A 288,358-nucleotide genomic window follows, 5' to 3' on the forward strand; every position below is an offset into this window, starting at 1 on the left:
TGCAGCTGGTTATGAACGACCGTGGGCCGTGTCTGCGAGAGTAACAGTCAGTCTTAATAAATGCTGCGAGCCAGTCTTCAAAACAGCTCGAAAACAACCATCTCACCAGCCAAGCAGAAAAGCCTTAGACACAGGGAGGTATAGTGGAATTTGCTTATTTATTTAGTCTGAAAAGCTGCAAGTTTATTGCAGTGAGCGTTCACTGTAGAAATGCCGCTGAGATGTCACGCAGTTCTCACCTGTTAGAGAAGCACACCAGAGTTAATCTGCTCTGCTCTTCTCTTAAAATTCACATGTCCGGTGAAGATTCCTGTGATGTTCATGTATGTCATTTTGATCAACTCCCCATTCTGTCTCCCACTCCCTGTTTACCATGTCTACCTGTCCCCTTCTACCCCCGGTACTGAAAACAAAAAGATTTACATATTTTATAATTAATAAAATCAGTACATTACAAACTTTACAAAAAACCCTATGATTTCCAAAATGTTTTGTGATGAGCGAAGCATCAGCCAATGTCAGTTAGTGTAAGACATCTCAGTAAACCTCCGAAGTGTCTGGCTCCAAGCATTCTGTTCCTGATCAAGTATTGTTTGGTAAAAGATGTTCATGGACAGAGGGTGAGGATGTAAGTCACTGATAGGCTACTTGTATAGCGTGCATGAGACCCTATACGGCCTTGCCCCATTAAATTACATTATATTTTAATTAATATTAAAAATTTTAATTTTTAAAATTTCAATTAATTTAATAATTTTACTTTATTAAATTAAAAATAAATCTTTATTTTATTACTATCTATTTATTTATTTAGAGGCAGAGTCTCACTGTGTAATTCTGGTTGGCCTGGAACTCTATGTCTACCAGGCTGGTCTCAAACCCAGAGATAAGCCTGTTGCTTTCAGAGTGATAGGATTAAAAGTGTGCACCACACAGCCAGCTTCGATGTGTTTATTTTAAAAACATAAAAAGGAGCTGAAGAGATGGCTCTGTGGTTAAGAGAACTTGCCATTCTTGCCCAAGGATTTAAGTTCGGTTCCCAGCCTCTACGACAGATGGCTCACAAGCTTTTGTAAACTCCAACTCTAGAGGCATCCACGCCCTCTTTTGGACTTAGGCACATGGCCACATGCAGGCACACACGTAGGTTAAAGGGAGGAGAGCTATGTAAAGATAGTCCAATAGTTAAGATCTCGTACTCTAGCAGAGGACCTAAGTTTGATTCCCAGTACCCACATCAGGCTGAGCCCAACCATTTATTACTCTAGCTCTCTCTAACAGGAAATCTAGCGCCCTCTGCTGGCCACCATAGGCATTGCACCCACATGTACCTATGCCTTAGAAACATATATCTACACGATTTATAATAAAAATAAATAAAAGTTTTTTAAAAAATCTAAAGAAAAGGAAAGAAAGATTTAGATATAGACTTATCTTCACAAAAATATGTAGTTGTAAAAGGGAGAACTATACTAATAATCTTGTCAAGTAATTGTTTGCATTAAAATCTATTGACCTCTGTTTCACTTTGAGTGAGTTTACTACAATGACCCAACTTAGTAACATTGTGTGTTGAATATTTGCAGCTTGTTCGTTAGGTTGAGCTAGGCAGATCTTTCAAAGTGTTGACACTACTTTTCAAAAATGACATTTATTAATGTCACCATGGCTTTCACAGAACAAATGAAGTGTTAGGAAGCCGTTTACGTTCTTGCTAACAAACACAAGTTATGTGAACTTTCTCTCGTAAGTACAAATACTTCCATTTCTAGAAAAATACTCTGCCCTCTTTCCTTGAAGTTATAAATTCATCTCATTCTTTTTTTTTAATTTTATTTTTTGAGAAATACCCACGTTTTTCTGCCAATCATTCTTTCAAGTAAAGATAATATCCCGAGAAAAATAAAGACTATTTCAAACAATCTCAGGAGTGTCTTTTCCCCTCCAGACAACTGACTTACTTCAGCTGCAGCCGACTGTTCTCTGTATCCATTACTGCATCATAGGGAAAAGTCTGTCTCAGGGGTCAGAGTTAGTAAAACTCAGTTTTTACTGCTCCAAGGATGTCCTTAAATGAGCCTTTCTTTGTGCTTTCTCTTAGTGTGTGTGATGACAGATAGAATGACTAATCATAAGTGTGATACCCTGCCTTGGTCTGTGTCAATACAGCATCCTTTTACCCACCAGCGTCTTAACATCAGCACCACAAATGCCACCGTGGAGAAAAAACATCTTAATATTATTATAAACTTTTAAAAACATTAATTAATGTGACTGGGAGGGATGTTGCACACGCCACGGCACACGTGTGGAGGTCAGAGAACGTGTTGCTGACAGTTGGTCTCCTCGTTGCACCAAGTGGCTGTCAGACAGGACTTGAGACATCAGGCCTGTGAGGAGATGTCTGTACCTGTCACGTCATTGTCATTATAGAAACGCTCTTGACCCTGGAGACCCTCCGCAGGCTGAATACTATTCTGCAGGCTGCGGTGACATTATCTACCCACCTTTAGCAGTTCTTGGCCTTAAGTGGCATTCATACCTGTGAGCCAGCACTTATGAAACATCTCAGAATGCACACCTTTAGTCTTAAAGAACCTAAATAGAACTCACATTTGACAGATGATAGAGATGGGGAGGGGACAGTACTGTGCTTTTTAAGAAATATGTGGTCTTAAAAACCCAGTGAATCAAACACAACATTTGAGTCTAATGCTACGGGTAGAGAAGATTCCAAACTGATTGTTGCTGGGCGTATGCACCCAAAAGTATTACCAAATTTTGATTTTGACGTAGGAAGAACAACATTATCAACCAACCAAACCTTCCAGAGCTCCCAGGGACTAAAGCACCAACCATTGAGCACACATGGAGGGACCCATGTCTCCAGTTGCATATGCAGCAGAGGATAGCATTGTCTGACATCAATGGGAGAAGAGGCCTTTGGTCCAGTGAAAGCTCATTATCCCAGTGTAGGGGAATGCCAAGGTGCTGAGCTGGAGAGGGTGGTTGGGAGAGGGAGCACCTTTGTGGAGGCAATGGGAGGAAGAGGGGGGATGGGAGAGGGAATGGGATAACATTTGAAATGTAAATACAGAGAATAACCAATAAATTTTTTTAAATTGATTTTGAGTTTTGTTGTGGAGATCTCCAGTATTATCTTCCTAACATTTAGACTGGTCTAACATTAAGGCAATTAAGGGTAGTTACAAATGACCTTGAACCATGTTGTCTACTGTTTGGACTCCAACTCGGGATTGACACCGAACAGCCTCTGTTTATTTCTGTTTCCTATTGTTATGTATTACCTCAAATAATTTTTGGAAAAGGTGGAGGTATGAATAAATTCCATTTAAAATGCTCTTGGCTGTTGATGGAACACCTATATAATTAAAAGTCGACAGCTTTTGCCAGCATGCCTTTAAAAGGTCGCAGGAAATGCACTCAGCTTGGAGAAAGGGCCAAAGTGTGTTTTCAATTACACTGTACTAAGTACTGTGGACAGTCACTGCCGTTCAGGAAAAGGTGCTGCTGGGTCCATTTGGAGCCGTGATCCTGATATCCTAGGTAAAAATTCTGAGGAAGCTGTGGTCGGAGTCATGATCAGTGTGTTTACCCCTCCTCCGGTCTGACAAGCCCACAACAGTCTGCATGGAACAAACAGACCAACTTCAAACCTGCTGAACAGTCCAAGTCATGGCCAGCTGATCGATGAAAAGACAGTCTATTTCAAACCATAACACAGGCCACTCAACTGCCTTGTTTCGTTTGTTTGTTTATTTTGAGACAGAGTCTCACTTGTGGCCCTGGCTAGTCTGGAACTTGCTATGTAGACCAGACTGGCCTCAAACCGGGATCTGCCTGCCTCTGCCTCCCATCACGGCTGATTTTAACTACCATTTAAACACACGTTTTGTCTTTTTCAGGAATTGGTTTAAGGTTGATGTTCCAGTTTGAACTCTGTTGTCTTATGCGGTACTTGTTTCAGCAGACATTTAAACCTGCTTCAAATAGCATCACAGCCTCGGGGTGCCGAGTGTGTTGGTAGGCATCAGAAAGGAGGGCTTTATCTTGAGAATTCACTATAACAGCCATCTTTTAGGAGACAGTCCTTTACAGTTTCCTGGTGAAGACAGTACACAGCTATTGTTATTTCCAAAGGAAACGTAAGCAAACATAACCCCAGTGGCTCTCTGTGACACCCAACTCTCATTAGGCACTCAGGCTACTGAGTGGACGGCCATTTTAAACCTCTGTGTTGGTAATGTGCTCCACCTTCTTCGATGAAAACATCTATTTAAAAATTGGTAGGGAAATATTTAACATAATAAGGTGATGAGTCGAGGTTTTTTTTTTTTTTTTTAAAGCTCAGAAAGGAAGATACCATTTAAATAATGCACCTTTTTATTTTTTAGCTCTGACTCATGACAAAAATATACTCCACCAAGTTCAAAGTTTCCCCTCACAAAGAGTTTTATGAAACAGCTCTTCTTCAGGCCATTTTTTTTTAAAACTTCAATTATAGTAGCAGATTTTGGAGTTTTAGATCATTAACAACCTCCCAGTGAACTTCTATCCACATGGCTTACAGAGAGAGAACGGCTCCCTTCCTGACTACCTTTTGTGAGGAGATGCATCCTTTTCTGTTTTTCCTCTCTATGTGCTTCTTTGAAGCAGGGTGTGTGATTTCTAAAGTAATGAAAGTATATGACTTAATGAAAACTGCTGAGCTCAAACTTCACACTAGAGTCGCTTCAGGGTAAGCCTCAGCGACCTGGGTCCTAGGAGGGAAGTGACTTACAGCAGTCAAGATCACTGTGAGCACTGTAGGAATATCCCTGCGGTAGCTGAGTCAACCCTCAGGGGTGACCTAATCTTAAGTTTTAAGTTTTCCTCTTCCTCAAGGACCTGTAATTTTGTAATTTTCGTTTAGGCTGAATTTTTAAATGTTAACTCCACCAGACCCTCCACCAGACCCATCCCACCATCCCCTGATCCCGCCCTATGCTATCTTTTAATTAAAAAAAAAAAAGATTTATTTCCATCGGGCTGTTTTAAGAGCATGTGTGAAAGAGTCTGTAACCTCCAGACTCAAGGTGATGGGGTGAGAGAGTCACTCTTTCGGTTACAAAAGCCTGGGGAATTTTATACAGAACCAAACGTAGTTTAACACACAAAAGAAAGTGGTTAGTGCAATCTATTTCCTTTAAAAAAAATCTGTAAAATAATGTTTCAAGTGTGGGGGGGACACTTTTCCACCCCCCCCTTGATTGGGCGACTAGCGGGATAAATTCGAAGAAGTCCATCCCACCCCCGCACGCGCGCCCCCCATTCTTTCCAGACAGAGCAGTTGTAAATGCGAGGCTGAGTCCGCCCTGAGAGCCTTAGGGCACCTTCCTCTTTGCGGAGTGTGTGTGTGTGTGTGTGTGTGTGTGTGTGTGTGTGTGTGTGTGTGCGCGCGCGCGCGCGTGTCTAGCTCTCGCTCTTTCCCTCAGTCTGTGCTCGCGTGTGTGTGTGTGTGTGTGTGTGTGTGTGTGTGTGTGTGTGACAGAGAGAGAGAGCGCGAGAGGAGAGCGAGAGAGCGAGCTGTGAGCTGTGCTGCCGCCGCCGCTGCCCTTTGATCCCGACATTAGTGTTAGGGGCTCGGAGACACAGCGCGCGGCCATAGACACCGCCGCACCGGCGCTCATTTATTTATACCTCCCATCACACGCGAGCACAGGACACACGCACACTCACACCTATTAGATCCGTTTCCATTGAAGAATATTACGCTCGGGGACAAGCCAGGTGCACGACCAAAAAATTTTTTTTTCAAAAAGGAAAAAAAAAAAAGAAAGAAAGAAAGAAAGGAAAGAAAGAAAAGAAGAAAACCCCTCTTCTGGCTCCAGGAAACAAGCTTCAACCCATTGCACTCACCGGAGAGAAGGGGTTTCCCCCTGCCCGCCCCCCAACTACCTCCCCGCTCCTGCCAGTGTCTGCCTGTCTGCCCCCACGGGGGTTTATTTGATCTCACATTAACCAAGGAGGAGAATGTGAGAAAAGGGGGAAAATGCCCAGGAGGAAGCAGGAGCAGCCCAAGCGCCTTCCCTCACGTAAGTCATCCCTTCTCCACCTCCTCTCGTGCCATTTTCTCGCCCTCCCTCTCTTCTTTCCCCTCCGCAGCCTCCGCCGTTGTTTTCTGCATTAGTTTAGGGTTACAGAGGTGAAACTGACAAAGACACAGCCCGGGTTACTCCTCGTTTAGGTCTATGCCGAGGCAGCCATGTTGGTGATGATCAGCCCCGTGCCCTTTCTATTCTCTCTCTCTCTCTTTTTCTTTCTTTCTCTCGCCCCCCTCTTTTTTTTCCTTGAGATCGGGCTTTTCCCCCCTTTCCCTCCCCCTCCTCACTCCGGGTTGCGGGGGAGGGGGCGAGAGGAGGGAGGAGGGGAGTAGTGTGGATGCCGGATTTTGTCGCGGGTGGGGGGAGGTGGGAGAGGTTGCAATCTTGAAAAAAAAAAAAAAAAAGAAATTCCGTGTGGATCCCGGTGCATAGGGGTGCGGGGTTGGGACGCGCGCCGGGCCGAGGCCGTGACATGGCGATTGGGGGGTGTCGGGGCGAGGGCGCGCGGCCTCCCGCCAGGCTGGGGACCGGAGAGGTCGGTCTCCGGCTAAAGGTTGCGCCGGGGTGGGTCGGCCCCGGAGCCGCGGGCGGCTAGAGCCGGAGGCGGAGGTGGAGGCGGCGGCGGAGGGGGAGCCAGGGGCGGACGAGGAGGGTGTGGGGGCGCCGGGGGGCGCGGGCGGCCGATCGGGGGGCGAGGCCGGGCAGCCGGGCGGATGTGGGGTGCGGGAGCCGCGCCGAGGCTGAGGCGAGGCAGCCAGGGCGGCGCGCGGCGCGCGAGGTCCCTGCAGAGCCGAGGGGAGGGCGGAGCAGGGCTCCCGGCCGCAATAAAATGCGGGGTCAGGCGGAGCAGACGGAGCCGGGGCGACGCGGGCTCGCAGAGCCCCCTCCCCGGCCTGCCCGAGCAGAGTCCGGGACTAAAGTGCATCCCAGCCCTCCCGGCCCTGGCCACACACGCCAACTGGAGACTCGCGCCGGGCTGCGCGGCCGGGTCCCCGTCCCCTCCTCCACCCGCGCCTCGGGTCCCTCCGCGCCGCCCTCCCGCTTTTCTTTGCGAGACTCTTAACTTTTCCCCCACTCCCTCTCGGGCTCCCCCTCGTCCCCCCCCCAACCCCCCCAAGCTCTCTCCGCTCGGAGTGTTCCGAGATGCTGCTGAAGCTAAAAGTGAAGGAGAAAGAAGCAACTAAAAATATCCCCCCCGGGGCCGCCGGGCTCCTTGAATGCAGGGGAGAGGGGGCAGGGGAGAAGGCGTGGGGCGGGGTGGCGGGAGGAGGGGACGCGGGAGGCGCCGGAGGGAGGGGTCGGGGGAGACGGAGGGTCAGTTTCTCCTCTCCCCCCCCCCCCCCCCCCGCTCCCCTCTCCTGGGCGGCTTGGCGCTGCTCGGAGCCCGATCCTGCAAAACCCGGGCTGGGGGCGGGAGCGGAGCCGGAGCGCCCGCCCGCGCGGGTGTCAGGCCGACGTGGTCGGTCACCTGAAGTTCACGGAGGGTGGGGGAAGGGTTAAGGTTATGGTGTCTCGGGTTGTGTGTGAGCGAGTGTGTTTCCGCCGCAGACTGGCGAGCGCGATCGATCTCCCCCCTCGCGAAATCTCCGCGGCGGTGCCCACGCCAGGGGGCCGCGGGGCAGCTGTGGCCCGGGCGGGCGCGTTGGCACCGGGAGTGGCGAGCAAGGGCACGCGCGGGCAGTCTGCTCCGCAAACATTCCTCTTTTCTTCCCCCTTCCCGGTACGCAAGGAGTCGACGCGCAGGGCTAGGGTTGTGCTTCTTTCCCCTTCCTTTAGGGAGAGAGAGAGAAATGCCCCCGTGCAGTCCTTTCTTCGCCTGCCCGCTAGAGGTTCTGAGGATAATATCACATATGTAATATATATGCACATAAAATCACTCGCAGGCGGCTGCGAGTGTAGGAAAATTTTGTGCGAGGAGGAGAAGGCGGCGCAGTCGGGGCGGGCGAGGCGGGAGGCTCCGCGCTGCGATTCACAGAAAACTCGCAGCAGTTGGTGGAAGTGTGCGTGCACATGGCCGGGCCGGGTTTCCCTCTGGCTCGGACGCGCGTGGGCAGCGAGAGGGGAGGCTGGTGTCCCGGGCGGGCGCCACCGCGGGAGGCATGCCCCGCTCGCACAAAATGGGCTTCAGTGTTCTCTGCGAACTTGCCCTTAGATGGCAACTTTGGGAGCTGATGAGCTTGTACGCGAAAGCCGGGGCGGCGAGGTTACTTGGTCATTTCCCTTTCTTCTCTTCTCCCCCTGCTTAAAAAAAAAAAAAAATGTTGGCGGGGTTAGAGGGAGGGTGGGAGAGAAGGATTTATCAGTTTCGGCTGAGACGGCTGGAACGCCGCCCCTCCCGTGGTGTGCAGCCGGGCAGCTGCAGCCTGCCCTGCCGGTGACCTTGACCCTGACCTCCTGCGACTACCCTCTGTCTGAGAGGAAATTCAGGCTCCATTTTAGCTCCGGTGTCTGGTGGGCCTCTCCCGCGGGTTGCTGCCTGTTGATGAAGTTTTATTTTGAGAGTGGGCTTCCTCCTCGTTCTCAGATTGAGTACTGTTATCTACTGAAGAAAAATCGCCTTCCTCTTGCAGTCACATTAAGCCACTTTAACCTAAGAAAAAAGCAATTTACTTTTGGAAGCACAGTAACCGGTCCTGCCTTCACCCCTCCCCCTTCTTTTTAAGGGAAGCCTTAATTTGTAAAGCGTTTCCACCTCTTTTTGTTTTGAATGGATTTGTGTGTGTGTGTGTGTGTGTGTGTGTGTGTGTTCATGTGTGCTGCCTTTTCTAAGCGGGGTTAACACGTGTTTTATAAGCAATTTACATTTTGACTGAGAGCAATTTCTGGGCAAATGGTGTATTTCCAAGTCAGTCATAGTAACCCAGGGCTAGCTGAGAGCCAGGCGAGGATCCTGGAAACTTGAAACTGATTTACAGACATAAAGCATACCGATTTGGGTAAAAAAAAAAAAGAATGTTAGTTTCCATTTACTACAGAATGTAATTGTAGACTTAAGGCCTAACTTTCAATACTGAACTATTTTCTTATTTGTGTGTGGGAAAAGGGCTCCTTCACCAGAGAACTATGCTGCATTAAGGTTAAAATGCAGTTGAGTTTTGGGATTAAAGGTGCCTGTTAGAAGTCATCTTGGAGTTTAAAGAAGTTATATAGAGACAAACCTAAAATTTGCCCTGCTCTCCCCGGGGTGATCTGTTTTGTAGGAGAGGCAAGGGGGTGGTTTAATGAATAAACTGGGAGATTTAAATTGATTTCAAGGTAGTGGGGCCTTTCTGAGTAAATGAAGTTATTAAAGCTGCTATTGATGCGTTGATTTAAGGATTGATAGAACTTATAAACATTAAGAAGTGCAGCATGAGTGTGTGTGAATTTGTAGAACAAATTTAGAATGTAGAATTCAAACACTGTTTGAATTTGTAGGACAGTTGAAATACTCTCCATTTTCACTAGTAATCTTGGCCCTTGCACCCCCAGCAATGGGGCTAAAGAGTTGCAGAACACACACTGTTACCACACACAGATGTTTTCTGAGAGTGCAGTCTTTATCTCACGTTAGACGGAACTATCTAGGAACAGTCTGGCCCGGCAAAGCCCACTGTCTTCCCACAGTACAGACACCAGGGAACCTGGATGGTCCACCCTAGAGTGGATTAGTCCTGGAAATCCAAGCGAGCACTTGGTATTATCTGATACCAACCAAGTCTGGGGTGAGCCTTGGCTCCTGGCACAGAGAACTAGCAATTCCCCAGGCTGCTCTGGCCTGCTAGGGTTTCCTAGCTCCTTCTGTTCAGCTAGACACCCCTGGGACTGTTCAGAACCCAATTAGCTTTGGAGATGGGCGAGACTTTAACCTGAGACTACTAACCTTAGCTTTGGGTTTCTGATTTAAAATTCTACAGTCATTTTCTTCTGGGACTCAAAAGTAAAGGGAGGAGGGGAGTATGTGAGCATACGTGTGTCATGTTTATGTTTCATGGGATGTCTCATATATACTAGAAAAAAGTGCTGTGTCCTATGAAGATGCATTGGTCTTTCTATCTGCCTGTCACAGAGGTCTGTAGTAACTTTTGAAAATCCCACCCAGTCAAGGATGTTAAGCTGATATATTTGAGGGGTAGATTTAAATTTATTATTCAAAATAAAGGCCTTGATTTCTTGGCTTAACACACTAATTTTCATTTAGGGACTTAAATGTGACTCAACTGCTGTGGATGGCTTTTTCACAAAAGTTCTTCCATTAGTAAAGTCCAGAGCCATGTTTGAGAGAATGGGCTAGAGGTCCTATGAGCTGAACCAGGTACCTGTCGCCATCAGAATCCCAAAGAGTGTAACCTAAGAAGGTCTGTCAGCTAAGAAAGGGAAGCTGGTTCCAGGATGGTGTGGCCTTTCAAGCATTGTTACATTTGGGATCATGAGGCTAAGAGGGATAGGTTCAGGGAGGTCGTTTAAAGCATTTACGGCATCTGTATGTCCGTTACCAAAGGGAATCAGCACTTTAAGATCTCACCATTAGCATCTGTTCAGCCATGCGAACACAAGTTTGGATTCTGTTAGACTTATCAGTGGGAATTTGCCTGATAGCTACTCCCCAGGGGAAGCAGGAGGAAAAGTTAGCAAAACGGTTGTTTCTCAGTCCAGGGCTCTCCCTCCTTCCTGGGCCATGGGTCAGAGCAGAGCAGGTTAGAGTGTTCTTCATTAACAAAGTGTTAACAAACTCAGCTCCCCAGTAAAACCGGGAAGCAAACTGACCAGACAGCAACTGAGTCCTTTATGTTTCATGAGCCCCTGACCCTATCTCTGTCTCTGTCTCTCTGTGTCTCTGTCTCTGTCTCTGTCTCTCTCTCTCTCTCTCTCTCCCTCTCTCTTTGTGTGTGTGTGTGTGTGTGTGTGTGTGTGTGTGTGTGTGTGTGTGTGTGGTCTGCTTTTATTTCTTACTAAATTTTGCAGTGACCAAGCACTATGTCCTGACTAACCCATGGGAAAGCATTCAGTCTGAAGTAGGAGATCTTACAGTGCGTGTTAGGCAGGTCTAATGATTCTGATAAATCTAATGATTCTGGGGATCATTGGTATCTGCTCCCAAAAAGAGCATCCATGCATCCTTTGGACTGTAAGGGGACGGTCGCAAGGGCTTCCTGTGAAAATACAGAAGATGGCTCAAAAATCACATCCCCTCTAATGCTTCAAAATAGTTTCTAATAAAAAAATTGATTTTTAATTTATCTGTGCTGCTATCTCGCTCTGGAGACTACACAGCTGGTGCGGGTTGACAAGTCTCTCCACAAAGTGTTAATAAATCATGCTGGAGAAGTCTGAATTGGACCGCTTTCTGCTCGCATGAGTACCGCTGCACATTTGAATGATCTCTGTCAGAGGAGTTTGAGAGAGGTTTTGAGACGATCTCTTCTTGGAGAGAGGTGCAAGAATCAGATGGGCAGTCGTGTGCCCAAAGGTGAGTGTGCGCTGGGCTACCCAGGCGGGCTCCTGGGTCACAGTTGTTTTAAGACATTAAGGAGTCTTACTAATTACTGTCCACACAGATTTGTAGATAAAGCTCTGTTAGAAATAGGTGGTGCTGGCCTGGGTTGCCAAGGTGGCTTACTTCGTAATTCCATAGCTGTGGATTTTGGTTGTGTCTGCACACACCAAGTTTCACAAAATGGAAAAAGTTCTGTCATCGTGAGCTACTAGCTCTGTTCTCGCTTGTCAGATGACCAGCCAGTGTCCTAGCTAATTGGGATTGCTGTAGGGAGACACCTTGGGTCAGGGACTTTACTAAACAACCCATTTCCTTTATTCTGAAAACTGTCAAGGTAGAAAAGTTCAAAGTCAAGATGACCACAGGTTCTGTGCTATATAGTGAAGACGCCCATCGGCCGGCTAACAACACGGCCTTAGGCGTACTCCCACTGTGGAAGGCGTGACTAAACTGCCCGGGGCATCTTTCATCATGGTTCTGCCCTTTGACCCTACTCACCCTGGCAAGACGTTCCTCCTAATACCATCATACCAGGGATGAGGTTCCGATGTAGGTATATAGGATGTAAAGATTTCAGACTATAGCCCAAGTCTGCAGGAAAGGATGAAGGTGCTCACATTGCTACACTGTGTGAAGTTTGCTTAGTACCTCTGACCGGTCACCAAGGCCATCAGCAAGGACCGAATGTCACCATATTACTGCAGTAGGGTTAATATGTCCCTTAGCCCTCATTCGAAGCAGCCCTGCTCCCCATTCTTCATTTTTAGATTCCTAGTGGAGTTTTAGGGTCCAAGAGATAAAAAAAAAAAAAAAAAAAAAAAAACACTACAAGCTGGTGTCGACCTTCCTATTCTGAGTGATATATTAGTAATTTTTCAGTCATTTAATCAGACTGGTGGAAAACCAAGATAGGGAGAGTATGTGTGACCTACAGAATGGGACTTTGGATACATTAACGGGTTTCTAGCATGAGAATTTACTAGGTGGCGGGCTTTGTGGTAAAGGAATAGATTTGGGTTTTTACTTACTGGAAATAAGTCCAGGGCTTAGTTATGGTAAGGTGTGTGTGTGTGTGTGTGTGTGTGTGAATGCGCACACTGCATGTGCCCATGCATTCTTTTGACTTCATTACTTATTTTGGCCTTGTAATGTACTCTGAAAACCCCACGTTGGGGTCAGCCTTGAGAGGGCTGCTAGCACCTCCTTACCCTCAGTCTCTGCTGCCTCCTACTTGGGAAGGTGTAGCTTGGTAATTCACACTGTCTAGGGCTAAGTGTACAAAACGCTTTATGGCTCATAGTAGCTGGGATGTCTTCTGTCATATTTCATAAGAAAATAATATGCAAAGCACAGACCTTGCAAACAGCCGAGGCCGCTTGGTGGGCTGAGGTTCCGAGCCACTGTCTCCTGTTTGTTGAAGAGTGAGTTTGGTATTTCTACCCTCTGTCTGAAAATTATATTTCTTATGATACTGTAAAACAGTGTATGAGTAAGTGTCAAAGTGGAAGATTGTTTGATGCTCTTGTACCTCCCACTGACCCACCTTGGACAGAACAGATTTAGATCCAAGCGGCTTCATAGGTTTAAATCCAACTTGAGCTTGACATTAATCTTAAGTAACATGGTTTATATTGCTGTTTGTTTCTGTTCTAAAAGTCATATTCATAGCATGTGCACGCATACACACACACACACACACACACAAACACACACTGTATTGTGGCTAACTTTATGAAGTGCACAGTGAAACCCACCCATCATCTGAGGTCAGAATGTGACCATTAGCAACTCTGCTTTTGAAATAGTGACCTAGGGTTATATTCAATGCAAGTGGACTGAGTCTACATGCCTAAAGAGGATATTTTCTTCAACTGTCCAGTCCCTACTAATTAAAACAAACAACAAAAATCAAACAAACAACAATAAAAATAACCCAGCCTTTACCACCAAAGTTCTGCAAAGATCCCTGGTTCTTTTTTAACCAGGTGGTCTCTGCCTATATAATTTAAAGAAAACCCAGCCGTTGAAAGACAAAGCTCAGTGGACAGGTTGCCTAGCACCGTAGGGCCTGGGTTCCCTTTCTAGTGCTGGCACAGAAGAACCCACTTAGCCAAGTTCTCTCTACCAGTAAAGAATCGATCGACAGGCCTCTGAGTGTGTGAAACCAACCTTGCTAACTTCAGCCTTTTTCTGCTAATTTCTTCATAGGTCAGAAAAATTAGACCCCCCCTTAGAAGTGGGGTGTGTGAGGAAAGGAACAAAAGCAAGGTGAGAGAGAGGTGTGGGTCTCGGGGAGCTGTTTGGAGTGCTCTGAAGGAGTCGGCCTTCAAAGGGGACTGAGGAAGGCCAGGGGAAACGGTCTTTTATGTGATGGATCAGCGGCACTCAACTTTATCTGAGCCTTTGAAACAAGCTGCTGCACTTGTGGAGAAGGATAGATTTTTCTCAACTCAGAGTCTGGTGGTGGGTTTTAAAAAGCTCGTTTGGTAATGAGATGGAGAAAACATCCTGGTGACTTTGGCCTCTTCTCCTTTCGCTGTATACTGTGTAAGTAAAGCGAAAACAAAGGGTCCATGTGCTTGAGAGGTGTGTAACCTGTTGTGCAGGGCTGTTGAGATCCCAGCTCTGCCACGCAATCTGTGTGACCTTGGACAACTGACTTACCTTCTCTGTTATCCAGTTTCTTCTTCTCTACTGATAGCAGCCACATCAGGAGCACTGAAACACATTTGAGTATTGCATGTACAGAATCATGCCATATTAGTGCCTGACACGGAATAAACAGGATGTACAGTGAGCATACGTAATGTCCTCATGATTAGGTGGTGATTAGATGAACATTTTGCCTCAAGCTCTGACGGTGGTTTCAGTGATTTTAATTTTTGTTCTTTTTTCATAGATCTCATTAGTAGATGAGTAGTAACAATATAATATGATAAAGTTCATTTATGAAGCTATTATTGTAGGGCTTGACTAACACTTATTCAGTAGGCCAACAATGTTATAACAGGCTGTTGCTAAAGGAACGAGTTCCTTTGTGTGTGTGATTTGGCCAAAATTGTATCTAAGTTGTGTAATAACCATATGAATTATGACAGGTCTTTACTCGAAGGTAAGGACAATGAATCGTATTACGGTGACCTCCGGTGAAACTTCAGGGAGGATAGACGTTTAATGAAGGTCTGTTAGTCATTCATTCAGCGGCAATGTGTGGACTGAAATGACGGAAAGGAAACTGACACTGGGCTCTCCATATGTCATATGGGTCATAGTTCAAAGTTTGCACAAGTTGGAGACACACAGTCTGCTGTTTCTAATCTCAAGGAACCAGTCCAAGGGAGCATTTCCCATGGATCTTAAGTAAAGTCTTGAGGGGTGTGTGCTGCATGATTGTTCACGCTGAAGGTCACAGACAGGTGCCACACTAGCATGTTCTGCCCTGCACAGTATGTTTAAAAACTTCATACAGAAATTTGGATATTGGAAGCTTTACACACATGGGGTGGGGTGGAAGGTAGAGGGAGGGAAAGGGGGAAAGGGAGGGAAAGGGAGAGGGGGGGGAGGGAGAGAGGGGGGAGGGAGGGAGGGAGGGAGGGAGGGTGGGTGGGGAGGGAGGGAGGGAGAGACAGAGAGAGAGGGTGAACACTTGGAAGAGCAAGCAGCACAGACCCACCTCCCCACATGGCTGCAATCTGCTGCAGTCAGTGGGGCCGTCCATTCCCTGGGCATGTGCTCATCAAGCTTGCCACAGCTCCTGCTACTCAGCCACCATGTCCCCATATGCATGTACACCTGCCCACCTCCCCCAAGTCTCTTCCCTTGACATCCCTGAAGGCATTTGGACTAGAGACTGTTCTGTGTTCTGAAGCATTTTTTGATCTTTTAATTTAGCACCGTGTCAAAGGTACTGCGAGCCATATTGCAGGGTGGAGTTCAAGAAGCGGTGCAAGGCAGGGGTTCAGGCCCCGGCTGTGCCACGTTTAGCTAATGACAGTAGCAAGTGGCTCTGTCTGTTTTCCTCACTTCAACATGGTTGGAGCAGGTTCCAAGGGGACTGAGCTCCTGTACATGGATTTTTATTTGCGTATGGAATGTACGTAATACATGCTGGCAGTATTTACACATGTGAGTTCCGTTCTCATCCTAGCTTAGGGGTTCAGGGGTTTCTCACACTGTGCTTGGAAAATCTTGCTTGCCCCCAAGTTTCTGATCACTGCCAGGCAGTTCAATAGTTCTTATGAGTTCTTATGTGTGGCGGGCATTACATGGGGATGTATTGAAGTTGGGGATTCCTGAGTTAGCCAGGATTATCCCACTCTGGGGTGACCACTCTGGGGTGATGTCATCCCCGCCACCAAGACATGAGATGCTGGGCCCAGACCGGTTAGTGACCATACTTTGTTAGATCTTAAAACTGGAACCTGAGTAACCGGCTCCAGCTTGTCCAGGCTGGAGCACAAAGACCTGGAGAAGAACCATGCTGGTCAGAAGAATGGATTCACGGGTGTCTACCCCACCCACAGACTGGTCTCACTTTCCCACCCAGGCCTCTCTGCCGTCTGAGGCCTAGGAAGAGTCATTTAGCTTCTGTACTACTTCTGTAATTCCATCTTGTACTAATACTCTGTTAGGCTGACATTTTGTTTATGGTATGCTTTTGGTTCCGGAAGTCATTTCTCTGGGGTCATCTGCTTACAAAGCACGGGGAGAACAGATTTCCCTGGTTGTTGGCAGAAGGGAGAAACCGAGTCAGAGAGAAGAGCAGCTCCAGGTTAATGCATCAGCTCTATCACAGGGCCGAGGACGGTGAGATCTTCCCGGGTCTCCCTGTTTGAGTCACCTTTGTCCCTTCACCCCAGTGCAGACCTCGGCTACTGATAGAACACTTGGATTTGCATGGTTCATGAAAACTGTCACTACTGACATCTCTTTCCTTCGAGATTCTAGATCTGGGCTTTTGACATTAGTCAAAGTGGTGTGCAGTGCACTTTGGGGGCCTAACTCCCATGTTCCCTAGAGCGTGTGCTGTCTGTGGGATGGACTAGAACCAGACTTCCCTTCTGCCCTGGTTTGGTTCTTCCTGCCCAGCATGCCCCGTTAGAGCAGGAACCACAGCTGTATGTAGGAGGAAAGAGCATTAGGGAGACACAATGCTCCACAAAGTGTTTCTGAACTGTTTTCTTGCTTTCTGATAACTGTGGAAGGAGAAACTTCACATTGGGTGGATTAGATCGCTTGCCTGTCCCGCCATATATCCAGACTGACCTTGAACTCACTACACCATCCTGGCCTTGTACTCAGGATCTTTTGCTTCTCTTGTGCTGGGATCATACACGTGCCCCACCATGCCCAGTTTACAAGTGCTTTAGGTAGGAATCCCATGGTCTTCATAAAGCTGGAACCAGAGAAAACTTTGATGTGAGGGCCTGTTGTGAATAACAAACAGAAAGCAATCCATCTCTGAAACAGAGATCGTGTCCATGTGAGGAAGCTGGTTCAGCCGCCTGTCAGGAGCGCTTGCCTAGGGAGGTCTGGGGGTTTGGAGCAGGATGGAAAGACATGTGGATGGACCTGTATTGGCTTTGGGGGGATGGTGCTGGAGAGGCAACTCAGGATTTGTGTGCCCCAGAATGTGTTCTGCCACAGAATCCCATCCCTTTCAACCCATTATTTTAAAGTTTTATTTAATGTATGTGAATATTTTGCCCTTGTTATGATAGAATTGTGACTCAAATCCAGACAGACCACACCAGGTCAATGCAGTTACACGTGAGAGAGGTTTATTGTGGGGGACGGAGACAAGGGGGGTGAGAGAGAGAAAAGGGGAAAAGAGAGAGAAGAAGGAGAAGAGGCGAAGGTCAGGAAGGGTCTGCCTTTTATTTAGGCTGTAATGTAACCACTTGCGGGTAAAGGTGGGAGGTAAATCAAATGGATGCTGGGAATGTATAGCGATTGCCATGGTAACAGATGTGCGGGTTCCTGTCGCCTATGGGTGACATCATTCCTGGGTTTGGAGGTGATCTGTAACCCACCGTAAAGCCGGTTCCTGGTACCAACAGCCCTCATTTATGTATGTGCTCTGTGTGATCGCACAGTGTAGTAACCCACAGAGCTTGAAACAAGTCTTCGGTCCCCCGGAATTGGAATTACAGATGGTTGGTTGTGAGCCACCATGTGGATGCTGGGAATTTAATTTAGGTCCTCAGCAAAAGCAACAAGTGTACGTAACAGCTGAACTATGTCTCCAGCCCCTTATATTGGCTTTTAATGAAAATGCAGCACATGCCTAATATAACTAATTAACACTAGATATAAATGTTTAAAATGTGTTACGCTCTTTTCTCCCAGCTTCCATCTGCACTGTAATCAAGAAATAATACTTAAAATTCAGCCTCGGTTTGGAATATTTGCACATAGTTGCTTTACGGGATTTAAGGACTGCTTTCAGAACAAGGGTGGCTCGTCACTCTTGTGAAAGGACGGACTCGTTTCTGCAATACTGACTCCAGATTGAAAACTCTGATTTAAAGGTGATGAAAAGATTGTTGTAGACTCTCGAAGTCATCATCAGAGGAATTAATTATTGAGGTATAAGGTCTGGAGGGCCTCGTCTGAGGAAGGAGTGGGGGTGGGTCACCTTGTCTGGCATCTGCAGCCGGAGGCACAAAGCTCTGTTGGGTGCAAAGAGGGTGACATTCTCAGCGTTGTCATCTCTGTTCAGTTGTCAGTTAAGAAGGTAACTGCCACTTTTCTTGCCCATTGCTTGCTTCAGTTCAGCAGCAGAAAGGAGATGTTTGCATAGGGGACGGGGTAGAGTTTAGTGAGTTGTGTGAGGCAGCCTGGTCGCAAGAGCCAAGTAGACAGAGAAAGAGATGGGGAAGAATTTCTCAAGTTCAGCCTGAAAGTTGTTTTCATAAGTAAAGGAGTCACTAAGCAGAAAAAAACCAAAAACAAACAAACAAACAAACAAAAAAACAAAACAAAACAAAAAAAAACTGTTCCAGGACCATTCGAATGGAAGTTACGTTTCATTTGGTTAAATGGAAAGTGTGCTGAAGGTTAATGATGGTGCAGGCTCCTTTGACCCCAGCACCGGGGAGACAGGACAGGTTCTGGACAGCCAGGGCAACATTAAGTGGCCCTGTCTAGGAAAACAACAGTGAGAGAGAGAGAGAGAGAGAGAGAGAGAGAGAGAGAGAGAGAGAGAGAGAGAGAGAGTGTTTGTGTGTGTGTGTGTGTGTGTGGTGTGTGTGGGTGTGTGTCTGTGTGTCTGTCTGTATATATTGAATATCAAAAGCAAACAACAGAACCCCTGTTCCAATGAGTGGGGTGATGACATACTCCTGTAATCTGGGGCTTGAGAGGCTGAGGCAGGATTATGAGTTCAAGTCAGGGAGTCAATCCATTGATATGCAACAAAAACAAACCACTCCCCCCTCCAGAAAAGCCCCAGCAACTTTCCAACATTGAGTGGACCCTGTGTGTATGGAGGAGTTGGCTTAACTTGTTTGTCAGGAATGGATTTCTAAAGACTTCTGTTAGTTTGGGGGCACAGAGGCAAGAAGTGTTGAACTATAAAATAATCTGATTTCATGAAGAAGAATTCTGTAATGGAAATGCTGCTCCGGTGACTACTGTCAATGTAAAATCAGAACTCACTCTTTCCCCAGGGACACCTCTTTCAATAACTGAACTGTTAGTTTAGAAGTTTGGGTATATGGCAGCTGGCACATGGTAGCAATGTGGAGCTGGGGTTTGAAATCCTGTGGGAGCTAAGTCCCCAGTTCTACCACTCTTCATGTGAAAGGCTTGGACTTAACCACAGAACTCTGACAGGTATGCCCAGCCACAGTTCTTTATGCAATCAGCAGACACATACAAATAGACATTCTAACAGTCATGGGGCAATATTCTGTGACTTTGATATGTAGATATTTATGGAAACAACGTCTAAGAGGGGCAGGTAAAAGACTCCCACAGTGTAGCATTTGAAGCAGCTATTTAGATGCTGAGAATAGAGAACATTCCAAGTAGAAGCAATGACATCAGTCAGGAGAGGTCGAAAGGAACCCAGAATAATGAGCCATTAAAAGGGGGTGTTGCTGAATCAGTGGGTCCAGATGGGACGATAGAAGGCAGGGCAGAGACGGCAGGAACTCACTCCTAAGACTGTTCTGGTTACATAGGAGGATGGGTGAAGCTCAGAAACTGACTGTAAGGTGTGGTCTTCCCTGTGATAAAATGGGGAAGTGTGGGGCTCCTGAAGAAGGTCACAAGGTCTCTTTAAAGCAGAGATCTCTGTTGAAAAACTAGGTAATGGATGCCATTACTGAGGGCCTCAAGGAGAGAGCCCTGTCCTAGGGGGCCTCCCTGAGACTCGTGCCTCTGTAAAGGTCAGCCTCCCTTCTCGCCCCCTTTCACCTCAGGCACAATTAGCCACAACGTTCTAGTGTATGGCTTACAAGGATGGCTCAGTGGATAAAGGGCTTGCCATTCAAGTGTGAGGATCCACAGTTCAGATCCCAAGCATCTACATACAAACGGAGCAGGGGTAGTGGCCTACCTATAATGCCAGCACTCGGGGGTAGAGAAAGCCGGAGAGCTAAACTAGACAAATTAGTGAGTTCCAGCATTGGTGAGAGACCCTGCCTCGGAGCAATAGAAAACATTTGGCATCAACTTTTGGCTTCCACATGCATGTATATAGATGTGCACATGCACCCGTACATAGGTGCTTACACCTGTGGGAAAACAAAATTCTGGCATGGTGCCTTTTACAAGAGATGGCATGCCTAAGTTACACATATGTAATGAAGCATCCTCTCTGGGTGTATTCTTACCTGTAACCCCCACAACAGTTCATTTTACCTTAATTTCAGTTTATTATTTCATTTGCATTCTTCTTGTCTGTGAAATTTGTAAACGTGGTAGTGTTAGGGCTGCTAGCCTTCCACACCTTAGTGTTTTCATTCTGTGATTGCCTTGCTAAGACAAATCCATGTTAGCGAATGTGTGCGTTTTAGGATGTTAATGAGGGCCCCAAAAATTATATATATATATATATATATATATATATATATATATATATATATATATATATATATATATATATATATATATATATCACGTTAGAGATTAAAACAGAGAAATTAAATTTCTGTTGTTAAGAATAACAACTCTAACCTAGCACATGTTAATTATAGACACCCCATTCTTAATGAAAACATGTATTTTTCCCAAAGAGAGTGAGGGAAGTAAGTGGTATTTTGTATGTCTCTGTCAGTCTGAAGTGTCTGGCTTCCTAGAGGACTGCTGGGTCCTCAGTTGATGTGTTTGCTCTATAGCATCAGGCTTGAGAGAAAGAGCTGCCCGCATATAAACATCGCACTACCTTTGCAAGCAATGTGATCATCTCTGATACACCAGAATCTTGCAGTGCCGAATCAAAACATTGCAGCAAACTGTACTTAAATCTACTGAGCTGTCTTGTGTTTTGACTGGATTGTCATGCACATAACATCAGTACTGGACATTCCGGAAATATGGACTCCCAGAGTGACACAGATCTATAAAAATTTAGTGTAAATGTAAAAATTATTTATATCTCCAGGAATGTTGTCTGGAAAAAGTCTCTAAGTGTGGTATTGGGAATCTGTCAAGTTCATAGTGTAGCAAACAGGTTTTCCAAAATTGTAATGGTTACTTGAAAGCATGAATCTTATCACTAACTAAAAATACAGCCTTTCCTTGAAGTATCAGCTTGACTTTGTTCATTTCCAAGAAATGGTCTGCCAAAGTCCCACATTTGAATGACTGTAATTTATCCTTTCAATTAAAGATGATACACCATGAAAAGGCAGCTTGTTGGGCCTAAGCAAACAGTTCTATGTGTCCTTTTTTCTTAGCACAGACACCACAGCACAGACAGAAAGATTTGTCACTGCATACAGTATTACACTATGTACAACACCAGTGACATTTATTCCAGCACCAATTTTCAATAAAATAAATATTTTTTTTACTATTTTGCTAGACATTCTTAAGTGAAACCAGCACAGGTTTTTCTGTACTCCACCATACCCTGTGTGTTTATTTATTTGTTTTTTTATTTGTTTATGTCTTACTATAGTATGTTCTAAATTAGCTCACCAGTTAAATGACCTTTCTTCTGTAAATACAAGTGTAGCATTGCTGGTCTGTGAAGCTGTGTCATGTTTAGCCAGTGATGTCCTGGCTCCTCTGTTGGGCGTAGATGCTTCTGACCATCACCTACCTGGTTTGGTTTTTGTCAACTTGCTGAAAGCTAGAGTCATTTGGTGAGCAGGAAACTTCACTGAGAAAATGCCTCCTGTAGACTGACCCATGGGGCATTTTCTTAATTCATCCATGAAGACCGGGGAGGGCCCAGCCCATTGTGGGTCACGTGGTCTCTGGAAAGGTGGCCCTGGATGGAATAAAAAGCCAGGCTGAGAAATGAATGAGGAGTGGTTCAGTAACCAGCACCCTGAGTGGCTTGTTTCACTTCCTGCTCCAGAATCCTTCCTCAACTTCCCTCATTGGATTCAGACTCCTGATATGGAAGCTGAATAAGCCCTTTCCTCCCCCAAGTTGTCTTGACACCATCATCATTTACCCCAGAGGATTCATAGTTAGGAGAAGAGATGGCTCAGCGCTCAGCTGGGTCCTGTCTGAAACCTGAGAACACATCTGGTTTTCTTCCTCTCTGGGCTGTGGTTCTCACAATTCAAATGCACCTCAGATGCACCTCAGACGCGGCCTCTCGTCTCCACACTACAGATACCAGTCTCACTGATAGTGAACTTCTGTAGTAGTTCTAGAAGTCACAATGCGGTCTGCCGCTGCTGTAGTGTGCTCTCATTCTCCCGGAAAATTGGAAGAGTTGGCCCCTTGTACCGCATATTTTTACTCAATTTCCAACTTTCCCTATTCCTGCATGTATGATCCGTCCTTCTTACTGCCACAGCCCTCGTCGGCATTGTGCGAAAAAGAAGTTTGAACTTACAGACCCTGAAGAGACATTGTCTGAGCCCCCGTTTCCTTGTTTCACGTATGTGGAATGACCCCTTCTGCTTTCCGTACTTCACGTGCCCATTGCCTTCGCCTGCTCATATTCTTTTCCCCATTTTTAGAGCGACTGGATGACAGCTTGGCCTGATAACGTCTGCCTTTGCCCTCAGATAGCAGAGGCCCTTTGTGTGTCTCTCCGTGGTTACAGCTACCGGGCATAATTAGTTGAGAGTTTTCGATTCACTTGCTGTTCTGTGCTTGTTATCTATGGTGGCTTGATTTTTTTATAAACATGAAGCATGCGTGTGGTCTTTTGTTGTTGTTTTATTTCTGTTTTTGTTTTCTTTTACATGTTTTTGTGTGTAATAGCCTAGCCTGCAGCTGGTGGGTAGTAATAAATTAATAAAAGGAGGAGGTTGAAAACCAGTTAGGACCAGCCTGGTCTACCATGCAAGTGCTTGGACACTGCTGCGAAGAGAACTCCTGTGTGAGACCCTCCCCCACAAAAGTTACAAAGTCAAAGAGAAAATAGTACAGTAACATTGTTAGAAAAGAAAAAGCAGCCTCACGTGCCTAAATCTGAGCACTCGGGAGGCAGAGCGGATCTCTTCACAAATGCAAAGATGGAAGTCCGTTTTTGTATGCTGGGTCGGGAAGAGGTACTGAGTGTTGCCCTGTGAAGCTGGAGAAAACCATATGCTTCGGAGGAAACTGGGTTGGGAAGTAGAGGCCATGTCCCACAGGGCAGGACCACTGCAGTGTGTGCGCCAGAGGGGACGCCTGTGGTTAGAAGGCTCTGGCTCGCTCTGAGGTGTAGCTCTCTCTCCACTACTGCCTGTCCCTGCCCTTCTGTCTCAAGTGGTGCTAGAATTGAGAGGTTTTCCTGATGACTGGGCACATTTGGCATCTGGAGCCTATGGTCTCTAAGAACCAGCAGTTTCCTGTCTCCCTTGGTTGAGATGGCCGTGACATAATGCAGCAAGCAGTATCCCAGCTTGCCGACACGGCGTCCACTCCGGCCAGATTCCTGGGTACCCGGGAGGAAACCTCTTAAAGAGAAGCCTCATAAGAGTTATGCTGATGCCCCGTACTTGGCTTCTGTCATTCTGGTCTGCCTCCACAGTCATGAACAGTCAGGTAGTCGTAAGCCATCCTGCAGAGAGGAACTTGCACGGATCACGTGGGTCTCATGCATAAGAAGCTGGAATTAGGTCCAGAACTAGGGTGGGTCCCCCCAGCACTCATTTTCATACCCCGTGGTTGTCTTTAAAGTGATATAAGACTTCTTGGGGCCTTGTAGGAACTTGAACATTTCTTGAAGTTCTGTGTATGATTAATTTATTTATTTATTGAGAAACATCTTCAGTTGTCTGTTGAATATTATTTGTGTGCTCCGACGGTTTTTTGTTCTTACCTTTAGGCCCAATGCAGGTGGAGAGGGAACCCAGGTCACCTTTCCACTCCGAGCCATCTCACTAGCCTGGTGCTTGTAGTTTTAAGAGCGTATTTAGGGCTGGGAATGTAGCTCAGTGGTTACGCTGCTTGCATGCACATGTAACATGTATGGTCAGCACTGTGGAGGCAGAGGCAGGAGGATCAGAAGCTCAGGGTCATCCTTGGATACATATGGATGGCAGCTTTGGGTGTGTAAGACCATCTCAGGGGGAAAATGGTTTTTATTTTGTCTGTCTGTCTGTCTAAGCATCACTAACAACAACAAAAAAAGGCAATATGGAAAGAATATGTACTCTGCCTACTTAACTACCGGCTTATGTTGATCTTAGTGCATAAACACCCCAACCGGAAAACAGACTGACCAGGGTGCCTCCCAGAAGCTCTAAAACATACATCCTTAGAACAAAGCATGCCCAGGTGACTGACTGTGCCCATGCCACTCGCATCTCGCTGAAGAGCGGGCTCCGTTGCTCAGGGCTTTCCCAGCCTCCTCTTCAAAAGCCAGTTATTCATGGAGGATAAGTTGTTCAATCAGAATCCTGTACAAAACCTGGTCAAGGTGGTTGGAGGACTGCAGGCAGCTCTGAGTTCTTTGAGACAAAAAGAAGAGGTGTAGTTATCCACATACATAGATTCTCTGAGGTGACAAGGAAAAGAATCCACTGTGGGTGGTTACCATGTGGCTGGCTGCACGTGTGTGCACATACATACACACAGAGGAATGTTCCGGTTTGGTTTTGAAACATCTTCCCTGCGGTTGAAGTTTATCAAAGGCAGCAATAGAGCTTCCTTACTGATCTTAGGTCCCCCTTGGTACATTTCCAGAAGCATCAAGCTTTGTTGGGAAATAGAAAAATGTCCCCCCCTCCCAGCATCATTGCTAATGTCGGGGAACTTGAGAACAAGTTTTCCATCCGGTGGGAACGGCAGAGCTGTCTCAGTGAAAACCCCAAGTGGTCAGCCTGAGGGTGACCAGAGAAGACAGGAGTCACACACCCAGGAACCCTTTGTTCTGTTTTTTAGCTCTAGCTGGCCTGGAGCTCACTATGCAGACTAGGATGGCGTTGAACTCACAGATCCACCTGCTTTGAGTTGTGGACTACTATACCCATCCTCCTGGAAATATCAAGAGGGTGAGGCAGATGAAGCAGTTGGACCTGGAGGTGTCCGCACAGCCCTTGGAATCACCTTAGCTGGCCGGTTGTAGTTTTTGTTGATTTTCATGGGCTTTTGGCCTTTCATCCTTGACTCCACACGTGTGTGCCAGGAGGCGAGCCGGGGAAGGCAGAGCAAAGCACGAGTTAAGAATACATTTGATCGCTTGATAGAGGAGCACTGGCTCTGAGCCTGACCTGAGGAAAGGTTAAAGTTGTTGGCCTAGCTCATAGCTTAGCGTTAAGTTTGCATTCGGTGTCCTTGTGATCTGTTGTCTGCTATCATGGGCTTTTGTGCCAATGAAAATGTATTTTCCCACAATCAGTGGCGCTAGTATCTTCTTGGGGCTGGTGTGGGTGGCAGGCTGTCCGTCCCCTCTCCTGAGTCTTTCGTCTGTATCCTGTGTTACTAAAGGCAAAGCACAAAGCAATTTTATCTCTTCTCTCTTACTCAATTGTTTTCCTCTCGTGGCCCTTTCACTCTTACATGCATGCAGTATACTCTTAGGAAATAAAGATGTGCAGTGGGCTGTTCTCTTTGACCGGACTGAAGGACTTTGGGCATGTTTCCTTACAAGGTGCATCAGCCCCTGCTGTTGGAAAACACCCGTAAATAACTTGATCATTTCATGCCATGCATAAGCTGATTTCGGTGCATAGCCATTCATCTATCTATGGGTTGCTATTTCTTAGACTATGGAGTACATGATTGTGTTATTAGGGCCTTTTTTTCTGGTCAAGTTAAATTTTTTTGGTCTATTAAGGATTTCCTGGTGATTTTAGTCAGTCTGTAATTTATTGCCCATCTTACAACAGGTATTGGTAATATTAGGATGAAAACGTTTATACAAGTGGAAATAAAAGTCAAGGAAGCAGGTAATTGACCCATTTATCAGCCCTAGTGGATGATGTCTCTGATAACAACGTGGTAGCCATAGTGAAGTTCCTTCTGATTGCTTGAGGGGACAGAATCTATATACTTTGTGTGCAGATGAAGGCTCGTGAGAGGTTAAAGGAGAGCGCAGTCTGTCTATGGACTGGCCTTTGGTAAGCGGATTCACACTGTTTTAAACCATCCATCCCTCTGGCGTGTTTGCTACAGCGTATGTACGGCTGAGTGTACTTTCTTTCATTGTGCTTACCAGGTAACAAGAGTCGTCACATAAGAATACCACAGAAGAATGATATTTGGAAGTGGGGGGCGTGGGTAGGGGGACACCTGTTAGTCTGTTCATATCATTGACACTCTAGCCTCGGTGGGTCAGTTCTGGGCAAAAATAGCCACCTTAGCAGAGGTGACATTGCTAAGCATGAGGGTTAGTTTTAATTGTCAACTTGACACAATCTAAGCTCACTGGATTAGGTTGGTCTGTGTCCTTGCACGGGAAGCATTCTCTTTGTATTAGTGGAGGTGGGAGGCCCCATCTGGATGTAGGTGGTTCTGTTTCCCTCTGGCATCGGAGCATTCTGACTGTGGGTGTGATATGACAGCTGTGTCAGGTTCCTGACACCTTGACCTCCACAGTGACGGACGGTGGCCTGGAATTGTGAGTCAAATGAACATTTTCTTTCCTGAGTTGCTTTTGTCAGGGGATTTCATCACCTTGATGGGAGGCAAAATGGAGACACTGAGTGTACAGCTTTGAATTCAGTTGTGAAAAATTCATAGGAACATCCATTTCTGAAAAAGATGGATTTATTTCTAAGTGTTTGGGTGTTGTGTTTGTACTCACCTGTGTGTGCCATACGCATGCCTGGTGCTTGCACACGCTGTATCTTGAGCTGAAGTTACAGATGCTTCTGAGCTGCTGTGTGGATGCTGGGAACTCAGTTTTGGACCTCTGGAAGAGCAGGCGGCTTTGACTGCTGCACCACCTCTCCAGCACCCGAAGGGGAACACCCTGAGAGTTAATATTCTGGGACTGCCATAACAGGATATCATAAACTGGTGTCTTAAATTTTAGCTTTCCGAAAAACATGCCTCCCCCACTCACGTTCCCTCCCTCTCGTTGTGTGTGTATGAGTGTGAGAGAGTGCGTGTAGTCATGAGAACATGTAGGTCCCATGGCATGTGTGTAGAAGTCAGGGCAATTTTCAGAACTTGATTCTTTCCTCCCACCCTTTTGGTCTGGAGGATCAAACTCAGATTGTCCAGCTTGGCAGCAAGCTCCTTTATCCACTGAGCCATCTTACCTGCCCAAACTAGCGTTTTAAACAACCTGGACGTTGAACATTCATTCATGGTCAGGGCAGCATTCATTCAGAAGGCTGTTGAATAGCTAACTCATGGTTCTGTACTATCTTCTGGAAGCTCTGTGGCTTCCGAGAGGCTATTTACGGCCTTAAGTGGTGTCTCCCTGAGCATGTATGTGTCAGAGTCCAAACTTCTTGTTTATAGGGTCATCTTTGATCTGGGACTCACCCTACTGACTTTCACCTTAACTTGATCATGTAAAGAGGGATGTTCAGGTGTATTGGGGTTGCTTGGTATCTGAACACAGTTCAGCCTGTGACATCAGGCATTTATCCCTAGTTTGCACACAGTTTAATTTTTTAATTACAGTGACTTTAATTGTATATGTTGTATGTGTGGTGGGGGTTAAATGTGTCTTGGCATGTCTGTAAAAATCAGAAGACGACTTTTGGGAGTCAACTCTTTCCTTCTGCTAAGTGGGTCCCAAGGATAAAACTTGGGCCTGGTGGCAGGCTCATTTATCTGTGTCATTCTTGTTAGCCCCGCACAAAGTTTTAATGAGTCTAGTGGCTTTTTTCTGCTTATTAAAGACAGTAACTACAAATTTAATAGAAAGGTCCTCTGCCTGAATCAGTCGAGACCCCCAAGTCTTCAAAAGGACAACTGAAGTAAGAATCATAATTTGAAATCCAAAGGTAGGGGCTGGGGGATGGCTCAGTGGGCACCTCACTTGCTATACAAACATGAGGGCCTGAGTTTAGATCCTCAGTGCCCACATAAAAGCCATAATGGTGCTTGTTTGTAGCCAAAGTGCTATGGAACAGAGACAGGAGGATCCCTAGAATGTACTGGCCAATCTGCTTAGCCAAAGCACTGAGCCCCAAGTATAGTAGGAGAGACTGAGTCTCAGAAATGTCATCCAGTAGGCTGACCTGGAACTCCAAAGCCTCTTGCCTCTACTTCCTAAGTGCTAGGATCTCAAGCTCACATTCCTTGACAACCAGCATGTCTTATATTGTTTCTCCAAGCAGATCTCCACAGATATACGTGGCATCTTGAAAACATGTTTTCCTTGGTACCTTGTGGGAAACACCAAGTATTATTAAGGAAGGAGACAGAGCTCTGTGTAGGAGGCAGAGTTTGTAAAGACCTTTGGGGTTTCCAGGAGGGGCTTCTACAATTAGTCCTGTTACCTTGTGCGGGAAGGGTGGTCAGAGGGGCCATCTTGTCTTGCCTGGGAAGGGAACTTGGGTGGAAAGCTTGTATAGTAGGTTTTTTTCTTTGTTGTATGTTTGACTCACTGTTTTTACAGTATTGTAGATTCTCATTTTGAAGATGGTTTCTATTATCAATAGATGGAGCTTCTCCAATCTTACAGCCATTCTGCCTTTCGACTCCTGCCTTTGAGAGGTAATAACTGAGGGCCTTCTTTGTACTTGGCCCTGTTCCATGAGATGGGACACAGCTACATACGAAACAAAGACCCGCTCTCCCTATTGTTCTCTGAGGGATTACCTGAAGACAGGGGGACACGGGACATTGGTCACATGAGAGATGAACAGTCACAGGTCACATGGCAGAGCTTACAGCCTTGGTTGAAGCAAGTGGCTGGATATGACAGATGGAGGCCATATAGGGCTCTGAGCTCTGGGATCGTGTCCTGATGACAAGAAGCCTTGCGAGGCCTTGGTTAAGGCTGGCAGTACTAGGCTATGACAGTCCTGAGAACTTTAGTCTGACTGCTGGGTGAGACTCCCAACACTGCTTCTGTGCTGCTGGAGTCCTGGTGATGCCCACTCAGGGGCGCTGGGAGAAGACGGGCAAGGGCCTGTGTACAGAAGAAAGAACCAGCAGACTGTGAGAGCGAATGGGATTTGTGATAGGAACATCGAGAGGAAGCTGGAGGGCTTGGCGGGGACGCCGAGATGGGTGTTGTGATGGCGTTGCTGCCTGGGAGTTTGGCCATAGGAGGCCCAGGCTCTTTCTGAGTACATTGAACCTGGCGAACTAACTGGGCTTGAATTCAAAGACAAAGAATGGAGTGCTCACCTTTGTCAGTTCTTTCCACCAAGAGGGTTTACATCACAATTTGCAGGCTGTGCTGTGTGTGATTACTGGTCTGGCCCAGGGTCTTCTGCGGTCTCAGGCGTGGGCTTCTCCCAGGCTGCCTCTCAGAGGCACTAGTGCCTCCACCATCCTGCCAGTCCCTAAGTTTTCCTCTTGGCCTGGCTCATGGCTGTGTCGTCTCTGAACCTCTGTCCCGGGAACTGGTGGGGCCTTTATCTCAGACAGAGAACTCCAACCCCTGAAGACCTACAGTCCCCTCCCCCTTTCAGGGTGGTGTCAGGAATATCCTCAGGCCTTCGGGCCACAAAAGGATAATTTAGACTTTGGCAGATGAAGCCAGCCCAGCTATAGATGTGTTTTGTGCTCACATCATAAAACCGGTGGAGAACAGCTCTGGATGCCACAGAAGAAACTTATTAACCGGCATGGAGTGGGTGGGTGGCTTTTGTCTTCCTGGCACCTCTTGCCGGGCCTTTCTTCTGTGACCCACATTGAGCCTACTAGGTTCCGCCCTCTGTCTTCAGGGATAGGCCTAGGGAGGGGAGCTTGACCACCAGCAGACCAATCAGAAGAGGAAAGATCTTTTACTCTGGCCGAGTGAAAATCTAGGTAGCCTGCAGCCAGGCTTTTTGCCTCTTGTGAAATGTGGTCCAGGAAACATCTAAAGGCAAAGGAGAATGTACCCTGATGGTCCTAGCAAAATCCTTTCAGATCCCAGCCCCGTTGTGGCCTCACCTCCAGGGGTACAGTCTTCGGAGAAAAGCATTCTTGGTGCTCTGCAGTCCTGCGGCGAGCCTGGGGCAGGGTCTCCACAGAGCAACTAACTCCCAACACCTGTTGGCTAGTGCTTGTGAGGGCATCAGCGGTGACGCGTACCGTCGGCGAATCAATGGTGGTCTGGTTTTCAAATGGGAAGAGTTCAGAGTCTAGACATTTTCACCCCGCCAGGTTAATTTATCCACACATACTACCACCATTAGCCTTATCCACAAAAGACATGTTTTATCTTGGTTGTTGGTAGAGGAACAATCCTGTATGTGCATGGTTTTTCAACATCTAACGCTGCCTACACCGTCGCAACTAACTGTTCCCTTTTCCACCCCCACAGTGTTGGGGGATTCCCTTTGGGTGGTAGCAGCCAGTAAATGCTTGTCCAGCCTCTGTTCCACCACAGCCTGTAAACTGTAGGGCTTGTCGCTGGGGCACGTGAATTCTGAGAACATTCCCTTACATGTTGTATTAGGGGTTTAGCTGTTTGTAGAATGCACCCCACTCTTAGCCCACACGAAGCTCCGTTCCATCGTCAGCACCACAGACTGAATGCAATGGCAAACTTCTGCAATCCCAGGGCCCAAAATGTGGAGTCAGGAAGAAGTCATTCTTGGCTACAGAGCAAGTGTTCTACTATGCGTTTCTGTGATCAAGTGTCCCAGTCAAAACCAGTTTAGGGGAGAAAGGGTTTATTTCAGCGTATAGTCCCAGGTTACAGCCCATGGCTGCAGGGAAGCCACAGTGCACATGCTTGAAAGAGCCGTCAGCCTCATTCACAGTTGAGATCAGAGAGAATGAATACAGACATGCATGCTTGTTAGCTTTCAGCATGCTTCTATACTCACACATGGTTCTACACCCTCTGCCTAGGGAATGATGTTGCCCAGAGTGGGCTGGTTCTCCCATATCAATTAACTTGATTAAAACAACCCTCATAGCCATGCCCACAGACTGACTCCATGTATACAAATTCTTATTGAGACTGTCTTCATAGGTGGTTTTAGACTGTGTTGAGTTGACAAGTAAACCTAACTGTCACAGTAAATTTAAGGTCAGCCTGGAATAACTCAGAGCCTGTCTCAAACAAATAAACAAAACCACAAACAAATAAAACCTCCGAAAAATAAGCCTTGACATTGGTTTTGCTAATAGCTTCTGTAGTGCCGCTCCTTCAACCCTACATATCACTTCTGTATAAAGTCTCATGCAAGAGCTGGCTGTTTGATTTGCAGCAAGTATTACAGCTGATAATGCCGATAGAGATGTGTAACCTTGAAGAGCAGGTGTAGATACTTACCTCAGATGCTTATTAGGCATAAAGGGCTTTGGGTGATCTTAGGAGGGAGATGAGCGAGTTGGTGGGTAGCTGGTAAACATGCCTGTGGGAGTGCTGCAGAGACATTCACTATTCACCCACGCCCACCTCTGGTGGTCCCAAGAGGCCCACTGGCAGGTACAGTATATAAGTAGATTGAGAGATGGGGCTTACAGGGTCCTATCTGCCCTCGCTCACCATAACCCAGAAGGCTGGGAGTTAATAGGCATTTTGTATATGTTGTCTGTCTGCCCACTCTCCATCCTTCTAAATGAGGAGGCCCTGAGCTGACTGTCAGACCAATTAAATGCATCTAATGAAAACTTTCCAACTCTGAGCCAGTGAGGTGCAGAGACATTCTCTTCTGAGGACAGAGGAGAGCTCTGGTATCGCCTTACCTTTGCCTCATGAGAACTAAATTATAAATAAATGTGTTCGGTGGTGGAAGTTTGTTTTGTTTTACTCAAGAAAGAAGCACTCGCAGCGTAGAAACAGAAATACTTTCACTCCACAATCACACTGTTTTTCTTCTTTCTTTGACTTGCTGATTTTTTGGGGGGCCATCCAGACATGCGCAGGCATAAGAACACTCTGTTGTGTAAATCTGACAAGAAACAGTGCGAAGCTGCCAGTCTAGACAGAGATTGTTGGAGGAATTACAATGAAAATTACTTCTTTTTCTTTTAGAGGTTAAAAATAATGTGTTTACTAGAGTTACTTGCATTGGCCATTTAGAGGCTTCCCGAGGCTGTCTGGGTTGGGAAAGTGGTGAAAGCCCCAGGAAGCCGTGCGGGGACCCCGTGCAGCTCCGCTGTCCCCTAGGCTGATCTCACGCTGCTTGACAGACAAGAAGATGGAGGTGTCTTGCTGCCCGAGCCTTCTTGAACGCTGAGAAGTGAAAGTCAGGAGTTCCGTGTCCTGCACTTGTGGTACCCAGCAGGTCCCTCTTCTAGGCTGCGGTGCCACAGCATGACATGTCCGCCAGTGAGAGTCTTTCCTCATGATGTACAGGAACAAGAGTTCCCTGCAGCTGGAGCAGTAGCATCTCTGTGAGCCCCTGCTTCACGGTATTCAATGTAAAAGCATGGGGGAACCCACAAATAAAAGAATGAATAATAACAAATAGTTTATAATTGTGAGAAAACCCCTCATAGTCTTATAAGCAGAAAGTGATTTTGATTTTCCCCACCCTCTTTACATCCTTACACATCCTAAATGTATTTTTCTAAGGCCTCTGAACTTTTCATTTGGTCTCAAGGTTGTTTGAATAATTTGAACCATGTCTTCTCAGAATCCTGCTCTTTCTCATTTGAGGGAATGGGGTCGGGTTCTGGGGCTGTTTGAATATCAGACTTTAGAACCATCACCTTCAGGGAATTGGTTTTGTGTTGTTAGTACTTGGAGTTCTCTGGGGAAAACAAAACCAACAGAATGGTTGTACATCACAGAGGTGACTTATTAAAATGGTTTACATAGTACTTCCTCCATGGTTCAGCAATGGCTGTCTTCATGCTGGAGAGGCTGAGAGTCCAGTAGCTGCACAGTGCACAAGGCTGGATGTCTCACCTGTCTGGAACTGAAGATGGAGTGGAACATCTCCTAGAACAGGGTCTTTAGTCCACACTAAAAGGCTGAAAAGCTAGCGTTCATCAACATTCAAGCACGACGGCGGCGGCAGCGGCAGCAGCAGCAGCAATCACAAGGCCAGTGCAGTTACCACTAAGGGTGAAAGCAGGCAGACAAAAACAGCCCTGCTTTTCTCTCAGACCCTTTGCAGTGAGTTCTTTTGGGAAACACTCTCATGGACCCCCTAAGAGGTGTGTCTCTTAGTTAATCCCAGATCCAATCAAGTTAATAATGAAGATTAACCATCACAGCAATTAATAGACTACTGTGATCTTTGTATCTAAGTTTTTGGATAGTTCAGGGGAACACGGATCTCTGTGATTGTGTCTAACAGGAGTGTGGGACTGAGAAACACACACAGGCATTTAGGGGCATATGCCACTATAATTGTCTGCCACAGAACCTCCAGGATGGCTTCTGCCAAGTTCTCAAAGGCTGGCTGCTCTGCCAGACACCCCCATCCACACTCCCATGAGTTGAATCCGGAATCGGCAATGGGTCGTTCCTGATAGAGACCATTCACTCCTGTCTGGAGAGGATCGGCCTTAGGAGAGGACCCTTTACTCTATGCATTGCGTCTCCACTCCCTTTCTGCCTCTTTTCTTGTCATAGCAGGCAGAAGTTGACGTAAGGAATTTAGCGCATCCAGTAGCACCCGTAATGACTGGCTCAGGGCCGGTCTTGAGTATCTTAGTGCCCCGCCGGTGTGAAGCAGAACCCAAGCACTGCCTTTTGGGTCATGTATTGCTCTGTTCCCTCATGTAGTACAGCCATCAAAGAAGAGCCAGTTAGTCCTTACTGTAAGCACTCTTCTAACTTTTTCCTTTCTTGCTGCTTATGGTGGAGATCCCGTGTTGCCGTCGTCATCGTCGTTATTATTTTGAATATAAGATATTTAATCTGAAGTCTAGGCAGGTGGTGGAAGACACATAATGCTGTGGGGGTTGATGCTGACTGCTTCAGGTCTGGTTAAAAACAAAAAAACAGAAAAACACCACCATTCCTGGAAGCCACTGGGGAAATGAGGGTCCAGAGTCACTAGAGATTTTAGGACAGATGAAAAATGCAAAAATCAACCGAGAAAAGGGAAATGTGGAAAATGGCAAGGAACCAGACGGGGTTTACAGAGAAAATGCAATTTTAGCAGTTTTTTTAAAAGCAAATTTCATTTGATATTTTACATTTTCTTGATAACGTAATAAAAGATCCAGGGATGGAGTTTCAGACCTATCACCCAGTGAGGGAATTTGTCATTGTGGCAGCTCCTTTCTGAACAGCACAGGAAGATCAATGTGTTCCCTTGTAGTTTCTCCTGCAGTCACAATTCTGAAAACAAACAGTGTGGGATAGTTTGGAGCCTACTGTCGGTCCCCAAATACTGATGCAACTCTGCTGGGGACCAGGCTCCCTGCTAGGCTCAAAGTGGGGTTCTGTAGGGAAGGGAGTACAACCTGCCACCAAGGAACACCCCTTTAGAAGGGAAGAGAGCAGCGGGTCTCTTAGAGTGACGTGAAGCAACTATCAACAAAATGTTGATAAACATCCTTGGCGTCTGGCCACAAGCTGTCACCTGAAGGAAGCCATGTCCATCCCTCCTGACTGAGGTGGTCTCCTGATTCACTCTTGTAACTCCAGATGGTTTCCCATGATGCAGCCAGAGCAATCAACCCTTTGGCATCATAAGCCACATCCTATGAGGTCCCTGCCCATAGTGGCTTTGTTAGCTTCACATTTACAGAGTGTTACTGATCTGCATGTAACGTATAGTCACTCAATCAGTCACAAAGGTCCTCTCTAGCAGACACCGCCCCCTTAGCTCCTTTCCCTGCTCCACACCCAGCTCTCACAGCACACATGCTGCCCCTTAGCACAGTGGCTCCTCCCTTTACATGCCTGGCTGGGTCACTCTCCATTAGTTCTTCTCTGGCGAAGAGAACGTTCCAAGAAGACAGGGTCGTTATTTTGTTAAATGTTGTTCAATTTAGAGCAGTCTAGAATAATGACTGGCACACATTTAAGCACACTGTAGTTATTTGTTGAATGAGTGAGTAAGAGGGAGAGATTAATTCTGTGGATCAACTGGAAGAAAAGAACTTTTGGAGTTAGACCTGAAGGATGATGGGTAGACTTTGTTGGACCTAGGCGTGAAGGATGATGGGTAGACTTTGTTGGACCTAGGCGTGAAGGATGATGGGTAGACTTTGTTGGACCTAGGCGTGAAGGATGATGGGTAGACTTTGTTGGACCTAGGCGTGAAGGATGATGGGTAGACTTTGGTCATCAGCCTTTCTGGGACAGCACCACCCAGATGGAGGTCACAAAGGTGAAAATGTGGTGTCACTCACCCGATTTCTTGAATGCGACATTCCAACTGACTGGCACATGGGGGCGGGCCACAGCGGTGGTGGATCTGTATGTATACAGATAGGAAATAACTCTTGAGAACCTGTAGTGGTGTGAAGGAAAAGATTCCTCGTCATTCCATGGCAAGGAAGCTGGTGACTGAAGTCAGAGCACCCACAGTGAGCGGTCCGCACACCCACTCCCTCCAGAGGCCGCTAATGCAAACAAGATCTGATTGTGACAGAGCACTTTATGTTTTCAAAACATGGGCACATGCTTATTGGAACTTAAGCTTCATAACTGACCGTCAGAGTGTGGCAAGTATTGTTTACAAGTTCAGAGAAGCTTTATTAAAAACTGAATTGCATCTTACACTGGAGGAAATGGAGCCTCAAACCACCTAGGTGATATGCCTGAGGTCACTGGGTTAGGACAGCGGGAAAACAACTTCCTGGCTTTTCCAGACCCCTCCCTAGTGCTGCTTCAGGTTCAGGCTTTATTTTGGCTCCCTATTTATGAGCAGCACTGCGCTTCTTGGCCAGTCACTTCTTTCTGGTAGTGTTTTCCTCCTTCTCTTTCTGTAATTCAGCTCGTACTGAACCACCGCTTAAAAAGAAAGACTCAAGTTATGTTTTTGTCTCTGTTTAGTGTGTTTACCTTGAGTCAGCTCTTGGTGTTGCTGGCTTTGGTGTGGCTCTCGGATAGAAGGGGAGAGTGCGCATGTCATCAACCCACCCCCACCCCTTTGAGTGTCTCAAACGAACTGGCCGTTCTCTTTGGGAGTAACCTGGTCTTCTTGATTCCCTCCAGATGTTAGTAGGCAGGACGAGGCCGAGGGAGATTTCAGCGAAGGAGAACAGTGGTATGGGAACTCCTCTGAGACTCCATCAGAAGCATCCTATGGGGAAGTCCAAGAGAACTATAAACTGTCCCTGGAGGACCGGATCCAAGAGCAGTCCACATCCCCCGACACCTCCCTGGGCAGTGCCACTCCCAGCAGCCACACGCTGGAGCTGGTGGCACTCGACGGTGAGGGTCTCCGAGACTCGCTACAGTGTCAAGGTCACCATTCACCCGGACTGTCCTCTGTATGCGATGATGACCCGCCTAGTTCCAATAAACCTCTGAGCAGCAACTTGCGGCGGCTGCTGGAGGCTGGGTCCCTCAAACTCGATGGCACAGCCAATGGCAGGGTGGAGTCACCCGTGAATGTTGGCCCCAGTCTGTCATTTTCCCCACCGTCCCACCATGCCCAGCAACTCAGTGTCCTGGCCAGGAAGCTGGCCGAGAAACAGGATCAGAGTGACCAATACACCCCGAGTAACCGTTTCATCTGGAATCAAGGTAAGTGGTTGCCGAACTCAACCACCACCTGTGGCCTGTCCCCCGACTCCGCCATCCTCAAACTGAAAGCCGCAGCCAACGCTGTTCTGCAGGACAAGTCTCTGTCCAGGACAGAGGAGAGCCTGAGGTTTGAGTCCTTTTCCTCCCCGTTCAGCTCACAGTCCGCCAGCTCCACCTTGGCGGCTTTGTCTAAGAAAGTGAGCGAGAGAAGTCTGACTCCGGGTCAGGAGCACCCACCTCCAGCCAGCTCTTTCCTGTCACTGGCCTCCATGACCTCCTCCGCAGCCCTTCTGAAAGAAGTGGCTGCCAGGGCCGCGGGTAGCCTTCTGGCTGAGAAGTCATCTTTATTGCCTGATGACCCTCTACCACTGCCGCCTTCTGAGAAGAAGCCAGAAAAAGTCACCCCTCCCCCTCCCCCACCACCTCCACCAGCACAGCCTCAGTCTTTGGAATTATTGCTACTTCCAGTTTCCAAGGGAAGAGTCTCCAAGCCCTCCAATTCAGGTATGGAATCTTGCTCAGCCACACGGCTGTTCTCTCTGACTGTAAACTGCTCGCCATGTCTTCCTCTTTGCCCTTTCACTAGCGTGGGGTGGGGAAGCTTCCCATCCAAGATGAGGGAGAAATCAAAAAGCAAGAGCACAACAAAATACTTAAAAATGGACAGCATAATAGTCTTTCATGTGCGTGCCACACAAAGCCTTCACAAATTGCCATGGTTTTGAAAAGTAATGAATAATCTTAGCGACGTGCAGATACTCCGTCCCTTTCATGCACCCTCCTCACCCCCCACCTCTCACTAAGTTCAGACTAGGTCTATACCAGATACGTTTAATGGGGGAGATCAAAGCATTCTTGTCAGAGTGCAAGGCGTCAGGGAATGCATAGGGGAAACACTGCTTTAGAATAGTGGACAGAGGAGGCCCCGCTGCCTCTGGCACAAACGGACTTTTTTATAATCAGTATAACTGCTCTGCCCTAGTTGATCACAGCATACACCTTTATGTTAGTATTTTTATTACTTTTTTTTGTGGAATTTAAGCTTTGTTCACGTATCCTACTCGCCTGTAATTCCTTGTCAAACAGTGCAAGCATTCCTTGTACAGGCTTCATTTTGTTCAGATCCATTCAGCTATGGAAGAGTGTGTGTATGTGGGAATGGGGGATGGTCTTTTCCCAAGACATCACCGTCCTATAGAGCCCTGGTACTCAAAGTCAGATTTTCTTAGGGAGGGGTTTAGTCACTGCCATGCCTCCAGGACAACGCCATTTCATGTCCTGGTTTGCTTCAGAACTGCATTGGTGATGATACCTGTTCCTGGGACGGTGACTTCAAATGTGTCTCATGGATATTCTGCAGAAACTGGAGCAGGAAGTACACCTTGTTCTCTCATCATTTTATATATATAGCCATTGTGTGTGGTCTGGCACCTGTCAGTCATCCACAGCTGCGTTGGTGAAGTGTGCGTGTGATCAGAGTTAACATCAATTTGGTGTATGTGGCATTTAAGTCACAAATGCACCAAGAGCTGTGACCGTCATCACACTGAGATGTATGTAGACTCCGAGGGATGGCTGTGTAGGTAAAGGCGCCTGCTCCAAACCTGACTGTTGGATTGATCCCTGGAACTCAAGCAGAACATGACTACTGAAAGCTGCCCTCTGACCTCCATGCATACAGCATACATATATGTAACACACATACATGTACAGGTACAGTGACCTATCATCCCAGCACTCAGAAAGGGTAAAGATTTGAGACCAGGCTGGACCCAGTAAGATGTAAGATCCTGTCTACAAAGAACGGGTGTGGGGGGGGGACAGAGAGAGAGAGAGAAACACTTGAATGCTTGTACACTTGTGCACTGGTCTTCTCACAATGGCCCAGTGCTATTCAAGCAAAGACAAATTACAGCCTCCAGGTTGTCATTAAACCATAAACCAACAATAGACTAATGGTACGTACTTATCATCTTTGAGTTGGAGAGGTAGAGGCAGAGGGATCAGAAGTTCAAAATCAACCTTGACTACATAATGACTTTGACATTAGCCTGGGCTACACGAACCCCTATACAGGGGAAAAATAAAAAGTACCCCCAAACAGATAAATAACATGCCTACTCCTCATTTCCACTAAAAGACCATAAGGTTGTACACCATCCTGGTTTTTCTCCTCTTCCTCCTCTCTCTCTCTCTTTTCCTTTCTTTTTTTTTTTTTTTTTTTTTTTTTTGGCTTTTTTTCAAGACAGGGTTTTTCTGTGTAGCCCTAGCTGTAGATTAGGCTGGACTTGAACTCAGAGATCTGCCTGCCTCTGTCCCCCGAGTGCTGGGATTAGTGCTGTGTGCCACCAGCATCCAGCACCTACCATCCCAATTTCAAGCAAGATTTTTTTAAAACACCGCTTCTCAAAAATGTTGCAAAAAAGGCAGTTACCGCAGTCTCTGGAGTTCTGGAGTTCTGAGGAGCTGAGGCTACGGAAGCTCATCTTGTCTCTCATAATTTAGACACCAGACATTGCTTTGTCCTTCTTTGGGTCAAGGGAGCCCAGATCATGAAAAAAGAGTGTCTTTCAGGTCTGGCTTAGTCCGCTTTTTTGAGCAGGACTGTGTTGTTGCCAATCATGGTGTGTTGAATTCCTTGGCAGTCCAGCACTCAGTAGCCTTTCTGCTCCTCCAAAGAGCCGTGACTCTCGACTGGGAGGCTTCTTTCATGTGACCTGCGCCCCCAGCACATGCTACACCGCTCCTCTGAAAGGGGACACGCTAGAGGAAAGATGATGTCCGTTTGCTATAAAGATAAATGTCACACATTGACTCAATTCTCTTTGAAGCCACTGTTCTCTTGCAGCTCAGAATAAAAGGAATGGTTTTGATTTTCAAGACCAAGTTTCTTGCAGAAAGCCAATGGGAGTCCCAGGATGCTAGGCACCGGGTTAAAGAAATAGCAGGTGTTGTTTTATACAATGTAAAATTTCCACCATCAGAGCACCCTGGCCCCAAGAAGCAGACACCTGAGGCTATTTGCAGGGTCAGCCCATAAGGGTTTCTGGGCCCATGCTTCCTTTTGTCTTTACGGGGTGTTATTAAGATCACAGCAGATGCTTACAAAGTCTAGAGAGGATGACTTCTCCCCACCCTCCCGTTAGATTCATAGTTGCTAGAGCCTTTATCCAGAGCAGTTACATACACAGGCTGCCTAGGTACCTCACTTTCCAGCAGGAATCAAATCTGCAGCTGGTCTCAGACGCTTTCAGAGTGATTTAAATGTGGAATGGCTGTAGGTATAAGACTTGGTTGTATTCAGTGCTTCTTAGGACATGCACTGATGATGTCATATATGTCAGCCATAACAGCCTTGTTAGCTAAGGGTAATCCACCGCTGCCTCTCGTCCACTGAAAAGGCATTGAGGAGATATGCCCAAGAGAGTTCAAGTCTGTCCTGAGGATGTAGATGGGTTTGTAGAGTGCTTTCCTACATGTCTGGAGCCTTGGGTTTGATCCCTGGAATCTCATTAACTGGCTGTGACGATGCTTAACTGTAGCAGCAGCATCCCAGAGGCCACAGGATGCTCGGAAGTTCAATATCTGATTCGGCTCTATAACAAGTTTGGGGGCAGCTGAAGATACAGAAGACCCCATTTTACAAACCAATCTCGAACAAACAAAACGATTTTTAAAATCTTCACATGGAGATTAAAGCCCTTGTATATTGTTAGAAAGAAGGGTTCACATACATGCACCAGTCAAGTGCATATGTCTAAAGTGTTGATATCATGTGCATGGAGTATGCACACACATCTAGGGTCCCCTGCCATCCGCACACACCATCTATGTGCAGGATAAGAGCTGTATGTGCGTTGACTCGAATTGCGAGTTATCTTGTCTTCCAGCACATTCTAGTGTAGGCTCTAACCAGAAATATTTGATTTCAAAGCCTACAAAAGCTTGAAGTTTTAAAAATAATAACTGAAAAAAACATTCATGATTTATTATTGTTATTATTATTTAGCTCTGTGAGGTTCTGTTTTTATTGTTCTGTGGATTTATGTTGACAACAGGCTAGAACACCAAACTAGGAATTAAGGGGTGCACTCTGATCTCAGCTCTGTCTCTAGATAGTTGAACTTCAACACCCCCATCACGCCTGCACCGAATGTGTTCGGTTTGTTTCCTTGTGTGTGAACAGAGACATTTAGAATTGTCACTAAGATTTCTTTCTCTTTTCTTCCCTTTTCTTTTCTGTAAATTAAACACATGGCTCATTTCTCTTCAAAGCTTCCTGTCAAGTCTCCAGTAAGGTCATCTCTGCTTTGCTGTTCATTTTGATAGTTTAGGGTGGATCATTCGACTTCACCAGGAATGTTGGTTTCATATAAGCTGCTCTGGGTTTGGTTTTGAAGCAGCTGAGGTATAAATGCACACACACACATGTTTGCTCATCCATCCATTGGTCCAGGACATCTCTGGGCATACGGTGAGAGACATGCACTGTTGGTCCACGCTGGCCCCATCAGGGTTTCACTTCTCACTACTGGCCCTTTACACAGAGCCTAATTACAGTCCAGCCAGCTTACAGAGTCACTGTCTGAAGCTCAGAAGAAACACAGGTAGTGGGCCCCAGGCAAATTCTCCTTCCCCCTCATCTTTCCCCTCTAACTTTCCATGTGGAGCTTGTCTAGACTGAGATGCACAGTGGGTTCTGGGTCCTTATTCCTCGAGGCTTCTGACATCATTCCTGAGTTAGGCCAGGCTCTGAGCTCACATTCACAGCTGATATTTGCTTCTGCTCTGAGGGTGGATTTTCTGCCTGGGAGGGCCACCCCTAAGTGCTTCCATTGACCTAGGTTGCCTTCTGTCTCACCCTTGTTATCTGTAGAGGGAGCATGTTCTCTCACAGAGCACACTAACAGTTCTGTGCCACTGGGTCTGTTAGCATCAGGTGGAATTTCGATTTGTTTGAAGTGATACATTTGAGGGACTTGTTTATCCTGCAGGTAAAAACACTGCAATCCTGGTACTTTCCAGAAGGTGTGTTTCACCCCAGGAGGGGGTGGGGACTGCATTTCCCCAGGCTTTAAAGCTCAGCAAAAGTCACTGAAAACAGTTTGGAGGTCAAAAAACTGCTCTCCTCCGTCCATCTCTTGCCATCAACAGCATCCTATATACATGGGATGTGTCCTAACATGTGAAATCTCTTCCTTGAATACATATGAATTCAAATGTCACTGACACAGTTTATAAATCAGTCAGTGCATTCTGGTGACTTTTTTCTATTTTTTTTTTTTTTTTTTTTTTTTTTTTTAAGTTAAAGGTTGCACAAATATAAAGACCTGAGTTTGATCCCCTAGAACACACATAAAAGTGTGTGCCTTTTTAATCCCTGTGCCAGGGAGGCTGAGACTGTCAGATCCCAAAGATTTACTGGCAGCCACTCTATTGAATGAGCTCATTCCAGGTTTAGAGGAGAGACATAGTCTCAAAAGTAAAGTACGGTGGAAAGTGATCAAGGAGCCTCCACAAACTTGCTCACACATAGCTACACACACACACACACACACACACACACACACACATACACACGGGGGGGGGGGGGCTCCAAATGGTCATGAGTATGATTATTTTCAGTCAGTGTCTTCTCATTATACTTTGCTAGTTTATTCAAGGACTCCCCAATTTATACACGACTCATGTGTACTTCGGTACTAATTAAAACTATAGGCTGTATAGTTTCAAGATGAAATAAATGGATTTATATGGAGCGCTAATACGCAGGCTTTATTACATTTATGCATTATTTATTTTTGGAATCAACTGAGTTTCTACTTGGCTACTTACGGATGATACCAGAAGAATTCTGGTATAAGGCAATGAATGCATTGCAAACACTATACCTGAAAATACAGAATCACTGGTTAATGTGGTGGCTGGGGAGATGATTGAGAGATCAGAGAAGTTGATGGTGTAGGCAGAACTTGACTCCAGGAGAGTCTGCACTCTGGCCATGTTGGTTTTTCTACTTAGTGCCTTCTTTGGATGTGCCATGAAGTCACCAGCCTGGGTCCAAGGACTTGTCTTCTCTTCCCTTCTTCCTCTGCTTTTCTGAAAAATTAGTTTCTGGTTTCAGTAGTGGAAACACTCCTGCAAGATAGAGACCTGTCACAGCCTGTTTGTGCGTGTTCTCCATCCTTCTCTGATGTTCTTATGACCCAGAATAGACATCATTATCATTTTCTCTCTCTGTTGTATAGCAGATTCACCTAGAGGCCCAGTCTGGGTCTTGCTTGGCAATCTGTTGCTCAGTGGCAGGCTTTGGGGACTGAGACATCAGTTTGGAGGAGCCAGTGATGGAGGAGAAGGTGGTGCCGAATTGGGATGGGATGAGATGGGGCCCAGACAGTCCACAGAGACAGGGAAGCTCTGGCCTTTCAGGAGTGAATGATGGGGGCCTGTCCAGGGGGTTTTTCTTAGAGCAGACAGAACGTTCAGCTGTCCACACCTGCTGCCAGTCGGAACACCAGAAGCTGACTTTCCAGCATTGACGGTTTTTTCAGTTAGAGGATGCCTTTCCTAGTCGCTTGGTTAAACCAACTAGAAACACTTATACCTGTATTAGTAAAACTGGATTTAAAAAAAAAATCACCTCACCTTATTTCCAAGCCATCCTGGTTCCATCCATTTTAAGTGGCTCTTGGCATGTAGAAGCAGGGTTGACTCAATGAATAAATAATGAGATTATCTTGAAGTATGCACTTGGGAATGTTTCCTTTAAAAATCAAGAAGTAATGTTTGTATTTAAAAATTCAAATAGTCCAGAATGGAAAAGGGAGCACAGCCTTTCCCTCAGCACCACTCTGTGTACGCACCAACCTCCTCTCAGCCCACAGTTCTACTGGAGCTGCTGTCTAGAGGTTTCCAGAGTGTGAACTCAGAAAGCTGTCACACAATAAAAGGATGCCAGGGTTTTGTGGTTAGCTTCATGCAATCATGCTTGCTCTGATATTTCAAACCAGAGCCAAAACATATATGTGTGCTTGTAAATACTCCCAGATCTTTATATCCAGAACAAGCAGGACTAGCACAGTTCCAGGTTCCCATCTACCAGAGCCAACGATTGCTATAGGAATTAAAGGGCACCACCTCTCTTTGATCTCAGGAATGTCTTTTACCAGAATGTAGGTTACACAGGTTCCAAATAAGCTTTCCACTTTCCATTTGTTTTTGTGTATCTCTTTTTGTTTTCTTCTTAACTATAATTTATTTTTATTTGTGTGTGTGTGTGTGTGTGTGTGTGTGTGTAACGTGTGTGAGAATACACCTCAAGGTAGGAGGTCTCTGCCTCATGACTTCTTATGCTTCATCTATTAATTATTGTCATAAAAATATAATCAGCCTCAAATTAACAGTGTATCAGAAACAGCTAATAATAATAATTTTTTTAAAAGCCAAACATACTATGTGGATGTAACCAGTCATAGAATATGGGATATTCCTCAAGACGAATAACACAGTTTCTTTTGTCATAAATTGCAAGGCACAGAGAGGCCTCAGTTTGTAAAGTGCTCACTTAAGCACAAGGACCCAGGTTGGGATCCCCAACATTTATGTAAAAGCCAGGCACAACAGCGGATACCTATAATCTCATATGTAAAAGCCAGGCACAACAGCGGATACCTATAATCTCATATGTAAAAGCCAGGCACAACAGCGGATACCTATAATATTTGCTAGGGAGGCAGAGACAGGAGGATCCCTGGCAGTCACTGTCCTATCCAGAACAGTGAGTTCCAAATAAAAGAAAAAGTAAAAAGCATTTGGGGATTTATCTCAATGACAGAAGAGGCCTAGGTTCAACCCCAGGGATACACACACACACACACACACACACACACGGCATTCAACGGCACCCACTTTTATTCCCTATACTCTCAGTTGTAGAGGTTACCTGCTGCGTCAGAAATCCAGCAACAGTATCACAACAGAAACACATAAGGATGGGGCAGGAGGCAGCAATCTGAACTGTGCTTAAGGAAAGCGATCGGTTTGTTTGTTTCCCTGAAAATTGGAAGCGTTTGTGGTGGCCTGGTGTGTCCCTTCCTCCAGTAGGTAGCCAGGCCTCGTGCAGATCAGAGGAAGGCAGTACACAATTGTTAGAAGCAAGCAGAGGGACAGACATAAGAGGAAAAAAAACCCTGACCTGAGGACCCCCTGATGGCTAAATTGGCAGCAGCCTCTGTCTGCAGGAGCCACAGCTAAACAAGTCATCAGTGGGGATGCTGAGCCCTGTCTCCGCTGGAGGCCAGTGTGTGAGCTTTCTGCTACTTGTTTGGTTTTCTGTGTGGAGCAGTGCATTATTCCCTGTCCCATGCGATCGCCTGTGTTTCTCACTCATTTCCAAGTGGGAATTCAGATAGAGACTCTGGCTTCTCTGCCTGTGGGTGCATTTGGAGCTACGCTCGACCCCTCTGCAGAGGGCCTTGCAGTCCACAACAGCTTTTGGAAGTGAGGCTGTCACAGCAGGATGGTCAGCGGTGGCCAGATGGAACCCAAATGGAAGCAGCTAGCAGAATGTGGGTTTCTTTTGAAAGAAAAGCCGTTGTAAGAGTCTCTGCATTGTTATAATGGTAGAATCACCAAAAGGGTGGTGCCAAGACACATTCAGTGCTTGTTATAATATTCCCCTTTTCCTCCCTCTTCCAAGCCCCAGAAGAAGAAAGCGGGAAGCCATTCCAGTGTCCTATATGTGGTTTGGTGATAAAGAGGAAGAGCTACTGGAAGCGGCATATGGTGATTCACACGGGCTTAAAAAGTCACCAGTGCCCTCTCTGTCCATTCCGGTGTGCTCGCAAGGACAATCTCAAATCCCACATGAAGGTAAGCCACCTTGCAGAGACATGGCTGGGGTTTCTTCCTGTTACCCACTACAAGGGGCTTCTTGGCAGACAGGGAGCACTGTGGTGGAGCAGGCCCAAGAAAGCCAGCACTGGCTCGTGAGTAAAATGGAGGGGTTTCAGATTATGTCCCTGAGACTGCGTGTGTTCAAGCTCTAGCATCTCTCAGAGAGACACCAAGCATCCCAGAGTATTTTTTCTCCTTCTCTCTTTCTTCCTTCCTTCCTTTTTTCTTTCCTTTCCTTTTCTTTCCTTTCCTTCCTTCCTTCTTTCCCTTCCTTCCTTCTTTCCTTTCCTTTCCTTTCCTTCCTTCCTTCCTTCTTTCCTTTCCTTTCCTTTTTTTCCTTCCTTCCTTCTTTCCCTTTCTTTCTTTCTTCCTTCCTTCCTTCCTTCCTTCCTTCCTCTCTTCCTTCTTTTCTTCCTTCTTTCTTCTCTTTCTCCTTCTTCTTCTGTTGAGACCGGGTTTCTCTGTGTAGCCCTGGCTATTTGGAACTTACTTTGTAGACCAGGCTGGCCTCACACTCAGAGATCCACCTGCCTCTGAGTCCTGAGTGCTGGAATTAAAAGGTGTGTACCACCATCACCGGGCTTACATAATTTTCAATGTTCTGTTAAAAAAAAAAAAAAAGTTATGAGATCAAGGGAAAAACTCAGCAGTTAATCACTTGATATGCTAGCAAGTTCCAATTCCCAGAAACCCTTGTAAGTGGTGGGTAGGGATAGCCCATGGCCTGTCATTCCACCCTCAGAAGAGGGGACAACATTCCCCTGAGCAAGCCAAGACTAACTAGATCAGTATCTCTAGTTTGATTAAAAAGCTCAATGAGTAGGGTAGATAAGGAGTCAAGAATGATTCCTGACATTGGTCTATGGCTTCTCCATGTGTGTACACAGTTCCGTGCACATGTGCACTAGTACACATGCAATCATATATAAACACGTGGACACCTTCCACATACTTTTATACTGAGATTTGGCTTCAGCGTTAGGGAAGAAGCTCATGAGTTCAAAAGCTTGACATTTTGAATTTGACAAAGAACTGGATAGAAATCTTCCCAGCACTTTGCTAGCCAAACAGCCTTGGGAGGTAATGTTTAGTCTCTCAGTTTTCCTTTCCATCTAATGGGAAGGAGCGGCTGTAGGACCTGTCTTTAGTGCTAAGGGGGTATCAGTAGCAAAGTGCCTGGCCCAGAGGTGCTCATAACCATCCCCTAGCATCCTAATGAGAAAAAGAATATTTATTGATAACTTTCAGTGTGGCTTAGACATGACATTATGTGTAAAGGGTCTCTTCCTCCAGGGATAAATCTAGTGGATATTTGCTTATGTTGAAATCTTGCATTTGAATCTTTAGCATTGCCCAGTGATCGCTATTCAGACTGAAGCCGCAGAAAGTACCGTCACACAAATTTTCTATTCACTACGGAAAACAGCTTAGAAGGTTTTCTTTTAAAATAGCAAATCTATGATGTAATTGGTTTTCTATCATTTGCCTTTTTCTCCTGAGGTCAGCAGCCAGCCCTTCATCTTCAGAATTCATTTAAGTAGAAGTCTCAGTTGGCTGAATTTTATGAAGCCCACCTTAGCCCATCATTAGTCACCTCTTCCGTCTGGAAAACGTCATACTTTAAACCTGTAGCACTGAGACTTCAAACGGAATGTCTTTTTTTGAAAGGAGCATGTGTGTTAGTAACTGTGTCCCAGGCTGTGTTCAGAAATCAGGTCTGACACGTTTAAAGCTTCAGCGAGCAGAAAACTTGCATCTGCCCTGACACCTTGTAAGCTTGGTTTCAGCTCAGGGTCACTTAAAACAACCTATTTATAAACCCATGGAAAAAAGGCCGGGTTTCAATAGCAGGAACTGCTGACCCTGACACAACAGGGAGATGAGCTGGCACCTTGATGACCGAGGCGGACGGCCATGACAGTCCTGCAGATGAGAGATGCTCGGGCTCGGCAGGTCGTGGGATCCTGAGAGCTTTCAGAACAAATCAATAAGTACTACAATAAAGCAGTTGTGTGAAGCCGCTACTTTATTCAGACTCATGGTGTCCTACCCTGTTGAGCTGTGACTCAAGCTTCTGACAAAGAGAGTTGGAGAAACGTTTGCAAGTTTAATGTCATCAAAGGCATACCTTGTCCCTGCCCTCCTCCTCCCGTTGGCCGTAAAACATTTTTTTTTTAAATTGAATATAATTTAATTTTGCAAAAAATGGGCAAACATTTTCTCCATGGGAGTGTTATGGTATATCTGTATTCCGTGACCTTTACCAGAGGCTGTAGATGTAGATAATTTTTCTAAAATGAATTTTATCTGGGAGGTAGGGGCACTCTAATCAGAGGTTAAGATCTGATTTAGCTTCAAGAGATTCTCTGACTGTGATCTTAGCTTGTTGAGGATCCACACCTGAGGAGCTGTGAGCAGTTGGTAGTGTGGTCGAAGCCCTCTAAAACTCTGTTACCAGCGATGGAGAAAACAAACATACGGTCTTTCTCACCCAGTAAGAGGTAATGAGATCATCACATAGAGCCGAAGTACAGTGCCCCAGTGTGGAGCAGCGACCGTCAGTAAATACAGCTGATACAGTCATGGTCATCCAAAGCCATCTGACAACACATTAACATTTTGGGATAATGAAGGGAATGCTGGAAGAAATAACACCAAAATAAATGTTACAGTCTCTCTCTCTTCGTGATCTATCTTTAGTGCTGAGAATGCACAAAAGTGATACAAATAATACGAAATTGGCTATTCATCTCATCCCGCAGAAGTAGTTGTTATTTTCAGGATATATAATCTCCTGTATTGATTATATTGGTCTATGCCAGAAAAAATAAGAGGCTTTCCTTTATTTGTTTAACCAATTCAGTACTTACTGTGTTCCTACACACAGACCTAGGCACTGTACAGTTTGTTTGTTTTTTGTTTTTTGTTTTTTTTTTTTGCAAGCTTTTGTTTCCTTCATAAGGTATTGTGCAAGTGTTTTTAGTGATCAGCTACATAAAGAATTGAAAATGCTTCCGGATTCCTCAGGGCTGTCTGATACTTCATGAAGTGTACAACTTTCCCGGGAGAGTGAATGTACAGAAATTGTATATGAGAGCCATAGGCTTGACCTGAAAGGGAGAGGCAAAGAGGACTGAGAAGCCAGAGAACACACAGAAAGTCATGAAAAGAAGTGAGCCAGAGGTCACATGTCAGTTCTGCCTTTCCCAGGCCACCATTTAGAGAGATGGGACCAACTCATAAGACCCTCAGCTGCCTGGCCTGGTCCCCTAAGGAAATTGAGTCCAGAATTTCTCCAAGTTTTGAAGTACATCAGCCCAAGTGCCCCATGTATATTATCCTAGAGAATTAGTCCATTAGCTTTGGTGTCACGTCAGTGACACCTGTGAGAGATCCCAGTGAGTCTATTGTGCCATGGACCCGTGTTTCTCCTCAGTAGAGGTCCAAGTGGGATTTCAAAGCATGTGATGGCTCAAGAGAATCACAATTATAACGGAAAAGCTCTCTCCTGTCAGGAGAGGAGGGTGACGCAGTCGCCAGGTGGTGGACACAGTACTTTTCTTGAAGTCCACACTAAGCGACATTCTGAGTGAGAAGGTGTGGCTCAAATAAATGTCAAGTGCCAATGTGTACCTGGTTTTGCCTTTCAACTTATTCTAAATTTCCTAGAACTAAGCACGAGGCCAGGCTAAGGTGGAAAAGGAGCCACAAATATATCTTGCACACTGTGCCTGTTTTCAGAGTGCCCCCACCCCCATCACCTTTGGATTTTGAGATCAGAGCTCATCTGTCCCATTTCTTCTCCCCAAGTGGCTTTTGGAGCTTCTGTTTCTGGATTATCTCATCTCTGGGGTCAGTAGATGTGAGGACACTTCTGAAATGGAATCCACCCTGTGGCACCAGGCTCAGGGACAGGAAGCTTCCTGCCCAGTGACCTTTACCTCCTGGCTCTAGGCATGTCTGTGTTGATACCTGTCAGGAGCCCTTGAGACTGTGACCTGAGGCCTTCAAGCGGCCTCTTCCTGAGTGAGCCAGGCTGAGGAGCTGGTGGAGAAGCTCTGGCTTCTGTGAGAAAGCCCATGGGACATCAGTGACCAGAGAGGCCCCAATGTGGCAAACAACGGAAGGGGCTCTGTTGGAGGGATGTTCTGGGGTGTTTCCTCACCTCCGCCCTCTGCTGGGGTACAGAAGAAGCCTTCTAATGGGCAAGGCAGGACTCTGTCACAACTGGATTTAAGTTCTTATGACTGTTTCTGTTGAGAAACACAGGCTTCAAAGGGCCCAGAATATCTTTTGTTGTTTTTTGCAGAAAACCACAGTGGGGTGCTGTGGCAGCAGATCTCACGATTAACTTTTAATTTCTTTGCTTTTGTTGGTCACTTAACATTATTTAAAGTGTGTTTTGGCTGGTGAAGAATGCTTTTGGATTTCATTCAGAAGGCATAAACAGCTGCAGTAAAACTTATTCTCTTGGAAAGGAGACACGCGTAAAGTGGCCAGGTGGTAAAAATGGACAAGTGAGCATTTAACTCCACTGCGACCCAGGTTCAAATCTCACCCCAGCCACCCCTGACCCATGGAGCATCAGTTTTGTTTTGAGTGCCAATCGCTTACATTCTTGTTTGTTCAGAGCACACAACTCCCCCAAATCATTTGGCACAGATCTACACCATTGGCAGTCCGTACTTGAGGGAGGGCCAGTCCTGAAATAGCAGGGTGTAACAGGTCAATACTGAAGCCCTTGGCGGGATGAATGGGGACGTCACAAGTTTATGAACACCTGCCAGCTCGAAGCCTGGCTCAGGCCAATCCAATGAGTTCCTCACTTTTTCAAGCACTAAATTTGGTAGTGATGGGGAGAAAGAAAAGTTTTTTGCCATCTTTACAGGTCCCGAGTACACACAGGTCTGGAGTTGGGTGTAAATGGCTGCCCTTGCTCTTCACAATAGCCACCTTCTCGACCCTTTAGTGACAGTTGAACTTGGTTTCCTCCTGCCCATATGTGCTCTCTCTCTCTCTCTCTCTCTCTTCTTCATATGAAACTGGGCTCAAGATACTTTGGGGGGATTAGGGTAGTCTATCCCCTCATCCTTCAAGCTGGAACACCCTGAAGACATGTGTGTGTGTGTGTGTGTGTGTGTTGGTAAACTCTGTACTAAAGATCGTTGTTTTGAGAATGAATGATTATCTCTTTTGATCCTTAACTACTGATTACCATAAGTTCTCAAGGTCTATCAAGTGCGATCCATTGACTAGCTCATTAGAACAATTCTACCCAAGCCAGCATTAAGAGGGTCAGGAGAGATTTAACCTCTGTGGACCCACTGTGTGTTTCAGAACTGATGCTATTTTATCCAGTGCATCACCGAGAACAGCCTCTCTGGTGTTTTCTCCCTGGCCCTGTATGAACCGAGGGACTTCCTGACATGTGGCCATGCAGAGAGGCATTTTCCATCAGCTCACGATGACCAGTCCGACTCTTCTTGCTTCTCTGGCAGGTTCATCAGCATCAGGACCGGGGAGAGACTTTTCAGTGCCAGCTGTGCCCTTTCACATCCTCACGACACTTCAGCCTGAAACTGCACATGCGTTGCCATCAGCACTTCCTGAGGACAGAGGCCAAGGTGAAGGAGGAGATCCCAGACCCAGATGTCAAGGGATCTCCCCACCTCAGTGACAGTGGCTGCCTGGGGCAGCAGAGGGAAGGAGGAGGGACAGAGCTAGTGGGGACCGTGATGACGTCTAACACGCCAGAGAGGACTGGCCAGGGTGGGGCTGGCGTTGCACCTTTGCTGGTGAAGGAGGAGCCCAAGGAAGATAACGGCCTGCCCACCTCCTTTACCCTGAATGCTGCCGACAGGCCCGCCAACCACACAAAGCTGAAAGACCCCTCCGAGTATGTGTCCAACAGTGCAGCAGCATTGTTCAGCCAGGACATCTCGGTTAAGATGGCCTCCGATTTTCTCATGAAGCTGTCAGGTACTTGCTTAGGGTTGTGTTCTCCCTTTTACACCTGTGCAATAGGATGGTAGGGCTAGATGCTTCCAAAGTCCCTTGAGCTCTAATACTTCACACTTTGATAAATTTACTTTTTCCTTCCTTCCCAACTTCCCTTCTCCTGTCTTTTCCTTTTTCCTTTTTTATTTTTAATGCTTTGTTTTTTATACTCCTTTGGAAATAAGAATTGCTTCTGCTTGGGTCAGGAAACATTAGGGATTGCCCCTTCCTCCTGCCTGGATTTGGGCTCTTACTCAGTGAGCTCTCAGGGCGTAAGCTGGGGTTGTATCGTTTGATTCCCAGTTCCTTTGCTTGTTTTGTGCTGGTGTCTCTGAGGCAAAGCTCCCTTTTTTTTGGTATTCAGGTTCTTTCCTGTTTTAATAACAAAGCTTTTTTATTTTTATTTTTTTAAGAGCATATACAGAATCTACCATGAAGAACTGTACAAATGTTAATGGTTATCATGAGTTTCTCAGGATCTTTGCATTGGGGTAAACATACTTAAGCTATCCTGGTTTAGATATTTTTTCAGGTGTACATTTTAGTGGCATTAGCAGTTACATTGTTGCATAACCATGCTGGAAACATGTCCTGCTCTCAGCCATGTTTCTCCGTGACAAAGTCCCTGCCAGCTTTCCCCTTGGCCCCACCAAACACTGTTTACCTTCTGTCTCTATGAACGTGACCATGGTGAGCATCTCCACTAAAGTGGAATTTTAGAAAAAATTTCAAGCATCTTTTCCCAGCTGCCCTAATGCCCTTTGAAGAGAGGCTGATGTATAAGTTATGAAATATGTCTTGCTAATAGACTTTTTTTTTTTTAAATTTCTGGCACATTGTAGGTATTTTACTTTTCAATGTCTTGATGAACTAACAATGTTGCATGGGGGTGGAGCACTGCTGGATGTTTTTCTTACTCTCTCGGAGCAATAGACCTGTGCTGTTTTTGAAAATACGATTTTAAAATTTAAAGGCATTGTAGAGGGTGGAGAAAGGTCGGTTGAGAATGGGTTCTGTCTGTCAGTGAGGGTGGCAGTCCCCAGGATGATTTCCAAATGCCATTTCAGCTCTCTGGAGATTGACAATACCCTTTAAATGGAGAATAATTGGTCACCGCCTTCCTTTAAATGGACCATGCGTAGTATTTCACTAAATGTCATTGCCAGGTGAATGAGAGGCTCAGCTTCACTCTGAAGTCCCTTTGCTCTGTGACACTTCAGTCCGGTCTTTTGGAATGTACCTTCTCACCCTGATCTTTGCCCCTTAGCAGTGGGAGACATGAGTAGAGGAGGCAGAAGAAGGTAGGGCTGAAAAACGAGGTATCCAGGAAATGATCTAAGATGGAAGGTCTAGGGGGATTTACAGGATGCTTTAACACTGTGAGGATGCTCTACTGCCTGGACCTGTGGGGCAAGTGTACCATCTGGTCCAGGGGGATTTCCAGGATGCTGTAACACTGTGAGGATGCTCTACTGCCTGGACCTGTGGGGCTTTATACCATCTGGCCCAGGTCCCTGGTCTGCATCTTTTCTCTCCTTTTTCATCTCAGGCTGAAGGAAAACAGGATCTGCTCTAAGATATATATTTAGTTTTTTCCAAGATATGAGGGAAATAAGTGTTTCCCTGCACCCTTCCAGACCCTTTAAGATGTTCCCTGCAGGGTGCTCAAACATGGTGGTGATCACCTCCAATCCTGGGAGGTGACCAGACAAGGCTACATGAAACCCTGTCCCTCAAATCCATAACATAACAATAAAAATCCCCAAACAGATTTTTCTGGCCTCCTACTATACAGTCCCCAGAGAAGGACTTCAAATGCCACGTTCACTTAGCATAATTTAGCATGGTGGATGTTTCCTTACTTAGCAGACAAGAACACACTGAGTAGGGGTGTACAGCCTGTACTAAGGTGTACTCCCTTCGCCCCGATTCCAGGTTTTGTTTTTTCAGATCTAGAGAATGAGTGGAGGATGGATCAGGGTCGGTGCCTGGCAGGCTTGATCTTGGGCTACAATCACTGGTGTCGGATACAGGGCTCCTGCTGGGCTCAGCTCTGAGCGGCAGCTCTTCCCATCCCACAGACAGTGGTAATTATTAGCGCCAGCGTATCTCAGTGAGCATGAAAGAAGGCTTTGGCTGCGTAGAGCTAGGGCTTCGAATAGCCCAGAGAGAGGGAGAAGCAGTTTGTAGGATGGGGTGAAGCACTGTGTGCCAAAGCGTTAGATATTAGGGTTTGTTGTTGTCAGTTATAGGTGGGGGTTGGGTGGGGATGGAGTGGGGGGTGGGGGTGGGGAGGGATTTCTTACAGTTTGGCTATGGGAGAATTCACCAACTGATCAATTGGCGTAAGGAAACAGATAGCAAAGGCACACTGTTTATGCAAAAGGCCCATGCCGCTATTTTATGGAGGCTTACTAGAGGTCTTGAAACCTGACTTGTATGCACTGTTACCTAGCAACCTGTTATAAAGTCACCAGGGAGTGAGATGCATTGGTAATTTTTTTGTGTGTGCATATTTGGATGTAAATGTAAACTTGGTGACTGTAGCAATGCTGCCCACGGGAGAAGAAGTTATGATAAAAAGAAAGGAATATGTTTTGCTGCAGAGATCCCCATCCCCAACCAACTGTGTGGTTGGTCGAGCCCTGCTGCTGCCTGCTGTGTGCTCTACCTGTCTCTCTTGGTGGCTATCTTCCAGGGACACAGTCCCAGGGAGCTATGGCTGAGTTTCCTGCCCTCAAATGCTGTGAAGTAGTGGTTAGCCCCAGGCCCTGTCCCTTAAAACCATAATGGCACCATTGTTCTTGAACTGGTTCTTCCCCCCCTTGGGGCTCTGTCCTTGCACCTGCTGGTACCATAGTATGCAGCTGTTTGTCTGGGAGTCTCTGTGCCAGATCAGTCTGCAAAGACCAAGCACAGTGACAAATTCAAGCGTGGTGACAAAGGAGAGAGAGAGAAAAAACACTTGATGCTTTTTGCTCCTTCGATTAAAACCGAGCAGAAGCTGACTGAATGGAGACCGCAGAGGTTCACAATCATGGGGTGGGATGTGGTTTTAAAAGCACTCTAACTCAACCTGTGGGTCTCTGCTCCTCCCCGGGTCAAATGACACTTTTACATGGGTCACCCAAGACCATCAGAAAACAAATATTTACATTATGATGTATAACAATGGCAAAATTGCAGTTGGGAAGTAGCAGTGAGAATCGTTTATGGTTGGGGGTCTCCATGAGGAACTACCTCAAAGGGCTTCAGCATTAGGAAGGTCGAAGCCACTGTAGCCCCCAATTTAGAGGTTTCCTGGTTACGTGCTTGTGAAATAAAATCCAGTCTCTGGACTGCTAGTTATTTTTCCTCCACGAATCCTGAATTAATACTCAATCCTCTAAAGACCAGGTTGCCCCTTAGACCCAGGCTCACAATCATGGTTGGCTCAGCCCAAATTCTAGCGCTCTGCACTTGTGGGCAAAGGAATGATTCTGTAGACTCTGCTCTGGCTTTGGAGCTGGGTCTCAGGCTTTCCAGGGCTGTATCTCTCCTGTTTACACAGGTCTTTCCTGGAAGCCAGAAGACATATGCAGGTTGTTGTGTGACAGGTGACCTATCCCGGGTCACATGACTGGGAGTGTTCCAAGGAGGAGTGCTTACCCAGCTTAGGAAGCTGCTATTGCTCCAGCTGTCCTGGCCTGACTCCCATGGTCAACAGCAGTTTGCAACCCTCAAAGCAAGTTAGACTCTACCTAGGGAGTTTTTACAAAATGCCTGGGCCCACAGAATGAGTATTTAATGAATGAGATAGGCCCCAGACTTTGTTATTTTCCTAACATTCCTTTGGTAATTCTAGCCATCGCGCAGGACCGAGGTCAGCTGATCTGATAGGAAATGTGCACCTCCAGGCTGTAGTTGTTACACAGTTGGTTGCATGCTTTTCTTGAAAATACAAAGTCCTGGGTGTAATCTCCAGCACCACAGATTCAGGAAACGGTGCTGCACACCTGTGATTTCAGCACAAGGGAGGTAGAGGCAGAAGGATCAGAAGTTTACTTTTCAGCTACTTAATAGAGAATTAGAGACCAACCTGGACTACGCAAAACTCAATTTCAAAATACCCTGTGATCCTCAAAACAAACAAACAAACTCTAGATTATCCTGAAGCTGTTTGTATTTTAATGTTAATTCCACTTCCCCAAGAAGGGCTGCCTAGTCATATGACTCCAACTGGTCCTTCCCATTTTAATTAGTAAAATAAAAGAAAGCCAGTGACCCGGTGGAGGTCAGAGGACTGAAGTTAGAAGTCGTGGCAACATGGAGCTTCCCAAGGACCAGCTGGACCCAGGTGGGATTTATTGGTGTTTAAAAGTTATGAACATTAAGGATTTTACAGGTCTAATATCTCATATAGAAGGGCAGTTTGTATCTTTGTCTATTTGATGCAATCTTGTTGTGTAGAGGGTTTGTGGACTGAGAGTTGAATATATAAACCTGTATGAAAAGCTATCGGGCTGTAGAGTTGTGCTTGTGTGGGATTTTGGGGTACAGAAATACCCCAGGACAGAAACAGAAGACAGGCAGTAGAAAACCGCTATGGGAAGGAAGTTGTCCGGACAAGTTGGGCTGTGTTGGCCGCTCTGACTGGGCGCCAGGGGTGCGTGCGGCTCCGAACTTAAACCAGGCCTGAGGAGTGAGACCTCAGGGCAGGTAAAGAGGTAAACTGATTTTATTTTTTAATATTTACTGCAACAACAAACAAACAAAATGCCCTAAATTTGCCCCAGGTACAGCATTTTTCAGCACGGCTTCAGTCTTGAGTGTACTTCTCCTTTTGTTCTGTCTAACCCCATGAAAAGACCATGATGCTGTGAGCTAGACACCTCTTGGCAGGCCGACGTTGACATGAAGGGGAGGCCGGGCTGAGTCACATTCATTGAGCTCTATGATCTACCCACAGATGGCTCATGACATCAGAGGTGTCCTGTAAGAAAATTCCCAGACTAGACTGGAAGCCTCCAAATGCTGGGAGCCAGGGACAAGGGGAGATGGCTCTTTCAGTGAAATCTTTATTGGAGCAAGTATGAAGGCATGGGTTTAATCCCCAGCGTCTATGTGAAAAGCTGGCACAAACTTGTAATGCCACAGATAAGGAGAAAAGGGGGTGGATCCCTGAGGCCAGACTGTCCCAACTGTCAAGTCCTAGGTACAGTGAGAGGCTCTATCTCAAACAACAGCTCCTAAACATGATGCTCAAGGTTGACATTTGGCCTGTATGTGTACATATGCACACCCGCAAACACATGTACATAGGAACATACACTCACAGAAAGAGCATCCTCATTAAAGGAACAAACTGCAAGTTGCCTGTAATGGTCTTCTATCATCTTTTTCTCCAAGATGCCATTTCTCAAGATATAAATTTAATTCTGACTCCCCAAATTATAATCAAGCAGCTAGTTGACAGAAACTTGGCACCTTGCTTGTTGGCAAGGGGTGGCTCTTTTGTCCCTGGCTTTGCAAAATAAAATATATAAGTCATTTTGACTATTTTTAATCTGGAAGCTGACAAAGTTTTATGCTGTCTCCCACATCCTATTAGCTCCATAGAATGAACACCAGGATAATTTTAAGTAGGGAAGGTAGACCTTCTGAAGTCCCTCCCACTTTCAGATACACAGAGACAGCTTTGGAAAAGACAGTCACTTGCACAGTTATTTCTGGCTTATGGGTGGCCATAGTTTTTACATAGACGTGAAAGATGCCCACAGAAGTTTCTATGTCATAGCTTGTTGTTTCCCAGTGGCTTTTGTCCCCAAACCTCCATCTATTGCTTATTATTTTGATGCTTTGGGGAATGACAATCAGGCTTATGTGTAAATATTAAGACCCCTGCTGGAGAAGGGTAGCTGGAGATGACCGGCCATTTAAGTCATCCCCTTTGCCTGGTGGTTCTGATGGCCTTCTTAGCCGTATCTTAACAAACAAACGGGCCTTCTTCCATATAAATGCCAGCCTTGTGCCGTTCCTACCGTGAGATTCTGTGCTGGTAGCCAGGGACTCAGACATCGTCATGGGGGGCCGGGCTCCCTGACTGGGCTACTTGATAGTCTGCTTTTGAGATTTGGTTTAGCTGTTCTGTTCAGCCCTGCCTTGCCACTCTTGGGCCATGTGACTAAATTCCTTGGGTGAGCAGCTGCAGGGGGGCTGTGCATGAGAAGTCAGTCTGAATGTCTTTGTGAAACCCTGGATTTTATTTATTGAGCTTGGTGATTCCTGTAGACACACACATACAGACAGAGAGAGAGAGAGAGAGAGAGAAAGAGAGAGAGAGAGAGAGAGAGAGAGAGAGAGAGAGAGAGAGAGAGAGAGAGCGACTGTATTTTGCTTTTAATGACTGGCTATTGCAAGGGACTGGGTAAGATTATAAGCAAGCAGAGCCTCTACATGCTGGTGTTAAACTTTGTGTGGCTGGTGAGTCGGAAGTATTTACTTACTGCTGCTGTATCTGTATCCTCGGTGCTCACTCTGCCGTGTTTAGCTGTGTTTAGCTCTTGGAACCCCATATGAGCCCTTTCCATGAGAGTAGTGTTCTCATTCCATTTTATGGATGAGGAGACTGAGAAAGGCTAAAGGTCTTGTTCAACCTCACATGGCAGTAAGTAGAGACTGGAGTTGAAATCCAGGTGCTGTGCTTCTAATATTCCCTGCCCAGAGGAATGCATCCCACAAATGACAGGGTAAATAAGTAATCGTACGGGAAGTTGGTTCTGTTTCTGCCCTTTTCATGTGTCTAGGGTTAGCCAGCTTCTCCAGCATGGAGCCTCCCTCTGACCGTTGTACGGCAGGAATCTTTGAAAGTTTGATTAATTTTTTTTTGTGTGCTACTAGGCATGGAACCAAGGGCCTTATGCATGCTAGGCAACCTCCCTAGCATGTTTCCACAAATAGAGTGGTAACAGCAGAGCCAACTTACATTCCCGAAGCCTTCACCTGTCAGTTTGCAAATATGTTACATCATAACAGTGGATCGCGGTCATAACTGGAGTTCAGATATGGTTTTTTCCTTCTGTGGGGCATTTGGGTATCTGGCTCTACGGTGGTCAAAAAAACTCATTATATTTTATTTATTGTGAGTGTGTGTGTGAGTGTGTGAGTGGGTGAGTGTGTGTATGAGTGTGTGAGTGTTGAGTGTGTATGAGTGTGTGTGAATGTGTGTGTGAGAGAGAGCATGTGTGTGAGTGAGTGTGTGTGAGTGAGTGTGTGTGAGTGTGTGAGAGACGGTGTGTGTGTGTGAATGTTTATGAGTGTGTGTGTGTGAGTGTGTATGAGTGTGTGTGAGAGTATGAGAGTGTGTGTGTGTGTATGTGAGTGAGTGTGTGTGAGTGTTTATGAGTGTGTGTGTGTGTGTGTGTCTGTGTGTGTGTGTGTGTACAGTTTACAGGATTCAGTTGTTTCCTCCCCTTCTGGCATGAGGGTTCCCGGGACTGGATTCAGGATGTCAGGCTTGTTGGCCTTTACCTGATGAGCCACCTGGCCAGCCCTAAAATAATGTTTTAGCTCATTAGACCTTTGGGAAAATTTATGAGAGACAATTGTATCCACGAAGCTGAAACCCAGCCACTCATGTCTTCCTCGTGGAAGCTGCTTCTTTTGTCCCTGTTGTCACTGTTGCTAACTTCCACGGCTGCCTAAGAGCATCATTAATCACAAGTGTTTTCTGGGAACCGGGCCCTGTGCCAACTGCTTCATACAACTTCTCATTTAAGTCCCTGCAGCCGCAGAGGGGCAGTGCCACTGAACCTATTCTATAGATGAGAAAGCTGAGACCAGAAGGGCTTGGCTGCAAGAAACACGAGCAAAGAGTCAGCCCTGGCCGACTACAAAGGCTTGGCTTGTGACCACTTAATTAGCTATTACCTAATTTTTATTTCTCAGTTAAGTGAACTGTCTTTTGACCTCTGTCTGCTCCGCTGTTTATTTTCCTTGGCTTCAAATCATGGCATCATTTCTAATACATGTGCTTTTAGTCACTGATCTGGTAACTTCTTCCCGTGCGGTCTTCAGAAATGTATCTCTACAGTCCCTTCTTTCTGGACAGCCTTCATGTCATTTATAGGCATCCCACCCCTCTATTTCCCATCAGCCCCAGCTCTCCAAAGCAAAGCTGAGGACGCCAGCCCTTTGCACACTGGTTAGGCTCTGCTTAGCTGGCTTGTTGTTTGCTTTTTGAGGTGCCACCGCACACACCCAAGGATGGTGCTGAATCCTCATCTCCTTGCCTCAACTGTGGCTGCTGGCATTCTGGGCACGCACCACCACGCCCAGTTCTGTGGTTGTAGGATTTTGTGCTAGGCTAGCACTCTCCGAACAACTGCCTCGTTCCCTTTCTATTGAGTAGCCAGCTTCCCTCTGCTCTCGGGGAAAACGAGGGCTCCTGAGCACACTCTAGCCATGTCCAGCCTTTGCCTTCTCTCCTGTTCTGGGGTCTGGTCACTTGAACCGTGAAGTTCCAAAGATTCTTTCTCCTCTTGGGAGGAGCTGGGCTTTTAAGGCAGGGGTCATTGACCGTTTCTTAGTCCTCCACAAACCCCAGTTCTTCAGACTCTCTTGGTGATCTGTGGTGACCGAGATCATTTATGAACTGATCTAGAAACTTGGTCCCTGTGTTAATTTAAGATGGCAGGTGCAGCAGTTAAGAAGTAATGTCCTTGGGGTAGGTCCTCAGTCCAAAAGGTCGTGGGAAGGATGTGGACCAACCTATAGGGCTCCTTCCTTGTAGTCTCTGTGCGACTCTAATGCTGTTAAAGCATTTCATTCTTTGAGTGTGTTAATAGCACACATTTTAAATACAGCTTTCTTTCACATTTCCACAAGGCTTGAGTGATTTTCCAGGACCGAGTCCTTCCTGCTGTTGACAAGAGAGACATCCTGTCTGTTAAGATGATTACTGCAGATGGCTATTCTTGCTCGTTATATGTGGGGTTTGTTTTGTTTTGTTTTATTGAGGGTCTCATGTAGCCCAAATTGGTCTCCTGTTCTCTGAATAGCTAAAGACGACCTTGAATTCAGCGTCTCTTGTCTGTGTTCCTCCCGAGTGCTGAGTGGCAGGCGTGTATCACCGTTCCCAGCTTCTCGTACTGGCTTTACTAGAAGGTTAGCCTGTGAAGAAAAGGCTTATTATTTATGCCTGTGACTCTATTCCCTGGTGTTACCCATGGCCATTCTCTTTTCCCCATTGGCTCCATGTCTGTAATTGTAACTGTCACTGGGGACCTTTGAAGAGTTACTTGGTTTGGGTATGTCTATCCAGAATCCTGGCCAAGGAGATTGATGAGAAATATGAGACTTTAAAAGTTTCACTAAACTGGTTATAAAGTGATTTAAGAACACAGAACAAGGTTTAAAAACTTTTAAGTAATGTCTTGAGAATTCCATATGCATATAGTATGTTTAATACTTAAAAGTGGCATCCAACTGTTATTGTTATTTAATTAAACTGTGGCCTAATGCTTTCGGAAGACCATTTATTTTTCTCACCTAAAGCAAATTGAAAGATTCCAGCTCCAAAGTTTGTTCATAGGTGCAGACATGCCCCCCCCCACAAAGTTTGTTCAGAGGTGCAGACATGCCCCCCCCCCACAAAGTTTGTTCATAGGTGCAGACATGCCCCCCCAGGAAAGAGTGTTCACAGGTGCAGACATGCCCCCCCAGGAAAGAGTCTGTTCACAGGTGCAGACTTGCCTCCCCCCAGGACAAAGTGTGATCACAGGTGCAGAGATGCCCCCACATGCTTCCTGTGTTAGAGAGAAAGAAGCTGGAATACAGTCCCTTAGAACTACAATTTAATTCTAATTCGTCACTGAAAACTGTGACTTTTATAAACGGATCATTTTCTGAGCCTATGCTTTCTCATTGTAAAAGAAGGGAGTTGGCTTTCTCTTTGTTGTATTTTAAATGTTTGATTAGTTTACTTTTAAAAAAATCTACTAAACGCAGACTCTATGTAAACACTTGGTAGTGGAACTTGAAAAAGAACAATTTTCCTGTTTACATCTGCAGTGTGTAGTTAACAGCCTAAGCAGTTAGGTTTAAGAGTTACTTTGGTTCTTTGGGGGCAGTCTTTATAGCAATATTATTGTCTGTTACAGTTCTAGATATGTTTTGCTAACTGAAGCCTTGTTAGCTAGGAAGGCTCATACTTGCAAGCCCAGCATTCAGACAGTTGAGGCAGGAGGATCTCACTTCAAGGCCAGTCTGGGCTACATACATACAGACGCCCTGTTCCCCAAAACAAAACAAAACCAATTAAAAGAAATACAGCTTTGTGCAGACACATTGTGGGAAATGGTAAGCGAGATTTAACAACTTGTCCCATAACCACGGGGTCCCTTTAATTATTCAGATGCTTGTAAGAAAAGTTGTGACAACGAAGTTTCTCCTTCAGAGTTTGCAAGCATTCAGCATCTTCTCTCTCCCCTTATTCTAAGTGCTAGACAAGGACCATCCCCACTGATCACCACACCAGAGCTGCCCAGGATTCTGTATTAGCCACTGGTAACTAGTGACCAAATATTTGGGAGGTTTTCCTCTCTTTGGACGGTAGGTTCTTCGTCTGCATCATGGGAATGTCATTAAGACCCAAAGCGTCACTGGCATTATCAGAAATGCTAATCCAGAGGAACACCCAGGAACACACCCCGGGCTGTGTTCTGCGATCCATACGAGACAGACCCGGCCTGTGTATCTTTGCATATATCCGTCTTGTTTTGTCTGCTAGCCATATTCAGAGGCCACACCCAAGCACATGTTCTAGAACCTACCCTGGCATTTAATTTAAGGCAGGTATGCTCAGGAGACAGCTGGGAATGTCTAGAGAAATATTTTTGCTTTAACAACTGGTAGGAATTGCAGGCACCTCGTCAGTAGAGACTAGGGGTGTAGTGTGCGTGGCAGCCCCTTCTCTGGCAATGACCCAGGCCAGCCATCCACACTGCTGCGGTTGGGAAGCTGACTTAGAGCATCATACACACTATGCTGTGTACTGTGTTTGTACGGTTTTACTGTGACACTCAGAGGTCTAGGGTTTTTTGAAGACCAGCAAAGCTGCTTCCTTATAATGAGGGATGTCGAGAAGTCTACCGGTCTTGTGCTAGCAGAAGACAGTGCGTTTCCAAAACGAAACTGATTCATCAACACAAGCTTAGTCGTCTCTGGTGACTTGACGTTCCATGTGTAATCCTATCAAGGATATACATTTTAAAATCACATGTTACATGAATTCAGAAGGAACCTTAGAAATTACGTTTAAGACAAAGATTGATTGGAACCCATGAAGCGTATCCTAGGGTTCCCTGGAACATTATTTGAAAATCGTGTGTATGAGGTCCTTCTCTCAGGTCTGGCTCTGGCTGAGGATGGAGAGTGAATGTAATTCCCAGTGGCGGGGCACGCTTTCACAGACTAGCCTAGCATTCATTGGACTACCAGGCCGGAAAGCAAAGCTCCATCTTCATCTCATGTACACGTCCCTTTCCTTCAGCAGCAGGGACCAACAGCGAAGCCAAACACAACTGTATCCCAGTCTCCTTCTCCTTCCATCCACACAAACAGTCCTGGGATGCCATGCTTCCAAGAAGTGCCACTCCGTCCCTCTGTCATTAATAATCCTGGGCTCAGTTCATTCCATTACTTGTTCTCCAAGGCCCTCACTGTGATGCTTAAGGCAATGTTCTTCTCAAAGGAAGCTGAATGCCTTGTAAGGAAGGAATAGGGCTTTATATCTTCAGTGTATTCTCTGGAGCCTAGTGCCTCTGTACTTGATCTGTGATTGGCAGGTCATTTGCTATCCTTTGGAGTTTCCTCACTTGCAAATATTCATGCTCTCCCTTTGCACTTGAAGAGGGCTTAACTCTCCTTGTAATTATTGAAATGTTTGCTATGCTCATTATTAAACACCCCCAATGTGTGTGTGTGTGTGTGTGTGTGTGTGTGTGTGTGTGTAGGTCAGAGAACATCTGAACAGCCTGTGAGAGTTTGTTCTCTCCCTCATCATGTGGGTCCCAGTGATTGAACTCAGGATATCAGGCCTGGTGGCAAACATTTTTACCCACTGAGCCACTTCACCTGCCAAAGAATGGCCTTGAAAGAAGTTGTATGACGCTTCTTTCAAACCAAATCTCAGAAGGAATTTCCATGTGGACTGAGGATGCTTTGTTGTAAAGATTCCTTTGCACCTCATCAATGCCCACCATTGAGGATTGAGGTTTTGGAGTTATTTTGTCCAAGCCCATTCCTTTCCTACATTTGTCTTTATCTTGAGTTGGTAGGTCACACTCGTAGAAACTGCCAACACCTTTAAACAACTGCCCATTCTATCAAGTATACAGACTTGCAGCTGTACGCCATTTTAGAACACGAATGGCTCCTAAAGTATCTGGAATAACTAATGAAAGGCAAGCCTCGAGATTAGTGAGATGAGTGTTAGAGGAGTTGAGCCTCTTCCAACGTCAAGAACAGAAGTCAGGGCAAGTGCTCTGAAAGCCTTTGTGGTCTGAGCTCCATGTGTGCACTGGCCTTTGTATGTAGTAGTTAAGTAGACAGCACAGTAACTCGCAGATCTTTGTCTGCACTGGCCTTTGTATGTAGTGGTTAAGTAGACAGCACAGTAACTCACAGATCTTTGCTTCTCTTTTAATGATATTGTCCGGGGCCTGCCAAGGAAACCATCTTTAATTTACTTTTCTCTGTCTTTTTAAAGTAGCATCCCTTGAAAGATGACAATTATTGGGTCATATTAGTTATAAAACACTGGCTTTGTATACTAGTCTCAGTGAACACATGTCTGATCACTGATAGAAAGAAAATCAGCCTGCCAACTTTTATTATCACATCTTCTCTTTAAGCCCAAATACCTAGGAAATGAAACTTTGAGACAAGTATCTTCCACTGGTTTTCTGTTATATCTTTAGCTACACTTATGCCTCCTCCACACACTGCAATACTATATTCTTGATCCTGTCAGAATGAAACCCTGGTTGGTAGTGCCACATAAGCTTATGTGACAGCAGTTCGGAGCTGGCCTGAAGATTTCCAACGGTCTTGTTGAAGGCCCATGTAGTCTGGTTTCACTGACAATGCTAGGTTATTTTTTTTTCTTCTCCTTCTTCTTCGCCTCCTTCTCCCTCTTCCTCCCCCTCCTCCTCCTTTTCCTCCTCTCCTCTTCCTTCTCCTTCTACTTCTCCCTTTTCCTCTTCCTTCTCATCTTTCTCCTTCTCCTACTCCTACTCTTCTTCTTTTTCTCCTCCTCCCCCTTTTCCTCCTTCTCCCTCTTCCTCCTCTTCCTTCTCTTCCCTCTCCTTCTCCTCCTACTTCTCCCCTTTCCTCTTCCTTCTCATCTTTCTCCTCCTCTTCCTTCTCCTCCTCTTCTTCTTTATCTCCTCTTCCTTCTCTTCCTCCTCCTCCTCTTCCCCCGACCTCCTCCTCCTCCTCCTCCTCCTCCTCCCCCTCCTCCTTCAAGTCTATAGACCAACCCTCCTGAGAAGGCACTCATGTGTTTCACCATTATCCACTCAGTGTTTGCCCTCTCTGAGGTCGGGATTTTCCTCAATATTTTACATTTCCTAATCTCATCTTTAAAGGTTAAATGTATTTGTAAATAAAAGGCACCTCGAGGAAGAAATTCTCAAGTGTGTAACCATCCACTTTGAATTACCCTCCTGAAAGGATAGGGAGACACACAGGAAAAAACCATGTTGTGACTGAGGAGGATCCACTGGGGGAGGTTTTATGAACGTTCTGGAAGGAAGTTGTGGGGAAAAGGCGGGTGCTAAGATGCCACCTGGAACCTCCCAGGAGGGCGTTGGGAATGGAGAAGCAGCCAGTGAGTCAGCAGTGAGCAGGACCTGGGATGAGGAAGGGAGCACACACCTGCGAGGCGCTCCAGAGACTGTCACTGCTTCCTTTGCTTTAGATTTTGATATCAGTGTCCACAAAGCGTTAGGTTGCCCATTAGGGATGCTAGAATCCACATGGGTCTTCAAGGTATCCCAGTAGGCCCATGGTCCAGGCAGGCAGCAAAGCTTTGGGCTTTAGTTAGCTCTGTCATCCTAGCCTTACCCTGATGATACATCCAGGGAAAGCTCTCGGGGTGGCTTTTGATAGGAAAGCCAGGTTCTTCGCTTTTGTCGGCATGAGGTTATTAGCTATCAATGCTGCTGCTTTAGAGCAGACATGTTTACAGTGAGTACAGATAAGGCTGAATCTGAATGGGACCTGAAGTGTGCCAGGCACTGTTCTGTGCTCTTGACGTACATCAACTTTAAAAACAGGTCAGTGTTTTCGTGAAGCTGACCCTGGAGTCAGGAGAACAGTTTATTCACAGCTTTCATACGTCGACACACATTATATAATACTTGATTCATCTGTTAAGGCCACCATAACAAAGCACTGTAGTCTGGGAGTCTTACCCCACAGATCTTTTTTTTTCTTATGGTTTTGGTGGCTAGAAGCCCAATGTCAAGTTGTCAGTAGGTTTGATTTTTCCTGAGACCTCTCTGTTCAGTTTGTAGATGGCTTCTTTTCTGTGTCCTAACTTGACCTTTCCCCTGTGTAGAGACATCTCTAGTGTTTCTCTTTATAAGTAGAGAAGGAGTCAAATAGTTCTTAGAACCACTGACATTGGATTATGACCCTACGTTCATGCTTCATTGAGCTAACTTGTGTCCCCTTAAAGCTCTAATGCAAATAAACTCACATTGGAAAGTTGAAGCTTCAGTGTTCACAGGGATTGGGGAGGAGAGCAATCCTGTCTTTAACACTGTTTTACTGAGCGGTAAGTGTTCATATTTGAGGGAATAAAAAGATTACAGGAACGCAGGGAAGGCAGGAAGCACAGCAAGGTGAGGCTCGCCATCTTAAACAGGACGGTCAGTGTAGACCTTACTGAGCAAGTGGTATTTGAACTAAGGCTCAAAAGCTTGATTTTGTTACAACATGAGGCCCCAGGTGGAGAAGCACTGTGGTGAAAGATGTCAGATACACAGGGGCATCAGTTCTAGTCCCAGCTCTGCATAGGTGGAATTGTGACCTGGAGATGTTCCTCTAGCCCTCCTGGGTCCACTTTGCAAATATACTATGCCCTTCAAACAGATGTTCTGCCGTGAGCATCGTTAGAGGTGGAAAAAGGCACTGTGGGTGTTTGTGTCGGGGGCTAATTTTCTTGTTCTAGTTTGTTAAGATAGAATGGGCTATGCTCTTTCTAAGAAGAGCTACTAAGAATACAGGTTGGGGATAAAAATAAACGAAACCCAAACACATCCTGTGTAGCACAGGAGGGATGGTGTGGAGGGTGAACTGCTTCTGACCTGTGTCCTTTTCTGTGAGGTGTGCCTCCGGGAAGGCCTGGCACAGAGTAACCAGCTCATAGAAGCCATCCCATGACACTCTGGTTAACTCTGTGTTGACCATAATCTCCCATGGCTGCCCGTGGCTTCATAAAAATTTTAAAAAGAACATTAATGGACAAATTTGGAGTTTGGGTCATAGCCACATGGATTTCTTAGTTCTAACAAATATATGGTGATTAGATATAGATAAGATATTACCCTTAGGGAATTCCAGGAAAGTCTACAAGGACGCTTTTAGAACTATCCTTGCAACTTTTGTACAAATTAAAAAATTGTTCAAAAAAGATTTTTTCTTAAACAAAACAAAAACAAAAGCCCATTTTGTATGTGAAGGTGACCTAGGCTGAAGGCATAAGGTTGTGTGGTGACAATACGAAGCATATGACCACTGTTTGTGTCGGTAGTGTCCGCTGGTATGAGAGAATAGTGCATCTCTAGTCCTGCTTTTCTTTTTGGCAGATTCTCCATTATCGCCTTTCCACCCACCCCAGGGGTTTAGGGTTAGATACTGCAGCTTGCTCTTGGTTTTATTTCAACATTTGGCAGCAGAATAATTTCACGAGTCGTTGTTTAATGATAGAATTAGCTGGGAAATGTGCTAAGAGGCCAGAGAGGCAACAGCATATACCCAGGAAAGATGGTTTAGAGAAACCATGGAGAAAAGATGCTTTGAAAAGACAGCACTTCTTAAAACACTCCAGGTTTTATATATACTGAAGCTAGCACCAAGAGAGGCCAAGGCTCATGGGGTGCACTGTGTGCTCAGGGCCTAGCTTTTCTTTGTGACCCCTCTGGCTCTTAAGGTGAAGTGTGGGAGCAAGATAGAGGAGAAATGAATATATATATATCCCTTTCTTTCTCTTCTTCCTTCTTATTCTTATTTTTTTTTTAGCTGCAAACCAGAAGGAGCCTGTGAATCTTAATTTTAAAGTGAAGGAGGAGCCCAAGGAAGAGGAGTCCCTAAGCATGCCTTTGCCTCGCTCCAGCTATGTGTTCAGCCCGGAACCGGAAGTGGCGACCCCTAACATCTCCGAGGACCCACTTACACCCCAGGAAGGCAAGGGGAATGTTTTAAGGCGGGACATGTCAGCCAAGGCTGCCTCAGAACTTCTCATGAAACTCTCAGGTATCCAATATATTTAAAAATACTTACGTTTTGCTCATTTCACTTCCAAGCCAACTGGACCGTTTCTTGCATGGCTTATAATTAACCTGGCGGTGACGACAGCGTGAAAAAGGTGAATTTAAGGAATGATTAGGTAGCTTGGCTTCAGTTCCTGTGTTATATGCATGAATTTATTCGTTTTATCTGTCCTTGCCGTACCTAGCTAGATACTGTACTTCCTGTGTTAGATGTGCGCATACGTTAGCTTCTTTTTGTTCTGTACCAATCTAGATAAGGACTTCTCTTTCTGAATATTATTAGAAATGGTTTGAAAACATTACCGCACCAGAGATGACCAAGACCATGACTTTAATAACATCCACAGGATTTATTGTAACGGGTCAGAATATCTTCTCTTCTGAGAGGGTCCCATGTCTTCTGCGCATTTATACTATAGTCTTTACAGATCATTAAAATAGTTTTTCCGTGCCCTGTGGGAAGCTGAGGTGGCAAAATAATTACCAACAAAGTAGAAATGAGCAGGTAAGTGTAAAAATAGAGCACTTCCTAATGGAGTTGCCAATAATCCTGTTCCCAAGATGAATGGATGGTGCCACTAAAGTCTACATTATCTCAAATTATTAGATATAAAAAATGTGTTGTAAATGAAAGCTAGTGTGATTTGAATTTTCGGTTAAAGTTTCTACCTGGTCCTCTGCAACAGACAGAAAGTTTAGTGTCTTTTTGGTGGCGGGGTATGACTTTCAGAACATGAGACAAAGCTATATGGGTAATCATACCTGCCAAGTCATAGCTGTACTCAGTTCACTGACTCCTGAAGGTAATTTTTAGGAACTATGTTTGAAATGCTAATGTGAATCAAAAGCTGGTTTTCGTTGGGAACTTGCTGTGCTTCGGGGATGAAAGCAAGAACTGTCTTAGCGGGACGCCTCTGTGATCTGTAATCTCATCTGCAATCCTGACAGTGTTTCTGGTTGACTAGTAGGTTGGAAGGTAAGAAATGAATAGTGATTTACATGGAGTTAGCATATCAGAACAGTTGAAATTCCCATATCTGCCATTTGGTGGGGTTAAGAATTCTTGTCTTTGATGTTAATTCAAAGCACACTGGAAAAGAGGGCAACATGGTTTGCGGTGAGAAAGCATGCTTGTCTTACTGTAACTGCATTTGCCCGGACTTTGCGGTGACGATGTAGTGGTGTATCTTACCCTGATGGAGGTCTAGCTAGATCAGTCGTATTTGAGCCAATATAATTTAATGTATCGCGTCTCCCTCCTGCACCAAAACATCTCAGCAATGTAGTCAACCTTCTGCTGATGTTGCTTATTCTCCCAGAGGAAGCTCTTCCCATACAGTGACTTAATTCCCATTAATTCCTGCGTCCTCCCTGATGGTAGGTAGAGTCTGCCCAGTGATATTGCCATTATAGAACTTACTGTGTAGCTGCTACAGGCTGGTATAGAGAACAGAGAAGGCTGGTACCACGCCGAGAGGTTACGAGAGCAGTGAACGAGATTTCTGGACAGATGTTTCTTTAAGGCAAGCATGCTACCTTTAGCATCCCTTTTCGGGTGCTATGATTTGAGAACTGAAATGGGAAATTATTTTCTAGAAAATGAGACACCACCCCTCCCAATGAAATGCTGCTGTGAACATTTCAGGATTGCAAGTGTGTGAGTTGACTTCTGCCAAGTATAATGCAGTGGGTTCAGTAACGAACACCCCCATGGTCCCATTTCTGAAGGGCAGCCATCGTCCTTCATAATGTGGGAATCAAATTGCACAAAGACTGGCGACTGTTTTCTTTTCATCTTGAAAAACACTGTGTCTAGGCGAGACTTGGGTCAAGGATAGGTGCATCAGGAATTCCTGGATGTTTGGGCTCTCTTCAGTAGTGTTTTAGACTTTATTCTTTGAGTGCTTTGATATTCTTTTTATTGCTTTTTGTTTTAGGTTTTACTCTTGTCTCTGTTTTCTCAGACAGGGTTTCTCTGTATAGCCATGGCTGTCTCTGAACATGGCTCTGTAGAACAGGCCGTCCTTGAACTCAGACATCCACCTGCCTCTGCCTCCCGAGTGCTGGAATTAAAGGCGTGCCCCTCCACTGCCCAGCTAATACTATTTTCCTTAATTTCATGAGCAGGTGTGGTCGCCCTTGAAATAATTACCAACAAAGTTGTGGCAAGACGGAGTTTAAGGCTAGAGTTTCCTAGTGGAATATTACAGTAAGTCACATGCCCATGCGATGACAGATTTTCTGGTTATCTAAATGTAGCCTCTGCCCACCCAGTGGAGAAAAAACAATTGACGAAGTGCATTCAGGGACCAAAGCACTGCAATGCCCTCACACACTGTGGTCAGGTGCACTGTGTTTTTTTTTAAGGCCTAAGTAAGGTGAGTGGGTTAAAAACAAATGTCTTTTCATTCCAAAGCCATGAGGTAAGACGGGCTTTCCCTTCCTTAGGAGTGAAGTGGACATTAAGCCCTGTGGAGAGGAACATACCTATAATTCCAGTAAGAGGAAGGCTGAGGTAGGGTTGTGAGTTTGAGGTCCAGCCTGGGCTGTGTGGTGAGGCCCTGTCACAAGACAGAGCAAAAAGGTGAGCGTCAATGTTTCTCATTATTATTAGACAAAGGCTCTTGCCAAAAGGATGCTAGGAAGAAGCTTTAAGTTTTCCACTGTCAAGATATCATTTTCACAGTTTGAAGACTCAAGCCCTGAAAGATACTCAAGTAAGAGACTTACTTCTCCAAGCCTTCAGGTCTCTCACAGATGAGAGTATTCATTTCCCAGAGCCACTACATGGCTAGGGTGCTGTTCTAGGCAGTCCTGTGTCCTCAAGCCTTCACACCTGTACAATCCCGTTTACAGTGTCGTTTTCTGCAAAGTCTTCTGGTCAGAAAGAACCTGTGTGGAAAACTACAGCCATCTCTTCCTAGCTATAGGGAGATATTCAGTCAGAGACCTCCAGTGAATGCCCGAAACAGCACTGAACCCTAGAAAGGAACCCTCCCCCATATATTCTAGCAATGATAATGTTTAATTTATGATTCTACAAGTAAGATTAGCAAATACAGAAATTTCCTTTGTTGTTTTTTGAGACCAGGTCTTACTCTATAGCCCTGGCTGGCCTGGAACTCTGTGTAGCCCAGGCTGGCCTGTAATTCACAGAGATCTGTCTGTCTCTCCCTCTGCCTCTAGAGGGCTGGCATTAAAGGCTACAACAGTGTATTGTAATACAAGTTGTTCACATCTATAAATAGTTTGTTGTGGAATTACTATTTACTATTTTGGGAACACGGTTGACTGAAGTAACTGACAGCACATAGGACACCCTCAGACTAGGGAGGAAGATGACAGTATCACAGTAACAACAGTGCATGGGAGATGCGTTTCTTTGTTTCCGTTTTGACCTGAAGAATAGCTAAGAAAGCGGATTGTCTTTCTCTCTTTTCTGACTAATTTCCTGACATAGGTTTTCAGTGAGTCAACAAGAAGAAACTGATCAATACTTTGGGTTGTTCGTTGTTTCCATGTTTAAAGTGTCTCATGTCCACTCTGTGAGGCTGAATGATTGGCCCAGGGCCCAGGCACATTTCACCTAAGATGTTTCCGTGGGGAGAAACCTGCATAGAGTGGATGCTTTCAACTGGACACTTAGCTTTCTCGGGGGACACACACATGAGTTAAACCTTCCATGGCCTCTGTGTGGGGAGACTCTGAGTTCTCTTCTTTGATGTGGTTCAGATTCCCTTCCCAGTTGTTAATTATGAAAGTGAGTTCTGACAGCTGGACCTAGTAAATTGATCACCATAAAGAAAGCAACCCACTACGAGGAGACAGCTAGATATCTGTGACACACAGCAGTGGACACTTGTGTGTCTAGAGGTAAGGAAGGGCCTGCTGGCAGACATGTCTGCTGTAGACTTCCGGGAGGCAAGAGAATGTCAGAAATGAGCCTTTGGGTAACAGGACAAGAAAGGACAGAAACCAAGAAGGTACAGCACCGTGCACAACACTCCAGACCAACTGTGCATCCCAGCCGATTGTAAATGTGCTGAGGTCTTTACTGGTTTCCTCTCCTTTCTGGTAGAGGCTTGGTGGAACATGGGAGACTCGGATTCCAGCGTCTTCTCTGGGTTTCGCTGGTGAGGCCAGCAGCCTGTCTTTTGAGAAGTCTTCCAAGCGGCCCTTTTTAGTCTTGTGCGCGGGGAGGTGGGCGAGGGATGAGTGAGTTTGGGCCATCTGAAAGGATGCTGAAGGTTGATGCTGATGGAAAACAAAGTTCTGCTGAATGGCCTCACTTCCTTTAGAAAAAGAACCAATTCTTCCATGCTGAGTCCTTTAATTTATTATGAAATAACTACTTAAAACCATCATTTTCGAGGAAGGGCATCTCTATGTGACAGATCAAGATTGTCCTGCTCGTGAGCCACCCAGTTGCTTAGTGTCCAGTGCAGTTCAATTTCTGAATTATTTCTGGACATGTTTTTAGGAAAAGTCTCCCTACACCTCCCCAAACAGCATCAAACACCATGTTGTAGACTTTTCTGTTCTGAAGAATGTCTTAAGAGAAATGAGAAATTTCAGCAAAATTAATTTTGAGGCTGGAAACTATTTTCTCTTCTGCTATTTTTTCCTTGGGAAAGGGGTGATATCTTTCTTGTAAACTTTCATTTAGCCTTTGGTCTTTCTGAGATTTTCGTGCATGAGCACGCTATATTTACAGGCAGCACACGTTAAGCAGCATGTCTGTGCCTAGCCAGCTCTTCTCCACTCTAACACATGTATGTCAGAATCAGCTCACAAAGGAAAAAGTTTATTTTGGCTCAGAGTTGGAGGTTCTGGTCAATGAGTGATCAGTCCCATTGCGTGGGGCCTGTGGTGGGAGTGTCCTGACAGTGTCATCAGAAGCAAAAGGGAGGAAGAAGAGCCCAGGTTCCCATAGTCACCTTGGAGGGCACACTTCTAGTGACCTGAAGCCTTCCTCTGGTTCCCACCTGCCTATGCTGCCCCATCCCAGCTGTCCCACTTGGGGATCAGCCTTCAAGACAGGGGTGTTGGAGGTTGTAAGGTACAAGCTAGAACATAGTGTGGGGTACCAGCAATAATCTGGAAGGAAGACAATTATTCTTCATTTTATCCTCACAAAACTTGCCTTCATCAGACTTACAAGTTGCTAAACCGAGTAGTACAGAAGATGGGAAACCTTTAAAACATTTAAAAATAGATTTGTTTTCTTGAGACAGTCTCCCTACATAGCCCTGGCTGTCCTGGTTCACTGTGTGGACCAGACTGGCCTTGAACTTATGGAGATCCATCTTCCTCTGTCTACTTAGTGCTGGGATTAGAGGCATGCAGCCCCTCAGCCAGTCCTGCAACATTTTAAACCTAAATCTTCATAGCTCGTATGCTTCTACCTGCCTGCAAACGCTAAGGTTGAGGAGACATTCACAGATGTGCACAGTGGGAAGGGCTGGGCTGGCCAGGTGCTGAGAAAGACAGCTTGTGCTCCCTGCCAGGCAGCTGCAGGCCGGAAGGAGAGAGCCACAGGTTGACCTCTGACCCCTACACATGCACCATGGCAGAGACACCCACTCCCCCCACACAAGATAAGTAAGTAAATGTAAAACTACTGTTAAGTAATTTGGAGCTATTAATAGAAAGGCATTTCATCTATTTGTTTTATTCATTCTTTCTACTTCCCACGTTCTCAAACTCACGCTGCTGACATGTTTGATGGTATAAAGGCAACAGCGGCACAATCAGACTAAAACTGGAAACTGCTTTTATCTGTGTCTTTCTGAACATGCGGAAAGTTTACTGGATGTATACAGATGTACAGACCTCAGGGTGTGCTTTACAGAGGTTCCAGACTTTTTTTGTTTTAATGCTATCTCAATTAAAAAAAAAAGATTTTTATTGAGCCAGATTTTCTCTCTGGAGACAGAGACAAGATGCAGAAGGATCCCATGTTTTCGGCCAGGGGATGTGGCTGCTCCCGTGAGGTGTGAGGTGTGGGGTGATGAGAGTGATGAACAGCAGGGTGTTGTGGGGTGCACCTGGTATCCAAGCACTGGGGGGATGGGGTGGAGACAAGTGGCTCTCTGAGGCTCAGTGACTGGCCAGCAGTCACCGTCCCCACCTCCACTGCCTCAGGCCCCACTGACTAATCTGTGGTTATTGTTAACTCTTTGTGTGTGGTCCTTTATGTCTGACTGTGCAGCATGCTTCCGTGGTCCCTCGTTTATGTTGTGCCATCGATGCTTCCTGTTAAATAGCACGCTCTTTACTTTGGGAGTGGGGATCACTGCTGTGCAGGTCAGAAGACAACTTGTGGGAGTTGTCTCTCTCAACCAAGTGAGCCCAAGAGTTGAACTGCCATGCTTGATGGTGGTTTACCTGTTGGCCTATCTCCTCAGTATCAACCCTGTGGGCTTTTTTTTTATGGCTGAATGCCAACCGTCATATGGACACATTGTATTTTCTTTGTCTTTTAATGCCATGGTTTGTTCTCCTGTTCAGGTTTCTGTGTGGATTTCCAGTTTTAATCTTCTCAGGTACATCCCTAGGAACTGGTAATTGGTCGGTTGAATGGAAACTCCCTTTAACATTTTAAAGAACTGCTAAGAATGTTTTTCTAAGGCAGCAACATCTTTCAGCATCCCTTGTAGTAATTCACGGGCTTTCAGTTTCTACATATCCTTCCGGAAACTCGTTAGCATCCTTTTTATCAGAACCACCACCATGACAACCGAGGAGCAATTTCACCGTGCTTTAGATTTGTGGACCCCAGTGAAGGGTGGCATTTCACTCCACATGCTTCTTAATATGTGAACGTCTTTGAAGAAACATCTATTCTAGTTCTTTGTCCAGTTTTACGTGGGTTACCTTAAAAAAAAAAGAATTGGCTCATTAAAGCTTCTCATATCATGTACATAATCCACATTGGAGGGATAAACGCTGCATTATTTTCTTTTTATTCTGCTGGGTTTTCAGGATTTGCAATGCAGAGAGTTGCATTGGATGGAGTCCGTTCAGGTTTTGTTCCTTTTGTTGCTTATGAACACCATTATATTCTCTGTAATTCTAAAAATTAAGGATGTGCTGATTTGTTAACACTAAAGAAAGCTCATTTTCACTTATATGAGCAAAGTGTCATTTAATTTAAGCCTCTGAGACCTGCTTTGAATTATGCCTATCTGGCTGAGTTGCCCCCCCCCCTTTTTTTTTAGTTTTTAAGTTTTTTGTACCTAGGGTGATGACCAAGCATTTTTGCAAGTCAGCTTTATAAGTGGTTTATAATGGGTGTGTCCAGTGGTATGCGTGTAACTAACACCCAGGACGCAATGCTCCCTGCCATGTCTGCTTTTTCATTCATTCATTCAATTATTCTCTTTACATCTCCATCTCAGCCCTCCCTCTTCTTTTCCCGGTTCCATCCTTACAACCTCTCTCCCCCTCCCAACTGCCCTCTCTCCTGTCTTCAGAGAAAGGGAGGGTACCATTCCATCAAGTCGCAGCAGGGCCATGTCCAGTTCTTGACTCTACCTTCATATGTATGTATGTATGTATGTGTGTGTGTATGTATGTATGTGTGTGTATGTATGTGTGTTTATGTATGTGCATATGTATGTATGTATGTATGTGTGTGTGTATGTATGTATGTGTGTGTGTATGTATGTTTATGTATGTGCATATGTATGTATGTATGTATGTATGTGTGTGTATGTATGTATGTGTGTGTATGTATGTGTGTTTATGTATGTGCATATGTATGTATGTATGTATGTATGTATGTGTGTGTATGTATGTGTGTGTATGTATGTGTGTGTATGTGTGTATGTGTGTATATGTATGTGCATATGTATGTGTATATGTATGTGTGTGTGTGTGTGTTTGTGCAGATGTACTCACATAGTGCATAAACTGGTAACTAATCTAAATAAGATTATGCTTTTAATAGTAAAAGAGGAGCTGCATGGATTATCATATCTATATTTTATTTAAATAAGGAACAAGCTACTTTAATGGGACAACCAGTGTGTTTCTGTGCAGATGCAGTTTCTTGGAGGCTGGCGGTCTTGAGCTCGGTGGACACACAGTGCGGTCGTTCTCTGTCCATTTAAGCAGGGCTGAGTGAGAAGCCGCTGTCGGCAGCCCTGGAAGGCTGGCTCCTCTCAGCTACAAGGAGAGAGGGCCTCCCTGCGTACACAGTCTGTTCATTCAGCCTCTTGCCAGAAGAGCCCTTCTGCTGTTTTGTAATTCTGCTTACGCCTTACAAATTCTTAGACTCCTGCACCCGAATGGCTGTCTCTGCCTGTTGCACCCCACCCTGATAGGGGAGCTCTGAAGCCCAAGCCCCCAGGGCCTTTACCCCTGCACCTCCTTTTCCCCCTTTTAGCCCTTGTCCCTCCGGCCACCCTTTGTGCTTTCTTAAGAGGCTTCCTCCTGCCTCCCACACTGAAGTCTGGATTCAGAAAGTCCGGATTCAAAGAGGCTCTTGTTTTATTATCATTTCCCTCTTGCATAGCTGCATATGTTAATAAAGCCACGGAAATTTGTATTGGCTGGCATTCCCAGAAGCCAGGCAAGCCCTTTACAAGGAATTTCACAGGCTACACCTTCACGCTGGATGCCTTTTCTGTTTGGCCGTCTCTGAACTGGGACAGACTGCAGTCTGGGTCCTGAAAGATGGGATAGAGTTCCACGGTAGAGGTAGGGGTTGATGGGTAATGGTTGGGTGGCGGCTCCAGATCTTATTATGGGAACAAAATACGACGTGTGCTTGTAGGACGTGTGCCCTCTTGCACGCTGTTTTCTTTATGTTCCTGGAATATTTGACCACAGATGTCTTCTTATGTCCAACAAACTGTCAACAACAGTTCAAACACGAGCCATAGGCAAACGCTTTGCTATGGTGTCCGCGCTGAGTTAGATGTGTTAGATGTGGGGTCATCATACCTCAATACACGACAGGGCTTCTTTCTCAGAGGACATCCTTTGAGGCGCCAGTGGGGCCTGGGTCTAGTCCTATCCCGCCTCAGCCCCCCCACCCCCGCCTGTTACTACAGAGACCGTCGGGAGGGAGAGCAGAATCCTTATTTTCTCAATAAGACAAGACCATTCTCATTCCGTAGCGGTTTTTCTTCTCACCGGCATGTTAACCTTTCTCCTTTAGCTTATTCATGTCAAAGAAGGGTACGATCCGCGTGTGTAATTAAACCCTGTGGACCCTATGCTCATCTGTGTACGTGCTGGCATCACAGACCTACCTGAGAGGTAGCCTGCCCTCTGCCAAGTGGCTGAGTCACCCCCAGCAGGGGTCCTCCTGGAGTCTGTGCGGGGACCTTCTCTGCGCATGCTCATTCCGGAAGCCAGTACAGGCAGAGTCCCGGAGAGCCATTTCTCTTGGGTAGGGGTGCACACATACAGCTTAAGATAGAAAAACGTTCACGAAGAGACGATTCTTGCTGTGGCTTTTGTTATCCTTTATGACAAAAAAATGATTTAACGGTGGTGTTTTCTTCTGGTCAAAGTGCAGAGACTCGTGTTCCTTCTGAAGAGATCTTTGCCTTCCTTCGTAATAATTCTCTTATTAACCCCACCCCTGTGTATCTTTTCACCACACAAATTGTTCAGGGTTTGGGCCGTGGGTTGATTTATTCCCTTGTTTCTAACAGCTGGAGTCTGCACATTCCCTGGTTTCCGTGGCGAGCCCTGTGCATGTGCGGCCTATCTCTGCATCTAGAAAAAGGAGGAAGGCCACAGAATTCCTGCTCAGCCTGGCACAGTTTATTCCAGGTTTGAAGTCAGGTCCCCGTGAGGGCCCACCCGTTTCCTTTCCTTCAACCGGTGCTGTCAGATGCCAGTAAACTCACGCTTGGCCCAAACATGCGCACGCTCTTGGTTTGGCTTCCAGAAATTCTTTTGCTTTTCTGGGAGAGGGCATTAGTAAGAAAGCCTTACAGAGGCTTCCAATGAGCCACGTGGAGGAGGCCAAAGGTAACTATTAGGCCCTGTAGTCAGGCGGGCAGAGGACCAGCATGCAGCCCAAGAACTGAGGGTGGAGAGAGAAGCTGGACCACTTCCGGCAGTGAAGTCACCGTGATTTCGTCTGCACTCTCAAACATGTGCAGGAACCTCCGCTTGGGCTGCAAGGAGGTTTAATAATCAGTGCACGTTCCTCTAAATTCCTTGTGCTGGGCACACCGCGTCTTGCAGCTTTCTGTTGGGTTCAGGGTTTGCTCTTTTGCAGGGTGCTGGTTATTGTTTTCTACAAGCCTTGCTCCTTCCAGAAAGTTCTTCCTGCCTGGCGTTGTGCTTTCTGGGCATTCCCAGACCTTGTGTTGATTCTGTGTGAGCAGCCCGTGTTTGATGGTGTTTGATTTTAGGCCTAGATGGCCCAGTCCCCAATCTGGATAGCTGTTCCGGCCCTTCAGCCCCAGCACCAGAGAGGACACAGAGAGGACTCAGGGACCAGAGAAAAAGGAAGTGAAAATGAGTCACTGGTAAGGTTTGATTTAAAAAACATTTGGAGAACTTGTTGAAATAGAGCCAGAATTCATGACGAGGCTCTCCATACATCCCACAGCTCCGAAACCCACAGCGTACTAAGTCCTGGGGGCACGTCTGGAGCCCTACTGGTGCTGTTAGACTCTGGCAGAGAAGGCAGAGGTTTCTTGAGGTTCAATGAACCCCACTGTTTCAGCTCCTCGACTTACCATTATTTTCTCACTTCTTTTTGTGGCTCATGGTAGGGCCCCTTTCTCCTCTGTATCACAGGACCCTGGTGGACTCCCAGTGAAACCACAGATAATAGCAAAACCCTCCTGTCACAATGAGTACATATCTACAATCAATTAAAATTACAACGTAGGCCCAGAGAGAGATTAAAGACAATAACTAATGATAAAACAGAACAATTGAAGTAACAGACTGTTAGGAAGGTTATGCTGTGGTTTCTCTGTCTCCTGTCTCTCTCCTGTCTCTCTCCCTCAAGAGTCTCTCTACTTCTCTTACAATATCATGTGCATTGTACTTACCCTTCCTGTTGACTACAAGTAACCTAAACTTTGGAAAGCGAAACCGTGGACAAGAGGGACAGTAAGTATATTGCATTCATTCATTCATTCATTCATTCATTCATTCATTCATTCGGTTGGCTATTTATGGCGTTCCTTCTAGTTTCCAAATGTAGCTCTGGACACTAAAGGCACAAAGTGAGCAGAGGGTTCCCACTGTCATTCTTGTCCTGTCTCATCTGCCATTTGTGTACCTACCCCCCCCTTCATTCTAGTCTCTGTGGTCCCAGCACGCACTAGGAGCTACCCCACGATCCTGGGTAGCATGCTGTTCCCACCTGACCAATACCGTTGGGGCACCGAGGCCTCGCAGCAGGAAGATGCACACGTCAGGCTTTCTTATTATCTATATTAACAGTATTAGCATATTATTACATGTTAGTGTATGTGATGATTCCACTCTGAATTGAAAGTTTTAATACCATCTAAGAAAAGAGTTTTAAGCTGTTTAGCACATGCTAAACTTTGCTGAAAACTTCCAAGAAAAAGTAAGCTTTGTGGGCTGGAAGTGCTTGCCTGTCAATCATGAGGACCTGAGTTTGATCCCTATGCTTAAGAAAAAAATCAGTGTGGCAGAACCGGGTGGTTCCTCTTTTAATCTCAGCACCTAGAGACAGGTAGATCTGTGTGGGATCAAAGGCCAGCTTGCCCTCCATAGTAAGTTCTAGGCCAACCAAGGCTACATGGTAAGACCATATCTCAAAACAGCAAGCCCTGCGTATGGTGGCACATACTTGTACCTGGGAATCAGAAACTAGCACATCCCTGGGACTCCCTTACCAGCTTCTCAGTCAACGCTTCTGAAGGTGGTTTAGTGGCTGGCTTGTTGGTTTGTTTTCCTTTCTCTTTGTTACCTCAGGAAGGAGAGCTGTGACTAGCCTCTGGTCTCCATACCCAAGTGCACATATGAGCAGGTTCATTCCTTCACACACATGTCTATTTGTGTAGTTATTGAAATAAAACTTCACCCAATCCTTTACCTCGTTGGAGAAGAAATTCTGTCCTCTTGAAAATTTGTGTCAGACATCACAGAGGTGGCCCTTGTTTTTCAGTACTTTTTTTTAAATTGCAGCCAGAATTCTTGAGAATTTTCAGAAATCTTGTTTAAAATCTGCATTCATATATGCGTACAGGCAAACATATGTAATCACACCAACATCCCGGACACACCAAGTCCCATTAATCCCCAAAGAGGAGGTGGACACCGCTCAGATTTATAAATGGCAAAGGATAATGATTTTTAGTAGCCTTAAGGTTATGTTAGGCATATTTGGTGACACACATACACCCCTGTAGCTTTTTCTTTTGCCTTCTTAATGTGAGGCAAGAAAAAGTACATTCTGGACATTGATGAAAAGCAGTTTAATATTTTTTAAATGAGATCATTTGGAGTGTTGCCAAATGACCCATGTACAGTATAAATGCACCTCTTCAGCTAATTTCTAGGGGAATGATTAAATGAGATGAAACAAAGTGGCTGACTGGAAAAGGCTTTGTATTGCCGTTCGGATGCTCAGAGTTCAGTAGATGGTGACCCGGTTACTGCGTGTCGCCCCCTGCGTTGGCGGAGCTCATTCCCTGAATCCCCAGTAACTAAAGGATTTTAACCCCGGATTTTTACTGGGACAGAAGTGAAACTGGTAGCATTTGTCACACCCTTGCACCTGGCCTTAGGTGAGACTTGTACTAGATGTCTGTCAGATTGGCAGCTAACACTGCCCTGTGCCAAAATGGGATGGGAACTGTGGGAAAACCCAAGTCCACCTGAGACCTCAGTCCGGTGAGGACCAAGGCTGTGAAAGAGTTTGCAGTGCAAGGTTTGTGTCCAGATCAGTGTAGAGAGAGTACCAGCGAGGCACTCACAATGTGGGAGTTGGAGACAGTTAGATCCCCAACGGGTGACCAGCCATTCTAGTCTAATTGGTGAGCTCTGGAGCAATGAGAGACTCTCACAGACACAGGCATTCAAAGAAAATATGGTCAAGAGCGTCATTTTATACGTTTCACGTGTCTCACTTCAATAAAGGAAAATTCAGCCATCTGAGACAGAGTGAGCCATCTGAACCACAAAACTGAGAGGTGGGTCCGCTGACGCAGGCCTGTAATCCAGCGGCAGGGGAACCGGGGCTCACACTGTCGAGGCCCCCCAACTATAGAAGTCCTTGCTTAGCTTAATGAACCCTTGTCTTACATTTTTTCAGATGAATACATAGTGGTAACAATAAAGTAAGCAATGTGAACGAGACTGGGGATACAGCTCAGGGATGGAACACTAGCAGAGCCGGGGGAGTGTTGTGGGCGGGGCATTGTGGATATAGCAAGCTAAGACCCTGGCTCAGTCTCAGGAAAGAAAGGCTTTGGCTGCTGAACTCTCCATCACCTAAGCTGCCTTGAACTTCTTGCCTCAGCCTCCCAAGTGCTTTGGTTTCAGGCTGCAGCGCCTCACCATCTCAAGTGAGAGGTTAACCGTTCTGTTGCAGGGGAACCATAGTTACCAAACACATGTAGAAGGAATTTGTTCTCTCCCAAGATGAAAGAGTGTGACTTTCGGGATAGTGAAGTATTTTCCATACCTAGCCTGGTGTGTGACATTTGTTCCTGATGTCTAGAGGAGAGAAACAGGCTGCCCGCTGCTCTGGTAACAGAATCTGGCAAGGGTGTAGTCACTAATTAAACTGTCTCTTTAATTCTATAAAGAAATGACTGTTTCCCCTGGCCCACACCTCAACCAGTCCCCACTAGAGACCTGAGTGAATTTTGTCTTAAATGTTAGCCAGTGTAAATGAGGCCTTGGCACAAAGGTGGTGGTGAGCTGTCGGTAAAAGAGAGATATCTTGACCAAGTCCTAGCTTGTTTCTCAGAGAAAAATCACTGGGCATATATCTTTGAGGAGCACCTTCTGACCCAAAGACTCAAAACTGCTGTGCAGCAGGACAGCCAGGGACCTGCCTGTGGCTTCTTGGGTCCCTTCTGTTCCTCAGCCCCTCTCTCCTGCTGAGGACCCTTTCCAGGCAGAGACAAGAGTCACCTTCTGAGGAAGTTCTCCCTGCTGCCCCAGTGTATGGAGTTAAGCCTTCTGGTTTTGGAAATCCAGAGAGCTTTGCTGTTTAATGGGCTGTGGTTCTTGTTTTAGCTGAGAATGATCAGGAACAAGGCCTTGCCTGACTTTTCACCCAGCAAATGAGACAGAGCAGATTCAGAGTGAGAGATAACAGTAAGAACTGCCTTTGTTTTGCTCGCTCTACAAGTGCTCTTTCCAGCTCTTCTCTTGGCTCCCTGAAGCCAGACCGCACAGTGAACCCAGCACACCAGACGTAGTTCAGCACCACTCCTGGGCATCTTTACAAACTATACTTTAATCTTCCTTGCTGTATTAAAGAAACACTTACCGTCTCCTCAGACAGTGTTACCCTCTGCACCTTCTGTTACCGAAGAGGGTGTGAGTGAATTTAGCCAGTTCACCTTTCCCATGCTGTTGGGCATCAAAGAATACATCATTCACACTTCCAATCAAAAACTGGACACCCTCGTTTTTCTAATGGTTATTCTTAATCTTCCATTTGAAAAGTAGGTATACACCACTTTATTCGTATTAAGGGAAATTAGAGATATAAAAAAGCATTTCTGTAAATAATCACAAACTGATAACACTGCCGTGTGTGTGTGTGTGTGTGTGTGTGTGTGTATGTGTGTGTATGTGTGTGTGTATGTGTGTGTGTGTGTGTGTGTGTGTGTGTGTGTTCATGTGTGTGCATGTATGTAGAAGGTAGAGGTCAACCTAAGGTGTTGCCCTGCAGGATATGCCAGGCTTGTTTTTGAGCCAGGGCCTCTCCTTGGCTTGAGCCTTGGGGAGCCACCTGGCTTCACCCACTCCCCACCCCACACAGGTACTGAGATTACTTTGGATAGAGCCGCACCTGTCATTTTTACATGGTGTAAGGGAGTAAGACAAGCACTCTACTGACAAGTATTTACCAGCCCCCTCTGGCAGTACGGACGCCTAGGGACAGATGGACGTCAGTACTTACTAACTGAAGGCAGAGGTCTAAAGCATTGATTGCTCTTGTGTTCACGGGTCCTGGTGGGAGTTAACACTGAGAGCAGTCGGAATGATTGATTCAACTATTGTGCATGAGAATGTCCAAAGCAAACAGGAGCTGATCTGGGGACACAGCGGTGTGTGGTATATGTGTTTCCAGGTCAGCTTGACCTCTGGGTCTAGGCCAGCTTGTTCAGGCAGCCTCCCTGGGCTTGTGATCAACGTGTGGCATGTTCCTGCTGGGATCAGAGGAGCCTTTTCTTCCTTAGTTTGGATGAAGTTTTATATTTCTCAATTTTGGTTTGTTTGTTTGTTTTTAGGCAGGGTTTCTTTGTGTAGCTCTGGCTATCCTGGAACTGGCTCTGTAGACCAGGCTGGCCTTGAGCTCAGAGATCTGCTTGTCTCTGCCTCCTGAGTGCTGGGATTAAAGGTGTGGACCTTTCTGCCTGTTCCCACCTACGTTTTGAGTCAGGATCGTTCAATGGGTTTAGAATGCGTTCAATCAGCTGTCTCTACTCCCTCTGTCTGTTGGCTACAGAACCATGCAACCATGACTGACTTACGGGTGAGGGGGACCTGAACTGTCTCTGCGCCTGTCAGCTGGACCGACTCTGGAGTCTGTTTGTGGCTTTTTGTCATTGTTTGTCATGACCTGGTTCAGGCCTTTCATGTCCTCCAAAAGCCATAGCAGGAAGACCCTCCCTGTGCTACCTCCTGGCTTTCTGCAGCTATTTGGTCTGTTTAGTGGTAATCCAAGTTCTTTCTTAACTCTGCTTTGTCTTTTTCTATCTCTAAGAAGGACCCTTGTCATTGGCTCTAGGGTCCCTCTGGCTTATTCACAACGACTTCACTTGAGAACCACTTTTCCCCACAGGTTCCTAGGGCTATACAGACATTCCTTGTTGGAGGTCACTGCTCAATTCTTTACCCTATCACCCATCTAGCTTTTAGTGACTGTCCGAATCATCTCTGAATTTTGTGTTACACGGTACTGTGTACCAGCAGTTACTAATAAATACTTACTGGTTTGAAAAATGTGACTTTGTTTTTAAATGGCCCAAATTCATGTCTGGGTGAACCATCCTGTCTTGTTCCAAACAAGTCCTACTCTTGACTCTAAGGGTGAATGACAACAGACACTCAGCCTTGCAAACCACATGCATGTTGGACCCTTTAGAAACCCTGAGGGAAAAGCAGCTGGGGGGGTGGGCTGTTGTTCCGAGACTGACGCAGTTGTGAGACTGCTGTTTTCTTGGGTATTCTTCTGAGTTCAGTTAACTTGAGAAATATTCTTATGAATTGGTAGCTTCTGGAAAGGTAGACATGTTTCCATTGAATTGACCCCATTTAACCTTAATTTAGACATCTTGGGGGGGGGGGGAGAGAAATGGCATGGTCTTTAAAGACTGGGAAGAAATGATCATATTAATAAAATCTTACCTGATTCACTAAAACTGACTGTGGTCTAAAGCCAGGACAGTTGCTGGCCACACCTCTGTTTGGAGCCAACACAGTACAAGGGAAGGTGTGCACAGGGGTGGTCAGGAAACCCCTAGCTAAGTAGCAAAGGCTATAGGCAGCCTTTTCTCTGTGACCTTGGGCAGGCCACTTCCTGCCTCTTGTGGAATCCAGATGGGTGGAGCCAATGGTTTTACACCGTGAGCTCCTGTCCCTTGGCGCTCCCTCTTCTAGACTCCCGTACCCAAACTTTAGTTTTCTTTGTGATTAGCAACTGAGTGACCAGGGGAAGCATCTCAGGGTGGAGCATGTGCACCCTGTGCATGCACTGGGCCCTGGGTTCAAGTCCCAGTGCAACAGAAAGACAAAAAGACAGCAGAAACTGATTTGCTTCCGAATGAAGAACGGCCATGTTCTGGTTTCTCTCACCCACCTGCCTGCAGCGGAAAGCTACAAGGAGAAGCAGACGGTGACAGTTAAAGAAGAGCCCATGGAGGTGGACATCCAGGACTCCCCAGCCCCCATATCACCCGGCCGGAATGCTGGCTACAGCACTTTAATGGGGCGAGAGAAAACTGAACCCTTACAGAAGCTTACAGAAGGTCGACTTCCCCCAGAGAGAAATCTCTTCAGCCAGGACATCTCTGTGAAGATGGCTTCTGAGCTTCTTTTTCAACTCTCAGGTAGGTGAATTGTGGGAAAATGTTGACTAGAAAGCACTGGTTGTAAAGCCTTTCTTAGGAAGGGAAAAGTAACCCACGTGGTAGGTGTTTAGGAAGAATCTGTTTTTACCAAGTTAGTGGTTAGTGAAGTGTTTCCAAATCGGATTCCTATCACACTTAAACAAACAAACAAACAAAACAACTTGTTACAATGTATTTATGTGGAGGATAGAGGTTCCTGGGAAATGTTTCTTTTCTTCCACCCTTGGATTCCAGAGATAGAACTCTGATTCTCATCAGGCTTGGCAGCAAGCCCTCTTTAGCCACTGAGCCTTCTCACCTGCAGCACACTGGTTTTGACACAGTTTAGAACTAGAACTCTGTTTAGTTCTCTGTTGATCCCCTTGACCAAGTTCAAACATGGACTTCCGGGAAGATTTAGTGCTGATCTTATTAACAGCCTTTTCTTTGTAATGTGCAAAAGATAAATATCCACGTCCTCCAAGAAAAATTAATGTTGTCTGAATTAGCGAAATTTTATTATATGTTGCTAAAAAGAAATTTAAATAGAAAAGGAAAAAGTGGGGTATCGAAAGCTGTCTCGAATTGTTGTGGTTTAAGAGGGTGTTTCTGTAGATCAACCTTTCTCCTTTCAAATGCTTAGAATCCAGATGGACAAGTATTCAGCCCTGTGAAGGGTCCGAGTACCAGAATGGTGTCCTAGCAAATTTAATGTGAGTGAGGCTGATGGTGTTTTGCACTTACAAGACTGTATTTTAGGAGGCACACATAGCTCCTTCTCTGGGGCTTCGTGACATTCTCCCATCAGCCATTTCTCACTCACATTTGATAAAGTTTACACATCCATCAGACAAGAACTTCCTGCTAGTTAAGACACTTGTCCCCCAGCCCTCAGAAATGGACCAGGAATGGAGCTGAGGTCCATGGGCCATCCTGGTAGGTCAGTTTCTCCGTGGCCTGATGACACCTCCTCATCTGTGTGGCTCTGAAGACGCTGAGATCCTCCACAGTGGTGGAAATCACTAATTCAGTAAACTTAGAAGTCCTGATACATGACCTTTGTTTCCCAAAGGCAGACACATCCCAAAGCAAGGCTACGTAGATGGTGATTTAAGAGCCCAGTGTAGCTTGAGCTAGGCCTGTGTGACTCCGAGAGATCTCACCCTGGCACAGCCACAGCCTAGATGACCCCAGACTACATGCTCTCTACATAGATGCTGGCAGGCAGTCCAGATTTTCCCTTGATGTCATTGTTGAAAGAAGAAAAGATGTCCCTATAACACATGTGACTTAGCTTCAGAGCAGTCAAAGGCAGGTAGGAAAGATTTATAAACGTTGCTTATGGTTGTTTTGGTTTTTTTTTTGTTTTTTGTTTTTTGGTTGTTGTTGTTGTTTTTGTTTTGTTTTGTTTTTTTGTTATTTATTTATTTATTTGCAAAAGTCCCCTAGGTTAATATTTTTTTTATTTACCTGGTTGTAAAATCTGAAACCCTAGGTGAATTGGCCAGGTTTTCTGTAAATGCTTCAAAGAAGCCGTCAGCCGTCAGAAGCAGTGATGTTTCTTCATTTGTACTGGGTCAGCGAGGCTATGGTTCAACTTGGTGTTCTTGAAAGCTAATTAAATAATTTCTGACAGCTGGTGGATACAGACCCCAGGATACATGAGGAGAGGGCTTACCTCTTGTCTAATGACATCGTTCTGTTCCTAGTGACATTTATTAGAATAAGCAGTCCATGACAGCACCAAGAGCTCTCTGGTCATTCTCTGAAGGGGCCTAACAACACAGACTGTCATCAGAGCTAGGGACAGGACAGTTACCACAACTGAAAGCTTAATTGAGGAAAATAGGAATTATCCGTGAGAAAAGATGGATAGAAACAGCTGGCCGTATGTAGCTGTCTGTATGTGTGTGTGTTTGGGTGTCTGGTATGTACTCATACTTACTCAGGCCTACCTGCTGTCAGATGACACGTAACTATTGGATAAGGGCTCACCAGTTCTGTGGATGCCATCTAGATGCTTTTCACGTTCCCAGTAAGACAGAGTAATTGGATGTTTCTGCTTAAAGATGGGCGTAGACTAAGCTTAGCCCAAGTCACCTGTTCCATTCTATCTTCTTACAGAAAAGGTGAGCAAAGAACACAATCACACGAAAGAAAACACCATGCGGACGACCGCCAGGTAGGTCACTGCTGTGTGGTGTCACCTTGTGCCCTGTGGGGTCATCAGACTTGCTTCTCTCGTGCACTGGGTCTGTTCTCTAGACCCTGTGGATTCAGAGGACTCCAGCTTTCTCAGTTTTTTCCCACAGTTCTCATTTGGTGAAAACAAGTCAGACTCGTGGGATAAGCAGAGAGACAAACTAATATTTCCTAGACATCTACAGGAAGCAATCGGCTTGCTAGGGACTTGTCCATATGGCATTGTTTTTCTTTTCTTACAGTAATTTTGTGAAGTAGATGTTCTTATCACCTTTGCACGCGTTTGTTTTCATTTATTCTCTTACCTTCGGTACGTGGAGCTGAAGCCAAGGCCTCTTTCCTGATGAGCCATGTGTTCTGCCTCTGAGTTGAATTTCCAGCTGTGAAGCTTCTGCACCTGAGAGGCTGAGTGGGAGGCACAGTCTGGGGCTCAGGATCCAAGGCTCCTGTGGCCTATGCTTCTCTAACTCACTGTTCATCACTAAAGCTACCCAGACATTGACACCTTGAAGCATTTTCCAGAGGAAAGGATTTTTAAGCAGAAGGAAGATAATGCTTTTTAAAAGGTTGCGGGGTGGGGTGGGGGGAGGGCTGAGGGACCACCTTCATGCTCTGACATGTCCCACCCCATAAACAAACAATGAAATAAATACTTTTTTTTAAAGTTGCAAGAGCCAGGCACCCTGTTGTAGTCTGTGGTCCAGACTGGTAGCTAAGGCAGAATTGCTTGAGCTTAGACAGCAGAGTAAGACCAAGTCTTTCAAAAGAAAAAGCAGGAAAATGGATCTGAATTGTATTGTAGTCAAGAACATTTTCCATTTGGCAAAGGCTGCTGAGTGGTTAGTGGTGTGGGTGGTTCATCATACTGTTTGTCACCAGGTAGGCTGGAGAAACAGTCAGTATGGGTGTTCACAGAGGCTCGGAGGACCCTCCTCCCCATAAGAAACTGAGGTAGGCAAGGAGCAATCGACAGATCTACAGAAAGAGAGCTTAGGGAAGACATACCTTCCCCCTGTGTGGGACCACTCCGCACCCTTAGATTGCCTGTGAATCAGCCCCAGACAGAAGCTGTATGAAGGAGCCAGAGGGACATGAGTTAGAAATTGACCCCAGGATCAGGAGACTGGTGCAGTCAGGAACTTTGCTTTCCTGGGCAAACAGCGTTGGTTTCATTTGGCTGGTAGGTTGACTTGCTTTATAGCCTTGATTCTTTGTATGTATATATCTGTTTATGTGCATCTGTGTGTGCGTGTGTGTGTGTGTGTGTGTGTGTGTGTGTGTATTTACATGTGTGCATGTGTGTGGAGGCTGTGGGACAACTTTGCAGTCATTCTTCAAGCACATATCCATCTTGCTTTTTGAGACAAGGTCTCTTATTGGCTTAGGACTCAGCAAGTAGGCTAGGCTGGCTGCCAGTTGAGCCCCAGGGATCCCCCCTTGACATCCCCTCTCCCCCATTTGTTCTGGAAGATTGAACTCAGGTCCTTAATGCAAGTATTTTGCAAGCTGAGCTATTTCTAAAGCCGTGTGGTTTCAATTCTTAAAAGAACTGATAAACAAGTGATTTTAGGTGTACTATGAATTGACCTCACTGAATCATCAGGCATAGACAGACACTCTTGGATTTTACCAAGAGATTTTTCTTTCTGCTAAACTCATTCAATTTTGAATATCTAAGGTGTCTTAGTTAGGGTTTTACTGCTGTGAACAGATCTCATTACCAAGGCAACTCTTATAAGGACATTTAATTGGGGCTGGCTTACAGGGTCAGAGGTTCAGTCCATTATCATCAAGGCAGGAACATGGCAACATCCAGGCAGGCATGGTGCAGGAGGAGCTGAGAGTTCTACATCTTCAACTGAAGGCTGCTAGTGGAAGACTGACTTTCAGACAGCTAAAGTGAAGGTCTTAAGCACACACCCACAGTGACACACCTACTCCAACAAGGCCACACCTACTAATAGTGCCATCCCCTGGGCCCAGCATCTGCAAACCATGACATAAGAGAAAGGATCACAAAGCCAGTTGGCTTCCTCCTGGGCTACAAGTACTCGGGAAAGAACACCTTTGTCGTAGACCAGAAGAGCAGCAGCTGGGCTCTGAACAGACACAGATGAACAACTAGTCTTCATAAGATGGCCCCTAGATGGTCTTGGGAAATGAGTCTTGGTGGAAAGCCTATTTTGTCTGTGACCTTAGATGCCCAAGGAGGAGGTTTAAACTTACATAAATGCTAGCTTGCCACCTCCACGTTTGTCATCCTAAATCTGTGGTCTACAGGCTGTGTCCCAGAGTTTGACCCATAGTCACACAAGCACAACAAACTTGATAATAACATGCTCACTTTACTGTGCTACCCTGGGGTTCCTGAAAAAAGCTTAAGTTCCCTGAGGTGGAGTGTGAGGTGGGGTTTCTCTCAAGGTGCTTTAAGGAGGAACTGCTCTCATATGGGAGGGGCGGGGCAGGAGTGGGGGGGAAGTGTGTGGAGGTTGTGGGAGGGGCGGGGCAGGAGGGGGGGAAGTGTGTGGAGGTTGTGGGAGGGGCGGGGCAGGAGGGGGGGGAAGTGTGTGGAGGTTGTGGTTCGAGCTGGAGTCTCATTCTGCTCAGCCCCCAGGGAGCCCTGGAGTATGGTGTGCTCGCCAGGTGTGGGACCAGCCCCGTCACCCCCAAAAGCTACGTTTCTAGTGGAGGCTTTCATTGGGAAGGGTTGTCTCTAATGATGCAGAGGTCAGGCAGACTGCAACGGTAAGCCCATGGAGGTTTCTAGATCTAGAGTATACGCTAAGCACTTACCTTACAGAAAGGAGTGTGAGGCCATGTTCTTTTATGCCTTCCACATGTTATGGGAAGAGGGAAGGGCTGAAATATGCCTCTAGGTTGTGTTGGCTGGAACTGAAACATAATTATAGCTTAGGAAAGATTTTTATTTTTAAGCATTCAGCAAAAAAAAAAAAATGAATCAATTGTAAATTCTTCTCTTGCTGGGGGATTATTATAAGGAAGAAAAATCCTTCTCATATCTGTCTGAAGCAAAGCAAAAGTTGCTTCCTGGGAACCAGACACAGTGTTCAGAAACCAGGATTATACCCCATGGTTTATAATTCCACAAAATCCTGAGTGTGTTTTTATTTATTCGTGTAGATACCTTGGCCAAATCCACAAATTGATTTCTTTTGTACCTATCACCTTAGGGTTTGAAGTAGAGTCAAGCTGGTCCAAGGATTGTCTCCCACCAAGGACAGTAGAAGATGTCAGCTCTCTGGACCCTCCTTTCTAATTATCTATTACTTCAAAAGGACCTTCTTTCATGCATACAAGGCCAGGATGTGGGTTATAGTTTACAATATGATTTGCAATATCCTTCAAATAGATTTACGTTAACTCTTCATGTTCAGTTTTTAAGTACTTAGTGGGATATTTGTTTAGTTACTTCTTTTTGAGTTAGGGCCTTCACCAGGTAGCTTAGTTTGGCTGGGAACTTTCAATTCTCCTGCCTCAGTCCCTCAAATGCTGAGATTATAGGGGTACGGCACTCCGTTTGGCCCAGTTACCCCATTTCTAGTGGTTAGTTCCTGGAAGAAGCTGTTTGGAACAGTGGCCACTGGAGTTTCCACCTCTAAGTGTTATTAAGTAGTTTAATTATGAAGGAAACCCTAGGGGCTAGCCTGCCCATATGGTACAGTGAGATAGCCTATCTTTGCCTCTCTCATGTTGATGGATGGCTAAGCTCTCCTCCACTTGGAGTGTCTCCTGCTCCTGAGGTTTGGGCTGCTCACTACCTTCCTGTCCTGCCTAAGGCCATAGCTCCCTGATGTCTGTTTTTCACCAGTGATCTCTCTGTTCATTCTGTCCATGGGGCTTGTTGGAAAACATGGCAGTCACCAATGAAACACACAATGGCTTGCCATTCTCACCAGCTCTGCCTGGCACCTGATGCTCAAGAGACTTGAACTGTGCATCTTGTACTCTCTCCCTGTTGGGTTTTCATCTCTCCAGCTGCAGAACTGCCCCTCATCCACACCACCGGTACACAGTATCAGATGTGGAGAACAGAAAACAAGAGACAGCATTTCCTGTTGGCTATTTAGATAAAGCTAAAAGCTGAGTCTAATCACTAGCAAGTTTCTGGTCCTTGGTGCTGTTTTCTCTTCTGTGATTGAGATTTCAGAGACAAGCAGGGGTAGAGGAAGTCCCCCTCAGCATTTAGACAATTATCGGTTTCCAGCCTGGGTCACCTCATCTGTGTCCGCCCTTTGTGGCCTCTTTGCAATAAATTCTAGGCATCAGAGTGTGTGTGGATTATACACATGTGTGCATGTATGTGTACATGTGTATTGGCTTGATCATGCGTGTATGTAGAGCATCATGTTTCTTCATCTATTGGTCTCCACCTTAGCTTTTGGACAGTGTCTGGGTTGCATCTGGGGCTCATCAGTTAACCTAGACTGACTCCCAGCAAGTCCTCCAGATCGACCTGCCCGCACTATGGTTACAGCTCTTCCCAGCTTGTTCTTGTTTGTTTATTTGTTTGAAGACAGGGTCTTACTGTATAGCTTTGGCGGTCCTGGAACTCACAGTGTAGTCCAGAGGAATTCAGAGAGATCTCCCTGCCTCTGCCTCCTGAGTGCTGGGATTAAAGGCCAGTGCCTCTGGCTCAGTTTACTGGGTCCAGCTTTCACTTGGGTACTGGAAACAGGAAACTCGAGTTTGTACACAAGCACTTCCCCCAACCAAGCCGTTTGTTTTTCTGACACCTGCAGACATCATTTTAAAAACTGATTTGATTGCTTTTGTTGTTTTGTTGCGGTACTGCTATTGGAGCCTATGGCCTCAGGTGAGCTAAGCCAGCCCTCTACAAGTTAGCCACATCCCCAGCAAGAACTGGTTTGAGAACGCCTACCCCTGCCCCCTGCCCCACGCCTTTTTAAAAAATTTTCAAATCCTAAGAACTCAGAATATGTTGTATAAATCATTTTCATCTTCCAAAAAGTAAAGGCAAAAAATAGCCCATGAACGTGTACCAGATAGCCCGGCAGAAAAATCAATTTACTTAGCGGCTGGAAAGATTGGATCATGTGGTCCTGCCTTGACCTTGCCCCTCTGCCCTTGTCTGGGTCCTTATAAGAGCACGTGCACTGAATGCAGCTTGTAAATTCTAAAACCACCATCCTTTCTCACGTTTAACCTTAAGAGTTTAGAAAACTTGTGTGTAAAGAAGCAAAGAAGCCGGTGGGTCTCCTTTGAGTCAGTGACCAGGGTGTGCCTAATGCTGGCTTCCTGACATACACTGAGGTGAAAGTCCTTGCAGACTCAGGAGAAGAGAAGAACAAACCATGGATGAGTTCAATAAACCCTAATTTTTTAATTTCCTTTGCCAGCACAGACCTGCTTTCTAAAGGGAAAAGGGAACCAGTCATTATGGTCATTTGCTGGATGAAAATACACAAGGTGCAATACCATAACCAAATTCCACAGTCCAGTAATAAAAAGAGCAGAATGTACCACATGCCCATCACCCAGCAGATGCAGCGTAAGATGGAAGTCAGCAAAGGAACCCTAGAGTAAGCATCAGATAGCTCCTGGCAGGTGAACTAGACAAGTTCAATGTTGTGTAACACCACGAACTTTGAACAATGGCTGCCAAGAACCCTGTCTTATCGTTTATTCCTTCTCCCTTTAATGATCCGGTGTCTGTAGAGGCGAGGTCAGATTGCAGGCCGAGAAGAAGTCAGGCCTGCACACATCTGTCTCACTTTATTCCAGACCAGCTCCATGTTTGCCGGAACCATCCTCTTGTCCATTTCTGGACAGAAAGTGGACATCAGAGAGACAGACTCGTATTGTGCCATGTAGACCAACATTTAATCTGTCCAATTTTCCAACTCTGAAATAGAGGCTATTTTTCTATGATTTAGATAATGGCAGAAAACACTGTTTACTAAAAAGACACATTCACTCGATAGTGTCCAATATAGAGTTTTCCTGCGTGGAGGCTTCGATGCGTGTCCTTAAATATTTATGATTCAGTAATAAAACTGTGCAGATTGGTAAAGGCAGCATGTGCTGCCTCTGCTCCTGTAATTTCCCTGCTTGTTCCTTCAGAGAACCTACGAGAATGATGCTGTTATTACTTTAGAAGTGAAAAATTACTTGGGGACACTGAGTGAGACAGAAGCAATTAAGAAAGAAACAGGAAACAGCAAATGAAATGGGTGATTTTTGAGTCTCCCTTTTCTATCTTATTTATTGTTCATATTTTGTGACATTCAAATTAAACACGGAGAATACCAGAACTCCTCGTATTGCATCGATATTAATTTCACGGATTCCCAATTAGTTAAGATACTCTTTTTATTTTGTAGTGAGGTCAAGGTTGTTGAGGGGCCACAAAGTTAACTCCATGAATTTTGAAGCTATTCTTGCTGTATACTCTGTCACCTTTCAGAGCTATTTAGATTCTCGTTGACTTTCCACCCTCTTCCATGGCGCTTCCGAGCCAGGTACAGCCTGCAGGCGGCCTCAGCAGCCTTGGATATTCACTGCCTTGAGAACCTTTCCATTGCAGGGCAGTCTGCAGCAGCCTTCAGGTTATCTTTAAATCTTCATCTGTCAAAAGAAATTGAAATTGATTCGTGAAATACTTTGTGCATTGTGCAGTGCGGGGGGGGGGGTTGTGTGTCTCTGAAGGGCCAACTTAGTGTCCCTTTCAGGGTCTGAAGTGGTCCCTGGTAGAGACCTTCATTTTCCACACATATGTGCTCTTCCTCCAGGCTGGCTGAAGATTCAGTGAGTTGTTAGCTTGAGTCCATAACAAACGCTGTGGCCAGTGGTGGCAGGTGCAGGTTCGGTGCTGGACACAGCCCTACTCTTGTCTAGGTTTTCTCTGGAGTGTCCCCAGGGCTACTACTAGACATCCAACAAATAGGCAGAAGGTGACCTTTCACAGCGGTTCAGCTCTCCAGTGACAGCAGACCACATGGGCATCTGTGCTGCATGGATGTAGTCCATGGTGTGGCCATGATCTTCCATCACTGCAGGGAAGACGGAGGCTCCTGGGTGGCCTTCCACAGAAAGCCCCTTGTCCTAGTTTCTTTGTGAAGTCACATTCTCCCCCGAGACCTGGTTGTCTAGGAGCTGACATTTCATGCATCCGGGTGTGCTGGGTTCCCTTCCTTGGTCTTCGGTGGCTTGGGTTGCCCTGATCTGGCCTCTTCACTTAGACCGCCCTGACAAGGCCTGCATTGTACTCCCTGCCCCGGAAAGTTGCTCGGCTTTTTCCGGATGAATACTGAAGCTCAGCCGGAACCTTGGGATTAGTTCTGTGTGTTGGCCTGTCTCTATGAAGGCCATAAATAGATGCTGCTGTACATTTCAAAGAAAGGAGAACCTCTGCTGTGTGTGTGTGTGTGTGTGTGTGAGAGAGAGAGAGAGAGAGAGAGAGAGAGAGAGAGAGAGAGAGAGAGAGAGAGAGAGAGATTTCCTGAAATGTCCAGTTTTCTACCACCATGGTTTCTTGTTTGTTTTTTCCTACAGCCTCCCTTCTTTGCATAGTGTCTAGACTTGGGAAACCTGTGCTTAAGTTTACACTGTTGCCAGGTTGTTTCTGTTTCTGACTGTTGTGGTCTGTTCCTTTGTCTCTGTCACAACTGTCCCTCCATACTCAAGTTTTGAGAGGCTAAGTCTTGTTAAAAGTAAATGATCTAAACGGTCAAACCCCAGAGTTTTAGTGAAAGTGAAGACAGCAGGCTTTCAGGGTTATAGAATATACAAGTGAACACCGTCACTGGCAAGCCTCTGCCCAGAGAGCCCACTTCTAAGTTGGCAATGGTGTACTTGCAGGATTTATTTTTATGTATGCCCATTTTCTTATAAAAACAGGGTCCTACCATACATACAGCTTTATAATCTCAGTTACCTAGACTGTGTTATACTCCGTTAGTTGCTGTAACTCTGTGTTTTTCTTTTAAGATTTATGTACTGTATCATTGATCCTTTCTGTATGTAATTTACATAAGCAGCCCCTGTTGTCCACATTGTTAGCAGCGTAGCTGATGTTACAGATGGCGTTGAGATGGGATGACTAAGGCACTGGGCGGTGGAAGGAGAGCCTCTGTGAGACTTGCCTGTCAGTGCCCATCTGCAGCTCTAGTGTTGGGGAGACAAGTGGGTTCCTGGCGCTGCAACTCTAAGTTCAGGTTCAGAGGGCTAACCTGCCTCAAAAGAAATCATAAATATGGTTGACAACAGTGGAGGAAAAGACAGAAAGTCACCTCCGGGCCTCCACGTTGCCAAACTGACTTGCTAAGATTGAGTCTCCCGTCCTACCAAGAACTGATGAACAAGACAGAAACGGAGGTAGGCCAAGGCTGCAAGACTCGGAAGGGCCTGCACTTCTATTTAACTTTGTTAGTGAGTGGGGTGTGTGTGTGTGTGTGTGTGTGTGTGTGTGTGTTACACTGGATGCATGTGGAGGTCAAAGGGCAACTGTCAGGAGTGAGTTCTCACTGTCTGCCATGAGGACTCCAAGGACTGAATTCAGATTCTTAGGCTCTCCCACTGAGCTCTTACTCACCTCCCTGATCTTCAGATGTATGTCCCTTTTAAAAAAAGGTAAGAACACTCCACCAGCCATTTCACACCTTATAAAAGGAGCAACTCCATTATTCCTCATTGTTACAAGTTTCTGTTGTTAGATGACCCGCCCCAGCCAGAGGCCACTCCACAACAGGAGATCCTCACAGCTTCTTCGCCTCCAAAAGCAGAAGCAGGAGCTGGGGTGTGTGTACGGGTGCCTGTACCAGGAGTGAGATGACAGTGTGACCCCGGCTCCTGTCAGCCATGGGTCTGCAGCCCCCCACCGCCTGCAGTGCCAGGCTCAGATTTTAGGCAAATGTCCCGCTGACCTTTGCCAATGTAGTGATTAGCTCGTATTTGGATCTCTTCAGTCTGTTTTTGAAAGTGTATCCAACATGGTAGGTGATAGGTCCCAGACCCTGTCCCGAGGTCACAAGCTGTCTTTGTTTATTATGTACACTTTAAGTTTGAGTTAAAAAAAATCAGTCTCATAGAGTCAGGGAGAAACTCACATCACTAAATGTTGGATGTTTTTCTCCCTAATTTCTCTTGGCTGCCATCCAGTGTTCTTTTATTAGTGACTGCACAGATGAGATCTCTCAGGAGGAGGGGTCCTCCTGTCTGCGGTCCTAAGAAGAGAGTAGGGGTTCCTCACTTCCACTAAACCATGTTCTCTTTCATGTAAGGATTTTTTTTTCATGTTTCATCACTCATGTTACAAAACAAACATACACATGGTATGTCTGTGTGTATTCATATATTTATATATACTAATCATCTCTTATTCTAAGGTGTTAACAAATAAATTAAAGAATGTGATAGTTAAAGATAACAATATGTATACTCCCTAAGGAGAAGATTGCAGTAACCATGAAGATCACTTGAGAACTTGATGTGCACAGGTCTGTTATGGAGAACTTGCTGAGCATGCATGGCGCCCCTGGGGCCAGCCTCGGCTGGCATCACAGCTGGGTATAAAGGTGTGGTCTTGCCTGGCATCGCAGCTGGGTATAAAGGTGTGGTCTTGCCTGGCATCGCAGCTGGGTATAAAGGTGTGGTCTTGCCTGGCATCACAGCTGGGTATAAAGGTGTGGCCTTGCCTGGCATCACAGCTGGGTATAACGGTGTGGTCTTGCCTTCGATCCTAGTACTCCTGAACTGAAGGCTGGAGGGTCAGAAGCTTACGGTCATCCTCAATTACACACCGCTTACACAGAGATACCAGGCAGCCTGGTATCTATGAGACCCTGTCTTGAGAAATGGTGTTAGGTTGAAAATGAAATATAAATTAGATAGTCCTAACTCTGAAACCTGGAATGTTTCAAAACTCAAAAGTTTTGTGCACCAACACAGCACCACATATGGAAAATTCCGTGTCTGTCTCTAGGTGAGAAAGGTCACCATCAAAACACAAGCGCAATAAAGTTACTGGCTATGACTACCTTCCCATGGACAGACAGACAATAGTGAGAATGTCTTTTCAATGCAGGGGTGTGGCTAGACAGACAGACGGGTGGCTGGATGATGGCTAGGTAGATGGACAGATAAAAGAGAGCAATAGACTTCCTGTCTAGATTTGGGTTCTGTTTCCAGGGAACCTCTCTGTATATAGCGATGCTCTGACGTAACTCCATCTCAGGCATTCAAGAACATGCAGCCTGCAGGATTACGTGGTCCTTTTAATTTTTAGTGGAAAAGCAAACAGGTGTGTCCATGGTTGTGTCATGGTCAGTCAAGCATATGCTCATACATCTGTTCTAGTGTCACAGGACATTTCTCTTGCCCTTAAGTTCTTCAAGACCAATAGAAGGAGCCCAGTACTTTCCCTAGGCCTTATCTTCAAATAATCTCATCTTTCAGATATATTTAAGAAGCTTTTGGAATAAAAGCTGTTTTGTTTCTCAGCAGATCCTGAAGAACTACAAGACTGTTATTCTAGCAAGCTGTAGCCTTCGTCTAGACATTCCCAAACTGTTCCTATTTCTTCCCGTCTCCTTACCTAGATATGGAGATTCCATGAGGGCGCTACCTGCATCCACTTGTTTTTTGTCATTGCTACGTTCCGTGTGGTCAGAAAGTCTTTGAACTAGGATAACAACATCTTCGGGATTACTTTGGTCTTTCACCTGTCTCGTGTGTCTTTTGGAAACACTGAAGAGTGTTTTCTCAATTACAGCTTCCTGGTGCCCTCAAGAATGTCAGTATAGTGTGGGTGTAACTTCAAGGGTGTGTACCAAGATCTAATGGATTTGTAGAGCAGAGATTTTAAAGTAGCAAACTAGTACTTTGAAGTAAATGTTTGGTGTTTCAGATCTTCGAAAAATAATGTTGGCCTGAAAGTGTACCTCAGTTATAGAGTGCTTGCTTAGCATGTGTGAGGAAGGTCCGGGGGTAGATCCCCAGCACAATAAAGATGGGGAGCAGGGGTGAGTAAGCATGGCATATCAATAAACGAGGTGATGGATGGATGGATGGACGGATGGATGGATGGAAGATGGATGGATGGATGGAAGATGGATGGATGGATGGATGATGGATGGATGGATGGATGGATGGTTGGAAGATGGATGGATGGATGGATGGGTGGGTGGGTGGGTGGATGGATGGATGGATGGATGGATGGACAGGTGGTTGAACATGGGTGGAGTGAGTGAATGATGCATATTGATTTATGGAACATTTCCCTACCTTACTACCAAAGCAATGGGTGGATGGACAGACAGACAATATTGAGAATGCCTTTTCAATGCAAGAGTGTGGCTAGACAAACAGACAGGTGGCTGGATGATGGCTAGGTAGATGGACAGATAAAAGTGAGCATGGGCTCTCATGGGGGCTCAGTGGACAGGAAGAAGGCCATGGCCACCAGATGGACGGAACCCAAGGGATGAGATGGCATGAGCTGAGGTCAGCCGAAGAAACAATCACTGGCTTGCAAAGAGCTTTGCACCCAGGTTGGGCCTGCCATCTCTATTCTGCCAGGACCGTCAGCTGAAGGTCTGGGTCCTGGGAAGAACTCATTAGAGTGGTCCTTCTCTCTGCTCAGTCTTTCTGTCCCCTGCCATTGCTGCCTCGGAGCTCTGGGTTGCTTCTACCTTTTGGAGGAACAACAGTGATCTTTCTTTGTTATGTTCTTCTTAAAAGTTATTTATTTATTTATATGCACAAGTGTGTGTGGCATGTATGTGTGTTTGTGTGTTCCTGTATATGTGTATATGTGTATCTGTGCACTTGCTTGAACTTGTGTGTGGAGCTAAATTGGTGAGGCCCATCGAGCAGCAAGCTTCAGTGCTCCACCAGTCTCTGCCTCCCCAGTGCTGGGTTTACAGACGGCTGCCGCCACTCTGACTCCACAGGTGAATCTGACCTGAGGGTCTCGGACAGGCAGGCATTTGATGGCTGACTCTCATCCCCAGCCCTCGAGGCTTCTTACCAGTCTGCATTCACCTTCACTCCCTTTCTTCCTTGTGTTGCTCTTTCGTTGCAGTCAGAGCGGGAAGTCCTGTGGCTGGGGTTGGGTGAGGCTGTGAGCCCATGAGCTTTCTGTTCTGTATGAAGACGAGCTCCCTGCTGGCCCTCAGATGTTAAAGGTGGAAATATTTGCGGCACAACCCAGCACTTAGTGAAATGTATCACTGTTTAGAGCCATAATCTTTTATGGGCTGCTTTATTATTTATTGTAAATCTTTCTTTTTGCAGACTTGTGCTGTTGACCCCATAGCCCATGCTATCTGAGGTCTGGCATTGGCCACTCTAGATGGCAAGACTATCACTTCTTATCTCAGCTCCTAGATTTGCTGAGGGGGAGGGGGAGGATGACCACACACATCAGCCACTGTTCCACTTTTATCCAGAGAGGAAACTCAAAGACATAAAAGTTTGCAAGATGTCTTTCCTAATAGAACAGACAGGTAACTGGTGATTTGGACCTGTTGGGCGTTCACGCACTCCTGAATGTGGGTGCTGACTGTCTCTGGACTGTTTAGATGAATTAACCAGGTATCCTGCCTGCATTCAGGTCAAAGAGACACACTATGGTGGGTAGTGATGCTGTTCAGTGAAAATTCCTGGTGACCCCACGTCCATTGGGTACTAGTTACAACCAACCACTTCCTTTCCTGGCAACCAAAGCTGCAGTCTTTTCCTTCTTGCTTTTTCTTTTCCCCCATATTTTTTTTCATTTATTTACTTGTTTGTTTGTTTTTACCTTCTTAAACTTAGTTTTTTTTTTCAGGTGGGAAATGCAAAATCTTATATTGGCCTTGAATTCATTAGGTAGCTAAAGATGATCTCCCACTCCTCCTGGTCCTCCTGCCTCCACATCCCGTATGCTGCATTGACCAGGTGATTCACTAGCCCTCCTGTCCACTGAGCCCCATAATAGCTCCTGATAGACTTATGGTGAATCTTGGGGGTCAGTGTATGCTTAGCTATTGCTTTGCCAACTGGACCACACCTGCAGCCTCTCTTAGCTCCACTGGATAGTGGGCCTCTTTATAGTAAAAAATTACAAAAGACTGCATATCTGCAGAATAGCAGACAAGGGACATGTGACAGTCACAGACTGGCTCATTTACTGGAATAATTTGTAGCCAACCTAGTTTTCCAGCTCAAGAATTGACAAAGTTCCTTCCCTACCCATTATAAAGTCTGGGCTATTTCACTTTTGCTTTCTCCCTGAAGCAGGTAGCCATGGGTACCTTTGGGACTTCCCCTGACTGTGATGCCTTTAGTACTCAGAGTCCAGCATCATTGAAGGCTGCCTGGCTTCTGGCCCTCAGCACACGGGCAAAAGGAAGACAATCTAGGCTTGGGGACCTGAGCCCTGTGGCTGGTGCTGTTCAAGGGTGCTTTTCCTCTAGCGTGGTGAGGATGTGAAGATGTTGGGTGTAGCCAGAGTGTTCTGGATACCTTATTCCCTTCCTCTTCTTTTTAAGATGTGATCTCATTCGGTAGCTCAGCAAGCCTGGCTCTGTGCTCACACTGGCCTGCGACTTGAGGTCATCCTCTACTGATGGGGTTACAAGCGTGAGCCATCATACCCTGCTTTACCCTTTCCTCTTCACTGAGGCCCAGCTGATCAGCTTGGGTCCAGGAGTGGGCATGGCTCTGGGGCTGCAGAAGCTCTGGAAAACTGGGGCACAGTTTAGCTTTTAGAGAGACAAAGTAGCTCAGGTCAACTTTACTTCCCCCTGCTTCTGAGCTTTACAGAGCATAGCTTGCTCCTGCTCTCTGGGAGCCTTCATCCTAGGGCAGTCCCTCTCTGCCACATCCTTCTGGTCCTTCCTTACACATGTTCCACAAAGGATCCATGGGTCTGTGTTGTTCAGGATTCCTTAGGGATTCAGGGACCTGGGGAGGTGAGATGGTAGTTCAGAACATGTTCTTGGCGATGGATTATTTCACAAAGGTTGTTCCATGAAGTGGCCGGTATGGATGCCCACCTACCCAGGCCTCTGTGAAACCATTGTGTTCCCTCCCCTCTCAGAGCAAATGCATACAATTGCAAAGGTCTAGCCTGGGACTAACCTCTGATAACCTATCTTCTCTTTATGAATAAGACCTTCATGGACGGCCTTTCCTTGTCCTACATTGTTCTTGTTTCTGCATTGATTCTCTGACCCCCACAATATACAGATGCTCTTTGTGGTGTGTTGTTGATGTTTGACATCACAGTCCACGTTCTCTTGCCTCCAAGGAAATCTTTCTATGTAGGGTAAAGCTGACATGTACTGAGAAAGTAGTCTTGACCCTCGATCCCTTTTTTTTTTTTTTTTTTTTTTTTTTTGACTCGGTTCCTTGTGAGCTTCTCCACAGCAGCGGTCGCATTCTTTGCTGGGATGTGCTCTGAGGAAGGTAGTGGCAAGATGCAGCGCATGCTCCGTACAGCTGCCGTACAACTGCCGTACAGTGCATGCTCCGTACAGCTGCCGTACAACTGCCGTACAGCGCATGCTCCGTACAGCTGCCGTACAACTGCCGTACAGTGCATGCTCCGTACAGCTGCCAAACCCAGGAGGCTCTTTACGGTGTGGAGCATCCTGTGCCCACTTCTAGGAGTCTTGGGGTTGTTGCAAACAGCGCTGTGGTCTTCACCTGCTCTCCTTTGTAAAGCCTTCGTCCATCTGCATGGCCCTCGCTGACTTACAGCACTGGTCACCATCACCTTTTCCTGTATGTACGACCTTGGTCTTCTCTGGTCCTTCAGGCTGTCTGCTACAGTCAGTGGTTGAAACCAAAGTCTTGCCCTGCCTCCCACTTGCTGAAGACACTGCAGTGTGTCTGTTGTTAGTCAAAGCTGTGCTCTCATCACTCATCTCTCTCCACGTGGCTTTCTTACAACTCTACATGCTGACTGTTCCCAAACTCTGTGTGTGTGTGTCTGTTTGGTGTGTGTGTCTATGTGTGTATGTGTCTGTGTGGTGTGTGTGTCTGTGTGTATGTGTCTGTCTGTGTCTCTGTGTGTGTGTGTCTGTGTGGTGTGTGTGTCTGTGTGTGTATGTGTCTGTGTGGTGTGTGTGTCTGTCTCTGTGTGTATGTGTCTCTGTGTGTCTCTGTCTCTGTGGTGTGTGTGTCTATGTGTGTTTGTCTCTGTGTGTGTGTGTGTATGTGCATATTTCTGTGGTATGTCTCTCTCTGTGTGTAGGTCTGTGTGTGTGCATGTCTCTGTGGAATGTGTGTGTATCTGTGTTTGTGTGTTTGTGTCAGTGTCTGTCTGTGTGTCTGTGTTGATAGGGATGGAGCCTAGAGAGTCTCGTGCATGCTAAACAATCTACCACTGCAGCCCAGCCTTGGCATCAAGAACCCTCATGCCCCATGTCTGAGCAGCAGTCTCTCGAACTCCTTATGTATTCTTTGATCCTAAAGTCTTTATGCAAGGGCTGGGCATTAACCTAATCCCTACAGTTAGCTAAGACGTCCAAGTAGAAATGGCTTCCCTCCATTCATGTCATGTCGTGTTGTGATGGCATCATACAAAGGGAGCTTCCCTTTTGTAACTTACATGGAAGTTGGTTTCTTTATTCTCCTTCAGGCTATACATTAAACACCATAGTTCCATTTATTGAGCACTTGTTGTATGTGCTGTGCAAAACACAGTCTACAGACTCTTGGTTTAGTCCTTCCAGCTCCTCAGTCATGTGTGGGTACTGTTATTCCATATGGAGAGACAAGAAATGGAGGCCCAGAGAAGGACTTTGTGCAAGGTCACATCACGGCTAAAAAGTGTAGCTAGAGCTCCAATTCTAGAGTCTGTGTGCTCAGCCACCCGGTGGCTTGTGACTTGCAGTGTTTGTGGAGGTCAGTTTAAAGGCTGAAGCTGCCTTTTCTATTTGTCTCCTGAGTGCCCCGCAGCCTGAGCTGGTTTCAATTGCTCACTGCTTCCATAGCACAACAGGCACTCAGTCAGTGTGACAGACAGTTATGGTGGAACCGCATTACCCAGTGATGTGTACTTTCCTTTTAAATGTTCTTTTCCACTTTTATCTTAATACTGTCTCTTAATATGTATTCAATCACTAACTGTAGTCAAGGGGCAAGCTTAGAAAGTCTGCAGCACGTGTGGGAGTCTCAGGCTTTCATGCCGGTGATCTGTTCTTTGTCTGCTCCTTCAACTCCAGTGGCCCTGCATTTGGGAAGGTCTGGATAGCCCCAGAACCTGCTGGGAACCAGGGGCAGGACCTAAGAAATCATCCCCTTGTCTGGGCTTCAGGTTTATCTGGCCTCCAACTTGCCTGAAGTAGCCCCAGCCCAGGGGCTTCATTGCTGGCCCTGTGTGTGTCTTCTTTGTCCCTCCAACCTCAGGGCAACAGGAGCTCGTTTTCCCTCCCATCTGGAGACCACATCACTGCCCGTGGCCTTGCCACTACCTTGGCAATCAGTTCCTCTGTGATCCACACCAGTAGGGCTATCCATTTCTTAGGATGGACCTGGGTGGACACTGTATAGCCCCACGTGTGATTGCAGTTTTGTATTGCCTTCAGAGATGTAGACAATGAATGTGGTCTCTGCATTAGAACTCCCATGCTTACTGTGGCAGTGCTGTGGGGGACGATCTCAGAAGGAGTTTTGAAGCCCTACTGTGCTTCCAGTTGGGTCACTGGTGGCTCAGTGACCAGTGACTCCTGCCCAGTTTAATACTGTCCTTTTCTGTGATGCAGGGTCAGCCCCCTTGGCTTCCCAGCAGAACTAACGCAGCTCCAGCTTGAGCTGCACTTTCTGAGGGCCCAGCCAGTGCAGTGGCCCTAGGCTCCAGTCTGGAGTGCCTCCCGTACGTGCTGTTGGTTTCTGAGAGGGTCGGGTGACAGATTGTGGGACAAGCAGGTGGTTCCATCTAAGGAGAAAGTTCAGAGACGTTCTTTCCGATTCTGAGCCAGCAGCTGTCCTCATCTGTACCCAGAAATCATGTGAACAGGAGAGTGCACACTGCCACTGGGCTGGCCCTGCGCTTGAGCTTTGCTGTATTCCAAGTGTGTTTTGGGAGCTGGAGAGAGGCTTAGTGGTGACAAATGCTGGCTCTTGCAGAGGACAAGGTTGGGTCTTAACACCCATGTCAGACAGCTCATGGCCACCTTGAGCTTCACTGTATCTGACACTGTCTTCTGGTCTTCACATGCACATGTGCTCGCGCACGCGCACACACACACACACACACACACACACGCACGCACGCACGCACGCACACACACACAGTAAATCTATTTTTAAAGGTTTTTATATGTGGACCCTGAGTATAAAAACTGCCCATGTGACTCTTGTCTGTGACAACCTGCTCTCTTCCTTTTCCTCTGTTACAAGCATAGTCTTATTTATATAGCTTAAACATAATTGAAAAAACACAATAGATGCAATGTATATTTGTGTGTGTGTGCGTGTGTGTGTGTGTGTGTGTGTGTGTGTGTGTGTGTAGCTAGTGCTCTGAGTGACTTAAGTAACTTTAATGTACTAACCCTCGCCCCTCCTTCCCCACCCCAGCCCTTTCTTTTCAGAAGATACATTTAGACAATCACCATTCACCTCCAATTCAAAAGATCTGCTGCCCGGGGAACCTGTGCTGCTCGGGAGAGCATCTGCTCCAGGTAAGACCGTTACCGCCTTTGTTTCCACCACTGGTGCTTAAGACCGGCCCTTCCGAAGTGTGCGTTTTCAGTTGCTCTAGGCTCAGACGCTGCCGCCGTTCCTATGAGGGTGGCTTTTAGAACCAAGGCAGAGATGCCATTGAATTGCCACAAAAGTACATTAAAATAAAATGTGGACCGTGGTAACCTTTGTCTTTGTTTGAAGATCTGTTCATCCCTTCCTTGCTGACATTCTGTCCATGTGGTGAATTTCTTTTTCTTTAACATAGAGAACAGGGGCAGGGAGAGTGCTCAGTCGGTAAAGTTCTGGGCCCTCCATCATGAGGACCTGAGTCTCTTGCCAACTCACACATATCCTGAGCCACACTGCTCACCTGTCCTATGGCTGAAAGACAAGACCGAGGAGCCCTAGGGCTTGCTGGGCAGCCAGCCGGCTCAGGTCCAGCTTCAGGTGCATGAAAGACCCTGCCAAAAAACTAAGGTGCTGAGCAGTTGAAGAAGACAATCAGTGTTGAGTTCTGGCCTACACACGTGTACACATACACACACACACACACACACACACACACACACACACACACACACGCGCGCGCACACGCACGCGCACACACACACACACGCACGCGCACACACACACACACATGCAGAAGGTATAACCTGAAAGTAATGTGTCTTATGTGTTGTCAGTATTTCAGGAAGGCAGTGAGAGATGAGGGGAAGGGTAAGAACTAGCCGGAGCCTGTGGCCTCCACAAACACCACTGTGTCCATAGGACTTAGTATACAGCCAGCAGACCTTGCCTCCGATTCCATCTCTCTTCTTAGCCACAGCACTGAATACATCCAACCAGTGACCTCCTCAGTCTCAGCCACCAACATGCAATCCCCCGCCTGTCCGTTACTTCTCTAGAGTAAAAGAGAAAGTATGTTGTCCTTTTATTGTAACCTGTCTCTCAGGATGTGTGTGTGTGTGTGTGCATGTGTGATATGTGTGTGTTCACAATTGTTAGGGGACATTTGAGAACTGATTACCTGCTCTCCCATCCGACCACCATCCCTTCTCTCTTGGATGTTGACAGATACTCAGAAGCACTCTATGGTACCTGTTCTCATGCATTTGAGCCTGAGAGCAGAGTGGGAGACTGCGCCTGTGTGTGTGCGCCTGTGTGTGTGCACATGTGTGTGCGCGTGTGCATGTGCATGTGTGTAGGAAAGGTTTCTGTCGTGGTTATTGGCCCTCTAACTCTTTCCAGGATCTAAGTACTGTCCACACCCCACGCCCAGGAGCTCTGTTTCACTGAGTTTTAAGAGCTGAATGACATGCATTGTTGAGAAAGTTTAGTGACTTCTGACGTGCTTCGGTGAGCATCACAGTGTGTGCCACATAGAATGGACAGTCGACCCTTTAACTGTTAGGCAGAGCCACCTCTTGTCTCTACACAGCCAACCAGAGTCTAGCCATTTTCTTTGGCTCTGTGTGAGGAGCATTTCCGTTCAGCCCCAGGAGGAAACATGGTCATGCAGGAAGACATGATACTATGGTTGGTTTTGGGGACTGAGGAAATTCTGCCTAGTTTTCTATCTTTCTTCTCAGGCAGGGCCTCTTGAGGCTACTGCTTGCTTCCTACCATGTCATTTGAACAGCTATTATCCTGGTCCCCAAAATTATTGCCCTGCTGTTAAGTTGATGGATTGTGACTTTCTAATGTCAAAATAACTGCCTATGGATTGCCTGCCAGAGTGCTGTGACCCATCCTGCCAGTATCCCATGATGTATATATAAACCCTGCGTTGCTGGCGTCACATCTGACTTAGCTGTGTTTAAAAAAGGTCTTATTGGAGGGGGTTGGAGGAGCAAACCAGTGGATAAGTCTGCACTGCGCGTAGGAGCTCTCTGCGGTGATAGCTTCGCATTACATGTTGGATAAACTCACACGTTAAAGCTCACTCTTATTTGAGGGGAGATGGAGTGGGCATCACTGGGGTTTTAAACCTGCGAATCGACCCTCATAAAGAGCAGCCAACCTGCTGTTGAGCAGAAACCCCTCTCTAGGCAGCTGGAAACGGAAGGATCCTAAGGTGCTCACATTTACCCAAGTAAATGAAGAGAGGTGGACTTGGTTTTCTTGGTGTGGAAGGTGATAGAAGTAAGATGAGAAGATTTAAAACACCGTGGACACGTGATCCTCACCCGAACACAAATCTGTCAAGAGAGCCCTGGTGACCCCCTAACTGCAGAACACCAAAGTTTGCAGTGCAGAGGCTCTGAGGGCAAACAGTCTTGCTTCTCATCTGGAGTGTGTAAATGCCCACTACATCCTTGTCCCGCTCCTTGGTCCCTTCATATGGCTCCAAAGCACAGAAGCCCCATGGGTCTCTTTACTGTGACCAAATACCTGACAAGAAGCAGCATCCGGGAGGGTTTGGCTCATGGTTCAGATAGGACAACTGTTGTGGCGCAAACGGCCGGGAGCTAGGAGGTGCTTGGTCTGAAACATCAGCTTTCTCCTCCTTTTCTCAGTTCAGCTTTGAGAGCCTGCACCGACTGGGTATCACCTCCTCAGATGATGCTCTGTGGAAAGGCCTGATAGACCCAAAGGCCACCTTACTAATGCCCACGTGTTCCCAAGCGTCCCAGCACACGTGGTGGTCAGAAGGCGGCCTGCATGAGTCAGCCCTCCTTTCCAACATTCAGGTCTCAGGTCAAACCAGGTCAGCAAGCGTAGCTGCAGGTCATTTCCCCACGGACTGTCTCATTGCCTCTGAAGAGGGTTCTTAGTCCAGCCATCTTGAAAATAGGAGATAGCAATCATAGCCACTGACCAGTGTTTTTGAATGCTCTATTTTACATTATTGTCCTAATTTTTATTTTATGTACATTGCTGTTTTGCCTGCATGTGTATCAGTGTGAGGCTATTGGATCCCTTGTATAGATAGTCGTGAAGTGCCATGTGGGTGCTGGGAACTGAACCAGGGTCCTCTGGAAGAGCAGCCAACACTCTTACCTACTGAGACATCTCTCCAGCCCCTTGAATGAGCAATTTTTAAGTTGTCTCCCATTAGGTTGAGTGAGAATCTAATTTATATGACAAGGAGGGAGTTCACATGTTTTGTTACTGAAATATTGGGTAACAAGTCCTGCTCCTGTGGTGCTCTTGGACCCTATTTAAACAGGGGTGTGCACCACTTCACCATCCAGAAAGCAGAAAAGGTGTGAGTCTCAAAATGCATCTGGACCCAAGGGTGCCGCATAGATATTCTCAATGCACACCTGGGCCTAACTCCAGTGCTAGGAACAAAGACATTGACGCTCCAGTCGAGGATCCTAACTGATCAGAGTGACTCGTGGGTGCCTCTAGAAACCCTGGTCGGTATCCGAGCAGCAGAATGCTGAATCACTAGAGAAGGTGGGACTTCACACAGAAGACTCACAGGGAGGGCTCACTAGTGAGAGCTTGGATAGAGACGGGGGGTGGGGGGGGTGAAAGTTTACTGATCTGGGAAAGTGGTCAGTTTTGCAATCAAAAAGTTGGTACAGAGATGGCAGGTAGCTATGCAGAAGGGGGTGGGGCAGAAAGAAGTTGGCTGATGGGAGGCAGGGGTGAGGATGGCTGATGGGAGGCAGGGGTGAGGATGGCTGATGGGAGGCAGGGGTGAGGATGGCTGATGGGAGGCAGGGGTGAGGATGGCTGATGGGAGGCAGGGGTGTGGATGGCTGATAGGAGGTAGGGGTGTGGATGTCTGATGGGGAGACAGGGGTGAGGATGTCTGATGGGGAGACAGGGGTGAGGATGACTTTATTTTTCATCTTTGTTTTATGGACAGGTACAAAGCAACTTGTCAGAGTATCACTTAAAGCTTTGGGATTCTTAGAAACCTCCTTCTAGGTCATTTGAATGCCATCGCTAAAATATTATTTCAAACTTAGCAAACGTATTTCCACAGGAAATGGGTGATTATGCCAGCCCTTAGGATTTTCTTAGCGTCCCAGTTGGTGAGTGAGTCTCACTGTGGCCAGTAGCAGTCCACCATATTCCTAGCCCGTGCAGCAAACAGCACTATTTCAACAGTCCACTTTGCTATATCGCTGTACACTGCTGTAGCTGGATCTGAAAGGCCCTCAATGGCCTGTGTGTGCAGAAGACTTGGTTCTCGGCTTCATGGTAGTGGGAGGAGGTAAAACTTAGCAGCGAGGGCCCAATGTCAGGTCAATGGAAAGCTTTGCCAAGGGGACCTGTGGCCAGCTCCATGTGTGACTGCATTTGGGGCCGTGAGTGGTGTAGCAGAGTAGGGTGTGCTTGGAGGGACTGTGGCGCAGTCGAGAATAGCACAGTTGACTAGGCATCAGCAGATGGTATCTGCAGCTCCCGGCTGCCACCATCGCAGACACAGAAGCACAGAGCCTCCCAATGCCTTGGCCTTGGTCGTTGCCAAGATTTCTAAGGCAACTTTCTGAGAACCAGTCCCGACATTCTCACTTGCTCTGAGCATTTTCGACTGAGGTAACATCAGGAATCCTTAATGATCATGAGATAAAAATCATCGTCACTTTCTGTCAGAGTGGCATGGGGACATGGGACCCCTAAAGCCATGTGTGGATGTACCCTAGGTGGTAGGGCTTCTGGCAGCGTTTTACAGTAAGGAGCTTTTTTGTGAGGTGTGAGATAGAAATCTCAGGTGTATGTAGCAGTGTACTAACTCTAATATCTAATGGCCTGAATTGTGCAAGACATACATGAACGGAAGAAAGACTGAAGCGAGGCGTTTTCAAAGAGGACCCTTCACAGCGGTACCTGCCTCTGTCTGCTTTCCCAGCATCTCCCAGTGAGCAACGGCCATTAAGGAAATGCCTCCGTACTGCCTGGAAACAGTGAGGCGCTTCAATTCTCAGTTATTATGATTTTGGAATCGCAGCAGGGTTTGCTCTGTATCAAGCCAAAAACCAGAAACACAACCAGAGTGGGTGTGAAGGAAAACGTGGGTCTCCGTGGGATTCATCGCAGTGTTTGGCGTCTCGAGTTTCTGTTTGTTATTTCAGATGGAGCCCGGAATTAGACGATGTGAAACATTTGTAAATTCCTACCCCCATTCCCTTTCACCGTAAAAAAAAAATGTTTTGTTGTTATTTGTGCTAAATCAGTAAGAAGGGAAAGAGGAAAGAACATTAGCACCCTTCCAAAAAGACACTTTTCTGAGTCAGCTGTGGAAAACTCGGTTTTCTCCGATCTTGGTGTGACAGGCAGAACTCGATGTTCAATGAAAAGAGTTTCAGAAGTCATCTGCTAGCTTTGGGAAATGGCTGTCACTACTGTGCCTACGCATGAGCCCGGACTTGAGTTCTGATGTTCAACACCCATACAAAAGCTGGGTGTGGTGGACGGGTCTCTAACCCGGTCCTGGTGCCGTGGAGAAAGTCCCTCAGAGCTCATGCCAGCCAGTCAGTGAGCTCCAGGCTCAGCGAAGACCATTGCCAAGACAGCTGCCAAGACCACCTCAAAACAAAGGCGCAAACAACGTGGGGAGCAAGAGAGGAAAAGACAGGATGCCAAGTTCTGACCTCCACATACACGTGCATGCATATGCCTATACACCTGCATACCTGTGCACACGCAGGGCACACACATGCGACACCACACACAGAGAAAGAGCAACACAGACAAATAAAAAGAGGAGTGGAGAGATGAAGGGAAGAGAGAAGAGAGCAGCTGATCAATTGCCTGTCCCTCTCCAATTCAGGATCCCTTCTCTGCCCTCTGCCTGCCCGTCAACCTAAGGTCAGCAGTGTATAAGGTCATTTATTGTGTGTCGGATCTTACATGCCCCTCAGAGCCCCATGTGCTGAAGATTTAGTTTCCAGTTGGTGGCACTCTTGGGAGGCAGTATGAATGTCAGGAGCTGAAGTGACACCACAGGAAGGATGCTGTGTCACTGTGGGTAGCTTTTGAAAGGGGTTGGAACCTTGCCCTGTCTTCCCTGCCTCCCCACTCCCCTATGATGAGAGAGCTGTATCTCACCGTGATGCTCTCTCTGTCTGTCTCACCACAGGACCAAAACGACAGCACCAAGGAAACATGGACAAAATAAACCTTTCCTCTCTGTAACACGTTTCTCTTAGATATTTTGTCATAGTCCTGGGAAGCTGTTAACACTTTCTAAACTCTAAGCTGTGTTGTGTGACAGTACCGCCTACAAATCAGCCTTGCCTAGCGTGCTGCTGGTCAGATCTGAAGGGTTCCTTTGAGACAGTTAGTCGAAAGGATACATTTTAAGCTATGTACCATTTCTCTTTATTTTCATCCCCATGTGATTCCAGGAGAGATGGAGAGAGGCTGAGGACAGGCAGAAATACCAGGATGATCTGGGTTCTAGCAAAGAGTCTCCTACAGTCTTCTCGATCGCAGTAGATTTTTTTTAGATTCGACCAAGTCATAGACAGATAATAGAACATAGGGTATTGGCAAGACCCTCTTTTTTTAAAAGATAAACAACTTTTTGATGAAACAGATTCTTTCTGTACATAGAAAGAAACAAGCGGATATCAAGGATCTTCGCTGCCAGGTGTGGGACGTGTATCCTCTCACCTAACTGTGGGAGCAACTCGCTGAGATGTGGGGATCCCCGCTGTACGGGTGATTTATGGTGGTTCAGGGGCTGCACTGGTTCATTCCTATGATGGCGTTGCTGTATCAGCACAAGAATTCAAAGCCAAATGTATAGCCTCGTGGGAGCCAGGAAACAGAAGATCTCACCTCCTGATATCCGCCCCACCCCAATACCAGCCTCATGAGTGTTAAAGGATGCCCTGCCCCCAGTAGAACTAATGTAGAACATTATTAGGATTCTTAGAGGAGCCTACATGACCTCTTACTGTTGCCAGTATAATTTTAGTCTAATCTTCCATCTCCCCTCTTTGCCGTAAGTGCCTAATAACGCCACAGTCATTTGAAATGTGTCTTCCTTTGGGGACTTAAATAATTACTTTGTTATGGCCACCGCTGTTGCCACCACCACTGCATTACTGTCTGATACCAGGGATTGATACCCTCACGTGTGCTGGGCAAGTCCTCTACAGTGGAACTCCAAGTTCCACAAATTTGAATGGCTCTCCTGGTTTGTGGGAGTGGTTTTCTGAAGTTGTGCCCTGTGTTTCAGATTAAAGCACAAGTACAGATTTATGGCAGTCTGCCCAGTAGGGCAGAAGAAAATGCTCCAGGCCAGGGGTCAGGAAAACTGGGTTATCCCCAGCCCAATTTCCAGTTGGAAGCAGTTAGAAGGTCTCTAGGATCCTTCTAGATCGTGTTCAGCTCGGAGTCCTGCCATAGTTGAGGGCACTATGACACTAGCTAGCCCTGGTTTCTTTCGTTCTGTTCAGTGGAGCTGACTCAGGGGAAATCAGAGTCTACGTGCCAGGCAGGGGTGGGGGCTTCCTCCCCAAACTGGGAAGATGGCAGTTAGAACTGTTATTCTTGAAAGTCACAGCAGTGGGTGGTGGTGGTGGTGACTAGAGGAGCTGCAATGCCCTGTTTCTCATCAGGCTGCCTGCATGGACATAGAGTTCAGTGGGGACTCATGGGGCGTGAGACATCATGTCTACATGTGTTGGCACTTGGCTCGCTCAGATGTCGTGCTCCGTGCACATGGAGAGGCCATCCGTGGAAGTGCACATTCACCTCCGACTTGACAGTGTGGAGGGACGAGATGTCAGCCTTACCGCCCGTCCTTGGTTGGCACAAGCTACAGTCACATGGGATGGAGAGCCTGAACAGAGGAAATGCCATCAGACCTGCAGGCAAGTCAGGAGGGCATTGTCTTGATCGTGGTTGATACCGGAGTACCCAGCTCACTGTGGGCGTCGCCCTCCATAGGCATATGGTCCAGGGTGGTATAAGAAAGTAAGCTGAGCTGTCCTGGAGCGCAAACCAGTAAGCAGGGCTCCTCTGTGGCTCCTGCTTCTGTTCCTGCCCCAACTCCTCTATAAAGTGAAATTAACCCTTTCCTTCCCAAGTTGCTGTTGGTCATTGTCTTAATCACTGCAGTACAAAAGTAACTGAGACACCACCTTCCAGTTTCCAGGCCTTTCCTGTTTGAGGTATGAGCTGCTGGCTCTGAAGAGAGCACATGTAGGTCAACACACCCCCTGTCTGCTGTGCTGCGAGTCGAGAAACTTCCACACCTCAGGAAGCACTTCTTTGCGTGCTAAGGCTGGGAAGCTGTTTCTTAGAAGGAGAAAGTTTTATAGCCATGGGTTGTCTTAATCTAATGTTTCTAAGGACAAAAGCTGTGTGCTCATGACTAGCCCAGTTGTCCCTTGCCAGCTGGTCTGGGTAAGTGTAGATGTATTCAGAAGAGAACTGTCGACTCCATTCAGTACTGTGCGCAGAGAAAGGCCTTTCATTAGTCCTTGTCAGGTTGGTGTCTGACTTAGCCCTTCTCAGACACATAAGTAAATAAACGAGTTAAATTGTTGGTCTCTGTAAGAGAATATTGTACATCCACGCACTAGAGTACCAGGGTTTAGTGGGGCAGTAAATTCTCCAAAACAAAATTCATATACAGTTTAGATCCCTCGCTGGAGGTGTCTTGGAAGCCACAGCCGATGAAACTTTGGCCACCCGCATGCACTTGCACTGGTAAGACTGGGCGTGGCTGAGTTGTCCAATGTGAGCAGCTTTGACTCTCATGTCTGAACATCATGTCTGATGACAATATCCAGAAGCCCTCAGCACCCCAGTGTGATGACTTGACCTCTCAGGCACAGATGACCCTCTTAGGGCTGTGACCTGACAGAGTGTGTCCTCTGAGCAGATCAGCTACATACATGCTCACACACAGTATTTGGAACACGCTGTGGCTTCAGCTACGTTTCTGCTTTCGCGAAGACTGTTCAGATGCCTTGAGAATGAACAGAGCTGTAAAAGACCAAGTCTTAGATCTGTGTAGTAGAGAATGGATAGATTTTGTTTGAAAATTGCAGCATAATGACCCTGCCTGGGTTTGGGACTAGTTAATTCAATCTCCAAGGCCTTTTTATATATACACTATGTCCTTCCAAGTCCTTTGCTATCAAAAATACATAGTCTCCTGTCACACAATTTCTTCTCTGTGTTTATTCCTCTTCAGGGCAGCAACTGCCCTCCAGTAACCAGGGCTGAAAATAAAGAGGGGGACAGTCTACTCACAAACTAGACCATCTATTTTCAGTCAAACAAACCCGTTCTGTTTTCCATTTGTAGGACAAATGGCCGCCTCACTGTTGGAAGACAATCCCACCACATGGCCCTTCTCTAGATATTGTCATCAATGGGTGTGCTAATCCAGGAATTCTCTTCTCTGCACACTGATTCTCTCCTCACTTCCTGCTTCTCTCATCAGACTAGTTAAAAGCTCTGTCCTCAGTTTATCACTTAAAACAAGAAAGGAGTTGAACCAGAGAGCAGGAAGGCGGCCTTCTTTGCGTTAATTTCAGGCCCATCACAATACACCAGGTACTTAGTAGGGACATCCTGATAAAGGTTCCTGGGGTTCTTTAAATGGCACTACGTACTTAATAGGGACATCCCTGATAAAGTTCCCTGGGGTTCTTTAAATGGCACTAAGTACTTAGTAGGGACATCCCTTCTAAAGGTCCCCGGGGTTTAAATGGATCAGGTGCTAAGTAAGCACACATCTTCTCCCACCTCTACTTTCTCTAGACCTCATTTCCAGAGAAAAGAGGGTGGGGAGGAAAGAGAAGGGGTCCTTCCACTCCTATAGCTTCTGTCTTAACGGCTACATGGTCACTACTTACTGGCTTTAAAAACCATTAGTTTAGCTTTCCCTCAGAAGCAAGTTTTGGACAAATATTTGAGTATATTTATTTTCATATTTTAGAAGTAGAACCAGGAAACTCAGTTAGGGAGATAGGAATGCCAGCCAAGGAAAAACAGAGTCAGTAATACCAGCTTTATGAGACAGCTAGAGATTAATGTCCCTGTTCCTATAGTTTGGATCTTGAATGCCTCCCCAAGAGTCTGTGTGTTAAAGGCTCGGTTCCTGCCCTGATGCCATTAGGAGGCAGGACTAGTTGGAGGGAGGTTAGAGTGTTGGGGACATGATCTAGTAGGGACACTGGCCTCCAGGAATCTTGCCCTGCGTCTCTCTTCACTTCTGGCCACCTTTAGTTGAGCACCTCTGCTCTGTGCACCCACTGTGGGGTGCTGCCTTTGCACAAATCCAGCGGCCAAGTCTCCAAAGACAGAGCTTCTGAGGTCAGAATAAACTTTTCTTTGTAAGTTGACTACCTCAGCTATTTTGTCACAGAGACAGAAAGCTGGCTAGCAAACTAGGAAGCCACATGGACACACACATCAGAGTCTTCTACCCAACAATGTGAGCTGGGGGGGTCTTCCTAGGGGCCTATCAGCTGAAAATGCTCTCAGAACAGTATTTCCCCACAGCCTAGGCTAACACGGGCTAAGCAGTTGTCCTTAGACTCAGAAAGGCCTTGGGTAACATACTGAGGGGCTGGGTGCAAAGGGTCAGCTGGAAAGGCTGAGGAGACAAGAAGGAATTATAAACTTCTGAAAGCACACACTACTTAGGCCTACTTAGGCCCCTGGCATAAAGTAGGCTAAAGGCCGTTGTCTCACCAGAAACTAGTGACCATTGTAGCCACTCAGGAGATCTCGGGCAAGGACAGTGCTGGGGAAATACTGTGTTGGTGGTGGTGTAGCGATTCACTCAGGAGTCTGAGGTAGCAGGAAGCTTTCTCAAGTTCAGGGCAACATAGTAAGACCTTGTCCCCAAAACCAAGGAGTCTGGGAGAGTCTGGGTTTCCAGCACTACAACTCCCCCCCCCCCCCGCCCCCATGAAAGAAACAAAAAATTCTAATTATTACTGTACAACTACAATAGTTGTACAGTAATATTTAAAAGAGAGTTCTCAATAAACCTTTCCTTACTTGGTACAGATCTGCTTTGTTTGTTAGTTTTGGCTTTCGTTTCTTTGTTTATCATAGGTTAAAAAAGATTCCCTTACAGATAGGCATGTGAGGAAGCGCTCATGGTGTAGGGTTCCCTAGCTTCTGTGTGCATTTTCTCACTACAGATGCAGAGCCAGGGGCCAACCAGCACTGAAGCTGGGGGAAGGCCTGGGGCAGGGAGACAGAAGTGTCAGACTTCAGAGGGAAAGCCTGATGCTTGAGGTAATGAAACCAGACATGGTGGGCTGCTTCAGCTACTTAGGAGGCTGAGGCAGGGTCATTGCTTAAGCCAGAGAATTCTAGGCTAGCTTGGATAACATAGTGAGAATCTGTCTCAAGACAGTTTGGAAACCTAATACAAATTTAGATATGCCCCAAGTTTATTATATTTTTATTATTATAAATTCCCCAGTCATAAAATTCTCTGTCACCAAGTCCCATATTAAAAAGTTTAGAATTATTTCAAGTAAATAATTCAAGTAAAGCTCTCACCTTTAAGCTAACAGGTTTTTTAACTTTTTTATTCCATGAGATTTTTAATGTAAAACACTTTGTTGAAGGGCAGCTCTTGTGGTGTGAACAGCAGCCAATCATAGAACCTCTCAGAAACACTTAGAGCAAAGTGTGTGAGACAGATCTGAATTCAGGGTGAATTTCTATAAAATTTGGACAACCCACGAAATGGTAATTTTTTTTCTTTTAGGAAAAAAAGTCATTTGTGACATTTTCTTCTTGCTTTGGAAATATTTCCCATAGTGCATCTGACATTCTCAAAGTTGTCTGTTCCTCCTGGCGAGAGTGAGTCTCCTGAAGCTACCAGGTTCTGTCTTAGAAGCCTCTCTTCCCTTCTTTACCATCTGAGTTCAGGATCAGGTGCTACTGAAGTCAGAGATGTTCACATGGGCTGGGCGCGTGCGCACACACACACACACACACACACACACACACACACACACACACACACACACGGGTGTTTTTGTAAGCTGACTTACCTAGCTTTTTCCTTTTCCTTTTCCTTTTCCTTTTCCTTTTCCTGTCTGGACCCATGTGGGACTTGTGGAAGACAAGGTTGTATGAGAGACACTGATTGGAAAGGAGAAGGAAAGGTGACTTCTAAGAGGCAGATGTGTACTCCATGTAAGCTCATGAACTTAGGGCCAGCGCTCCACTCTGAGACATCAAGTTACCAGTCGGTTAGAGCAAGTAACTCGGATGTGTGAGATGCTTACAGGGTGAAGATGAAAAAACCTGGGTGTCCAAAGGCTGGGAACTGGGGAACCAGAGCAGGGGGCTTAGAGGGAAACTCCAAGCCATTTCCAGAGAATGAGCAGCTATGGGAATTTATTTCTAAAGACATATTGTTAGATTTAAAAGAAAACAAAAACTGGCCACAGGCAGCATGTTCCACAAGCCTTTTGGTTATCATTGATATTGTTTTGGTTTTTTAAAGAGACAGTGCCTGTGTGTGTCCATCTGTTTGTGTGTCCGTAGGTGATGTCTCTACAGACAGGTAAGCTGACCAAAGATCACAAAGACGAGGCTTCTGAGTGAGAAGTGTTCTTGTTTAGTGTATGTTCCATGTTCCTCTTCTTGTGGTCTTTGTTCGTTTGAGAATTGGCCTTTACATATGTGATAGTGAATAGTCCAAGATCAAATGTATTACTGAAATTAAATAAAACAATAATTCTGGGTAGTTTTTCCTCAGTGAGCTCCGCAGCTGTAACTAGAAGTTGGGGTCACATGAGTTTGTCTTCTGTTGATCAGGAACATAAGGCAGGACTGGGGAGATGGCATGTTGGGTAAAGTGCTTGCTGTTATCACACAGGAGTTGAGTTTGGATCTCTGGGACCCACTTAGAAGCTTGATGCAGTGTCACTTTTATCCCAGCGTGAGAGGACGGGTATCCCGGAGTGTCCCTAGACAGTCAGTCTAGCAAGGCATTCTGGGTTCAGTGACAGAGCCTGTCTCAAAAAATAAGGCACATCTTTGTAAAAAAAAATGTAGAAAAATTCCCGGAGTTGCCTATGGCCTCCACGAGTGGACACACAGGCAGTGTGCCCATACACACGTGTAGCACACTCACAGGGTCACCTGACATCATCATCTGTGAAACCACGCAAGAAACCAAGAGGGGTAAACTGGAAATGCTGGTTTCGCCTCAGTGGAGTTGAACTTGCAAGAACGTTTTACATTTTCTAGCTTACATTTTTATGATGAATATATATTAGTCTTTTAATCAGAAAATCTTGTTTTCTTTTTGAGCAAAGGGATATTTGTCTTAAATGTTCTCACACTGAATGCGTGCCACCAAACTTAGAAGTCTCTGTCACAAGCTTCTGCCTGGAGCATTAGACAAGATCAAGTTTGTCCAACCCACAGTTAAATGTGACCCCAGGAGAACAGTAGACCCAAAATAACACAATTTTGTTACTGCTTAGAGCTAGACAGGATGAAAATATCGTTTTGTTTTGTTTTGCTTTTTAATACGTGCATAGGTACATGACAGACACAGAAACATCCATCTGGTATTAAGATACTTGTTCTGTGTCGGTTGGTCTTACTGTCCCCTCCAGAGCTCCTTGGTCTCTGGGTACCTTCCTTTCCCATTCTTGCCCTTGGGGCTTTCCAGTCAGAATGACTCACCCTGCTTCACAGTAGTTTCCCTCCTTCAGTGCCCAGGAATGAGTCACCCAGAGCAGCCAGTGCTTCGGTAGCTCTTGGCTTAGGGACGTGCAGTTCCAGGACTTGTGAGTGGTGCCTCGTGCCGTTCGTTATCCAAGTGACTGTTGCATTAGAGAAAGAGAAGGAGACAGAATGGTGTGAGGAGAGAGCAGCAGTCACCCAAGGAGGACAAGTTTGAAGAAAAAGACAAATCCAACTCCTGGCTACAAGTACAGTGGAGGGAACCAATGGTGGTGTGGTTTAAGTGACCGTTTTGCAATAAGGTGACTTTAAGAACCAAAATGACTCACACCAATTATTACTTTTTCATACACTGTGTGGGTAGTTGCCAAGAGAAAAGTGAAGTTTACTTTAAAAAGTAAAGAAATGTAACTCTTATGAATGCTTTTAATGTGTAGGCACATATTCAGTATGCGAAGGTTATTTTTGACACTAGTTTTGGTCAAATTGGTTTTCATTCCTTTGAAAATGTTAATTTTTAAAGCACGCTAGTCCATCTTCCAACTGTTACTTTCTATCGCTGGAAAATGTGGTATTTTAAAAATACCACTTCTGTGTGAGTTAGCTCGCCTTTGGTTCCAGCCCTTTGTAGTAATTACTTTTTTTTTTTTTTTTTAAGTCATTTGGCCATGAAGTACCAGAATGTGTGTTGCCGTTGTCTTTGGCAGTGATAGAAGCTGCTATGAACTTTTGCGGCCCCTTATCCACTCCAGTTACCCTTGGAATTCTATATTTATTATAAAATATTTTTATAAAGAAAAGTAAATTTATCACTGGGAATAAGAGGTTGAAGAAGAAAGATAAGATTCATGCTGCTCTTAACTCTAGGCTGTGAGTATAACTGAGATTTTGGCCACAGACAGGGTGGGTTTCTCTTAGAGGCCTCTGATGCCTCGTGAGCAAGCTTGGGTAAAGCGTTTTAGATATCATCTTATCCCGTAAGCTATTTAAATACTCATGAACTACAACTTTGACAAAAATCACATGGACCAGTTTGGAGATTTACCAAGCTCGCCCAAGGAAAGATGCCAATTTGAGGGTGGTTACTTATTTTTAACCTTCCAAGTTTAACCTTCCAAGATGGATTCATTAAATTTGCCTCGGGGTACCAGCTATTATACAAGAACCTCATACCATCTTCACTAACTCGCTTGTCAAAAATAGTATGTTCAGTGCGTCCGTCTGTGGTGTTCTCACACTGCCCGTGGGTCTCCTAAGTACCACTGACTGAGGTTTAATTGAAGGTTGGCTGCAGATGGAGAAAGCTTTCAGTAGTCACAGAAAGAAGCACTGTGAGCCTTCGGATCCCTGCTGCATCTGTTTATTTTCTATCCAAGAAGTCGATAGAAAAACCATCTCAGTGTCTGCAGACCGGGCCCATTGACCGCTTTTCAGACAGTTTCATTCCATCAGGGACAGAAGATAATGAGATGCTATAAAATGAATCAAATACAGAAGGTTCTGAGCATCCTTGAATATCTAACGAGCACTATGAGAAGCTTTTGAGATGTGTGTATACTGGGATGAGAAGAAAGTTCATTCGCTCCTTCCACGCATACCTACATATGTGGAGAGTGGGAACAAGAGGGAACCAGAGCCCCTGTCTTTATGCCTCAGAAGGAAACACAGAAATCGATCGTATGCTACCATTGCCATCTTTCATTTTCTGTTACTATAATGAAATACTTGAGTGTGAGTAATTCGTGAAGAATACAATTTATTTGACTTATGATTCTGGAGTCTGGGAATTTTTGGCATGGTTGCAGCATCTGCTGGACATCTGGTAAAGGCTTCTTGTATCAGAACATGACAAAGGGCGTCACATGCTAAGACAGCAGAGTGCCATCTTGTGTCCCTTCCTGTTCTTTTTTTTTTTTTTTAATTGAAGATAGATTCTTGTCTCATACAATACATCTGACACAGTTTCCCCTCTCTTCACTTCTCCCAGCTCCCTTCCACTCCCTCTCTCCCCAACACCCACTCCCCTTCCATTTCCCTTCAGAAAAGAGCAGCTTCCAAGAGACAACAACCAAACAGGACAAAACAAGGTACAGTAAGACAAGGCAAAGCATTTAGACTGAGGCAGGGGGGGTGCGGGGGAGCAGCACCATAGGTGGGAAAGAGAGGCGCAGGCAAGAGTCAGAGATACACCTGATTCCATGGTTAGGAGTCCCACAAAACACTAAGACACACATGCAGACCTGGTGCAGCCCCATGCAGGCTCTATGCTTGCTGTTCTAGTCTCTGAGGCTGCGTGAGCCCTGCTTAATAGGCCATGTTCTTAATGGGCCATGTTCTCCCAGTGCCCTTCCTGCCCTCTGACTCCTACAGCCTTTCCCTCTCTTCTTCCCAAGCTCTGAGGGGAAGAGACCCAATGGAGACCTCAGTATAGGCTCTCTCTCCACACCCTATCTGCCTGTGTGTTTCTGCCCCTGCCCCCATCTGCTGCCATCGGAAGCCTCTCTGATAATGATTGGACTAGTCATGGATCTCCTAGTGTAGAGAGTATCATTAGGAATTACTTCATTAGGTTTTGGGTTTTGTTAGTTTCTTTTGCCCATTGTGTTCGGTTCTACCCCGGGTCTCTGGGCTATCCAGTCTCTGGTTCCACGCAATGCCAGGCCTGGGCTCCCTCTTGTGGTGAGGGCCTCAGGTTAAAACCTTGGTTGACCACTCCCACAAGTTCTGCCCCACCATTGTTCCAACACATCTAGCAGGCAGAACAGACAAGGTCAAGGGTTTTGTGAATGAGTTGGTGCTCAGGTTTGTCTTTCAGTAGCCTGCACAATACTTTCTTGCACTAAAGAGACTAGAATGTAGGGGTGAAAGCCCCATGGAGGCACCAGTTCACCCTCTCTACAGGGGCCTCAGCCTAACCCTAATTAACCCCTGCCCCCAGAGATCCACCTCTAAATATCAGCACATGAATTGGAGAGATCTGTCCAAATTCTGGCAGATGTCTTCAAGAGCAAAACAAGGAACAAGGAAGGGGTAGGTATTCCTCAAGGAGGTGTCATTTTGGTAGCCAGGTGACACTCGGACCTGCTTTGTGAGGAGTGTTATAGTGAAAAAGTCTGTCAAGCATTGGGAAGTGAGACTAGAGGGGAGGAATAGAAGACAGACAGCTTTCTGCCCAGGTGTGCCAGCCCATTGGAATGTTCCAGCAATGACTCACTTTCTCTTTTTTTTTCTGACTTTGTTTAATCTTTAAAGCCCAAATAAAGTTCCTTGAAAGAGAATAGACAGAGGCCTGCCCGTACCGGAGTCAATCAGGCATCGGAAGCAGGCTGAGCACTTTTCCATGTGGATCCCTTTCTTAGTTACAGTGTCTATTGAAATGCCATGCCCACAAATCAAGTTGAAGAGGTTAGGGTTTATTCAGCTTACACTTCCACATTGCTGTTCATCACCAAGGGAAGGAAGTCAGGCCAGGACCTGGAGGCAGGAGCTGATGCAAAGGCCGTGGCAGGGTGCTGTTCACTCATGAGCTCCCCATGGTTTTCTCAGCCTGCTTTCTTATAGAACCCATGACCACCAGCCCAGGATGGCACCACCCACAATGGGCGGGGCCTCCCCTCTTGATCACTAATCGTAGATCTTACAGCTGGATCTCATCGAGGCATTTCCTCAGCTGAGGCTCCTTCCTCTCTGATGGATGTAGCTTGTTTCAAGTTGACACAAAACCAGCCCTTTAATAATTTGCTAGTTACAGACAAAGAATGCTGTCCAATATTTATGTTATTCAACTTTATTACTAAATTATGAAGGGGCTTTCCCATTTTATTAAGATTGGTTGAAGTTTGAATGTTTTCTGCCTTTAATCTGTTTAAGACCCGAACACCTATAGGGGAGAAAAATATGCATAGATCATCCCGTTAACATTATAACGGAAAATTATAAAACTTGGATTTCAGGAGAGGACAAAGCCATTCTTTAGAGTTGTTAGAAAAGGCAGTGCCTTCATAAGAAAGGAACTTGGCTTCACACAGAATTCATTGGATGACCTCTACAGAGGTCTGACGTGGCCAATAAAATTGACTCTGTTAACTAGTGCTTCCTGAACATGCCTGGAGGCAGCTGTGTACATGTGTGTGTATATGTTTACCAAGAACTACCGCAGACGGGGGATCTATCACACCCAAACCCCTCATAGTGGCATTTTCTAGGTGTTACACCAAATTACATCGTGCAAGTGTTGTTGTGTTGACATCTGGGTGTTGACAGTGGGGTTTCCCTAGTGTCCGTTGTCTACCTGTGGCAGGCAGACTGTCAGAGCTTCCCCCTCCCCACCCCCGAGCTGTGTGGGTATACCTGTGCATACCATGGTTCATGGAAGAAGTACTTAGTGAGGAGTTGCTTTGTTTAGCAGGCTTAGAAAACTACCAAACCATTAAAGCCCTGGCCTGTGAGAATGTTTGCCGTGAGTAGGTGAAGGGCTCGGGTTGAGATGCTTCCCAGCTAAGCATACCCCACCCCCTCTTCCATAATCCTCAGACTTCAAAATCTTCCTTAAAATCTACATTTGGGGATGGGAGGTATGAGGCTTTGTTGCTCGCCTAGCATACAAGAGGCTCTGTATTCAAGCCCCACCGCTACATAAGTGAATGTGGTGCTACACACCCGTCTCCCCAGCTCTAGAAGGGTGGAGGCAGGAGGATCAGAAAAATCAAAGTCGCCATCAGTGACATTTGGAGTTAAGCCCAGCCTAAATTACATGAGAGCCTGTCTCAAAACTAAATTATAAATCTCATGACACTGACAGCAGCTGAGAGGTGAGTTCTTCGTAGGCTTCAAGGCACTGTTGGCTAAATGGGTTAAATGTGCCTCAGCCAAGAGGGCAGAACAGGTAACTAAACTAGACCCATCTCTGAAGCATTCTTCAGTCAGGCACTCACAGACAGTGAGCAAGAGTAAGTTTCCATGCTGCAGCATGCACTTCCCTCCTCGCCGACTTGCTGGGGAGTTTGCGCCCCATCCCTCAGATAGTGTCTGTGAATTAGTTTCCTCCCCGGGTGATGCAAGATTCACGAGCCAGAGGCAGTATGCGTGTGTGTGTGACATGAGTGTGCATCCGTTTTCTTTAACACACTGGTCAGGATCTCTAAGAGAGCTTTGCTATTTTAAATAGAATCTGCTGGGCCAGCAAGATGACTCAGTGGGGAAAGGCGCTTGCAGTGCGTGTCTGGCAGTTTGAGTCTCATCCCTGGAACCTATGTCAAGGAACCTATGTAAAGTTGGATGAAGAGAACCAAGTCTTCAATTTGTCCTTTGACTGACACATGGAAACACACACACACACACACACACACACACACACACACACACACACACACCCCAACCACACCATCATCATCACCATAAAAATGAATGTATTACATAAAATTTCCTTTTGAAGAAACTAGAGAGAGAGAGAGAGTTTTTGAATAAATGAGCAGGTGGGGAAGATGGGGAAGATGACCGGTCCTCAGAGTCGCACAAACACAGGCTGGTACTAAAAGTGAAGAGAAATGAACCTGAGGAGAAGGCCTTCACTTGGACAAACTGCTATTTTCGTATGTGGCTAAATGACAACCGCGACGTTGGTGTGTGCCACACACTGAATACCTGTAAGTCCTTTTGTTTGATTCGGAATCAAGACAAGATTGCCGACAGACGTTTGGAGATCCTCACTGGCTCAAGTCAGATGACATCACTGCTAGTGTCTTCAGCTCTTGGATTCCTGGACCTCAGACACACTGATTCCAGGGTCTTTTCAAGGAGAAAAGCTCCTGTTTGCTTAGAAAGGAGGCAGAGAAGGTATTGCCTGGTTGGAGCAAGTGACGACTGTTCCTGAAATGGTGACTTCAGCTCTGCCTCTCTGAATCCCTCTGGACAGCAGCTCTTCCTGAAGTTTGTCTCTGGCCAAGCCAGTCCTCGGGCATGGTGACAGGGATAGCACACGGTTCGTTCTTATGTTAGGTAAGCCGCAGATGACTCTGCGTGTTGCCTCTGACTTCCTCTTTCTGTGGATTCAGGTCCTCTCTCTGTACTGTGCCCCCTCCCCATGGATGGTTAGGATGCTCGGACTGAGACTATAAAGTTGGGACTGGCTGGAAATGGTGGGCTGCAGCCTCGTGCTAACAATGGACTTGGGTTCTCCGGAAATCGGTTTTCTCAATTAAAACAGTAGAATTTCCATCCTACCCCGGGAGCATTACTTCTGCTTTGTTGATGGAATTAATGTCAAATTGATTGACAGTCATTTGTTATGTCAGGGGTGCTGGTGTAAGGGTAGGGACTTGAAAAGCATTCCTGGTTGACAGTGGTGTTCCCCTCCCCCCATTTGCTCAGGCAGGTGACAGGGCCTGATTGGTCCTTTTACAGTATGCCTCTCCCAAACTCTCTAACAGGAAACAGATTTTCAGGATACCGTTTGCCTTGAATTAGCTGATCTCCTGGAATGTGGACAGGTTCCCATTCATTAAAACAGATTCAGGGCTAAGTCTACCGGGATTGTCAGGCTACGAGAACCTGACTGGTGGCCTTAAAAGCTTAACCTATTTAAATATCTGCAAATGAGGTTATGATTCATTTATAATACCTAACCACCTGCGGACAAATGCCGGTTCTGTTAATAGCAGCACATAAACGCCAAAGGGCATTTGGTAAGAGAAAGGTCTCAATTCTGAAAGGGCCGAATTCTCCGCTGTCACTGCAGTTTCTGTAGAAGAATCCTGTTCCTACAGTCTCTCTCTCTCTCTCTCTCTCTCTCTCTCTCTCTCTCTCTCTCTCTCTCTCTCTCTCTCTCTCTCTCTCTCTCTCTCTCTCTTTCTCCCCATGCAATTATCTCCATCTTACCCTTGGCTAGAAGAAGTCAAACTAATGGCTGACTGTGCTTGGCCTGGCGCCTGTGACTTCTTTGCCACCTTGTGAATTTTCTTAGGAAGAGCTCGGTGAACTTTTTAACTTAAAAAAATGAGAATCTGCTTGTGCTCCTCACTTCTGGTCACCAGGGCACCACTGTCTTTGAAGGTGCATTAAGGACCCTCCTGTTCACCTCCATTGAAGTCACTGGCCTTTCAACGGTCACTGTGTCGGCCTTCTCAAACCCCACAGCCTATCAGACGCTCCATGGACAGTCTGCCTCTGGGAATGAGCTTGCCCCCCTTGGGAGGTTTGGTGACTGGGGTCGTGGTTGGTGATCTTCACTGCAGAGCAGGTGTCACTGCCATTTTATAGGTAGAAGCTATAACACCAAGCATCCAACAGCCAGGCACGGGCACCTACAACACTACCTACTCCAGGCGAGGCAGCAAGATCCAAGGTTTATCTTCTGTCTGGACTACCACAGCAAGAGACTGCCTCAAACAAAATAGAAAAGAGTGGGGGTGTAGCTCAGAGGTGGAGTGCTTGCTGAACATAAGGAGGTTGTAGATGCAAGGGCGGAGGAAGATGGAGAGGAAGGTTCAGTGGGTAAGAGCATTTAGTGGGAGAGCAAGGCCATGTGTGCCTGTGACCTCAGTATTGGAGGATGGGAACAGGCAGATCCTATATAATCTAAACTGCAGTAGTGTGGTGTTGAGAGTTTGCATTAACTGTTGGCAAATGTGCATACAGAGAACACTGGAAACCAAACTCATGACACAATACAAACTCTACTAATTAGGTGGCAGCTCATGTTGTAGGCGCCCCATGCTTGGCTATTACATATTTAAATATGTACTTTTGGAAAATATTTACACTTCTAACCTATGGTTTGGTTGTGTAGAGCTCTGCTCACAATTGTCTACTTTGTTTAAAACAGCTGGGCAGGGGCTGTGGTTGCAGCTTGGTAGAGGGATTACGTAGTCTGTAGGAAGTCCTGTGTGTAGTTCCCAGCATGGCATACACCAGGTATGTTGGCACATGTCTCTACTCTTAGGGTCTGCAAGATGAAAGCAGGAAACTCACAAGTTCAAGGTCACCCTCAGCTATTGTATCAATTTCAAGGCCAGCCTGGGTTAGATAAGACTGTTTCAGACTGACAGGCCAGCAGGCAGGTGGACAGACAGGTAGATAGGTGGATGGACAGATGAATGAACAAATAAAAAGCCAGGCAATTGTGATACTATTTAGTGTGACAGGGACCTAAAGAGCATCACATAGGACAACGTCCTGCTCATGAACTAGCAATAGAATCTCGAGGAGAGGAGACTGCTGGTCTCAGCACAGGTTCTCCTGCACCAGGGGAACTACCTACTAGACAGACGTTAAAGGGTTAATGTGCTGACTGTGTGAGGCCGCAAAGATTCAAATGGCTATTCAAATGCCAACACAACAGCCTAAGTAAGGTGTACAGCCAGCCAGTCCCAGGCCTCAGGTCCATCTTTGATCTACTTCATGGTGCGTGCAGCGGCTCCAGCTCCTACAGACAGCGGTGCATCTCAAACACAAAAAAGGAAAAGAAGAAGTTGAGGGCATAACCTTCCTTTTAAGGGCATGATTTGGAGCAGGGCCTTTTTCATTTTTTCCACTCCTGATACCTTTTGGCTAAGGAATTTTTACATGACCTCTAGCATAGGAGCACCTAATAAATCAGGTGCTCGCTGATAATAATCACGGAGAAACTTATTGTGAAACAACTCACTGGCACACATATACTTTTGACACTGAAGGGTGAAAGTAAGTGTGCATACCAACGAGGTGGGTGTGTTTGTTTAATAGGATGTAATGCAGTGGAATGCTAATGTCGTATTTACATGATAAGGAATGATCCAGGAGGATATTTTTAAATACCCTTGTTTTTGTGGAATTAAGCTATTAAAGCTTCTGTATGAATAGGAAGCTGTACCTGGAGGAGTCGGACAAGCCCCCCATTTGTCTGGAGTGTGTGTGGAGGTGTTGCAGGCAGTGCTCGCTGGCATTTCACGGTACGATGTAACCGGCACTAGGAGGTGTGAACGTTGTCAGTTCAGAAGCCAGGCTGTGGTGGCATGGCTCGGCGGAAGGGGCTGCCGTAAGGAACACCTCAGATCCACCATCTCACGTGGGTTTGAAGTTGAATAAATGTGTGCTCTGTGTGTGTCCAGAAACCTTGCTGCCAGATCTTTTGCAGCCCCCATCACTAAGCTACCCTCCCCCACAACAGGGCATGGCCCAGTTTAAGAAGCTTTGATCTAGGCATTGCGCAGAAAACTTCTGGCTGTCCAGTTGCCTAGAACTTGGTCACTTGTCCATGACTGGCTTTTTAGCGCTGCTAACAGGCTGTGGTCACAGCCGTGGGCTAAGCTGAAACTCAAGGGCTCCTTTACTAGAAAAGCCTGGGTGTCCGAGGGCCTCTAGCTTTGCCCCAGGAGGAAATAGCTTGTTTGGATTAATTCAAGGTCAGGAACTCAAAGCCCGATTAATAGTTCCAGCTGCCCTTTGGCCAGGGTAGAGTTCACAGGCTGTGACAGTGTCTACACTGGCTTGTTCCTTAACTGTTGGGTTAACCTGAGCAGCAGACCCTGCCTAGACCCTCAAGTGTGTCCATTTCTACTAATGATAAAGCTGGGCCTTGTGAGTATTGTTAGGTAACTCAATGTGTGCTCAAGCAGTGCTTTCCACAGCGAGCTGCACCAAGCGCGGTCAGTAGTGTTGTGGGGTAATTCATGTCCCCTGGCTAGTGCATTTTATATCAGCTCAGCTCAGCTCAGCCCTAACTTACTAGGCACATGAATGCCTATGAATTTCATTTGCTTTTGAGTCTCAAATATATGTATTGTTGCTTTGGATTGCTTTTGTGTGGTGGCTGCTACTACCAGTCCAACTCTCAATAAAGTACCAAAACGGGAGTTCTGGTTTGAACTGAAGCCAATGCTGAATTGTGCTGGGTGTGGGACTCACTGCAGATGGTGACAACTGCTCTGACATCTCCAAATGGTGGCTGGCCTTACATTTTTCTGTTTCTGACCAAATGCCAGCAATTTCTGGCCTTGTCCAGCAAAGTTCGTTAGACTATAATTAATACCTTTTTCTGCTTTCTCTGTCATTCTCTCTCTCTCTCTCTCTCTCTCTCTCTCTCTCTCTCTCTCTCTCTCTCTTCACTTCTCTTTTGGAGTGGGACGCTGCATACATGCCACAGCACACATATGGAGGTCAAAGGTCATGGTGAGACTTAGTCCTTCCTCCATCATGTGGGTCCCAGAGATCAAACTCAGATTGTCGGGCTTGACAGGAAGCACTGTTACTCCCTGACCCATCTCACCAGCTAAGGACATTCTCTCTCCACTACTTAGTGAAAAGATTGAAAACCTCCTAGAGGGAAAAAGATGCTATTTTGACGATGTACAGATGGCAGTCAGGCTCTTAGTTCTCATGGTGTGGTGTGACTTTGGTGAGACTGTCCCCCATAGGCTGATAGAGGTTCCCAGTTGGTGCCAATATTTGGGGAGGTTCAGAGGTGCAGCGTCAGTAGAAGGGGTCTGTCACTGGGGTTGATGTTAAAGCCTCCTCCCCATGCCACCTTCATCTTGTTCTCTGTCTTGTGCTTGAAATAAAGGATGTGAGCCCTCAAGTCCTCTGCCCAGTGTGATGCCTGTGCCCGCTGCCGTGACTGCTCACGATGAATGACTTTTCCCACAGGAACCATAAAGCCAAATAAATGCTTCTGTAAGTTGCCTTGGTCATGGTGGTTTTTCACAGTAACAGAAAGCCAGCATTTGGCATTTCAGACTTAAGCAGAATGTACCAGACACCTGCCCTGCCAAGAGTCTGGCCTCCTTAGCTCTAATAGCAACTGATTAGGTATAGCAGGGTCTTTAAAGTTGCAAACCCCAATACCTAGGAAACACAAAGGATAACTGAGGCAGGATCTATTATCCAAAGCTAGATGACCATACCGTATTGTGGATATGAGTTTCATGAGGGCAGCCTTGCTTCAATCCACAAACCTTGTCTTGGATTTCTTCTCAAAAAGTTTCTCACAGCAGGTCCAAAACTAATGAAGTATTCTCTAAATTAACCTTGGCTTGACAACCCCAATGCCCCATCAGGGTTAGATCTTAAAATCTCATCCCACCTTCTCCACAATTTCCCTATTGGTATTCACAACATAAACTTTAGTATGATGAGTATGTATCCACTTAACCTCAAAATCAATGAGAAAGAGCCATAGTGACCTATTACACTGGTCCCTGTCATTTATTTGTTTGTTTGTTTGTTTAGGTTTTTCAGGGCAGGGTTTCACTTGGCTGACTGTCCTAAAACTTGCTCTGTAGACCAGGCTGGCCTCAACCTCAGAGGTCCGACCGCCTCTGCCAACATTATTGTGGATGTTATATAGATAGACTTGGATCAAAATCCTTGCTAGGCTAGCTCAGATGGTGAGCATTTGTGACAAGGTGAGAGTCTTAACAAATTAGAGACTTTTCAGTTTCACTTCCTCCAAGCAGAAGAAAAACGTCATCGTTATCAATTTTTTGAGCTTATAATACAAAAAAGACACAGGCATAGAAAGAACAGGTAGAATTAAGGATCCGTCACTTGGTCCCTTGGACAAGAGACAGTGGCTTAGATGGACTTTTCTGTCTGTATCCTAGTGCCTAAAGGGTGGGTGGAGTGGTTTGCATAGAAGCCAGTGGGAGGAGGGAAGAAGCAGCCTGGTCACCCTCCTTCGGCAGCATACATGGTTAGCAGACCTAGTCTGAATCACATCTCTTGCCTTTTCAGTTAAACCTGCACTTTGGAAAAAGTCACCTCTGCAAACCCGCTGTGTAACCCATGGTTACTTGGCTTCTCGCCAGAGCCAGGCTAGTGTTTGGGATATGACATCATTTAGTGTTCTATTCTGCTATGCATGTGGTTGCCTTAACAGCTCCACGGATCAGGGCCTGGGGAGACAGCTCAGTTGATAAAGTGCATGCTGCTATGCCAGGGTGAGGACCCAAGTTCGATCCCCAGAACAGAGACAGGTAGATACTCAGCTTGTGAGCCATGCAGTTCAGAGACCTGTTGTCTCAAAAAATAAGATGTAGAGGAGGGGTGAGTGTAACCAAAACGCACAGAATGAAATACTCAAGAGATTAGTGTTTAAAAATAAGACATCTATGTCTGTCTTACACACATGCGTGCACACACATCCACATGAACACATATACACCACATACACACAGGAGTGCACACACGTCCCCAAGTATTGGATACTGACGAGTCACAAAGCCCTTAGGCCTTTACAGGTGTTGGCTATACAGTTGCTTTTTAAATGAAGTATGAAAGGAGATGGGATATCTGTGGGGATTTTACTTGACATCATCTCCTGTAAAGATTAGAATGTGGCCACATTTTCAACACAGGAGGCACCAAAAGGACCTAGAAACAAAAGCAACCACACATTCCCATTGAAATTAGAGCATGGCAGTGGTCCAACTCCAGAAGTATTTGTGAGTTTCTACATTAATATTAGATGCAAGAATCTTTGTTCAAGCACCATTAAGGTTATGAATGTGCACACGCCCAAACTGGGATCCCCCTGGTGATGCCTGTCTCCTACTAGTCCATGATCCACAGTGCAGTGAACAAGTAGAACACTAATTTGTTATGCAAAGCTCTTGCTGTGTTGTGATTAATCTGAACTTCAGCATCTTGAGAAGCAGGGATCAGGAGGTTCCAAATAAGCTGAGTTTCACCATGAGACTTCAGTTAGGAAGTTAGTTTTTTCATCTCATAAATTGTCTATGAACTAAAGAATAATGTTCTTTTTACAAGTGCTCCCTAGTCCATAGAAGATGAGACAGAGATTCTATTGAGATAAAGTCTCCAAAAGATGCTGAACCTTTGTTACCAAAGGTAGAGCACTTCTGTTATGGCACAAAAAGTTAGCCACCTATCTTGTAGAAAAATTATTTACATAAATTTACATATTGTGTACCAATGAGTCTTTCTCTCTCGCCTGTAACAGATTAGATTTTTGTCAAATCACAAGTGTTTTTATTGTCCTCCAAGACGTATATAAAAGGAGAAAGCATAGAGACAAAAAGTAGTTAAAATATGTAAGAATAGTACATGTAGAGTGTCTAACTAGAGTGTATCTCATCTGGGGGGATGAGGTGCCGCCCAGTTGACAGTGTGCTTTTTTGCCAAGTATGCATAAAGCCCTGATTTCAATCCCCAACACCACAAACCACGTACAACGGTGTATACCTTTAACCAGGTACAACGGTGTATACCTTTAACCCAGTACTTAGAAAGTCGAAGGATCAGAAGCTCAAGGGTGTCCTCAATTGTTTCACAGAAAGTTCAAGAACATGATGGCCTACATGAAACCATGTCAAAAATAACAAATTGAATTTTCCTCCTAAAGAGAAATCATCTATATTTCCAATTAATTACTTTATTTTTCTAGTGCCTTATTTGGTAAATAAACTACTGATTGCATTGATATTTTTGTGTATAGAGTAGCCCAGAGTGGCGTTGAACTCCAGCCCCAGTCTGTGGAAATGCACATACCTGTGTATATACATATGTCTGGAGGTCAAAGGTTGATGCTAAGCATCTTCAATCACTTTCTGCTTTGTTTACTGAGCTCTCTTGATGAGCCAGAAGCTCTCTGACTCTGGCTGGATTGGCCCAGGGAATCCCATGTCTCTGCCTCCTCAGTGCAAGGATTACAGGCAGCTGCCCTTCCTGCTGATTGTCATAGGCATTTGTTACCACACTCAATGGCATCAAAGGTTTTTTTTTTTTTTTTTTTTTAATTTATTTGGTTTTCTTTTTAATTTGAGAATTGAAATTGGAGGACGATGGTTGGTTTGTTTGTTTTTTTTTTTTTTTTCAAAAAAAGACATGCACTTCTTGTTTTGCTTAGCAGTCTTGGACTTGAACCATAGATTATGTTACTTAGAAACACCCCAAGCTGTTGGGTATTTACATTTCTGGCACAAGAGCCAAAAATCTACTTCTCACTCTTGCCCAATCCCAAGATAATTAAGAAGAGATGGCTCTTGTTTTATTTTTTTTTTCATTTGTTTGTATTGATCATGGCAGAGCCCTAACAGTCATTTCTAAGCTCCTCTAAAACTCCTTGCTAATAAGCTATGTGGTTAGAACACAGTTACATTTGCACCAGAGCTTCCGTTGTAACTGCACTCCATCCGTCAACAGGGAATCCATTCTGTAAGTTCAAGGCTCCCCATAGTTGTATTTTGAGCAAAGGCCAAGAAATACAGTGGCACTTGTCACCTAGGGAAGAGGACAAGCAAGCATGTCGCGTTGGCCTTTGTAGCACCAGCTTCACGTAAGGTGTCAGCCTAGATGACTCTCAGGCCAGTCCCAGCCTGAGTTACTTGACAGACATTAAAGGTCTTTTCTGAGAGGAGTAACCCACTCACGTTCTGGACAAACTGCAGATTATCTGTTTTTCCTAGTGGAGCATCCCAGGTTCAAAACCCACCTCTCCCTCTTACCAACTATATGGGAACATGCTAACTCCTTCATCATTCTGAGTCATGACTTTTCTCATGTACAGAATGAAGCTAGTAACAAACCCAATCTTCCTGTGCTGTTATGAAGATTAAAGTCAAAGATAGAACCCTTTGCTTTAGTGTGATGCCGGGAAGGAAATACGTGCTCAATAAGTCATAACTGTTCGCCGTTTCCCCTATATCCATACCCACAACTTTCCTCTCATTACAGAAAGTTTGGGGGAGGGACAGCAAGATAGTTAAGCGGGCAGAGGTGTTTGCCACCAAACCTGGCATCCTGAGCTCAGACCCTGGGACCCCCAAGGTGGAAGGAGAAAACTAACTCCTGAAAGTTGTCCTCTGACCTCCACAAGTATACACACATGTGTGCTCAAGTCTGCTTTCAAATGCTAAATCTACCATAAGCTAACAGGAATGTTACACATGCCAAAACCCACAGCCAGGTGAAAGGTGTCACGTCAGAAGTCAGTAGTAAAAGCAGAAAGATAGACCTCTCTGCGACCACACAGGGTTCCCAGGCAACCAGAGCTGGTAAGGCCTAGCAAGCCTTTGTTGGAACCCCTCGGTAGGAGGCCTCCACCAACCCTTTCTTCTTCCTGTGTGTTGTCAGAAAGGGTCTCACCGTATCTCAAGATCACCCAGGCTGATCTTGAACTCATGGCATTCCTTCTGCCTTAGTGCCCCTCATACCAGCATTGCAGGCATGAGATACCTAGTTAGAACCATCTTATGGTTGGTGCTCATAGGAAACTTTAAAATGAGACAATTAGATTGCAGCAGCAGATTTTTATGGTGTAATAAGCTGGAAATGCTAAATATCCTCTTTGGTCTTATAGTGCAATGCAATGAATGGACTTTTCAGTGGGACAGCCGCTCACTACCGATGTGACCTTCAACTCAGCCGCCCTGAGCCAGTTGATACTTTCCCTTTTGATTGGTAAATCTACTTCTGATGTCTAAGACATAGTGTTTTGTAAGGTTGTATGCAATGTGGATAGTGTGTGGCCTAGGACAATGAAGATTTCCACATGAACGTAAGCCATTGTTTCAACAGCATTGTCTCTGCGATGATGCACTGTTAACACAGGGGAAAATCTGCTGCCAAACATCTTTAGAACTCTGTTCAGCTTAACTCCAGAGGTTCCCTGAAGGTGGCTCTGTCTTATCTAGTAAGAAGGAAGTCAGAGACAGACAGTACACAGCAAGTTCTCTGGCCTCTGCTCTCACATTTATCCATGCTATAGGTTTCTATCTTCATGGCTGAAGGACACCACTCCACCTGCAGGTATCCAAGGGAGATGTCCAGGGTCAAAGTTATTTGACTGTCTTTGACAATTGTGGGTAGTAAAGACACCCTCAATAAGTACTTTCACCCTCCTCAACCAGACCTGGGTTCCACACTAGCTTCTCACAGGAAGTTGTAAATAATAAATAAATAATTTTAATTATAAATTATAATAATTATAAATAACTAAGTAAAAAACTTCTACTCAGTATTGAGTGGACTTCCCACTACCATCTCAAACTCCCTTCAAGAAGAAAGCAATGACACAGTTTGTAGGCTTGGTGACTTCCAACTCAAGATTTAAATGTCCTCAATGTTGAGACACACTGAGAGCATTTACAGAGACTTTGAATCCTGCCGCCATCCATAGGAAAGATAACGATATGAAAAGCCCCGTCAATACACGGTGAAAACTGACCCAACAGGTTACTTGCTACTGTGCTACAGTGAACTGTTCGGTTCCTACTTAACACAACAGCCTTAAGGGTGGTGATGTGGCTTGTTTAGTCAATAAACATTTATTTATTCAGAACTGTCAATATATAGAAGAACATAAAGAATCAATATCAACGTTTCCATTCTTGGATTTCTTTCTTTAAAGTTAAGTTATATAAAAGCAACAGGCTTCAGTTGTCCTAGGTTTTGCTAGTGACTCTCTAGATATTAGAGAAGTTGTCCCACATAGTGGTCAAACTCCACATGACTACGCTTCCTTGGAATTAGGAGTTCTTGGTCTCAGGCATTTTCTGCTTGCCAAAGAACTTCCATTGCTTTGAAGTGACTTGTATAGAGGACCAGGTATAGAAAACACAAACTTCTTCCCTAGTTTAATGAATTATTGCCAATCGCTGAGTATTTATTGAAACTGTTGGCCCAGCACTAAGCAATCAATCCCAACCAAACTAGGTGTGGTGACTCATGCTTGTAATTCCATCACTCAGAAAGCTGAGCCATTTGAGGTCATTCTCTGCTACATAGTGAGTTCCGTCCTACATGGACAACAGATGACACCCAATCTCAAAAAAAAAAAAAAAAAAAAAAAAAAAAAACACATAAAGGAAGACCAACCGCCCCATCTAGCTTTCCTGGGTTGATCCTTCAAGGGGAACTATTTGCAAAGTCTTGATTGTTCAAACCCTTGTTCTCAAGAGACTTTGATATTAGCTTCCTGCTGTGTACAGGAGCTTGAGGAAGACCATAGTTCATGGAGGCCTCTGCACCCCAAGCCACTTGTCAGGTGACTGTCACCTGTCATCTGGGCTCTCCCAGCATCCTTGTGTACAGGAATTGAACACTGAACTAGGTGGTAAGATTTCTGCTTGAACCAAGTTTGAACCAAGCTTTATACTCAGGTGGGAGAAGTCTTGGAATCAATGGTCCATGCTGCTCCCATACAAATGAAGAAGCCAGATTTGAAGGCAACCAGCCCCTGTACTTTCTAATGTTTTGTAGAGTTAAATAGCACCCCCTCCCCAGTTCTACCTCATGGTTAAATGTCCTGGATATCTTTGGAGACTTGCTTGCTGGGTCTCAGTCTTTCTAGAAACGGTGCATGCACCTTTCAGAAGGAGTTAAACAAAATCGTAATTTTTAAAGTTTGTTAAGCACTTGTTTTTTCCCAAAGACCCAAAGAAGACCAAGACAGTAAACTCTGCCATGCTTTAGAATCTCCACCCAGTGTTTTCAGTTGGTCACAGGTTGACAAACCATTGCTAAATTCTATTGTCCTGTTTGTCAAGTGGATGTATTGACCTGCAGATAGATACAGAAATACTACTTTTGAGAGAGTATTTGAAACAGTTCTACAGAAGAATTTGGTTGTGTGGAGATTCACAATGACTCAGTCATAGGGAAGCTAATAGGTAAGTGAGAGGCAGCAAGGAGCAATAGCTGTGACATCTTGCTCAGAAACATCATGACATGGTAGCACAGGATAGGAATGCCAGCCAGACACTTGCATTGTGGTCTATTCCAGTGTAGTCCTGGCTCCAGGATCAGTCTTCTGAGATAAAGGAGCACATACCATTGGCACTAAGATGAAAGGGCCTCTCAGATTATTTTTCAGCATACAGAAGACCTTCCAGGGCCCACTTGATGATAATCAGCCCAAGAGGCACTAACCCAGAAGACTAGTAATGTCCCTGGCAGAGGTGGGAGCTTGGTTTAAGCAGAGGCCAAAGGATCAAGCCAGACAGGTAAGGCATAGCCAGACGTGACAAGGTCTTTCTAGAAGGCAACCTGACTGATAGGTTTCCATTTACCTAGGGGTCCAAAGAAGCCTAGAATTCCACTTTTGAGTTATAACTCGGTATGTAAGCCATCCTGAGGACAGGGAAAACTGCTCAAGACTCCATGTGTCAGGATGTAAAACACAGGTGGCCCCAGACCCTGTCTGTTCTCCTGTGCTGAGCCAGCCAGTCTGGCTGTGGTTGATGCAAGCAGTTATTTATGTATTGAGCTCATGTTATCCAGCTTTATCCAAATAAAGCCTCCTTCTCTCTGCATTTCTCATGCCTAAAACAGGTGGAGGGACGGTTGCTGGGGAGGTCTGTCCATCAGAGAACACACCAACAAATGTGATGTGCACCAGGCAGAAGGCCAAGGAACTTAATGAGGCAATCTCTAGCCTTCCTTATTCACTTATATTTAAGAGTGATGTCTTAAATATATTAGTGTTTATTACTAGTCTCCCTACATAGCAATAAAAGGCCTCTAAGGGACTCTTCACTGTGGCATAGTTGACATCAAGGAGAAGGCTTGACTTTTAGGATGCACCCATCTGCCTGTCCGGTTAACCCTCCTTGGTACCGATTTTGAGTTTACTGTGGGTTCCAACCTTTGTGCTGGGAATATCCTAGGCTAGCTCTTTCAAGAAGGAGATAGAAGAAACATCCTTCTGTAACCAAGAATATTAAATGCACAAACAAGGGACAGAGAGAGGAGAAAATCCCTTTGTTGCAGAATTTGGTATTGGTTTCTTGTGGGTCAGAGGAGCTTGGGTAAGATATGGGGGAGTCTAATTCTCTTCAGCCACTAACGAGATGGCCTGGGGAAGTTGCTGACGTTCTCCACGTCTTAGTTTTCTTTGTTCTAAGAGCCTTAAACGAGATGAAAATTTAGTTCTTTATTAAATGTTTGGGGAAGGGTGGAGACTTGGTAACCATTGAAATACTTCTTGGCACTATACAACTTGCATTGTGCCTTGGGTTGGGAGAGGTCTTGGAATGAATGATTCTTTGGTTCATTTGTAAATGAAGGAGTTGGGTTTGAAGCTCCGTAGGTCCTCTGCTTGATCCATATTCTGTGACTGTGTTTACTGCATGAGTTTATCTCTTGGACAGTTTTGGAGACGCAGTAGTTGAGTTTGATCATCCCATGCCCATGACCTCTGCATCAAATAAGACATACCTCTGGGTCAGTGGGTCTTAAGAAGCAGTTGGCCATACTGCATTTTGTTTAATAAGGCCTCATCATTATGAATAGGGGCCTGTGTAGGGCGAAGTGGGGGTGCCTCACTAACACCGCACAGCCACAGCCACACCACAGTGACAAAAGTCCTTACCTGACATGTGATTGGCATGTATGAGGGCCTGCATTCCATCCTCAGTCCCACTCAAAACAACACAGAAATCTTAATTAAGAACACAGAAAAGCCTTCATTGATGTCCAAGGCAAACTATAGGTGAGCAGTTAGATAAGAAAGATTCAGACCACACTGCACCAGATCTGTGGAGCAGTTTGCAAATAAATAAAATGTTTTGCTGGAGGTAAGATTCTGAACAACTGGGTAAGAAAGAATTTGTTGTTAGACTGGAGCTTTGCTCAGGGAAAAGAAAGGAAAAGGATGGTAACTATGCAGCTACTGAAAATAATGAAGCAAGCACCAGGAGACATGGGAATAAAGAAGGAAATCAGAAGTTTTAAAATAATACCCATAATTTCAACTATCTGGAGACTTTGAAACTAATTGAGATGCAGTTACTGGCATGTGTACTTTTCCATTTGGGGTATATATTGTGCCTCAGAAAAAAGTAAAGCAAATTTCTTTCTAATCTTTAAAACAAAAATAGGCTTGTAAGATTTTTTTTAAAGCAGAACCAAAGATAATTAATGTGAGAATGTGTTCATCCAGCTTCATACTTGCCACTGTCGAGGCTGAAGATAGAGTGGCCATCAGGGATGCTACGGGCGGGCAGTGCGCATGGGGAAGAGTTTCAGTTAAGAATGGTACGAGTAATTAAAGAAAGGGGAGGGGAGGGGAGGAAGAAGGAAGGGGAAGGAAGGAAGCAAAAGGAGGAGGGGAAGGGAGGGAGAAGGAGAAAGAGGGGGGAAGGAAGAGGAGGATCAGGAGGAGGAGAGCCAGTGTCTTTTTTTTTTTCCACCCAAAAAGAAGTCCAGTGGTAGATGACTCCTGGCATTCGCTGTCTCTGAACAGTGCCCACAGAGCCCTGGTTCTCCATCATCCATTCCTTCATACTTTGAAAGTTGGCTTGTATCTTCATACTTGATGTTCACAGAATATCTGGCACCTCCAAGGTTATCTCTGTTATCAAGGCATGAGAAGATAGAAAGCCAACATTCAGAGAGCCTTTTCATTGACCAACACTTTTTAATGTATGACCTATGGCACTTGCCTTCATGGGGGGAGGGTGGGGGACGGGGAAGAGGCTGACTGTTGGGTTAACATGTCTGCCAGAGAGATCTCTCAACCAGAATCCACCTGGAATTTGGAGCTGTCGGAGGCTATAAACTCTTAGTAGTCTGATTTAGGACTGCAAGCATTTCTCCTAAGAGAATCATATAAGCACATCTCTTAAGTTGAGTTAAAACATTGTTCTAATTTGTTTTGTATTGCTGCAATAAACACCATGACCAAGAACAACCTGGGGAGTTGGAATGTTTATTTGGTATACAGGTTACAATCCATCATCAAGGGGGGCAAAGAGAAGAAATTCAAAGAAGGAGCTTGAAGAAGAAGCCATTAGCCAAGGAGCGCTAACCAACTTGCTCTCAGTAGTGTTCAGCTAGCTTTCTTATATAGCCCAAGTCCATATGCCTAGGGATTGTGCCACTTGGGATGGGCTGGGCCCTCCTGTATCAATTAGTAATCAAGACAATGCCCCACAGACATGGCCACCAGCCAGTGTGATGTGGTCAGCAATTCCACTGAGCTTCTGCCCCTTTTCTAGTGTGTCCAAGTGACAACTAAGATTAGCCTTCCAGGCACATACTTACTAAACATCTGTCTTTCTTTCACTCTAGATTGCCAGCTGACCTTAATAGTTAAGCTGTTGTGCTAATCAATACATTAATCCCTGTCTCACTCCCATCTCCGACTCCCTCACTGTGGGTGCCATGTTGCTGGGAATACACAGATGCATGGACAAGAAAAGAAAGGATAAAAAACATATAGCCTAACCCCCTCCAAGGACCTCAAGCTACCTCACTCTAAAGGAGCCTTAACCCCTGCTCCTTAGAGGCCCTAAATACTTCAAATTCCAGACCCAGTCTCTGCCAGTAAGTAGGTATAAAGTCACACTCCTTGCTGTTCCGGAGCCTGCTTTCTGTATGAAAGTGGGTGAAAGGGCGTAGGACAGGCCCCTGGATATGTGAGCCAGGCCTAGTAAGTTAATAAGAGATAAGCTGACTAACTGCTTATCTGGTCTCTACAAACTGCTTGAACAATAGAAACCACCCCCCCCCCGCCCTAGTGACATATCTTGACCGCCATTGCCACCCCCACCCAGAAGACCAAGCAAATACAGACCTCTGAGACTATAGGGAAATGATTGGTTTGTGATTCGCGGGCTTTGCAATGGTTGGTTGTAATTCACAGGCTTTTGCTATGAAATAATTGGTTGGTGATTCGCGGGCTTCGCCATGATTGGCAGGCTTTGCTGTGAACCATATAAAATCTGCTCCGATTCTGCCCTCGTGGTCCGCTGCCCTCTACTCCTGCCTGCCATACAGTTGTGGGTCCCAGAGCGCTTGGAATAAAAATCCTCTTGCAGTTTGCATCAAGACCGTTTCCCGTGAGTGATTTGGGGTGTTACCTTTCCTGGGATGTTCAGAGAACCCGCACTTTGAGGGTCAGAGGATCCCTGACCCAAAAGTCTGTCCTTTCAGATAGAGGCAGGGACTGGAAGGGTTGTGAAAGTTTTGCAAGAATCTTAGGGAAATCCCATTGCTTGGTTAAGATAGTAAGTAGGGTTCCAGAAAAGTCTTTAAAGTAAGATTGGCTAATGGCTAGATGGGGTGGGGAGGACACCAGAAACTGAGGTCTCTTGTGGCATTTGACTGATGGTGGTGGCAAGACACATGGAAGAATGTGTGGCCTCTGGAGAGCTGCATTTCCAATTTGTGAGCAGAGGTTTGGGGCTTCCTGCCTCTTTCTCCTCTTCCCCTTCATGCAGCCCAGCCCCAGCCAGAGGCACCGCAGTGCCCTGTTCTGGGCTAAGGTTCCCATGGCTTGGGATTGCCTTGCTCCCATATGGGAAAGGAAAACAAAGCTGTACCATGCAAACACCGGAGCCGAGCCCAAACAAGGCTTGTGGCTGGGCTCAGCTGGGCTACTGCATATTGGGTGCCTGTGTGAACTGTGTGGTGCTTTCTCTGCACCGTTGTCCAGCCCTCAAAGCTGCCATGACCTTCTAAGGCTGTGGAAGAAGCTGAATTCTTCATGATGCTTCAACCTCTTAAGTACATGACTAATACTCAAAAGAATTATTAAGAGACATCTTCATTTTTAATTGCACCTCCGTGCTGGGTCTGCGACACAGTTAATTCATTTATTGGGACTGTATTAGAAGATTGTGCGCCATCTTGACCTCTACCTGCTACTCTCATTCTCTGGAAAGCGCCGTTTGATTACACACTTGGAAGGAACTACTTAAAATACCACACTCGGGCTTAACTTGAGGACAGTTATCCAAGAGTGGTCCTTGTCTTCAGATGTCCCCTTACCTGTACCTCCCTCCTCACCTTCCCATCATTCCTGCCCCACAGTTCCATCCCTTGCCTTACAGGCTCAGCCAGGCATTTCGTGTCCCCCGCCCCCAGGCCTCAAGAGATACATTTTAACAAACACAGATCAGTTGATCAAGATGCTCCTGGGTGTTGGGATTGCTGGCAAGCAAGGCTCCTCCCTGCTCCCCTTCCAAGTCTGCATTATTTGTTTCTTCTTTCCTCGGATTACATTGCTGGGCAAAATCTTTAATATGTGCATTGATCCAGCTGACTTGTCCAAATACAGGTGGAAACTTATATCTGGAAAATGGTTTTAGCCTAATTATGTGAAATCAAGCACTTTGTTCTGCAGGGGTTCTGTGACCTGCGCTCAGAGCTTGGGTCTTATAAAGAGTTCCTGGTGATATTTATTTTTTCCCAAATGAAACTTCATTCTGCAATGTGGCATCGAGCTTCAGGAAGACTCACAACAACTCAGGTCAAGGACAAATACTAACTGACTGCAGTGTCTTATTCTTCAGAGTGAGGCCCAAACAAGCTGTCCCTTGGAAGTGTCCATTTCCGTCTTCTGGGTGTCTCCGTTACCTATCCCTTCCACGGCTGCAGAGGGATGTTTATATAGTCCACTGTGGTTCACTGAGAAGAGACAGGGGTCAGAAAATAAAGGAAACTCTATAGATGATCATGAGGAATGAAAGTTTTCTAGGCTAGAAAACACAGTGTGTGCTCCATCCAAGGATGCGCATAGACTGCTTTCGGGGCACCCATTTTCCCAGACGGGGCAAGACGTGTAGAACACGGTCTGCTCGTGTGCAAGGAGCAGTGTGTGGTGGACATCCCTCCGTCGACTTTAAATGACTTTCTGGCTAAACACTTGGTTCAATCCAGAGTTCAGGAGCAAAGCTTTTCTTCATAAAGAGCAGACATGGGACCATTTCTTTTCAAATCTGGGATCTCCAGTGTTCTGTTGACTGTTTTTGAAGCAGGCATTCTCATAAGAACCATCAGAGCAAACTCCCTTTCAATCTACTATGTTGTTTGTCTGGCTTTCCAGAAAGTTAATGTGCTGAGTGCTGTCAAGCCTGTCTGTCTGTCATCTGTGTGTCTATGTGTGTAAATGCGCACGCATGGGTGCACACACACTCACCAGCTTTTAGCAGTGAAAGGAGCCACAGAAGACCCAGCGCTGTTGGGCTGCTGGGCTCCCTTTACCATCTGGGTTAGCAGTACTCCTCAGCAGCGGAGCTCATGAGGACGCCACCGGTTCCTAGCTCCAATTGGGGGTGGGAGGGGGATGCCTCTGATGAAATCTTTGGGTTGGCTAAACTGTCTCGAATGCCTGTTGCCCTGTATTCCTCACAACACCTCATTCTCTTGGCCCAGAGACAGAAAAGATGGTCCTTGAGGCAGGAAACGGACTGCCGTCCTGGAAGTTCAATGACCAGCTCTTCCCTTGTGACGTGTGTGGAAAAGTGTTTGGCCGACAGCAGACTTTGTCTCGGCACCTCTCACTGCACACAGGTAAGTAGGGGATGGAGCTCCCCAGCCTCCCAGGCGCCCTGCCCGACCTCTCTGCTGGCCAGACATTGAGTTTCTCTGAGAGAATTGCTGCAGGAAGTGGTGGGAACCTACCTGAGTCTGACCTTTACCGGCCTTGCTGAACATGTAAAGGAGACCCTGGAAAGGCTTTTCTATATTGAAAAGCTTCATTGAGTTCCCAGAGGGGCTAATGAGAAGCGATCTGCACTTAAGTACCTCCATCCAGGTCAGCTCCTGAACTCTGTGAAGAATGGACTCATACCTTTGAAAGGTTCAGGCTACACCCCCCCCCCACCTTCTTAGTATCAACTTCTTTATTAAGGAAAGATTTTAATTTACATTTCAGTGCCAGTGCTAAGCGTGAGATAGGCTTATGTAAACAACAGCCAAGCTTCATGAAGATCTTAGGAGACACTCCTCTGGTTTCAGCTCCCGCTGGGGAGCCGTGGGGGTGGGGAAAACTAGTTTCTGGTTTTGTTTAAGCGTAGCCAAAGTGCAGCAGGTGGTTTGTTCCAAGGGGCAGTACCAGGAGGGGAGTGAAGTTAACAAGAAGCAAAGAAAGAGCAAATAGTAACTTCATCAGCAGAAGTAAGTGAAGCCCAAAGAGGCCAGGGAAGCTGCTGGTGCTGGTGACAACGGACACAGGCTGGAGTGTGGCTCTGAGGTGGAGCCCATGTGAGGCCAGGGTTCAGTCTCCAACAACAAAGAAAATACACTCAACTGTTCTCTAAGCCTAACACTGACAGTACAGCAATGTGATGTAAGCCAGATATACTGAAACATGCATGTAATATCAGCATTTGGGAGACTGAGGCAGGAGGATCACTAATTTGAGCACAGCATGGAATGCCTAGGAGGGACACTCTGGTCCCCCAAAAAGGAAAAATATTTAAGTTCAAAGTTAAGGGGTTTTTGTACAGTTGTGCAAAAATAAAAGCACAGAGACAGAGTATTAATAGGAGAAGATTAATTTTGACCTTTTATCTTTTTAAATCCACTAAACTCAAATTTTCATCATATTAAACAGATAACATGTTTTTAAGAGCGAGGACTTTAAAGCCTTATTCTTTAAGCATACTTAAATGCATTTCAAGTAACCAAGTAACAAAGGATGAATAAAATTCCCTACTTAATTGGGATCAATTAAGAAATGGAAGAAGAAGAGGAAAATACAAGGGTCGGATGTCTAAAGGAATGAGAACAGTTTATACCTACAGCTAAGACAGCTACAGCTTGAGTTAACACAAAAGGAGTAGAAAAAAATGAAGGGACGTATCACCTTAAGGAGTCAGTGAAAAACACCTTCATCTGAATCAATAAAGGGAAGCTGATACACTTTGAGCTGGGAAAGAAAGGCACAGCCAATCCCAGGTGACACCGGAGGATCACCGGAGGCAGGCACGGTGGTGCATGACTTCAGCCCCAGCTCTTGGGAGGCAGAGGCAGGGGGATCCCTGAGTGTGAGGACAGCCGGGGCTACATAGTGAGACCCTGTTTCAGAAATGGGGAGGGAATTTTTGGAGAAAAAGGGACGCATGGTTTGTCTTTGGTACAGAAGTAAGCTGATAGATAACTAAGCCAAATTACCAAAATAACTGAGACAAAAACTTGAGAAAATCACTACAAAGGAGAATTTGTAAAACGGATGAAGGAAGTATTGTTAATAAAGATATTGTGCAGATTCTCCCAGATAAATTCTTACTGAGAAGAAGAAATCCCAGAGTTATTGGAGCTTTACAGATGACAGAAAGAGGGGCCACTCCCCATTTGTGGAGGTGGCACCTTGGTGCTGAAACCCAGACCCTCCCCTCTCAGTGCAGTGGCAGGTGGGCAGGGCACCATAAAATAACGCTCTTTACCCCTGGGGAAGAAAGCGGGACACTGTCTTCAAGTGAAGGCCATAAATCAGGATGGTGAGGCTGAGCTGTCATCTGTAGGAAGCAGGGTCCTCCGGGCTGTCGGATTACTCAGATGAATTCAGGACACCACCCTGGAAGTGCTCCTAACCCTTAGTCAGCTTTGTGAGCCAATTCCCATTACAAATTAATTGAGGTTTTTAAATTGTATTTATGTAAAATGAAAATTTTCACATTAAATTATTTTATACAAGTCATTTTCCCCCCTTAATTTCATTAGTTTTTCTTCCTTGGCCAGCCCAGGCCTGAAGCTGAGGGAAAATAATGGAGCCTCTTTATCAATGTTTATTTTCTTCGCTTTCTCCATCTCAGCTCCTACCCAAGAATGACACAAGTCACACTCATGAACATTCACACCCCAAACACATCTTCTCAAGAAGAGTGATGCTGGTTGACATGTGCACACTCACACCGCAAATTCCCCTTGTTCTGAAGAACTGCAGTGTGACCCACAGTGGCACACTCACACAGTGTCCCTTTATCCCTGTGGACCTCTCCTTGTCATGATGAGGGATGAAGGGTCAGGTATTCAAGAAGGAAATGGCTCACAGAGCTGCCCTCTGGCCTGGGTCAGGCTCCCACTCCGCCTCTGCTGTGATGTTGCTTCTGTATCCTACCTTGAATCAGACTTGGTTTGGACACCATGAAACCCACACCTCAGCCTCAAGATCTTGTCCTGGATGCCTAGAGAGGGCTTCTTGTGTTGTTGTTGTTGTTGTTGTTTATTTCTGTGAGTTGAGTATTGATACAGGAGCAAACTGCTAGGGATATGCTTAGGTACAATGTCAAGGCATGACCTTTGCCCCCACATGAAGGGAAATTTGACTGACCTTCATTGGTTCCTTTAAGTGAGCTCTTGAATTTTTTTTTCTTTTTTGAGAGCAGTTTTGGTTTCTCCCCCAGAGGAAAGAAAATACAAATGCCATTTGTGCCCCTATGCTGCTAAGTGCCGTGCAAACCTGAACCAGCACCTGACCGTGCACTCTGTGAAGCTCGTGAGTACGGACACCGAGGACTTAGTCAGTGCTGTCACCTCTGAAGGCAGTGACGGGAAGAAACACCCTTACTACTACAGGTGGGTCGAGCTTGCAGCAGCCCGCCCGGTCTCTTAGATCTCTCGCTTTGAAGCTCCCCATCTGCCTGCCTGAGTGCTGGGCCCTTCCCTCAGCCTGTGCTTCCTTCATTTTAATATGCTCTTTGCTGCCTGGCTTAGGCAGCCCTTGGAGTTAACTGCAAGAGAGATGTTTGGAAGCTGTTCTGCAGGGCAGGCTGCACAAAAAAAAAAAAAAAAAAAAAAAAAAAAAACAGGGCTCTATGGATGGTTGACTGTTAGGGCGCTCAGCTCTGCCACTGAGCACCTTGTGGTTTAAGAATCAGGTCGGGGGAGGCAAGAAAAATGATCTGAGATCAGTTGCTCAGAAGGCCCTGTGTGCTGTCCCTTTCTTGCCCATTATGACACACTACGTTCGGCTCTGTAAGGGTGGCTTCTCCTAGGAGGTGTCACGGATGTGCCTGCCTCTTGCCCAGAGTGCCAGAAAACAGTCTGTGTGCCCCCTCGCCGCACCCAGGGGTTCCTGGAACCTGTGAGATGTGCAGCACCGTCTGCTCCGTCCTCGGACAGCCACCGACACTTTAGCAGCACTGGAGTCTGTTAGGCCATGTGCGGCATCTGGAAGCTGTAGTTTTTGATTAACTCTGATTATTTAGCATCGTTACAGCATTGTGGGAGTGTTACGTTATGCCAGCACCTAATCTCTTTGGCACCCCAGCAGGCAGATTTTCCTGATGCTGTACCTTTTTGTTGATAGAATGCACAAGACACTAATGTCACGTGCACCGTGTGACCGAGCAGCACATACTCAGAGCCTGTCTCACTCTCCTCTCCCCCTTTCCTTCCGTGCTTTAGTTGCCATGTGTGTGGATTTGAGACGGAGCTCAATGTTCAGTTTGTAAGCCACATGTCTCTCCATGTGGACAAGGAGCAGTGGATGTTTTCCATCTGCTGCACGGCCTGTGACTTCGTCACCATGGAGGAAGCAGAGATAAAAAATCACATTGGCACCAAGCACACAGGTAACCATCCCTGTCCTTTTCCATCCCCTTTTCCTGGACCCCACAGTGGCATGGACTTGGGCACGATCTCGTGGGTACATAGACCTGGACTCAGCCACAGAGAGTAGACACTGTTGGGACACACCGAACTGCACACTTGGTCCTCACCTGGTCTTGGCCATCGTCCGCACACGTCATAGTCACTAAGCTCTTCTGCCCCAGGCTTGTGCTCCGACGGCTCACCTCAGCCAGCAGTAACCCTCTGATGTGAATTTTGCTCAGAATCACAATGTAGAGGGAAGCTGGGGGATGGGTGTTCCGCACAAGGTCAGTGATGTGGCTGTGGATTCAGACCCTCAGTCCAGAACAGGTTTTGCTCCATCTCCTGCTGCCTGTCTCCTTGCTGCTCTGACAGGCCCATGGCCTTAGGCCTTTGTGTTTTGCTGTAAGTTCTTGGGTACTCCACAATGACACACATGGTATGTCTGTTCACACAACCGTCTTCTTTTGAAACCAACTAGGCTGGGCCAGTGCTTGCCTTTCATTTAAAGCCTCTCGCCAGTCTGGCTCACTTATTCCATTTACCGATGTTAACACTTTGACTTCTCCGTGTAATTGTACCCTTAGAAGGGATGGTAGGAATGACACCATCATAGATTCATTTAGGGAGACTTCGAGGGAGACTGCCCTCCCCCGTCCCCATTTGTGGTGCTTACAAACTGAAAGCCTATGTTGCTTACTGCCAGTCCTACGTGTGGGGTCAGCCCATCACACCACTGGCTCCGGAAGGACCCAGGAAGGGGACTCATTGACAGTCAGGCTGATAATGTGCGTGGCTGAGACGGATCCCTGCTTCTCTGACCACTTTAGCTCGCTGGTGCCAACAGCAATAAAAGTTCGTTTTTGTCAGTAAGCTGAGCAGCTATGACTTGGAGGTCCACAGAGAGTCATTATGTGGAGTGAGAAGGTGCCATTTTTACAGTCGGTTGTCTGACTGTAACCACATTAGCACTGTGGGAAGTAGGTGAGCAGGGAGGCCCACATGGAAGACAAGTTAAATTTGGCTGGAATGGCTGACGGAGGGAAAGGCCAGCCTCTCTCCAGTTCCCACTGGCTTTGCAGTACCTTTCTTTTGTCCTGTCTGTTAAACACTGACTGTGAAACCTTCTTCACTCCAGTCTGTCCCTGGATGTCTCCACCCCACCCTGCAGCTCGCCACTCCTCAGGAAGATGTTAGCTGGAATCACCTGTTTTCTATGGAAACTTCACATTGTCAGTTAAGCAAGGCAAACACACCTAATATCACAGGATGCACAGGGTTGACCATGTTCCCTCTGAGCTGACAGAGCTCCCTGACTACCTGGGATGACAGAAACCACAAGTGAAACACGTTAAAGAAACTTCCGTCTGATATATTAGAAGCTTCTCAGCTGCTATTGGAAAGAGATAATGGTGTTTTTTAAGGTGCTGCAGGCCGGTTTCCATCCATCCAGGTGGTAAATGCTTCAGGCCTTCCAATGTCTGTCCTTTTTATTGGATTTAATGAATCCTTGGAGAACTTCATTCAGTGCAATTTAATCATATCCACCTCACCAAACCCTTCCAGATCTACCTTCTCCCTTCCCTACCTGCCTACCTTTGTGCTCTTAGTTTGACACAGCTCTGAAAGTCCTAGACATTAGCACACAGGTGAATAGTCATGTTTCAGTAAAATCGATTTATACGAGCAGGAAGCTAGTATGAGTCCATGGGCTATTGTTCGCTGGCCCGTTAGAAGTTACTAGTTTGACCCTGAGAGGTCCCTGGTTGCTACTGTTTTTAGGTTTGACCTTGGCCACAGTTCTACGCACCTCATTTTGTGCACTAATGAGTTAAATTACTATGAAGGTATTTAAGCCAATCTTTATGCATGTCCAATATCCATCCTCGTGATGGTAAACCTATTTTTGGGGGTTAAGCACCAATACTTTGATTATCTTCCAAAGACGTTAAAATAAGATGGCATGACTTTGCCCTGCACTCTCTCACTGCCTCCAGCACCTCCTGCCGTGCTGGCCTCGGTGGGCATCTGCTGCCCTTTTCCTCTACGTCCAGACTTACTTTAATTTGTCTTAGGTCCAAGTCTGCGGATAATACTTTCCTCTGTCGTTTTCAGTGTCTGCTTTTCTAGTTTGTCTGAAATCCGACAGTCTTCCATTTCTTTGAAGATGTTGCCTGTTGTCTTTCCTAGGATCGTTCCCGTGGGAAGCCTGTTCCACAGAATGTGGCCTCTTTACTTACGGCTGCTCCTGGGGATTTTCTCTTCTCTTTTTTCCTTTTTCCTCTCTTCTTCTATTTTTCTATATTTTAGACAGTTAGACACTATGGAGGTCGGGCTGACCTCAGTCTCTCTGTCCTGAGTTCTGGGATACAACCATGACATCACACTAGGGGTTTGGTTTGGTTTTGCTTTTTCTTTCTTTGCCTATTTTAAGCAATTTAATGATGATGTCTCTAAGTCTCTTGACATGGGTGTCTTTATAGTCTCAATATCTAGCCCAACTGACCCCGAACTCGCAGTCCTGCCTCCGTTTCCAAGTGGTGGGGTGACTGTGCATTCTTCACTCTCCGTGTTTTTTGTGCTTGGCATTCATTGAGTATCTCAGATTCTGGGTTTTATGCTGTTCCACAAATTAGAAGCATCTTGATTATCTTAAAAAAAAAAAAAAAAAAAAAAAAAAACCTGCTACCAGGTGGAGATGTAGCACTAGGGAGGCAGACACAGGTGGGTCTCTGTGAGTTCAAGGCCAGTCTGGTCTACAGAGCGAGTTCCAGGACAACCAGAGCTACTTGAAAAACCCTGCGTCTTGAAAAACCAAAGGAAAAGGTTGTGACTAGCTGAGCATGGTGGCAAATGCCTTTAGCACTCTGGATGCAGAAGCAGGTGGAGTTCTGTTAAAGGCAATCCTGAGGCAACTCACTAGGTTAAAAACAGTAAGTTCCAGGATAGACAGGGTTACATACAAAGACCCTGTTTCAAGGAAACAAGCAAAGGAAAAGTTATGCCTTGACCAACTAATCAGGACTTCAACTAATCAGGTCCCACAAAGAGCCACCTGGAGCACCTCACTGGAGCAGCTCCCCTGGAGCACCTCACTGGAGCAGCTCCCAGCTCACTGAGACTCTCTGGCAGCTCTCTGTTCTGCTTTATTCCAGACCTTGCCTGTAGCTTTTACTTGAGGTTTATTCATTGTCCTAGTTATGGTTTCTGTTGCTACAATAAAAAACACCATGACCAAAAAGCATGTTGGGGAAGAAGTTTATTGGGCTTACACTTCCAGATCACTGTTCATCATCAAAGGAAGTCAGGGCAGGAACTCAAGTGGGGCAGGAACCTGGAGGTAGGACCTGAGGCAGTAATCAGGGTGGCTTGCTCTTCCTGCTTTCTTATAGGACTCAGGACTACTAGCCCAGAGATGGCCCCACCCACAGTGGGCTGGGCCCTCCCCCACCAATCACTAATATGAAATGCTCTACAGGCTTCCCTGAAGCCCCATCTTTCGGCCACATCTTCTTATGTGAAGTTTCCTCCTCTCAGATGACTTTACCTTGTGTCCAGTTGACATGAAGCTACCCACCCAGCACTGTTTACTGTGGAACCCTCTAGTGAGGACCTCATTTTGTGCCTCCATCTGGAGAAATGTGATTCGGACCCCTCTCCATGTTCTCCATGTGTTTGCCTAACTTCTTGGGCATCTGAAATATAATTACAGCGTTCTCTGCTACTAACTGTAAAACTCCGCCTGTTCTGAACTGGCTTTGATTGGTTGATTCCCCTCCTCATTTTGAGCTGGTTTTTCTTGTTGCTTTGCTTATCTGATGATCTGTGTGTTTTTACCATGCTGGCTGTTCAATTATGTATCTATTGTTCCTGTTAGTATTGTTGGCCTTTATTTAAGAAATAGGACTTGCAAGCCTTGATATTTCAGCATCTTTCTTCTATGATTTGATAGGCAGTTTTGGATCACTAGGTATTTATCTACTGGGGACTAATTATTGTCCCATTTTCAAAGTCCTTTCTCAGCCTCCTACCTAATGCCCATGGACAGTGTATTGTTCTGACCTTGCTTCTGGGAATAGCACTGACACCAGACCTCTGCAGTGCCAGACCTGTGGGACTGTCCTCAGCGTTCTCAGGTGGCCTTTCCCCCTCCAGACATGTGCTCACACCCTGCTCTGACCCGTGTCCCCCTGACTTCTGCAGGACTCTGGGTATCGTTCTCTGGGCACCTGTTCTTCGTTGACACTGTTCTGCAGTGTCTGTCCATTGTGACCTCTGCAGACCCTTGACTGCCTCTCTTCCTGAGGAGAGGCCATCAGTCTCCTCCTATGTCCCTCTTCCTGTCCTGCAACCTAAGACAGATCTTAGAGCAAGGAGCTATTGTGGGGCTTGCCTCCTTTGTCCTGTCTCTCAGAGACCAGTTTCTTTATTGCCTCATGTTCAGTGTTGTAAAAATCGTTGTTTGATACATTCTGATTCACTAGCTGTTTCCGTAGCAATATTAGATCTAATCTCTGACTTTCAGATTTACTCAAACTTTAGTAGATGCTAAAGTCTCATGATGTTAGGTTTGAATGACTTGTTAACTTCTTTATGCCTGGCTCTGAAGGAGAGTCCAGTGTCTGCTGATAAGTGTGAACTTACTCAGCTAACTGAGATTTAGTTCAAAGGTCACATCTCATCTGGGCCACGTTTGCCCCCTCTGCGTAGTAGGGATAACAATAGAGCGTGTGAGGTGTGTATGTTGTACACACACTGTGGACTGAACCCAGACCCTCATGCATTCTAAGTCACTCTCAAATCCTGACCTACAGCCTCAGACCTAAAAAATCCGAGAGTGAAAACAACGAGACAAGCACCTAAAGCATCACACACTGGATTGAGTCAAGGGTGTGTGTGTGTGTGTGTGTGTGTGTGTGTGTGTGTGTGTGTGTGTGTGTATGTGTGTGTAGATTGTCCTGAAGCTGTTTGTATTGTAATGTTAATTCCACTTCCCAAGAAGGCCTGCCTAGTCACATGACTCCAACTGGACCTTCCCATTTTAATTAGTAAAATAAAGGAAAGCCAGTACTGGGCGGGGCGAGGGAGGTGGAGAGGACTGAGGTCCTCAGAGGACAGAAGGTGAAGGTCATGGCAACATGGAGATTCCCAAGGACCAGCTAGGCCCAGGTGATATTAATTGGCATTAAATAGCTATGAACATTAAGGATTTTATAAGTCTAATATCTCATATAGAAGGGCAGTTTGTATCTTTGTCTATTTGATATAATTTTGTTGTGTAGAGGGTTTGTGAATTGAGAGTTGAATATTTAAACCTGTATGAAAAGCTATCGGGCTGTAGAGTTGTATTAATATAGGATTTAGGGGTAGAGAAACACCCCGGGACAGAGGCAGAGAATAGGCAGTAGAAAACAGCCAGGGAAGGGAGTTGTGTGGACAAGTTGGGCGCCAGAGGTGGAGCCTTACTCACCCGCCATCATCCTAAGGGACTCTCCCTCAGTAACAGACACGGCTTGTCTCTGTTTTCCAGGAGATGATACGAAGACCCCCAGCGAATCAAACAGCCCCTCCTCGTCCTCACTGTCAACTCTGAGCGATTCAGCCAATGGCAAAGATGACTCAGACAGCTCCCAGAAAAACAAGGGTGGGAACAACTTGCTGGTCATCTCTGTGGTGCCCGGGAGCCAGCCCTCACTGAACAACGAGGAAAAGCCAGAGAAAGGTAAGAGGTGGATATGGCCCGCTCACCCTGTCCACTCTAGGTGACCTAATGGAGAATAAACCTTCGTGAGGAAAATGAGCTGAGGTGTGGTGCTCGGTACTGAAAAGGAGCCCTTTGGCTTGATTTGTGTTCAGATAAGGGGTGGGGGAGGGGAGGGGCATGGACCCTGAAGCTGAATGTTCAGCCGTGTTTTTTTAGCGCAGTGATTTAGGGATGGTGACTAGACAGCACTATGTGTTACAAGATGCAGGATTGGAAGGAAGGGGAATTCAACCCCCTGCCTGTCTGCCTGCCGCCCTTCCCCCACACACTCCTACACCCAGCTTCGGTCCTTTCAGGGTTCGAATGCGTTTTTTGCAACTTTGTCTGCAAGACGAAGAATATGTTTGAGCGCCATCTGCAAATCCACCTCATCACCCGGATGTTTGAGTGTGATGTGTGCCACAAGTTCATGAAGACCCCCGAACAGCTGCTGGAGCATAAGAAATGCCACACTGTCCCCACCGGTGGGCTCAAGTAAGGAAAGCAAGTACAGAATCTTTTATTGAGTTGTTATTAAGCATCCCTTCCCCACCCCCAGCCTTACCCGATCCCCCCCATAAAGGTTTTTGGGGAATGGGGGAGTTAGTATGAGGGGAGTTAGTCAGTAGATCTGCTGCCTCTAGCTAAATGGGATTCCAGCTGTCCTCAAGGGAGTCAACAGACATTAGCAGGAAGAGCTACCTCACAAGTACCCCAGGCTTGTAGCAAGGGAGAGCACAAAGTGTCGGCCCAGCCTGAAAGAGCAGACTTCTACTGCAGTGGGTTGTTTAATGGATGCCAGGTTAGCATCCTCATGTACGGAGCATTTCACAGTTGTCACTGCGAGGCCTGACATATGTTTAGCTCTTCAGTACTATCGGTACCCAGCCCTCAAAGTAGAACCTTGGTAGTTTGATCAGACAAGAGGCAAGGATGTTCATGCAACATCAAGTGCTTCTTGTCTTCCTGCAGATACGCTGATGCCTTCCCAAAAAACCTAGACAAGGAGCATCATCCCTAAGCAGGGTTTGCAACAAGTGAGGCCCATGAGTTATTACCAAGCATACCGTGCAGGTAGCCTGCCCATGGTGCTAAAGGATGCGTGAAGAATAAAATACCATTTCCACCTTAGAAGACGTATGTCCCAGAACTACCAGAATTTAATCTTCCAGTGACTCTGGAAGCAGAGTCCCTGTCACAAGACACTGTGGATCTAGTAAAGAAACAGGAGCATAGAATAGCTGGGTATAGAAAAAAACAATTGCCAAGGCATTTTTTTTTATTATCTAAAATCACCATGTAGTTAAAAGAATCAGGGGACATTTTTTCTTTTATTTTTCCTAATATAAGCAGGGAGGGGCCATTCATTTTAAAACATTTTTATCCTTGAAACTCACAATGCCTCCTGAGTGGGTAAGCGTTGGAGAGACCTGGAGCAGAAGTTGGGGGCGGGGTGGGACTGGCTGATCCGGTCATCCTCTCAAAAAACAAACAAAAAACCAAGCCTTGGGAAGAGTTGGGGAATGGCCGCAGCTGCTGATCCAGTCCCATCTGGATCCCCCCTTGGGGGGGTGTGTGTGGGCGGGTCATAGACAAAAGGATCATTTTATAATTTGTTCAGCTGGCAGAAGGGAAATGCCTTGCAGGAGCTTATTGGGGACTTTGAGTCTAATCCCTCCACCTCTTTATCGAAATGTGCATATTTTTTTATAAGAAGAGCTCCGCCTTCTGTGGGTGGAGTAGTACTATTGCCTACGTAGCTCAGTCACTCCCATGCCACTTGTGGCCTTGCCACTCACCTTTTGGAACCCTGAGCAAGCCTGAACCTCTGCTGCACCTCTGCTGGGTGACCTCAGTGCTCTCCCAGGGTCTGACACTGCCTGACCGTGGTAGGCCATCCCCTGTATGATAGCTTATGTTCTAGGATGACCAAGTAGAAGAACACTTTGAAAAAAAATATTGATGATGCCTTCTGGCTATACAACTGAGTTTGTTTTGTTTCTTCTGCAATATCAGAGAATCAATTTTTCCTGAGAAAGTGTCTTTAAGATAAATAATGGGAGCGTGGAAAAGCCCAAGTGCTTTGCCCGAGCAGTGAAATAGCAGAGGAGCTGAGGGTCACAGAAACATCCTTAGCGTGAGGCAGACCGCCGATGTCTAAGTGCTTTTCTGTGATGGGACTGCTTGTACTCTATATCCTGTTCATAATGCAGATCAAATAAGATTATACTATTATTTTTCTTTTGCCGTAGCTCAGGACAGTGGTGAGTGTCAGACTCCTCTAGGTAAGGCCCAGCTTGGCGTAGGGGTTGTGTGTACACTTGACCTGGGAATGGGCTTCATATCTCTGTGCACTCTTTTGTGAGCTGAGGTTCAAGGGCTAACAGCGAGCTTGGTGCTGAGGAGCCAGTGCACGGTGCACCTGACTGTGTTGGGCTCTGCTGAACATCTCTCCAACCCTCTGAGGACAGTCCCCTTCTGAGCCCTGCCTTGCAGGAGCTCAGTCCAAGCTGAGGCAGCCACTGAGGCATCTGCATTCTTTTTGGAAAGAGTACACATGCTACTGTTATCCTATAAGCCACAAACTCAAACCTAGCAGCTTCCAAAAGTGAAGCCCGACAGCTTTTGTAAACATCCCCAGCCACTCCCCACAGCCTCCCTGACCTCGACAGGGCTGGTGGTGGCATAATCCATGATGGAAAGAGAACCCGAGCCAGAGATACACCTAGAGCCCGGTCAGGTGCCAGAGCTGGGATCCATCCAGCCTACCATTTTGAATCTACCTCAGTTCCCTGTAAAGATGCTCAGAACCTGACTCGGTATGTCCTGAGTGCTCTTTTGAGCACCTTAGAGAAGGCAAAATAAACCTCAAAAAAGTCCTACCCTCAGAGAATTCATGTTCCAGTTGGATCACTGGTATTTCTATGACATGACTGTGTCCTAAGAATGTCTTCAGGCTCTAAGAGCAGTCCCCCTTCCTCCTCATTTTTCACGAGCAGAGGGGCCGTTGTATGGGCTTTCTTCTCCCAGGCCCCCACCATGGTCCTCACCTCCCATTCCTGATGAAGAACTGGTACTTTAGGAGATAACATTCTGAGAGTCCACATGATGTTGGTGCACACATGTGTGTACACACAGATACACACACACACACCATTGTCACACAGAGGGACACGCACAGGCCTTTTCATCCTAACACCCCTTTAATAAGCACGACTCTGACTCCTGTGACTCTGTTTGCTGGAGGTAGCTCTCCCTATAAGCTGTTCTTTAAACCTCTCAGCCTCTCTGCGTGTGCTTGGTGTGGTGCATGAAAAGTCGATTCTTTGTGTTGCTCCCATCTAGAGGGGAGGTCAGGAAGCCCAGACTTCCGCCATGTCCAGTGGGGGAGGGGGTGGAGAGGGCCCTAGGGGCTGGGTGGGGGCAGGAGGGGAGTGCCAGCTTTATCTGCTCCTCGAATCCTCTGCTCCTTTGAGAGGACTGGACTCGGCTGTCGCAGCCTAAAACCCCAAACCAGCTGAGTGGACTGCCGAGAGCTCCCTGTTAACCCGGACTGCACTGTCGGCAGGGAAGCCAAGCAGGGCCATCTGAGAGGTGGCAGGGCCGAGTAGGCCAGGCCTTGGGGACCCAAGGGCTGACCCAGGGCAGGCTGGCCAGGAGGGGAGATGCAGGGTTCCCCGTGCACCCTCCTTGCTAACCCTCCCCTCCGCTGCTTCCCCCGGCAGGTGCCCATTCTGCATTTATTCCACCAACCGCCCTGCTGCCATGGAATGCCACCTCAAGACCCACTACAAGATGGAGTACAAATGCCGGATCTGCCAGACAGTGAAGGCCAACCAGCTGGAGCTGGAGACGCACACCCGCGAGCATCGCCTAGGCAACCACTACAAGTGTGACCAGTGCGGCTACCTGTCCAAGACGGCCAACAAGCTCATCGAGCACGTGCGCGTGCACACCGGGGAGCGGCCCTTCCACTGTGACCAGTGCAGCTACAGCTGCAAGCGCAAGGACAATCTCAATCTGCACAAGAAGCTGAAGCACGCCCCCCGCCAGACCTTCAGCTGCGGAGAGTGCCTGTTCAAGACCACACACCCTTTCGTCTTCAGCCGCCATGTGAAGAAGCACCAGAATGGAGACGGCCCTGAGGAGGACAAGAAAGGCCTGAGTCCAGCCTCCAGAGAGCCAGCTGGCCCTGGAGCCCCACTCCTGGTTGTGGGGGGTGGCCGGAGTCTCTTGTCCCCATTGTCAGTCATGTCTGCCTCTCAGGCGCTACAGACCGTGGCCTTGTCAGCAGCCCACGGCAGCAGCTCAGAGCCCAACCTGGCACTCAAGGCCTTGGCCTTCAGTGGCTCCCCGCTGCATCTCGAGAAATACCGGAACTCAGATGTTGCCCATCTTATTCCCTTAACGATGTTGTATCCCAGAAACCACCTGGATCTCACATTCCACCCTCCCCGACCTCAGACTGCACCTCCCAGCATCCCCTCGCCCAAACACTCCTTCCTTGCCTATCTTGGACTAAGAGAAAGAGCAGAGACTGTCTGAGGACAGCCACGTTCTGTACCAAAAACCAAGAGACAGAGACAGGAAAAGACAAAAACCCACAAAACTTAAACCACAACCCCAGCAGGTGTATGTTGCTGCAAAAACTTCAGGCCCCAGGGGTCTGGACCATGTGTACTGTATATCTTTAGTAAGGAATAGAACATTGGCTCTGTATGTATACCTATTGCATTGACCTAAAAGCTGCTTTATCCAGTCTTCAGAGAGGTGATCTGCTGCCTATGTCTACCCTCAGAGGCATGCCTCCCCAGCCGTCACGCCCACCTCAGCCCTGCTCCGTACTTCTCTCTGAAAGCAATTTTGTCATGTTAAACCCTAAAGAGAGTGTCCCTAATAGCAGTGAGCACTTGGAAGCTTCTCTACTGGTACATTGGGTTTTCTGTTGGGTGAGTGGGGTCTTGTGGGCGTTTGTGGACTGGGAAAGAAAAAAGTGTGTATGCATTTGAGGTGTGTGTGTGTGTGTGTGTGTGTGTGTGTCTGTATTTCTGTGTGTGTATGTGTCTGTGTATGTATGTATATGTGTGTGCCTGTGTATGTATGTATATATGTGTGTGTATGTATATGTGTGTGCCTGTGTGTGTGTGTGTATGTATATGTCTGTGTCTGTGTGTGATGTGCCATGACATTTCTCTTGCACATTCTTTTATACCGGCCTCTTTGACAGTGATGAACAGTCTTGACTCCCCATCTGGATTGTTTATCCACTACTTTCTCCCCACCCCCTGCCTTCTCTATTCTATAGCTACAGAGGGGTAGGGCCTGCTGCTCGGTGAATGGAGAGATGCAGGGCACCGGGATATTCCCAACAGAGTACGCAAAGCCTGGGATTCAGGTCTTAGGAAGCTGATGGAGTCAGGTGGCAGCTCTCTTAAGAAATGCCTCAAAGCTCCGTCCGCAGCTGACATCACAAAACCTGGATGTTCTGTGTGTGTGCTCTCATGGAATGCACACATGTGCATATACACACACGAACACACACACTCGTGCATCCTTTTTAAAGGGCAGAACGTGTGTGTGTGTGATATGTTGATCCGGTTGTTATCGTTGTCTGCAGGAAAAAAATTGTATGAGTGGAAATGTTTATGGTTGATAAATGCAGCCAAGGAGATTAAAGGGGTTTGGATCGATTCTGGGTGTAAATGCTCAGACTAAAAAGAAACGGCAGCTTTGCACAGCGTGCTGGCCTTGCACTAGCTTTGTTTCTCATTGGGGGAAAAGGAAGAAAATGTACCTTTTTATGGGATGGATGAGTAGACTGTGTGTTTGACATTTTAGCCGAGACCTCTTTGACGTACAAGGAAGGACAGAACAAAAAGGTGCTGTTGAGTCCGGTGCCTCAGCTGGTGCCCCAGGGTGCCCCACTGTGTGCTAGAGTGTACCCCCATATATTAGTGACCCCGTATTCCATTTTGTTAACGCCTAGCAGATGTGACCTGCTAGGAGGCTGACTTTATACTTATTTAAAGCTCTTATTTTTTGGTCATTAAGATGGCGGTTTCTGTGCAGCACTTTATTGCGTCAAGAGAAGGTATGATGCAGTTGAGTGGCCCTTTGCTCATCTTTAAAAAGTCATGGGTGGTTTAAAAAGGAAAAGAAAATCTTTGGCCGAATAAATGTTCACTGCTTGAATTTGTAAAACAGCCGAATTTCCAGTATGCGACCGCTGAAAGAGGGGAAGGAGCGCGCTTTGTATAAAAATGGGAAGTTTGGGATATGAACGTTTCTATATTATTTATCAGTGGAAGAACCGGTGTGCAGGAGGAATGCTGTTCTCCCACACTGTATTTCCCACCACAACACCCACCTTTCTTTTTGTTACTTTAGCCAGGTAAAAGCATCCCTGATGTTCCTCCTCTGGGACAGGAAGCCATCCCCTCTCAGCTTCCCTCTCCCAAACCTAGCTGGTCTCTGCTCCCCACCCCCAACCCCCTGCCATCCAGCCAAGGGTAAGGAGCCAGGCTAGGGCCCTGGCAAACAAGTTTACACTACAGAGATGTCCACAAAGCAGGGAGACCAACCAGTTAGGCCAGAAAGGCCTTCAGCAGAAACCTTTACTCGGCCTTGTTTAACACGCTGTTCAACTCACCCAGTCAATATCTCAGTAAAAGACACTATAGACACTTCTGGACAATATGCCCCAAGGTTGCTGGGTTTATGGGTGGGTTTGTTGTTTTTTATTTGCTTTTGTTTTTGTTTTAAAGTCGTGTCTTTATCCCCATTTAATGGAGAATGTGCCATTCTTGGCTAATAATGTGTTTTCAAAACTGCAGGTTCAGTGAGTGATCCCGGAGAGGAGGTCACAGTGACCTTCCCCACCCCCGCCCCCAGAGGTTGGCATAAAGGTGACTCACAGAAGCACTAGCAGGTTAAGAACCTGAATGGGTGTCCCTGATCACTAGGACCCTGGGTTTTACAGCCACTTGTGCAATAAGAGGTCTTCGGGTGGGAGCGAGACTGAGGGAGGCAGACGGGGACGTTCACTGCTCAAATGCTGTGTGTCCCACTGCTTGCCACTGAACCTGTATTTGAATGACTTAGTAATGCTTAATGTAATTGGGCAACTTTTTTAGCACTTTGGAAAGAGTCATCAATCTTTCTGGTAAATTATAAAAGGTTTTCTGAGTGAGAAAACGTGTGTTTGCAGTTTGTTTGACTTTTTATATTATTGTTGTTATTAATAAAGAAGAAAATCTACAACATTTTTCAGAGTCCACCTAGATAAAAATGTGCCCCTGAATCTGGTTTGCAGCTGATGCTCGGGGAAGGGTGTGTTCTGTAGATCTCCTTCCCAAGAAAACACTAACCCTTTGAGAAAGTCACCTAGCAACTTTGGGTTCTCACTGTGCGTTCTCCCAGGAGAGCTGGCTTGGTTTTCCTTTAGTGATGCAGGTAGGGTTTTGAGCACTTTCCTATCCTTTCTTTCCTTTTCTTTCTTTTTTTTTTTTAAACTCCTCATATTATGTTCAGATGATCATACTGTCAAGGTTTGTGTACATTACTGAAAATTTGTATTGTAAAAAGCTTTTGCATTACAAGGCTGTACAGGGTCATTTTGACAGTAACTGGTATTTTCCTCTGCATCTTACGTTGCATTGCCAATTTCTAGTGTATCGAGTTTGGAAGTATAATATACTCTAATTAAAAGAAAACAGGTTGGTTATACTCTGGCTTCTTTTTCTTTCTTGGTTGCCATCCTTGCCTAACTGTGAAGGCTCATTGCTCCACTCACTCAGCTTTCTGTTGTCTTTCCACTGTATCCCAGGCTCTGGGCAGGGTCCTGTGCCAGTGATACCTGCTACAGTGTGTGAGCGAGTCTTGAACAGCTGCCGTGCAAGTCGCTGATGTCTGTTAAAGCCGAGAGCAGAATCCACCGTGCAGGACTGCGCAGCTGGCTGCTGTCTGAGTTTATTTAGGGACATTTCAGTGTCCAGCATCCTTACTCTCTTGCCTGACATCATTTTATTGACCTCATAGCCAAAGGGGGTGAAAATCCAGATGAATCCATTTATCTTAATGAAGTTCAGCAACTAGGAGGTTTGAATGAGGGGGAATAGTATATTCTGCAAGCTAAGCATAGCTACACAAGAGCCAGGAATGAGTCACAGTTTGTCAATCAAGGGAAAGTACCTGAGAAATTACCCGAGAGCAAAAGTGGAAAACGAAAACCAGAGAGACTACCAAAAAATGAGTTTTTTAATTCATCTGGAAGTTTCATCTATGAGACCTTCCTGTGAATCCAGGGCAATTGATAAAATCCTATAAAACAGCAGGTGAGAGTGAGTGCTTGGTCTGGGTCACAACTTGCGCACTTACAAATATAATGTCCTTTGCTTATTTAAAAAAAAAAATCGAGCCACTTCAGCCTAACATTTAAAGTGACCCAATATAATTGTAACTCCATAGAAGATGCCATTGTGTAAATAAATCATTAACTAATCACAATTCCCATCTTTATTTTTACTCAGTAACAGTTTACAGGTGCAGACATCCTTTTAGTGACCCACTTCCCAGGTTTGTTGAGGGAGGCCTCAGCCTTTCTGGAAAATATTAGAGCAAATGCGCTCCAGCCTTAGCATTCCCAGTGTGAGTGCCTTCCCATTTGCTGTGCACATTTTTTGTTTTGCTTTGTTTTTCCTAGACACAATAGTTGCCATATATCTTCCTTGTAATTGAGAACATTCTGCAATGTCCAGAAAACACTCAACAATTTGGAAATCATTGCCCATGAAATGGGCTTCCAGTGAATTTAAGAAATGGTCTGAGAATAGTGTTCAGGACAGAAGGTCACTTATGCATTGGCCTCCCAGCCAGCCGGTCTTCTGATAGTCAAGCATAGCTACATAGGTATGTTATGAAAGGAATAAGCCTGACTTCGTGTAATAGATCTATGTTCAGTGGCTTGCTTCATGCCTACTAAAGTGTACGTGACCATTCATCAGAGGCCCTGGTTACTGGGAGACGGATCGGGGCAGGTTGGTGTGAGTATTGCTTAGGCTTGATGAGTATCTGCCACAGTTCTGAGCATAGGTGGATGATGGGATCAGTTGGAAGGGAAAGGGACACTTCGTTGGGCCCCTCGGTCCATGGTGAGGAAGGGCGGGACATCCAGGCAGAGCCTGTCACACAGAAGAGGGTGGCTACTGAGGACAGAGGCTATGCTTCCAGCAGACACTGTCAAACTAAACTTTTCCCAAGGGCTTCTCAGAACCTGTGAGTAAAATCCCAAAGTAAAGGCATAGTACCGACAGAAGTGCAGATCCTCTCAAAGAAAAATCAGCTGTAAACATTTCAGACACTTCCTAACAACTGTATTAAGTTCCCTCAAAATAGAAGAGGCCTCCTCAAAAGTGGGCTTCATTTTGTGAAGCATCACAATTAGCCAAGTTGACAAATGGGCCGGGACTAAGGATATGTGACCTGCCACTAATGAAGCCCATGTGACCTGCCACTAATGAAGCCCATGTGACCTGCCACTAAGGAAGCCCATGCGATCTGTCACTAAGGAAGCCCATGCCTCCTCTGTTCACAGCCTTAGTGATCACACATTATCCACCAAGACCTCAGCTACTTCTTTTTGAAGTAATAGGTCTTCCATTCCTAACCCATAGAGCTGGATTTGCAAACTGAATATCAGGTGCTTGTGTTTTTAGAAAGTACAGGACAAGGAAACCCAATGGTCCTGTCCCCTAGGAATTCTTTTCTGAAATGATTGTGGATTAATTGGTTCTCAGTTTTCAATGGAATAATAGATTCTACTTTAATTCACATTTCAAAATTAATCCCTTGATTTAGAATGGGGTTCCATGCTGTTTAGCAGGAACGATCTGGTTCTATATGACTTCCAACAAGGAGAGACGATGCTGCAGAGCTGAAACCTGGCTCGGCCAACACATGCAAGTATTACATACTTATTAACCATCTTAGAAAAACACATGCAAGTATTACATACTTATTAACCATCTTAGAAAAACACATGCAAGTATTACATACTTATTAACCATCTTAGAAAAACACATGCAAGTATTACATACTTATTAACCATCTTAGAAAAGGAAGTTGAAGCTGTGGTTTTGGTTCTTGGCTAAAGTGTTTGCCAGACAAGTGTGAGGACCTGGGACTGAGTTCTCTGAACATAAAGTGGATGTGGCAGTGCAGCCTCTGGCTGAAGTGTAGCAGTCATCTACACCGGCCATCATCAGAAGCTTCTTGGGCACAAGAGCAGAGACAATGCCAGTGCCTCTGGGGGCAGGGATGAGACGCACCAACACAGAGCCACAGTGGCCTGTCACCTTTCATGGGACAGTGTGGGGCTTGCCAATCTTGTTCTCCCAGTAGCCTCTCCTCACAGGGACGATGGAAAGCTTGGCCAGGATGATGGCCCCTCGAATGGCAGTGGCAACCTCCTTGGAGCACTTAACACCAAGATCAACGTGACCATTGTAGTCCCTGATAGCGACGAAAGCCTTGAACCTGGGCCGCTGGCCAGCCCGGGTCTGCTTCTGCACTGGCATGATTTTCAGAACCTCATCCTTTAGAGATGCACCCAGGAAAAAGTCCATAATCTCAGACTCCTTAATGGGCAGGGAGAACAAGTAAATCTCCTTCCAAAGACTTGATCTTCATGTCCTTAACCAGGCGGCCCAGCTTGGTGACGGGATCCACTCCTTGTCTTCAGCTTTACCTCCACGAGCCCCGGGGCCTCGACCACGGCCCTTAAGACCTCTGCTGAATCCTCCATGGAAGCCGCCACCGCCACCGTCTCCTAAGCCTGCTCCCCCCTAGCAACCCCCCCCCCCCCAGTCCTCCGGGCCCTCCCGCTACACCGGCGTCATCCGCCATTTGGTGTTTTCCTGAAGAAAAAGAAGTCTAAGAGCTTTTCTTAAAAAATCAGAACCCAGAAAATATAGTTGTATAAAGCTAGATTACAGATAGGTAATAGAGACAGATCAACATGTGGGTAGATCTAGAGAAGGGATAATAAATATATCTAGATTGATAGATAACTAGTAGATCCAGAGAGAGACAGCTAAGTAGCAGGCTAGTAAGTAAGCAGGTGGATAATAGCAAATATCTGGACAGATTCATTGCACGAAGAACATTCTAGCAGATATTCTGCTTTGCAGTGAACTGTAAGGAGATGAATGGCTTCCTGGTTGTATACAGCACTTATTGGAATAACTATGGATCTTTAAGATTTGCAGTTGTAATAAACATAGTTAAAGACAGAAGCCAGATGATGGCTGATATTTTTCTAGAATTCCTTTGGCTCTGAAGAAACACATCTTTCTGGGGTGGTTTGAAAAGAGCCTAAGAGACTGATTCTAGTGAATGCACACATTCTGGTATCACTTCCCTGTGAACACATGGGATGTCACTTCCCTGTGAACAACACAGGATGTGCTTAGGGGCTAGTTTTCCTAGTGTACCTGCAGTTTGTAAACTGAGAGTCTTGAGCAAGTGGGAAAGTCATAGTATTTAACAATTCATCAATTAAGTTAACTTAAAGAAATTAAAATAACTTCATGACACTTGCTAAGACATTCTTTGCACAAAGCACATGAGCACTTTTGGTAGAGAGCTCAGCTGTCCCATGAGTCACCAGAAGGAGCTAGAGCAGCAGGGTGGTGGGAAGGGAAGGGGGACAGAGTTATAGGGAAGAAGGCAGGGACGGCAGGGTCTTGACATCCCTGCTTATCTTTCATCTAACTTCTTTAGCCAGATAAGTACAGGTTGGTTACGTTGTTTAAGTGACTCAGGCAGTCAAACATGATCCAAAGAGAACAGTGTCAGGCACCTCAAACTCTGGTGTGGGTAGGGAAATATTTTTAGTCCTTTTCACCGCCAGGATGGCCTTGTTTAGAAAGAACTGGAATCCTGTTTTATTATATGCAATCTGAGAAAGCAACTATGGTTGAGGAGGGGTCTTAGAGCACAGCTAAGCAATTAGTTTAACCTCTTTTGCATGGGGGGGTGTGTAGTCAGAAGACCACCAAGGACACTGGTTTCTGTTTTGAGATGAGGTCTCTTATTCATTGATTACGCCAATCTAGCCAGCTCCTGAGCTTCTGGGGATCTTTGTGTCCACCTTCTGTGGGAACACAAGATCACAGACCTGTAACTTTGCCAAGGCCACCTTTGATGCCATCTCCAAGACCTACAGTTACCTGACCCCTGACCTCTGGAAAGAAACTGTGTTCACCAAGTCTTCTTATCAGGAATTCACTGATCATCTTGTGAAAACCCACACCAGAGTCTCTGTTCAGAGGACCCAGGCTCCAGCTGTGGCTACCTACCACCTAAGGGTTTTTATAAAAGACAAAATAAATGAATTAAGTCTGTTTAAAAGAAGAAGAAGAAGAAAAGCTCTTAGAGAAAGCTTACTATCTCAAGGGGTCTGTGCAGCCAATCATTCTTGTAGACACCTGGGATACAGTCTTCTGGTGACTCTCATAGGGTTCTAAGAGTTGTCAGCCCAAAGGACAGAGAAGAAAGGGTCTGTAGTAACAACAGAATATTCACTCGTTTTGCTTATATGTTTACCTATGGCAAGGGATGGCTGAGTGGGCCTCTAGGGACAGCCATAGACTGAAAGAAAGGCATAGTCAGCTATGCCTTGCTACCTTTGGTTGCTATAGCAAAGGCTGCAATAAGGTTGTAGAGTGGAGAACTAGAGATGGCCAACAGCATCATTGTCTTTGTCCTGCGTGCTCATAGTATCTTAGACAAAGTTGGCTCCTCACCACGCTGTGTCACCTCTGAGCTCCTCCCCTTCGCACTCATGATGGAGCTGTCAGCAGACCAGGGCAGTGTGGGGCCGTGATGCTAAACCTTTTTCATATGGGATTTTGTGTACTTGCTTGCTTGATTTTTGGTTTGTTTGTCTTTCTGTCTGTCTCGCAGTGCTTACAGGGGAATTTAAGGCCTCCCAAGAGGTAGGCAAGGGCTTTACCACTGATCTAGGACTCTTATTCTGGGGTCTATTATTTATTTGTTCCATAGATGAGAATTTCCTAGAGGATTCCTTTAGAAAAACTACTTGTCAAGGATATAATCAGCTTCTTGCTTGAGCAGCCTGAGGGAGCCTGACAAGGACTCAGGGGAAGACACTCACAGTCGCCTGGGACTAGCATCAAGCTCAAGCTAAGGCACCAATGGTGGCTCTCACTGGTCCCAGCGTCCTGTGAAGGGAGTTCTGCAATGCAATCCGGAGGGAAAACCACAGGTTAGAAGGAAAATATTATCCTCACAGGTCATTTATCTCTGAGTATATAATTCCCTCAAAAGATCTGGGTTAGGCAGACACTCTCTATTTTCACAGAAAACAGCTAATCAAAACTTCAAATACCTCATTTATAATTATCAGTCCTCTTACCATAGGGGAACTGGAGAAACATGGCCTGAAGGATGCTCAAGTAGACATCATGGAACATGTACATAAAGAATGCATAGAGGATCTGCAGGGCGTTGGATAGAAACATAAATTAGCATGTCTGATCCAAAAGGAAAGTAAGCCATTCTGCTGTTCCAGGTCTCATACGAGAAGACAGTAGTGGGTTCCTTTTTTCCGTTTTTTCCTGTGCTTGTGAAAATAAAAGCTTGATGAAAGAGACTAACGTATGAAAAGAAGAATTAAGGGTCAAAGAAATCTCATTAATCACAAGACACTCCCCATTTCCATCTTCCCTACAAGGAAACAGCCGGGCAGAGTAGTGGGTCACTATCCATCAAGGCCCCGTCTCTATGGGCACCAGACAATGGTTATACAGTGGCACAGATAAATATTCAGGAGTCTCTGTTACTTAAGGAGACCATGTCTTCTTCAACAAGCAGAATGATAATTCCCTGCTGATGAAGGACTTAACAGTTTGGCTTGTCTGCCTGTGCATGAGAGGCTAAATATGCACATGTGTGATCTTGAGTTAGAGAATTCTATGTATAGAATTCAAACTTTCCATCCCAGTTGACCAAATTCCAAAACGAGGCCAAATCTACCCTAACAACCACTTCTCTCCTGTTCCTTTCTCCACTCTTTGTTATTTCATAAACAACAAATATATGTAAACTTGTGTGCTGGCAACCCAGAAAAAAAAATGGAGATTGTTCAGATACATTTCCTAACTTAAAGAATTGCCAACTGGTTAAAGATGTGCATTTTTGAAGAACTACAGTCTAATACCAAGAAAAAGACACACAAAAAAAAATGCTTAGAAAAGATTGAATAGCAATGAATTCTTATCTATGTACATGTGCGAGTCTGTGTTGTACATTCTAAAGGGCAGGGACAAGACGTTTGGGCTGTGACACTCAGGGGTGGGTAATGATGAAGCAGTGAATGCTGGTAGTGGTGGGTCCCATCCCGACAGAGACTCTCCATGACACAGAAGTGTGCATGTTCATGGCAGAGAGGAGGCCCTCGGGATTGAGTAAAAGAAAACTGGACAGCAAAGAGAACTTTCCTGAGCAGGAAATGAAGGAAGAATGTTCCAGATTGAAAGAACAGCTTGAGCCAAGGCAAGGTGAAAACTGCCTTGTGGAGTCTGTTGTACTGGGAAAACTACAATGAGACCAAAACAAAGCCAGCTGGTGAGGGGCTTCGATTCCCCTGTAAAGGGGAATGAACTTTATTCCCTTTCTACTGAAACCCCTCTACAGTGTAGATAACAAGATGCTGAGAATACTTCAACCAGGCATGGATTCCTTCACTCCAATAAGGGTGTGCCCATCCTCCAAGGCACGAAACTTGATTCCCTTTGCCCCTCATATCTCTCCTCCCCTTTTCCTCCTCTCTCTCTTTGGACAGCAAGTCTGTAGAAGTTATGTCTAGTTCTTTTTTCCCAGCCCCATCTTCCCAGAAATAACACTCAGACTCAAAGTGTATTTACAAATACTGTGGCCATGTTACTCTCTCTGAGTAGAGAACTTAATCATCCCATTTATTCTGATCTACATTCTGCCATGTTACCTGTGCTCAGGTACCATGTGTCTGCATCATCGCATCTTCCTGGATACATCTCCCACATGTGCCTGGCTCTGTCCCAGATTTCCTTCTGCCTCCCAGATATCCCACCTTCTGCTCTTCCCTTTCCTATTGGCCATAGGCTTTTTTAACTGACAAGCAATGTATCCATACAATACATAAGATATTCTCTCTAGAAAATCCACTACAGAGACCTAATTATTTTACTTGCTATCTACTTAACTTTACCCAAGTCTTTCCCACTCTTTAAGGTTGTCATTTTTTTTAGATGCATTTTATTTTATGTGCATGCGGTTTTTGTCTGCATGTATGTATGTGTACCACGTGTGTGCCTGGTGCCTGCAAAAGTCAGAAGAAAGGGTTGGGTCACTGTAACTGGAGTTATAGATTGTTATAGGTTGTGAGCTGTCAGGAGCTTGAACCTGAGTCCTCAGCAAGAGCAGCCAGTGCTCTTAACCATCAAGCTGTTCCTCCAGGGAAGTGTTTTTACTCTTAGCATCCCAGAGGTCCTCTGCATCTTCATTAGGTTATATCGCAATAGATTCTTCTCTCTCTGGGACATTCTAGAAAACAAATTTACTCCAGTGCTTATAAATAAGTTCACAATCAGGCCTATAGATTCAAAGATGATATTTGAAAGCAGTAAAATGGACAACACTACTGTAGCCGCTGCCATGACAACAAAGGACTCTAAGCCAGAGCCTCGGAAGATGCCAACCCCAGGTGAGAAGTAGAAGAAACAACCAGAAAAGCCATACTCGAGGACAGAGAGAGTTCTGAGCCACTCTGCAGAAGGATGACAACTGGGAAGTTGAGTCCTGTGCTCTTTACAGTGACCACACACCTTGGTGACCTACGTAGGTGCCATGTCATTTAAAGAATAAGCTGGAGGTTAGAAGGCATTGTTTAGAAAACTCAGCCCTGCATTAAGTTGATGGCGAGAGAAGCCAGCTTCATGCCTAGCTAGCTCTTCCTCAAATCCCAGCCTCCCCCAACCCTTCTAACCATTCCCTACTCCCTACCTTGAACTCCTTCCAAGAGTCAACAGCTGGCTTTAGAATCTCCGGCCATGCTCTACACCAAATTTTCACATCTCTTTGGACTAAACTCATCTTTGGAGGGCAGGAACCCTTTTCTGAACCAGCCCTGCACTTACTGTTTTCCAGGACAGTGTTCATTAGCCGAAGACATCTCAAGAAACAGAGCAGGCTGCCCGACTAGAGCTCAGTACAATTCCTTCTACATGCTAAAGTCCAGAGAAAGACAAAACAGAGACCAAAGGAGAGGAAGCCCCTCCCACCATGGCTACAGTGATAAGAATTCCAGGCTGGAGAAGTGGAGGCCTCACTGGGAATGTGATCGTTTTATGCAAACAGGAAGAATACCGTCAGGGTCCAGACACAGCTTCTGCGTCCAGAATATTAGCTAGAAGGAAGTCTGAGAGCTAAAAGGACGTCCATGTTGGCTCCCTGGCCCCTTGCCAGACTCGCTGAGGCTAATGCAGCCTTCATGGAGAGAGATGAATCTCAAACCATTCTTGGTTATGTGCCGCTGTGGCTGAGGAGAAAGGGCTTCATCTTACAGAGAGCCCGCACTGGCTGCCACCTCACCAAAAGGGGAAAATAACCTTCTCCAGACAGAATGGGAAGGTACTGTGTTTTGTAAGACAGAAATGAAATAATCTGGTTTTTATTAAATATCACAAGAGGAGCATTGATTCATGTCAGAAACACAAATATAAACATTATCATGTGGAACACATTTATTCTGCAGGGACCATCTGGCACAGCCTCGGAGACCATGCTTAGAGAGGCTGAGTGTATGTGTGTCACCTCAAAGTAGCAAATTCAGAGCAAGTCACACTTTCAGGAGCCTGAAGGAAACACGTCACAGGAATGGTATTGGATAGATGCTTGTCACCAATATTCTAGGGGTGAAAGTGCTTTTCTAAATGCAAATTTATGAAAACTTAAAATTTTGACACACAGAGTGGTTATTGTTTCAGAATCTACCTCTCTTAAAAAAAAAAGTCTTTGGGCACCTAACCCCAGAGGTAGTCAGTCCTCCACACTGCATGAAGTGGGCGGAGCAGAGCAGACCTATAATCTCAGCACGAAGAAGGTAGACGTAGGACACTAGTAATTCATAGCTATCTTTGGCCACGTAGTGATATGGAAGCCAAGCTTGTCTCAAAAGAGAAGGGACATATCAGAATCCAGTATGAGCAGCTACAATTAGCAAAAATCTAGTAAAGAATAGAAAATAACATCCTATGATCATCAAGAAAATGCTTGGCTCTTGTCTGTAAAATACACCTTTAAAACCCTCACAGGAAGGCCCGCCTATGCCACACTGCCAAGGTGGGCACAAAACACCGGAGGCTGTCATGGTGAGGATGGAGACGCCTCTACACTGTGGCAGGAAAAGCAGTACAGTGAGTATTATGAACAGAGACAGGAGACTGGAGAGCGAAGAGGAGCAGCCTGCTGTGGGCAGCCCACACAGTGCCCTGAGGCCATGGTCAAGTCCTGGTCTGTGCTGCCACTGACCGCCATGTCTGAGTCCATGGCCCCGTAGCACCAGGGCTCTGTGTAGATGTCTGTAGCCTGCATTACCATCAAAGTCCATATGCAGATCTCAGGTAAGAGCTACCGCCTGGGCTTTGCATGCCTCACCGGCTAAGGCCCTGGAGAGAACCATCCCTCTCCTCACCTGGCCAGGGGATGGTGAAGGTTCATCAGGGGAGAGCTGGCCGGCCAAGCAGTAGCAGGAGAAGAGGTGGCCCCAGCCCCTGGTTGCTCCTGCGTCCCTTGTCACTCACTGGCTATAGCACTTGAAGAGTGGCCCCACACGTTGCCTGGGAAACACAATAGAGCTGGTCCCAAGGATGTGAGAACAGGAAAACGCGCCTCTTCCCCTCTGGCTTGGCACTTGGATGGGCTATGCCCTCTCCTCACCGGGGCAGTGTTAGAGAGCTTGCCCCAGTGACAGGAGCGGGGAGGAGCTGGAGGGCTGACCAATTCAGTTACCATGCAGGCCCAGATCCAGGCTTTGAGTTGGCCCACCCAACACCTACTCCATCTATGAACTGCCAGAGCCTGTGAAGGGACGGGTCCTGCAGATGCACAGCTGCAGGGTCTCCGGGGCAACAACAGGTATCTGAGGATCCAGTATACAGGTGTAGCAGAAGCCAGAGGCCTCGAGCCAAAACAATGAGTCACTACAAGGAACATTTGCAAGTAAAGCTGTTTGAGCAAATGAGTGTAGTGTGCACACTGACACACGGTGACACACTGACACACTGCAGTGTTCGTGGCAAGACCGTTTGTTTATATTTTCTTTGGCGGGGGAGGTTGCAAGGGTGGAGAGCAGATAGGTAGGGAAGGGAAAAAGAGTAGGATTGGGGTGTGTGATGTGAAATTCACAAAGAATCAATAAAAAGCGGAAAAAAAAAAAAAAAAAAAAAAAAAAAAAACAACCCTCATACCTAGGCCAGCCAAGGTGGTTCAGCGAAGTAAGAGGACTTTCTGCCAAGCATGACCACCTTAGTTCAGTTCCAGAACCTCGTATGGTAGAAGGGAGAACGACTCCGACATGTTGTCCTCTGACCTCACAGAAGCACCACGGCTCCCGTGTCAATCACCCACACATAATTAAAAAGCTAAAAATATGAAAAACCTCATGTCACATTTTTTTTTTCAGAATCAAGCAACGAGTGGGAAGGCATGTCTCCCGGTGTAAGGGGTAGAATCCTTAGACTGCAGAAAGGCGATGCTGAGAGAGGTTTGACGTGGTGGCCTCAGCCCCTGAAGATCCAAGCGACCCATGTTCACCTGACACCGCCAGTGTCTTTGGACTGCTGAGCTTCCTTGATTGAGCTTCTGGTTCCACTGGCTGAGATCTGTCGTCAGCTGAACACTAGGTCCACGGTTCACTTTCCCAAAGGACCCTTGTGGTGTCACCCACGCATCCTTTGCAATGGAGGAACCTGCCATCAGAATTCGGTTTCTTTAAAAAACCTAGCTATGTTATGTGGATATGTTTCTGTTTCATTACCCAGTGTGGGGTAAGAGGCTGCTCCGAAGCAGGTGACTATGATTGTCTCGTGCACTAGCAGAGACGTGACCTTTCCCAACTGCCAACAGTTTAATTCTTAGAACTCTGGAGAAGGTTTAAATTTGAGAATCGCAGGGGGCCTGTGTTGGGTGTTGCTCCCCTTGTTGCTGGTTCCTGCTGGTTCCTGCTGGTTCCTGCTGGTTTCTGCTGGTTTCTGCTGGTTCCTGCTGGTTCCTGCTGCTGGTTTGCTGGATTTCGGGGTTGCTGGACTGCTGAAGATTGGGTACTCACTGCCCCTAATCAGCAGAAGCAGCCCAAAGAGGTCTATACCCACTTTCCACTCTAAGCTTCTTTCTCTTCTACCTGTTGTTGGGGGAGTAAGATGGGATTAGGGTGGAATAAGGGCTGGAAGGGTGGTAGATATAGGAATCCAATAAAATAGTTTTTTTAATAAACAGCCAACAGTGACCTAGATCTATTAAACAAATTCCTCAGTGTAGAAGAGTAGGAGGTCATCAGAGCTTGACCTTGATTGACAGCCTGTTCAGACCTAAAGATTTTATTTCTGCTTTGGCCCATAAAGACTAGAGCACATGCGGGCCACACACACACACACACACACACACACACACACACACACATGCACGCACACAAGCTCTACCACTGTATATAAAGTCATCCAGGCAGGACCGCACTAAACAGCACTAAATACTAACCATGCTACAGTGGGACCTTAGAACATCCAGTTTCGTTTCTTCATTGTACTCGAAAGACCTACTAGTGTATACCTCTCACCCCAGTACTCAGAAGGCTGTGGATCAAGAGCTTCTGAAAAGCCTGGGTTATAGAGTGAGACTCAAAAGAAAGTAGCTTGGATACTAAAAATGAGAGACAAATCATGAGAGAAAGAGATTCGCTTAATAGTAAAACTAGTAGCAATTATAATATTCACATTAACCCAGTCTTGGAGATCAGTCTCAATACTAAACCATAAAACAACCGACTCACAGATACATTATACATCATATATAGTATTACATGAAACATTACACAACCAGTTTACATCTCTGTCCTTCATGAAACACGTAAGGGAAGAGGAAGTTTTAATGTGCATTCAAAGATTTGTTTATTTTAAGTTGGCGGAGGGCTAGAGACAGCTCAGTGGGTAAGAACACCGGATGCTCTTGCAGATGATAGAGATCTGTCCCCAGTACCCACATCATGGTGGCCCGCAACTCCTTGTAACTCCCATGCCGAAGGATTCCCTTCTGAGTCCCTTCTGATCATTGTGGGCAAACACACATCCACATAAATGTGTAAAAATTAAACATCTTTAGGTTTAGGTTTTTTATTTTTATTAAACTAACAAAATTCCTTCCCAAGGCTTATTTTTCTCCTTTTTTCTACAACTACTTGAAATGCTTTCCTACACCCAGGTCCTCCACCCTCCCCTCCGCTAGGTACTTTATGACATAGTTCCATGTAACTCTCTGGTTCCTTCCTTCTCATCCAACATCTACACCAAAGACAAGCCCACTCCCTCAACTGAAAGAACCTGTTAGTCACAAGAGAAATAAGTTTCCAAAACCAACAGCTCACATCATTCTCGTGAAACTCCAGAGCACCAAGTGACAGACACAGTCCATCAAGGTATAGCAGGATTCAGAGAGACTCTTCACAAACAGTGGGACTCTGATCAGCAAGAGACTATTTATTAACCATAGAAACTTCCAGAAAACAACCAGACACAGGGTAGCAATACTCAGAAAAAAGCATTCAAATGACTCAATTATCCACTGTCCTACAGAGAACAGAGCGTTTACTCCAGCAAGAAGGATGACTTTCCTGCATGGTGAGCTGTAAGAGCAGGGAAGGCTCATATTTTCATTTTATTCTTATAATTAGAAAACAATATTTTCCCAAAGGCTGGGGAGAAAAGAAGGTAAGAAAATACAATTTCATTTTCTTTTTATTTCTTTCTGCTTTTGCTTTGTACAATATGTCATTTCTACTTATGCTCTCAGATAGATTGTCCGTAGCTGGAATGACAAAACCCACAAAAAATGTGTTTTAAGGGGGAAACCATATTTGGAGAAAATTTTCCCCCATTAAGACTTAAAAATGCAGTCCCTGGCTCTGACCATATGCTTCTTGGTGGAAATTGTCTGCCCTCTAGCAGCCACCATGACAGTGCCAGTGAGTCTGGAGGAAGCCAGCTGTAGAATATAGATGCTTTTCTCCCAACAATTGGGATAGATTCTGGATTGATTGGCAAAGGTAAAAATCAGTATAAAAATATTTTAAGACTATCTGATATGCTCAAAAATGACTGTGGATGTGCGTGAAGTCGGTGGTCCTGAGGACTGCCCCCCCAGGTGTGGATGTCTGTGATGTCCTGAGGACTGTCTCCCCCCAGGTGTGGATGTCTGTGATGTTGTCCTGAGGACTGTCTCCCCCCAGGTGTGAATGTCTGTGATGTCCTGAGGACTGTCCCCCCAGGTGTGGATGTCTGTGATGTCCTGAGGACTGTCCCCCTAGGTGTGGATGTCTGTGATGTCCTGAGGACTGCCCCCTCGTGTGGATGTCTGTGATGTCCTGAGGACTGTCTCCCTAGGTGTGGATGTCTGTGATGTGGTCCTGAGGACTGTCTCCCCACCCCAGGTGTGGATGTCTGTGATGTTGTCCTGAAAACTGTCCCCCCCCCCCAGGTGTGGATGTCTGTGATGTCCTGAGGACTGTCCCCCCCCAGGTGTGGATGTCTGTGCTGTTGTCCTAAGGACTGTCTCCCCACCCCAGGTGTGGATGTCTGTGATGTCCTGAGGACTGCCCCCCCCAGGTGTGGATGTCTGTGATGTTGTCCTGAGGACTGTCCCTACAGGTGTGGCAGAGCTGTGTCTGCTCTACCCAGGAGCTATGTATGGAAGACCTCAGGCTGTAACAAGTTTCTGTTGAGAAACTCACAGTGCAAATGCCTATGTCATATGCCATGAATTTAAGGCTTGGAATCTCTCACTTGAGCCTTTTACACCATCCCTCGTGCGTGCCAGAAAAAGAACAGCTGCCAAAAAGCAGACATTTTCCTGTCTCTAAAAATAAAACTCTGGCAGTGCTTCATGCCCCTGTGCCAAGACCTGGTCCTTCCCAGGATAAACAATAGTTGACCAGGCCGACAGGAGGCAAACACTGGCCCTAATGCAGGCCTGTGTCTGGCAGGAAATGCTTAGGCCAGAGCACTTTTAGCCATAGACTGGGGGTCCCATATCTCCACCCAGTTGGTGGACAGATGCTACCCCTAATCCAGGTCCAGGTGTGGCCAAGTGGGAAGGCCTCTAATTATACTACAGGTTTTGTCTCAACTGAGGTCACACAGTCCTCACCAAATCTTGCCCTCAGAACTCTGGAACTAAGCGTGTGCCTGCTCGATCTGGGGCAGAGAGGGAGCCCCTGGAACAGGTAATTCCCTACCACCTACCTACTTTCGCCACCCACCTGTCAATGCCCTTGAGGCCCAGCTGAGAGCTCTCGCCTGTGACAGCAGACCCAGCAAACCAGCTAATGGAGGAACTGTACTAGCAACTGGCTTCTCCATCTTAATTCTCTCTCAGTTCTTCCATTGCTCCTGTAGTACATGTCCAAGGGCTGTGCCTTGTCGTTACGATTCAAGTCTACCTTTTATCAGTAACTTGGCTTTTTTCCTCTTTGGGGCTTGGGGGGCTGAGAAGACAGGAGACCTAAATATAGACAATATTCAGAGGCATAATCACTCCGTAAACATGCTTCAGAGGGATGGAGTGCGGGGCTGATCTGAATGACAGATGTCATTCATCCAAGTGTCACATCTTAAAGACAGCTGAATGGGCCCGTTCTCCAACAGGACTGGAACGAGGCCTGCTCACACTATAAATATTTATGAAGTCATCATTCTTAGACTGTAGTTTTTCCAGGTAGGTCACCTTTGATGACCAAGTTAAGCAGAGAGTTCCCTGACATGGAATAGTTAGCAGAGCTTGGTGGCTATTTCACAGAATGGGAGAGAGGAGAAGGCAAGCAAGCCTCCAGTTCGCGGGGCTTCTACTTGTGGAAACCTCATTTATGTCAGTCAGAGTTCATTCTCACTCAAAACATGACAGCCTTCTCTGGGGTGAGGGACACCAGAAGGGACTCAGTCCAGTTGGTTCTACTCACACAAAGGTAATGAAGAGAGCCCAGGCTGACCCTTGTCACCCACTCTCAGGCCCCACTGCCACCTGCTGGGAGACCTTCTATGCACTCTTAGCCTGTCTCTTAGTAACAGGGAAAACTGCGCACCTCCCTCCACCACTGCGCTCATTTAAAAGGAATTCTCAGAATGTGTGGACGTCTGCCCCTGGTCTCCCTGGGTGTTCATGCCCATCCTATCCCTTGAGCTAGTTGCCCCTCTCTGCTTAGGAATGGCACCCAGAACCCCACCCTGTTCGTCATTGGCAAACTTTTCCACTTTCTGCTCCCTGGAGCAGCCTTACACCTTGTCCCTATCCATCCAAGGCACTTCAGCTATCCTGGAGACTAAGAACTCCCAAGCCACTCCCCTAACACACACACACACACACACACACACACACACGCACACACACACACACACACACACACACACACGCACACATGTGTGCGCGCACACACAGTTTTTTGTCGCTTTAAAGCCTGAAAGTTGTTCATCACCTAAAGACACCAGTGCACTTGGCAGAGTCTGCTACGCCTGCCTCTTCCTGGAGAAGAGTGGCATTTTGCCTCAGGGTAGCCCCGGCCCCATCATGTGGTTCTGCCCCCTCAGGGAAAAGTTGCTGATCCTTTGGCTCCAGCCAGAAAAGCCTCCCCCCCCCCCCCCCAGCAATGATCCGGTTTACAGAGTGAGTCACAGGCTGCCTTGACCACCCTATCACGGGCAGCCAGGGCTGCCATGTATGGTCTGTGTTCGGTGCCACCCACCATTCATGTCTCTCCTACTTCTTTGCCAGGACAGCCTGAGTCATAAAACTCAGCACATTCCTTAGGCCTTCGATGTCTTTCCTTATTACTACTTTGCCTTTGTTTTATGGAACACCTGGTTTCATTTTAAAAATCCCAAATAAAATCACCAGGCTGGAGTGGGGATGGGAAGAGAATGGGGAAAAAAGCAAAGAAAAAAGGGGAGGAAGGGAAACGGGCTGGTGGTAAAGAGAAGGAAAGGAAGACCCTGGAGGACATGGGATGCAGTAAGCTATTTCCTTTTGACCAGAGTCCCTCCACTGCTTGCAAGTGACTGCAGCTGGTTCCCGACACCCCTTCTCAAGCCCCTCCTTTTTCCAGTCTCAATAAACGGATTAATCTTTGATAAACCCAAAGGCGATTTCCAAATACAGCACATTATGATTGCTCAAATCAGCCTGTCTCTATCTTGTAGTATAAACCCTAATTCACTGTGTGAGTCAGTAGTTTTCCATAAGCTCGCTTTTTTTTTTTTTTTTTTTTTTTTTTTTTTTTTCCTGTGTGGGTAGGGGGAGTCAGGGAAGAAGGCAGTCTGTTGCATAGAAGGCAGACTCAGCCTTCCCAATGTGGCTGGTCACACTGGGTTTCTGTGCCCAGGTTATTTCTGTTAATTTGTCTGGAAAGCTGTTGACATTGCTTTTTAGAATGGAAACAGAATTCTTACAAACTCTAGTTTGTATGTGGCAAAACTGAACACGGGGACACTAAAAAAGCCTTGCATTCTTAGGAGTGGCCTTGCGCAGTCACTGGGGCATGGTCCTTGGGTGCCAGCCCAGGAGTTTGCCCAGAGGCCCCTTAGCTCTGCTTGTGCAGGGCAGACTGTTGGAGGCTCCGCAGTGGCTCAGGGCTGCATTTTCCATGCACGGTTCTGGCGAGTTTAATGGAAACCACATGAAGGGTTCCCGGGAAGCAGACCAGATGGCTCCCAGCACACGTACTTAGCCCAACCTGGGGCTGGGTCGTGGGGGGCGCAGCTAGGGGATTGGGGTGCGACGTTTGTATTTTCTGTTCCACAGGAGCCTTGCGTTGGGGTACAGGCTGGATCACACTGAAGCACCGGGTGGCAGAGGAATGGCTGCCAGTGGGAGGGGACTATTCCGTGGCCTCACTCTTTCTTTGCCAGGTCCCTTGGCGGCTTTCCGGTAGGGTAACCACAGGGCTGTGTGGGGACCCCGCCGGGGCAGACTCAGCAGGAAGAGGGAAGCGCTGGCCCATGGGAGGAGGAGCCCGCAGCGAAGCCAGTTTTCCCTGAGTGGAGGGAAACCCTGCCTGCGTACGGAGGAGGGCCTTCTCTTCTGGGTCACAGCTCAGGGGAACAGGAAAGTCGTTCTCCGAGGTAGAAGACAGGCTCATAACTCTGGAGCCCACCAAGGTGGAGGTCAGGTTATCATCTGTGAGGTTCTTACAGCAGAATGTGAGCCTGGGCACTTACTGTAAAGAAACATTAATCATGTTTGTGGAAAACGCCCTTCCCCATCAACACACACACACACACACACACACACACACACACACACACACACACACAGAGAGAGAGAGAGAGAGAGAGAGAGAGAGAGAGAGAGAGAGAGAGAGAGAGAGAGAGAGAGGAACGAGGGGCTCCCACCAAGGCCTCCTTGGAACTCCTGTCTCAATGGGTTAACACAGAAAGTAGGGCCCCAGGTCTGTGGCTTTTTTCTTGAAATCACTTGAATTTCCGCCTTGAGCTTCCACTGGTATTGGAGGAGAATCGATCCTTCTCTGAGTCCTCCGAGGAGCCCAACTTGCTTTCATAATGCCATTGTCGCTAAAGGTGGAGGGGAAATGGTCCATTGTCAGCACTCACTCACCCACAAAGGTCACTGTTGCCGCAGAAATGGGAATTAAATTGTCCCTTTCAACCCAGACATCATTCATGAGTAGGGGCTGGCATCGCTTTTGCATTTTCTTTCATCTTAAAAAAAAGTTAACTAGACCCTTTCTCTTTCGTATAGTGCACCTCTGTCAGGAAGGACAGATCAATATCGGGACAGATTTAGAAAGGCAAGGAGTCTAAGAACCGCTGAAGACTCGGACTCTTGTCTACAGCCCTGACACCACCTTTCCTACTTCCAGCTAGTCAGGCAGCCCTGGGTGTGAACTCTCTGCGCTTCAGGTCGGGTCCCAAGAACAGGAAGAATTCAAGGACAGTTTCCAGGCGAGTCAGTCACCAAGCAAGTGTTTTTAAATGTAAGAATCTTGGCAACCTGGCAGGAGATAGACAATTCTGAAACTTGTAGCTTTCACATCTTCCCCTAAAATATAAGTACTTCTTTCAAAATATTTTAAATGTGGGGAATGGAGGGACAGCTGCTCTTCCAGAAGACCCAGGTTCGATTCCCAGCACCCACACAGGGACTCATATCTATCTGTAACTACAGTTCCAGGGGACTGGAGCCTTCTGCCTGGGAGGGAATCAGGTGTACACACAGTGTATATATATGCCTGAACATATGAAAAACGAAAATATGAAACTTTGCTTTACTTATAAAAGCCATGGTTTAGTTTTGGTCAGGATTCTGCCTCAACATTGCTCAGATAACTCCCCTATATTTATTGACTGTGACTGGGAAAGAGGAGGAGATGGGGAATGGTTTGGGACTGCTAGTACATACGGTACAGCACAAAAACCATGTATGAAACTGGACTTAGGGGAGGGGTCAGGAGAGGGAGTGTCTCTCAGAACAGCTCTGACACTGATGGACACCAGAGCAGCTCCACGCAGCAAGAACAAATTATTTCATTGTAGTTAATCATTCCCTCAGACAACTCCCAGGAGGAAGCTTCGACCAACACACTTTCAGGAAATCATCTTCCTTTCCCAGAAGTGAGTCCCCCTCCCCCAGCAGAGAAGCAGGTCCCTGACTGAAAGCACAGGAACTTTCAACAGAGCCCCAGCTTCTCTGTCCCCAGCATCTTTCCCCCCAGTGCTGCCTTCAGTGCACAGGCACTAGATGCTAAAGCAGAGCTTCATTCTGGAAGGCTGCCATTAAAATAGGCCTAGCTGTCTGGAACCCAAGGAAAGCCCTGCCCTGTTAGCTAAATTTGCCAGGGTCCTTTGATGCCCCAGACCAGCCTTTACAAATCGACATATGTGTAATTGGTATTCTTGTGACAATCTTGGGTGCTACTTGAATAACATTAAAAAAAATTACTGACCAAGTTATTTTTTCTCCCTAACACATGTAACTAACATACCAAACTCATAACATCATACATTCAATTACTTAGCATAAAGCTGAGTTGTTTAAATTCAACCTAAAGAGAGGCTCTAATAAAAATTGTGGAATAGTGAAAAAATATTGTTTTATTTTATAATATTAAGTTAGTAGGGCACATAGAAGAAACAGTTTTCCTTTTCTTTTAACTTATTGTCCAAGGCTCCCTGCCAGAGAATTTTTGAGTGAGAGCCCGTGTGTGTGTGTGTGTGTGTGTGTGTGTGTGTGTGTGTGTGTGTGTGTGTGTGTATCTGTGCTCATGTATATGTGTACTCATGTGTATATGCATGCCTCTGTGTATGGTATGTCTGCAAGTATGTGTGTGCCTGTGTGTGTTCCTCTGCATGTGTTCTTGTATGTGCATGTTCATGTGTGTGTGCACATGTATTCATGTATGTGTGTTTGATTGGGGTAGCATGTTCTCCTGTGTGTGACTGTATGTTCATATTGTGTGCACATGACTGTGTGTGTACCTGTCTCTGAGTGTTTGCATGCCTATGTGTGTATGTGCTTGTATTCCTTGCCTTGTGTAAAGATGTAAGCATGTGCTTGCAGAGGTCAGAAAACCAGTTCATCACCAGATGCCATCTACCTCATCCAGTAAGACAAGGTCCCTCACTGGCCTGGTGCTTGCACAGCAGGTGAGGCTGGGTGGCCAATGAGCCTCAGGGCTCTCTTCCCCTGCCTCTGCTTCCTCAGCACAAGGATTCCCAAGGGGGTGCCACCGAAGACAGCTTTTAACTGGGGGTTGACCTCAGGTTGCCTGTGCTTTCAAGGCCAGGCCCCTCCTGCCAGAATTCTAAGGCAGAAAGGAGACCTTGTTTTAACACCCTGTTTAAAAGTACTGGGATTTGAGAAGGTCTGACCAGGCCAGAAAGAGTCCTGGTCAGGCGAGGCCATATAAGGGAGAGTGGGGACAATAGACACTGGGGCACTTGGCACCCAGGGTAGGTCCCCAGCAAGGCAGGATAATCTGAGAACTTAATGCATCTGTCTATCACAATAGGCAGATCCCAAGAGCTCCCTGACCCCATGACTGGAGTTGCCATCCCCAGAGCCTGTCTGAAGCCTGTTTCTTAAACAGGGGACAGGATAGGTCTACACCTGGAGCGTTCAGAGGCCCCTCATAGCCTTTCGGCAGATCATAAAGGAAGGGCTGTTTTTACACAGCTGCTCAGCGCCCCTACACCTCAGCGGGAGCACCCTGCAGGTACACCAGGCCCAGACTTTACTCAATAGCAAATGGGACAAGTTTCTCACTTGCTTCAGCAGGTTCCTCCCTCTGTTCCTGTAACTCACAAGGAGCTCGAAGCCTGGCTTTTTGGGCCGCAAATCTAGAGTGAAGAAGATGACACAACTTTAGACAGGGTGAGGTCACTACAGATAAGAAGGAGCCAATTGGCGTTTCTTCTCTGGAGGGCTGAACCCAACACCTTGCATATGAGCTGCACCCCAGCAGTCTGTGCTTCTTCCTTCTTTCCTTTTTTCTTCCTTCTTTCCTTCCTTCCTCTTTCTTTCCTTCCTTTTCTTCTTCTTCTTCTTCTTCTTCTTCTTCTTCTTCTTCTTCTTCTTCTTCTTCTTCTTCTCTCTCTCTCTCTCTCTCTCTCTCTCTCTCTCTCTCTCCCTTTCTCTCTTGTTTTGATGGTGGTTTTATTTTATTTATTTGTTTGTTTGTTTTTGAGACAGAGTTTCACATAGCCTTAGTTGAACTAAGTTGAGGCTCCATGCTTCAGCCTCTCAAACGCCAGGGTTACAGGTATTAGTCTCATACTATGCACCTCCCTCCCTCCCTCCATCTCTCTCTCTCTCTCTCTCTTTGAGATACTGACTGTGTAGCCCTGGCTGCCCCGGAACTGGTTACATAGACCAGGCGTGCCTTAAACTCACAGAGACAAGCTGGCTTCTGCCTCCTGAATGCTATGGTTTAAAGTGGTCCAAGTCTTCGCTTGAGATTCACTGACATTCTGAAGCACTTTTCAAGTCAGGTGTTCCAAATTCTCCCTCAGTCTCCCCCAACTGTATCAGCAGCCTTCCCCACAATGCTTGTTCTCAGAGCAGCTGAAAGGCAAACCCCTGTCATAGCTGATCCTACTTTCTCTGCTGCTAAGACTAATGAAGGGCAATGTGGGTGTTGGCAGAGGGCTTTATTAAATGGCCTCTGACCCTGGGAAATCAGGAAAACAGCAGAAGGAGGAACAGTCAAAATAAAGACTTCAAGTAGATAGGTGTAGATTGTCCTGAAGCTGTTTGTATTTTAATATTAATTCAACTTCCTCAAGAAGGGCAGCCTAGTTTCAAGACTCCAACTGAACCTTCCCATTTTAATTAGTAAGATAAAGGAAAGCCTGTAACTGGGTGGGTTGAGGGAGGTGGAGAGGGCAGAGAGGGCTGAGGAGGAGGTCAGAGGACAAGGAGAGGTTGTGGCATTCCCAAGGACCAGCTAGACCCAGGTGATATCAATTGGCGTTAAATAGCTATGAACATTAAGGATTTTATAGGTCTAATATCTCATATAGAAGGGCAGTTTGTATCTTTGTCTATTTGATGTAATCTTGTTGTGTGGAGGGACTGTGGATTGAGAGTTTAATATATAAACTTGTATAAAAAGATATCGGGCTGTAAAGTTGTGTTTATGTGGGATTTTGGGGTAGAGAAACACCCTGGGATGGAGGCAGAGAACAGACGGTAGAAAACCGCCAGGGAAGGGAGTTGCACGGACAAGTTGGGCTGTGGAGGCTCAGACGGGGCGCTGCTTTGTATCAGGTTCGGGCCTGAGGAGTGAGACCTCAGGGCCAGAAAAGAGATAAACCTTTTTTATTTGTGTTTTTTAATATTCACTGTAACAGATAGGAACAGCAACTTACCGGGGGATATCCAGAGCCTTCTGTAAGTTAGAAATGTTGGACGAGGGGCTTGAGAACCCAAAATCTGATGTGCCTGGAGAAGAGAGAATTGGGAATTAATAACAAGCAAGACAGATACAGAGCTAAGATCTCAGCAGTGGGGAGACTGAGACGGGAAGATCCTGAGCTTGAGACCAGCCTGGGCTGCATAGCAGTGCTGTCTCAGAACAAACAACAGCCCACAACTGGCTGAGAAGATAGGTCTGTGGGAAGCGCTCTGAGCTCAGCTCCACAGCCCACAACCGGCTGAGAAGATAGGTCTGTGGGAAGCGCTCTGAGCTCAGCTCCACAGCCCACAACTGGCTGAGAAGATAGGTCTGTGGGAAGCGCTCTGAGCTCAGCTCCACAGCACTCACATTAAAACTGTAAAAACACAAAATGCCAGCGCCACCACTACCACCGCCAGCATCATCAACAACAAAACCATGGAGAGTTGTCTATAATCATGGTGCTGAAGAGGGGGCAGAGTAAGGGAGGGGAACAGATACAGGCAACCTTAGAGTTCACTAGCCAATCAGTGAGCTCTGAGTTTGGTGAGCAACAATAAGGTGAAAAAGAATAGAGAAAATGCCGATGTCAATCTCTGGCCTCTACACACACACACACACACACACACACACACACACACACACGTGTACCTGTACACACTCTTATACTATACACATATGTGAACCTGAACACACTTCTATATTATACACACATGTACACCTAAACACACTTCTATACCATACACACATGTACACCTGTACTGCCATACACACATGTGCCCCTGTATACACTTCACCATACACACATTCAACAACAAAACTGTCTTACAAGAATAAACAAGTAACAGAATTTCTTTATCACTTGTTTTCTTATCGTTATTCAAATAACATTTTGGTACTTTGAACAGAATCTTCTCTACTAGGCAATAACAGTAAAATGAAAATACAAAACTGGAGACATGCTTATGCTAAAGCTGAGCAAAGAAATCGAATTCTAATATATAAATAGTTTATAAAAATTCCTTTAAAAAATCCTATTGCAACAGAAACATGGGCAACAGCAATACATTTCATTACTCATGGATTCCATACTTATGGCTTCACCTGCTTGTTAAATCTGTGTGTAACCCTGAGGCTAACACAGCCCTTGTGAGGCCACTAAGCAGCAGCACAGAATGGGGGGAAATGGAGTCACCTGCTGTGTGCACGTGTGCCAAGGTGGAGCTCAGCCCCCACAGCCTTGATGTTCTCTCGTGGGCAATCAACTGTCCTTTCTGTGGCCTTCTTTGAACTCCATTTTCTGTTTTTTGTATTTTTCCTTAGAGATTGTGCCATTTAAAATAGTCCTGACCATCATGCTGAGTAGGGCCCATAGCACACGAAGGCCACTGCCTCACAGGGAAAGGAGCTGTACTAATTCAGCTTTACGCTAGTGCCACCGGCTCAGGGGCAATGCTAATAAACTTACATGTATTAAATAACGAGCCTTTGAACAGTAACATGCCTGTAAAAATTACTGTGTTGATTTTTTCTTTGTGTTTTATAATTCATCTTTTATTTTAAAAATAAAAACAAAAATCAAAAGTTACAGGTTGATGAGTTGACAAAAGCATTGACTAGAAGCATAGAGAAACCAGACTTTACCTCTCCCATAGCAGCAATGGTTTGGTTTGCTGTCTGTTGGTCTTTAAAAGTATGACTTGTACAGATGAGAATCAACTACTCTTAATAAAACACCCACAAAACTATTAAGCATGAGGTACAATATCAAAGCAAATTAAAGAAAGTGCAAGTATCTCTATCAAAACATTAAGGTTATAAAACACTATGTACCCCAGGTTAGCCTTGAACTTGTGACCCTCCTGACTTGGATTCTCTTGAGTGCTGGAATCACAGCATGTGCCATTAAACCTGGTCTAAGAATACAGGAAAATAAGCACCGAGGCTATTCCAGAGGAAGGGACTTAGCTGTGAAAAAGATTAAGCTGTGCTTAATTTTCAACTCAAGAATTTCACTTCCGGAAATGCACTAACACCTTAGTTTCCCATGGCATAAATGCATTTTCAACTTACAGTTATAACAGTTTATAATAATTATAAATATAAAACCCTGAAATATCTGCCAAATAAAAACAATAAGAAAAAAGAAAAAAATGCTAAATGCTAATGCTTGTAGAAATGGAATATTTTTAAGTTGTGATGTAACAAGTAGGAGGGAGGGGCGTGTCCATTAGCTAAAATAACAAGTGGTTATGTTTGTTAACAATGAAAGACACCCATAAAAATTGATTTAAAAAAAGAAGACAGGTTAAAGAGGGTAAGATCCAGTATAATCTGGACAACATACTGGCATACACGTATGTACAGACATATGATATGTATATACAAGCATATTGATTTTCATAAGAAGTGTTAACTAAAATGTAATTTTGGTTACCTCAGAGAAAAAATTTCCCATTGTCTTAGGGTTTTATTGCTGTGAAGAGACACCTTGACCAAGGCAACTCTTATAATGGCAAATATATAATTGGGGCTGGCTTTCAGGTTCAAAAGTTCAATCAGTTATCATCAAGGCAGGAAGCTTGGCAGCATCCAAACAGGCATGGTGCTGAAGAAAGAGCTAGGAGTTCTGCATCTTGATCTGAAGGCAACCAAAAAATACTGGCTTCCAGGCAGCTAGGAAGAGGGTTTTAAAGCCCACCCCCACAGTGACACACTCCCTCCAACAAGGCCACGCCTCCTAATAGTACCACTCCCTGAGCCAAGAATATTCAAACCACCACATTCCACTCCTACACTCTCATAGGCTTGTTCAAACTCATGAGTCTATGGGGACATACTAACTATAGCATAATGAAAAATACATTTAGTTCAACTTCAAAAGTTCCCATAGTCTGTAAAATCTCAACAATGTTGGAATTCCAAAGTTTAAAGTCTCTGCCTGAGATTCATTTAACCACTTAACTGTCAAAAGTCAGATCACACACCTCCAATATCACAGGATACACATTAACATTCCAAAATGTCATAATGAGGAAACACTGGGCCAAAGCAAGGCCAAAAACCAACTGGTCAAACCAAACTTTATGTCTAATATCAAAGTACTCTTCAGATCTCCAACTACTTTCATCTTTGTTGACTGCAGCACAAAGCTCTTTGGCTGGTTCCACTCCCTGTTAGCAGCTTTCCTCAGCAGGTATCCCACAGCTCTGGCATCTTAAACATCTTGGGGTTTCCAAGTCAACGTCAACATTACAGCTTCTTGTTCCAATATCTGGGATACACACATGATCTTCTGGGCTCCTCTAAAGGGCTTGGGGTCCCTTCTCCAGCTCTGCCCTCTGTTGTTCTCCAGGGTCTAGTTGACTCCACTCCACTGCTGCTGCTGCTCTTGGTGTTCATCCCACGGTGTTGTCATTTTAATTTGCTGGAGTCTTCTACTGCAAGTAGGCTTCAACAATAGCTTCTCATGGTGCCAAGCCTCAACTTCTTTGCATGAGTCCAAAGTTGTAGTTCTGAACCATCAACTGCAACTGAGGCTTCACCTTCACCAATGGCCTTCCCTGGCCTTTAACAGTGCCAAATCTCAGCTGCTTTCCATGACCTTGTCATGTCTTCAAAACCAGTGCCACCTGGGTTACTCTTACACATTACTAAGTTCAACTGCACCATGAGGTACAACTTTGGCTATCTTTAAACACGGCTTCTTTGTACTCTCAGAAAACACTTTCCAGGAGATTTCACTTCAGTGATGCTGGCCTCTTCTTAATCACCACTAATTTATTAGCTCTAACTAACCATCATTAATTGACACAGTAGTCCCTTCTACTTTTGTCTCTAAAGCCAGAGCCCTATGGTTGAAGCTTCTAAGTTCTACTGCTTGCTGGGTTTGGCACATGGCCCCCTTGTTCTATTACATTATCACAGCTTTCTATTTTCCAACTCCCCCACTGCCTAAATCCTGGGACTTGCTCTGTAGATTGACCTTGAGCTAATAGATCTGCATGGTTCAGTCTCTGGAACTCTGGGATTAGAGGTGTGTGCCACCACCAGGCCTGAACACTTTTCTTTACCTGGAACTAGCTCTGTACAAGGTTAGCCTTGAACTCGGAGATCTGCTTGCTTCTGTCTCCTGGATGAGTAGCATCATGCTTGGACCCATGCTTTCATTATAGATCTTAATCAAGTTGAAAACTGAGAATATCCATCAACAATGTATTCCTTGTCAACTTGACACATAATCATGCCTCCTTATGTCAAACGAAAATAACAACAGGTCATAATAATGCCTAACATCATATAACTCTTCCTCACACAACTGCAAACGCTTAAATTTAGCTTGGAACCTTGCCCTAAGGTCACCAGTCCCTTCATTTCATTTAATACCCTTGAACACAGGATTTAGCTTCATCCTACTTCCTAGTGCCCATTTATTCTTTGAACCTACATCTTGTATTTTTCCTTTCTAAGTTTGCTATGCTTGATAAAAATGCTATTCATGAGAGCAATCTGAAGGACAAAGTCTACACTAGACTTTCTTGAGACTGTATCAATGCAACTCACATCTTAGTTTCAGGCAGACTCTTTGAACAAGGACAAAAAGCAGCAACAATCTTTACCCAATCAACTTCAGGATGATCTCCAGAGTTAAATCACCCTCAGCACCAACATCTTTAACATTCCTACTAGGATGGCCATTAAGTCCCACTTAAAGCACTCCATGGCCTTCCAAATTCAAAGTCCCCAAATCCACAATCCTCAAAACAACAACAAACCAAAAAACAAAAACAAAAAACAAAACAAACAAACAAAAAATGATAGGCCTATCACAGTAAAACCTCAGTTTCTGGTACCAACTTCTGCCTTAGTTAGGTTTCCATTGCTATAAAGAGACACCATGACTAAGGCAAGTCAGGCAAACATTTAATTGGGGCAGGCTGACAGGCTCAGAGGTTCAGTCCATAGCAGAAAGCACAGCAGCATACAGACAGACATAGTGCTAGGAGAGGGTCTCAAAGCCCTCCCCAACCGTGACACACTTCTGTGGGAAGCCACCGCATTCGCCATTACAAGATGGCGCCCAGCCCAAAGGGAGGTTGGCCAGTTTTGAGATAAACAACCTAAGTGCACATGCACATATGCCTGTTTTGCTGACTCATGCTGACTCATTTTCTAGTGCCAAGTATGCTAATTAGGGCACACAGAATGCACCAATCAGGTAGCGACACATTCCTCCTAAGCATATATAAGGAGGGTTGATTTCTGGGCTCAGGGTTTTTCAAAACTGCAATCAAACCCGCAATAAACGCCTGTAGAAGGATCCTGTTGTGGTGTGTCTTCCTTGCCGGCGAGATAGGCGATCACTACACACTTCTTCTAATAAAGCCACACCTACTCCAAGGCCATATCTACTCCAATAAGACCACACAACCTAATAGTGCTACTCCCTATGGGCCAAGCATTCAAAACACATGAGTCTATGGGAACCAAACCTATTCAAACCACCACAGTCTATTCCTTGTCTCCCATAGGCTTGCTCAGTCCAGCTTCAAAAGTTCCCATAGTCTCAGAACAGTCTCAAACTTGCATAGTCTCAATCTTCCAAAGTTCACAGAGTCTCTTCATTGCTTGGGAATTTGTAATCAGAAGCAAGCTTATGTGTGATAATTGCCACCCATGGAAAAGAGACAAAGTGAGGTTGGTCATAAAGCCTTAAGCTGGCCAGTTACCGACAGTAGGTAACCTCGGCTACCTGTGTATCCACTGATAGGAAGATACATAAATACCCAGAAGTAACCACTTGATGAATACTCATTTTCAGAACCCATCCCCTTTGTTTGCCTTTTTATGAATAATGTACAGTATTCAATATCGTACACGCATTCTTCAGAGATCCTTAGGAAGAATTAGAACTTACCACTTTGTACTTGATGTTCAGTGGGCTGTCCCGGGAGGGGACTGTCAGACCAGGGAGTCTGCCTGAGTGCAGAAAAAGAGCAGTGTCAGGATGAAATGCCTTTTAAGTTATATAATGACTCCCACACTACGCAAGCAGCCTTTGTTTCCCATCAGCCCTTGACCAACAGATTTTTATTTCATGTTTGTGAGTACACTGTCATCAGACACACCAGAAGAGGGCGTCAGATCCCATTACAGATGGTTGTGAGCCACTATGTGGTTGCTGGGAATTGAACTCAGGACCTCTGGAAGAGCAGCCAGTGCTCTTAACCACTGAGCCATCTCTCCAGCCCCTGACCAACAGATTAATAAGACGGAAAATTGTGGCTGACATTTAAATTGACAGCAAAGCTTGGGACACTGCACTGTCATTTCCTCCTCATAGAATCAGAAGGCACATGGGACTATGCTGATATATCAAGACTGCACTGAACCTTCTGAGATGTTCAGGGGTGACTTATAGTTTCCACGCTCAGCACTGACCCACTTCACCATGCATTTGAGTGGTTTTCAGTCAGCATACTGAGGTATACAACCACCAACCACAGGCATACAGAGAGCCACAGGCACACAGAGAGCCACAGGCACACAGAGAGCCACAGGCACACAGAGAGCCACAGGCATACAGAGAGCCACAGACATACAGAGAGCCACAGGCATACAGAGAGCCACAGGCACACAGAGAGCCACAGGCACACAGAGAGCCACAGGCACACAGAGAGCCACAGGCATACAGAGAGCCACAGGCATATAGAGAGCCACAGGCATATTGGCATCAGGCATATAGAGAGCCACAGACACATAGAGAGCCACAGGCATATAGAGAGCCACAGGCACACAGAGAGCCACAGGCACACAGAGAGCCACAGGCACACAGAGAGCCACAGGCATATAGAGAGCCACAGGCATATAGAGAGCCACAGGCATACAGAGAGCCACAGGCATACAGAGAGCCACAGGCATACAGAGAGCCACAGGCATACAGAGAGCCACAGGCATATAGAGAGCCACAGGCATACAGAGAGCCACAGGCATATTGGCATCAGGCATACAGAGAGCCACAGGCATACAGAGAGCCACAGGCATATTGGCATCAGGCATACAGAGAGCCACAGGCATATAGAGAGCCACAGGCATATTGGCAACAGGCATATAGAGAGCCACAGGCATATAGAGAGCCACAGGCATACAGAGAGCCACAGGCATACAGAGAGCCACAGGCATACAGAGAGCCACAGGCATATTGGCATCAGGCATACAGAGAGCCACAGGCATACAGAGAGCCACAGGCATATAGAGAGCCACAGGCATATTGGCAACAGGCAGTGAGAACAGCTGACCAAGGCACTCTGATGAGCCTGAGAGCCTGAGTTGGATCTGAGACCCACAATGCAGGAGAAGGAGCTGAAAGCTGACCTCTGACCTTAACATGCGCACCACAGCACATGTTCCTCCCACTAAATAAAGTGTAATAAAAACATTATATAGATTTTTAGAAAATCTGATAAAGCAAAATGTAAGCTGGTATAAAGTTCATCAGAGAGTTCTAAAATTGATTGTCATATTCTTTCAACTTTTTTATTACATTGTGAATAACAGATTAATGTATCTGCCTTAGCAATTACAAGAGAGTTACTGCCGTTCTTTAAAGGTGGCTAACTTCAGCCACAAAAAATTAGGAAAGCCACGCATGAACATTTCCAGAATGTTTTGAGCTATAATTAAAGACAGACCCAAGAGCAGTGTTTTACTTTTCTTGTCTCCAGCCCCTATCTGGGGAAGACCTCCAGTCTGGTCACATAGCTCACCCAGATCAATGCTGCATCCACAAGAGAATGTCAGCTTCACACTCACGGCAAAATCAATGGCAGCCACCCCTAGGCTGTGTTACGCTTCAACACGAAAGTGTACACAGTCACAGATGGCATCTTGTGACCTTCTTAATAACAGGCTGGGCTGCCAAGGCTCTCTTGTGTCTGGGCTCTGTGGCGATTTGGAAACCGTTGTCCTACGCTTGAATATTTTCCGGCAAACACACATTTAACTACTTATTAGTCCGTTTCTTAATTTAAACCAGAGAAATCAAAACAGATGAACAGAATTCCCAACCCCTGGAAGGGACACTGCCAGTCTGTGAGTCAGGAGTCCCTTCCTAGGATTCTTCAGGGCGTGCTGGCAAGGGTCTACCATGGCTGTCATTGTCAACACTGTAGGGACCTATATTCTGAGCCAAGAGCCCATTATTCTGCCCAGATTTATTGGTGACCAGTGCTATGCTTTTTCCCCTCTTTCTCTGGAGTTTAAAAGAAATGTAGGCTTTTCTCACAACAAAGCATGCAAATGAACCAGAAAACAATGACTTCCTAGTGTTACAAACTCCCTGTGATCTGCTCGGATCACACCCCAAGTCCACATGGAGACCCTGAGGCCAGTTCAAGTCGTTTGTTCTCTGCCTTGCATGCCTGAGTCAGTTGTGGCTGTCAAGTTCACAGAGGGATGAGGCCCAGGGTGAGGCAGTGTTAGGAGAAGAGAGGGCTGTAAGCACCCCAGCCTGCTTCCAAACCCCACAGTACAGCTTGTCTTTGTTAGTGCTGACAAGCATACGAGGAAGGCCCCAGGAGAAGCAGTTCAGGCTCCCCTGCAAAGCTTAGTAGGAAACTCTTTCTCCCCTCACCCCAACGGACCTGTAAGGAAGGGCTTGTATCAGATGAGAAATGCTGAGCTCTGACTGCCAGATAATGGTGCAGGGAAGATGGTTGGAGGAAGGGCAGGCCCACTCTCAGTGGGTATATGGTGAGAGAAGAGTGGCCCATGGGCAGAAATGACACATTGAAGGTTGATGATTGTGTTGCCATCATGAAGAGGAGGAGCCAGGTCTCCTTCGTATGATTGGTGGACAGATTTCAGCTTTCCTCCTATGCTGTCCCTGTGTAGAGCCAAGGGTTATGAAAGCCATTCTCCTGGCCACTTCCTAGATGTCAGGACAGAAGGAGGCCTTGAGAGGGAGTATTGCCCAGATACCTCTGCAGGGCAAGAGCACTGTCTGCGAGACCCAACTAGAAAACTTATGTCCAAAGTCTTTCTCTTTGGGGATACCTAGCTCATCAGCTGCAACCTTCACCTGGGTGCCCCAACCTTTGGAAGAAAAGCTCTGGAAATGGCCAGTAACAGTATAAGCAAACATACTGTACTGGCTGGTTTTGTGTCAATTTGACATAAGTCAGAGTTATCATAGAGAAAGGAGCCTCAGTTGAAGAAATGTCTCCATGAGATCCAGCTGTAAGGCATTTTCTCAACTAGTGATCAAGGGGGAAGGGCCCAGCCCATTGTGGGTGGAGCCATGCCTAGCCCAGCCCATTGTGGGTGGAGCCATCCCTGGGCTGGTAGACCTGGGTTCTACAATAAAGCAGGCTGAGCAAGCCAGGGCAAGCCAGTAAGTGACATCCCTCCATGGCCTCTGCATCAGCTCCTGCTTCCTGACCTGCTTGCATTCCTGTCCTGACTTCCTTTGGTGATGAACAGCGATATGGAAGTATAAGCTGAATAAACCCTTTCCTCCCCAACTTGCTTCTTGGTCATGATGTTTGTGCAGGAATAAAAAACCCTGACTAAGACACAGATCAAGGCTTATTGACAGTAAAAACAATAGCACTCAGGAGCCACAAGATGCCCATGATGAGAAATAAAAGGTCTTTCCTACAGCTTGGGCCCCAGCCGCCCTCACGGAATCAGCAATCTACCTGCTCCCTTTCTTTCTCAGGCCGCATCACCCTTACCACCACTTTACTACTATAAACGTGAATGTTTCTCATTTAATCTGTCTGGTGAATTAGTTACTTTTCTGTTGCTGTAATAAAAATACTATATCCAAAGCGTCTTAGGGAAGAAAGTTCATTTTGGTTTGTGGTTCCAGAGGGAGAGTCCACAATGGTAGGAGTATCCTGTGAGGGCAGGGGATGGCGGCTGGATACATTGTCACACATACACAGGAAGCCGGAAGTAGGAGGTGCGGTGAGGCCTCACATCCCCTGGTGACATACTTCTTTCAGCAAGACTGCTCCTCCTATAGGCTCAACAACCTCCAAATAGTTGGTCCCCCAAACTGCAGACCAATTATGCTGATATGTAGGTGAGCCTGTGGAAAAAATTTCTCATTCAAACCATCACATTGGGCTGTCTGGTCCCCATGCGCTCATTGGCATCGCATAACACAAAATGCATTTACTAAACTTCAAAACTCCCCACCATCTTCAGCAATCTCAACACTGTTAAAAGTGCAAGGTGTCTTTTGAAACTCAAGGCAATATCTTAATGGTGCCCCGCCTGGTTAAATAAAAAGCAGTTTGCATACTTCCACCATACAATGGGGCAGAATATACATTCTCATTCCAACAGGGAGGAGTCGGGGCATAGTGAGGAAAGACTGGACCAAAGCAAGACCAATAAATAAATAACTCAACATATAGGGCTTCAGTTTCACAGGACTCAGATGCCTCTTCCCTCTGGCTCGCTAGCTTCTCTGCCTGTGACATATCTCTGCCCCCTCTAGTTCTTCTCCCTCTGTGCACTTTTTAGCAGACATCTCGAATCTGGCATCTCGAGCATCGTGCCATGTCCACCAACACCCACACTTCACGTTTACACCTGCACATCATGGCCCCTGGGGGCCTCCCCTCTGAGCCACTCTGACCCTGACCTCAGGGTCTCTCTAAGACTTCACAGAAAGAATTCATAACCTTTGCAATCTTCCATCTTTCTTGTCTCCCACACCAAATATCACGTGGATGGCTCTTTCCTTAGGCTATGAGCTGAGCTTGGAATGGGATCTTCCCCGTGTGAACAGTATTAGCATCAGATTTTATATGTGTTTGCTTCTAGGACTATTCCCCCAAACGCACGTAGTTTGGCTTTTCCTTTCACAGATTTTTGTCCCGAGGACACCCTTGCTGTCATTCTGAGGCTAAGATGGAGCTTTTCTTTAAGTGCTGCTTAACAATCATAGCCTCTTTTGTGCTTGACTTTGCTATGACATCAAGCTTCTGGAGTGTTCTTTTACCTCCAAATTGCACATTTTCATTTTTTTTCTGCCAGATTTTTGCTCCTTTTTATCGTAGATCTGTAGGAGAGAATCAGTAACAGCCACTCCATAGACTTCGTTATGCTGCCTTGAAACTTCCTCCACCCTAGAAATCAGTCGGCTAGGGTTGATTTTAGCTTCAGGCAAGTTTTTAGAACACTGGCAGAATGCGGTCAGCTTATCTGCCGTATAATGGCCTCTGTAGCACTGTTAATAGTCCTTGTTCCCCTCTGAAGCTTCATGTGTTGGGTCTTTCTATTCACCTTGCTCTCGGTACTACTCTTTAAGCTCCCATTAGACACTGCTTACAGCATTCGGTACATTTTCTAGTCCCAAGTTCCAAAGTCTTCCACATTCCCCAAACAACAAAATATTGCCGAGTTCTCCAGAGCAACTACCCCAGTTTTAGTACCAACTTTTTATTCAGACCGTAGGTACATATGTTGCATATTTGGGTTCTGCCGGGCTTCAGTCCATTAGGAACCTAGAACTGTCACTGCATAAGCAGTGCTGTGGGTGTGCTGCTCAGTCTTCAGTGTTACCACTCTGGTGGCTGCAACGTGAGGGGTGGAGGCTGTCATCTGAAACACATAACTGTAGAAGGTTGCCTCTACCAAATAGATTCTCGTTTTGAAATGGAATTTATGAATTTCCGTTGGGAAGAAAATCACAAATAAGTATTGGCTTCATAAGAAAGCATCACTGTGTTGCTTTGTCCAGCATTGATATGAGAGGTGGCGCCTAACTTTGCTGCAGTGTGATATGCCATGTTTGGGTGGCATCCATGGAGGCCTGCCCTTGTCTGAAGAGAAATGGGAGGGGAGTGGGGGGGGCAGGAACTGTGAGGGAAGTGGATGAGGAGGGGCAGGGACTGGGGGGGGGAGGAGGGAAGGGAAACTGCCCTCTGGATGCAACATATGTAAGAACAGTAAATTAAAAATGAATAAATAAGACAAACAGAAGAAATTGAGAGAGAGAGAGAGAGAGAGAGAGAGAGAGAGAGAGAGAGAGAGAGAGAGAGAAGAGAGAGAGAGTTAAAGAGCCAACAATAACCACTGGTGGACAATTGTAGAGTGTATCATAAGACTAAACACCTGAGAAAATCAACCCAGGGGACGGTTTATTGGGCTCCCATTTCAGCACTCCATTGCTCTGGGCTCCCGGTGGGACAGAAGAACACGCAGCAAGATATGGAGAAGCAAAGCTGGTCACTATGTGGCCGTCAGGAAACAGAAGTGAGAGAAAACCTCAGCCAGAGGGCTTCCTCATTTTATTCCTCCAACCCTTCAGCTTGAATGTGGTGCTGACTATATCAGGGTAGGCATTTCTGCCTCATCTATGCTCTGACTGGAAAAGTCTTTACAAACACACCCAGCAGCATCTTCGCCTGAGCTCCTAGGCATCTGTCAATCCAATCACAATGATAATCAAAACTGACTAACACAGGGATTCTGTTTTCTTCTGTGCAAGACACTGAAGATTCATGACATATAATACAAGTTGTTGGCTGCAGGAAGCTTATGTTTTAGATACAGGAAGGTAAGCAAACAGAAAGAGAGAAGGCCGAGTTCAGACAATTGTGTCCCTGAAAAAATAGTGGGTGAGGGTCCTGAGGCAAAAGCTGGCGTGGTATTAGCACATTTTCAAGTGAATACAATATAGCTGGAAGACACTGAATAAAATGAAGGGGAAATATGAGCTGACACTGGGGCCCTTCAGGCTTCAGTGAGGAAGTACGGTTTAACCCGAGTTTGACAGGAAACAAAGCAATGTCATCTGCTCATGCATTAGTATCTTCCTCTGGGAAATGGGTTGGGCAGGCAAGACATGACTTACAAGTTGTTATTGTTAATTCTTGCTGTTTTCTGAGGTTGTTTTCAGTAAGAATATGTCACAGAAGGATTAAAATGGGATTCAAAGAGAAGAAATGAGGTTTATTATAAATGGCATACACGTGGAAATCACATGACATATCATGCCTTCCTCCCCCAAACATTACTGATCCCTTCTTCATTTTTAAATTCTCTGTGCATAGGCATTTTGTCTGCATATGTGTAACCCTTACACATCTGGTGCCCAGAGAGATCAGAATTGGATTTTGGACCAAGGGAACTGGAGTTGCAAATGGTTGTGAGTCACCACGTAGGTGCTGGGAATCAAACCCAAGTCTTCTAGGAGAGCAGCCAGTTCTCTTAACTGCTAAGCCACCTCTTCCGTCTATTAATTGATTTGTGTCAATATTCTCCTAACCATTCTTTTTTTAATAATTATTTTTAAAATTCACTTTACATCCCAATCACAGCCTCCTCTCTTCCAAGTTCCACTCTTACAAATCCTTACCCCCATTGCCCCCACCCTTTCTCCTCAGAGAAGAGCCCCCCCTTATATACCACTCCACTCTGGGGCATCTAGCCCCAGCAAGATCCTAGACATTCTTACCCTTGTAAAAGACTGTTTACGGTAAGAGCAGTTCTAGGTAGCTGTTCAGAGACTGGGATTGCATTCTATGCTGATGAACTGTCCCAGCTCATCTTACTGCCTGGGTTGAGTGTGTTCATACTTCTAAGCCCCCTCCTGGTGCATGCTACATCGGAAACAGCAAACATGGGATAGAGACTAGTTTACCTTGTCTATGCAGCCTACTACAGAGTTGTCATGGACAGACAGACAGTTGGACAGACACTATTTGATAAGACATAACATAATATAATCCATTATAGCAGAGACTAAGTAGAAAGATGATTGGTTGTTTACTGGGTTTCAGATAACTGTTTTTTATTGGCTACTATTTTGTTCTTAGAATCAAAAGCCACTAAGTACAAGATACCATATGCTCTGCCCAGGGATCTCCATCAGAAAAGCCACACTTGAATCAAATACTGGGAAGAAAATTAATGTTAATGTGAGAGGAAAGCACCTCAGTGCAGACAGAGAAAAGGATGGAAGTCTTGGCAAGGTCTGATGAGAGCATATGAGAACCTCCTTCGACGGAAATTACCAATCACATCAAGAACATCTCAGGGGCTGCTAACAGAACCCAAGTGATAAAGTGCCTGCTGAGTACGCACAAGGATTAAAGTGGAGCTCTCCATAATCCACAGAGTTTGGGTCTAGTGGGCTGAAGAGTGACTCAGTGGTTAGCAGCACTGACTGGTCTTCTAGAGGACCCAAGTTCAAGACCCAACACCCACATGGTGGTTTACAAATATCTGTACCTCCAGTCCCAGTGCCGCCTTCTGGCTTCACCAGGCACTGCATACACATGGTGCACAAACATACATGCAAAAATTCATATGTGTGAAATTTAAAAAAAAAATTAGTTTGGTACTGTCTTAGTCAGAGTTTCTATTCCTGCACAAACATCATGACCAAGAAGCAAGTTGGGGAGGAAAGAATTTATTCAGCTTACACTTCCACATTGCTGTTCATCACCAAAGGAAGTCAGGACTGGAACTCAAGCAGGTTAGGAAGCAGGAGCTGATGCAGAGGCCATGGAGGGATGTTACTTACTGGCTTGCTTCCCCTGGCTTGCTCAGCCTGCTTTCTTATAGAACCCAGGTCTACCAGCCCAGGGATGGCTCCACCCACAATGGGCTGGGCCCTCCCCCTTGATCACTAATAGAGAGAATGCCTTACGGCTGGATTTCATGAAGGCATTTCCTCCACTGAGGCTCCTTTCTCTATGATAACTCCATCTTGTGTCAACTTGACACAAAACCAGCCAGTACAACTGACACCTTGCCAACTTGACACACAAACACTAACCCAAGATCTAAATAACCTTAAAAGTCCTAGAGTCTTTACAAATTTTTACATATTACAATTTCAATCCCTTTAAAATTTCCAATCTCTTTTAAAAATCAGAGTCTTTCTAAAATTCAGTCTCTTAACTGTGGGTTCCACTAAAATACTTTCTTCCTTCAAGAGGGAAAAATATCAGGGCACAGTCACAATCAAAAGCAAAATCAAACTCTAACTATCCAATGTCTGGGATCGACTTACAAACTTCTGGGCTTCTCCAAGGGCTTGGGTCACTTCTCCAGCTCTGCCCTTTGTAGCACACGCCTTGTCTCCTAGGCTCCAGCTGCCTGTTCTCCACTGCCGCTGCTGTTCTTGGTGGTCATCTCACAGTATTGGCATCTCCAAATCACTGCTGTCTTCTGCTAAAACTAGGCTTAACTAATAGCTTCTCATAGACTCTTTTCATGGTGCCAAGCCTCAACTCCTTTGCATGACCCCTTCAGTCCTGGGGCATTCAGTGCAACTGAGGCTGCACCTTCACCAATGGTCTTCCATGGCCTCTCACAGTGCCGAGCCTCAGCTGCTCTTCATGACCCCTTCATGCCTTCAAAACCAGTACTACCTGGCTGACTCTTACACATTACCAAGTCCAGCCACAGCATGAAGTACAACCTTGGCTATCTCTGAAACACAGCCTCTTTGTGCTCTCAGAAAACACTTCCCAAAATATTCCACCTCAGTTATGCTGGTCTCTTCTTAAACACCACTAATTTCTTAGCTCCCGCTGAACAGCATCAATAGTCCCAGTAATGCAAAGATGTTGCTTTAGTAGTTCTGGTATTTTTTTAATCACAGCAGATTCTTCAGCCCCAGCTAACCAAAACCACAGAATCTTCACAATCAAAATAACAACACCCCTGATAAGAGTCTTTAATCTTCCCTCTGAAATTTCACAAGACAGGCCTCCATCTTCTGCACTGTTCTCAACATTATCTTCCAAGCTCTTACAGAACATCCCACAGAGCTCTTACTACCTAATGGTTCTTCTGGCTCAAAGTTCCAAAGCCCTTCCATAGTCCTCCCTAAAACATGATCAGATTGTCACAAAAATACCCTACTATCATGGTAACAATTTGTCTTAGTCAGGGTTTCTATTCCTGCACAAAACATCATGAGGAGGAAAGCGTTTATTCAGTTTACACTTCCACATTGCTGTTCATTACCAAAGGAAGTCAGGACTGGAACTCAAGCAGGTCAGGAAGCAGGAGCTGATGCAGAGGCCATGGAGGGATGTTACTTACTGGCTTGCTTCCCTTGGCTTGCTCAGCTTGCTTTCTTATAGAACCCAGGTCTACCAGCCCAGGGATGGCTCCACCCACAATGGGCTGGGCTAGGCATGGCTCCACCCACAATGGGCTGGGCCCTCCCCCCTTGATCACTAGTTGAGAAAATGCCTTACAGCTGGATCTCATCGAGGCATTTCCTCAACTGAGGCTCCTTTCTCTGTGATAACGCCAGCTGTGTCAAGTTGACACAAAACCAGCCAGTACAGGCACAGTAGTGTAATCCTACCACTGAGGAGAACTAGTCAGCTGGTCTTCCTCTCTCAGTGAGCTTTAAGTACAGTGAGAGACCGTGGCTCAAAAAAAAAAAAAAAAAAAAAAAAAAAGGTAGAAAGTGACTAAGAAGAATACTTAACATTAACCTATGAATTCCACATGTGTATGCACACATGTGCACATTCACGGGAATACATGTACACACCATCTAGACATACACACACGCACAGAGGGAGAGACAGACAGAGACAGAGACAGAGAGAGGGGGCAGTGAGAGGCAGAAACAGAGAGAGAGCATGCAGTTACTTTGGGCTGGCAATGTAGCTTGTTTGATAGAGTGCTTGCCTCGCACGCTCAGATCCCCAGCAATTCATGAAGTTGGTATAATGGCTCATGCCTATTCTCCCAGCCATGAAATAGAAACAGGAGGATTTAGTTACATAGTTGGAGGTCAATTTGGGCCATATAAGATCTAGAGAAAGAGATGGGAGATAGAAAACAAAAACTGTAAGCTAGTACTGGTTGATTATTGCTGCTCAGATCAGCTCCTCTTGGAACGCCACCCATCTACCTATGGTCCTGTACAACAGCCATCGGACCACAGGTCATCACTGGGCTTAACTGGCGCTCTAGAGGCCACCAACAGCCACATGACTAGAACGGGATTTGAAGTGCTCAGGCGAGAGGCAGTGGCAGCTTGCCTTCCTATAAAGTGGCTCTCAGCCCTCCCAACGTTGTGACTCTTAAATGCAGTTCCTCCTGTTGTAGTGATCCCAGCCATAAAATTACCCTTGTTGGTACTTCATAACTGTAGATTTGCTACTGTTATGAACTGTAATGAAAATACCTGATAAGTAGATGGTCTTAGGTGACCCTGTGGAAGGGCTGCCCCGCCCCAGGTCGAGAACCCTTGCTGTAAACAATGTGAGCAAACTCCTAAACTCACTGATGTGAGTTTGGACCTGTCTTTGAGCTGCATAGTATGCTTTAACTGTTTTGTTTTTTCTTTAAAGCAAAGGGAACAAGATCTTGCCTGATTTTAACCACAATGTAAATGGCTATCTTTCCTATCAACAAACCGTAGAGCAACATGGAAACTCCATCTCAAAGTCTTCTCATAAATTCAAGTTTTATTAGGAAAAGAGAGCAGCAGCACCTTCCAATGAAAACAGCGAAAATTCTTTACCTCTATCAGTTTTCAAACACCCACAAGGCTGCCCAGAGACTCTCTCCCCACCCAGAACCCCCCCCCCCCATTAGCTCATTACAACTTTAAATAGCTCATCAAGTGGGCAGAATACCAGATATGCTATGGTGGGCTCAAATATCATTTGTGATTATGAGAATCTTTCTATTAACCCTTTAGAGACTCAGCTCTGAGAGATTTATTCACAACAATCTCTTTGTTTCTTCCTCAAAGTCAGACTTGGTGGCAGGACAGGCAGCCGCCACCTTCTCCAGGGTGCAGCTGTTGCCAGGATGTGACTGAGCAGCTGGAGAATCCAAGTCTGAGCTCTGGTCTCACACTGAGTGTGAGGAGGGAATGTCCCTTCCAGGACCAAGGGATGAAAGAATGGGCGTGTCTTCCTTACCCCTTAGACTGGAAGGGCTCTAGGATGCCAAGGGAAACACCAGGTGGACAGACAGCCCAACACAACATCATTTTGGCCTTTATATAAAGGAAGGCATTCTTCAGTTGAGTAGAAAAGCTGCAGGTGGGGTTTTAATGTATTATTAAACTACTTAATGTATTAACATATTTACTATACTGTATTTAATGTAACTACTTAATGTGTTATGGAACATCTAGTGTTAAGTGGCTAAAGTAGGGAGGCAGATACTGGCACCAGGACCGACAGCAGATGAGTCCTTGGTGTCTTACCTGAGCATGGCGTATAAGCAGAGCTCAGAATTTTATCCATAAGCACCAGGCTCTGCTGGAAGGCACAGTCTAGAACTAATATGGGAGAAGGGAAAACTCAGAGTAACTGTCTCTTTTATGAGCAGTATATCTTGAGTAGAACACGGTTACTCCCTTCTGAGAGGGATCTTGCCTTTTTAGCAAGTGGAAGCCACATGGGGGCACACCTGGGATCCTGGAAGAAGAGGAGAAAGATGCAGAAGGATGGTTGGATGGGGTTCTTCTCACACTGGAGCAGAGTTTGATGTAAAAGCGAGATGACAACATCTTTGTGGGCGCCGAAACACCCACAGGGAAACTTCAGCACATCACACTGATCAACAACTCAACAGCGATGGATTGAAGATCCAGAGCGAACCATTTGGCTTGCCCGGTGTTACAGCCAAGGCAGTGCAGCTCAATGCCAAGAGAGATCTCAGCCTAGCCTTTTCTCATGGGGTAGGAGAGAGCAATGAGTGAGCCTCTGGCTTCTCTTACCATGCTAGATGGCCACCAAAAGTCTTAATTCTTCCCGAATCTACTCAGAATTCTGGGGTGGTCAGAACCCTGGTGCTGAGGCAGGTCGAAGGTAAGGAACAGAGGCAAGAACTCAAACCAGCCAGGGCCTAAAGCTCAGCAAAGAATCCTGGCTCCTACTTCCTGCTTCAGGAGTTTCTCCTGTAGGCCTACTCAGGAGCTGCCAGGGACTGTCACTTGCAGAGCACCTCAGCTGACCCACAGAAACCTCAGAATTCTCAAGCTCACCATTCCTCATAGCCAGCCCCTACGTGTGCCCCACAGGTAAAAAGTGCATTGCCAAGGAGATGCCAGGGGTTTGCATGTATGCTGGCTGTGCAGATACCGAACACACATGTGTACACCATACACATATGCACACGAGCTCACACATATACGATCAAATACATATGTGTACCCCACACACAAATTCACAAAACACACACCATACACATATAAATACCACACACACACACACACAGGGACACATACTTACTGTACACACACCTAACACAAACACATACCCAACACGCAGTTATGTGAAACAATTGATTAGCATTCACACAATAATCACTTTTTAATGTGAACACTTATCAGAGCATCCCGTTGCATAACCTAGTGTTCCCAGATTGCATTCACTAGGCTACCTCCGTTAAGTAGAGGAGAAGGGCCTGGAGGGCTGCCCGTGGAGGAGCTGATCACCGACTGACCTTTGCCATCTTCGGCCTCCTGGGAAACAGCCTGGCCGGGTGGAGTGTCGTAGACAGGGCTGTCTGGCAGTGGTGTCCTAAAGAGACCCAGAGGGAGAGACAGGTCACACACCTGTGGGCTGACCAATCACACGGAGCCTAAAGATTTGATTTCCCTTTGGGTCTTCAAGGCTCTGCCACTTTTCTCCTCTCGCTGTACTCCTGCCCTCACCCACAGTCCCATTAAATCAACCCAAGCTGAAATTCTGCACAGCCTTTAGGGATTCGTTTGCGCTCTGATTTGTCATAAAAGGGGAACATTCTCATCTCTGCCTGCAAAGCTCAAACATTAAGTTCATAATTACTTCAGCAGGATTTATGAGTGTTTCTCCAGGGAGTTGCTTTCAAAATAAGATAAGTACTATGCATGGGATAAGAAAGATTACAGTAATTACATTGGTTTTCAAATAAAATGTAATGGCAGTGGGGTGATGTGGGGACTCGCAGATGCTGTGTCTATCCTGTGAAACGCATCTGTAACTCAGTTTCCCTGCACTCAGATATGACATTCCTTATCAGCAAGCTGAGGCTCTTTAGGAATGAGGGGGCATTCTGCCTGGAACGCAAAGACAGCCTGCACAATTTCACGCTAACAAGCTGAAGGTCCTTTGATTAAGGAGGGAGGGGGTTAGAACCCTGGGCACCTGGAGCTAAGGTGAGGAAGACACAGCGGGACTGAAACTGACATAGAATCCTGAAATGCTTCTACTGTGCCGGCATTTGCATCACAGGCAAGCCACTCCCCCTCAGACGGGCTGGGAGCCCACCTGAGTCTTTCTCCTACTGCCCCTCCCAGAGCAACAGAATCATCACAGGCTACTGCTTCTTTTAATTTGCGTTCTGAGCTCAGCACCCACTGATTTTTCTCTCAGTAGGTTTGGGGTTTATGATCCTGACACAAAGAGGGAGAAAGTATTATGGCCTTTGTAGGAATCACCCCTTTTTATACTATACCACCTTTGCTTCATATATATTTAAAACATTACCAAATACTGTGGTTTGGTTAGTTTTAAAATATTACATTTTATTATGTAATAAATAAAAGGGACCAAGATATGGCTCAGTAATTAGAGCACTGGAGGGACTCAAGTTCGATTCCTAGTACCCACATGGCAGCTCATAATCAATCACCTGTGAGTCAGTGCCTCTATGACCTCTGAATATACAGGTAACACACACATATGTGAGGACAAAACACTCATACACATAAGAAATTTTAAATTATGTCATTGGAAATATAGGATATGTCATTTTTTCCTGCATGTCTAGAATGAAAAGGAGCAAGCGGAGGAAGGAAAAACACAAATGTGCAGTTTGAGGAGAAAGGGGGCACCAGGAAGTATAATGGAGTCAAGTCCTGCACCCAGGACATGAACAGACTAGAGACAAAGGAAGAGGTGCCCTCAGTACAGGACCCACCAGCTAAGCTTCTGACTTGTGAAAAGGAACTAAAGAACATCTTAGCAGTGAAGGAAACCACGGAAGACAGGAAGCTGGTGAAGATGTAATCGAACAGGGCCATGTTCCAGCCCCAGCAAGCAGCAGAACTTGGCAGCTTCCCAGACAAGTACAGAGGAAAAGGGCCGTGGAATCGCCCCTTACAGCTAAGCAGAGCCACCAAGCCCAAGCAGATATCAGGAGTGTCCCTGTGTGAAACCTAGAGAGGCCTTTGCACTAAGCTATGAAGGTGAAGCTTGGGTTGCTGTGGAGACCGCAAGATGTTGGAGATGCTGGAACTGTGAGACACCTGCTGAAAGGGGCTGCAAACAGCCCAAGAGAAAGAAGTGTGGCGGGCAGGAAAGCCGAAAGGAGTTGGAGATCTGAACAGCGCTTTGACATCAGATGTGGAGATGACAAGCTGGAGTTTGCCCAGCTGCTTTTCCGTCTTGCTTTGATCCAGTTTCCTCCCTGTGCTTATCTTCTTCCTTTTTGGAATGGTCATGTATGTATATCCTGTGCCATTGCATGTTACAAGTATGTGATCTGGTTTTCAATTTTGATTTTACGGGGGCTACATTTAAGAGACCACCATGAGTCTCAGAAGAGTCTTTGAACTTTGGACTTTTAAACCATTCTGAGACTGTTACGGGAACTTTTGAAATTGGACTGAATGCATTTTTGCATTATGGTATGACTTCAAGCCTGTGAGGACCAGGGAGTGGAATGTGGTGGTTTGAGTAGGAATGGTCTCCGAAGGCTCATAGGTTTGCATGTTTGCTTGCTAGGGAGTGGCACCATTAGGAGGTGCGATCTTGTTGGAGGCCTAGTGGCTCTCTCTTTTTCCTGTTGCCTGTGGATCTAAAGAGGTAGAGCTCTCACATCCGGCACCAAGTTTGTCTGCGTGCCACCACACTGATAATGGACCAAACCTCTGTAAGCCAGCTCCAACCAAATGCTTTTCTTTATAAGAGTCTCTGTGGTCACAGTGTCTCTTCACAGTAGAATATTAGCTGGATAGGAGAGGGAATTTGGGCATCCTCAAGTTTTGGCACCTTCGGGGGTCCCTAGAAACAGTCTGAGGACACAGAGGCAACTGTAGAATTTATTCTGTATTTTTCCTGTGTTTAGGATTTTTTAGGGTTTTTTTCATTTGTTTGTTTTCCTGTCTTTTCTTTCTTTCTTTCTTTCTTTCTTTCTTTTTTTTTTTTTTTTTTTTTTTTTTTTTTTTTTTTTGCCTGTTATGAAGAATGTTGCTAGGAATAGATTTATACATGTCTCTTGTCATACAAGTGGAAATGCATTTCATAGAGCAGATGCTTGGGAGGGAAGCTAAGTCATAGAACAGCACCGATGCTAGATAAGGCAGAGCTGCGTTTGCAAGAATCTGCACCACTGTGCTTTCCTGCCAGCCACTTATGGGCAACCCTCGGTTTGTGGGGTTCTGAGTTAAAATGTCATGCTTTTGCTAGCTTGTCTTGTATATGCTAGCTGGTCTGTTTTAGTTGAACAGAACATAATTTTAAAGAATCCAGTTTATCTAACATTTTCCTTGGGGTCAGCGATTTTTGTGTCTGTTTAAGTAATTTTTTCCAAGGCGAGTGGCTCAGCAGGAGCTGAGGAGGTTTCTGGAATCCATGTAAACATGGAAGAAAGACCTGACTCCACAAAGTTGTCTTCTGACCTCCACACACATGCCTCACCTCCTGGACCATCACACACACACACACACACACACACACACACACACACCCCTAATAATAATAATAACAATAATAATAAATAATAATAATAACAATAAAGATCTCTCTTTGCCATCAAGGTAGCCTCCACTTTAGCACCAAATATTTCACGGCTAACATGACTTCAGCTCACTAGCTAGAGCTGGAAGCACAGCCTTTCTCTGACACCTCTTGTATAAATGGAGCGCTGATTAAAGGCATAGCGTTGTTTCTGTCCTTTATTCTGTACTCCTTTGCTGAGTTCTACCTTATTGTAGTTCTGTGTCTGCATGTCCCAGTGTGGGTTTGCATGTATGCATGCAGTGCTGGGTCACACAGAAGACAATGTGACATTTCCTGTGGTTTCAGTTCAGGTGTTAGGAATGGAACCCAGGTCTCCCCAAGAGCAGTACATGCTCTGAGCTGCTGGGCCGTCTCTCTGCTCTTTTCCTCCACTCCGTTGGCGCTGTTTGTTGACCTAGCTTTGTGTCACGCTACTGTCCAAGGTTTAACTGCTCTTCCTAAGCTACAGTGAAGTTTTCTATCTGTAGAACAGGTCCTCATATCCGGTTCCTTGCTAAGAATATCTTGGCTGTATCACAACACTTTTTGTTTTCATATAAGCATTAGAATCACCTTGTCAAGTTCTAAGAAAAAGAGGCTATTAGAATAGCATGGGATTCATAAACTGGGGGAAACGACAGTTTTGAGATATTGAGTCTCCCAGTCTATGAAAATGGCTTATCTCTCTCTCTCTCTCTTAGAAGTTCTGTGTTTTCCAACAGTAGTGTATAATTTGCTGAACAGAACTGGACAGGAACTAATAAGGTGTGTAGGGTGATGGGTGTGAATGGGAGTGTTGGGTGGGTGGGAGTGTCAGAGTGGGTGGGAGTGTCAGAGTGGGTAGGAATGTGGGGGGTGGGAGCATTTCGGTGAGTGGGAGCAGTGGGGGGTATTAGCAGTGTGGAAGTGAGGGGTGAGTGGGAGTGGGAGGGGTGAGAGTGAGGGGGGAGAATGGGGAGGTGGGAGCATCGGGTGGGTGGGAGTAGTGGGGAGTGGGAGCGGTTGGGGGGTAGTGGTGGGGGCATGGGAGTAATAGGAGACATGGAGTGGATAAGAGTTGACAGGAGTGAACAGAATCGGCTGTGGGTGAGAAAGATGGGAGAGGGGGGTCCTCTTTCCCAGAAGGACCCCCCCCAGATCTCAAGTAAAACCCTCTCTCTCTCAAGTTGCCTTAGTCAGAGCACTTAAACACAGCACCAGGAAATTACCCCAAGGCAACTCCTCTATGACACACACACAGTTCCTGCCATAACCCACATTCCTCGCTAGAGCCGCACGTTTGTTAGCGGATGCTGGGGAGATACCCACAGTCCATAGCGATGTGAACACTCCATGTTTGGTCCACTGTACAATGTTTGCATTCTTCATCACACTATCACATAGAATATTTTCACTGTCTGTGCTCCAGCCCCTTATACCCCCGATTTCAGCAACCTGTGGGATTCACCGATACGTTTACGGACCCCGTAGTCTTGTCTTGTTTTTCCAACAATCAGTTAGTCATGCGTGCAGAGTGCCTTCACTCAGTAACACATACATGTCTTTGTGCCTTCTCATCACTGCTGTCACCACTGAGTAATATTACGTCATACATGTGCACCACCGCTTACTACGGACCTGCAGAAACACAACACAGTTCCCTTCAGGTTTTGGTGGTTGGAAATTTGTGTGTTTTTTGTATAGACATATCGTTCCGATTCTTTGGATTAATACCAAAGGGTACGACTGCTAACGGCCACAGAAGCAATACAGTTTGGTTTTCTGTCACTGCCAACCATCTTCCAGGCGGGCAAGCTGCTTTGTATTTTCACAAGGACAGTCCCGGCTGCTCCATGCTCTTGCCACCATTATTGTGTATGAGCTTGTGTGTGTGTGTGTGTGTGTGTGTGTGTGTGCGTGTGTGAGTGAGTGTTCATGCCTGTTTGTGCACACTCGAGTCAGAAGAGGGCCCCCTCCTCTATTGCTCTCCTATTTATTTGAGGCAGACTCTCTCTCTCTGAATCTAGAGCCTGCACTTTCTCAGCTAGACTGGGAGCCAGCAAACATACAAGCATGATGTATGTGTACATACATACATACATACACATGTATGCATACAGTTGCTAATAGGTTCTAGGATTGGAACTCTGGTTCTCATGATTGTACCCCAACTGCTATTAACCTGTGAGCCATTTCTCCAGCCCAGATGTTGATTATTCTAAGGGTATGTAGTGGAATTTCATTGTCATTTTAATTGTATTTCCTTGATAACATAAAATGTGTGTATCTTCTTTGGCAAGGTATCTGTCAGCCTTTGATGCACTGTAAAATTAATATTGTCACTATACTTTAAGAGTTTTTCCAGAGTCTTGGATCTATCAACCAGAAGACCTACCAGAATAGATCTTTTTCCAACTATTTCTACCTGTTTGTGGCTTCTTTTCTCATTCTCTTGATATTGTGTTCTTTAGAGAATTTTTAATGACCAAGAACCAGCCTGTCATGATAACCCCAAGGGTTAGTGCACACATACCTTGTCAGTAACCAGCAACTCTTTCATTGGACCTAAGACTCACTGCAAAAGAGGTAAATCATGCCTGGTACTGAAATCCTAGCCAACTTCTCAGGACGAGTGAAGTCATGGATCTTGGAAGAGAGCCTACAGCCACCGCTTTATTAAAAGCAGAATCTGTAACTACACTCCGTTTGTCCTTAGTCAACGGGTAAGTATAGTCCTCACCCACATCAAGGAAACGTCTCTTTGAATTACAGAAAAGTACAATTAACCAAAATGCAGAGCTGTGGACCACAGTCTCAATGGATATATCTACACTACAACTCCTACACCTAAGGTCAAGATGAGAGGACAGAAAGAGTGTAAGTGCCAAAGAAACAGAGATTTGCTGCTGGATTGTGTCTCCTAGGAATGTCAGAAGCCACACCCATAAGTCTCATCAAAGGGACAGGTGAGCAGGAGCTGAACAAAGGACAATAGATTTGCTAATCTGAACCAGATGAGGGAGGTCAGGGGAGAAGCCCAGGATGCTTCAGTTCTACACACACACACACACACACACACACACAAAGAGGAAGGCTGAGAGTGGGGAGATCTTACCCAGGGAAGAGCATGGCAATTGATTATCCTATGCCAAACGGTCAGCCCTGAATATATATAAGTATATATCAAGCAAATAGTATGTAGGAATTTAAGGTGTGTGTGTGTGTAAAACAACAACTAATAAAAAGAGGTTATGAACTTGGAAGAGAAGAAGGAGGGGGTATATGGGAGGCTTCAGAAGGAAGGAACTATATTATAATCTCAAAAAATTTAAAAAGTAATTTAAAATTTGTAATGAAGTCCAGTTTCACCAACAGTTTCATTTTATTCCCTCCAAATCACAAGGCCATCTAGACTTTAATAACCTGGAAGTTTTTAGGGTTTTGCATTTTACACTCAGAGCATTGACCAGTTTGAGTTTTTGTCTATGTCTAGATCTCTTAACCCCACACATCTGTTCATCTGTTCTATCCATCCTTAATATTTCTTTTTTTTTGCTTCTTACCAAAGATAAACAAACAGTACTTTATATGCATTTGTTTCTGGGCTTTGTTCTGCCCCAAACATCTATTTACCTGGTCTTTCACCTGCATCATGTACTATGCACGTTCTGCTAGAGCAGATCTCACAGACAAGTAATATTAGTCCTCCACTATATTCCTTTACAGCATATGTTAGTTGTTCTTGTTGATTTGCCTCTATAAATGTTGGACTCCATTTTTGGGTGCTCTCAAAATAAATGCTGGGATTTTAACTGGGATTGCATTGAACTCACACACTGTGCTGGTTAGTTCTGTCCAATGAGACATAATCTAGAATCGTCGGGAAGAGAACCTTAATGAGGGGCTGTCTAAATCTGCTTGCCCCTAGGCATGGCTGTGGGGAATTACCTTTACTGTTCTAGCTGTACACTGTAGGCGTTACACTCCCTAGGCTTGGGATCCTGTGCTAGCTGCACACTGTAGGCGTTACACTCCCTAGGCTTGGGATCCTGTGCTAGCTGTACACTGTAGGCGTGACACTCCCTAGGCTTGGGATCCTGGACTGTGTAAATACAGGAAGAAGACTGAGCACTAGAAAGCAAGAATGCTTTTATTCTCTCTCTGCTCTGAACGGTGGCTGTGCCAAGCTGCTTCGAATGCCTCCTGCCCTGATATTCCATACTGGTGGGCCTTAACGTGGGCTAATGAGCCATTTCTCCTTTATGTTCCATTTGTCAGGGCCTTTTATCACAGGATCAGGAAAGAACAAGACCCTTATTAAGTTGATGCTATTAACTCTTTTTAACCATGAACACGGAACATATTTGGTTAGCTATACTATGGTTTCTTGCATCAAATTCTTAGTTTTCCTTAGGTGGGCCTTATAAATATTGTGAAAAAAATTTATTCACAGTTTTAATTTTGAGGGGGCTGCTAACATAAGTGGTGTTAAAGTTTTAGACTCAGTATCAGTCTCCCTGCATGGCCAGAGAGTCGTAGCAACTGTGTAAGGGGCTCTTTGCTCAGCCTAGGACCACTGTCTCCTGCTCTTTTACCTCCAGGAATTTTGCATGTCTTTTGCTGTTGATGCTTTGATTTTCTTCCCTGATGATTGTAATCTCTGCCAATGAAGCTTTGTCTGTCACCTGCCAATCCACCTGTCTTCTGTTTCCTTTTTTTAAAGTTAAGTTTAGAACACATTTTTATGCGTGCATTTATTTATTTACTTGTTGCTCTTCATCCAGGTTGACTTTGAACTGCTATGTAGCCCAGGATAGCCTCTGTCTACCCAGGTCTAGGATTACCCCTGTACTTCACTATACCCAGCATTAGATTAGCTTTAGATTAGCAATGATACTGTAATGATAATGCAAGGAGATGCCATATACCCTCTATTGGCTGGTTTTGCGTCAACTTGACACAAGCCAGAGTTATCACAGAGAAAGGAGCCTCAGTTGAGGAAAGGCCTCCATGAGATCCAGCTGTAAGGCATTTTCTCACCAAGTGATCAAGGGAAGAGGGCCCAGCCCATTGTGGGTGGAGCCATCCCTGGGCTGGTAGACCTGGGTTCTATAAGAAAGCAGCTGAGCAAGCCAGAGGAAGCAAGCCAGTAAGTAACATCCCTCCATGGCCTCTGCATCAGCTCCTGCTTCCTGACCTGCTTGGGTTCCAGTCCTGACTTCCTTTGGTGATGAACAGCAGTGTGGAAGTGTAAGCTGAATAAACCCTTTCCTCCCCAGCTTGCTTCTTGGTCGTGATGCTTTGTGCAGGAATAGAAACCCTGACTAGGACACACCCCCGCACCCAGATACGGTCATGACTTATGTCCATGTAGCTTATTCGTGATGCCGATGAGCCAGTGCTGACACACAATTGCCTAGCGTCTATATCTCATATAGATGCATTTACTGAGTTTTCCTTAATGCCATTCCTGTTTCAGGGTCCCCTTCAGAATGCGTTCAGCAGCCATCTCTCTGTGTCGTGGTCCTGAAGAAGGAAGAGCAACAGTGAGAACTGCTGGTTAGCTGGTCTGTGGGATGCTTTTGAATGACGTGTTCTCTTCACAATCTCAGGAAGACAATGTGTTTTGGGTACAAAGGTCGTAAGCTGGCTGCCAGCCTTGTGCACATCAATACAGTACAGTGCAGCTTGTCACTGCTGACATTAACCTTGGTTGGCTGGTTCAAATAATGGCGTCATGCCTGCCAGGTTTCCTGTTTGTAAAGTTTCCCATTTTCGACATTCACTCATCTCACACTTGAATAGTCACCCCATCTTGTTAGAGACAGTCAGACAAATAACACGACACTCTTCTGTGTGGGAATGAGGTCCTTTCCCCACTAGTGTATTTATTCAGTCATATGTTGAGTATAGACTGTGGATATTTATTTGGTACATTGGGTTTATTTTGCCTCAGTAACTTCCGGCTTCCCTCGATATGTCCCACCAGCTCTGCTTCATTCCTTGGCATTTTAAGTTTCCACTGCTACGTGCTCCATGACTACTGTGTCCATCACCTGAGTCTAAGGATCAGTGTGTCTCTGTGTAACTCTTCTTTTGTACTGGAGGAAACTTAGCAGGGACGGAACTCAGGCTCTTGCAGAGCATTGCGTGGAGGCCTTTGTGTAACACTACCCTGACATGAGCTGAGAAGAATCTACTTCCTCCCAAAGGAAAAGCACATGTACACTAGCCCGTGTGCAGAGACACATCACACATTCAACTATTTCTACATATCATTATCTCTAAGTATACGACACTACGCAGGGCTCCAATTTTGATCAGAGGCATTTCTAGACTCTACTTGCTACTGTTTCCTCCCCGACTCCAATAAGAGCCACCCCTTTCCTCTTGGATTCCGGCTTGTATGTATGGTGGCTTCGGAACTGCTGCCCAGAGCCAGTGGGAAAGGACTCCGCCAGAGACAGTTCTTCTGCAGCTCTTTCATCTCCACAGTCCCTTCCAGCTTCCACAGTTGCTGAGATCGGTCTTCAGTCACATGCCCTGTGAGCTCATCTCAAATATATTCAGATTGTTTTTCAAGTTCTTTATTCTACTCTCAGCCTTCCCAAACTCCTAACTGTCTTCTTCATTTGCATAAAGTTTACTTGTGTTATGGAGTGCTATGTGCTCTGACAAACATTAAATGTCTCCTGTTCACCATTATGGCATTACACACAAGTTCACAGACCTGAAACATCTGTGGCTTTAATCTGTCTAACTCTTGGCCATCCTCCGGAAACACTGTTTGCAATATACAACATGTAACTTCATACTTCTTGAGGTTATAGATATGAATGTACGACTCATCCATAGCTTTTCATAGCCCGATGTGTCATTTCTCTCCTTCTCCTCTTCCTCTTCTTCAATCATTGAATCATTGTATGGATGTAGCAGAGTTTGTCTATTTCCTATTGGTTCCTCTCAGTTTTTGTTAGTTACAAGGAAAAGTATCATAAAGGTTCTGTGTTGGTTTTGTGTGGATGTATACTATGTTTTTCTGCTCCTAAGAAAATACCTAAGTGTGTTTTGGGGATGATGAAATAAAACTGTTTTGTTTTGTGAGACACTGTCACCAGCTTTGCTTAGAGGATCAATCCATATTTGTCCCTTCTACACACCAGAGCTTCATGTTTCCTGATGGCTTTTCCCTCATCTAATGACTCTGAAGGATCATCTGTTCTTAGGTTCACTGTATCTAATTTAAGACCTTAAGCATAGTAGGATCTAAATAAATATTTGATTAACGAATGTACAGCTTCAAGACTTTAAAGGGGCTGTAGCTCAGCATCTGTCTAATGGGAGTGAGCTTTTAATGCCACCACTGCAAAACAAAACAGCAAATCGTTGTTATACCACAAGGTTGTCTTGGCAGACAGTTAGGGTTGATCCTAACCTTTGCATTACTTGTATCATTGCAGGCTCCTTACCACCCATCTTGGTCCCCTCGGCACAGGTGGAGGTTTTGTGTACATTACAAATTTTATGAATTAAAGCTGCTTCAGAATGGAATGGTTGGGGCTTCCCCCAAGCATCATCTCCTTCGGGATGCTAATTTCATCCCTTGCTGAGATGAAATACTCTGCCCAAAGCAGCTTAAGAGAGGAAAGGGTTTTTCCCATCTTACACTGACTGCTGGTCACAGTCCACTGGTCACTAAGGAAAGTTAGGGCTGCGAACTAAGCAGGGACCTGGAGCATGACCGTGGAGGACTGTCACCTGCTGGCTCGCTGGCCGACTCACTCACAGGCTCATGCTTAGCTTTCTTTTATAGCCCAGGATGGCCTACTTGGGGATGGTATTGTTCACAATGGATGAGCATTCCAACATCAATCAATAATAAAGGCAATTCCTCACACACACGCCCACAATCTGACCTAGGTTTTCCTCAGTTGAGACCTCCCTGTCAGATGACAGTAGATGGTGGCAAAGTTGGGAACACATGTTGTGAGGCTCAAGATGTCATTGCAGACACGGGGCAAACACAACATGATTGAAAACTGTCGTGTTCTATGTACAGCAGTACTTTCCTGCCTTGATGTGTTTAAAATGAACGCTTCCGTTTTTATTCTAATGCCCATGACGCCCCACGTTCCTGTGAGCAAGCTGAGCATCCACGCCTATAAAACCTTAACACGGACGATCTCATAGGGCCATTAAAAAATGCCTCTCTACAATTTCACATTTTTAATCAAACAGCTTTTGCTTGGAATGTTAAGAAGGCATTTCTCCTCTGGACTAAAATTAGTAAAGAAAAAGATTAAAAACAAAAATATTAGTGCATGTAGTCGGTACTCTGCAACTGAACTCGGTCTGCCCTTCCTCCCTCTCACTGTGGCTTCTTAGCATCTGATGGAACAGCAGAGCATGAGAAACAAAGTTCGCATCATGTGCATTTTCACCACACATGTATGCATTTTAAAGTCTATTAAATATATTTTTAAAAACAAATGACCAACCCCGCTTGCCATTGTTTAATATTTACGTGGGCCTATCGCAGGGCCTGGCTTCCCAGGAATCCCTTAGAAATATCTTAGGGCCTGAGCTCTTGTAGGCACCCGTAAGTCCTGATATGCAGTGATGGCTGCTTTGCCAGCTTCCCACAAAGAGGAAGACATTTTAGGCCCAGGGATGTTGGTAGATGCTTGCCTCGCATTAAGGAAGTTCCGGGGTGGATCCCAGAGCCACACACGAAGCTGGGCTTGTCGGTTTATGTCTGTGTGTCCTGTGCTAAGGAGGTGGGAGAGGACCCAGCGTTTTGGGTTGCCCTGGGCTTCAGAATGAGTTTCAGGCCAGTCCGGGATAACAGGGTACCCTGCCTAAGGGGCTGCGGGTGGGGAGAAGATGGCTCTGAAGAGAACAAACCCAAAGACAAGAGTTTGGTTCCAGGAACTCATCAGAGAACTGATTCTGTTAGTTGTCCTCTGGCCATGTGACCAAACACACACAATAAACCAACGTAATAAGAAACAGGCTCACAAACAAACAATATCTACATTACTTAAACACTTGGAGTTTTATATACATTGTTATATACCAATTCGGGTTGTAGCTGAACTGGAGGCGACATATACACAGAGAAGCAGATGTCTTAACATCTTTGAAGTGGCCCGAGCTCTACAATACCCTTTCCTAACAGCACCGGCCTGAAGAGCGACAAAGGAATCTTACGGTTTGTGTTCAGACTGTGGCTGGCCTACTCTCCGGGCCAGCCGGTTGCAGGCGGCCTCATCCAGCTGCTTCTCCCGGTAACTCCCTGAGTAGGTTGTCACCGAAGAAGCGGACCACTGCGTCTCGTCCCGCCACAGTTCTCGGGCCTTGCTTCGGATCAGCTCGAACTCGGTAGAAGAGAGAGGGCTAAAGGGAAGCAGGACTTCCGGGGCCAAGTACAAGAAATGCGACATGGCCGTGTGTGGACAGAGCAACGGCGTTTGTTCCCTTCTAGTAGCAGGAAACTTGACTGAGCGCACCGAGCTTCAGAAGCTTGACAGCTCACAGAAGACGGGCAGCTTTAGGTCCAGTTGCCAGGCAACAGATCACAAAGTTCCACAAGGCGTTTGACCGCTCCAACCGCACGGATTTTCACTATAAAACTTTGAGCCTTGATCGAAGAAAAATACTGCTTGGTAATTATGGCAAGAAGGCACTAGGCAAAATTGTTTGCCTATTGGTACTGACATAATATGGTGCATCTTAAGGATGGTGGCTTAGGCGGTAGAAGCTGGAGATGAAAGATGCTTCCTGAGGACCTAGGCTCTGGAGGCCGGTGAAGTACCATTAGGTATGCGTGACGTCAACAACAGGTTAGTGAACAGTTTCTGTGGGTCACAGCTAGTGACAGGACAGTCATTCTGGGCTGTTAAAATAACAAGCAGCGCCAGACACAACCTCAGGTTCTGATGTCATCAGCTTGGAGGCTTATTATTAAAAGGCCAGGTCCTGAGCATTGCGGAGAACTCCCAGGGTTAAGAATGAAGGAGGTGGTTATGTCATGGAGAACTCAGAGGCTGAGAAATCACAGAATTCAGGAGTCCTTCCTCTATAACTGCTGTGTACATGGTTGATGTCTGCCTTCTGGAGGAAAGGGTTTATTTGGGTTACACTTCCCGTCTCAGTCAGGGTTTTACTGCTGTGAACAGACACCATGACCAAGGCAAGTCTTATAAAGGACAACATCTAATTGAGGCTGGCTTACAGGTCCAGAGATTCAGTCCATTATCAAGGTGGGAGCATGGCGGCGTCCATGGTGCAGGAGGAGCTGAGAGTTCTACATCTTCATCTGAAAGCCGCTAGTAGAATACTGACTTCCAGGCAGCTAGGGTGAGGGTCTTAAGCCCATACCCACAGTGACACACCTACTCCAACAAGGCCACACCTCTAAATAGTGCCACTCCCTAGGCCAAGCATATACAAACCATCACACTTCCACATCGCTGTATATCAACAAAGGAAGTCAGACAGGAACCTGGAAGCAGGACCCAATACAGAGGCCATGGAGGCTGCTGCTTACTAGCTTATTCTGCATAGCATGCTCAGCATGCTTTCTTAAAGAATCCCAGAGATGGCACCACCCACATTGGGCCCTCTCCCATTGACCACTAATTGAGAAAATGCCTTACAGCTGCATCTCATGGATGACTTTTCTGTATTGAGCTTTCCTCCACTCTGATAACTCTAGCTGGGTCAAGTTGACACATTCACTAACAATTCCTTGGCAAATCAAAATGACACTGAATTTTTGTGTTTGTCCTTTATTTTGGCCAAGTCACCAATGCAGCTCCTCATAACCCTGCCTCAGATGATCACAGCAGTGCTGGCATGCTTCATTCAACAAGAAACTGCCATCCCTGACTTCAGAAACTAAGTCCAAAGCAAACCCGGAAATACACATTTAAAAAATATTTTTGCAGTATTTGTGTGTGCTCATATATGTAAGCTACGTGTGTGCAGTTGCTCATGGGGGCCAGAAGAGGGCACTGGAGCCCTGAGAACTGGAGGTAGAAGTGATTGTGATCTGCCTAACACAAATCTGCTGGGAACCGAACTCAGGTCCTCTCCAAGAGCAGTTTGAACTCTTACCCAATTAACTATCTCTAGGACCTGTGCACGGAGGTATCAGTTATGATGCAATGTATGAGACAATGTTCTGGAGACAGGATTTTAGGACTTTTGAAAGTTCTGAGACTGTCACACTGCCTGAAGTGTTTCTCTGAGGTTATTGGCAAAGACTGTATAACAGGTGAATTTAATGACTTTCTCAAAATGTTGAAATCTGGGCCATCAGGACCTTTGCTCCAGGAAAGTCACAGACTGCAGTCCAAGCTGTTGTTCCTCTTGGGGAAAGGCCTCTTAGAGAAATCCAGAGGCGACAACAAGACAGAGAGATGATGTGAAAGGCAAGAGAGAGGAATGGGCCACGAAGCTCGTGCCAGCCGTGTGGGGTCAAGGAGCCGCCAGCTGTGTATGCCCTTGAGCCTTTGTTTATTGGAACAAAAATGGTGGTTTTGCTTGGACAATTCTGCTAGCAATATGCATTGTTCTGAAATGGGATAGTAAACTAGACTGTAAAAGGAGATTTGTAGAAAATGCTTTCAGATTTTCCTCTCAAATTACAAGGCAGTCTATAAACAAATATGGAATAAACTAAGATCCTTCCAAATAAATCACCCTGTAAGTCACTTTATTGTCTCTAGCTTGTTCTCTATAATTCATTTTTGTTCTTCCTAGAAATGATCATGATATCATTTTAGCAATTATAACCACCCGAAGTGGTGACACGGACTGGAGGTCTGGCTCGAGAGACTCAGAAATAAAGTCTTTCAGCTCCGGCCATCTGGTTTTGACAAGAGAAGAACGGCACTCGTTGGAAAGAAAACGGCCTTTTGTGAGGGCGCTGGGAACTGGGCATCGGCGCACAGACAAAACAAGACTGGGTCTCTTCAGAAAAATGGACCAAAGGCCTCAGGGTAGGACTGGAGGGTCTTAAACTGAGAGGTCCTGGTGACAGCACTCATCCCAAGACTCAGGCATCCCCAGGGCCACTAAAACAGGGTTTCTGTCCCCCAGGAAATGGTAGAAAGGATTCACAGATGATCACATCAAACTGAAACCGCCCAGTGCAGCAGCAGAGGGAAGAGCCACAGAAGCAGGAACCTTTACCAGCTTCCCATTCAAAAGGGGCTTAGCAGCCAGAACACATGAAGAACTCACAAGATTAAATCACTAGAGGAGCAGATCACCCAGTTAATAAACATACAAATCAGCTGAAGAAATACAAAAAGCCAAAAATACATAGAAAAAATGTTTGGTGTTTTTAGTCGTTAGGGAAATGCAGGTTAAGAAAGATTGGGATTCTATCTTACCTTAGTTGGCTACTAACAAGAAAATAAAACGTTGGCAAGGATGAGGGAAGAAGGCCTTACAAATTGTTGGGAGTTTAATTTGTACAAATTGTATGGAAGTCAGTACCGAGGTTTCTCAAAAAAAAAAAAAAAAAAAAAAAAAAAAAAAAAAAAAAAAAAAAAAAAGAAAAAGAAAAGAAAGAAAGAAAAGAAAAAAGAAAAGAATTAAGACTTACCAATACTCAAAGAAACCAAAGCCACCTCACACCTCAACACTGCTTACAACAGCCACGGTACACAACCAGTATGTGAGGTGTGCACACTGTGGAATTTTACTGAGCCATAAATGCATAAAAGCATCTTTTTCAGAGAAATAGATGGAGCTGTGTATCTTCAAGTTGAGCCAGTCTCACAAACACAAGCACACACATCTCTCACTTGTGGGAACCTGAGGTGGGAAAAAAAAGATGGAGTAAAGGGGGACTGTGAGAAGGGGAAGGGGGAAAAGGTGGTGGGTGGGGGACGAGGAAGACAGTGGGCATGAGTGAGTGTGCCCAAAGTGCATTGTATGCACATATGAAACTGTTCTGACAGCCCCATTACTTTACACGGATAATATGTGGTAATAGAAAACAGAAAACACAGTGACACTGAATCTGAATGTGTGAGCTACTGACTCAGGTCAAACTGTGGATTCACTCCACAGCCTGCTAGATGTTGAGCGTCTCTGTGTAAGTGAACTCACCATGAATGGAGCCCCTGCTAGATCAGGTTCCTCACAGAAACAAAGCTGGGGTTTGACCCCAGCCCTGCAATGCTGAATGAATGAATGAATGAATGAACGAATGAATGATTGAATGTTTTAATTCGAGTTTCTAATCTGTAAAGATCCTAAAGGATCTCAAGCTCACTCTTTGCTCATTTTTAAAATCCATCTTCCCAGGGACTGGTATATGGCATCGATTTGCTTGGTCTGCGTGCGTGCGTGTGTGTGTGTGTGTGTGTGTGTGTGTGTGTTGTGGGGTGACTGAATCCCTCTGAAGCTGGCATAATAGGTACTTGTAAGCTTCTCGAAGTGGGTGCTTGGGACCAAATCTAGGCCCTCTGCAGGAGCAGCATCTCTCTAGTCTCAAATACATCTTCTTTCTGAAAGGTAGTGATGTCTTGGATTCTTGGTGTAGAGATGTCTCATGTCTGGCACATCTCTAACCAGAAATGCCCCTTCTAGGAAGAAGGAGGCTGGTGACTTTATAAAGACCATGAACAATACGCAAGTTCCTGCTCACACTCTCTGCCAATCTGGGTTAGTATCTGAGATAATAAAGAACATGCACAACTCTTTAATAAGAAAGAAATAAGCCAGTGGTTCGGACTTGAATAGACACATTACTAAAGATGCTCAGACAGCAATAAACAGGAGAGTTTACAGCTCACTAGTGGTCAGGGAAGTGTCAATCAAACCTCTAATGAGCCCTGGGTAGTGCTGCACATCTTTAATCCCAGCACTTGGGAGGTAGAGACAGGTGGATCTTTGTGAGTTCAAGACTGGCCTGGTCCACACAGTGAGTTCCAAGACAGCCAGGATTATGTAGAAAGACCTGTCTGAAAACAAACACCAATAACTTGTAATGAAATAGTATCTTATACCTTGTAGAAGAGCCATCTTGAAAACAGAAAGCAGTTGTCTATTTGCAATGTGTACATTGGAGTCTGGGGGTATTGTTAGAGAGTCGAAATTGTCTGTTTGCTACATAGTACAAGGATAGAGGTTCCTCAAAAGAGCTTAAAGTTGAAACCGCCAAACAATCCAGCAATCCCACTTCTGGGAATATAGCCAAAATAACTGAAGGTAGGATTTCACAGAAGGACGTGTACATCCCACATAAATTCACAACTGCAGCATTATTCATAATAGCCAAAAGAGAATAAAGATAAACAAATAAGCAAGACATCGACATCTAGCTGTAGTGGCTGTGGAATGTCACAGTGTCCCACAGTGCACCTTTTTGTTCACAGTTCTTCATTAGCAACAGTCCATTGCCATGAGTCTTTGGTCTGGTTCCAGGCCTCCGACTCTGCTACATTATCGATGCAGGATCCTCTCAGACGTCCTGTTGTTGCCCTGTGTCATGCAGATTCTGCAGCTTCAGATCTGCAGGACCAGCCCTTTCACACAGATGAGATGGGGTGGACCTACTCAGAGCCCTGGCTGGGCTGAATGACAGCTGAGCTGGTCAGCCCACCAGGTTGAGCTCTCCATCACTGCCCCAAACTATGGGACTTTAAAATGCTTTGCTATGGGCTTTGCATTAGATGAGTCCTAGGAATGGAACTCGGGTCACCAGGCTTGCACAGCAAGCACCTTAACCTGCTGAGCCACATCACCAGCCCCCAAAGGAAGTTCTTAGTGAAGACTCCTCAATACAGAAGTCAGACCAAGCAAATCGATGCCATATACCAGTCCCTGGGAAGATGGATTTTAAAAATGAGCAAAGAGTGAGCTTGAGATCCTTTAGGATCCTTACAGATTAAACACTCGCATTAAAACATTCAATCATTCATTCGTTCATTCATTCATTCATTCATTCATTCATTCATTCAGCATTGCAGGGCTGGGGTCAAACCCCAGCTTTGTTTCTGTGAGGAACGTGATCTAGCAGGGGCTCCATTCATGGTGAGTTCACTTACACAGAGATGCTCAACATCTAGCAGGCTGTGGAGTGAATCCACAGTTTGACCTGAGTCAGTAGCTCACACATTCAGATTCAGTGTCACTGTGTTTTCTGTTTTCTATTACCACATATTATCCGTGTAAAGTAATGGGGCTGTCAGAACAGTTTCATATGTGCATACAATGCACTTTGGGCACACTCACTCATGCCCACTGTCTTCCACGTCCCCCACCCACCACCTTTTCCCCCTTCCCCTTCTCACAGTCCCCCTTTACTCCATCTTTTTTTTCCCCACCTCAGGTTCCCACAAGTGAGAGATGTGTGTGCTTGTGTTTGTGAGACTGGCTCAACTTGAAGATACACAGCTCCATCTATTTCTCTGAAAAAGATGCTTTTATGCATTTATGGCTCAGTAAAATTCCACAGTGTGCACACCTCACATACTGGTTGTGTACCGTGGCTGTTGTAAGCAGTGTTGAGGTGTGAGGTGGCTCTGTTAATAATGTTAATACTGAGCACATAAAAGGTAGGTCAGGCTAAGCTGTGGTTCTTGGTGGTGTCAAAAGCATCTGACTTCCTGCTGTGGTTTGGATGAGTATCCCTGAAGGTCTGATGTAACGGCCCAATGACCAGGGTGGTGGTATTGGGAAATGCTGTGGGTCACATAAGAGGTGATACCTTAGTTCATTGGGCCGTACACTTGATAGATGATGTGGGACCCAGTCTCTCATTTTGCTCCCTGCCTTGAAATTTGACTGCTCCAACATATGCTTCCAAGACTGTCTTCTGCCTTTGCCAGCCCCAGGCAGATAGGGGCACCATGCCTCTGAACCTCCAAACAAGAAGCTTAAAGAAACATTTTCTGCTGTTAATTACATTAGGTATTGTTTTAGTAACTTCGTTGACGAGAATACTTAACATTTTCAGTTCATTATGATTTTTATTTGGATATCATCTGATTGTAAGTTGAAGAGCATCACATGTACTGTTACAATGGTAATTAAATTTCTAGCACAAGTTGTCTGAGGACACATTCAAACCACACTAATGAATCATGCAAGCTCAGGGTAGTTCTGGAAACCTGTGTGTGGTGGTTTGAATGTGCTTGGCCCACGGGAGCAACACTCTTAGGAGATGTGGCCTAGTTGGAATAGCTATGCCCTTGTTTGCGGGAGTGTGTCACTGTAGAGACGGCCTTTGAGAGCCTCCTATTGGCTGCCATCGTCAAGATGTAGAACTCTCAGCTCTTCCAGTACCATGTCTGCTTGGACTCTTCTTCCATGTCTACCACCATGACAATAATGGACTGAACCTCTGAAACTGCAAGCCAGCCTCAGTTAAATGTTGCCCCTTCTAAGAGTTGCTTTGGTCTTGCTGTCTCTTCACAGCAATAAGACCCCAACCCCCAACTAATACACCATGACATAACAGTCTGTATATTGTTAACAATATGTAGTTGTATACTTGGAAATTGTTGGGAATGTGGGGTGTGTGTGTGTGTGTGTGTGTGTGTGTGTGTGAAAACTGGTTACTAGACAATACATTTACTTTAACAAATTATTTTGAATTCATGTGTGTTGGTTTCTTTTCTGCTGCTATGTTAAAATATTCTGCCAAAACAAATGAACTTATAGAGAAGACAGTTTGCTTTGGCTTAGGGTTCCAGAGGAATAAAGTCTGTCATGGTGAGGAGGATGTGGGGGTGTGTAGCAGGGGGGATATAATTGGGGGATATGGCTTGGAGGATGTGGAGACAGTCAGGGAAGGCATGTTGGCAGGTGCAGGAAGCTAGCTGATCACATTGCATCTTTACACAGGACCCAGAGAGAACACAGAAGTAGGGCTAGACTATAAAACCTCAAAGTCTGCCCCCAGTAAAGACTTCCCTTACCAAGGTTCAACCTCCTAAAGGTTCCTTTATGTTCCCCAGCAGCGCCATCAGCAGGGGACCAAGTGATCAAACATGAGTCCATGGGGGACACTTTGATGTACACACCACTCCACAGTCCTATGGAAAAATGAGTGAAAATAATAGAAGAAGGATCAGCCTTAAACAAATCACCTCTGCCTTCCAACGGGTTTATTCAGGGTGAGAGCAAACACCACTGCTGTATCTACTCACAGACCTCAGGAAGCAGAGCCCTGCAAAGGTTCCTCATTAATAAACAGGAACTACACCACACTTTACTTTGTGTCTTCCACACCCAACTTAGACTACGGGGACCCTGGTTCTGAGCCACCTCTGTTCAGTCTCTTCCTCAGTAACTCTGTCGCCTCCCAGAACTGAGCAAGCCAGTCAAATTTCTATTAAGAATTGAAAATCTGGAACCAAAAATCTAAAGTATTAAATTGCAGCTCGCTGGGATTTTGATGGCCTACATGAAAAATCAGTCATGACTGAGTCAAGTCTAAAACGTTGCAGAAAAGAAATGGATGCGCAGGCAGAGGCGTGGTTTCCACTTGAGCACCAACTCTGTTCCTTTAGGAGTGGGTTTCTACAGTTTGAATGTGTATGGCTGCAGGTGGAAATTTTCGGCTTTTGCTTTTGTTTATTTGATTTGTATCTTGTTTAGTCTCCTAAGTTCATCTTGTTTAGCTCCTGGATCCACTGTGGCTTGATCTTTGTCATCAATCTTGGCTCATTCTAAAACATTATTCTTTCAATTTTTAAAATTCTTTTCTTTTTTCTTTTTCTGTATTTTAGGAATCCACAACTTGTGTGTAGGATATTTTGATATTTCCCATGGTTCTCGAATGTTCTATTCTACCTTGACACTTATTTATTTATTTATTTATTTTGGTGTTTCCCTTTAATTTATAAAGTTTCCAAGTGACTGATTTTCCAGCCCCCCATCCCAGTTCTTGGCCGTGTTGTCTGAGATGAATCTGCCGAAGGCCGACCTCATTGTTTTGCTCGTGTTTTCTATTTGCATCATTTCCTTTTGGGCACTTCATGGCCTGTCTCTGCTCATGTGCTGTTTGTTTTCCTCCTCTAGATTCTTTAACATATTAGTCACAACTGTTTCAAATTTGATCTTCTGATTGCTGTATTATGTCTGAATCTGCTTGTGGTGGTTACTGGGTCTGGTCACACTGGTTTTTCTCTTGCCTTTCAGGATATTTATGGTTAGGAGTTAAAATCTGAACATATTTATGGTAATAGGCACTGAGATAAAATGTATCTGAGAAATCACTTAAATGAAAGACTTATTTAGCTTGTGGGTTCGGAGGATTGTCCATGGTCACTTGGCCTTGTGATTTTAGACCCGATGAGAAGCAGATCGTAATAGAAAAGAAAAAAAAGGATATTTGCACTCAGTCATTCACAGTGAGGGGAGGGGAGAGAAGGAGAGAGTGGGAATGAGAGAGTGAGAGATCAAGAAAAAGGGAGAGGAAAGGAGAGAAAACATGAGTGGGGGTGGGAGGGTTCCAATATATTCTTCAAATGTGAACGGTGCCCCATGCCCTAAAGCAGTGGCTCTCATCCTTCCTGATGCTGCGACCCTTTAATACAGTTCCTCATGTTGTGGTGACTCCCACCCCAGCATAAAATTATTTTCATTGCTACTTCATAACTATAACTTTGCTACTGCTATGAATCATAATGTAAATTATGTGTTTTCTGATACTTACATGATGCTTCTGAAAAGGTTATTTGACTCCCATAAGGTTGAGAACTGCTGAGGATAAAACTCCATGCCTCCCAGCACAACCCAACCTGCAGCATGTGAACCCTCAGGAAACATTTTTGATGCAAACCACAGCTTTTCCTTTGGAAGGGGAGCCAGCCTCAAGATGTTTACGAACCCTAGTTTAAGACAGAAGCTCCTACTTCCTCCATATTCTGAAGGCTGTGCTTTGACTTTTGTCTTTTTGTTTTTGTGAAATTCTCCATATTGCAAGCAAACCCATCTTCTCTTTAGCTCTCTTGATCAGGTCAGCAGCACAGTCAGAAGACCTGTGAATGCAGTCCCTTGCCTTCCCTGAGTCTCTGCTCCCTCAGTTATATAGAGGAGGCTGGGGTAAAATAATTTTAAATTCTATCAGTTTGCTAGAGATAACAAATAGTACTCAAAAGACACCATGATTTCTTGAACTATTTCACTTTAGGCTATTGGTCCTTCCATGTTTTCAGACATAAAAATTCGTTATAAAGAAAGCCCAATAGTTATTAGTGAGAAGGATAAGGAAAAATAAGTAGCCTTTAAAACTGGGTCAGGGAAGATCCTTCCCAGTAGCTAAGAGCGACATGAAGACATGGCAGATGGATGTATAAACTCTATTTTGCTGCTGTCAATCATTGAACCTTTTCATTATGAACACAGAAGCCTATACATGGTAGGCCAGCACCATAATTGAGCCAAATCCCTAGCTTCCTGATCTTTAGCTCTAAGACAGCCTAAGCCATCAATTTCTAAGTTCAAAACAGAATTAAAGCATCTGTTCTACATTTGTTCTGTCTGCCTGGCATCTACTTTTCCTCGTGACTATCAATGCACTTATTGTGGAAACTGGTCTTTCCCCAACTCTTAGTGTTTCCCCGTTACTCATGGGACTCCCACCCCCCGTAGAGACCTGAAACTGTCAGGTAAGCTAGTCTGACTGCTTCCTTGAATCCTTTGGACTCGAATGTGTGGAGATAGGAGACATCCTTCAGCTAAGTCCTGCAGGTCGCCTCTGCTACATGGAGGAGTCCAGGGAAGTAGAGGCAGAATGCATAGAATGTGGGTGAGGAGGATCCTTAGAGTCTGTATTCTGAGGCTGGGCTCCCACTCTTCTCCCTGTGTGGTTAGATGAGCAATTCTTTCTGCCCAGATTATTACATGTTCCATTTCTAGTCTATGTGATACAGATGTTGATAGAATGCACTTCTATTTTGTTTGAGGTTGATTATTAACTTCTAAAGTGTCATCTTCCAGCACAAGCAGAAAGTCAACAGAGAAATACCTCAAGGTAGTCTTCTACAAAATGCAAAGAAAAGAGTAAATTAAAGAAGGGGTTTAAAAATGAAAATACCATGGACCTTCCTGGCTGAATTATGTGCAGAGCCTTATCTGTTCTGTACAATGGAACTGCCTATAGATGCAGATATCTATCACAGACTGACTTATATAAAAAATAAAACAGAATTCATGAAGTGCTTACAACTCCTAAATTAGCACTATTTGAATCAAGAATGGATCATGAATCACTTTTAGGAACAGTGCCTTGAGATTTATTTCCTAATATCACTGATGTTCAATTTCTTCTTTTGTAAAATGGGGGTGTGATTGTTTTGGTGGACTGTGTAATTTAACCTAAGGTGATCCTATCTGAAAATTAACAACTGCCAGCACTGAGCATTATTTATGAGAGTTAACTGGCATTTGTGGTTTTGTGAGGAAAGTTTTCTGTAGAAAGCATAGGGTTTTCAGCATGTAGAAATACTGAAGAACAAAACTTGGTTATGTCTACTTCTTAGTTATGTGAAGAGGCACCATAACCAAAGAAACTCCTATAAAAGAAAGCATTTAATTTGGAAGCCTTGCTTACAGTTCCAGACAGCTGGCCCATGATTATCATGGTAGGAAGAGAGCAGCAGGCAGGCGTGGCCTTGGAAAAGTAACTGAGAACTTTACATCCTGACCCACAGGCAGCAGGCAGAGGGAGACAGAGACTGGTGTGGGCTTTGGAAACCTCAAAAGCTACCCAAAATGACACACCCCCTTCTACAAGGCCACACCTGCTGATCCTTCCCAAACAATTCCACTCTCTGTGTGACTAAGCATTTAAACAAATGAGTCCGTGAGAGCTGTTCTCTTTCAAACTGCCATACCTGCTGAGATGACTTTATCCTTAAGAGAGCTGATTCCCTGAAACAATTGCATCCATATAGAATAAGATACAGGATAGGACCGAGAAGGGGCCTTATTATCCTTCTAGATAGATAGAATTTTGTGCACACTTTTGATGATAACATCACAGGATTTCTTCTGAGTTAGTTGAAAATAACATTAGTTTTAAACATTTAATCTTGCTAAGAGTAGAAGAATTTTTGTACTTATACATACCTTCACTTCATTCCTTCAGGAAACTAAAGTGGCCAACAGGGTCAATTGTCCCAAGGTTACATTTATACTATTACTTTAAACTTCATCACACATTGGGTATAATTATTAATATACTTTAACTCATGTCATCTACATTTTATATTCACAAATAACTCTTACCATATCCAGCCCAATTATTTTATTTTATTTTATTTATTGAAAAACTTTATTTTAAAAAAGATAAATGTACAAATTTTAAGCATTTTTGCATAAAGGTATACGATTACATTTTTGTCATTGCTTGGCTTTTTTAAAAATAAGGTTTGATAGTGTGCATTAAGATCTTACTAGTTACAATGAGCATAAAGTACATGTAAAACAAGATGTAACCTGGAATTAGTCAAAGTTTTTTGGTGTGTAAGGAGTAAATATAATGGTTTTTTCTTTTTTTCTTGAACTTGACACAGTCTGTGAGTTGTTTCTGGGGTGTTCAAAGATTTCTGGGGTTAGTATCCAATTATCAGTGACTGCATATTATGTCTGTTCTTTTGTGACTGGGTTATTTCACTCAGGATGATATTCTCTAGATGCCACTATTTTCTTAAGAATTTCGTTAGGTCATTGTTTCTGATAGCTGAGTAGTACTCCATTGTGTAAATGTACCACAATTTTTGTATCCATTCATCTACTGAAGGACATCTGGGTTCTTTCCAGCTTCTGGTTATTATAAATGGGGCTGCTCTGAACATTGTGGTGCATGTATCTTTGTTGTATGTTGGAGCGTCTCTGGGGTAAATGCCCAGAAGTGAAATAGCTGGGTCTTCAGGTAGTACTATGTCCAATTTTCTGAGGTATCTCCAGACTGATTTCCAGAGTGGTTGTACCAGTTTACAACCCCACCAACAGTGGAGAAGTGTTCCTCTTTCTCCACATCTGTGCCAGCATCTGCTGTCATCTGAATTTTTGATCTTGGCCAATCTGACTGGTGTGAGGTGGAATCTCAGGGTTGTTTTGATTTGCATTTCCCTGATGGCTAATGATGTTGAACACTTCCTTAGATGCTTCTCAGCCATTCGATATTCCTCAATTGAGAACTTTTGTTTAACTAACTCTGTACCCCATTTTTTAATAGGGTTGTTTGATTCTCTGGTGTCTAGCTTCTTGAGTTCTTTATATATCTTGGATATTAGGCCTCTATCTGATGTGGTGTTGGTAAAGATCTTCTCCCACTCTGTTGGCTGCCATTTTGTTTTCTTGACAGTGTCCTTAGCCTTACAAAAACTTTGCAATCTCATTAAGCCCCATTTGTCAATCTTTGCCCTTAGAGCACAAGTCACTGGTGTTTTGTTCAGGAAATTTTCTCCTGTACCTATGTGTTCTAAGGTTTTCCCTACTTTCTCATCTAATAGTTTCAGTGTATCTGGTTTAATGTGGAGATCTTTGATCCACTTACACTTGAGCTTTGTACAAGGAGATAAGAAAGGGTCTATTTTCATTCTTTTGCATGCTGAGTGCCACTTGGACCAGCACCATTTGTTGAATAGGCTGTCCTTTTTCCATTGAATGTTTACAGCTCCTTTGTCAAAAATCAGGTGACCATATATGTGAGGGCTCATTTCTGGATCTTCTATTCTATTCCATTGATCCTCATGCCTATTTCTGTACCAGTACCATGCAGTTTTTAGCACATTTGCCTTGTAATATAGCTTGAAGCTGGGGATAGTGATTCCCACAGATGTTTTCTTGTTGTTGAGGATGGATTTCACTATTCTAGGTCTTTTGTTATTCCAGATGAAATTAAACATTGTTCTTTCCAACTCAATGAAGAATTGGGTTGGTATTTCGATGGGGATTGCATTGAACCTGTAGATTGCTTTTGGTAAGATGGCCATTTTTACAATGTTGATCCTTCCAATCCATGAGCATGGGAGATCTTTCCATTTTCTGAGATCTTCCTCGATTTCCTTCTTTAGAGATTTGAAGTTCTTGTCGTACAGGTCCTTCACTTCCTAAGTTAGAGTCACACCAAGGTATTTCATATTTTTTGTGCCTATTGTGAAGGGTACCTTTTCCCTAATTTCTTTCTCCACATGTTTGTCCTTTGAGTAGAGGGAAGCTACTGATTTGTTTGAGTTAATTTATATCCAGCCACTTTGCTGAACTTGTTTATCAACTGTAGGAGTTCTCAGGTGGAATTTACGGGGTCGCTTAAGTACACTATCATGTCATCTGCAAATAGTGATGTTTTTACTTCTTCCTTTCCAATTTGTATCCCTTTGATTTCCTTTTGCTGTCTAATTGCTCCAGACAGGACTTCCAGTACTATGTTGAATAGGTAGGGGGAGAGTGGGCAGCCTTGTCGAGTCCCTGATTTTAGTGGGATTGCTTCAAGTTTTCCACTATTAAGTTTGATGTTGGCTGTTGGTTTGCTGTATAATGCTTTTATTGTGTTTTTATTATATTTTATAAAACATACCATAAATAATAAATAAATCAACCAAATCTTTATTTGAGCCTCACCAGACAATCACTAAGGATTCACCCCAAGTAAGATTTTAAAATAACCTTAAGTTTAGTAATCGGTTAACCAAGGAAATAAAATAGAAATTAAGATAGCTTAGAAACTTCCTGGTTGTTGTTCAACAAGGAAGATTTTAGCTTGTCCACCATTTTCTTACCAGAGGAACAACACTTTATTGTGTTATTTATTGAGTGTTCATGTTGCTCATAATTCTGGTACTATCCTGAATTATATAAGCACCTACACACAGAAACCCTGTTTCAAAAAAAAAAAAATAAAATAAAGCCAGGCTTGCAGGTTTCAGGCCAGACCAGGCTACAGAGACCTTGTCTCCAAAAACAAAAACAACTTCTAACAGGAATTTCAGAAATGGATTTCCTCTCCTTGGAATCCACAACTCATATGTAGCATATTTTGATCTTTCACGTGGCTTTTGAATATTCTATTCTGCCATACCATTCCCCTGCTTCTGCTTCCCAAGTTCTAGGATTAAAGTTTGGACCCACTATGCCTAGACTTTCCCCATTTGTCATTTTAAAAATGTACGTCTGTCTGTGTGGTTTTCCTGCCCATGTGTATATGTACTATGTGCATGCCAGGAATCTGAATAAGTCAGAAGAGAGCATCGGATCCCAACTTACAGATATTTGTAAACCACATCATGGTGCTGAACCAAGTTCTTCAAGAATTCCAGTTGTTCTTAAGCACTGAGACATCTCTCCTGCTCTGAGAGTTACAGTTTTAACTAATGCGACTAACCTGCAAGATTCTTTATGGAAATAACTATCCTTTTAAGATGGAGGAAGTCTGTACTCCTGTGACCTTTAAGCTTCCTGAAAGGTAAGTACTATTCAGCCTCCAATGCTTGGTATCCAGATGCTCCGTATGCAGCTCTGGCTGAGGCACAGCATTAGTTACATGAGAGCTGCTGGGAGTGTAGTGGCCAGAACACAGGCCCAGCAGCTGCCTTCTCCTTATTCTTCAGTTCCAGATCTAGCCCATGGGTTGGGAGATGCACATTTAGTGTGAGCTTCAGCAAAGTTGCCTGGAAACGCCCTCAGATATACAGCCGAGATGTGTCTCTAGGTGATTAAAAAAGTCATCAAATTGACAATTAGCATAAGCATCACAGGATTGTCATTCTCATCTAACTGTGGGGAAACTGAGCAACTGGCAGATTAAGTCGTCTGGTCCATCTGAAAGGAAATGAAGGTCTATAGTGGGAAACAGCTATGATAAACATCTATGTGTAATATTTTAATCACTGCCTGCCCATTATCGAGTGCCAACCACTTCAGCTTCTCATTTAATTCTCTGAGTGATGTCTAAAGTAGCCATTGTTACCATTGCTACTTCTACAGATAAGGGAATGGGCAAACATGGAGGACTAGCTTTTCCTAACTCGTTTGTCTGGTCCACGGTAGAGCTGACAGTCACATCAACACATCTCCAAGTCAAAGTTGTTGAACCCCTGTTGGGGACAAAGAGACAGGAAAGGAGTATTGAGCTTAGCAAAATGGAACAGATTTGAAGAAAAACTACAAATACTACTCTAGTATAGCAAACCAAAGAGATACAGTGAAAATCCTTTAGAGACTGGTCTATCCCAGCCCACGGCCCAGGAGCCGCAGGAGGGGGGCAGGGCTGACCTCACAGTTCATAACTACCTATGTGTCATTTCAAAGGATATGGAGATCACCTTGCTGAATTTATTGCTGACAGAAGCCACCTACTCCTTCTAGCCATCTTTACAATGCAGTGGCACCCCATCACCTCCAAAACCACCACACATGGCAGGTTTGCTATTCCCTGCAATAGCTCATTTAAGGGAAATTATGAGATGCCCACTCTGGAAGTTTCTAAACACAGGTTTAATGGTGGTCCTTTCTCAAGTTAAGAGACTCTCCTGGCTAATCTCCCTGAGCACCTCATAGCCTACGTATAATATAGGTAAGCCAATGCCACAGATCTCATTAGCACTCAAGAGATTTGATTTTAGGCAGGAAACAGTAGCACTGGAAACAGCAATGCCAACGCACTGTGCAAAATGTCCTAAAGAGTCCAGGATACAATATGTATGAGACTGCGGAAAGGGTGTTTTATCTGAGAGAAATGTTATAGCTAGAAATAATTTTATTCAAATGTACACAGTTGTAACTACCATAAAATAGTTTAACCCATTTGAAGAATTAAGTAGAGCCAGGATTTTAAAGACGATTATAAAATATCATCAGAACATGATGGTAGTAATAAGACTATGAAGAAATTTAAATTATAAATAAGGTTTATGTAGCTTTAGGGACCCACAACTTTACCATAATAAAAATAGCAAGCAATATTTCCTGTATGTTACCATGATAATGAAATCATTTTTCTGAATAATTTAATCTTTACCAGCTCCATAGGTTACCTGCCAACCCCATTTTGCCAGGTAGGAAACTGAAGCTTGCACATCAGGCCCCATGTCCAGGTTTGGAGTGACTGGTCAGGTCTGGTTTAAACACAAAGCCTAACCTGAGAGCCCGATCCCTAAGTCCCTGTGCTGTGCTTCCTCTGTAGAACCGGATTTGTTCTTCAGCATCAAGAAAATGCACACCTAGTAGCTGGGGACACAGCTCAGCTTGGAAAGTGCTGGCTGTGCAGGCCTAAGGGTCCAAGTTTAATCCTCAGGACCCACACCAAAACTGGGCATCATCTGTGTACCCATAATCCATCACTGGAATGCTATAGGGGCAGAGAAGGCGGGACCCTGGGGCTAGCTTAATTGTTGAGTTTTAGATTCCGGAGACATTGTCTTTTAAAAAGAAAGGTGGATAAGCCAGGCACAGTAGTGCACACCTTGAAACCCAGCACTGAGGAGGCAGAACCAGGTGGATCTCTGAGTTCACAATCGGCTTGCTCTACAGCATGAGTTCACGGCCAGTTAGGGCTATACAGTAAGAGGCTCTGTCAAAAAGAAAAAACTGGATGGCAATAGTACATACACTGCACACTCAATGATGACCTGCTGCCACCACATACAAGCATACAAAGTATGTGTTCACACACACACACACACACACACACACACACACACACACAATCTTTTGTGAAGTAAATTGTGCAAGAAAAGGCGAGTAGAAACAGAAACATTTCATAATTTTCAAAGTGAGTGACGCCGAACTGTCCTAACTCTGAGTCTCTAGGGAACTTGGGGCCCACATGTGTAGCCGATTCTACTGCCACGGAGAGGAACCCTTCTACGTCCAGCCAAGTGCAGTCACATGCTTCCAGCTGCTCTGTATACATGGCCTCTTAGAAATTCTTAGAATAGTCTGGTACACTAGATGCCAATCACGACTTTCAATTCTAAGAAACCTGGTGTTGTTCTGGCCATTTTTAAAAACTTATCTGTTTTCAGAAATGTGGCCCTTCTGGCTTACATTTTCTCTGGCAATTCCAAGAACAGAGAATTGATGTAGCCATTTCAACATGTAAGGTCTTCTTTCTCTTCTTGAGCTTCCTCCACTTTTGAGTCTTGAGACGAAACTACTTAGCAGGCCAGCATGTCAGGCATCGGGAAGGCTACAGTGGAGCCAGTCCCACACAGCAGTCTGTCTAACCACCCCACCCCAGCGGGGGCACGCTGCAGGTGTAAGGTGCACACCACAGGTGAGGTTTTGGATATTCAGCACTCAGAGAAACTACAAAGACTGCACAGGATAGATTTATTAGTGTCTGCTTTTAAAAGCTTTCAGCAATAAGTCTGCTGCTCGTCCTGGGGAGAGGGCTCCACTGAGAACCTCTCTCTCCATCACAGGAATCTGCTCTCGGATGCTCGGATGGGTCTTGAAGTGCTCTAAGACGTTTTCCTGAATGAGATTCCACATCCAGACTTTGTGCTGTATCTGTCTCTTGGCAGCCAGCTCCCCACTGCTCAGCATCTGGTGCTGGAAGTCTCTCATTGTGTCCCACATCTCAGTAATGCCTTCTCCACTTCTGGCAGAAATGCGAATCACCTGTTGAGAAGGCAGAACCAGAGCTGTCATGTCACAGGATGTCTGTGATTTGCCAATGAATCCTTAGCATTTATGGAATAAGGCAGAGACAAGGGCTGCTCCGTCAGAGCCACACTCTGGCACACACTGCAGTGTGCGCATTGGATCATTAATTGCATGCAGAAATAAGACACCAATCTAAGGCCCAATTCTTTAGCGCAGAAACTTATTTTAACTTAGGATGGTTCAGAGAGATGATCAAGGGAACCCTAGAGAACTTTTGAGCCTCATAGGATGAGCAGAGGCAAAGGGAAGGAGGTCACCGAATGAAGACAAGCTGAGGACGAGCTCCTTTCCCTGTCCCAACAGGGCAAAGCTGAGCAAGTGCCCAGCACCTCCGTGGACAGGCTGGCCACCCCACCGTGGAGCCACTGAGAAGCCAGCAGCAGGAAAGGGCTCGCTGCTCTCATGATGCAGATAAGAATGCGTCAGTGTGACTGCATTCCTTCCCACAGTATTCTTCATTTTCTTAGCTTACTGAAAAGAACATGGCTGAAAGTCCCACGTCAGGAGCGTTTGCTCTGCTCCCCAGATTCTAACATACTTAATCCATAGTGTTCCCTAATCTTAAGGACAATTCCTTTAGGATGAACCTCCTATTACTTCCAAATGGGTACATCGGTGCTAAGCAGGCTCAGCTGCCACCTAATTCTAGTTTTTGACATTCTGTGGTTGAAAGATTCTATTTAAAATCTGGCTTTGTCATATTTTCTTAAAGTGCAGTCTTTCCACTCAGGCGAAGGCCGAGTACAGGTCCAGCCTGAGACCTATGTCCTCTCTCCTAAGGTACATAGTCCATTCTCTGAGGAACACAGAAAGGAGTGCAAGCCAACCTTTGGCCTCCAGACTTCCGAGCGCCTTCGGAGCAACTTGAGTGCACTCACATACTCTGCTTGGATCCTGCGAGCTGGCACGACCAAGTCTCCATCAGATTTAGTTATAACGACCAAATCTGCCTTCTCAATTATGCCCCTTTTGATGCCCTAGAGAGAACAGAAAAAACACATTTATCAGAGCACCCCATTGCTCCCAACTAGCATGAGAATATGACAACAGCAGACACCATGACTTCAGTCACACTTGACTGTCATTTCTTCTGTATCTTCCCAAGTTCATGTGCCAGGAATAACTGACAAGAATTACCCAAATGCACACAGCCTTGGAACTACGGCAGTCATCTGTAAAATTCTTCCAAGTTTAGAGGCTAACTTGTTGAGCTCTTCAGATGTGGGCAGACAGATGACCAAGACAAAGCATGGTGGAGGCAGGAGGCAGCTTACAGCATCTTACACACAAGAGTTGGCTGCCCAGCTCACCACAGGAACCAAGGAACTGGAGGGTGACCAAGCACAAGGAAGCAAAGCGACTTGGTCAGTAGCCTACCAAGTAAAAAGGTGACGGAGACTTATGACCACTGTTTAGACTGGATGAACAAAGCAACTCCAGTTGAGCCACGAAGACACACAGGGTGTGTGAGCCCTTCACGGACTGGTTCATGATGTGCCCAAAGAATGACAAGTCTCAGTCAAGTGTACCTCAAGAGTATTTTCCAACTTAAGTCCCACAACAGACCATTAAACAGCATGACAGTCCCCGTCTCTTGGGACAACCCCGCCCACTCCAGAGTCCTTTTTCCTCAATAAAACCAACTTTCACTTCTCACCCCTTATCCAGTCCTTATTCTTCATCAACACGAGACAATTAACTCCACAGTCACTGGCTCTGAGTCACTCTGGTTGATCATCGAACACCTCAGTCCCCTGGGTTAACCCACCAAAGCCAAGAAAGGCTCCATCACTTAAAAACAAAACTTTCATATAATCATGGGTATTTCTGCCCCTCTCCCACCCACACAGTCCCCAGCCCTTTGCAGAGACTTCTGTGTGTGAGTGTGTCCAAGTACAAGTGGGATGAGAGAGAGGAGGAGTATGTGTGCTACCGACGGTATCTATCACATGAATTACTTCTGAGTCAGGCGCTGTACAGACACCCATGACGCTGTGGTCTCTGTGGAGCATTTACTCCAGTCTCTTCTGTGCTGAGCAGGGAAGTTTGAGTTGTGTGAGTAGCTCAGAGTCACATCTTTTATTACTGTTAGCTGAGCAAAATAAAACACATGTACAGAGAAACTACCTGTGGGCTCGTGCCCTTTAGCCAATGGGAATCATGGTGCTCACACACTACCTGCAACTTGATTTACAGCACCACAGTGCACACTGGTTCTTTAAGAGTAGTACGGGAGGGCCAGGGCACCAAGATCTTACCTGCAGTTCATCCCCTCCTGCTGGCGGCAGCAGTAAGACAAACATATCGACCATGTCAGCAACAGCAAACTCCGACTGCCCCACTCCTGGAAATTTAAATCGGTTTATTTAAAATAACGTTTTTACCTTTTTTTTTTTTTCCAATCTACTGGCTTATTTATGTTCTATTTCAGTTTCCCATCTTCATGGTCATACATTAACCCTTTAAAGCCCTGTTGCTATAAGTCAGTACCCAAGACTTGATAAAAAATAAAAGCTCATTTGCTCAGGGATCTGCAGAGTGGCAAAGCAAGTGCATCTACGCAGACGGCATCATATGGGAAGACAGAGCTAGCATGCTGATGCAGGTGTCTCTTCTCTTCTTAAAATGTCACAAATGCCAGTAGAGGGGCCACAAGGTCATCACCTTATCTGATGCTAATTACTCTCCAAAGACCCCCACCTCCAAATGCTATTAGCATGAATTTGGATTAGTTGCAAACACACCCTTCCATGTCTCACTAGGTTTTGGATGGAGACCCTCTAGACTTCCATTCTTTCCTACTCCTAAAGCTCTCTCTCGGCTTCTCTTCATCAGGAAGTGGTATAAACATGGACCCTGGCCTTAAACCTCGCCTGCCACTACTCCCATCTCTTTACACCTTTTCACCTTCACTCCACTCTGCAAACCCCATCCTCTCCTCTTTAAACATTCTTGGAGACACCTCTCAACTGCAGACAAGTACCACTGAAGAGTCTCGTAAAAGCTACGCCCAGGGAGCCGGAGAGAAAGCTCAGTGGCTAAGAGCAGCTCCTGCTTTTGCTGAGCCAGCTCTGTTCTTAACACAACCTACAGCTCTAGTTCCAGGGGGTTCGACATCCTCTCCGAGGGAGAGAGAGAGAGAGAGGGAGGGAGGGAGAGAGGGAGAGAGAGAGTTCCTAAGTGTCAGTTTCTTTCATGTATTGTCACCATGGCACCCATATCACAGAGGAGAAACAAAGGAGGCACTTCCCTCTTTGGACAAACAGATACCAACCCAGCCTTCACCAGGCCACCCACTTGCAGTTCCCTGTCAGCAGTCATCCTGAAGAGGGCGGCCGTCCATCCACTTCCCTCACTTAGCCACCATTGTACCTCTCCCTCTCTATCTATGGTCACTGGATGCCCAGTGTCTATGTTCTGACCGACACCCCAGCTCAAACGGTCACCTCAAATGTTCCATTTGTTAGACAGTTGTGGTGCCTGTCCTGTCACCCGGGAGCAGACATTTCAGGGTGCCCTGCCAGGCAGCTGAGTGGAGAGTGACAGTGCAGGTGGGCAGATGGGGCTCGCAGGCAAGTCCTCTGAGGAAGGTGCCATGAGCCGGATGTGCCTCTTCTGTGTCCACTCTATGCTTCCGCTCCTTCCTTCTATCTGCTACCCAGGGGGACAGTCAAAGCTTCACCAGCCAACTCCAATCGTGAGCAACCTTGAGGTAGACTAGTGTGAAGGAAGGAGGCATCCTGAGGACTGAAGGTGGAGAACTATAAACATTCTCAAGCACCTGCCCTGGGGCTTCTTCACTTACAAGACAGCGACATCCTATCTGAGTCACTGCTACTGTGAGTTCTAGGACAGCAGCAGCCCACAGCCGTGAGGTGTACGTGGCTTTCATACTGCCTTCTCCGCTGACTCTCCGCCACTGTTTCATACAGTGTACTTCCCAAGGCTGGGAGGCCTGTCTTCAAGTCCTCAGTGTGACTCAGGCGGGCTCTACAGAGTTACACGAGGTCCTGAGGATGGGGTGCTAACCAGTGGAGAGAAGACAGCAGCGTGTACAGCAGGGCGTGTAAGCCTGAGAGCGCCCATGTGAGGGCACGGCAAGAAGGCAGCCATCTGCAAACAAGGGAGGGGACGCAGAAAGCACCCTGCTGGTGCCAGATCCTCAGCTTCCAGAGCTGTGAGGAGGCACATGAACATGCTCTAAGCTGCCCTTCTTTATGGCAATAATCCTAGCGAACCAATATGGCTCCTTTCCATTCTTACCCCCCACTTTCCTTAACATGAGCCACACTATAACAGTGCAGAGCTAAGAGCCGTGCTGATGACTGTTAGTTCTAAACAATGTCACAGTAGCGTGTGATGACTGAACTCATGGTATTTTCCTTCTCCTAGTTGCCGTCTTCCACGGTGTTCTCTACAGCAACGATGCCCCCTCTTCATCTCTTACTGTGTCCTGCTAACGTACTGCCGACGCTTTGAAGTCTCCTCTCCAACTGGATGATGTGCTCACCACCCCTTTCTGCGACTGCCACCAGAGTCTAACTGATCCACCTCCACTCCGAACCTTGAAGCCATTCTTCGTTCAGCTGTGGGGGTCCCTCAAACACATGTGGCTTCCCTTGTTCTAGCTTCCCACTCCCTCCAGGAAAAATGAAGACTCTTTGACAGGCCGCATAAGGAAAACTGGTTCCAAGCTCCTCTTTGCCCACAGTGCTGTAAGTGACCAGAAAGAGCCATGTGTTCTCACTGTGTCCTACCCTCCCTCCTCCAGGAAGTCTTCACTGATTCCCCCAAACACTGGTTTGGGTTCTGTCATATACATTCATCACAAAATAAACTAAAAGGTCCTCTGTCCACAGAGTGTGAAGTGCTGGGGTTTTCCTTTGAAACCATGTGCTACAGAGGAAATAGCCAGCACCATGGTCCCATATGTGCTGTGATGCTGTGATTTGCTTCCCGAGGCCACTATCCTCTGGCACATAGAACGGTCAGCTTAGATGTCAGCTGTGCACACAGGGCTCACTTCACCTTTTCTATGGCAGGCTCTTGTGGGTAGGGAGCATAGCCCATGTACTCACGCTGTCTATACAGCAATACCTTGTATGTAATTCTACTTCATATCTGCCGAATGAACTAAACAAAGTAAGATGTTACTCACCTTTAAATAGCGTTCATTATAAAAGTACTCTGTTCTTATGAAATAGAGTATGACACTCACCTACAGTTTCAATAAGAATGATGTCATAGCCCCCTCCTTCACACAACACAATGGCTTCATTTGTGGTCCTTGTCACACCTCCGAGAGTCCCACTGGTAGGAGATGGCCTGATGTATGCGTTCATGTCTCTTGACAGTTCAGTCATCCGGGTTTTATCACCTAAGAGGGACCCTAAACACACAGTCAATTATACAATCATGGAAGAGCTGTATGGGCTAATTACCAATCAGCAAGCTCCAAGAGGACATGATTTACGTTATTTCTTCCCAAGCCTGAGATGTACTGAATATCACAGAGTTCTCCTCTAGATCACTGTCTATCCTCACACTGGAGTAACCACTGGATCATTCCAAGTTCCTAGAAACCTGCAAGGCCTCCGTGAACTGACTTCCAGTTAAGAAGCACAGTTAAGGTTAAGAAGCACAACGTAGTCTCTGAAGTGCTGTCCTGCAAGCACAAGGAAATGCGTCTGACCCCTGCACTCAGAAGAGAACCAGGCCTGTGACACACTTGTAATCCCAGCACTCGGGAGGCAAAGGCGTGGGTTCCTGGAGCTCACTACCAACAACAGAGCCTACTTGGTGGGCTCTAAGAGCGAGAGATTCCGTCTCAAGAACAAGATGGGCAGCACCCAAGGAATGATATGGAAGCTGACCTCTGACCTTCACTCACTGCCTCCCTTACACAACATGCACGCACGCGCACACAAACACACACACACAGAAAACAAAGGTTAGGAGTTACCTGGCTATGTGCTATGCAGCTTTAACTATAGAATATAACATCAGTTCTGTTATCAATTACTACTTAAGCTACTGTGTTATTTTTCTATAAAAAATACTCCAGACCATGAGGAAATGGCCTTCTTACTTGTATGAAAATTAGAATCATTTATGAAAACCCTTCATTAATTTTCATCAAGTAAAGTTCCTTTGTTTGTTTGGTTGGTTTGGTTTTTCAAGACAGGGTTTCTCTGTGCAGTCTGGCTATCCAGGAACTTGCTCTGTGGTCTAGATGAGCCACAAACTCAGAGATCTGCCGGCTTCTGCCTGCTGAGTGTTGGGACTAAAGGTGTGCAGCAGGTGTATTTAGCAAAGTTTTCAAACAGTAAATAAGCTAGACAACAAATTAATCTTGGAACTAGTATAATTTCATTTACAGTTAACTTTCTATTACAGTGAACCAAATCCTTTGACTGTTTGAGCCATATTTCTCAGTAAAGGGCAATTAAGAACTGTTATCTACTTCTCTCCTGATCTAAGGTTTTCAAGTGTGACTTTCTGAAGAACACAACATACAAACCACTCACTCACTGAGTACCAAGCATTACCCCTCAGCGCACTTACTCTAATGTGACTGCTTATGTTGCCTGTTTCCCTCGTAAGACGTAAACTGAGCAAGGCCAAGAGCACTGCTTCATATTCACCCTATAGCATAGTCTCCTGTGCTGGTGTCTCACCTACAGAACACACACCAATGCCAGTTCAGTAAACAGCAGTAATCAGAGCAGCTTAACTCAAGGAGAGAGAAAGGGAGGAAATGTTTCTGGGTAGTTACAGGAAAGGCTTTGTATGTTTTCTTTAAATGGTCCTTAGGGAGCTAAGTTTACATTCATTTTATCTCTGGTGAGCTGCAAATTAAGTGTTGAGTGAATGCATGCCCTCACACCAGCAAGTAAGTGCTGAGCACTGTGCAGTGCCCTGTGTGCTTGCTCTGCGGAGCACTGGAGGAAACAGCAGTAACCTACAGGGCCCTTAAGAGCTTTGTTCACTGGACATGTAACAGACAGATGACAAGCTTGTTCTTTCCCCTCAAGATTAACTGAAGAGACGCCACAACACCATGAAGATAATGACAGAGAATATGAGAGACAAAGTCTGAGCACATGCCCTTTGGTCAGCCTCATCTGGTCCCTCTCACCCTGCCTGAGTAACCACTGAACTACCCACAAGCTGACCTCCTCTGGGACAGAGAACTTCCTAACCGAGTCTCAGCGTTTCCATGTCACTCTGCAGAACAGAAAGGGTACTTTCAGGAGACCATTCTCAGCTGGTGGTTAGAAGCCACCCAACTACCAATTCCCACTAGCCTGTAACAACCCCCACTAGCTGCCAGTTAAGAAGGCCAGTCATACTTACCACCACTGGTGCAAGAAGATGGGTCCACAGCCAGCACGGACAGTCTGTGCCCTTGCTCAGTCAGCATCTTCCCAAAGCATTCTATGAAGGTTGATTTTCCTGCACCAGGGGGCCCGGACAACCCTACAGTAGAAAGAGATCTGTGTTGTAGCTAAGATGAAAAGGCATCCGGCATTCAGGAGCCAAGGAATACCACTGAGTCACACCACACAACAAACCTCACACAAGAGGTTTATTAGGAGGGAAAAACACAGGAGAGTGGCTGCCTCTGATCAGGCAAAGAGAAAAAGCTGAGCAGGAGGCAGGCTTTTTATAGGTTCTTTAGGGTGGGAACTTTCCAGGGTGGCCTGGGACTGAAGGGTTATGTGGTCTGGTTTTGGGGCAAGCTCAGGGATTTGGTGGCCTGATCTTGGGCTTTCCCCCAACCCCTGTAAGGTGTGGCCTGGACACTGCCCTGCTTCGAGGGGCTGGGAATGGCGGTTTGTGGATCCTAGCTATTATGCCTTCCATGACTTACAGGTCTCCCATTAATAAAATCAGCACTGTGAATAGTTTCATAATAGTCTACAAGAATCATAACTGACATATTTTAACATGCCTTAAAGTTTAAGTGAAAAAATCTCATCTTTATCTAATTCCTGAGTAACAGTGAAACAGAGAGGAGAGGTTCCAAACTCTGTATGTTCATAAAGTTCACTTTCACCAATCAGAAAATGTGGTTTGCCATTTTCCCATAGTGCAGATCTCTGGGAACACACGTTCTTACTTGTGTTGTGGGTACGGAATTTCCACATCTGTCCCCTTCTCATCATGGTGGGTAATTATTCCACCCACCCTGCCTCTGCTTCTGCCCACTGGAATAACAATCCATAACTCCAGAAATTGCCACTGATTGAGAAAGTAATTTTTCCACACCAATATTTTTCTTTGTAGTCATAACTTTAACAAAATAACAAAAGAAGATTTGAAAAAGAAAAAGAAAAAAAAAACCAAAAAACAAAATCACTTGTGTTCAAAATGGCAGAGAAGCACCTATTAGAGAGTCAAGCTGTCATGGCAGGTCAGGGGCAAGCCCTGGGCTGTCAGTGTGTCTCATCCTTGTGAGATCCTTACAAACCCAAGATCTGTGATCTGCCCTGTGCTGCCTCAGCTTTCTCCTCAGCACAGCACCTGCTGTAACCGTGTGGGGCTTTGCAGGTTGCTTTAAGAATTAGATGAGAGTGTGTTTAGTACAGCGTGTCACAGACACTGCGGGCTGTTCCCGCGAAATACGAATATTTAACACGGGCATCAACAATCTTCAGGGTGTGTGTGGTGTGTGGTGGGCTCAGGTCCTTACTACTCATGGCAGGTCTTCATCTCAAGCACCTTTATAGATGCTGAACAAATCCGTGTCTCTTCTGTTTGTGGTGATGACACAATAGCAAAGACTTGTGCTAACCTGGCCTAAGATCAGACTATAAGCTCTCGGAAGGGGTGTGAGCTGCTAAAGCACATCTTGAGACTCTTGTCTCTCCAAGGCTTCTCTAAAGCCAAGCAGAAGTAGACGCTTTGTCGTGCTGGGTTTTCTCCCTGGGGGTTTGCCCTACAACACATAAAAACTACTAAGACGCAGTGTAACACTCTCAGAATCAGAGTCCCTCCTTTTGAGTAGAGGAAGGACTGTGAACTGTGTGGACAACTAGAGAGATTAGTTGGACCTGTTTGTGAAAACTATCTTTAAAGCATTCACACCCATTCCAAGGGGTTTGACTCTCTGTTACACCATGATACAAAGCCTAGCATAATGTCAATGTTGGTATGTATCTGCTCGGTACCCACCAAGTTCCTACGCTATCCTCCATCTCAAGCTGTTCTTAGCAGAAGAGTTCAAAGCACCTGCTTCACAGTCATGGGATACTCTGTCCACCCAAACTGCCCTGCTTAACCCCTGCTGCTCAAATGCATATCTGCATGGTTCAACACTGCACGGTTTCAAAACTATAATGAGCTTACCGACAATCTCGGGACAAAGCTAAATAATCCAAAAAGTGAAATGAACATTTAAATACAGACAGGAAACTATCTATCTCCTTAAAAAAAAATCACAGTATGGAGGTGGCTGGGCTGAAAGCCACCCCTAAAAGCTTAATAAACAGTAGCTCTCCCATATCCCCTGGCAATGAGCAGAGACACCTTGGTGGTGGTGTTGCTCTTTTATCAGTGGGGCAGAGCAGACGGCGTCCTTTGTGAATACTAGCTTGGTGCCTGGCTTGGTGGGCAAAGCTGCCTTATCCCTAGGACTCATAAAAACCAAATCAAGTCAAATCCAGGCAGCACAGCAGCCAGCAGGAGGAAGACACGCCTCGTGCAGACCTGCCCTCCAGTGCATGGCAACAAACACCAGCTTGCCACCACTCCAGGCACCAGGATAGAAGATGTCACCCAGGAGCCCACCAGCCACATGGCCAGTCTGCAGCGGGAGCCACCACAGTAAGCAAGTCTGTGCTGGTCAGATGGGAGAGACAAAGAGGAGCAGCCTGAGCATTGTGACATGGAACTGGAGACTCGAGGGTAGGGAGGAGGAGCCTGTTGTGAGAGGCCAGCTCTGCCACCAGGGGCCATGCTGAGGTCCCAACCTGAGCTGCCATGTCAGCAGGGGTCAGTGTCAACATCCATGGCACTAGAGAACATGGGGATGTTCCTGGTTGGGACAGCAGCCGGGGACCACACGGATGTCCAGGGCCTGTGTGCATGGATGTCCAGAGACTGTGTGCATGGATGTCCAGGGGCTGTGTGCATGGATGTCCAGAGACTGTGTGCATGGATGTCCAGAGACTGTGTGCATGGATGTCCAGGGGCTGTGTGCATGGATGTCCAGAGACTGTGTGCATGGATGTCCAGAGACTGTGTGCATGGATGTCCAGGGGCTGTGTGCATGGATGTCCAGAGACTGTGTGCATGGATGTCCAGAGACTGTGTGCATGGATGTCCAGGGGCTGTGTGCATGGATGTCCAGGGGCTGTGTGCATGGATGTCCAGAGACTGTGTGCATGGATGTCCAGGGGCTGTGTGCATAGATGTCCAGGGGCTGTGCATGGATGTCCAGGGCCTGTGTGCATGGATGTCCAGGGCCTGTGTGCATGGATGTCCAGAGACTGTGTGCATGGATGTCCAGGGCCTGTGTGCATGGATGTCCAGGGGCTGTGCATGGATGTCCAGGGCCTGTGTGCATGGATGTCCAGGGCCTGTGTGCATGGATGTCCAGGGCCTGTGTGCATGGATGTCCAGGGCCTGTGTGCATGGATGTCCAGGGGCTGTGTATAGATGTCCAAAGGCTGTGCATAACTGGACCTGCCCCTCACTGACTGGGGTGCTGTGGAGAGCTGGCCCCATTTTTCATCTGAGGCAGCACTCGGGAGGGTGGGCCCTGCACCTTTCTCAGGCAGCCCAGTGGAGCTGGCTCTGGTGGGAATGTGTGGGTAAGATGGCCCCAAGCGAGTGAGTATTGGGAGAGCTAACCCCATCACTCATCTGCCAGAGGGTGGCACTGGCACAGAGGTGATGCCCCCATTCCCTTGCCACTTCTAGCGGTCAGGAAAGCTGCCCGCAAGGTCAACAGCTCAAGAGAGCAGGCCCTGCACTTTGCTGTGTAACAGAGTGGCTCTGGTCTTGAAGGTGAAGACAAGTGAGATCGGCCGCAGGCTACAGCACTTGGGAGAGTGGGCCTGTCACCTTGACCGGGTAGCACAGGGAAGCTGCTGTGGAGGTGTGGGTATGGGTGAGCTGGCCCCGAATGCATGAGAGCCAGAGAGCTGACTCTGCCTCCAGCCAAAGGTGGCCTGGGGGTGAGCTGGAGCAGCGCTGGAGAACTTGCTCTGCTGGTGCAGATAAAGGAGAGCCAGTATGCTGACCAGCTCAGATGCCACCCAGGCCCAGATCCCCGGCTCCGAGTTGGCCCACCCCGTCTGTGAACAGTTAGGACACATGAAAGGGCCAGTCCTGCTAATCCAAAGCTGCAGGATCTCCATGACTCAGGACAATAGGAGAACCAGGAGTCCTGATGAAAATCCAATATTGATGGTGACACAGAAGCCAGAGACCTCCAACCAGACCAGTGACTCAATGCAAGGAACATTTGCAAATGAAGATGTGTGGACAGAGGGATACACTGTGGGACACACTGACACACCACAGCTTCCATGATGAGATGTTTCCTATGCTTTAGGGGGGGGGGGTCTTTGTTGTTGTTGCTGTTGTAGTTGTTTGTGTTTTTTATCTTGGGGGAAAGCTGTACGAGCGAAGGATGAAGATGAGGGGCGGGGTGATGAGGACAGGTGTATAATGTGAAACTCACACAGAATCAATAACAAAGTTTAAAAAAACATCTCAGTGAAGTGAGAGGCTTAGGACATGCTTGGAATCCCAGCATTCAAGAGGACAGACAACTAAAGTCAGCCTGTATGAGATAGCAGGACTAATGAGAGTTAAAGAAAGAGAAGGAAGACCTGTGTACAAAAACGCCAATGAAGCAGCAAAGACACAGACCTCCAACGTGACGAGGGTAACAGATCATGGTCAGGGAGCAAAAACGGAAGAGAGCCGAAAGAGCGCCCCGATTAACAGTCATCCAGTATATTTCGGTTCTGGAATCTCTTCCTGAGTACAAGGCTTGCTTCAAATGGTCATGCTAATCTTACCATACATGAAGATTAATATCTATTAAAAAAGCATTTATATTTCATCTAAATATCAAGGAAAGAAATCTCAATTTGATCTCATACCTCTTGGATGTATTTTAAAGGAAGAATTTAGAAACCACTTCCTGAACAGCAGAAAGAGAAAACCGACCTACTCGAAATGTGAGGGGCTTTCCTTGGTTGCGCAGCTCCTGCTCCCGCTGGTAGACTAAGACTCTCTGGAGAAGCACCTGAGCCAGCTCCTTCTTCCTGGCGTGAGTTGATTCCACAAGAGTTATGGCCTCCGCTAGGCAAGCTCTATGCCCTTGAACTAAGCCTGTGTAGAGTCTATCCACAAATCTTTGTTCTTTATCAGAAAGTCCTTCTGTGTGGTCCTTCAAGGTTGCCTGGACACATAATGTCCTCCTGAAGTTGTCAGACAGCAGCACCCTCTTAGTACACAGGTGTCCAAAAGAGTTTGGCAGAGCCCCTGGGGGTCCCGGTGCAGGAGGACATGGGTGAGGGAGCCGTGGAGAAGCTCTGGAAAGGCGCATTAGTAAATTCCGGTGAGGAGAAAGTCGAAGCAAGGGAACAGTCATTTCGTCTGTAACCGGATACTTCCAGACCTAGTGTGCTTTATGAATGGCCTAAAAGGAAGGAAAAGTATATTTTTGAGTTCAACAGACAATTAAAACACTGAAGTAGTAAAACTAAGAGACCACAGCATTCCTGCATACTGTTTTCTTGCATTCTAAGACATGACTAATCATGGTTCTTGATAATACACGTGATGACTAATTTCAGTTGTCAGCCTGACTCCATCTGGAAATAACTAAAACCCAGGCTGCTGAGCACTCCAGTGAGAGAGTCTTAACCAGTTCATTTGAAGCAGGAAGGCCCACCCTAAATCTAGGCTACACTTTCTGGTGGCAGCCCATATAGACAAGGAAAAAGAAAACTTTGCTTTTTGCTTGTTTCCCCTCACTCTCACTGACAAGTTCATCTACTCTGCTACTGAGCTATACATCTTCAGGGTTTAAATGTAGACTGAAGACCAGCAGCTCTCCAGGAATCCCCCAGACTCCAATTGGAAGACTGAGGAAACCAGAAAGCAGCATTCCCCCATGGTCTCGGCTTCATTTCAGGCTGTTGAGTTTAAGTCCTGCCCTGACTTCCCTTGATGATGGACTCTCTGACCTGTAAGTCTAATAGAACTTCCCTCTCAGCAACAAAAACTTAACTAAGACACTAAAATTTAGGAGAGAACTCCTTTGGCCAGTTAGTACTAAGAATAACCCAAAACATGAAACTACTTTATTGCAAAATAGAAATAAAACTGCCCTGTAAACAAAACTAACACAAGGCCTTTTAAAAAAGTGTTTGCTACATATGCCTAACAACCAGCGTTCCATTCCCAGGACCCACGACAGAAAGAACTGACTTGATAGCTACCCTGCCTGTGGCATGCTCATGAGTGTGTGTGCACGCCCCTACCTGTGGCATGCTCATGAGTGTGTGTGCACGCATAGTAAGAATCAATAGCAAATGTAAAAGATAATATAAAAAGCCTCATTAGAGGAGATAGTTTCTGCCATGTTTTTTCTTGCATTCATCTTAAGCACTTCTTCAGGTCAACATACCCGATTCTGAGGCGTGAACAAAAGATTCTTTCAGAAGATTCCCTCTGCCGCTGGCCTTTTTCATTCTCTGCATAAGAAGTGTGATTAGGAGTGTAGCACTTGAGGCACAAGTTTAGGTACATGCATGTACTCAGAGAGGCACCCTGAATAATCTGACAGAAGCACATAATCAACAACAATAAGCCTTAATGTGAAGTAAATGGCGTAGGCAGGGGAGTGACCAGACCAGTGCATCTCAGAGATGGTCAGAAGCACCTGGTGCTTATTCAGATGCCTCTTCCCAGCCCCACGCCAGCCTCTGTAGGTAAGCACACTGAACTACCACAGAACTAGGTAGAGAGCCTTTTCAACACAACTCCCCACTGTATTAAAGACTGTTAAGTCAGAATAGGACAAAAGTTACCAGCCACAGCCCCTCACTTGTGGTGTCATGGCTCGGGAAAAGTTACTTAAGCACTCTGTGCTGCGATCTACTCTGGAGTACAAGGAACTCCAGGGTGGCTGTGAGGATCAGAGACTTGATTCCTGTAGGAAGCCCGGAGTAGCTAGCATTAGATTTGCAGTTTAGCCATTTATAAGACACTCTGATGCTAGGTCACATACCCAACTTCCAGGGGTAAGCTGGGATTTACAGATATGTAGAAGCTGCCCAGTTAAGTGTTGTGACACATTAAGTTACTTTATTGTTCTAAGATACTTTCTTTAAATGATAATTGAAAGCCAATGAATATGAAATCTATCTGTTAATAATAAACATTCTATTAGAAGAAGAAATGGGTTACAGCTTTTCATTTATAATTAGACTGCTCTGATTCTCTAGCCTTTTTCTGTTTTGAGGGAGGTTGTGATTCCTATTCTTGGCTGCCCACTTGACTGCATCTGACGTTAACTAAAACTCAAATGACTGGGCACACCTGTGAGTGACTTCTTAAATAATCTGAAGTGGGAAGACCCACCTCTAATCTGAGCCACACCTTTCACTGGCAGCCTATAAAGAACACAGAAGGAAGCTCTTTGCCTGCTTGGTCTTGCTCTGCTAGCAGACCCATTCCTTCACTGGTGTTTGAGCCCACCTCTATAGGATTCCAGTGTAACTAAATACCACCTAAGACATTCAGCTTCAACATCTACTGAACTGTTGGATTACCTGAACTACAGCCTGTGTGTGTGTGTGTGAGTGTGTGTATGTGTGTTTATAAAGACAGAGAGAGTCATTCTATTCATTTCATAAGTTCTATCATTCTAAAGAACTCTGGTTAATATAAAGTCATTATAACTTTTTATATAAAATTAATCTTATTCTAAAAGCACAATTATTTTTGAGATAATTACATCATTTCCCCTTTCCCTTTCCTCATTTTGAACTGTTCCATATGCCCTTCCTTGCTCTCTTTTAAGTCCATGGCATTTTTCCGTTAACTGTTACATGCATATATGTATTTACATATATATTCCTAAACATAACCTGCTCAGTCTATGTAATGTTATTTGTATGTAAGTTTTGGATAACCAATTGCTGTACTCTTCCCTGGGAAAGGATATTTCTCCCTCTCAGCCTTTCTCAATTGCCTGTAGTTCTTCCCATAGGGCTGAGGCCTTGTGGGCTTTGCTGTCCACTTGAGGATGTCTACTACTGTTCTTGTTCAGCTCCTGTCTAGGCAGCCTTGTTGGTGAGACTATGTGTGTAACTTCGGAGTCTTCTAGGAGGAAACACTGGGATAGAAGGACAATGTTTAAAAGTGTGTAAAAGTATTAAACATCTACCACTACTCTGCACATACTTAAAACAAAAAGGTAGGAGCCAGAATAATGACTCAGTGGGTAAAAGCACATAAGCTCACAGAGGCCCGAGTTTCATTCCTAGCAACCATAGCAGGCAGCTCACTACTACTCTACTTCCAGCTACAGGGATCTGATGCCCTCTTCCGGCCTCTGTAGGCACCTGCACTCACTTGCACATACTGCACACAACATAGAATTAAAAAATAAAAGTAAATATTTTAGGGGTTAGAGAGGTGGCTCAGCAGTTAAGAGCTCTGGCTGCTCTTCCAGACAACCTGGATTGCACCCATATGTCAGATCACAAGTGTCTGATCTCCTGTTCCAGAGGTTCAGACACTCTCTTCTGACCTCTGAAAGCCCTACATACAAGCACACAGGCATTCATGCCAGCAAAGCACCCATACTAATAAAATGGTTTTTGTTTGTTTTTACAACAGAGGTTCTCTGTGTAGCCTGAGATGTCCTGAAACTCACTCTGTAGACCAGGCTAGCCTCAAACTCAGAGATCCATCTGCCTCTGCCTTTCAAAAGTGCTGGGATTAAAAGTGCACCACCATACTAGACTTATAAAATGTTTTTTAAAATCTTTTGAAAAAAAAAAAAGAGGAATCTATCTTCCAAGGCTTCTTTCAGCATACCCTAAGTACAATTCTTATCAACAGCACAGCCAGTACTAGGCGGAGAGTTCACGGGCAAGAACCATGTTTTTACCCCCCATTCTTTCCTGAGAACATGTAGTTTTAGGAAGTTGTAGAACCTTTAAGATGTGAGAACTGGCTGACACAGTGGCTTGCGATGGGAGAAGCTTTGACAGTTGGTTCTCTTTGCTTCTGGCCCCAAGCTCTGACCTTTTGTGTGCCTGGGTGATATAAGGAGCCCCACCATCTGTTCCTGATACCATGTCTTCCTCACCATAATGTGCTGAAATCACGTGGGACATGAGCCAAAATAAGGCTTTCCTCCCCTAAGTAACCTCAGAACAGTAAGAAATACATACCCATCAGCTTTAACCTTTTATTCAGCTCCTCACAGCAGTTCTAACAAATTAATATAATGTTGGCAGTCATTGCTAAATTCCAACAAAAAGATTGCTTTTCCAAGGAGGGTCACATTTCCAGGTTTAGGGATTAGAACGTGGACATATCCCATGAAGATTCCTATTCAACCTACTGCAGCTTCCTAAGGAGACTACTTCATTTTCTTCAATGAAGTAGCTTTAGTACTTCAAGAGCTCATAGAATAAGGCACACCATGACTCCCAAAAGAAAACAGCAAACAGCCCAAAGCACTAAGGGAAAAGTCAATATCACAGGATGTAACTCTCACTGAGGAATTCAAGTCACTGGGGAGTCAATGCCAGGACAAAGTCTGAAAGAATAAAAACACTAAAGAAGGATGGGGCAGCTTTTCTAGGCTGAGGCTTAAATGTATAAATTCAGTGTAGGTACTTGGTCTAGTCCTTGCCATGTTAGAGAAAATTGGGAAAGTCAGTGAAGGCAGAAGACACAGATATACAAACTGTTGTCATAGGCAAATGACAGACTCTTACAGAGGTAACACAACCAATCTTAGCAGTGCCCTCATCCTCATCCTCAGCAGCAGCATGCAGTAGTAATACACGTAGCACCCTGAGAAGAGTGAGACTCTAGCATAGAGTCCAGCCTAAGAAACCTGAGAGAGGGTCCCCAACAAGGAAACAAGTGGAGAACCCAGACTTGGGTGTGGCATTAAGAGATAGAAAACAGAAGCCAGATTAAAAGGTTCCTGCCATTAGACGCCACAAAGCCAACACAGCTGGTTTGCTGTAGTTACTTTAAAGCAATCAACCACAGAGAAAAGATACAGCTGATCTGAGCTTTCTCCTTCACTTCTCAGACACTTTAGAGTTTATAGCTCATCTTCAAACACTTTATCGTTCTCCAGTTCCATGAAGACAGTATGACAACAGTTGTTGGTCTCATTTAACCAAAGAGAAATCAAGAATTCATTAAGTGTCTGTAGTCACGGAGGCAGGACTAAAATCCAAGACTTTGGCTCTTTCTGACATTATTTCTTAATGAAGTATATTACTATGAAAGAGCTGTCCTGTGGCTAAAAGACAGAGATCTGTAACTGCTTATCTTTCAAAGCACATATGAAGAATGAAGAGAGGCCAGCAAGCAGAGGAAACAACCTTCATGCCCAGAACACTGTCATTATCAAATGTAGTCCTACTATCCTAAGATACTGTCATACTGTCCAAAAGCAAACTACCACTGCTTAAAATATATCTTTTAGTATTAGGAGGTATTACTATGACTACATCTGGTTATCAAACAAGCCCAAAGTAATACATTGAGGGGAGAGGGGAACCCTTAACCTAAAGTAGACTATGAAGCATTCATCCAGTTAATGTTTGAGCATTTACTGTGTGCCCTGCACTAGTCTAGCTCTGAGAATAGGGCAGCAACAACACTAAGTGTTGCTGCCATCATGAAGTTGATGTTCTTAGGAGAAAATCAATGTACTGTCTGTCAATCTGTCAGTCACTGTGGGTGGATATGAATGAGCCACAGGGAAAGGACAGGAGAAACACAAAGACAGGATGAACACAGGCTTTACAGACAGATGAGTGCTCTAAATGCATGAGATGGAATCCAAGACAAGGAACTCATGCATATTTATTTATTTGTTCATCCTATGTATATGAGTGCTTTGTTTTGATGCAGGCAAGAAGAGGGAATCGGATTCCATGACAGATGGTTGTGAGCCACTATGTGGGTGCTGGAAATTAAATCCAAGACCTCTGGAAGAAGAACAGCCAGTGTTCTTAACTGCTGAGCCATCTCTTCAGCCCATTACTGTTTTGTTTCTTTTTGTTGGTGGTAGGTAGGTAGCAAGGAATGAGATGAGAAAACAGTGCAGGAATTACTTTAACTACTGAGGAGATGATGGCTTGGGCCAAGTAGATGAGATGCTCAGTCAAATTCCATGTGAATTCTGAAGAGCTGTTTTCATACAAGATGTTAAAGTTCAGGTAAAGGTCTTTCTGAGCCACAGAAAGCTGAAGACTGGGAGGTAAGGTTTGAAGGATGACCAGAAAGATAGACGGATTGATGGACGGACAGATGGACACAATGACTTCAATTTTTATTATTTTGTATGTTGGGGTCATGTTTGTGTGCATGGACATGGCTAAGGCATGCATGTCAGGTGTGTGGAGGCTCGGGGCTGTCAGAGGTTGCTCTGATTGCTTTCCACCTTGTAGACTGAGGTGGAGTCTCTGATTTGAACTTTGTTCACCAATTTGCCTAGTCTAGCAATCTTGCTGCTGTAGAGTGCTGAGAATACAGACTTGTCACCATGCCTGAGAAGTGTTTATTTGGGAGCTGAGGATCTCAACTCCAGCCCTCACCCTTGGATGACAACTGCTTCGTCACTAAGTCATCTCCCACTCTTTGGGTCCCCAACTGAGCTGGCAGTTGCACTTCAGTCTTAGGTTCAGTGCTGAAATTGGAGCTGAGGCCTAATTTGTATATCATCAATGTTTAGATGGTGTTTAAATCCATGAGCTACACGCTTGTTTTAAAACTAATTTAGAGACATGAGAGGGTAAAAGCCTTCTTCAAAATAAAACTTCACATACATTAGGGCTACCACGGTGCTTCTAAGCTAGTTTTGGCAAACTATACTGCTAAAAAGCAGCCTAATGTTATAGTGCATAATAATGGCATCTCTGATGGCACTCACACGTCTGACTTCCTCAACCCAGAACACGTTATCTAACTTTACAAAGGGAAACTGAAATATGATAACAGGATTCAGGGTGCTTAGAGTTGACTCCGTAGCATCACCAGGCCCTTTAAAATGAGGAGAAAGGCAGACAAAAAAACAAAACAAAACAGCTGGATGACAGGAAGCTCAGTCCACTCTCCTTGGCTCTGAGGTTGGAGTAAGTGGACTCCAAACTGTGCAGGCTAACTGACTGGAGAGGCTGAGAAAACCAGAAGCAGGATTCACTGAAAAGACAGTGGAATAAAGACCACCAACACCTTCATTTTAGCTACTTCAACCTGTGTCAGGCATAACCAACTAAACTCCAAGACAACAAACGTGTTGAGTCAATCAGATAATTCAGCAGGTAAGGTGCTTAGTGAGCAAGCCTAGTCATCTGCCTTTGATTCCCAGAACCCAAGTAATAGTGGATAGAGACACCCATCTCCACTGAGTTGTTCTCTGACACACGCTTTACTTGGAATGTGTGCCCCCCCCAACAAATCAATTAATTATTAAGAAAATAAATGTGTTTCTTAAGGAACTAAGTGTGTAATAATTCGCTATAAACTAAAAACACCAATGGAAAACTAATACAGTTACTATAGCAACCACAAAATCTTTTTTAAAGATTACAATTTAGATTTTTTAAATGAGAAATGTCTAATAACCACTCATGATTTAATTATCTTTGCCATACCTATGACCCTTCATTCCTCATTTAGATCTCTTCCTAACCCAGGAATCAACTTGATGAGTCTTTTACCATTTATTATAACCTTCAGTGTTACATTCAATATGTGTGCATGTCAACTTCCAAATTAGACATAATATTAGCATATCTTCCAAAAAAGAAACTAGTAAAAAGAATTAATTGCAAGGTGAAAAGGGTGGCTAGTGTTTCAGCTATGATTTTTATCAGAATCATCCAGAGGACGTAGAACCACACCCTGAAAGATGTTACCCAATGGGCCACTGCCAGAATTGTTTTGACTGGCAAGCAGCACATTCCTTCAGACCCTCCCAGGCAGTCAACCATGCTTGTCAGTGCTCCACAACTTTCTGTTCATACCTGTGACACAGTATTTGTTGCTTTGTCTTGAAATCTATTAACCAGGTCTCATCACTCCCATCAGCTGACAGTTCTCCTACAGAGAAAGCAGTATGTAGTCTTTACCTCCTCAGGTTTAGAACAGGGCCTGGCACATGGCCAGCCCTCAAAACTGTTCTTTATCCTCATCAGTGGAGCTCAGCCTATGAAGAAGAGACTGACTGAGAAAACCTGTGTGCAGAGAATCTTTACAAAACACTCTCTGCTCTTTCAAGCACCCGCTGTCTGTAGAGACATCTTTGACATCTAACCAAACTTCCAGAGAAGAAATATATAAACATGGAAGAAACCAAACCCACAACAAGAACTTTACCAGATGGAAGCATGTCTATTCACAATACAAGCAAATTCTCTACACAAAATGGATAAAAACTGTTTAATAAAGACAGTACGGCTTCCTTTAACAAATAAAAGCTGTTCCCTAAAACTATTTTTATTCACTGAGAACGTCATGCGTGCAATGTCCTACACCAATTACTAGCAGTCTTAGAAAAGCCTGTGCTAATCATCTGACCAGTTTAAGGTTGGTTCTGAAGGCAGTCCTTTAACCCACACAGGTCTTAAGAGCCCTGTAAGTGGGACACAGAACTAGGAAGATAAAGGCCTCATTTTTACTTGACCCCAATAAAGTGCCAGCTTCCAGACTGTGTGAGGGCTGACCTCCCCTCAGACCACCCCCACACATCTCTTGGGACTATGTGAATGGCAGACACCAGCAACCCTGCTTCACTCCATGTATGAGGTTCTATGTGTAACTTCCTAACTAATCCATGTAGTAATCCTACAACCAAGGAGCCTTGTTGTATAGGAAAGAAGCTCAGTACTGTGAGGTGGATTGCCCGAGGCCTCACAACTAGTGGTGGGATTTCATAAACACATGCTGAGACCTTAAGAGAAAGTTATACGGCCTTCACATTTGAATGTATCATAGTTACATCTGCATGTTCACTGTTTAAAATGTTTTTAATTTTGTCAAATTTAGAAAGTCAGCATGATTTCCCAATAATGAGTTAGGTACAAAACCAACTAAATTTTAAACATTTTAAAATGTTCATTTTATAGAAAAGTCACAATATATCCATATAACCCTATTATTTAATTAAACTGATTTTAAAGGGGCCACTACATTTCTTAAAAGTGAATAAAACTTAATAATGAACAACTTTTTATCTCTAATATACATGTCATAGGCAGGACAAAAAATAAGTTTGTAATTTTATTGACATTTTATCAGACTCTGTCCATTATACTGACACAGTGATCTAACTAGAAAGAAGGGCTTCTCAGTTCTCATGTAACTAAGCACCTTCACCTGAAGGACAGACACCAAAGAATGTAGCCATTAATCATATCAAACTGTTCAGTTAATTGTCATGATTTTGACAGTAAGGCTTCATCTTACAATGTAAGCTAAGCACTATTAAAACACAGAATTCTGTGGCATTTACAACATCCAGTTGCTTACTACAAAGTACTGTCACACCTAGTAAACCAGGATGGCACGGTTTTAATATACAATAAAAATACTAAGTTGACATAAGCACTGAAATAGGCTGAGTCATCACTTCTTGCTATGGCTTGGATCTTAAAGTACTAAAGGCTTGGTGCTAAGCCCTTGGTGCTAAGCCCTTGGTGCTATTAGGGGCAGCAGAGCCTTGAGGAACTGGGACCTCATAAAAGCTGTGCAGTAGGGGTACCCTAAAAGGGATCTTGGGGATTCCAACCCCTTTTCTGCTTCATTCCTGGCTCCATGAGGCAGGTAGCTCCTCTGCCACACACTTCCACTTTGCCACCACAGGGCCAGATGGTCATGATCAAAGTCTCCAAAACTGAACCAAATAAAACCTTTGCTTTGTTACAGGAACCAAAATTAATCATACTTCCCCTGAGATAGTTACACAGATGATAACATTTTAAGTTCACATCTACTTTCCTCAGAAATGATGTTTATTCTTCTCCATCATCCACTCTCTCTAATGCAGTGGGTTTCAAGCTCTGTATGCCATAAGACATGTATTTATAATACACATGTATGCGTGGAACACAAATATCACTCGATACACTTATCCTCTTACAGATAATACTCTGCATTGTCTCTTCTGGTTTTAGTGCAGACTGCAATGGCTGTCGGTCACCTCTCTCACAGTCTTTATTCATCCTCCACATGGTCAGGCATCTCATGCTCACACACACTCTCCTTCAAACATTCAAGGTTCCCCTTGCCTTACCTAAAAAAATAAAAATGTCTTATTTTATGAATGTGCCATTAATTCAATAAATACTTATTATGTAGAAGCCACTATATGCAGGGCACCGGGTTAGACCTTGGAATGTACTGACAAATGGGTCAGAGGTGACTCCTGGTGCCATGTTTACAATCCAGGCAAGCAGTCATTACATAAATATCTTATGTTCCTCTGTGAATCCTTGCCATCTCTCCTCAACCTTTACGTCCCTGCTGTCAGCATTCTGGTGTATACACAGATCCCAGAGATGGCTACAGTCTTTTCTAGAGTGGCTGTTACCATATTCTTTCTATGTGGTATGTTCTCTCTCATCTCACAAAATTCTCTTCAGCTTTCAAGAATCAGCCCAAGTGTGTTCTCTACAGAGTCAATGGTTGCTTTCTTGATAGTCTGGCTACATCTCCAGCCTGACAGCCCTCGTCACGATGTACAGTGCTAACTTTTAAGACGGAAGTCTTCTGTAGACGATGATTGCTCTGTACCCATAGCTCACCGTTCACAGAATCAAAGAATATATGCAATAAATTTACGTTAGTCCATTACTCCATTACACTGACTGCTAAATGATTATTTTGAAAACAGAATACTTTTAAATGTGTATTTTTTCTTTTAAAAACCTGATACATGCCCGTTTTTCTGTATTAGGAGTTTGCTCAGCAGCAGCATCTGACTTGGAATATTTGTCTTGGAGTTGACCGAGTGAATATTCCTAATCTAAGTATTACCATGACAAGAGATGGCATCTCAAACTCAATACAGTAGGTCATTGTCTATGATGTGGACAACACACACAGGCCACACGATGACCCCGTGGGTGACAGGTTTGGATTCGGGAGCTGAGCTGTCAGAAGCTACCAACCTGCTTATCATCTCCATCTCTGCTCAAAGCCTCTCAGACCATTTTAAAATGCTTGTGGAGTGCTTAAGCTGGCCTCTGCTAAGTAACAGAACACACTCGCGGCCTGGGGAGGGCTTCTCTGAGGTTCCTGTCCACTCTACCTTTCACTAATTCCAGAGTCACGTGTCCGAATTTCTACTCTGATGTCAATTTGTGCTGGGATCCTCTCGCATTAAACGTTGTTATTCATTGCTCTGTTCTGACCCTGGTCCAAATCTGCAGGTCTAGTGAGACTAGCACCAGTAACTGAGCTCTTACTGTTCTTCAGTTCAGGTTCTTCCTGTGCAGATGGAAACAGGCCATAGGCAAAAGGAACAGCAAGTGTGAGTGGCTGTGCACACAGGTGGGGCTGAGCGCCACGCGCATGCTGATCAGCACTGAGAAACATGGCTTTTCTCTCCACCCCTTCTCCAGTGCCTTTGGACTGCACAGACAAGGAGGGAGGGAAAATCTCAGGCCCCACTCCAGGCATTCTGAATCAGAGACTGTGGGAGTGGGGTCCAACTACATGTGTCCTTAAGCCTTCTGTGTGACACTATGCCCTAGGAACAAAGTCCAATCGTCTGTTTCTGCTGCACAATTGTCTCATACTCTTCTTGCCGACTGTCTTCGAAACCTGCTACCTTCTCAGTTTCCCAACTTCCAGATTTGACCCACAGGTCACATCCTTCCATTTCTACTTTTCTCCTCTGCTTAAATTCCACTCTTCTCTTACATCCTCTCCTGATGATCCTGGCCTTGGGGGATCTTTTCTTCTCTAACTTAGGTGGTAATTTGCACAGATTACCAACAAGCTGTACCTGGCACACAGAGGGGCATCTCAACACCAACTGAAGTAAAACCAATGGATCACATAAAAAACAGATACCTGTTTAGTACTGCAGAAAAATGAGACCTCTGTAAAAGACCCGCAGCAATGTTCAACACCTTTCTTACATAAAGGAAGATTAAGTGTTTGCTTTTCCCACATGACAGCAGTCGACTGGGGCAAATTTCAACCACTTGATTGCTCCATCCATTCCAAATATATTCTTATGACACCCTCAAATTTTGTAAGCACCATTTACGTTCCTCATGATTATATATAACTTTCCATGTTTATAGTCAGTCTCTCCTAATAGGAAACAAAGCCTTAAAAGAACCATCCTATTAAAATACGATTTCCCTGAATATATTTACTTTGTCAAAGAGCATTTTAGACATTGTTGATGACCCCCAAACTTTTTTTTCCTTATTTTGTTACCAGCTTAGTCATTTTTATAGCCTCTTTGTTCTCCAAAATGGGAACGCTTAAGAAAGGCGGCAGTCACAAATCCTTTTCTTAGGCTCTCTTTCATTTTTCAAATGAGAAACATATCTGAAGTTGGCCGTCTTTTGTGGAACACTACAGGCGCTGTCCAGACGGTGTTTGGAAACCCAGATCAGACACTGCTTTGTGACTCCTACCCTGAACCCTTCTTTTAATCCTGCCTTGAATCCTCTGCAAATGAGTATTCCTTCTACTCTGAGGAGTCTGCTGCTCCCTTCCACAGGCGGAGCTCGTTAACACTGAACAGCCTCCTGGCCCTGTCTCCTTCCCTGCTGCCTGAGATGAGCTCACAAACCAGCCCAGGAGAATCTGACAGCAGCGTCTGCGCCGCCTTTCTTATGTAAGGAAAAAGCGCGCAGTCCCTTCCAGTCCTTCCTGCAGGCCCTGCCACATCCACCCCGCCCCCAATTCAGCCACATCCTCCTCGGCTGCCCCCCGCGAGCCTCCAGGGGGCGCCCCCGATAGCGGGGCTGACCCCGGGCGGAGGACGCACCGGCCCCGACTCCTGGCCTCGGCGCGCACCGGGCCCCACACTCACCCTCGCGAGGCCGCGCAGCAAAGCACCGCCCCTTCCGCCCACTCCTCCCGCTCTACCCGCCCCTTCCGCCGCCGGCGGCACGCAGGCGTAACCTGACGCCCTACGCGCGCAGGCGCAGAAGGAAGGCCTGTGTCGTGGCGGGCGCATGCGCGGGTGGTGGGGTCTGTTTGGGCGGGAAGTGGGTGGTGAAGACTGCTGTGGGCTCGGATTTTGCTCTCTAGAATGCGTCCTGGCTTCGGCTGTCCCGGTCCTGCCCGACCCTCAGCGGCCGCGCCGGAAGCCTGAGATGGGTCACTGATCACGACGTAGACAAACTTTGCAAAGCACGTTGCCACCTGTTGGAATGACCGCTCCACCCCCAGCCGAAATACAAGTCTGAACAACGGCGGTTTTGAGTGGCTCAAGGGCCCACAGTTTTTCACTTTAAAACTGATGCACTCATAATATTTCATAACATGCTCCGTATTCAGAGGCCTTGGCTTGCCACCTCAGCAATGCCCGGGGAGGTTCGTCTGGCGTGGTCTGGCTCTCCCTCGAAAGGACCTGACCTAGTTCTACTTTGCACTGGGGCTGGTTATTGATTGATTGATTGATTTGAGACAAGGTCTCTGGCTGGTTATTTGATTGATTGAGACAAGGTCTCTGGCTGGTTATTTATTTGAGACGAGGTCTCTGGCCGTCCTGGACTTCCCTAAGTAAACCAGGCAGTTTACATACTACCTGACTCTGCCACCCAAATTCTGGGATTAAAGGTGGGCCCTACCGCGCCACACTAGTTAATTTTAAAAAGTAAAAAAACAATACACAATATAACAGGTGACTAAGCCGTTGTGTACAGGATTTTTAGGGGAAAGTTTCTGTAGTATTTTAATCAAGATAACATGCTGATCTGCACAATACTTTTTTTGATAAAGTTTATGTAAGTTTTATGAAGGAGCTTATAAGGACTTTGCTAACTAAAATACACATACACACTCACACACACATATATTCCCCAGCCTTTGCTTGCTGTTTATTCTGCAAACCCTTGCTTTCATGCAATGAGTGATTTTAAAAATCGAGGATTCTGAACTGTTCTTATAACTCCTTTGGGAAGTGCTAAAGATGCTTCATGAAGAAGTGCTCCTGTCGCGGGGCAGGCAGGCACACGGCCAACAGGACACAGGGACAGACACGGACCAGAACCTGCCTTGAGAATGACCATCCCACCCATGTGGATCATTCCTCTCCAAGTGGTTAGTCTGAATCTCATTGTTACAAACCATGCAGAAAAATTCAAAATTGGTTTTATTTGGTCTTCATAATTGTTAGTATTGGGAAAAAAATAACTGAAAACAAAATTATATTTAAGGCAACTGAACAATCTTAGGTAGCAGTAAAAATTTTCAAATTTTAACACAAAACTTATCATTGACTTGAATTTCTCAGAAATGAGCTTTTTTGAAGGATTGTTTTTAGTCCATGTGCAGTCAAGTAGGTCTGAAGTCAAAAGGCCTACACATTTCAGGTAATCCAGGAGGAAAGTATGTGGAGACAGAAAATGTAGGATATTACGTTAAAAACAGGGAGTGTAAACAGCAGCCCCAAGTGCTTTTTTAACTCTCCCACTGTAAGTTTGAAACGTTTAAAAACAAAGTTGTTGGGGTGGGAGCTAAGGCTCAGACATTAACATGTTAACATAAGAACATATTGGCTGTTCTTCAAAGGAGCCAAATTGGGTTCCTAGCACCCACAAGGTGGTTCACAACCATCTTTAACTCCAGTTCCAAAAAACCATTGCCCTCCTCTGGCCTCTAAGAACACCAAGCACACATTTGGAGCACATTCATGCTTGCAGACACATAAAATAATTTTGAAAGTTAATCAGTGAAAGTTTGTGTCTAGCAATTATTTAATTAAGCATTCACATACAAGAAATACAAAGCTCATGATATAGTAGTTTTCTTATAATCTGACCTTAGCAAATTCTGCAGCATGTCTAAGAACTCTGGAAAGGGGTTAAAAGTGACCTCATTGTTACAAGTGTTATATATAATTCCATATACTAAGGCCTGGGAATTCACCAACCAAAGTAATGCTTGGGATATTTTGGTCACTGCTCCATGCTGTGTGCCATGGTATAAGACCTGTGAGTCTTTGTATTGTGTTAGTTATGGCTTATTAAATATTCATTTCAACAAATTTGAGTAGCTGCCATGTTGCAGATGTTGTCCAGGTTCCTGGAACTCCTGATAGCATGCTCATTCCCTTTATAGTATGACATCATACTAGTATATAAACTACTTCCATCTTTAATATGTTTAAAGAATAGGGAACCAGCATGGGTGCTATAAGCCACAGAGAACTGGGAATCAGATCAGCTAGGCAACAGAGGGTCAGAATATGTATAACACTCAGACCTGCCTTTGCTTCCTTCAGGTGAATTATCACGTGGGACTCTCATACTGCAGTGCATGAACATACTGACGTCAGTTCTATTTGGTTTTTTATCACTACTATAAAAATTGGTTCAAACTCAGCAGTGTAAAAGAACAGAAATTTACTGTTTTCTGTAGGTCAGGCTGCAACTAACCCCCTGTGCTGAAGCCTGCTTGTCAGTGGACTTCATTCCTTTCTAGAATCTTAGAGAAGAGTGTTGCTTTGTTCTTTTTAGCTTCTAGAAACCACTGAGGTGCTTTGGTCTGTAGCCCCTTCCTCCACTTTGAAAGCCAGTATCATCTTTAGCTCTTTAGTTTTCAGGATCGGTGTGACAAAAGTGGGACCACCTAGAATAATCTCACCATAGCAAAGTTTTAATCATATCTCCCAAGCCCCTTTGTGTTTTGTGAGGAGATCTGTTCACAGGCTCTGGTGATAAGAATGTGAAAATCTTGGTTAGGGAAAAGCTTCCCCACCACATGCCACCCTTTGGTCCCCCAAGATTCGCAGTGTTCTCATGCACAATCCATTCAGTTGTTCTCAGAGGAACATTCAAAGTTTCAAAGCATTACATTTCACCTAAGTCTCAAAGGATTAAATCATGTACAATTCCTAAATTAGATACAGGTGAGACTCTGAGTTTCTAGCCAGAGCAAAGTTATTTCCCATCTGGACCTAAGTGACTAGAAAATAAATTCTCTGTACCCAAAATACAAAAACAGTCACTGGAACAAGAGACAGAATTATAAGCTAAGGTTAAAACCATCTCTTAAAAAAAAAACAACCAGAAACCAGAGGGGGAAGCAACAGTCCCAGTTAAAAAATATCTCCACTCAAAGCCAGGCTTTACCTCTCCTTGGTTCAAATGAGAATCTGACCCTGAAGGTGTCTTTATTCTGCCTTCAACACCATTGCTACATTGTCTAGACTGACTGTTTCCATACCTGTCTGTATACTTGACTTCTTAACCACTTCTCCACTTCTCCACTAGCCAAAGTCAAATGGTTACTGTTATTTACTTCTAAGTAAACACTTAGTCAGTACTTTTGAAGTTCAGCATCTTAACTGCCTTGTAAACCTCTTCGTGAGAAGTGCAGATATGTCATCTAGTTTCTATGGATAGGAAAGAATGCAGTCTTCATTTTAGATTTAGGTCACATCTTATCTGCAGCTAATTTATCCTAAAATCGCTCATTTCTTTCAGGCCCAAAGCATTTTTTTATGTTCGTTTTTATGAAATAGGCAAAGATGTACATCCAAGGTCATCCTTGTGAAACCGTGAAGGACACTGGCAGCCCATTCCTGCCACCCAGCAGGTGGCAGCAGATGAGTACTCAGCACAGGGCAGTGACTTCACCCTGGTCTCCTGTCCTGATGAACAGTGTGGAAGCTGCCCACCTGGGAGTGTGTATCAGCTCGTCACCTGGTTGGGGAAGTATACTTAATTTACATAACTGAATTTTGTTCTGGAGTTAATATTCTTTCTCATTGTATCTTTTCTTTCAACTTTGTTAATGCATTTTGTGTGGAACTTTTGCATCTGAACTTATGAGTGATGTTGGTCTGTGACCTTTTGTTCCTAATGTCTGTCAGTTTCTCTAAGGCTAATGTCATTGTGCTTGCTGTCTAAGCTTATAAGACTGACATGACTTATATTTCCATGGTATTGCCGTAGATGAACACACTACCCATAACTATCAATACATTAATATCCATCACCATTATCTAGGAATGCATGCAATGTAGCTGAAGTATTATTTTAGAGAAATATGTATTTTAAGCCTTTGTTTTAAAAGGAAAAGGAAAAAATTAATGCGTCTAAGACAGGGCCAGCAAACTGGGGCATGGGACAAGTTAGTGCCCAGTCTGTTTTTGTGCACTGGAAAATCCTAGAGAAACTCCTAGAGGAATAAGGATAAAGGAAGATATTAACCATATCTGGAGGAATTGGTTATTTCTCTACAGAAATAAGACAAGAAGTTTCAGTCCATCCAGTGGCCAGGCGTGAGGGCAATGTCCAGGGCCATATTTAGTTGTCACAATCAGAGGTGGTTCAATTCATGGAGTAGGTGAAGCAAGGGAAGCAGCTAAGCATTCTGCCATGCATATAAACATGTGCCTCAGCTTTGATGACCTCAAATATTAATGGTCCTAAGGTTGAAAATGCTAGTTAAAACTGTAAAAGAATATTACCAATTAGATAGATAAAATCAGATAACAAAATAAATGAATAAATTCATTCTAAACCAAAACTGACTGAAGAGGAAATGGAAACTTTGAATTATTTAAAAATAATTTACAAAAAACCCTTAGAGTCGGATAGTTTCACTGATGAAATCTGTAGACATTTAAAGACCATGTGATGTCGGTCATATATAAGCTGAGGGGGTAATGGCAGCATAATCTTATAAAACCTGAGCTGTTAGAAGAAGTCATCAGCAAGTACCATGTAGAAATGCAGATGTAGAACCCTTGTACAAAATACCAACAGATTGTCACAGCAAAATAAGAAAAATACAACAGCCAATGGGGTTTATTCCAGAATGTAACTTTCACCCAACATAAATAAGTTAAACGCTTGATGGCACCGGCCTGTAATTCAAGCTTCTCAGGAGGCTAAGGCTGGATCACAAACTCAAAGCCTGCCTAGGCCAGTTGAACACCAGTCAAGTGTTCACTGAGAGTCAGAGACACAGAGACAGACACCCCAGCAACAATGAACCCATCATGATAACACTGTAGTTAATGCTGTTTGTGAGCGTCCAGGACCACCAGCATGCTTATTGATGAGTCTGCCCTAGGACTGAATGAACTGAGGCTCTCTCCTCACATGGCTGCTGTTGAGTTCCAGGGTCTCACACGTCTTCCGGAGACAAAAATTGGAAAGGAAGAGAGTGTTCACAGCTCAATGTGGACAAGTTTGCCTTCAGAGCTACATGTCCCTGAATGCTGTATGTACATTCTCATAATTCTGCTAGAATTAATGTAGGTCATAGATATGAACTGTGTTTAAAAGTATTTCAACATGCTAGCAAGCATCAATTTTGACATGACCTTTTTAAACAGTAGCAAAAATACTTTAAATGCTTTTAATGAAAGAGAGGAGCTGTATTCTGAAACTACAAAATTGCTTAAGTGAGAACATTTAAATGAACAAAGTGGTGACGGTATTCCAGATGTTCGGCCTCGGAAGTTCAGACTGACATCCAGGGTGTGTTCTCCTCCCTAGGGGATGCACCTGGGAAATGAGTGTGGGGTTCTTTGTACCGGTTTCCAAATAGTTGCACTAACCCGGTTCTGCCTGAGCCATGAGTAGTCTGGAACCCCCCACAGCTGACTTCTTTCCCTCTAAGTATTGCACTAGAAGCAGAATTACAGTATACTTAAAAGTCACGAAATTCTTCTTTCCTGCATCCCTTCCTCCTGATGGCTTAGCTGACAAAACAGACAATCTGTTTGTTTTGATGAATTTAATACATAAACAAAATATAGATTACATGCACCTGATGGTATAACAAAAGTTCTTTGCACAATGCTGACTTCGGGGAAGCTACCATTTGCAAACTAAGCTTCTGGTTGACAAGATGACCCATTCTGTTTTATAGACAGACAAGGTTTCAAGGAGGAAGCCCCTAGGATTTCCTGTGCTAACCAAATCTCTCATCCCATTATTCCAACAAAAATACTTGAAATTCATTATTAAGAAAAAAATTGCAGCATCCAGCTTTTGTGCTGACTGCATCTCTTCCAAGGACTTGTGAAGGTACAAGCTTTGCTTCAATAGATTTTTAAGACTATAGGTAATTTTTAATGTTAAAAGGCAATTTGAAAGTACTTTTTGAACGTGACTCTTGAAGGGGTTTGAAGGCTTTCCTCTCATGCTTTATTTAGCAAGATTACTTTTCAGACTTCACTTAAAAAAAATAGCACGGGTGCACGTGTGTGTGTGTGTGTGTGTGTGTGTGTGTGTGTGTGTGTGTGTGTGTGTGTTTGGAGTTTTCAGAAGCCAGAAGAGGGTGCCAGATCCTATGGAAGTAGATTTGTGACAGCTGGGATGTACTACATGGACAGTGGGAATTGAACACGATCCTCTGGAAGAGCAGCCAGCATTTTTAACCACTGATCATCTCCGGCCCGAAAACTTACTTACAAATAGTGTTCTGAGTGGCTTCCCATGTATCCTTTCCTTCTGAAAACACATACTCGAGCTGTTCTTTCTGTTTCTGTTTCACACTGCTTAAATCTATGCTAACTTCTGGTGGTTCTGAACAGCTGTGCTGTTGTCTACAGTTTTGTGCACTCTTTGGGGATGTCTTCCTTTCTGAAAGTCTTCTCATTGTGATTCTCATGAAGGGGAAGCCAAAGGTGACAGCTCATCTACAGCTCCCCAGCTGAGATATGGCTGTTACAGGTTAGCCCCAGTACTTACTGTATCATACTACTGATGGTTCCTCCCAGGATCCCTATGAAGTAGATGCTACCAGAGTCCACAAATAACATGCAGAAGCTTCTGTCCACAGAGGACCAGCACTGATCCCTTGTGCGTGGTGGTTAACAAGTGCAGGCTCATGCTGACTCCATTATCCTGTACCTGATGTTTACAACACCCCATTGGGCAGTGGGTGTACTAGAGTGTAACAAAGACATTTTGACCCCTCCCCCAATTATGCAACTTCAGCATGAAGATGTCATAGATTCAACTTTAGCATGAGATATCATGGATGTAACTTTAGCATGAGATGTCATGGAATATGCTAGCACCTGGTTGGCCAATTTTCCAGTGTTACTCAGAATTCCCACAGGATGGTGCAGAGAAGTCATGCATATGCTGCTATTGATTCTGTAACGGGGCCAACTATGTCACTATGGTGTGATAAAGGCTTTGAAAATATAACTTTAAAAGAGGATGAGCTAAGGCAACATTTTTACATGTAAGGAATGAGAAGAGCACAACTCTGGAAGGGGTAAGAAGAATTAAGAACACAGAGGTAAGACCTGAACCTCTGTTCAGAAGGTACATGGGACAGAGGCTGGAGAGGTTATGCAGGAAGGAAAGCAGCAAAGGAAGTGAACTAAGTGGCAGCAGGTGACTTTAAAAACAAAGTGAGGCCAGCTGATAGTGATGTGGTACCAGGCACTAAGATTCCACACTGAGCAAAGGGGGCAGAAGCCCATAACAGACATGGCCATTTTCTTTTCTTACCAGGAAAAGCAGTATGTTTTTTCCTGAAAAATCGAAGATAGTGCAGACCTTGGAGAGATGAATAATGCCTTTTAGAGACCACTGAAACCACTCCTTATGAGTTTTGTTGTTACAGTGTGACAATATAACTTACAGGATCAGCAGCTCAACACTACCTAAAGTTGTCAGCAGTGCATATTCCTTGGTTCTATCCTAGACTTACTGAATCACTCAGGTCAGATGGTGCATATATTCACCACAAAGCTATTCAAAAAATAAAGTTCAGTGACACTTTATAGTGACATAAAAATCTTTGAACATTATAGTCCAGCATCAAAGCAGAAACAAGCACGTGACAGGACACCACCCAGGTGTTTAAATGGGATTCTGTAAATCCGTTTGGACGGTGGGAAATGTCTGTGACGTAACAGGAAAATCTGAACATAAAACCCTTCTTCCGGCTGGGCATGGGTGGGCTTTGAGTACAGTACTTACTGTACAGTGTGCAGACCTGAGTCTGGAGCCCCAGAACCTACTGAAAAGCCAGGAAGGACTGGAGAGAGAACTCAGAAGTTAAGCCACTTGTTGCACTTGCAGAATGCCTGGGTTTGATTCCCAACACCCATTTTGTGATTTACAACCATAGCTCCAGTTCTGCAGGACCTGACGTCCTCTTCTGGCCTCTGTGGGCACCATGTAGACTCATGGGCACATGGACATACGCAGGCCAAGCACCTACATGATACAACAAACCAGTCTAATAGTTTTTAAAAGGCCAGGCTCGGCCACATGCATCTATTATAACTTCTGGGCTGAAGGTCCCTGGAGTTCTCTGCTCAGCCAGTAAGAGATCTTGTCTCAAAAATGGAGGTGGAGTGTGATAGAAGAACCTGGCATTGGCCTCAGGCCTTCGGAGTGTGCGCCTTCAGATGCACCTTCACACGTGCATCACATCTGCATGCGTGTGCATGCACACACCAAAGAAAAGGCTTGTGCTCACTTGTTGAAATATTTATAGAAAAATTTAGAGGTAAACAAGCAAAATTATTAGCAGTGGCTCTTGGGCCCTTGGGGTTTCTATGTGTGTCCCCTCTTATTTATCTTACCGATACTGTTTTCAGTTTTCTATAAAAATCAGTTCTGCTCTTATATTTGGAAGCAGTCTTGTCAACGTAATGATTAAGGAAGGAGGAAGAAAGGAAGTAGAGCAGGAAAAAGAGAGACAAACTTAAATGGCCCCAGTTTGGCCAAGAGAAAGCAAAACAGCATTTGAGAGTTTGCCTAACAGAAACAAGTACCTCAGCCAGCGACTTGCAGATGTAGACACGGTGTGAGGCGCATGTGCTCAGAGGACAATAGCAGTGTGCAGACCTGAGGCTTCTGTGCTGACCGAGACCCGCTTCTTCCTCATACTCCCCAGTCTCCAGAAGCCAAGCACAGCTCAGCACCATTGCAGCCTCCACGCTCCAAGCTAAATGTGTTCCAAACTGGTATAAATTGTATAAACGGATCAAAACCGGTACTTCACTTCCACTGTCCCCCTTTCTCTTTAAAGCCCCCCCACTTCCTTCCCCCAGATGGAAAATTTGTGTGCCCCTGTCTCCCAGTTTGTAAATCTGTTCTGTGCCCAAAATACAAAACATCTTTCCATTTACTTCAACTCACTTTATGGTTTCTTTGTAAGTGGGGGAAAATAACAAAGAACTTCCCCAAAGTCCCGTTTAGACAGAACATGGGAAAGATTAATGACACAAGTGGCAGCCAGAAGCTTTACAGACAGACAGACAGACACCTTGATTCTTCATGCAGGGGTCCGACACAGACCAGGTAAGCTGTGTTTGGCATTGGAAGGGAGAAAGGGGACAGAGATTTGAGAGGGAGTAAACACTCCAACTGTAACACTACACTTTGCTCTTTCAAGCACATTACTAAAAGTATTAAGTATGCTACAGTGATGTTATGGGAAACATCTTTACATTTAGACATGCTTATATAGATATTATTCCTAGGAAGGTGTGTGTGTGTGTGTGTGTGTGTGTGTGTGTTTCCAATCTCATGAGGGTTCTCAAGTGAAAGTCAGATGGCAACATGTGGGAACTGGTTCTCTCTTCCACTAGGTGGTTCCTGGGAATCAAACTGGGGTTGTCAGGCTTGGTGGGTGGCAAGTGCCTTTAGCTGCCAAGCCACCTCACTGTCCCTTGTTTTTAATAGCCTGACTAATAAGTGAGGCGATAACCAAACTCAGAATAGAGTTTAAAGTTTAGTATCTACCTATCTACCCGGCTGTCTTCACTCACACCTTGACTATGATGACTTCTTTTTGTCAAGGGTTTGTAGAGCTGATAAGACATCGGGCTCTGAAAGCTCAGAATTGGGGCCAGCGCAGTAGCTAAGTGGGTGGGACGGTCTGAGCCTGACACCTGCGTGCTGGAAGAAAAGAACTGACTACCAGCTGTTTTCCAACACCTACACGTATGCCAAAACACAAACACACGTGTGCACAAACACACGTGTGCACATGCTAAATTGAAAACAGCAAATATTTTTTAAATGTCCCAAACAGACCATATTTCTATTCTCTAATAAAACAAGATCAAAATTAATACAAAATAATTGAATGGGGGAGAGGAACCAATCTTTGGAAATGTTTGGGGAGAATTATTCCATTTCTTACGACAAAAATATATCCTAAGTATAATTGTAGGTAATGTAGGGCCAACGGATATGAAACAATAAAACTAACGGAATGTGTACAACTGAACTAAAACCAACTCATTTATTCAGTTAGGTATTTCCATTGTATAAAAAAAACTGAATACTCAAAAATTAAAAAAATAACTTCTTAAAAAATTACTAGAAAAGAACCCCCCCCCCCATCAAATTAGGAGAAAAGTAAATATAATGGTCACTGAATCAAGGTCAGATATGGTAATACACCTGCAGTGTCAGCACCCAACTGTGGGTCCATGGGCAGCCTGGTATATAGCAGACTGTGCCTAAAAACGACAGTGGGAACAGAGATGGTAAAGAAAAGACATTGGTTCAAAAGTAGACGCAAGAGCGTCTTCAGAAGGAAGCCCCTCCCCCAGTACGACCTAATACACTACCTGCTACTACCTGATACACCCAACACCACCAGAAAGTGCCAGTGTATGAAGAGTGAAAAAGGGGACAAAAACTGCATCTTTTTCATTATAAAGGATACTGCCATTTTAACAATATGGCAGACTAAGTTCAGACCACCATTCCCATGGAGTTTGGGGGATGATGGACATACTTACAAATGACTAGTAAGTAGCACATCACACAAACTCTTTAAAGCTGTAAGAACCCAGAGAGAACATAAGGAATTCCAAACAAAGCCTAAAGGGAGAAGGGACGCCGGAGATGTTGGCAGAGCACAGAGCACAATTCTAGGACCATTTGCTAAACCAGGGGACACTAGCTTTAGTCCTTGTGGAGGGTCACAACAGACATCAGAACCCAAGGCTGATCCAAGGTAAAGACCCGAAAGGAGACCCCCCCCCCACAGAGCCACGCTCATGAGGGTGATTTGCTCAGGATGAGGTTAAACTGGGAGTGGCCAGGCCCTGCATCTACGGGTACAGTCACCTCAGTTCCAGATACAGCAGCACCAGGAGATAAAGTACAAGTTGGAGAAACTGTTTCCTTACAGATATCTCAGAAGCTCTAGTGCATGCTAAACTAAGGTGGGCTGAGAGTTTCTGAATTGGTGGAGTGTCTCCACACCAGGTACCCGGCAAAGAGGCAGCTCTGCTGGAGCTCTGGTTGGGATCTTAGGCATTTCCAGAAATAATTTGCAAAGGGAAACCCAAAAGCAGCCGATAGAAGCAAGCAAGGCACAGAGGAACAAGTTATGGTGAACAAGAGCAAACAGCAAAACCTAACGTAAAAACTAAAAATAAATCTAGCACAGCTATAAGAAGTAAACAAAACTTCTCAAAATGCCAAACAGCCACAGAAGTACAAGTCTCAGATTTACCAACAGACAGGGAACAGCTGGAAGGAGAATTACAATGTTTGAAGACAGACAAGAGGAAATCATTCAGAACACAGAGACACTAGCAGGCAAGTACAAAGGACTGTATGTACCGTGGAGGTGAGCATACACCTTACATCTGCTCAGAGCTCCAGTCAAAAAGGAAAGACACAGCCTGGTGTGATAGCACATGCTTTAAACCCCAGCATTCGGAGGCAGGCGGATCTCTTATGAATTCAAGGCCAGTCTGGTCTACATAGTGAGTTCCACAACAGCCAGGGCAAACAGACAGACAAACAAACAAAAATCATATCTAGTAATGGGCTCTAATTTTAAGTGAGGTAATGCATTTTTAAAAGATCACATGAGTAGTCTGAGCTGTCACCCTGAAGAATAATTCAACATGTATCCAATTCTTTGTGCATTTTGCTCACTTTGGAAAGAGAAGCCTTGCTGTCCGGTGTCTATTATCCAACGGCCTGTGATAAACACTCCCCACACTCTGCAGATCTAACACAAATGTCTTGTTTTCTTTTCAGTTTCACAAGAAAAGGGGACAGGGCTGGATCACTGACTGTTCCTTCTTTGATCTCAGGCCTGATTTTGGCTTGTGGAATAAATGAGGAATTCCTGTTGATTTAATTAAAAGAACCCCATTGGCTGTGCCAGCCTGCCTGCCTTCTATGCCTAAGCAAGTGCCGATAAACCGATCAAAAGCTGCACACTCGATTGTCCAGGTTTCTCTCATCAATCTTGACAGCTTTTGAGAATGAGTCAATTTCTCAAAAGTGGTTTATTGTAAGACTTGAAATACCCAGCTTCCTACCCTGTATCTTGAATCATTACTTTCTCCCTAGGGATAACTGCTGAACTATCTCCAAAATATATCCTTCTTGTCCATTGACTCAAATAGCTGATTGGGAAGAGGCCAGCTGTCTCCTGGGGAACGCTGGCCTCGGGGACAGGGCACCGGAACTGCTGCTGGGGATAAAAGCCCCTGTCCTGTGGGACACACCTGCAGTGTAAGACCTCCAGTAAAGACTCCTGCTAAGTCCAGAGACCATGGGTGTGGTCAGGAAGCCCTTGGCACAGTCTGTCCAGTCATCCCACAGGCAAGTCACCACGAAGGCGGAACCTAAGGAGAAGACCAAGACAACACCAATGCCTGGAGTCTCGCATCTCTGGCATCTGCTCACCAACCATCCTAAATTGCCCATGAAAGTTCTTAGGAGTGTAAACATTTAGGCAGGTGATTAAACAGTCAAGTGATATTGGGTAAGGGTATATGTCTATTATTTTCTAAAGATTTGTTGTTTACGTATATATGTGTCTCTGTGTTTGCCACATGCGCCTGAGTACTGGAAGAGGCCAGAAGAGGAAACCAGATCGACTGGAGCTCTGAGCCGCCCTGTGTGGGAGCTAGGGCCCAAATGTGAGTCCTCTGGAACAGCAGCAAGTGCCCTGGGTCACCTCTTCTCCTGCCCTATTACTGCGCTATGGGTTGTTGTGGCAAATATTTATTTGGGGGTTTCTATCCCAAATAGATCACTTAGTTTCCAAAGAAAATACATAAAACCTTTATGCTTATAGTAAGCACCAGAGCTGGGCAGACATCCACCCCCTGTGCTGTGTCATCTGCTTCCCTGACAATAACCATGAAATGTCACTTGTCATGTTCTGCCGGGGCCACTGCTGTCCCCAAAGGCCGGCCCTCGTGGCCACACATGCTCATGATCTACCAACCCTTCTTCCTGACTTTTTCTCAAGTCCTGTCCCTCAAGATCCAGTCCTGTCCCCATTTCTTGTGAATTTAAGATTTCTTGAGGATTCTTCTTTCTTTTGCTTCTCTCTCTTCGTTGTCCCTCTTTCGGATCCCCAAGTCTGGGATCTGAAGTCCCACCCACCTCTCTTCTGCTCAGCTACAGGCTGCTGGCATCTTTATTGACCAATCACAGATAATTTGGGGGGATATATAACAAAAGCTGTTCTATGTTAGGATCTGCTTGTCCTGGAGCAACCAGATCTCAGGCTACAGAATTTAGTGGCTGAATACAAGCAGCACCAGACCAAACCACCACAATGTGTGTGTATGAGGGACTGAGGAGTGTTGTATGTGTGTGGTACATTTGGTACACATGTGTGTGCATACATGCAAGGGACTGAGAGGTTCACCAGGTCTCTTCCTCTGTTATCATCTGACTTATTCCCTGGCGGCAGAGTCTATTACTGAAGGAAAGGAAAGCTGTGTTTTGGGGTGGCCTGCGGTCTCTTGGGGTCTTCCTGTCTTTGCCTCCCCAACCCCAGTGTGCATTTGATTTGAACTCAGGTTCTCACGCTACAAAGCAAGAACTTTTTGTCCACAGAGCCATCTCCCAAGCCTGCCTATGATGTTCATTATGGAACAGAAACTGTCTGCCTGACTCACCACTGTACACCCAAGGCCTAGAAGTGTGCCTGCAGTGGAGTGGAAAGAAAACACAGACAAAATAATCACGCAAGGAATCAAAAAAGGGAGCATTAGGCCAGGTACTCTGCATGCCTCTCTTAGAGAAGAGCGGGTAATATTCCCAGAGTGCTCACTCCTGGAAGGGTTCCAAGGGGCAGATGGCACCACTCCCCCGTGTGCCTTTGACCTGTCAGTTTCAGCACACCTTTATGACAGTCCTCCTTAGTGCTCACGAGACTGGTGTCAATAGGTGGCAGTCTTTCAGTGTTCTCCTGCTCCCAGAAGGCAGGACCTTATGTGGCTTGTATGTAGGTCTCATCAATGGCTCCCTTCATACTGTGAACTCACAGTGACAAACAGGGAATGGGTCTTATGAGCCAGATCTATCTCACAAGCACAGGAGCACTGGATGATGGAGTGTTTTGGAGGAAAGGCAGCAGCTTTGACATCCTGATGTTATTCCCTCCAAGGACTGATGTGTGTTGCTGATGCAAGAGCAGGGTGAAAGGAAGGTTGTGGTTTCATCCATGTTTGCTCTGTACATTTGAAGGTTCAGACTAACTTCTGTGTAGCAAGAAAGTGCTAACCCGCTTAATAGTTCTGTTCCCAAAAGATGCTTGACTCAACTTAGAGCTAATGATGTGCTTTGCCTTAACCATAACATTTTATGTATTTAAATGCTTTTTACATCTACTCTTACGTTTTGCATTGTATGTTATGACAGCTAATTCACAGCAATAAATCAGTGACTTAGAAGTTTGCAAGCTACTTTCAGGTCTTGACTCCAAGATAACCAAAAGAAAAAAGAAAAAGAAGGAGGAGGAGGAGGAGGAGGAGGAGGAGGAGGAGGAGGAGGAGGAGGAGGAGGAGAAGAAGAAGAAGAAGAAGAAGAAGAAGAAGAAGAAGAAGAAGAAGAAGAAGAAGAAGAAGAAGGAGAAGAAGAAACAATGGCTGGGTAAAAGAGGACCATGGCCACTGCAGCTAATTCACTGCACAAACTGTGCCTGGTACGTGGCCAAGGATAAGGCCATTGAGAAGTTCATCATTCAGAACATGGTAGAAGTCGCTGCTGTCAAGGGCATATTTGAAGCAAGTGTCTTCAGCGCTTACGTGCTTCCCAAGCTCTGCATCAAGCTGCATTGCTGTGAGCTGTTGTCACAGAAGGGTTGTCAGGAACGGTCACAGAGGCATGGAAGGGCAGAACACAACCATCAAGTGGAAACTTGGGGTCTTTGGAAAGCCCGTTGTGTCAGATGGAGTTTGCTGGGGCAAACGTGAAGCAGGGACAGGTGAAAAAGGATGTTTTGCTAAGCAAACACATGAAAGGACACAGGATGAAGGATTCTTCGATAACGACAGGCACTTATTGGTTTGCCTTACACATGTTGTTGAGCCTCATTTGTCGTGACTCCATAGAGAGAAATGCATCTTCTGGTGGCAGGCTAGCAGCTTCCTGCTGCTTCAGCAGACTCAGGGCGATTGGCAGAGTGATGTCAGCTGACACCGACTCACATGGAGTTTTGCTAAGACATTTATGTGGTGAGGCAAGTCCCACAGAGGACATGTGATGTTTGCGGGGAGTATAAATAGGACTGGGCTGACTGTGAGAGGGGCTTGCAGACCTAGCTGTGCAATGCTCCTTGCTCATACGTTCTTTGCTGGCCTTTCATTTGTCAAAAGAGGTACAGCCAAAACCTTCCCCTGGCATTCCTGCTGGTCTCTCCTGCCGACCAGTGCCAGTTCTACTGAGGCCTGGCTGTCCCTTCTAGGTCATTGCCACTACTGCTATCCCAACACTAGTGAACAACACTACTGACTCCTGGTGTGTCCATGAAGTGTTTGTGAGTGGATCGAGCTGTCACTGCTAACCTGTGAACTGAACGGCTGATTTCCAGACAACACAGACGGGATTTGCTCCAAAGAACCTTTCTAAACAGGTGCACTCCCCTGCATCATTTCCTTTCCATTGCCTCTGCTGGGTGGTGGGCTAGCAGGGAGGTTATAGTGTTTACGAACCCATATTAAAATTAGGGTTTGGAAGATTAAAGCTTACATCCCCACCACAATTTAGACCTGCTGACGATGCACCACAACCTCCTCCAAAGACCATGTAAAGATGTCTTCATAAGAGCAGAAGGAAAAACACCTTGGAAAAACAAAATGGAAGTTATACTTAAAACTAGAAAGGTTGCAAGCCGTGCTGGAGCTCACACTATAAATAGGAAAACACTGAGGATGTAGCAGTGTGCAGAACTCAGATGCAAGTTTGGAACACCCAGCAGGATCTGCTGGGATGCGCTGGGTGAGCGCATGAAAAATAAATTTCTCAGTGGAGCCAACGCGTGCCTCTGGTGTCTATTGCACTGGAGAAACTTTGTTAGACACTGGCAAGAAGCCACTGACACGCATGTCCTCAGAGTACCCAGGTCTTTCTGAGAAGCCACTTGAATGTTTCCTGAACAATCACAAAATAATGCTTTCGAATAGGGAGTTGATAAGTTGTTTCATCTCAATGATGAGAGGGACACAGAAACTAAATCGAGGTGACTCAATGTCAGGCATCCCAGAACAAGTCCAGAGTCACAGTGTGGCCAGCGATGCTCAGGAGAGACACCAGCTCCATGATGCAAATGGGCCGCTGTGTGTACAGCTATGTGAACAGACAGTGCTGACGGCCCAGAGTGTAGTGTGCAAGACTGTGCCTGTTCAACCCGGAAAGAACCAGAGCTGTGCCTCCGTCAGCCTCATGCAAAAAGGCACAAAGCATTGTGCAAGGCGCAGATGCCAGGCAACCCACACTCCCAAGCTCCTCCTTCTGCCTCTCTCTATTGTGGCTTCTTTTCCACAGTCCATGAAAAAGAATGCTGGCCCAGGGGAGCGATTGTGAGACCTCGCATCAAAGGCCTCACTCGTCCTTAGCTTAACTGAAATTCTCACGTACATGTTTCACCCAAAAAACAGAGAAATGTTTAAAGAAGTTTGGTGACTTATTTCTAGTGTTCTGCCCCAACTCCACATGGAGGAACTTTTTCAGGTAGATAGCAATGGTTTTGGGAGCCGTGATGGGGGCTCAGAGGAAGGCAAGGCATGGATAGCTGCTCCTTCACCCTGGGTTTTGGAAACCAGGGACAGGGCAAAGCCTTTTTACCACTATGCTGTTCCTCCCCACCCCCACCCTATCCCTTCTCTCCCTGCAGAAAGGCAGATAGGTGTGCACACCTGTGCACACGTGGGGGCCAGACGAGAGCTGTGTCCCTCTCTCTCACTGTCTTACTCCTTTGAGCCAGGGTGTGTCCCTGTTCTTGTTTTCTTGGTTAGGCTAGAAGGTAGCAAGTCCCAGCAATTCTCCAGTCTCCAGCCCCTTAGTGAATCAGGCAATCCATCAAGGTCTGAAGGGTGTAAAGTGTCTGTGGGATCCAAATTTATGATCACGTACGTAACAAGCACTATCAACTGCTGAGCCATCTTTCCAGCTGTTCCGTATCACGACAGCAAGAGAAATCCTAACATATGCTCTGAGGTCACATTGGAACCAGGCATGTAGAGATAGCAGAGGTTTGGGACAATCTTTCCAATCCGGACCTCCTCTTTTATCAGATATAGTATCAGAAAAGAAAGGAGCCACGTGAGTGCCACTCTCTGCTCCAGCTCTACGTTTCACGTTCTCATGAAACCTCTGGTGGGAGATTGCACAGAGGACCATGCTTCCACTGTATGAAATGATGGTGACTTATGACTCTGATTACACTCATCACAATTATTGTGAATAAAAATGTTATGTTTTAAAGGAACACTGGGGAAATTATGAAAAGTGAGTCAAGCCAAGAACAAAAGGACAAATACATATTGCCTGATTTATTTTATGCGAGGTACTTAAGTAGTATATCTGTGGAGAGAGTGAAACAGAAACTACAGGAGGCTGTGGAGACAGTCCTGAAGAGTTAAGGAGTCCACAGTGTCTTTTGGAATAATGTGAAAGTTATAGATGTGGGTGCTGGCCATGGTGATCTAAGCCCAATGCCCCTGAACTACATTCTTAAGAGTGGGCAGAACAATATACTTTGTTATGCATATTTCAGTGAACACTGTCTCACTAGTACGTTAACAATTAAAACAGAGCTGTACTTACACATTCTACATTGTTACTCCTGGGAGTGCTAAAACAGGAGGGGCTGCTCTGTGGGGGACAGCTCTGGACATTCTCAGTAGAAAGCATTATTTCCGAAGAGCAGAGGCTGCGAGAGCAGATGAAGAGGGCAGGAGAGCTGGGGTGACCGGGGTACAGGCTGAAGCCCCTGGACGCTGGCTGCGCACTTGCTTTTGAGACACCTGCTTGCACCAACATGGACTTCCGAACACAGGGCCTTGCACACTGCAGTGTGCAGTGAAGTGCCCTTCTGTCTGGAAAGCTAGTGACAAAGCTAAGCAAAGGGTTCTAGTCCCTCCTCACTGAAGAGAGTCCTATGATGGACATGGCTGGGCCACGCAGTGGAAACACCTTTGCTGCTGTTTGGGGCAGTGTGTTTATATTGCACTGTTCTCCGTGAGCCTGTTACGAGCATCCGGTGGCAGAGGCGCCTTGTTTAGGCCTCTCTACTGAATGCAAGCAGAGAGGGTCTCTGTGCACTTCCCCTGAAGATGCCTTTTCCTATGGGTCCATGAAAATGGGATCTGTGATTAAGTAAATGCTGCCACCCAATTTTTCACTGCAGAACTTTTTGGAAAGGGGTTCAGAATCCTTTCTATCAATGTTCCCAGGGGATGATTCTAGGGATCAAATCCCGGGTCCTGTGAATACAATAAGCACAGAGGCTTCAGATCCCCTGGAGTTGGGTTCGCATGTGGTTGTGAGCCACTCTGTGGGTGCTGGGAACTGAAACCAGGTCCTCTGGAAGAGCATTGATACTCTTAACTGGTGAGCCATCTCTCCACCCCCATGCCTTGGCTAAAACAACTCCCAGAATTACTTTAGAGTGACTCACTTGAGAGACACCTGAAAGGAGTTTATATGGATTTACGAGCTGCAGCCTCACCGTAAGCACACCGGACTGTAAATGGTGATCAGCAGCTGAGGTGCAAAGCTCAAGACGAGAAGCTGGGAAAACACAGAAGACTCCCATTATAGCGGTTTGAATGGGAATGTCCCACATAGGCTCGGACATTGAAACACTCCCCATGGTGACACTGTATGGGGAGGTTTAGGTAGTGCGCCCTGCTGGAGAAAGTGAATCACTGGAGACACTTTCTGTTTGCTCTCTGTGCTCCACCCTTGTGCTCAGGGTGAGCTTCCGGCTTCCGGCTCCTGCCCAACGCTTGCCTCTTGCTGCCGTGATTCCCAGCCTTTGCTGACTCTTCCATCTGGAGCTACGTTCATAGAAACCCTTCCTTCTGGAAGTTGCCTTGGTCATGGTGTTGTGCCACAGCAACAGAAAGTAACTGACACCCCTACAGGCTTTTTGCACCTGACTCTTTCCCAGACACACAAAGAACTGGGCCTGTGAACTGAGACCTGCAGAGGACGCCATTTTCTAAGGACCGTGGTGTCTAAATACTTTCATGTACACGTCAGACCCACTTGCAATTGTGTTCACATCTCAAAAGACCCTGCCTGATCCAAAGACATAGAGGACCGTCTCCTGCTGGCTTCCCAGGTAAGGACAGAGCCAGCCTTTGCTTTGTCCCATGGCTTGTCCCCCACCCTTCTCAGTGGCATTCATCTTTGCTTTCTGTCTCAAGGCCACTGAAAGGACTCAGCAGACTCACTCATTCCCTGGGCTTTAGCTGAGGCACGCCTGAGCTGAGACAGTTCACGAGGCCTCCTTGCTGGCAAAACAATCGATTCCCTTAAAATCCACTGGTTTGAAACTCCTGAGAGCAAGGGTTTGGGCCCAGTGAGGAATTAGAATTGTGGGGGGCTAGGAGTACAGCGTTGTGGCAGAGTGCTAGTGTGTGTGACGCCCCAGGAGTGATCCCAGCACCTCAGATAAGATATTAAAAAAGAAACCACAGGCATGAATTTAGCCAAGGATATCTTTTTTTTTCATTTTATACTGTATTTTAATAATTGTATTTTCTCCTTTTTTTTCTGAGTTTATTGAATATATTTTATTTACATTTCAAATGTTATCTACTTTTTCCGGATTCCACTACATTTCCCTACCCCGTTCCCCCTCCCCCTGCTCCTATGAGGGTCTTCACCCACCCCCTCCCACCTCCCCACCCTGACATTCCCTTACACTGGGGCATCAAGCCTTGGCAGGACCAAGGGCTTCTCTTCCCATTGATGCCCAACAAGGCCATCCTCTGCTACATGTGCAGCTGGAGCTCTGGTTGGTTGGTATTATTGTTCTTATGTGGCTGTAAACCCCTTCAACTCCTCCTCTTCAACTCCATTAAGAACCCCGTTCTCAGTTCTATGGTTGGCTGTGAGCATCTGCCTCTGTATCTGTTATGTTCTGGCAGAGCCTCTCAGGAGACAGCTCTATCAGGCTCCTGTCAGCATGCACTTATTGGCATCAGCAATATTGTTTGGGTTTGGTGGCTGTATATATGCTGGATCCTCAGGTGGGGCAGTCCCTGGATGGTCTCTGCTCCAAGCTTTGTCTCCATATTTTCTCTGAAGAATATTTTTGCTCCCCCTTCTAAGAAGGACTGAAGCATCCACACTTTGGTCGTCCCTCTTGAGCTTCATGGGGTCTGTGAATTGTATTTTGGGTATTTTGAACTTTTGGGTTAATATCCACTTGTCAGTGAGTGCATACCATGGGTGTGTTTTTGTGATTAGGTCACCTGACCCAGGATGATATTTTCTAGATCCATCCATTTGTCTAAGAATTTTATGAACTCATTCTTTTCAATAGCTGAGTAAATGTACCACAATTTCTGAATCCATTCCTATGTTGAAGAACATCTGGGTTCCTTTCAGCTCCTAGCTATTATAAATAAGGCTGATATGAAAATAGTGGATTTTGTATCCTTGTTATATGTTGGAGCATCTTTTAGGTATATACACAGGAGTGTTATAGCTGGGTCCTCAGGTAGTACTATGTCCAGTTTTCTGAGGTACCGCCAGACTGATTTTCAGAGTGGTTGTACCAGCTTACAACCCCACCAACAATGGAGGAATGTTTCTCTTTCTCTACATCCTCATCAGCATCTGCTGTCATCTGAGTTTTTGATCTTAGCCATTCTGACTAGTGTGAGGTGGTATCTCAGGGTTCTTTTGATTTGCATTTCTCTAATGACTAAGGATGATGAACATTTCTTTAGGTGTTTCTCAGCTATTCAATATTCCTCAGTTGAGAATTCTTTACTTAGCTCTGTACCCCATTTTTAATAAGGTTATTTGATTCTCTGGAGTCTAATTTCTTGAGTTCTCTGTATATATTGGATATTAACCCTCTATCAGATGTAGGATTGGTAAAGATCTTTTCCTAATCTTCTGGTTATTGTTTTGTTGTACTGACAGTGTCCTTTGTCTTACAGAGGATTTGCAATTTTATGTGGTCCCATTTGTCAATTCTTGGTCTTACAGCATAAGCCATTGGTGTTCTGTTCAGAAAATTTTCACCGGTGCCAATGTGTTCAAGGCTCTTCCCCATTTTCTCTTCTATTAGTTTGAATGTATCTGGTTTTATGTGGAAGTGTTTGATTAACTTGGACTTGAGCTTTGTTCAAGGGGATAACAATGGATCCATTTGCATTCTTCTGCATGCTGACCTCCAGTTGGACCAGCACCATTTGTTGAAATGCTATCTTTTTTCTACCAAATGTTTTCAGCTCCTTTGTCAAAGATCAAGTGACCAATAGTCTGTGGGTTCATTTCTGGGTCTTCAACTCTATGCCATTGATCTACCTGCCTGACTCTGTACCAATACCATACAGTTTATATGACTATTGTTCTGTAATACAGCTTGAGGTCAGGGACGGTGATTCCCAAAGAAGTTCTTTTATTGTTGAGAATAGTTTTCGCTTTCCTGGGTGTTTTGTTCTTACAAATGAATTTTCAAATTGATTTTTTAACCCTATTAAGAATTGAGTTGAAATTTTGATGGGGATTACATTGAATCTATAGATTACTTTTGGCAAGATGGCCATTTTTACTATATTAATCCTGCCAATCCATGAGCATAGGAGATCTTTCCATCTTCTGAAGTCTTTTTCAATTTCTTTCTTCAGACACTTGAAATTCTTGTCATACAGATCTTTCACTTGCTTGGATAGAGTCACAGCAAGGTATTTTATATTATTTGGGACTATTGTAAAGGGTGTCATTTCCCTAATTTCTCTCTTAGCCCGTTTATCCTTTGAATAGAGGAGGACTACTGATTTGTTTAATTTTATATCCAGTCACTTTACTGAAGTTTATCAGCTCTAGGAGTTCTCTGATGGAATTTTTGGGGTCACTTAAGTATACTATCATATCATCTGCAAATAGTGATATTTTGACTTCTTCCTTTCCAATTTGTATCCCTTTGACCTCCTTTTGTTGTTTAATTGCTCTGGCTAGTACTTCCAATTCTATATTGAATAGGTAGGGGGAGAGTGAGCAGCCTTGTCTAGTCCCTGATTTTAGTAGGATTGCTTCAAGTTTCTCTTAATTTAGATTGATGTTGGCTACTGGTTTGTTCTATATTGCTTTTACTATGTTTAGGTATGGGCCTTGAATTCCTGATCTTTCCAAGACTTTTAATATGAAGGGATGTTGGATTTTGTCAAATGCTTTCTCAGCATCTAATGAGATGATCATGTGGGATTTTTGTTTGTTTGTTTGTTTATATAGTGGATTACATTGATGGCTTTTCATATATTGAACCATCCCTTCATCCCTGGGATAAAGCCTAATTGATCATGATGGATTATCATTTTAATGTGTTCTTGGATTCAGTGTGGAAGAATTTTATTGAGTTGTTTTGCATCAATGTTCATAAGGAAAGTTGGTCTGAAGTTTTCTTTCTTTATTGGATCTTTCTGTGGTTTAGGTACAAGCACAATTGTGGCTTCATAGAAGGAATTGGGTAGTGTTCCTTCAGTTTATATTTTGTGGAATAGTTTGGAGAGTATTGATATTAGGTCTTCTATGAAGGTCTGATAGAATTCTGCACTAAACCCATCTGGTCCTGGGCTTTTTTTTTTTCTTTCTTTCTTTCTTTTTTTGGTTGAGAGACCAAAAGCACTTTTGATGAGTGCTTCAATTTCTTTAGGGGTTGTGGGACTTTTTAAATGGTTTATGTGATACTGATTTAACTTTGGCATTTGGTGTCTAAAAAATTGTCCATTTCATTTTCAAGTTTTGTTGAGTATTGGCTTTTGTAGTAGAATCTTATGATATTTTAATTTCCTCTGTTTCTGTTGTTATGTCTCCCCTTTCATTTAATTTCTGATATTGTTCATTTGAATACTTTCTGTGCCCTCTGGTTAGTCTAACTAAAGGTTTATCTATTTTGTTGATTTTTCTCAAAGAACCAACTCCTGGTTTTGTTGATTCTTTGTATAGTTCTTTTTGTTTTTATTTGGTTGATTTCAGCTGAGCTTGATTATTTCCTATCATCTACCCTCTTGGGTGCTTTGCTTCTTTTAGTTCTAGAGCTTTCAGGTGTTCTGTCAAGCTGCTAGTGTATGCTCTCTCCTGTTTCTTTTTGGGGGCACTCAGAGCTATGAGTTTTCCTCTTAGCACTGCTTTCATTGTGTCCCATAAGTTGGGGTATGTTGTGCCTTCATTTTCTTTAAATTCTAAAAAGTCTTTAATTTCTTCCTTAACCAAGTTATCATTGAGTAGAGCATTGTTCAGTTTCCATGTGTATGTGGGCTTTCTGTTGTTCTTTTTGTTATTGAAGACCAGTCTTAGTCCATGGTGATCTAATAGGATGCATGGGATTATTTCAGTCTTCTTGTATCTGTTGAGGCCTGTTTTATGACCAAGTATATGGTCAATTTTGGTGAAGGTACCATGAGGTGCTGAGAAGAAGGTATATAATTTTGTTTTAGGATGAAATCTTTTATAGATATTTGTTAAATCCATTTGGTTCAGAACTTCTGTTAGTTTTACTATGTCTCTGTTTAGTTTCTGTTTCCTACCATGACCTGTCCATTGATGAGTGTGAGTGAGGTGTTGATGTCTCCCACTTTTATTGTGTGTGGTGCAATATGGGCTTTGAGCTTTAGTAAGGTTTCTCTTATGGATGTAGGTGCTTTTGTATTTGGAGCATAGGTATTTAGAATTGAGATTTTGTCTTGGTGGATTTTTCCTTTGAGGAGTATGAAGTGTCCTTCCTTACCTTTTTTGATAACTTTTGGTTGAAAGTTGATTTTATTCGATATTAGAATGGCTACTTCAGCTTTTTTCTTGGGACCATTTGTTTAGAAAAATTTCCAGCCTTTCACTGCAAGGTAGTGTCTGTCTTTGTCACTGAGGTGTTTCTTGCATGCAGCAGAATGTTGGGTCCTCTTTACATACCCAGTGTATTAGCCTATGTCTTATTAGGAAATTGAGTCCATTAATGTTGAGAGATATTAGGGACCAATGATTGTTGTTTCCTATTATTTTTGTTGTTAGAGGTGAAATTATGTTTGTGTGGCTGTCTTTTTTTTTGGGGGGGGTGGGTGTTAGTTGAAAGTAGATGATTTTTTTTTGTTTTTTTCTAGGATTTGTTTTCCCTCCTTGTGTTGAAGTTTTCTATCTATCATCCTTTGTAGAGATAGATTTCTGGAAGGATATTGTGTAAATTTGGTTTTGTTGTAGAATATCTTGGTTTCTCTATGTTAATTGAGAGTTTGCTGGGTATAGTAACCTGGTCTGGCATTTTTCTTCTCTTAGGGTCTGTATGACATCTGCCAAAGATCTTTTAGCTTTCATCGTCTCTTCAGAAATCTGGTATGGTTCTGATAGGTCTGCCTTTGTATGTTATTTGATGTTTTTCCCTTATTGCTTTTAATATTCTTTCTTTGCCTTATGCATTTGCTGTTTTGACTGTTGTGTGATGTGAGAAATTTCTTTTCTGGTTCAATATATTCGGAGTTCTATAGGCATCTTATATGTTTATGGGCATCTGTTATGTTAAGGGAGTTTTCTTCTATAATTTTGTTGAAGATATTTACTGGACCTTTAAGTTGGGAATCTTTCCTTTCTTCTATACCTGTTGTCCTCAGGTTTAATCTTCTTACTGTGTCCTGGATTTTCTGGATGTTTTGGGTTAGGAGTTTTGTGGATTTTGCATTTTCTTGGATTGTTATGTCAATGTTTTCTATGGTATCTTCTGACCCTAAAATTCTCTCTTCCATCTCTTGTATTCTGTTGGTAATGCTTGCATCTATGACTCCTGATCTCTACCTAGGTTTTCTATCTCCATAATTGTTTCCCTTTGTGATTTCTTTATTGTTTCTATTTCTATTTTTTAGATCCTGGATGATTTTGTTCAATTTCTTCACCTGTTTGCTCTTTTTTTTCCCTGTAATTCTCTAAGGACTTCTACCTTTTTACCCATGTTGTCCTGTATTTCTTTAAGGGAGTTACTTATGACCTTCTTAAAGATCAACATCATCATGAGTTGTGATTTTAAATCAGAATCTTATATTTGCAGTGTGTTGGGATATCCAAGACTTGCTGTGGAGGAGGAACTGGGTTCTGATGATGCTAAATGGCCCTGGTTTCTGTCACTTAGGTTCTTGGACTTGCCTCTTGTCATTTGCTTATCTCTGGTGTTAGTTGCTCTTGCTGATTCTGACAGTGGTTTGACCCTCCTGTGAGCCTATGTGTCAGCACTACCGGTGGACCAGTTCTTTCCCAGCAGGGTCTGGATACAGATAGCTGTAGCACAGAGTCAGCACAAGGTGCAGACAGAAACCTGGAGGATCCTGTCCCCGACTGCTCCTCTGTTCCTATGTCCTGAGGGCTCCGGGTGAGACTCACAGAACAGAAGTAGTGGTCCTACCTGTGCTCTCAGGTATTTCAGGTATTTGGAACCATCTCACTCCCAGTGGGGTCTGGGTATAGAGAGCTGTAGCGCAGAGTCAGCTCCTAGCTCAGGCAGAAACCGGAAGGCAAGAATATTTTGAGAATAGCTTAGAAGAATGTATATTTTTACTTAAAATGCATGCATATTTAATTTCTTCAGCACTATCTTACTAATGAAAGGCAAGGCAAAAGCCACTGAAGAACAAAGGGTTAATGACCACCCAGAACAAGAAGCACAGCTAGCCGGGTCTAAAAGTAGATGTTAGATGTTGTTGACTTTGCAGCCATAGCATTCAAACTCAGGGTTCTCTGCAGACGCGGCAGGTCTCTTCTGCAGCCTATTGATCACATGCTGGTTTCCTTTCAATTTGTCAAATCAGGGCAACTTAAGAAAGTTATCATTTCAGAGGACTGAAAGAAAAAATCATCTCATAATTCCCAAAGAGCTCTTTTGTTGCCATAAACAGAGTGCACAAACAGACTCATCCATCTGCTCTCTTAAATAATATTTCCGCAGCAATAGCTAACAGTGTTATATTAACATTTTAGAAACTTTCAAGTTGAAAATAAACCTGGGAGCCAAAGTCCCCTGGGAGTACATCATGCCTAAAGACCAATCAAACCATCATTCCTTGGTCAGTGTGACTCCCAGAATAATGAAATATGTGTTTGACGACATCAAGTCATCTCAAGTGAAAATGAAAATTATTTTTATTTTATATGTACATGCTTAATGGTTTTCTCTCTTCCCATGCATGTACAAGGAACTGAGAGTATATGTGATTAAATAATGCTCAAAATGTCTTTCAAAGGAACTATCTTATAGCAGAAAGTATATATATGTATGTCATATAATACAAACTTGACTTGTAGTGCATACATCCAATATTGAGAGGTAGACTTAAATCTGGAAATTACCTGACAGACCATTCACCTGGCTTCTTCCTTTTAAGAAAAATAAAACAGAATGCCCTCCCTGCCCACACTCCACACAACACATAAAGGAACTAAATGGGATCATGCAGGCGTGGTGTTCAGAGCTGAACTGAAAAGACCATCTGCCTCCCAGGCCTCCTGACTGCCTCTGGTGTGCTCTTGCACAGGCCTACCTGTGCAATAATGACATGTATGCACACACTTATGTACAGATGCATTCTTCTCCTCTTGAGTCTAGGCCGGCACTCTCTCTCACCTCAGGGTCTGCAAAGCACAGACCGTCGATCCATCCTCCAGAGGCTCATGTGATTGTAGAAGGGAGTGAGTGCAGGGAATGTATCTCTCACTCTTGCCCACCACTATGTTTTCAGCCCCAGACCATAGTTGGTACAAAACAGATATTTAACTAACTGTGTGTTGAATGGACGATAGTTATTTAAACAACTGAAAAACAAAGCATGCTTCATTGACATCCTTCTTCCATGTTATTGGAAATGTGGGTAACTTGTCCTGTGGGTAATTTGTCTGTGGTAGTACACCCTGGCTTCGAGTGTTTCTGAAGAGCTGACTAAAGGCTATCGAGTTTTCCTTTGTGTGGGTCTCTCTTTCTCTCTTTAGTATTGAGTTTGAACAAGGGACCTCAGAATTGCTGAGCTCATATCCCATTCACTGAGCCCCACCCACCCTAAGTGGAACTAACAGTTACTCCGTCTCTGATCATGAAGACTTCATGCCTCGCCTGTGCCAGTGTGCCCTATCTTTAATGCATGGCCACGTTGGACTTTGTGGATTTCTATTGCCTATATCACCTAATATCTAGTGCACTGAAGTCCACAGGAGCCTTTCCAAAAGATGGTAGACCAAGGGACATTATTAATCTGTGTAGAGAGCAAGGATCTCATTAATACCATAATTTAAGACAGAAAACTTCCCCCAGCAATAACAATCATTTTAAAAATGGCAAAGAAGAAACTGATACATCAGTCAAAGAAAATATTAAATCTAAAAAAATTTCTTACACAAAACATTCAAGAAATCTGAAATATCATGAAAAGACCTAACCTAACAATAATAGGAATAGAAGAAGATGAAGAGTCCCAGATCCAAGTCCCATAAAATATTTTCAACAAAATCATAGAAGAAAACTTTCCCAACCTAAAAGAAAGAGATACCTATAAACATACAAGAAGCTTATAGAAGATCAATTAGACTGGACCTAAAAAAAGGTCCTCTGACCACATAATAATCAAAACACAAAATCTACAGAACAAAGAAAGAATATTAAAAGTGTCAAGGGAAGAGGCCAGGTAACATACAAAGGCAGAATTATATCTGACTTCTCAACAGAGACTCTAAATCCTAGAAGAGCCTGAACAGATATATTGCAACCTCTAAAATAAAAACCACAGATGCCAACCTAGACAAAAATATTCAGTATAACTCTCAATAACTATAGATGGAGGAAAAAAGATATTTCAGGAAAAAATCTAAATTTAAGCAATATCTATTCATAAATCCAGCTCTATAGAAAATATTAGAAGAAAAATTCCAACCAAAGGAAAATAACTACATCCAAGAAAACACAGAAAATAAGTAATTTCATACCATCAAAAATAAGAGAAGCACACACACACACACACACACACACACACACACAAACACACCAGCAACATCAAAATAACAGGAATTAACAATCACTGGCCATTAATATCTATCTCTCAACATCAAGGGACTCAATTCCTGAGTAAAAAGACACAGGCTAACAGAATGGATGTGAAAACAGGGTCTATCATTCTGCTGCATACAAGAAACATACTTCAGGGTAAAAAGCTGGAACCAAGTTTTCCAAGCAAATAGACCTAAGCAGCAACCTGGAGTAGCCATTCTAATATCTAGTAAAATATAGTTTCAATCAAAATTAATAAAAAAAAGACAGGGAAGGACACTTCACACTCATCAAAGCAAAAGTCTTCCAAGATGATATCTCAATTCTGAACATCTATACCACAAACGACGGGCACCCACAGTTGTAAAAGAAACATTGCTAAAGCTCAAGTTGCACATCAAAACCCACACATTAGTGGGAGATTTCAACACCTCACTCTCACCAACTGACAGGTCATCCAGATAAAAACTAAACAGAGACACAATGAAACTAATACACATTATGAATCAAATGGCCCCAACAGACATCTGAAGACTATTTCACCCAAACACAAAAGAATATACTGTATTCTCAGCACCTCACAGAACCTTCTTCAAAACTGACTATATAGTCATTCATAAAGCAAGCATTAACAAATACAAGAAAATTGAAATAATGCCTTGTATTTTATCATGGATTAAAGCTGAACTTCAGCAACAACAAAGACATCAGAAAGGCTACGCACTCATGGAAATTAAACAACTCTCTACTCAGTGATCTCTAGGTCAGGGAAAAAATAAAGAAAGAAATTAAAGACTTTCTAGAATTTAATGAAAATGAAGGCACAATGTACCCAAATTTATGGCACACAATGAAAGCAGTGTGGAAAGGAAAGTAGGTAGCACTA

General features: G+C 45.2%; 3 protein-coding genes across 7 annotated transcripts; 1 reads left to right on the plus strand and 2 right to left on the minus strand.

Annotated features, from left to right (window-relative positions):
• The first annotated feature begins 5,817 nt into the window (after positions 1 to 5,817).
• On the plus strand, positions 5,818 to 158,371 carry ZNF827 (zinc finger protein 827). The gene is made up of 14 exons (XM_080937496.1): positions 5,818 to 6,095; positions 36,344 to 37,381; positions 45,576 to 45,748; positions 51,271 to 51,751; positions 68,057 to 68,290; positions 85,317 to 85,556; positions 87,681 to 87,738; positions 105,306 to 105,409; positions 143,103 to 143,240; positions 146,078 to 146,249; positions 147,081 to 147,247; positions 152,797 to 152,988; positions 153,327 to 153,504; positions 156,735 to 158,371. The coding sequence occupies exons 1-14, from the start codon at positions 6,053 to 6,055 to the stop codon at positions 157,552 to 157,554; spliced, it is 4,038 nt and encodes a 1,345-aa protein (XP_080793622.1). The 5' UTR covers positions 5,818 to 6,052; the 3' UTR covers positions 157,555 to 158,371.
• A 20,422-nt stretch (positions 158,372 to 178,793) lies between these two features.
• Positions 178,794 to 215,378, minus strand: LOC308436448 (uncharacterized protein C4orf51 homolog; the record flags this gene model as incomplete). Its single annotated transcript, XM_080937362.1, has 6 exons — positions 178,794 to 178,895; positions 181,606 to 181,679; positions 183,210 to 183,282; positions 189,153 to 189,210; positions 202,693 to 202,773; positions 215,146 to 215,378. 6 exons carry the CDS (start codon positions 215,376 to 215,378, stop codon positions 178,794 to 178,796), a joined length of 621 nt encoding a protein of 206 aa, XP_080793488.1.
• Positions 215,379 to 233,247: 17,869 nt separating this feature from the next.
• Positions 233,248 to 258,920, minus strand: MMAA (metabolism of cobalamin associated A; the record flags this gene model as incomplete). Of its 5 annotated transcripts, none has more annotated exons than XM_080936671.1 (7): positions 258,872 to 258,920; positions 245,767 to 246,241; positions 240,937 to 241,059; positions 238,799 to 238,969; positions 235,839 to 235,924; positions 234,408 to 234,557; positions 233,248 to 233,535 (listed from the first exon to the last, which is right to left on the minus strand). In XM_080936671.1, exons 2-7 carry the CDS (start codon positions 246,191 to 246,193, stop codon positions 233,248 to 233,250), a joined length of 1,245 nt encoding a protein of 414 aa, XP_080792797.1. In that variant the 5' UTR covers positions 246,194 to 246,241; positions 258,872 to 258,920. The 5 variants fall into 5 exon arrangements, with proteins under 5 accessions (XP_080792797.1, XP_080792795.1, XP_080792796.1 ...); XM_080936669.1 differs by lacking the exon at positions 258,872 to 258,920 and adding an exon at positions 253,842 to 253,918; XM_080936670.1 differs by lacking the exon at positions 258,872 to 258,920 and adding an exon at positions 247,235 to 247,302.
• Between the last annotated feature and the right edge of the window lie 29,438 nt (positions 258,921 to 288,358).

The sequence above is a fragment of the Micromys minutus genome (assembly GCF_963924665.1).
Source record: "Micromys minutus genome assembly, chromosome: 24".
In the NCBI taxonomy this organism is placed as follows: Eukaryota; Metazoa; Chordata; class Mammalia; order Rodentia; family Muridae; genus Micromys; species Micromys minutus.

Excerpts from the sequence above, each read along its gene's own strand:
- ZNF827 (XM_080937496.1), top strand. The coding sequence starts at position 6,053 with ATGCCCAGGAGGAAGCAGGAGCAGCCCAAGCGCCTTCCCTCAC. Across the intron at positions 85,557-87,680 it reads GCTTCTTTTTCAACTCTCAG|AAAAGGTGAGCAAAGAACAC; the intron begins GTAGGTGAATTG and ends ATCTTCTTACAG. Across the intron at positions 143,241-146,077 it reads GCACCTCTCACTGCACACAG|AGGAAAGAAAATACAAATGC; the intron begins GTAAGTAGGGGA and ends TTTCTCCCCCAG.